At 36.7% G+C, this 288358-nt stretch overlaps 7 protein-coding genes, 7 long non-coding RNA genes and 1 other non-coding gene across 15 annotated transcripts; 12 read left to right on the top strand and 3 right to left on the bottom strand.

The window, feature by feature from the left end:
- Positions 1 to 24071: 24071 nt before the first annotated feature.
- LOC100367713 (coiled-coil domain-containing protein 157-like) lies at positions 24072 to 51964 on the top strand. The gene is made up of 14 exons (XM_002732521.3): positions 24072 to 24189; positions 28549 to 28688; positions 32559 to 32671; positions 42050 to 42218; positions 42634 to 43423; positions 45001 to 45191; positions 45286 to 45450; positions 46301 to 46478; positions 48003 to 48148; positions 49150 to 49292; positions 49385 to 49551; positions 50024 to 50136; positions 50329 to 50449; positions 51651 to 51964. Exons 2-14 carry the CDS (start codon positions 28554 to 28556, stop codon positions 51866 to 51868), a joined length of 2649 nt encoding a protein of 882 aa, XP_002732567.2. The 5' UTR covers positions 24072 to 24189; positions 28549 to 28553; the 3' UTR covers positions 51869 to 51964.
- Positions 51965 to 54348: 2384 nt separating this feature from the next.
- LOC100367866 (2-oxoglutarate and iron-dependent oxygenase domain-containing protein 2-like) lies at positions 54349 to 61780 on the bottom strand. Its single transcript, XM_006813750.3, has 7 exons — positions 61619 to 61780; positions 60741 to 60788; positions 60136 to 60246; positions 59457 to 59556; positions 58825 to 58949; positions 57986 to 58243; positions 54349 to 55923 (listed from the first exon to the last, which is right to left on the bottom strand). The coding sequence occupies exons 1-7, from the start codon at positions 61748 to 61750 to the stop codon at positions 55666 to 55668; spliced, it is 1032 nt and encodes a 343-aa protein (XP_006813813.3). The 5' UTR covers positions 61751 to 61780; the 3' UTR covers positions 54349 to 55665.
- A 36-nt stretch (positions 61781 to 61816) lies between these two features.
- LOC102805220 (transcriptional adapter 2-alpha-like) lies at positions 61817 to 93955 on the top strand. Its single transcript, XM_085491669.1, has 15 exons — positions 61817 to 62032; positions 67189 to 67248; positions 68333 to 68424; positions 68849 to 68946; positions 69396 to 69446; positions 69571 to 69659; positions 69989 to 70061; positions 70649 to 70712; positions 73209 to 73252; positions 78311 to 78421; positions 78881 to 78952; positions 91875 to 92007; positions 92364 to 92401; positions 92653 to 92726; positions 93664 to 93955. Exons 1-15 carry the CDS (start codon positions 61922 to 61924, stop codon positions 93847 to 93849), a joined length of 1296 nt encoding a protein of 431 aa, XP_085347795.1. The 5' UTR covers positions 61817 to 61921; the 3' UTR covers positions 93850 to 93955.
- A 2212-nt stretch (positions 93956 to 96167) lies between these two features.
- On the bottom strand, positions 96168 to 133211 carry LOC100368021 (protein HIRA). The gene is made up of 27 exons (XM_085491670.1): positions 132805 to 133211; positions 132527 to 132589; positions 130972 to 131082; positions 126858 to 126951; positions 125957 to 126048; positions 124620 to 124715; positions 124372 to 124454; positions 124089 to 124166; positions 122251 to 122418; positions 120328 to 120438; positions 120146 to 120216; positions 119383 to 119488; positions 118869 to 119072; positions 117449 to 117537; positions 117098 to 117233; positions 112171 to 112292; positions 111828 to 111993; positions 110788 to 110883; positions 109367 to 109433; positions 108713 to 108806; positions 108322 to 108542; positions 107133 to 107238; positions 103768 to 103890; positions 101668 to 101828; positions 101022 to 101116; positions 100467 to 100610; positions 96168 to 99959 (listed from the first exon to the last, which is right to left on the bottom strand). Exons 1-26 carry the CDS (start codon positions 132839 to 132841, stop codon positions 100497 to 100499), a joined length of 2904 nt encoding a protein of 967 aa, XP_085347796.1. The 5' UTR covers positions 132842 to 133211; the 3' UTR covers positions 96168 to 99959; positions 100467 to 100496.
- A 6984-nt stretch (positions 133212 to 140195) lies between these two features.
- Positions 140196 to 157146, top strand: LOC144347586 (uncharacterized). Its single transcript, XM_085491448.1, has 11 exons — positions 140196 to 140334; positions 149385 to 149516; positions 150185 to 150298; positions 150575 to 150706; positions 151457 to 151579; positions 152651 to 152770; positions 152877 to 152990; positions 153659 to 153870; positions 154163 to 154273; positions 154447 to 154602; positions 156552 to 157146. Exons 1-11 carry the CDS (start codon positions 140262 to 140264, stop codon positions 156744 to 156746), a joined length of 1482 nt encoding a protein of 493 aa, XP_085347574.1. The 5' UTR covers positions 140196 to 140261; the 3' UTR covers positions 156747 to 157146.
- A 3883-nt stretch (positions 157147 to 161029) lies between these two features.
- Positions 161030 to 178221, top strand: LOC146733618 (von Willebrand factor-like). The gene is made up of 9 exons (XM_085491483.1): positions 161030 to 161065; positions 161610 to 161717; positions 162122 to 162277; positions 162433 to 162598; positions 163259 to 163441; positions 170701 to 171342; positions 172147 to 172267; positions 172718 to 172795; positions 176533 to 178221. The coding sequence occupies exons 1-6, from the start codon at positions 161030 to 161032 to the stop codon at positions 170721 to 170723; spliced, it is 672 nt and encodes a 223-aa protein (XP_085347609.1). The 3' UTR covers positions 170724 to 171342; positions 172147 to 172267; positions 172718 to 172795; positions 176533 to 178221.
- Positions 178222 to 182961: 4740 nt separating this feature from the next.
- On the bottom strand, positions 182962 to 195463 carry LOC146733619 (pre-mRNA-processing factor 19-like). Its single transcript, XM_085491485.1, has 7 exons — positions 195385 to 195463; positions 195112 to 195237; positions 185937 to 186046; positions 185381 to 185606; positions 184697 to 184953; positions 184146 to 184251; positions 182962 to 183586 (listed from the first exon to the last, which is right to left on the bottom strand). The coding sequence occupies exons 1-7, from the start codon at positions 195461 to 195463 to the stop codon at positions 183489 to 183491; spliced, it is 1002 nt and encodes a 333-aa protein (XP_085347611.1). The 3' UTR covers positions 182962 to 183488.
- Positions 195464 to 213822: 18359 nt separating this feature from the next.
- LOC146733620 (uncharacterized) lies at positions 213823 to 215118 on the top strand. The gene is made up of 2 exons (XR_014926644.1): positions 213823 to 213930; positions 215002 to 215118. It is a non-coding gene; the product is annotated as an uncharacterized LOC146733620 (long non-coding RNA).
- A 1865-nt stretch (positions 215119 to 216983) lies between these two features.
- Positions 216984 to 217083, top strand: Mir2006 (microRNA mir-2006). Its single transcript, NR_038796.1, has one exon. It is a non-coding gene; the product is annotated as a microRNA mir-2006 (primary transcript).
- An 8869-nt stretch (positions 217084 to 225952) lies between these two features.
- LOC144347589 (uncharacterized) lies at positions 225953 to 226852 on the top strand. Its single transcript, XR_013419700.2, has 3 exons — positions 225953 to 226027; positions 226405 to 226626; positions 226789 to 226852. It is a non-coding gene; the product is annotated as an uncharacterized LOC144347589 (long non-coding RNA).
- Positions 226853 to 227482: 630 nt separating this feature from the next.
- On the top strand, positions 227483 to 228706 carry LOC144347590 (uncharacterized). The gene is made up of 3 exons (XR_013419701.2): positions 227483 to 227567; positions 227668 to 227781; positions 228620 to 228706. It is a non-coding gene; the product is annotated as an uncharacterized LOC144347590 (long non-coding RNA).
- A 27748-nt stretch (positions 228707 to 256454) lies between these two features.
- On the top strand, positions 256455 to 256937 carry LOC146733621 (uncharacterized). The gene is made up of 2 exons (XR_014926739.1): positions 256455 to 256666; positions 256864 to 256937. It is a non-coding gene; the product is annotated as an uncharacterized LOC146733621 (long non-coding RNA).
- Positions 256938 to 271622: 14685 nt separating this feature from the next.
- Positions 271623 to 272188, top strand: LOC102808745 (uncharacterized). The gene is made up of 3 exons (XR_014926737.1): positions 271623 to 271697; positions 271895 to 271999; positions 272114 to 272188. It is a non-coding gene; the product is annotated as an uncharacterized LOC102808745 (long non-coding RNA).
- Positions 272189 to 279143: 6955 nt separating this feature from the next.
- On the top strand, positions 279144 to 279709 carry LOC146733622 (uncharacterized). Its single transcript, XR_014926738.1, has 3 exons — positions 279144 to 279218; positions 279416 to 279520; positions 279635 to 279709. It is a non-coding gene; the product is annotated as an uncharacterized LOC146733622 (long non-coding RNA).
- Positions 279710 to 281850: 2141 nt separating this feature from the next.
- Positions 281851 to 282521, top strand: LOC144347588 (uncharacterized). Its single transcript, XR_014926740.1, has 3 exons — positions 281851 to 281904; positions 282210 to 282311; positions 282485 to 282521. It is a non-coding gene; the product is annotated as an uncharacterized LOC144347588 (long non-coding RNA).
- Positions 282522 to 288358: the final 5837 nt, after the last annotated feature.

Consider the following 288358-nt stretch of genomic DNA (forward strand, 5'->3'; position numbering starts at 1 on the left):
TTCTCTCCCCTGACCTATGTTATAACAATGTCACCATGTGGTGTTTCGACCAATGAAAGACAAGCACCTTTTTACTGTACCGGTTCAACCTAAATTAACGACGAGGTGAGAATTGAAGAAATTATCATTATAGCGACTCATCCCAGATGATTGTAGTGTTTATTTTAATTTATCCGTCCAAACGATTTGATTATTCGACACGATAGACCCAATACCATGGTATCATTGAGTTCCCGATGACTCATGTTGTGATATGCATCCTTTTTCAGAAATATTTGGCTCATCGTTTTTTATTTAATATTAACTGACTAATAGTAAGTTTAATGTCTACCGAAGCTCATAATAGTTTATTATAATAAGTATTTATTAATTCATAGATACACACCTATTTAAAATGACCAAATAGACATCAAAATATACGATTGAGTGTATTTTTGCATTGTTTGTTATTGTAACTAGCTCGGTCAGTCAGCTAAAAAACGTTATGTTGTGTATGTGAATATACGCGATGCGGTGCTTCCACTCAATTCAGTGTTGATTGTGGTGTCTTTTTGTTAGTGGTAAATTTGATTAACAATGGGCTTGGGGTAGTATTGGTATTGAGAGCACGTTATATTGAAATCGAACCCAGAATCCAATTATCGCTAATGCTATAGCATAAAAAACAAACTGGTCATTTTCCTTTGTTGGCAATATGTTAGGTTTTACATTTTCATACACATATGTTCAGTTGTTATGTGAATGATTATATTATTGATCCCATATGTTTCTTGTGAAAATTCCAAAAATGGTAAGAATTCAACGAATTCCCAAATCTATTTAATTTATTCAGTTAAATATGATTTTTTGTTCCATATTAAAAGTCAAGTGAGTGAAATAGCACAAACAGGATTAACTAACAAAGCATCAAAGGTACGTCGAGAAGTAATGAATTGTTGTACTGAAAATACACGGAACATGACTAGCTATTGGACCATAGTATTGGAGTATAAATAAATGGTAGCCATTAAAATGAATCGTGTATGTTTGAGAGGTTATTCTGATGAAGGTGTATTACACGACATAATTATAACTTATTTATTATTTGACGACATAAAAAATAATTATATTAGTTTTTCCAATAAATTGTAATTATATTCTCTGTCAATAAAATCAGCGTAACTATGGTTACTTAAATAAATAATAGTTTGAATTTGTCAATGACATAACAACCATGAAAACGAGATTTGATGATGGTAAGTATAATCTCAAAGACACGATTACAGCTCAAGTAGACTGCACGATTAACAGACATGCTATATTTTGTAAACCTATGGCATCTAAACCGCAATATCGATGGTTGAATTTCAGCCCTGATCAGAATACCCCCATGACAACAAAGCTTCTGAATGAGACAAGTATCTGGGGATGGATGAATGAACATTGCCTGAAAGGTGACACTGATATATCGGGAGATCTTCAAACTCAGATATAAACACGAGTGCAATTATCAGTGATGCGCAGAAGAGCAATTCACCATACACTACAACATATTCAATTGTTTTTCAGCTCAGTGAGCTATTGGATATAGGTATCACTGTAAAACATCATTGTTGAGAACAAACGGGTAAACGGGTATTGTTTGGAACTGAGAAAGTGCGCTTTCCTATCGAAAGGTTAGCGAACTGTTAGCCAACAATTAGCATTGCATTTTTGTATACGTTACAATTAAAATACACACACATAATGCTCACACCTCAGAAAATAACCTTTTAATAATGTGTTGCATAAGATCTGAATTGATAGTAGCCAATGTGAAATATGCCCATTTAATCAAAATGAAATTATAGAAAAATACATTAAAATGTGAAACACGTCGCGCTAAACTTGTGATTGGGAAATGCATGGCGTCGGATGACACCGCATCTTGTACTCCGGTAGTTTTAGTTCTGGGCTATGTACTGACACGAGAACGATTTAGCCGCATATCCACACTGGTACAAGTTCAGTTTTTATAAATTTGAGTTTCTGCCGTTGCTTAACTTACGATAACTTAGTCTTTTTTATGTGCGTTATGTATGTCACGCCCTCTCACCCACCCTGGTAAGAATAAATCAAAGACACCGCGGGCCTTGGAAATCAGACATGGAGTATACGAAATGTAACACAGTATGTTTCTCACCAAGAAATTAGTCATCGAAGTGAGGTAGTGATTAAAATGTAATTATATAACTGAACTACTCACTATATATTAATGACTAATTATATGGGGTTTTGTGAGGATGCTTTTCGTTTGCATGTGTACAGGCCGACACATATGCTGAAAAGATTAACCAGACTGTGCCCTTAAGGAAGGACACTCTGTTTCCATATTACTGGCGGACAAGCCAGAGTGCAGAACGAAAGAGGCGTAGCTATATAGCATTTATTCAAATTGTGGGTGGAAATGTATGGATGGCGTCCAACTACCTCGTATCTCGTAAGATCCGGTACGATTTTGCCGGGTATTCACATTGATATAATAAGTTTAATTTTCAGGAATATGTGTCTCTGTCGTCACGTAAGTTACGATAGTTTAGTCTGGCTTTTCAAATAGTCTGTTATGGTTATCTCACCCACTATCCCGCCAGTTCAGTTATATTATATGAAAGACCAGCACATATGTTGACATGATTAACCAGCTGGTGTCTCATATCAGCAATATTGTCGTTTTCATTGACGCAGTTACGAATTAAGGTTATTCCAGACGGTCATGTACTTACCACAGTGTCGAAATAATCCGTGCATTTATACTGTTAATCGTATAGAGTCTGTATTTACTGTCGTTCGTTACCGACAGCAAGAAATGAAATATACATGTGTGCGTGAAAACGAAAAGAAAAGTTTTATTAGGCAAAGAATAAACTTCTATAATCAAGCGTATTACCGCGTGTCAGTGGTTTAACGTTTCCCGTGATGTTCACACATTGTAAACTGAGAATTTTAACACGAACACCTGGACCATGTGCATTAATATTGCACTGAGGGTAAAACAGATTTAAACATATTTTCTTGTTATAACCATAAATATTGTAGTTTTTTAGCAGTATTCTTCCTATGAATAAATAAACGACAGAAACGTGAGTTGAATTAAAGGAAGCAGTCGCCATGCATGGTGTTCAAATTCCTTTTAAACAAACAATTTATAAAGTGCTGTCTACATCACATGGGACCCAACGCGACGATTACCATCGTAATAATGCGTACAAATAATTCAAGGCGCATGCGTAGTTACGCAGTTCACTGTTATATCAGTCGAATGCTTTTTGTTCTCATGCAAGACAACACATGTAGTTAACGATAAACCACAAACCACGAGTCATATTAAGATTTAATATCAAACATAAATATTCATTATGCAGATTGAATTACGTCACATTTTAATATGACGAATAGTCACACCTAAATCACAGATAATACAAAACAAATCAAGGTAATTGTTTATTGTGTTTCATGCGATCGTTAACTGGCAACTTGTTCATATTCCAATTAAGGTTCAAAATGGGACAGAGGGCGCTCTCTCTAAAATATTAAAACAAAATATGGCACGGTTTGAAGCCAACGTAGGAGGTAGTGGTTTGCAAGTACACATACTCCAAGAACATGTTCAGTGTCAAAAGACAGTGGCGGCACCGCGTGGGAGAGAGGGAGCAGCCCCCTGTAAAATGTTGGGGCGCCCCCAATCAAGCTGAAACCCTTTGTGTTATGTTACGTTATGTATGTCAGCAAAATTTGCCCTTCAAAATGCAGGAAATAGAGTTTCTGGGGGGGTCTACATTTCAACATTTTCCCGGCGGGAACATGTTCCAGGCCCCCTAGATCTCGCCCATGCAAAATTTAGCGCCGCCGCTTCTGAAAGAGCACATGGTCAGATATGAGAGAACATGTTTGAGCCAATAATTTGCGTTTTCTCTAGTTTGTTGTGATATCTGCAGTGCAAGCCACCTCGTGCCGTTTACGAGTTGAATACTAAAGCGAATTCAACATTCCCGCTCATGGCAGTCGCTATTATGTGATGGCGCTGTTTATCTACTCCAGCGGTACCATCAACAGGGTGTCAACGATAATCTCTGCAGTCTGAACAACGAATCGTTCATTTGCATATTTGTTTCATTCATGCCTTGAAATGGTGGCGCCCTCTTGGCAACCGTTAATTATGTCGGGAGAAATTGTAATTTTTATATTTCGTCGTATAATCACATTTTTTATAAATTTTATCAGTCGTTCTATAATTCAACAACACGAACACGCGACAATAGCGGGGCTTTGCAAGTAGATTAAGTGTAGGAAACATGGGACAAAGAGATGTTGTGAGGGTGTAGCCTCTCAGTAATGCAAAAATCACCAACTGCAACGCGGTCGCTGATTGGCTACTCGCACTGTTCGCAATAACTTGGTCGGTGTAGAAATATGCTAAGGGAAGTAGCCTTGAGACCTGTATGGGCCTGACCATCTAAAAAAAATATGTATACAACGTTCCAGGGACTCGGAAAAGATCTGCCTAAATGTAAACCATAATGAGTGGACTATGGTATTGAATCAAACCCACAGACAATAATGACATCTGTTAAAAAAAGGACATAGAAATAGGATATAAAGGTAATACATGAGAAATCAATGCAATTTTGTGAAATTCTCTTTTTTGAATATTATCTAATCGTATTTTATATTTTTTATTTAGAGAAACGCCATGCACCCACCTTCCCCAAAAAGATCATCTACATAGCGATTTATTTTCCAAAGCGAGTTTCATTTCAGCTCTGGCAACTGATAATAAACTGCACATGTTGTAAGTAGTCTGTGGCAATTAACCTCTGTCTGACACGAGCATTGTACCGTGGCAATAACCGTCTGTACGTATTCACTGTGCATATTTTATTGTGCGAAACACATTGGTAAAATATGTGTCACCCGTGGCTGTTGTCGTTTCAATAAGATGTTACGTAGACTATAAACATTTCAAAAAATATAATAATCACAATGCGTTACGCGTTTTGTAGGCGAAGGTAGGGAAACTAAATTAAACGTGGGCTTATGCTTGTGATTTTTCGGTAGAAATTCATCTGTGAATTTTACGATGTACTAGTATTAGGTAGATTTAAAACAAATCCTGTGTTATACTTTTGTGAATAATATTCCACTTTTGAAATTTACGATAGTAGCGTTTAGTACATTATCGTTGCAGGTACTTGGGCGCATATGCTACTCATTAATTGCTTTATTACAACGCCCATGTATATAACAATTACTGAGACTTCATTGTATACGTCATTCGCGTCGTCGCTTACCGATAGCTCAGCCATGGTCCGAAAAGCGCTCACTATAAAGAGGGGAACCAGGCGAAATCGTCAAGTCACGGAAATTATTTTATCTGTCTTAGCCGTGTATTTGTGCTACATTTGGTTAAAAGATTTCATAGATAACAGAAAACCAGCAGTCATTTCTGTGACGAACGGAGGTCGGGAATTTAAGGTTGTTGATTTGGAGGGAATAACATCTCAGCAAGGTAAAGCAGACGCCGGCACGACCAATGGTACAGTGACCGATAAGACGAAGGTTGCACTCGTTTGGTGTACATTTATTGACTTACGAGATGAAGACGCATTTAATCGAACGGATTCTGATCTTTTAAAGCTCCTGAATTATATTGAAATCAACAGGTATTCGTACAGCCTTTATTTGGGAGATAACTCTATGTCGATAAACGGCGTTCAGCATAATTTGCGCAGCCTGAAGTATTTAGTCAAATCAGGTGTAACGATAGAAACTTTGCCAACCACGTATACAATGAACCAATCGTGTATTCCCTACTTTATGGATCTGGCTCAACAACATAGAATGGAATACTTCGTCAATCTACCCAAAGTTATTCCGCATCTATCAGCTAACTGGACAACCATTGCAATTAATGCTTTGAAACGCATGCCGGTGATTCCTAATATGGGGGCTGTCACACCCGGTTGTCACAACAACAACACCACCACCATCACCACCACCACCACCACCACCACCAACAACAACAACAACAATACTGTCATTGATTTCTTCATGATCCATTGGACCCACTTTGAAATTTTCGGCAAATTTTCTATAGATGCGCTACCGGAAATGATAATTGGTTATTGGATAAAATATATCTACCAACCAGACTATTACACGACGCTTTATAGTTTGACCGTAGTTTGCCGAGAGGGAGGATCCGAAAAAGAAGATCCTACTGCCCCCAATATTACTGCCTGGCAAGACAGAATACAGGAAGATAAGAACCTTGTTATGCAACATTTATTAGACATTGTCTCCTAATGTCAGTGAAATTGTCTAATAAATTAATGCAAGTAGTAAAAAACAATAGGAACAAAACCAAGACGACCCATATTATCGTTATTCCCGGAGCTGGACTCCACTAAGCATGAGATGACGCACCTTAAGTGGCAGCACGTGTTCGAATTTCAAAAAAACAAACAATGTATTTTACACGCGTTTTATACGTCGCAATGAGTCCCGTGAGGAACACTACCTTTTAAATCTTTTCAGTTTTAACCATTAGTGTTCATGCATAGTCATATAGTGATGTGTATAATTGGGGAGCACACAAACCAATAAATAGCAATACGAAACACGTATTTTATCGTGTGCATAATTCTAACTAGCCGATCACATAATAACATGTATATACAAAATTGTATGTGCAAAATTGATATTGTGTTGGTTCCCAACATGTATTTTGTGTCTACAAAGTGTCCAAATATGATTTTTTTTCTCTCACATTTTTTAATTTTCAGGTTGTGATAATATTAGCTCGCCGGCAACACCTAGTCACATATATATACTATACTATATAGTAAATACTGTATTTATTACTTTGTTTATTATGTACATTGAAGTACTGAATATACTATACTATATAGTAAATACTGTATTTATTACTTTGTTTATTATGTACATTGAAGTACTGAATTCCTAATCATTGTAATTCTTTGTAACGTTTTTGAAAAAAAATCATACTTATGAGGGGAAATGTAGTGTGTGATTATTATCCAACAAATATGCGGGCATTGTGAAACAGAGTGTGCTGGTATTATCATACATAATGTAGAAATATTATCGGACACAGTGTGTGGTAATATCGGATATAGTGGTGGGTATTATTAGACTTATACACCTGCAAAATCATTGACAGTGTAAGTAGCCAATCAGTGATAGCGTCATGGCTGGTGATTTTCTGTCGAAATAAGAGACAAGTCACGGTGTTGTTGGCCATAATTCAAGCTCAAGTGGGAGTTTCATTGTTGTCGCTGCGAAGATAAAGTAATTTTTAAGCAGTGAAGTCGAAAATCCGGTATGTTCATGGCTGATGAGTGATCAGTCTCAACAGATGGTGAAAAGTATTTGTTGATGGGAAATTAAGTTGACCTAGCCTAATACTTTAATTTACTACAGGTAATACCTGAGCCAAGCGAGACGACTACTGAGCATATTCACCAACTGGTTACAATGAATGTTGTTTCTCCCCATAAGCACTGCGTGATGTTTACATTAGTGCAATTATTACCGTATTCACGTCTGTTTTTGTGTCAGAGACAACACTGGCGACCATTGTGTATTGGCGTTCTAACTGAGTTCCAGTGTCACGGTCGACTGTATTTAAATTTATCTTATTTTAAATTGATACTCCCATTGTGTAAATTTTAAAATATCGAATTTCTGATGTAAACACAATATAACAAGATATATATAATTGCCGGTGCAACTTAAGCTGACGTATTTCTTTTTAAATGGAAACACGATAAATATTTGCATATTCTTTCGTTATATGCCAGCCAGGCACGGTCCGAGTTTCGGTATACACCTTTGTACAGATTTGATTTCGGAAAAAAACCAGTATGAGTTAACATTTGAGTGGGCGTGATCAAGAAGTCGCAGCGAGTTCGTTTTCAATGAGCATATTTAGCCTTTTACTGCTTCACAGGTACGATTTACGACCAATCCCAAATAATAGAGCGGCAGCCCAGAGCATTTTGATCAAACGAACGAGGTACCAATATCTGAATACATGAGCATTCGTGGTGTAACCTTACATATGCAAATATGGATGTCTGCCGGGGACTACCTGCTGCGTGTGGCCCCTGGGGGGCCTCTAAGAGGGGCCAAAAATGCACTCGATTAAACATTGGAGGTACCACCCTAAACCAATTTGAAATCAACAGGTACATCACACAGAGTATAAAATGGCTCCCGCCAGACAAATTTTCTGCTGCATTAGGCCCGACAGACGCCCAAAAAAGAACCCTCCAAGATTTGGGCTAGATCAAACATTGGAGGTACCACATGAAACCAATTTCAAAAGATTGAGTACATCCCACAGAGCTCAGAATATTCAATGCAAGACAAATTATCCGCTGCATAGGGTCTGCCAGACAGTCTCCAAATGTGACCCCTACGCCTACTATCTTAGATTTGACCAAGCGTAATTATTAAAAGTACCACTTGAAAATATTTTTTTAATATTATGACACATCCCATAGAGTACCCAATAGGGTATCAAAATCACATAAATGATTGTGAATGACATCGTAATGTGAACCGTGGTTACTGAACGTGTCAGCCAATCAGAAAAGTTACTGTGAGCATGCGCACTGAAGTCATCAATGAGCACTGAGGTCATCAGACAGCAGCACGTTTAAATAGACACGATCTGAAAGGTAAGTATGCTGGCTCAACACAGGCTTTCTGTGATTTTTCAGAGATCCACAAGATTTTCACAGCATTTCTAACAACGTGAATTCGTAGTGTAAGATTTGAAAAGTCCCTTTCAGCATTTACAGCAGCTGAGCTGAGAGCAAGCGTGCACAACAGGCTAGTACGCTATCAATGTTTGGTGCATCCAGAAGTGAGTTATACAAAAATGTATTGGACCTAGACCTCCCATAGTGTAAATTTTGTCTCTATTTAATGTCACAAAACAGTATAAATAGAAGAAAACACTCGAACACTGGTGTAGGCATGCATGTAACCGTTATGTAGCCGTTACATACTGGGTAAACCAATAAATATTAAATACATTTTAGAAAATAGATATACCCGAAATGGATGTTGACATTCTTATTGACATTCAATACATTTTGTATATCATTTTGCAGTACATTTTGGTTTATTCACTTCAACCACAAAAACTACTAGATATATGTAACTTGTTATTCGCAAGGTTACCAATATGCATGCAATTTGACCACATGCAGGGTATAATAAACATGGAGCTTTTGATAAAGTATTCACAATTGTTACCAGTTAAAATTCACCAAAAAAAATAATTTTCAGATAACATACACCTCCACAATGGATGGTGACAATCCAAGCGACAACATTTATATTTCTGAAGCTAATCAGGTATGCACTTATATTTTTTTCAAATGTTTATTCAGTTCAATCACATATGCATATACATATAATAATATCATAGATTGCTAAACCTAGGACCGAGTGATATGCGTGCAATTGATGCCGTGACTATGTGACTATGATAAGTACTCAAAAGCCTTTAATCAGGTATCCACCAACCTCTTTTTAAACTTATCTGAATGTGTTGCTATCCCCAGGAGCAACTAATACCAATGGAATTGATCTTGCCAGCCTTACCAACCATGATGATCATAAAGTAACTATTGTTGGTGTATCCGTCATGATTAATCAGTTATCCACCTGGGACCTAACTGTATCATTCCAATTGAAATTCAGCAACCAAAGCTGATGCATCTATGTTACACATAGCTTTGTTCTATTTCAGGCAGCAAACACCTATGAAGCAGCTGATCCAGTGTGCATTATTTGCAAGTCTATGGGAAGTGACCCACTGAAAGTATTTGTGGACAAAACATGGGGTACATTCAAGACAACAGCAGAATTTAGACTTTTATTAAAGTCAGATCGCTACAGAGATATAACTACAGAAGTCAATTTGAAGCAAGAAATTGACAATGCAAGGTACCATTCGAAATGCTACAGACATTTTACTGCTGTGAAAAGGCCATCAACAGCTTCACAAAGTGACCATCCTTCACCGAAAAAAGTGACTCGATGCAGAAGTTCAATGCCACCATCAGATGCAAAGGGTTTATTGAGGGGCTCTTGTATATTTTGTCCTGTACAGCGGAAGACCGTCAATAGGAAGGTTGAACCATTGTCAGATTGTCTTACCAAAGATGGGTGTGATGCTATAATTGCAGCTGCTCCAAGAAGCAGAAATAAACGAGTAAAAGCTTTAGTTATGAGTGGAGTTGACCTTATAGCAAAAGAGGCCCAATACCACAAATCTTGCCGTCGTGAATTCTTCAAAGAAGTCGAGGCTGTACCAAAGACTGTAAACCCATCAAATAGACGTCTACATGCAACTACCTTTGGAGCAATATCAGATCTAACCGAGATGGAGGTAATTGACAATGGTAGAGCAGTGCTTTCCACCTCAATTCTCGAATTTTACAGGACCGAATTTCTGAGTGTGGGAGGAACAAAAGAAAATATTGAAAGTTATACAGTGCAGGCTTTGATGAAAAAGATAGAGGACAAATTTGGAGAGAAAATCTCTATATCTATCTATGACTATCGGAAGGGTAATTTTGTGTATAGTTCCCGTATGTCTGAAAGTGATGCTAGAGCAAGCCTCCATAATGATGTTGAAAAGCACCTCCATGTGATACGAACTGCAGCACTTTATCTTCGAGCTGTGATACAGGTGATGCCCAAATGGAAAACACCGACTCCAACATCTGTAGCAGCACTTAAGGCATGCTCACCTGAACTACCTGAAGAAATGTTGCTATTTTACAAATCTCTCCTTTGTGGCCTCCATGAACCTTTTGGCAATGATAACAGAGATGCAGTGGATAGAAAAGTTAAAGCCATGACATCAGATGCTGTGTACAACACATCAAGAGGTACTGTGCGACCATGGAAACACACCATACTTGGACTGGGACTTGGGACTTTGACTGGTTCCAAATTGATCTTACGTATCCTGAATCGTCTTGGAAACTCTCTGAGTTATGATGAGGTCAAGGTGTTAGAGACTGAATTTGCATATTCGGTTGAAGAAAATAATCAAGATACTCCCGATGGTATGGAATTGAATCCTAACCAAGGCACAGGACTTGCATGGGATAACTATGACGTTAATATGGATACCATTGATGGAAAGGGCACATTGCATGCTACAGTGGGGATCTGCTACCAAAACATGCAAGATGCTACAAGCACAAACAAGCTGGTTAATGATGAGCCGATTGTTACTGGCATCTGCGATGGGAGAAGCAGACGACAGTTCAATGGGAAAGAACGTGAAATTGTACCTTACTACAAACAGCTTAAGAAAGCTAGATTTAATTTGTCACTACTAAATGAAAATCAGGATCCAGATCCAGTACCAACTCTATGTGTCATTGATTTTTACTGGTTGCTCCAGTCTGAAGTTGCAATGCCTTTACCACTATTTCCTGGCTTCTATTCAAAATACGCAACAGATAAATTGCCACAACAAAGAATCTGGTATATGGATCCAATATCTGCCTCACCAACCAGAAATGAGGTTGTCCGTGAAACCATGAGAAGGACAATGAATGTGGCTATGGAGACCAAAACTATGGCATTGTCACATATGACCTGGCTGTAGCTCTGAAAGCATACTCTATCCAATCACTGGATGCACCTCTATTTGACAAACTCCTAATTACGCTTGGAAATTTCCACTTGGAGTTAGCCTTCTATGGCGCCATTGGTACATTCATCAATGAGAGTGGTGCACAACACCTGCTGACAGAATCTGGGATATTGGCTGAAGGGTTACTGATGGGTTTCATTCATGGTAAATACTACAATAGGTGTGTCCGGATCCATGATATCCTGGCTCTTGCCATGGAACACAAGATTTATGACAGCTTCAAGTCAACTCTTACAAAGGAAAGACAGGATGCTGTCAAGGATCTGCTTGCAAATGTTCCCCAAGATGTCAATGCCCAGGAACAGTTCTTCCATGCACATCCACTTTTCCAAGACCATGTGGAGCAGTATGACCTGTTCTTCAAGGACATGATGAATGGAAAACTTGGCCCAACTGCCCAATACTGGAGCATGTATGTCTTCATGATTAATCGAGTTCACAGAGACCTCATGCGTGCACTCTGCATGAACAATGTTGATGACTACATCACCACACTGCCAGCTATAATTGACATCTTCTTTGGTTTAAACTATGCTCGTTGGGGTGTGCTCTTTCTCAATCAGCTCATGAATGCAGCACCACAGAGTAGAATGGTTCTACAATCAGGGGCTTTCTCTATTAGACGAACTGGAAAACATTTTGCAAGATCAGCAATTGATTTGACGCTGGAACAGACCATAAATAGAGATGCGGCATCACCCATGAGAGGAATTGTAGGGTTCCATTATTTACACAATGCAATAAGAAGATGGTGTATTACATCAACCCATCGGGGCATGTCTGTGACAGAGCTGCGAAGTATGGCAGGATTAGAGGCAGTGGAGCAGCCTGCAACTCAGTTACGAACCAGCAGAATTGAGGACAGTCGCCATCGGGATGCTTTGATCAATGCAATCACAGAATCGTGTGACCCTTTCTCTTCACCAGCATCAACGTCAGCTTTCCTCCTGAACATAGCTACAGGCAAAGCAGCATCTAAGGAAACGCAAGTTTATTTGATTGGAAGCCTGGTTGCTGGCCATAAACTTCGTGTGAAGTTTCAAGAGGAATGTGCAGCAGATGAGCAAAGATTCCTGCAGCCCATCAAAAGACAAAAGGTGTCAAATTTTGCACAGGAAAACGTGAAGAAGAGATGTCCTATTGCCAGAGGAAAATCTCCAGCTGAGAGTCTGAGAGATGTCTTCATTCACATACTTGTCATCATTTCAGAGACGATGAACTTCAACCTCAGACACGTCATGACATTTCCAATTACAGAGTACCCACTGTCTATCACACACTCGGATGGGTCAGGCCTTAAGACAGACAAGAGCAAGTTGCGCAGGAAACTAGAGGAGCTACAGGGCGGTTTCACAGAAACACCACTACCACCCATCGATGTGACATTAATGGATGGTGGACTATTGATCCACTCCTTCTTATTTGCCATTGGGAACATCACATCATATGGACACCTTGCCAGGACTATTCTAGCATATGTTGTTCCAGCCACGGAAATGAGATTCATGTATTGTTTGATACTTATCGGCCCATGTCCCTGAAGGAGAGTGAGAGGAAACTACGTGGAGCAGATGATCGGAACTTCGTCATTACTGGTCCAGAGCAAGCACCCAGACAGAGCTGTCAGAAGTTATTACAAAATGGGATTTTCAAAGATCAGTTGGCTATGTTTCTTCTCAAAGAATGGCAAAAGGTCCAGTATGAACCAATCCTAGCCAGGAAAACTCTAATAGTCTCACATGGTGGCAACTGTGTCAGTTTTGCTTTCAATGAGCTTGATTTCAAGATGACAGTTGGGCATCCAGTCCATCTCCAAGGGAGTCATGAGAAAGCTGACACTCTCCTCGCCTTCCATGCAGTGAATGCTACTGGAAATGTAGTGGTCAGAGCCTCCGATACTGATGTCATTGTTATTCTCCTTGGAATGCTAGGAAGGCACCTGGAAAGTCACAGGGAAACATCATACAATCGTATTATTATGGAATGTGGATCAGGAAATAACCGTCGACATATTGATGTCAGCAGTATTGCCACTGCCCTGGAGTCAATGCAGAATGGACTAGCTGCAGCAATGCCAGGTCTTCATGCATTTACAGGCTGTGACTTCACTGCATCATTCTACAGAAAGGGTAAAGTGAAGCCACTAGAAGTTCTTCAGAAAAACACTACGCGAACGCTCACCCAATTTTTCAGCAAGCTGTCTTCTGAAGATGCACCAGACCAGCGTAAAGCAGAAGAGTTCATTTGTTCTTTGTATGGAATGAAGGGTGATGTCAAGGATACGCAAAACTGCTTCAGATGACCGGAAACAAGAATCAGGTAACTGGTATCTTTGGGATGTGGGCTATTTTATATTGTTGGCTGGGTGGGGTCAATCAACATAACCACATACACTTATGCAGATGTGCTAATCAAAACATGTTTTGAAAATGTAACCTCTTCCAGCACCAATTTAATAGATGGGGACATTATACATGAACAAGTAAGAGTGATGATGAATACTCATAAACTATCAAGATCTAATAGCCAATCAGGACATAAAAATGTGTACTAAAATGTCTAATTGCACTCACCGTGGTGCACACAATGTCTTGCCATGCATGCTTGTAGCTTTGGGTTGATTCATATTTCGTTCACGGGAAAGTACTGTTATAACTGCCTAGTAGCGATATTTTAGACCATGGAGCCTCAACATCTAAATTAAGTTACTAATTGCATACCATTAGTTTCCTTGTGTTTAATTAAACTTTGTCAACGACAACTCATCTGCAGTTATTAACCAATAATTAAATCCCTCATCTGTAAATTGATTTTAATCGATACATGTACCTACATCTTATTTCAGGAAGCCTCAATGACCAATGTGAAGAAGGTTGACTGCGCTCTCCTGCCACCCTGTGCAAAGACTGTGCACAACAAATTACAACGGGCCCACTTCATTAGCATTCTGTGGGGAAATGCTGACTCACCATATCCAGGACATGGTTTGGACCCTCTTAGGTATGGGTGGAAGGACAAGAATGGATATTATGCCCCTGACTGGTTCTCAGGACCTGCCATCCTACATGATCTTTTCAAGGCAGTTGAACAAATGGATGACAATGTGGAAGATCGTGACCAGCAAGATGTAGCGACAGAGTATGATGATGCTGATGATTCAAGTTCTGAAATACTTTGAAGTGATAACTCAGAAAGTGAAACAGAAATCTGAGCATCCAACAAACTTTAAGGATTATATTCATAGACAAGAGTTGTGTGTGTACTAACAGATGTGTGATGACCAGCTTTTCTTTAGCTAAGCCATTTATTTATTTATTTATTTATTCTCACAGTTCAAATTATTTTATTTTATCTTGTTAATAGGTGTGTATTTATATGTAAGGCAATAAATTGTTAATATCATTATTAAAAAGCTGTACATTACGTGTTTAAACGCAAGTCAATTTTGGGATACCCAATGGGGGGGTTACATGTATGCAGTGGCCAATTTGTGCTGCAGTAACATTTCAGACACAGATACAATAGTTGGTTTTACATGGTACATCTAATGTGTGATGTGGACCAAATTTTGAGATCCCTTTGGGGGATATAGTGGTAGTTTCCATATTTACTCAATCAGTAGTAAGATAATAGGCATAGGGGCCACATTTGGAGACTGTCTGGCAGGCTCTATGCAGCAATTAATTTGTCTTGCAGGGACCATTCTGAGCTCTGCGAGATGTACTCATTCTTTTGAAATTGATATCATGTGGTACCTCCAATGTTTGATTTAGCCCAAATCTTGGAGGGGTCCTTTTTGGGTGTCTGTCGGGCCTAATGCAGCAGAAAATTTGTCTGGCAGGAGCCATTCTATAATCTGTATGATGTACTTGTTCATTTCAATTTGGTTTGGGGTGGTACCTCCAATGTTTGATCGAGTGCATGTTTGGCCCCTCTTAGAGGCCCCCCAGGAGCCACACGCAGCAGGTAGTCCCCGGCAGACATCCATATTTGCATATGTTAGGTTACACCATGAATGCTCATGTGTTCAGATATTGGTACCTCGTTCGTTTGATCAAAATGCTCTGGGCTGCCGGTCTATAAGCTTACACTGTGCCAAGAAAACTTAACTTTAACCCCACGGCACTTCTGGGTTTCGCGGAGAATGGAATATACTTTTCAAAGTTCGTATGTTGCGAAAACCAACAAAGGGTATTTATCAAAAGACTGATCTTGATTGGACAGCAAGAAAATGTTTTTGCAGAAGAAGACCTTCTTGTTTTGGAAGTTCAAGTGAACGTTCGTTCTTCATGTTCCACAAAGTAAGGGTGATTTTGATTATTTCAAGAGTCTGCATTTTATCAAAAAGAATCAATCAATAAAACGAGATTTGTCAGAACGACAGCGTTAGGTAACTGTTATAATCTATGTTAAACCTAAAGTGGATGAAGGGACTTCGACCAACACATGCTTTTAGATATATTGGACGGTGGTCTCGAACCATCAATGGAGTTATTAATTCGCCTTGCCCGGAAATCAGGTACACTATCCACTCGATATCCTGACATCCCTCTAAAAAGTGTCAGTTTGATTTGTCCTATAATTACTAGCCTGTAATGGTGGATGACGACGAGACCGAATTCATTCCAACTACTAAAAAGTAATGTACACAGACATTATACTCCATATTACAGGATTCATATTGGTGCAAATGCCTACTGGAAGTAATAATTAGTGGGTTTGTTAGAAAACTAGTGATAGTCAAATGTGATAATCTGTGTAACATTCAAAAAGAATGCAACTGATTTCCATTTTGTATTTTAGTTTGTATATACTAGGTTGTCTCTCGAAAATCCTCCGAGAATTCAAGTACTTGACCAGACAATGTGTTGGAATTATCAGGCATGGTGTGTGGGTATTGTCGGGTATAATGTGTGGTTATTATCAGACAAAGCCTGTGGGTATCAGACATATCATGTGTTTTTATCAGACATAGTATTTGTGCATTGTCAGAAATGGCGTGTGGGTATTACTAACAGTGTATGAGTGGTATCAGCCATAGAATATGTAAATTATTAGACATAGTGTGCTAGTATTATAAGACATAATATGTGGATTTTTGTAGATATGATGTGTGGATATCAAATATGTGGGTGAATAGTATCAGGCATAGGATTGGAGTATTATCCGATACATTGTATGAAAAGTAGCAAGCCTCATCCCTTTGCTTATGATCCTTCTTATCTCCCCCATTGTCTAAAACTCCACTCGATTTCTTCCTCTCGCCATTTCCAGTATTCCCTCTCACTTGCAATTCCTCCCTGTATTTCTTTTACGCTTACCACACTTCTAGAGCTGGCCTTTTTGTTCATGGAATTTCTAGACCTCTCATTCGAACTTCCAATTCCAGTCTCTCCATTTCACTTGTGGCAACTACTATTTTCCAATCTTGTTTACAAGCTCTTCTGATTTCCCTCTTGCTTCTGCCACTTCTCGGTCACCATCTTTCTTACAGCCCCTCTTGGCCTTTTCCTGTCGCTTATGGCTTTTCCATGTCCTCTCAGTCATTCTGTTTCACTCACAGTCATTCCTGGCCTTTCATCTTGCTTACAACATTTCTTGGCCTCTCTCTTTCACATACAACCTGTCACAACCATCGCTCTTGCTTATGACTTCTCCACCCATCCTTATTGTTATGAATCTGGCCACTTCTTCTCACCTATGACTTTTTCCTGACCACTTGCATAAAGTCCCTGCCAGCATCTTTCTTTCTTTTACGGCCCCTTCTGAACTTTCTGTCTTGTTTACTGGTCTCCTTCTGTCACGACCTTCTCCTAGTCTCTCCCTCTTATTTATGACAACTCCTGTCTGCTCCCTTCTTCACTTAAATTTCTTTCCAGGATCAAATTGTGTACAACACTTTCTGATCTCCCACTCTATATTAGAGTACTTTCTGTCCTCTAGCATATGACCCCTCTCGGCCTCTCATTCTTCTTTATAACCCTTCCCATCTTTCTTAACGGCTCTTCAGACCTTCACTATTGCTTATCGCCCTTCCTAACTCCTCCTCTCATTTGTGGCTTCTTCTCAACTGTCACCCTGTTCTGGGTTCTCCTATTCTTTCCATTCTTTCTCAACTACCCCATCTCGTTTACCATCTCTCCTGGTTCTTTCTGTCACGTATGACCTCTTCCCAGTCTCTTCATCTCATCAATGGCTTCTCCTAACCTCGCCAGCTTGCTTACAGTTCCTCTTGGCCTTCCTTCTCGCTTACATACCATCTCGCACTCATCCCGCTTACAGTCTCCCCCAGCCTCTTCTTTTCACTTACACTACCATATTGCTCACTGCCCTTTTACTGCCACTTACACCTTTTCCCGGCCTCTCCTCTGCTGTATGTGTCCTACCCTGCCTTTTCTTTTTCTCTTACAAACTCAGTCTCTTCCTCTAGCTTAACAACCCCCCTTGTTGCATATGGCCCATCCCGGCCTCTTCTATTTTACAGCTCCTCTCGATCTCCCTTCATGCTTACCTCCTTGTGTCACTTATAATTTTTTTTCGAATCTACTCCAACGACTATTCCTGGTCTCTTCTTCTCACTTTTAGCACCTCCTGACCTCCCCCACTATCTTACACCACCACCTGTTTGCCTAATATGCTTAAAGCCCTTCTCTGCCTTTTCCGGCTACTACTTTTCTTGGCCTATCCTCTGGCGGATGGTTCCTCCCAGTCTTTCCCTCTTATTTATGACCTTCACTACCTCTTGAATACAGCCCCGCCTAACATGTTCCTCTCGTTTACAGCCTCTCTTGCTTCTTCCCTTCTGAGGTTACTTCTCTTCACTACAGCCCCTCCTGGCTTCTATCTTTCTGGTACAGTTCTCCTCTCACCAACCATCCTTCCAGACCGTTTCCCTTCCTTTCTTCCAGTATTTTACTCTCACAGATGGCTTCTTTCGGCCGTCTTTTATTGCATACACCACCTCCAAGTCTCCCCGTCTTCTTTACACCTTTTACACCTCCTTTCACTGTTACAAACTAATTTTCGAAGCCACTCCTCTAGCTCATGACCCCTTTCTTTTACAGCTTTCTGACACCTTCTGACATCTTTCACTTGCCTACTACCCTTCCCAGCCTCTTCCTCTTTTGTTTACACCACCCCACCTTTACTCTCATTTATGACCCCTTAAGCTTCCTCTCACCTACACCCCTCCTGGTTTTTACGGCTCCTCTTGACCTCCCTCCTCACGCAAGTTTAAACGCAAATTCATAGCCATTCCAAATAATATTACCAACTTCGCACATAACTATGCAGGCATTACAACAAATATTACAAACTTTGCTTGCAACATTACTGATTTCAACATGACTTTATCAACTTTGAGGCTACATTGCATTCTGTCTACATATCATTACAAACGTTACAGGCAAATTTACAGGCAACCTACCTAACAGTTATCCAACTTTGCAGGCTGTTCACCTAGCTTTACAAACTTTACAAGCAAGTTTCCAGACCTTGCCCATAGCTTTATTAGCCTTGCACGTATTTTTGCAGATTTGTCATGTAACCTTTTCATGCAACTTTATAGGATTTCGACTTGAATTTACACGGAATTTTGCATTGTCATGTAACTTTATTCACTTTGCATGCAACTTTGGAGACTTTTGTCATGTTACATTACCCACGGACATACAATTCCAGTAAATTTACAGTTTTTGTTTTACATAACTTAACCAACATAACACGCGACATTGTAGTCTTTCCACGTAACATTACCAACATTACACACAACCTTGCATGCTTTCCATATGACTTAATCAATTTTACATGCAATTTTGTAGGCTTTCCATGTAACATTGCCAATTTTGCACAGAACTATGTAGGTTTTCCACTGAACTTTACCAACTTTCCAAGTAACATTACCAACCTTACACACAACTTTTCAGGCTTTATATGTAAATACTTAGGCATTCCACCTAACATTACTATTAGCATGCAACACTGCAGGCTTTCCACATAGCTTTAGCAACTTCTCATGCAAGTTTGCAGATTTTCCGCATAACGCATTTTTGCAGAATTAGCAGATGGTAATACAGACTTTCTATGTAACTTCGCGGATTTTCCGCATGATTTTATTAAATTTGAGGCATATTTGCAGAATTTCCATGTCACATTACCAAATTTTTATTCAACTTTGCAGGTTTTCTACAAAACGTTACCAACATTGTATGCAATTTTGCAGACTTTGTTACGTAACTTTACAAACTTAGCACTCAAACTTCTAGATTATCCAGTAACTTTACTTACTGTTCACGCATATTGGCAGACTTGATGCATAACTTTAACAATTAACAACTTTGCATGTAAATTTATAGGCTGTAAACTTAACTTTACCAACTTTTTTTCAAACCTACCAGGTAGCAATGCAGATGTTCCACGTATCTTTCAAACTTTGCACTCAACTTTGCAGATTTGTCACAAAAATTGAACAACTTAGCACTCAATTTTCCAAATATACCACGTAACTTTACCACTTTACAACTTTCAGGGTTTCGACAAAATATTAAATTTTCACGCAACTTTGCAGACTTTCAAGTAACTTCCCCAATCTTTGAACACAACTGCTTAGGCACTCCACATAACATTATCATCTTTACAAACAAGTTTACAGACTTTCCACATATCTTTACCAACGTTGCACGTATTTTTGCAGTCTTGCCATGTATCAATACACTTTCCCACGTAGGTTTCCAACATTGCAGGCCTATCACATAACTTCACCAAATGAGCACATACATTTTCAGAATTTTCACATAAATTGTTCAGCTTTGCACGCATCTTTACAGATTTTCCACTTCGTCGACTTCGAGGCTATTTTGCAGGTTGTCCACGTAAGATTTTAAACACTGCAGGCAAATCTGCAGGCTTTCTACATAACTTCACCAACATTGTGGGCAAATCTGCAGGTTTTCTATCACCAACATTGTGGGCATAGTTGCAAACTTTCCATGTAACTTCATCAACCTTGCACACAACTGCAATCTTCCACCTAACGTTAGCAATTTTGCATGCAACTTTTCACATAACTTACTTTCCTGTCATTTCACATACTTTGCACGCAACCATGGAGGATCTCTACAATAATTTACTAATTTTCCGGGCATCTTTTCAATTTTACCAACTTTGCACACGTTTAGTGAACTATTCAAGTAGGAATACTAACTTTTCACGTAACTTTAACAACTTTCCACACAACTTTGCTGGCTTCTTCATCAAACTTTATCAACTATGCACGCAACTTTGAAGACTGTCAACGTAATTTTATCACATAACTTTACCAACTATGCTAGCCACTATGCACGGAGCAACGCATATTTTCAAGTTTAGAATTTTGTACGCAGCGGACTTGCCATGTTGCAGTAAAGACTTTCCGCGAACACTTAAAAACATTGCATATCAACGTGAATTTTTCACCTTTTCACCCAACTTTGCTGACTTGCCACATAAATTTCGACGTTATCATCCTAACTTTGCTGGCAATTTTACAGACATGCCCATTAATTTCACATTGACATTGAAAATAAACAGGCTTTGTCGTGGCCAGAGCTCAATTCACAAAGAAAAGTGAGGTTGGGAAGCAGACCAGTATCTGCTGGTTTGGTCAATCATATTCGGGTTATTGAAGATGAGAAATCAAGATACAAAATGGAAGAGGTTTACAAAACCTGGAATATGGGTGAGTCTTATGTCTCAAATGGGCTGTGTCGCCTAGCTGTTGATGCTGCTCTCAAAACAGCAGGCTGGTTCAATAAAAGTACAGGGGGAAGTTGTGTTTGGTATGATGTTTATGGATGTATTTACACCCAGGGTTTAGTCTGCACGTGTCGCTTGGAGCCACATATAATCTCATCGCAATGACGAAATCTACTTTCGAGCTAACATACTATAGATTGGTATCATTTAATGGTTGTTGAGCAATCTATGGAGCGTCTATGGCATCTTCCACTTGACAAAGCACTGTGGAGGGTGCGTGTACTCGCATGCGCCTTCACTCTATATATGGCCCAGACATATACCAGAATACTGTCATTCAGGCGTTTAACTCCTTGATGTGTGAATCCTTCTGAGTGGGCAAGGACAACTTCCACGCGGGATTACTATCCTGACTAAGGAAATACACCTACAGCGAGATGATTAATGTTTTCTTCGTTAACATCATTACTGGACACCGTTTATCATTCAATGCTATATGGGTGTACAGGCCATATGGGTGTAGTAAATGTATGGTTCGCCAACCATTGATTAATGATTAGCTTGGAATACGCTCTCTAACACTCCATGCAATGGCCAACAACTGGATGTGGAGCCTCGTTAGCTGCTCACCATTACTGATAGGCCGCCCCAGTTTGTCTGACATGTTCAACACCAGTGAACTACTGTACAATAATCGCTAGACCAAACCATGTTATATCGGATCTTGCCACTACAACAATGTATTAATCTAACGCAGACCTCCAGCTATAATCATAATTGACAAAACAATATTTTAATAATAATCTCCAATCGCTTGATTTAAATGACGCAACCACACTTATTTGTTGATATTTATAATGCGTATATTTCAATGATATTCCAGCGACTAAAAGCGTACTTTCCGGTCACAAAATTAGCCAAGTAGTATGTTTATGTGGAGAGGTCTTTGTTATAGCGGTGAAAAATGAAACAAGATTACTGGTCTGTAAATTCTTTTCTCGTTGTATTGATAATTTTTCGCTGTTTCATTCATATTCCGGAATTTACACGCAACCACGGTTTATGAGAACACATGCAACGTTGTTATTTTATTTAAAGTGTCATGGGCAATATTCGTCTGATCTACCATGGTTGGACACAGTGTGGAAGTTATGTTCATGTCGTGGTGGTATAATCCTAGGTATAATCATAACCATAGTCACGGTCAGCCAGCAATAAATGTATCCACAATCTGTGAATAGTTCTGTTACCCGGTAAATATTTCCATGTCCTTACGAAGCTATGACATGGCACACTTTACAAAAACTGTAGAAAAACTGCCGGAATTATTAAGTGATTAATTCGGGATAAATTGGGTTGAATTATTTATAAGGATTACCTTGGTTTCCTGTCGACTTCCATCAATTGTTCACCCTCACTCATTTGAGTTGTAACAATTTCAGACCACTAACAGAACAGATTGGAAACGGCAATTGTTCTAATTGGATGCGTGCAGAACTTGCCAGTAGTTTATTGGCACAAGCCTTCCCCAAGATTTCCGAACGTGTGTTCTTTTAGCGGTCAGAGTAACAATCAACCTTCCCGAAAACAGTTTCCTAAAGTGTCTCTATAACGTTCACACAACGCCGATGTTTGCTACCAAATCAACTGACAACCTAAAACAAAATGTCGCCTTTTCTGATTGCAATTGTAAAATTTGGCCAGTGCGGATGATGTGCTTCTATTTCTTTCCTGTCTTGTTTATTTTATGGTTTGTGATATAACCTGTTTCAATTTTATGTATATGGTTTAATCTTATCAGTGATTTTTGCTCGGTTATATTAGCACCTTAGCACCCACTTCTATGTTTCCGCGGTTACGTAAAATAATTAATCGGTTGATTTTTAATCATTTACTTTTAATGTATTTAGATGCTATTAAATATTATTCTTACTTTAATTGTACATATGATGTCACTAAATGATAATTACATTAAATGTATGAATGCTGCAGTGAAACCATTTAGAAATTAATGTTGGTTTGTGTCTAATCATTGCTGTGGTCGCTGCTATCTACATGTTTGAACTATACACGAAGAAAATCGTTAATTTTAGGTATACATGTACCTCCCGTGATGACAGAATAGACAAAAAAAAAACAATCTGCACACGCAAATCGTACGAACAAATGATGTCTTACACTGTGAAAAAAAAAGTACAGCAAATTCGTCATAGGGGAAAATAGTACAATCAGGGGCGGACACAGGATGTTTTATGGGGGGGGGAGGGTCCAAACTTTAAAATCGCCAGACTAAGTTAATGATTTTTTTTATATTATGCAAAAACAAATTGAATAAATTGTTCAACGGGGGGTCCGGACCCCAAAGAACCCCCCCCCCCCTACATCCGCCACTGACAATACACAGTCCTTTTGCACAGTTCTGCTACCATGATCGTCTGAGTTTCTAATGGCCCGTCCCTGATATTGAATTGAGATAAAAAAATAACGAAAATTAAGTAATTAAGAAAAAAAATTGCTGAGACAGAGAATGGACACAACTGTGAAACAAAATAGCAATGACGTCTCTTTTCATAACGTCATACCTTTGGAGAAACTAGTTTCCAACAAACACACACATTCTTGTTTTTAAAATGGCGACCTCCTGTGATTGAAGTATCTTTGGTCCCAGTCATAGTTAATTTCTGCACAGCGGAAACATTACTTGTGAAATACGGATACGTTGAACTAAGGTAATTATTTTCTGTTGTCGGGAATTCCGATAAGTGTTATCGCCATTTTTAATAGTGTGTCATGTACCTAAGATACAGGGTGTGTTTACATTCACAACCGCGTTGCAACGGGTCCTACTAATTACTGCCCGGGCGAAAATAATCACTTATATACTGTTATAAAGATATATTATAATAGCAAGGACCGTGAATGTCACTAACAACAAAAATAATAGGAGATAAGACTTTGTACAATGGTACTTTAGCTTCGATCGCATATAGTCATAATAAATAAACTGTCAATCACCGCAACATTGATTGGCCCACAGCTTCACTTATACGTATCGGCGATGTACCTGTGTACGGAGAATATTTTTGGAGTGAATTAAGAAGGAACATTCATTTGCCAGACATTATATTGTGTAACATTGCGTCAAAAAGTTAGCAGTGTAAAAAAAAAATGTGTAATTTGGCCAAAACATCGTGTAACTTCAGCTTTCCGTGATTGACACTAGAACATACGTCCATTAATAACGGTATACTTTAGTTTTCTGTGATTGACACAAGAACATACGTCCATTAATAGCGGTATACTTTAGTTTTCTGTGATTGACACTAGAACAGACATCCATTAATAGCGATATACTTTAGTTTTACATCGCCACATATACAAACAAAATGACACAATATGTGACCATATGGATATCATGTATTTATAGAAATATTTTCGTTTTTGTACTTAGTACAATAAAACGTGACAATAGCAGCATTTTATGTTACTGTGTACGATAGGCCTACTGCGTCCACGATAAGTTTTTACCCCAGATGTTTTACAAATTGATAAATTGTATCTCATGTTTGGTTTCACTTTACACATGTATCACCTGTTCTTAATGTGACAGCCACAGAATTATCATGGCGTAGCGTTGACCTGCCGCAGAAGGGATAGGTCTATACTCTTGTGTATTATGTTAAATCTGTGTCTTCAAAGTTTATTTTATATACAGTCATAATCTGTGTCTTTATTTTATATACAGTTACGTGACATTTTACGATAGGTACATTGTACTATGTTAAAATGATTTCAACCAGTTAAGTTTGCAAAATAATAATTTAAAAAAATATTGGATTCAATCAGTTTTTAATTCTCAAAACTAATGTGAGAAACTTTGATATTTATGTCATCTGCCATAATCTGTAACAAAATATAAGAAACAAATACATTATACATGTATGTTATGATACGATAAACACGATGAATAAATACATTAACTGTAGGTCCATGCTTCACACCCCACCAGAATAATGGTACGGTCAAAATGGACTTTGTGAATGTGTGAGTATGAATTCTACATGGCCATAAAAAACACAGAAAAAGACGCAAACATTGAGGAAATTAGTATAGTAGCTGCTAAAACTGCAGCAAAATACGTGTAGATCACTGCACAGTCAGTCAATAAATAGTGGCTGTATAAAGGCTCGGTGACTGTTGATCGTGAATGGCATTCAAAACAAGATGACAAGGGTAGTCTGCCTGTAACACTATCACTTACTTTAGGTTAGACCTGTGTACATGTCTGCTGTTGTGGCTGCTGGGGTGACGTAGTGGCTGGAACAACCGATATGTACACCGAGCTAGCTTTAGGTGTATCATGTAGCGGGCAATGCGAGTGAGCACAGTTGAATAGTTTGATTTATACTGGCGTAACAGAGCGCGTGGTCTGTGTACAGTTATTAGTTCATGTGTGAGTTGAAGAGTTGAGCGGATTTCACGATGGTTCCATGTATCCTGGCAGCCAGTTCCTATAGGACTATTCTATAGGAATCCTGAACGATAACTACCGGTAGTTCCTAATTATAAGCCATGTCCTACTGTCTTGTATGACTGGGATCATTTGAGTATACCGGTAGATACAGTAGGACATACAAGTTGTATAAAATTTATTTTATTTTATTTGTTATATGCAATGAAATGAGTTGTTTATTTACTAAAAATATAACCATGAAGTTTCCGTAAACTGTAGTGTGGGTGTTGAGTTATCAATTCATGCAGCAGTTGAACACGATTTATGATGGTGCCACACATTCTTGTGTGTTCACTGTTCAAAATAGCTCAAAAAAAACAAAAACATTCAAAGTTGAATTATTTTCAGTCCATTTCCAGACGATTGCCTTATCATGATGCAAATCTTTTTCACTCACTTAATAAAAGCTCATTTTGCACATTTGCAGCTCAACCTAACATCACTAAGGTACACACATGGTGTAATGCTAATAAATTAACAATCAATTCTAACAAGACTAATTACATGCTATTTTCCTCAGCTCAAAATAAATCAATCTAGAACTGCAAATGAATGATACATTGTAGTATTGTACAGGAGTCAAAACTACCAAATATTTAGGGTTAATAATTGATACCTGGTAATCACATTACCTGCAAATCTCACATTACACATGTACTGAATAAAATTTCCCCTTAATTGGTTTGATTGCGAAACTTCAGCCTTCACTTCCCAAATATATCCCAATATATCTTATGGCTTAGAAGTACACTTATCATTCCTCTCTTAATCCTATCTTCATCCTCCAAAATAAATTGTTCACCTCATCTCATTCAAAGATAAATTCACTCACTGTCATCCTCTTTTTCATTCTCTTGGTATTTTAGATTTTACACCCAATTTAAATATCAAATCTGTACTTTTATTCATGATCTTTATTGTCACAGACTACCACGTAGTTTAGATAATTATTTTACTATTCCTGAACATTCATATTGCACCAGGTCAACCACAAATTTACATTTTTGAAAAGAACAACACTTGGACAATTTTCATTAGATTACCCAGGAACCAAGTTGTGGAATAACTTACCCCACTCCTTGAAATCTGTAACAAATAAGACAAAGTTCAGGAAAGAATTAAAAATGTTTTTGTCACAGTTGTCCCCCAAGATTGATTATACTGATTGGTGGTTTGACTAGTTAATTCATTAGTTAATCTAATTGCTTGATTGATTGGTTGGTTAATTGATTGATTGGTTAGTTTATTTATTTATTTAAAATCCTAACAAATGCCTTGACTAGCTCTTCTATAGCTAACTGCTGTTTCCCAGCCATGTATATATGTATGTTGAAATACTGCTATGTAGTCACTCATTTAGCTGTTTGTTTATTTATGTATTTATTTATTTGTATTTAGCAATCAGTTTTATTTGCCCAATTTATTTATATACTTCTGTTAATTTTCTCTGTTACTGCATTTATATGGCAATAAATTATTATTAAATTAAAAAAAACAGCTTTCTTACTTCACATAATTTGTTCAACAAAATGGCATCGCCATAGACTATTTTCCATCTCTCAGGGTACTGTAAATGCATTAATTATTTGCTAGTTTTTAATTCCATTACTTTGGCTGATAAGTAAAATCTGCTTAATTAAATTCATGTGAACACATAGAATAACAATAGAAGTCGTTGTTTCTCTGGTATGTCTGTGAACTTAAAACCCAGTGAAATTTATTAAAGCAACGAAATAGTGGAATTAAATGCCAGTGAAAATAAATGGTTTTACCATATAGATTTCTTCCATACTTTCCCCTATACATATTATCTTCAAAACTTGCTTTACAATCAGTCTTTGGCCATTCTCACTGAAAACATTAACAATTCCAAAATATACCAAAAAGAATCCAATATTTTTATAGGAATACTAAAAAAACTAGAAGAATCCATCAGTGTTCTTATAGGAGTAATAAAGACTCCTATCTTATCCTTATAGGAATACGAAATGAATTTAATTGTATTTTATAGGAATAATTGAAGAATGAAGTTAGTATATTTAATCTTATAGAAGCACTGAAAGAGTCTGCTGTAATACCAAAAAAAGTTGAAAATCACAGAGCACTGTGAATCACTTGCATACATGTATAACTATAAACAAAATATACGTATATATACATATACATATACATATATATATATATATATATATATATATATATATATATATATATATATATACATGTATATATATATATATATATATATACACACTGTATATATATATATATATATAACAATTTAATTAATATGTTAATTTGCGTTAATTAAGTTTATAATGTATGCTCGTTGGTGCAGTGAATTATTAAACATAAAGCTCTTGATGAGTGAGGTATTTGAACTTACGAAACAGTGCTGTCGAGTTTTAATATTCATGTAGTTGTGTCTTAATTCCTCTATTACCGTACATATACTTTGTATTGAGCACTTTTGTTTTGGAATAATCGACTCTCGTATCTACACTACATGTATCAAGCAACTGTCCAAACAAACAACTCTACAACTCTACAACTTGATATTATTTGTTCATTGCAGGTAGTATGGCCTCTCTACTAGGGAGTAAACTTTGTATTGAGAGTCTTAGTTCGGATGTAGCTGACTTGCAAGAAACTATCAATGAAGTCTTCTCAAGAGTTGGTCCCGTCAGATTTCCATCATGGAAGTTTCCTGATAAGGTAGACTTTAGGCATGATCATTGAATTAGGACATTGAAAACCTTTTTTCAATTGTTTGTGTTATCAAACCATCATGTAATTACCTTTTGAAATTTGGTAAAAACTGCTAAGACCGATAAAAATAATTATGATAATTTTCAGATTTAGAACTATGGACCCTAATAGATTGAATAAACTGTTTACATTATTTCCGATGATAACCATTTGACACACTTGTCACTATCTCTTATTTTAGTTATGTTTTATTTTTCTGTGATCTCTCACTCTATTCATATCTATCATTTGGAAAGAATACTTTGTCTGAAATGTCAGGTTATATTGAATAAATACCAAAACTATGATTACCTACTACAATTTTATATATATTACCGTATTCATCCGGGTAAGAGCTCAGGGTTCTGAATATAGAAAAAAAAATAGGGGTGGGCCTATGCCTAGACATCTCCTGCCCAAAAACAAAAATTCACGAAAAATTAACAACATGCACATTGAACTACGGCAGGAAATAGGCAAATGAAACATGCAACAGACATAAATGAACAATATGCAACATTAGAAGTAAAACACAAATGATTTATTGCTTTTATAATGTGACAAATAAAAATCGACAGTCAGAATCATTTGAATTAGAATTTCCCTACCAACAAAAATATATATACAAAAAATGAACCAAAATGTCAGTGGTTAAACTGCATAAAATTGTTTCCGGTTTCGACAAATTATGGATCGACTGTCATACAAGATCAATAATAATTTACACAGTAAAATTTACAAAAGTACATAGTTGTTTGCAAAAACTTCTCAGATCTTTATTTGTACGTTTATTGCCATCTTCATCAAAATCAAAACCCTCAAAGACCAAGTCGGCGTCACTGTCCAACAAAATCCCTACAGCTTCTTCATGAAGTTCATTGATGTCGTCATACACAATTTGGACTTAGCACTTTTAATCCACGGATTTAGCTGTCTGTCAGCTTGGCACTTTTAATTTATGTCTAATCACAATAAAGAGACAATAAATATACTGTAAGATTATCTTGAATCGTTTCTAAGAAAGCACAAACCAAAAGGGCCACCACATATTATAGGGGGAACTACTGTTTCTGCTTTAATATACATTTTTATAGACTTGCTGACTGTCATGATTCTGATAAAAAATCTTGAAAAATAAATTACGTGAACAGCGGTGATCACGCTGCCCTGAAGGCAGATCATGAAATTACCTTTGATATTTGATGTTAGTTTGAGTAGTGTTTCCTGTATGGTGTCCAGTTTTGTTACGCAGGGTGAGGCAAGCTTTGTTCCTCCTTGCAGAGATTAAGATCTCCCTGGCAAAGCTTTACAGTTTTCCTTGTTGCACCACAGTCGTCACACTTCATAGTCAGCGGAAATTGATTTTAGCTTGACAGTTCAACAGCGTACAACTTATTGTTAGTCCCCGTTCGAACGCAGTCTGAAAACAGGGAATTAAGTTTTGACCTCCGTGTGTGCGTCCGTGCGTGTGTGCGTCCGATCCTGTGTCTTAGAAATGCTTGGACCAATCACAATCAAACTTCACACATACATCATACATGATATTATACATAGGCACGTCAATTAGTTTAACGATCTGATTTAAGATGGCTGAATGGTGGCCATTTTTGTGCTAAAAATCATCAAAATCAAACATTTTTCGGCTGTTTACAGATGGATTTTGTTCAAAATTGGTATATACATTAGACATTATAGAACCTTGATGCACATCATTTTGTTTTCAGATAAAATTCAAAATGGCCGACTGTCGGCCATTTTGTTTTAATGAATGTGGTTCTTTTGCCATATCTCTGACTTGCTTTCACTGATTATGTTCAAATTTTAAATATTCATTATACATCATGTCATAGACAGACAGATATATTGGTTTGACGATCCTATTCGAAATAGCCAAATGGTGGCCATTTTTGTGCTAAAAAAATCATCAAATCTCAAGCATTTCTGGCATTTATGGATGGAATTCGTTCAAACTTGGTACATATATTAGACATTACAGGTTTCTGATGCACATTATTTATTTTTCAGATCGGGTTCAAAATGGCTGTCTGGCGGCCATTTTTTTAATGAATGGGCTTCTAGACCCATATCTCCAACTTTTTTTGACTGATTATGTTCAAATTTTAAATATTCATTATACATCATGTCATAGATAAACAGATATATTGGTTTGACGATCCTATTCAAAATAGCCGAATGGTGGTCATTTTTGTGCTAAAAAATCATCAAATATCAAGCATTTCTGGCATTTATGGATGGATTTCGTTCAAACTTGGTACATACATTAGACATTACGGGTTCCTGATGCACATCATTTTATTTTTCAGATTGGATTTAAAATGGCTGACTGGCGGCCATTTTGTTTTAATGATTGGGCTTCTAGAGCCGTATCTCTCAAATGCTTTGACTGATTATATTCAAATTTTATATATTCATTATACATCATGTTATATATATATCATGCATTTCTTGCATTTATGGATGGATTTTGTTCAAACTTATAACATACATTAGACATTACAGGTTCCTGATGCATGTCATTTTATTTTTCAGATTGGATTAAAAATTGCTGACTAACGGCCATTTTGTTTTAGTGATTGGGCTTCTGGAGCCATATCTCTTAAATGCTTTGACTGATTATATTCAAATTTTATATATTCGCTATACATCATGTTATATATATATATATATAGTCTAGATGTGGGAGTCGATTATTCCAAAACAAAAGTGCTCAATACAATGTATATGTAGAGCGAATAAATGCGGTAATAGAGGAATTAATACACAACTACATGAATATTGAAACTCGACAGCACTGTGTGAATTAAACATAAAGCTCCTGATGAGTGAGGTACTTGTACCTTACGAAACAGTGCTGTCGAGTTTCAATATTCATGTAGTTGTGTATTAATTCCTCTATTACCGCGCATATATATATATATGTATTTAAAATGGCTGTTTTTGAATGCTGTTCCAGAGCAATATCTCTCAATATGGACAGGTACTTGTTTGACGGCCAGATACAAATGTCAATCATTTTAATCATATTCCACCTATATTACTATAAACAAAACTATATATCTTAAATTTGATAACTAACAGGGACTGTGCCATACATGGCTTGTTTTGTTTTATTTTGGTGCATTTTAAAATACGAACAGTGTCACTATTCAAAGTCCATTTTTTTGGAAGAATTGGAAGTACACGCAGACTTGACTTGCGTGGTATCTGCATGCCCTCAGAACATACACACAGATAACTATGCACACATTAGTGTTGTGGCTTCTGGATGCCCACACAACTCACCCTCAGATACACTTTTGAGGCACCTGTAAATAAATGTAATTTTTGAGAAAAGGGTGGTTGTATTTTAGAAGATAGTTACCATTTTAACAGTATTGTAACACCATAGGTTCCTATGACAGAGATATTATGCCATATCTCAAATTGTAGGTTAATGACATATATTGTGAATAATGAGGTATTTTTATTTCAAAAGTCTTGGTTTTAAAAAGTGCCAAAAATGCAATTTTTCTTTAGCATTGTGTTATATGGAATTGTTCTAAAAATAGCAATTTTTTTTAAATATTAGGACAAGTTTCTCAAAAAATATCACTGTAGCACATAAAATAATGCTATTTCATTGTGTTAAGGGACAATAGCTTCATGATTGTACATAATAAACCAGTAAACATTGTCATGTGATTTATGACCAACTTTCTCAAAAATTATGATTAGGCTTCTACCTTAAGAAGATGGTTGTGGCAATGGCCCAGCAACTTAACTTGAAGCCTCTCATGAACATTATTGTCTTTCCTATCTCTGATTGGTCTTACATAGGTTTCCAGTGATGTCAATATTGCAGAACTACTCGAAGAATATGTTTATGATGATGCAGATGATGAAGATAGTCAAGTTTCTCATATTATGATGTATGAGTTGACCATTGACAGGTACATGTATTGTAGAACATTTTACCCATATTATCCATAATTACAAAAAGTCTATCATTTTTGATGCTAGATGTATAAATAATGAATTATATTTTTATAACATGATGTCATCATCTGATATCATTTGTTCATAGAGCTAGTTGATACAAGTGACATCATGGGTAGTACATGTATTATCCATAAAACAAAGATTATACAGCCTATGGCACATCAAAAATCAACCAGCTCTACGAATATGTGATATTAGGCAGATAACCTTTTTATCACATGACCAAATCAAAATGAGAAATTTTATGGAACTGCTTTTTACCTTGCCCGTACCATCAAAGATGGAAGGGAAAGGTATATTAAGGGAAAACATTTGTCCGCCATTGTCGTCGTTGTCGTTGTCGTTAAAATTGTTATTGTGTGCACAATAACTTTACTTATTACATATGTACTGCAGTTTATTTTGATTCGTCCCTGAAATCAAAATCGGTATTTCCACAACCCGTATGCAAATGAGGTCTGAGAGCAAACAAAGTAGTCCCTTCAGAAGTACCGTTTTTCAAAATAAACAATATTTAGAAGTACGATATTTTTCCCTTGGGGTACATGAATATACTTTCCGAGTGAAATGAAATTTGAACAACAGTAATGGTACTTTTAGGCAGTCACTTATTTTGAGTCAAACTAATTTGCATATCACCCATGCAATAATGTTTTCGGTATTTTCATGGTCCATATGCAAATGAACATGGTATTTCCATTGGCTACCGAACTATTTTTATTTTATAAACACATTTTTGTCTGCTATTTTTGTCCGGTTCAAATCGTTCAGTAACATTTTTGGCATGTCAGGTGTACATCACATAAAATACTACAATTGGGAGAACTTAATGTATGTTGATCACCTGGAAATTGAGTTATATAAATCTTGAAGGGCTCTCGGAAGATCCACTCGCAGTAAAATCATCGATTACTATAGAGCCGCAACCGTTGAACATCGAGATACCAGATTTCTGCTGGCGACGTTGCAGCGTTACTGAGTTCTAAATAAAGATTATTAACGCCAAATGAGCAACATTTTAACCGGTAACCAAGACTCATTCAATCCATGACCAGCAAGCAATATCACAAAAAAAGTTGTAGCTTGCAGCTCAGCGACGACCAATGTTGACGAAAGTCATCCCGTCTGTGGAGTACCGCAGTTGCACGGCTTGTTTGTCAATGCATAATTCTGTGGAGAAACTTTTAACTTCAACATAAACTGTGTATCATAATCTTTCAGTTCAAGTTCTCGCTCTGTCGTGGCCCCAACTAAACGTCCACGAGTAATTTATTCTGACAGTGATTCAAATTAGACGTATGATTAATTTATTTTCACACAGACAGTGACGCGCGTTCTACACTGTCACGCGCTGCTAGGGCGTAACACTGTCTTGGAACATATCAATGGGCAATGGGGTTCCCCGATCTAAATTCCATTCAATTTGTTGCACGTTCTTTCTTTAATATTAAATAATCAAATATGGAACATATGTAATAATCTATCTATCTCTATCTATCTAAAAAAACTTATATAGCGCCGGTATCCAAAACTAAGTTTTGTTCAAAGGCGCTGAAAGCGAACACTACAAATCTGTAGAGTTATTCCACACTGTAGGCTTTGCTGAACAAGTAGTTCTTAAGTCTCGTTTTAAAAATATTGACATCAGTAACTTCACGAAGATCAAGTGGAAGGTCATTCCAGAGTTTTGGAGCTGCATATGAGAAGGCACGTCCACCATATGTTTTCTGTCTGTAGTTAGTGTTATGGAGAAGCTTCTTATTGGAAGAACGAAGACAGCGACTGGGTGTGTACACATGAAGTAGATCAAGAATGTAGTTTGGAGCAAGTCCATTCAGAGCTTTGAATGTCAACAGCATAAGTTTGTAGTCAATCCTATAACAAACAGGTAGCCAATGTAACTTCTGTAGAACTGGAGATATGTGATCATATTTTCTAGTGCGGGTGATGATTCTTGCAGTAGTGTTTTGAGCATGTTGAAGAAAATTGATGCTATTGGTCCGGCAGTCCAAATAATAATGAATTCCCATAATCAAGCCTAGCAGATAAAACAGCATGAATTAATGTTTGGCAGGTGTCATTACTGAGATATTTCTTAATGCGACCGATGCGACGAAGATGATTGTAGATGGATCTGCAAGTAATCTTGATGTGAGTATTGTCAAAAGTAACTCCCATGTTACGAGCAGATGTGACTGGTGCGAGTGAACTGGTACAAATGGTGATTTTGTCAATTGGATCAGGCAACTTGGTAAACTTAGAGCGAATGAGCTGTACTTCAGTCTTAGAGTCGTTGAGTTGGAGCTTGTTTTGCGTCATCCAGTGTTTAATATCAAGCGCACAAGCCTCAATTGAGGCTACAGCCGAGATGGAGTCCTTGCGAGTGAAAGCGAGATAGAGCTGGTTGTCATCAGAATACTGGTGAAAGTCTAAGTTGTGTTGACGAATGAGTTTACCCAAGGGGGAAATATAGATGGTGAACATAATAGGGCCAAGTAAAGAGCCTTGTGGTACCCCAAAGTGAAGCTGAGATGGCTCACTAGTGACACTTGAAACTGAAACTGATTGACATCGATGTTGAAGATATGATTCAAACCACTGGAGAGCCATATCAGTAACACCAAGATTGGACAATCTGTTGAGCAGAATATTATGATCGATGGTGTCAAATGCAGCGGATAGATCCAGGAGACAGAGTAATACGTAGTTACCAGAGTCGATGAAAGAACAAATGTCATTATGGATTTTCAGAAGAGCTGTTTCAGTGCTGTGGTACTTTCTATATGCAGATTGCAGTGGTTCCAGAAGTGAATTTGCAGTAAGATAGTCCGTCAGTTGAGAAGCAACAATCCTCTCCAAGACTTTGAAGAGAAACAGCAAGTTTGAGACAGGACGATAGTTCTTGAGTGTATTGTTATCAAGTGATGTCTTTTTAAGTAGAAGAGTGATGATTGCAGACTTGAATAGTGCTGGCACTTCACCGGATTGAAGAGAAAGATTAATAGTCATTGATATAAATGGAAGCAGTGAATCGGGACAAAGCTTGAATAGTGATGTAGGAAGAGGATCCAGCAGGCATGACTTGTTAGGTGACTTCATGATGAGCTTATGAATATCAAATAGATTGGCAGAGGTGAATGAAGGCAGGGTTGATGCAGTATGAATTGGTGAACTGAGTACTAATATCAGTAGTGTCCAGGTTGGTGCGAATATCCTTGATCTTTGTAGTGAAATATTGACTGAAACGTTTGGTTAGTTCATGGGTGGAAGTGTGGGTTGGTAGAGCAATAGATTTGCTGAACAGTGTAGAAATGGTGCGAAATAGCTTGCTCTGGTCATTGGCACATTCTTTAATGAGGTTGGTGTAGTAACTGCACTTGGTCTCGCGAATTAGCTTGTTGACATGGCGACATGTATCTTTGTAGATTTGATGATGGATTTCAAGCCTAGTTTCTCACCATTTTCGCTCTGTGGCCCTACGATGATTCTTTGCCTGGTTTAATTCAGCAGTATACCACTTGGTGTTTGGACGAACAGTGATGATGCGCTTCTTGATTGGTGCATGCTTATTGAGAAGACAAGAGATAGCAGAATTGTAAGTAGTAACAGCGGAATTCAAATCAGAAGGTTGTTGATGTAGATCCTGGATGGTAGCAATGTCCTTAGAGAAATCAGCAGAAGGAATTTATGATATGCAGCGATAAGAGATTTGGCGTCTAATAAGTGGTGGCTTCTGGAGTAACAGTTGTGCATGAACTGGTCTGTGGTCGGAAAGACTCTGACTGTCGATGGAAATTGAGTCAATGACATCTGAGTTTGTGATAACTAAGTCCAGTATATGTCCGCGAATATGAGTAGGGTCATGGACCCACTGCTTCAAGTTGCATGAGTCAATAATGTTGGTGAATTTCTGGGTAGTGGAATTAAGTTGATCGTCGATATGCAAATTAAAGTCACCAACAATGATCAGATTACCATTGTATGAACCATGTTTCTCAAGCATGGCCCCCAAATTCGAGGAGGAACTGTGACACAGTGAGTTTGTCCTTAGCACTAGGTGGTGGACGATATAAGATGACTAATTTGAGGGCGATTCCTTGGTGTATCAGCGTAGCCTCTGTAGCTTCAAATGATTTGATGTTGGTGATAGGTTTCCAGGTAGATAACTTCAGTGAAGATTTGTAGATGAGTGCAATACCACCGCCAGATGACGTGTTGCGTGGAGTATGCGGCACGGATCTAGAAGCCGTACCTACACACGAATTGGTGACGTCACAAAATACATGACCTTCAATCGACGGTGTTTCCTCGGTATATACAAATTGGTATATACAAATTACAATAAAGATACTTAAGACATTACACATAAGGCAAAACAAATCATGTGACAATATAATGATAATAATGGTGATAAATCCTAGCTTAACAGTTGAACAGAACGCTCATATAGTCAGTCTGGTCACGCCGAGGATCACGCAAAATGGCCGTGTCATTGAAACTGGGTCATGGCGTGACGGGTGAGGAAGACATCATTAAACACTCTCAAAATCACAATAAAACGGGGAAGTGGTTGCATATTACGGCGTAGCCAACATGGGAAATAAAAAAACGCCCAATACAAACGACATGGGTTTGAATCACACTAGATACACACTCACCAGAACTGAAGCAATCAGAAACCAGCAATCGTTTTGGCTTTTCCGTTCAACTCATCGGAACACTGGAGTAGCTAGAAAAATGAATACCACTTAACGACCAACGTCGTGGTACACAAGCGTGCCATCAAAATAAAACAAAATTAGCTTGAAAAGACAGTGGGTTCGAGTCCCACTCAGAGCTACCGTAAAAACGTAAATCAAATGAACTGAAATCTCTCAAACCGTAAACAAGTAAACAAAGAACGTTGCAAAAAAATAATAAACCTTACAAAACTCCACCATACAAAACTGAAAGAATAAATAATAAAATAAATTACGTCTTAAACTGGACGACGCGCAATTTGTTCAACAGTTTCCTGATTGTGACAAGAGATAAACAAGACCCAAGTCAAGGTAAGTTTTTTTTTTTTTAAAGTGTTGATGGCCGCGTTCCCTATATTTCGAAAACAACTCAGGCAACAGACAAATATCTTCTGTGGTGTTGTGGAATTTATACTGTGTCTGCGGAATTGTTGGTTAAGGGTTCGAAGCCAGCAGTTAACATTTTGTTAGAAAGTTTCACAATTAAATCAAATATCCAATGATACCAGTATATTTATTTCATTATTTTAACAACTTTCAATAGTAGAAGTTGGTCAAACACGAGTTCTTACACCTAAATAAGTATCAAATATTTGTCGACACATTTATTCTCTCAATTTAACAACCTTGTAGAGGTGGAAATTAATGAAACAGGTATTTACTCATAAATATAATAATGGTCAATATTTGTCCAATTTAAGAACTTGTAATTGTTGGAATTAATCAAATGAGAGTTGTCTACACCAAAATAAGTTTCAAATACTTGTCCACACATTATTTCTCCCACTTTAACAATTTGTAATTTGTGGAAGTAAATTAAATGCAACTTTTCTAAACCAAAATAAGTCTAAAATATTTGTCCACACATTTATTCTCTCAATTTAACAACTTGTAATTGTGGGAATTAATCAAACGCGAGTTGTTTACACCAAAATAAGTCTCAAATATTAGTCCATACATTTATTCTCTCAATTTAACTTGTAATGGTGTAAAATAATTAAACGAGAACTGTCTACACCAAAATAAGTCTAAAATATTTGTCCACACATTTAGTCTCTCAATTTAACAACTTGTAATTGTGGGAATTAATTAAATGCGACTTTTCTACACCAAAATAAGTCTAAAATATTTGTCCACACATTTAGTCTCTCAATTTAACAACTTGTAATTGTGGGAATTAATCAAACGCGAGTTGTTTACACCAAAATAAGTCTCAAATATTAGTCTATACATTTATTCTCTCAAATTAACAACTTGTAATGGTGTAAAATAATTAAACGAGAACTGTCTACACCAAAATAAGTCTAAAATTTTTGTCCACACATTTAGTCTCTCAATTTAACAACTTGTAATGGTGTAAAATAATTAAACGAGAGCTGTCTACACCAAAATAAGTCTAAAATATTTGTCCGCACATTTATTCTCTCAATTTAACAACTTGTAATTGTGGGAATTAATTACACGAGAGTTGTCTACACCACAATTAATCTCAAATATTTGTCCACACATTTATTGTCACAATTTAACCACTTGTTAATAGTGGAAATTACTTAAACGCGACTTGTTTAATCAGTTGACATTAATGCAACTTACCCGCAGACAGTGCACAACAGAGTATCATTATTGAGCAATTATAAACAGGAACGTGTCTTGACATTAGGGTTAGGGTCGGGTCAGGTATGGGCAACGGAATTATTAACAGTAACGTGTCTTGGCATTAGGGTTAGGGTCGGGTCAGGTATGGTCAACGCAAATGGCAAACACCCAATTGGCAAGATGTACACTAACGGGTTATGGCATGCATATAGTTTACACAAGTAAAAACACAAAATTGGCAATTTTTTGGACAATTGTAACTCAATAATAGAAATATGTTGTATTTCTATATATATACACACTATATAGTCTTATCAAATGCAAACACATCCAGTCAATCAATTGTGGTCTTGTGGTTCAGTTGTCTACACAGTGATCAGGAGGACCCGGGTTCAATTCCCATGCCTGCCCATCTTTTTCTTGCAAACACTATTTGGCAATAAAGCTAAATATGACAACAAATTATTCAATTTGCATGACTACCCACATAGCTCAGTTGATTTGTACTATGTCAGCAATGTGAGCGATCGCTGGTTCGAATCCAGTATGTTTAGTTAGATTTTTGAATGCTAGTGAAGACAGTGCTCCTATGAATAGGACTTAAATCCTATCTCTTGTGTGAAGACACTCGTGGTACAGTGGACAAGACAGTGCGCTGGGAACTCAAAGATCGCAAGTTCGAATCACGGATTGGACACTCCTACAAAAGACATGAAAGACGTTAAAAACATAAACAGCGGATTCAAAAACTCAAGTCAGAAAAACAGAACACAAGAATACTACCCCACATGGAAACCAGTCGAAGTCGTCGAAGAACGAACACAGTTGACAGCTGTAGGTCACGTGCAACAACAGACACGAGGAGCATGGCTGCACTCCAAATGGGTCCCTTCTTTTGTATTGACCCCCTAAGGATTACTAATCCCCCCTTTCTAACTCTTCCCCCAAAAATAATATATCGCCCCTTTTAAAATGTATTAACCCACAAATTAATGAATATTCATGAGCACATAAACTGCTACGTCATGAATAAATTAGCATAATTTAAAAAAAATGCATAAAGTGTAGGTACTCCTTCTGGAACCCTGCCGAGTATGCTTGAAGGAGTATCCATTAGGGGTGCATTCAATAATGACATGTTCATCAGTATTTTCTTTCATCCAGGTTTCAGTCAGTGCGATAATGTCAGTGTCCTTGTCAGTGATATAGTCTCCTACTTCAGGTGCTTTATTACAGAGAGATCGGATATTCCAGATTAAAAGCAAAAGTTTACACTTCCTAGTGACAGGTATGCATTGGTCAGCAACAGGTGTGGTTATTCTTGGTGTAATAGTGGAATGGAGATTTGGCGCACATGAGGTGATTTTCTTCTTCTTGATACCAGCTTTTGTGCCTCTGTGTGTTGGTAGTCTGGCTAGAATCCTGTACGAACTGATGGTATTCCAGACTGGCAATGGCAGCATTCCATGGTGGAAGGAAAGGAGGTTCTTGAAGTTATGTAAGAGTGCTCTGCTGTATGGCATGTTACAAAAATTAACATAGCAATGCAATCCTTGCAGAGAACAAAAGGCTATCAGCAGATGTGGTGAAGAACAATAGACAGTGTACAGTGCAGAAAGTCAAAGTCAAAGTGAGAAAAACCAGAGGTTTTTTCAAGTCCATAAAACACAGCAGAAATGCGATAATCCAAAAACTGATGAGAGTGAGTGAAGTCACTAGATATTCACGGAGCAATAATGATAATAAATGAGACTGTAGGATGGCTGAGCACTGAGAAAAACTTCAGAATTCAGGAGCACAATGTGTAGGCAGCCAGCTAAGGCGCACTTCAAAGCCTATCAGAATAACAGAACCCCACACCCTCCCCGTGGCTTTCGTTGCATATGGAAGTTATTTTCACTCGAGATGCGGTGAAAATAACTTCTATACGCAATGAAAGCCACGGGGAGGGTGTGGGGTTCTGTCATATAATTCTATTCCAAACTTCATCAAACTTGGTCACCTTATTCATCAGTATAAAGTCTTCCCTGAGTTTGAGAAAATCGGATAAAATCGCACTTGAAGATGTAGATTCTTAGGAGGCAACAGTACCATTGACTTCTCTCTCCATTGGACACTAACTAACTATTTAAGTTGATTTACATACAAAGCAGAGCTTGCAACATGATAGCTATTCATAGAGGGTGTTTTTTTTTACTTTTCATATAATACAGTAGTCACACAATGAGGCAGTTCATATTTGTCTCAGTGAATCATTAATTTTTGACAGACACCTGTACAAAATACTTGGACAAAAGCTAGCTCAGATTTTCTGTTATCTTGCATATTTCATGAATCTATTCACGTCAAATGCAGCACTTTTTTTCTGCGTTGCGGCATTTGTTTTTATACTAAAATATCTGAATTACTTTGAATAAAGCTGGAAATTATGTCCCTTAAAATAATTAAACAAATTAGGCACCAATGTTTTTGTAAGGTATTTACATCTATCAAGGATATTTGGTAGACTGATTCCCCACTGTTGGTTCAACCCCAAAACTTGTTTGTATTCAAAATTAATTATGACAATGCATATTTATATTGAAACAAACTATGATAAAGGGAATAATGTTATATAACAAAGGGCAAGGTCACCTCAGTTCAACTATGTTATGAATCTTTAGCTGAATATGCTAATTATGCTTGAGATACTTTAGTTGGTGGACATGTACCTGCAGTTACGGCTCCCGATTTTTTTCTAAATCGGCAGAAATGTTACGCTTCATAAAGATATTTTTTTCAAAATGAACTTACTATGGTTATTAGTATGAGGTACATATATTGTCATTGCGTCAATGTCATTGTTGTTAACGAGTCTGTAATTCTTATATTGCCATGATGAAAATGTCAGTGACGTTTCACACTAAACGTCACTATTGTGAATGATATGCATCACGGTCATGTGTGAATACATGTAGTGTACATTCTTGACCACCTTGATGTATGTTATTGCAGGTTGATGCTACTTATGCAGAGTTTTACCCGCTTCATTGAGCAACTACTGGGTGTTAGCTCCCCAGGCAATAACCATGTTGGTTCCCAAATGTCAGTCGGACTTGCTACCAAGAAATTCTGGCACAAAATGATTCAAGTGTACACAATGCTACAGCAACAGCAAAGTGAAGTAAGTTGAATTAAGCAGTGTAAGGTGATTTATACACGAATTCTTTCACTACAAATATTATTTCTGTCTTATTATATTTTAATTCTGACATAAATCAATAGTCTGTATACACACCTTTTATTTTCAGTATCTGGAGGCTGTATCAGGCAAAACAAATTGTGTGGTTCCCAACATGCACTTCAAAAACAACAAGTTTTTCTTAATTTAGCCAAATTTATTGAAATCTTGTGTGATTTTGCAACTTTTTTTATATCTGGCCCTTCAAAATATGGATAGGCAATATAATCTAGGTTGGGTTGGGTTTATTATCATAACCATATTTGTATTTGACATTATGATTACATCATGCTTTTACATTTCCAGTTACTTTCTGATGTTCTGAAACAATCATATTTTTCAATAAATTCTTTTGCAGAACAAAAGCAAAAGTCGGACAATAGTTAAATTAGAAAATGCCATTGGAGAACTCCATGAGGAGAATGAGCGACTGAAACCACAGGATGTAAGAGCCTCTGGTATGTTTCATATGATGACACAAAGCTCCTCATTCCATCCATCAAACCTGCCAAAGTCACTAGGTGACATCATCCCGCCAAATATCACCGAGGACCCATTTCGTCCTAGAACCGCGCAAAGATACGAGATTGCTAAGGAAGTGAGGACAGTGCCATGTCAGACTCACGAGACTGCCTTTGTTCCATGTCAAGCATGTGCCTGTGTGCAGTTAAGTTTGAAGGAAGTCAGTGGAATGATTATTGATGTGTGTAAAACACAGGGACTACCTAGTGCTGTAGCTAAACACAAAGCGCATGAACACAGTAATGTTCTATCAGCAAGTGATGTTTCACGTTGGACTGCCGAACAAAACAAAGACCTTGCAAGAATTAATAAACATTTAGAGAATCTAATGAGTACTATTGAGCCAATGAAAGTAGATTTGGCTGCTTCACAAGCAATGTGTGAGCAACTCAGTCAACAGGTTTCTAACGCTGAGAAAAGTATTAAGAAGGAGAAAGACAAACAGAGTAGTTTAATAAAATGCCATGAATCAAAAGTGAAGGAAATTGAGAGAACACATGCAGATTCAGTGTCCATTATAAAGCGAACCAATCTGGATTTGAAAAGTGGTAAACAGAAATTGGAAGATCAGATGTCAAATCTGAAAAGGGAATTGGTGAGGCAACAGGATGCACTGCAAGATCTTGGTAATATTTTATGTCACTATACTTGGTAATACACCGAATGGTATATTTTAGACTGGCCCACCAGTGGCAATTTTATAATTTTCTTTCTTGATGTGAAAATACCACGACTGGTGGATTCTGCAGCACATCCATTACTATTACTTATTCCTGATATGCAGTGACGTTATGGAACCTGGGAGGGGAAAACTTTCAAAAGATGAAAGTATGTGTGTGCTTACGCAAAAAGATTCTATGCATCAGGCCACACATGAGCGATAGTTGCATGGAACAGATCAGACAAAAAGCAAATTTATCGCCTCAAAAATGTGGTGACAACTATAGAGGGTGTGGCAGAATTGACTAGTTGTGGTAGATTCTACAAACTCTTTCTAAGGGATTTAGCATATGAAACAATGAAATTGCCATGACTGGGTCAGTCTAGATCACAGTTAGCTGGCGCACACATGATAATAAAATAAATACGATATTTACTATATGGGGCCCGCCATCTTGAATGCAGCGTAAAACTAAATAAGAGACAAGTTGTGAAATGCGTTTTTCAGATTCCTACAAATCAGGACAAAAATACCAATCTTTCACAAAAATGCGATCCGTTGCGATAATTTTAAGCCAGCCGATAACAAAATTTGGTCGAATTTGTCTTTATTGTGAGGAAAAATCCCTTAAATACGAACACCTAATTACACAAAGAACATAGAACACTTTCCTGGGGTATTTGAAACCGAAATTGTCATCTGACTGTAAGGCCGTCGCTGATTGGCTGCTGAGCTTAAATGACAATTTTTGGTTTTACGCTGCATTTTACGCCGCATTCAAGATGGCGGCCCCCATATAGTAAATATCGTATTTATTTTATGACCACGTGTGCGCCAGCTGACTGTGGTCTAGATATGTTTATCACATGTATCATACAGTAGTAGTGATATAAAGCCATGTAATATTTTTCCATATTACATCTCCTGGGAGGCAAATCTCAGAGGCCCCTGCACACAAGCATAAATAGCTTGTTTAATGGCTAGACAAAATATTTTCTTTTTTAAATTCTCCCAACCTTGTCACAATGCAATAGATTTGTTATTGCTGTAAATTGTGTGAAGACTGCTGAGAGAAGTAGCCCACAATTTAGTTACAATGTGTATAAATGTAAATACATCAATGGTTTCAAAAATGAATTATTTGTTTGAGCACAGTCAATAAACTGTCTGCACTGCAAGTTCAAGGTCGTTGTTGTATGCAAATGAATAGATGCTTAGAATATGCACACAAAATATATTGTTTCTAATATTAGTTTATGCTGTTAAAACAGCTGGAAATGCATACATGTGATAAATAGGATATCAACATTTGTGTAATGTCGTATTGATTAAACAAGTGTAGTAATTTTACGAGCTTTTTGGTGAGGAACATATGAAAATTACTACACGAGTAGTATTAGAGTAGTATTGGATATCCTTTATTCCTGGTAATAATAATATATGTACTTCATACACCTAAATTCTTATTTTTACTGATTAAAACTGAAACAATAAAATCACTGATTTAATTCAGATTGACGTTTCAACATGTTTTGTCATTAGAAACAACCAACAAATCACTTGTCAAAGACCTGGATGAGAAATCCCTTGTTGCATCGAGGGTTGGCAAGCTGGAAAAATCAGTCCAAGAAATGAAGTCAGAACTGCAAACAACGCAGATGAAACTAGAGTCAACAACCAAAGAGCTGAGTAAAGAACAGGCTAAAAGTAGAAGCATTTCAAAACATGATCAGGTATGAATTTACCTTCTGTATGACACTAAAGGTCACACATCTCGGCATCTGGGCATATACGTCAATTTAATTGATTTGTTGTCATTTGATGCAGGCGGTGCAGAGTAAACACGAGTCATTGCTGCAGAGAGTAGATGAACTGGACCAGGAATGTGAAGAGTTGAAAGGCAGAGTCATTGAAATGGAAGATGAGAAAGAGGAGTTGGAAAGTACTAGAAAGGAAGTAAAGAGGTTACAAAGAGAGCTACAGGAAGAAAAGGTTGGTTTTATTTCCAGTGTTTATTGCTTCAGGCAGCTCATTGTTAGGTACAGATTCCAGTACATTGATTGAGACTTGCCCTGAATGTGTGACATTCTTTTCAGTATATAATATTCGCTACACAGTAAATTAATTAAAATGCATGAAAATGTAAAAGAACAATGAGCTAATAGTCACTGGTAGCATAGTGGTTGTCGCATCAGACTCATGATCGATAGGTCCAAGTTCAAATCCTACCTTAGGCTGAACATCAAAGGCTCAACCCCTACCCTGGGTGAGTGTGCCACAGACTCAATTGGAAGGCCAATTCCACTGGCCGAGATTCATTCACTAACGAATGTGACTTTCGGGGGAACCTTGGTTAAGATCTGCAGGTGCTTGTGTTCGACTGAGCCTGGTTGACGCCAGGATAGCGCATTAAAATTGCCATTTGATGGAGATGGGGGATGGTCACACAGCCCTATCATGTAGTCCCAAACAGGAAATGACTTCTGTGGCAAAATGCAAAAATGCACTATGTGTCAGCACTAGCACTTTCAATTTGCACTTACAAAAAAAAAAAAGTCAGCAGAGACAACAGTGATTGGAACTGTCACCAGAACTGTCGCCTGGCACACAACAAAATAAATAAAAGTTATCATATTTGCTCTATTAGTAGTGTAATCACTTACGTAAATTACAGAGATTTGTCTTTGGCCAAAATTAGTAATATTTTAATGATTTAGTATACAGCCAATGCAATTTTCGATTTATGTGTGTTTCTATTGGAGATGCACTTCTTATAGAACAAATACTATATTGAGATCATAACCATAAATGTTTTTATACTGTATTTAAATTGATTTTATAGGAGTTGATGGCACAGATTGCAGAGGATAAGAAATCTATAGAAACATCGATACAAGACTTACAAAGCATGATATTGAAGATGGAGGATGAATTACAAGAAAGCAAAGAACGTGAAATCCAACTTGTCCAGTATCCGGATCTCAACGTGTCATCATTGCCACCAGAAGCCATGCCAGAAAGTGAGCTTTTTAATGTCATGCTTTCACTGATTTTTCAAACTTTGGTACATGGCAAGACATAATGGTTTGCATCATTCTGTAAATCTTAAAAAACTCGAAATAACCAAATTTCAACATGTCATCAACTGTTTTCAAACATACCTGGACTGTTTCATTCAACTTAACCCTTTCACCACCAGACATTCTCGCCTAAATTTTTCTGCATTTTTTTCTTATATTCTTCAATATTTCTGAAAATGAATCCTAATTTTAGAGCCAACAAACAAAATTTGAGTCAATTTTCAGTTTTTACTCAAAAAAATTGGCTATTTTTGTTCCAATCTTCTGAAGGAAAGTGCAGATTATAAACAGGAATATGGTGTGATTAAAAGCGGGAACTGGTGATGAAAAGGTTAATATGACATTGCACATAGTGGGTTATTGTGACGTAATTCATAATTAGCAACTGGTGTTATTTTTATAACATCCTTAAAGACCCAGGTATACTACATGTATAAATACGTTCCTAAACAATAGGGACTATTTCCTCGCTTGTCACGCTGTAGTAAGCAGCTCCAGCTCCGGTAAAAACATGTTTTCTCGAACTTGCAGGTCGATTATGTCATACCAAAGTGGATGCATGTGACTGAATATCACAGCAGTGACTGTGTGTAGTATTTATGGCAATAAATAGTGTACAAGCTGAGATTTTGGGGAATAAAAGTCAAAAACACGAACCGGGGAAAGGGACTCTCTACTAATCTTGAATAATTAACTACTGTCAATCAAAGTCACATGATATTGTACTGCTGAAACAGGATGCGTCATAGGCTATGCAAGTGATTAACAACACTCATTAGCATAGCCACACCTCCAATTCACACTTGCCCCAGGCAAGTGAATTGGGCCTTTAACATTTCTCAGATAAAGCTTTACACTACCCTGGCATCAATCAGACCTACCAACTAGAAAAAGGCAGAAAGTAAAACAAAATATATTAACTAAAATAAAAAATTCATAATCAATGTTTAGTTTAGTGTGTTCATTACTTAATTTAAAAAAATGTTAAAAATGGTCAACATTAATATTGTCTTTGATATATATGGATATAATGATATGCGATGAATATTTTATGATCTTGCTTGTGTAATACAATGTATCTTAGTAGATAAGATTAACATTTCCTGTAACATTTGTAAACATAGTAAACAATGGGCAGGTCATTCAAATTACATATCCCATGATGCACTGGTACTTTAACATAGGCAACTCAAATAGAAGGACCTATGTTTCAATTCTTGGTTCGGGAGTTTTTTTTTTCTTGATATGCTTCTCCTAGAAATGTCTCTTCAGCAACTCCAATGCAATATGTTTGGTTAAGTTTGAAGCCAAGGCAGTCAGTCTGTTAGATAAACTGCTAACAAGAACCTGTCAACAAAGGAAGACCCTTTGACAATTTCGAAATATGCTTTTCATACTCTATCTGCTGAATATTGAATACCATGGCAACCATATTCTGACATATTCTCCTACCTCCACCTCCAGCTACTGGTGACATTGCTACTGATATGGCACGACAGATACAGGCCAATAACATCCGAATACAGATTATGCAAGAACACAACGAGTCACTGCGACAGACTGCTGATAAGCTTCGACTAGATAAGCCAGCAAAACATCAAACATTTCAGGTATATTTTTTTAATTTACCACTGACAGTATTTATCTGCAAATATTTCATTATTTTGATGATATTCCTGCCTTAAAGTACCTATGAAACACTTGGAATATGAATATTATTATAATATTATAGTTTTTATTTCTGAGCACTATATACATATTTTTGTGCAACAATTGAGTTTTAAAGTTAATGTCTAATTATTTATTTAATGCATTTCACAACGAGACTGTTCATTTGCATACATTTGCATATATTTGCATACCTTTATATTTTGATGATATCACCATGGGATATAATTTGCTGTACAGTACAGACATGATAGAGAGACTGTGAGCCTCTGAAATGTATTGTATATTTTTAGTTTTCTATTTATTTATGGTGAGAGAAATAAGCAGCAAATTTTCTGAGTCCATGTTGTATGCAGTTAGATTGCAATGACAGACTCTGTGATTGCCGTACATACCACAAGTACACATTAGTAGTAATAGTAATTATTTAAAAATCAATTTACCCATGACATAAACAAAACTACAGACTGAGGTGTGTCAGTAATTGGATATGTTTTTGGACAATATATAGATTGTAATCTTCCTTGTGAAGGATACTGTATGGGTTCCTATCTTTTTCTGGTATATTCTGATGCAGTATCACTACATCAGGAAAAGTCAACTACATCAAGAAGGCTACAACTCAGGAATCTTTTCAATCTTACTCAAATATGATTTATATTTATATTGTTTATTATATATTTTTTTTTTTTTTTTTTTACAAATATCAGTTTTGGGCAACAGGGACCCACATTGTCCATCTCACAGGCACTTTTCTGGAAAATACTAAAATTATCGAATTATGACCACTTGTGACACTGGTTAAAGATTTATATGCATACACATGTATTGCGACTATTGAAAATTTGCATGGATTGAGGGAGACAGATTAAATACTGATAAATCAATGTAAAACATTAGATCCACATTCATACTGACAGACACATGTCATTGTTTTATTTAGAGCTCAGGACCAGTACCATTATGGAAGACGGGCGATACACAACAAGAAAATAATGGCTATCAAGAAAGAAATCAACAGAAATCACAAAAACATTGGTCGGCACATTCACAGTCTGAACAGCAAAAAGATCTCTACACATTTCAGTAAGTAAAATATTAGAAAATATTGTTTTAAATTCTGATACCTCAAGTTTGCTGGATCTGTGTACCAATCTGTTTTCACTCTCTGTCTGTAGACACGCCCCCAATGATGGCTTTTCAATTGGTGCCTCTCACTCCAACCCTGAGTTGAAAAGTGACACTGGATACACTAGACCACCAAAGAATAGCCCAACTGATGATGATCGATTTGCTGATAAACCTCTCGTACACAGAAATATCAGCTCAGCAAAAACAAGAAAAGGTAAGTGCGGTCAATTGTATATGAGATACGTAGTCACTGACGAGGCAAGATGTTCTGATAATGGTGTATGTATACATCATACATGTATCTGCATATTTCATTCTGTACATTTCATTCCACATGTGTAGTATGAAACTGATAAAAATAATACATATTGTACAAGCTTTTTGTATTGTCTGAACTATTGATGGAGTTGATGTATGCGAGTGAGTAACCAATAGGAGATCTTGTTTGCAGGATCATTTCGAGTAAATTAATCAACCAACCAGAGAATACTTTACTTCCAGACCATATATGATAAAACACACATTCTGATTGGATATTGGTTTGTTGGTCAGATCTATGCACGGCTAGCATAATTCATGACAAATACATAATTTAGGAATTGGAAATATTAAAAATCAAAACAATATTTTTTATTTTAATCAGATTAGATATGAATATTCAATCATGCTAAAATCTTAATTGACAGGAGAGAGGAATATGCCACCAACCAGTGTGAATGTAGCAAAACTTGCAGCTCAGGGTAATACAAGTCTCAGTGCCTACTTAAAACTAAAGAGTGCTGGTTCTATTCCAACTAAGGTAAGTTAAAATAATACCCATGCTTATATATCTAATGTATTTTGTTGCAGAAATCTTTTTATATCTGGAATACATGTTCATGATACAACAAATATGTTAATTCTAGCAACTATTTTCTTTGAATGTTGAAACATGCATTTTTGTGTGTGTACATATACTACACGTGTTGATTCTTTTGTTAAAATATTGCAGGGTGGTGATAGCAAGACTCGTGCCACAAGGCCTAGAAGTGGTAAAACTAACCATGAAGACATACAGAATGTACCTGACAGTCGGTCTCAATCCAATCTTTCACTCAGAATAGACATTCCAGGTAAATACTCTGTGAATGTGGTGTGATATACTGTGCTAATGTTTTTTTACAGTAGGCACAAAATAGTTGCATACACCCATCCCCAGCATCTGGTGGGCAGTTACTTAGTGGCTTTGCAACATCCCCAGACATTTTCCTGAGAACTTGATTAAACTGATTATCAATAAACCCAGATGTAGTATGCTTTTGATGTAGTCACATGGGACCCATTGCTTTTGTAGGTACATAGAACATTGCTGTAACACTTTGAAAAACAAATGTAATATGAACATAAAATGATATTAAATTGTAAATTCCATGGATTGCTAGTGTTGTTGAGCTTATATTACCGGTACTAATACATGTAATAGCACAGGGAATGTCATATTCTCATTTTCCTATATAATGGGAGGTCCCATTGCCCCAGTCAATCTTTCCCTGGAATATTTCACTTTTAGTTTCACCACTATACTGCCATCAGGTACCAGTTTCAATTGTCCTTCAGATCTTGTGTTTTACAGCAATGTTCTGAATGCATGACAACATACAGTGAATTTGAACGTTTATTTAAAGGTAATGTTGACGTTGGCCTCTATTCTTGCTGGAATGTAACCAACCATTGCAACGTAAATGTCACAGAATCTCTGAGCCGAGCCCTTGCACCGTTGCCCTTGCTAGCCAAAGTTCCTTGGTGATTGCAAAATGTTTCCTACCAAGAAGAGGCGAATAATCTCCTTTCGAGTGTCTTCGTCCATATGATGTATAGATTTTAATAGTCAACAATGTAAATTTTGACCAACAATCAAAAACCTGGGTCTGTTGTTTTGATTAACTGTCACGTAGGCGGGTTATGCGTGTATGTAATCATTATTGCGTCTACAACAGTCACTAAAGTGTCTAGAAAAGTGACTGGGGATGTCACTCGGTAATTGCCTATCAGGTGCGAGAGTCGAGTGTATGTAATTCTAAAGTTTTGACTTCTTTGTCGTTTGTCATGTGAATAATATTCAGTGTAAGTATAGCGCCATCTAGCAATGGAGCATCTCTGTAGTTCAAAAAATGGTGGAAGCAATGTCATTTAGAGTGACAGTCATGTTTAGTTGTTTAAAAATGAAAACTCTGTTATTGACGACTCTTTTCAGATCAAAACCTTATTGTTGTTCTGAGCTCTGTATACTGAGCTCTCTCTAGTACATAACATAACCTTGGTATTTTGTTTCAGGTTCCAGAGAAGGGAGTGCAAAGGGTGGCAGAGATTTGCATTCTACAAGTAAACCGAAATCACGACAGGGCGGATGGATGTCTGCTTTGGCTGGGAAGAAACCGACGGAACAGACAGAACGTTACACTCCAGTTGACATGTTTGTCTGCTCCGCATGTGATAAAATGTATACAACACAGAAGGACTTAGATGTACATAAATCGTATTGCTATGGATAAGATTATGTACATAAATCGTATTGCTATGGATAAGATTATGTACATAAATCGTATTGCTATGGATAAGATTATGTACATAAATCGTATTGCTATGGATAAGATTATGTACATAAATCGTATTGCTATGGATAAGATTATGTACATAAATCGTATTGCTATGGATAAGATTATGTACATAAATCGTATTGCTATGGATAAGATTATGTACATAAATCGTATTGCTATGGATAAGATTATGTACATAAATCGTATTGCTATGGATAAGATTATGTACATAAATCGTATTGCTATGGATAAGATTATGTACATAAATCGTATTGCTTTGGATAAGATTATGTACATAAATCGTATTGCTATGGATAAGATTATGTACATAAATCGTATTGCTATGGATAAGATTATGTACATAAATCGTATTGCTATGGATAAGATTATGTACATAAATCGTATTGCTATGGATAAGATTATGTACATAAATCGTATTGCTTTGGATATGATTATGTACATAAATCATATTGTTAAGCCAAGTACACGTATGCATACACATAATTTACATGATACATTTGTACAACTTACCAGTAGTTCGCTTGCTACAATGTTGAAAAATTGATATCAGGACAATATTTATTACCGATAATTTACTAGAAATGTTAGAAACCAATTACAGAAGTGTATGAACATTTGGAAAATTTTAATGCATCCAGATATTTCATTCGTTGCTTAGTTTTCCATGCTGATTTAGAAAGATTAAAAATAACATTTTTATTTCAGCGACTCCAAGAGTACAAGTAGTGCACAATGTTGCAAAACTGATATCATTTGCAAAAATGTTTATAAATTCACTAGTGAAGTTAGAAACAAATTACAGATTAAGTATACCAACATCAGACATTTTCAGTCAAAAGTGCATGCGCTATTACCATAGTAATTGTAACATTTTACACAATTATTAACTGATATTTATTGCCTTGGTAAAATAGTGCAAAATATGGTCATCCGCTAAATTCCATCATTAGTTCTTATCATTACATCTCAGTTTTAATTAGTCCCCGTTCGGATGAAGTCCGAAAACGGGGACTTATAATTCGGTCTCCGTCCGTCCGTCCGTCCGGAGTCATATCTCAGAGTCCCTTGGGTCGATTCCGTTCATTCTTTGCATGTGCCTAGTACCGTAAAATCTGTATTAGAAGCCGCATCCCTAATAGAAGTCGCACCCATTCTTTTTAAACAATTGGGAACCAAAAAATCATCATTTCTCATATGTGTAGATGCTCTAATAGAAGCCGCACCCCCTCTATTGGATTGTACCATTTTAATAGAAGCCGCGGTTTCTAATACAGATTTTACAGTACTTTATGTGGGACATATGCACATGCAGTGGTTTAGCGATTCGATTCAAAATGGCCGACTGGCAGCCATCTTGTTTTTTGAAAATGTTGTATTTTGGACATGCTTTGTCAGTTTTCATTCAAACTTGGTACATAGATTATACATGTTAGGATACATGTCCATGATGATTTATTTCACAATTGGATCAAAGATGGCCGACTGGCAGCCATCTTGTTTTTTGAAAATGTCGTATTTTGGACATGCTTTGTCAGTTTTCATTCAAATTTAGTACATAGATCATACATGTTAGGATACATGTCCCCGACCGTCCACGAGTTCCTGAGTCTGTCTGTCCGACCGTCCGTGTGTCCGTCTGTCCGTGCGTCAGTCTATCCAACGTCATATTTCAGAATCCTGTGGACCGATTCCGTTCATTCTTTGCATGTACCTAGTACCTTATGTGGGACATATGCACATGCAGTGGTTTAGCGATTCGATTCAAAATGGCCGACTGGCAGCCATCTTGTTTTTTGAAAATGTTGTATTTTGGACATGCTTTGTCAGTTGTCATTCAAACTTGGTACATAGATTATACATGTTAGGATGCATGTCCATGACAATTTGTTTCAAAATCTGGTCAAGGATGGCCGATTGACAGCCATCTGACTTTTTGGCCTTACTACTATATTTCCACAATTTATGTACCATTTTCATTCGTATTTGGCACATACATCATACATATCAGTGTGTTTCATAATCAGATCAAAGATGGCTGAATAACGGCTGTTTTTATTTTGGCCATATTACTATGACACGAAACACGTGTTTTGATGTAAATAAACAATCTGTTGTATACGCCACTTGGAACTCAAGTTTCAAGGACACGCTCGCGACAACCCCTTCGCTTTAATATGACGAGCACAAAGAGAACTTAACGGGGACTGTGTCATTTTCAATGACTTGTTATTCATAGAAATTGACAATGTTGAAATATTTTGATATCTACTTATAATCACTGTATTGCACACGACTTGATCATATTGGGGTAGAGGCTGGGTAATGAATACTGTTTAAGGCCTGTATGCATGTATTCTGTTGATGTCATGTACATTTCTACAATACAGTATTGGGTCAGTCACACCTATAAAATGATTGGTAAACTCAAAGCGTTTTAATTCAGAATTTGTAAATATAAAACTATAATTTATTATTTCTGTACATTATATGTAAAAATGCTTACACATATTTGAAATCATTTCTTGCAATAAAATATGGCACATTGGAATTTTTGTCTTGAATTTTATTAAGGTAGAAGCCTACTCATTAATACAAATACCCAGAATTTATTCATTTTCAAATAAATTATACTCCTGGGAACCAGCTCAATTTTCAAGAAAATGATGGTTGTATTTTAGTGGATAGTGGCCATTTTGGCAGTATTATATTGCTTCTACAATAGGTTTATGACTTTTTTTTTTCAAAAACTGTAACTAGGGTACCACCTTAAGTGTACGTCACGGTAAAAAGACAAAGATGAGGATACTACCAGAAGTTCTTGATGTCAACATTCAATATTATGAAACAGTCAAAATATTCTTTAATGCTTCATTAAAGATAGTTTTTTCAGGAGTAAACAGACACGATACAATCATGTGGTTTCCATATTTAGTTTCAGCTAGACTTGGTTTTGCTCACTTTCTTCCTTTGGGCCACACCAAAAAAAAGTTAAATGTTTCTGTTTAATTTTTTTCAGAAATATTAATTACCTAATTTGCAAATTTGTTACTGTTCCTTCAAGAACCACTCAACACATTTCAACAAAACATTACACATACTGTATGTGCCCTGGGATTATCTATGGATTTAATTAATTTTTGGTTGAAATCTGTGAATAATAAATGTATAGTTTGCATGATAACCTGCCATTTAATCCTCAACCTTCATAGTTTGGGTTGAAAATGCTTGCATATTAATTAAGTAATTGGTATAATAATTCAATATTTTCTTCAATCAATGCCACCATCACACAGGAGTACTTTCTAAATATTCTTTGATTTTTATTTTGGAGTTGTTCTAAAATTCTGATAAAATATTGATAGACAACTTCTTGGCTAAAACTTTTATGGGCAGTGATTGCAATGTACTGTTTGAGTACTTCAATCATACAGTTTCAACACAAGGAGCTCTCTCTGGTCGTGTTCTACACAAATTTCAAGATTCTATGTACACAGGTATGCTGGAACTTAGTACAGTTGCTTGCTTCTACACATATTGATTTGAAAGAGAAATGCACTCAATTGTCGTGTTCATCATAAAAAAAGCATGGTTCTATGTAAAGTTACAGCATGGTGGCTTTACACCTTCCTCCCAACATGAACACTACAGCCTGGCAGCTGACTACGCACATCTCTTCACTGTCCACACACAATTGAACCTGCTATCCCACTGTGCACCACGTACTTTACAATTCAAAGTGGTGAACACAGACTGACATCTGACTGTTTAGTAAAACCATCACCATAGCCTACAGTCTTCACAAGTGTTGGTTTCATATCGCACATTGGGCACATTTTATTTCGTGTCTCAGATGATCTCATCCATATTATTAAGTTGTATCTTTCACCATGTGTTATCGGCAAAGCACCGTGCATGTGTTGACCTCTGTGTAATATTGCACAGGTTGGTTTATGTTGATACTCTGTACATGTTGTTTCGTCAATGGGAACCTAAACAGAAGTGATCAGATACCCAGATGTGGTAAGTGACATAGTAGATAAAAAACTTTTGTTAAGTCAGTATAATTTAATAGCTGAGCTAATTGCAATGGTAAACATTTGTTTAATTCACACAACAAACAGACTGCATAGAATCAAACCAATACACATGCAGTCTCTTTTGAATAATATTTCATTTTATTATATTCATATATACCGTACTCGACCGCGTTAGCGCCCAGGGGCCTCAACTCAGAAAATCACGATTTTGTAGGGGTGGGCGCTTACCCAGCACCCCCCTCGAAAAAGAGTGCAAATGAAAATTTTGATTCATCAAGTGACAGATTACGTCTTTGAGAGAAAATCAAATTACTAACTTAGTTGCGTCATTGATTTTCACAATGAAGAAACAGAAATGATCACAAAAAATACGCACATTTTATTACAATATTAATTACGTACCACCATAATTTACGGAATTAAAAACATTTGAGTCTGTTGGAACACAGTCGAAGTCAAAATTGTCATATTATTTCCACTGACAAAGTTGTTGGATCGTACGCAAACTCTCGATGAAAATCACTTTCCGCCATGATGCAATTGCAGATTTGACCTACAGCAGCGTCCTTTGACCTAATGGGTCAAGTTGGTTATTAACTAATCAGAATGATTCCCGAAGACTTTCCGGTAACGCAATGCGGAAGTGAATTATCGATGTCGAAGTACAATCTGTTGGAATTGATTTCAGCGAATAAACGACATGGTTTTTCCAAAAAATTAGTAACTAGCCATTTTGAGAGGTAAACTGAATATGGTATGAAATATTTATTGCATTTTACTTGTATTCACTGGTCATTGTCGAAGCGTAGTTTACGCACGGTTACCGTGTTTTACGCATTCACAACATGTTCACAGCGATCGATATCCACGCTGTATCATATAAAAACGATTACCAAGATTCGTTACGCAAGACTAAGTTTTAAATTAGTTGCATTTTGAAGGGGTGGGCGCTTTGCCGAATGTGACCCCAAATATAAAAATTGCGCAAAAGTGGGGGGTGGGCGCTTGCCCGGGCATGGGCGCTAACGCGGTCGAGTACAGTAATTCAATATGTTTAGTGTTTTCATTTGAAAATCATTTACCATACATGTATAAGGTGGGGCATTTAAATTAATACAGTACTGGACCGTGTTAGCGCCCATCCACCATTTTCACACAATTTTTATATACGGGGTCACATTCGGCAAAGCACCCACCCCCTTCAAAATGCTACTAATTTAAAACTTAGTCTTTGATCATTGCTTAACGAATACTGGTAATTGGTTTTATATGATACAGCGTGGATATCAACCGCCGAGAATACGTTGTGAATGCATAGACCACAATAACCATGCATAAACTTCACTTCGACAATGACCTGTCAATAAAGTAAAATGCAATAAAATACCAATCAAAAATTGCTGGTTACTAGTTTTTTTCAAAAACCAGGTCGATTACTCGCCAAAATTAATTCCAAAAGATCGTATTTCTACTGGAAAGACTTCATGAATTTTTCGAAAAATTGCGTCTGTACAACACAGCATTCAGATTGGTTAATAACAGAATTGACCCATTAGGTCAACGGTCGTTACTGCAGGTCAAATCATGTAAATACATCATGGCAGAAAGTGTTTTTTCATCAAGAGTTTGCGTACGATCCAACACATTCGGAGATAATGATGAAGATTTTGACTTTGACTGTGTTCCAACAGACTCTAATATTTTTAATCTCGTAAATTTGGGTGGTACGTAAATGAAATTGTAATAAAATGTGCATATTTTTTGCGATCATTTCTGTTTCTTCATTGTAAAAGTTAATTTCCTTCCAAGATGCAATATCCTCCTCAATCTGTCACATGACGAATTAAAATTATCATTTGCACTCTTTTCCATGGGGATGCTTGGGTAATCGCCCACTCCTAAAAAATCATGATTTTCTGCATTGATTACCCTGGGCGCTAACGTGGTTCAGTACGATAATGTTTCAGTTTTGTTCAGTGTGTATGCTGCCATAGAGGGCGCTGTCAAATCTTACCCATCTCATATCTCCAAAGAACAGTGACCCTTCTGTGAACTCTTTTCCAAGTGATACGTTAATGGTAACCTCTGCGTTGTCATAGTGATAGTTCAATGCCAAATCCTCTCCAATTTTATATTTGACAATAAATGCTTTGTGTGAGTCTAAGTTGTCCCCGCCCCAGTCTGGGAACAAGAGTCGAGTGATTGGTCTGAGGTAATTGATGCGCAGTGGTGTCATGAATTTTTCATCAAAGCCAAGTTCATTTAGCAGCACCTTAAATGTATAAGAAAAATGCGGCTTATAAGCTTATCTGTTTCGATTTACTGTTCATATTTCATTCGTAGCTTGTACAGGGTAGTGTTAAAAAATATATTGACACTATTAAAATGGAAACATGTGTTAACAGGATTTAATTATAAAGCATTTATGTTGAATGGATATTCATTACATTTAAAATTCACCGGTTTTTGAAGGAAATAATACATTCTTTTGTTAAATCAAAATATCTACCAGTATTACTAGTATGTTATATTTGAGTGGATCTGATGTTACATGGATATTCATTGTTTTAAATTCAACTATAATCCAATTTAGTGGGATTACATTAATCATATTCAGCTGTTGGTTATAATATTGAAGAAAGAGATATGAAGAAACAATCTCACCATAGAAATCAGTGTAGAAATGCCAAATTTGACTATTATCCATGACATTACGCTATCTCAAATTTGTTATTTCATTTCGGGTATCCTGATAACATGAACCCATAATAACATATACATATAATCTTCAAATAGGTTTAACTTATTAATAACTTTTTATTTTCTCTGATCTATTATCAGCCATATTCTTACCCCATAATTATTCATGGTGTTGGGTCTGCCCTTGGGTAGATTTGTACTTTCAAAACAAGTAATCTCCTCCATAAACTCTTTGCAAAATGTTTTGGTGAATATTTGAAAGGAAAAGACTCTCTCAGCTGCAAGGAAAAAACAAAAATATTTATATTGCCTTGTTGTATATTGGTAATTGGATGCTTACTATGGATCCAGAACTTTAACTACCTCCCAATGTATATTTGACAGCCAACATGTTGTGTGTTTGTTCACCTAAATCACACAGTAAAGTATTGGCTGTTGCACTTGTTTAAGAATTGCATGCATGAGAGTGCATAGTTTCTTGTTTACAGGAACCAGTTGTTCACACTCAATAAAATGAAATAACAGCATTGTTCATTGTTATTGAATATACATGGATAAGTCCCTGTTATTATCGTGAACTATCGGTATTACTGATAAGTGAGCGACAATTGTTGTCACACTAGTTGGCAACAACGAAAACATATGACATCACAGTTCAATGGTTATTATGAGATGGCATAAATTTTGTATCTGAAATGCCCTTTGAATGACCAATATACCCTTTGTACAGATTGGCTGAATTGTGACTGAATTAAGAAACAGCAGAAATTGACAAAATGTTTTACCATTTTCAATCGACATCATTTTTACCAATTCCTCTGATGAAGCAGTCTTTGATTTTGCATAATTCACAATATCCAAGAACTCCTTCACAAAATAAGAATCCTGGAAAACAATGTGAAAGTGTCCTCAACTAACCCTTTGTACTTGCATTGATTCTCACGTGTGTCATTCAGAAACAAACAACAATTTTTAAGAGAAGCTGAATTGTTACGAACATAGAGTTACAAAAATGACAGTGTCCATATTTTAGAAATACTCCCTTTTTCAAACCATGCCCAAATTTGATTTTCAATTCATAGTTAAAGGCAAGAGAGATTGTTGTAGTTGTTCAATATCCATATTTACAAAATTAATGTAGTAACTCAAACTTAACGTTAAAGGATGAATTTCATGTAAACAATCCAATATTGAACACAATGACCAGATGCATGTTTGCTTAAGTCACTGAGCACATTTGTGGAGTTTAAACAAAAAACACATGTCTAGGTGTGTGGTCATGTTGGGTTTTATTTTCATGTGTTTAACCAAGTCTCTGTTATGCTTTGACCATAACAGTGGGTTACTACTTATTGTGACATTTTCATTGTAATCTATCCATACTTTTTTGTTCATTCTTGACACTGTCACTAAAAACCTGACAGGGACTATGTCATTGACTTGTTTTATAATGCATTACTGTACCTGGAGTTGGTAAATATGTGGATGCAATGGATTATAGTTTGTTGATATTTCACGTCTTCTGTCAACATACTGCTGTCCTAGCATTTTTCTTCTATTGACTTCCATTTTAATCTAAAGGAGAGAATACACAAAGAGAGGTTTATGAGATCTCACTGTGGTGGAAAAATATTAAGATCACATCAATGTCATAGTTCAAGAAACTTTGGTCATTTGAATGTCTGGGGTTGACTGAGAATTGTTTAATTTGACATGAATCCTTCAATTTAACATGGATATGAGGCAGTTCTAAACTTCTGGTTAATTAATAGTAGTATTAGACTTTAGCAAAATTTTTTTTTTAAGTATGGGTAAAAATGAGTAATAGTTTAATTGTGACTAGGGTTTCCTCGCTCGTTATCAAGCATGGCAATGTTTTACAAAAGCTAAAATATAGAAGAAGAGAATCATGTCTTTTTCATGTTAATATTTGCTCAGGGGATTAAGTTATGGACATTCCTGTGAACCTCCTAAAAATAGACTTTTTACACAGGATTAGCTGTTCCTCGTTGTTTGTTCTTTCTATGAATTTGATTATTTTGTTTGATATACAAAGGAATCTTGCTCACCTTTTCCAATACTTTTTGCAGGTCAGTGCAATCTTTATTGGCTAATATCTGAAAAAAGAAAGATTTACATTTTGTTTAGGAAATCAGATTTTGCTACACCTCTTCCTAAATACACAAGGTTCGATTGAATACTATAATATTAATTTTTAATTATGGAAAGAGTTCCTTTTGTACCGGTGGCATCAGTCTTATCCACCTTTCTTGCCTCCCCGGTCCCACCATCCTCCCCTGCCTTCCCTGTTCTATGCCACCTACGAGCCTTTCTGCAGTTACGTTCTCACAACGCCTGACCTCTTTATTAAATCCACTGGTTCCCAATGCGGGCCTGTACTCAGTTTCCAACGTGGTGGGGCTTCATGGGCATTGCATTCTGGCATTCCAGCAGAGATGATAAAGTTGGTAGGGGACTGGCAGAGTGGGGCCTTCCGTAAGTATCTTCACCCATCTCTTAAATTCAATCCAGGGTCCATACTACCTATCAATTTGGCACAGCCCTACCCTATACAAGTACTCCTACCTGAATCCTGTCACACTTTGTGTTCACAAGAGTATTTGGTGTTTTAGTTTGTTTTCATTTGTTGTGTTTTAGTAGTAGTCTTAGTTTGCCAGTATTTGGCCATATTTCAGCAACCTTGAGGTTGCCATGGCAACAGATTTATTCAGCAGTGTCTTTTTGTTGGCCAAACACTGGCCCCCTAGTTTAAACCTACCCTTATTGGATCCCAGACACTTGTGTGTAATTATGTGTCTTTGTTTCTCTCCTTTGTGGTATGCAGCCCTATCACGGCGTGGATTTAAGGAAATTCACTGTTCAGCAACACAAATGTTGCACGCCACGTGCATAGCGCGACGAGTCATTTTCAAATCGGGATCCTTACCTGCTTCCAGTCATTCGTGAACTGTTCGTCATCGAAGTACGTCACATGCAGATCATACTCCGATAGGAAAATATTGTGAGTGAAAAAGCACGAACACACATAAAACTCTGTTGATGGGTCCATTTTGTCCATTCGCACGTCAACAACATTAAAATATACACTTCCGGTATACCTTTCTCTTCCGGGTCGAGGATCAAAGTTCGATTTGTACGCTACATTTGCAAAGCTTACATGATTCTTGTCCAGTCTTATACCTGAAACTAATTACAAAAAGTTTTACTTCGATGGTCGGTGGCACATGAAATGGCGAGCCCAGATGACAGACCACCATGTCCCGGGTGTTCTTCTTATCTGATCGAACCTTTTATAAGATGCGACGTTTGTGGTCCGCCTCTATTTTATCTCTGTCTTCAGGTAAGATCATCAAGTTCAACCTTTTAGTTTCTAGCTCCATGGTTTTTAATAGGTTCACCGCGTTTTGTTCGGATCATGTACCCGGATCATGTTGACCCCGGCCAACTCATGGCGAGAAAACGCCCTGGGCAGTTCTTACCTTACCTCGGATAACTAATATTATATAATATTAGTGGTATGAGCGTTAATTTTGTATTGTATGACACCTGTCCCTCTGGTGGTACATTGTGTATTAATTCACGAACAAAGTAAATGTTTGTTTTTTTTGTCACTGGTTCAAACAAAATATTCATGTTTTACCTGTGCACCGTTTTGAGAAAATGCCAATTTCCTATTTCCCAGGAACTGTTGTCACATGTGACCCTACATCACGTGTCTTTATATAATAATAATAATAACTTTATTGAAATCGTATCCACAATGGGGTATATATATGGAATATTATTATATTTCACCAGTGTGTCATGCCTGTAAATGCACGCTTGTGATTGGATGAGAGGTAGTTTTAATTTATGCAAGTCTAAAATACCTGATATACCAGGGTTTTCTGTGTTTAGAAGTGTTGAAATTGAAGTAACATGATGCAGTAACATGGTTTGGCACAGATCTAGAAGCAGTACCTACACACGAATTGGTGACGTCATAAAATACATGACCTTCAATCGGGGTCGTTTTCTCGGTATATACGAATTGGTATATACAAATTACAATAAAGATACTTAAGACATTACACATAAGGTAAAACAAATCACGTGACAATACAAAGATAATAACGGTAATAAATCCTAGCTTAACAGTTGAACAGAACGCTCATATAGTCAGTCGGGTGACGCCAAGAGTCACGAACTGTGTTGCAAAATGGCCGTGTGGTTGAAACTGGGTCATGGCGTGACGGGTGAGGAAGACATCATTAAACACTCAAAATCACAATAAAACGGGGAAGTGGTTGCATATTACGGCGTAGCTAACATGGGAAATAAAAAAACGCCCAATACAAACGACATGGGTTCGAATCACACTAGATACACACTCACCAGAACCGAAGCAATCAGAAACCAGCAATCGTTTTGGCTTTTCCATTCAACTCATCGGAACACTGGAGTAGTTAGAAAAATGAACACCACTTAACGACCAACGTCGTGGCGTGGTACACAAGCGTGCCATCAAAATAAAACAAAATTAACTTGAAAAGACAGTGGGTTCGAGTCCCGCTCAGAGCTACCGTAAAAACGTAAATCAAATAAACTGAAATCTCTCAAACCGTAAACAAGTAAACAAAGAACGTCGCAAAAAAATAATAAACCTCACAAAACTCCACCATACAAAACTGAATGAATAAATACCGGTAATAAAATAACTAACGTCTTAAACTGAACGACGCGCAATTTGTTCAACAGTTTCCAGATTGTGACAAGAGATAAACAAGACCCAAGTCAAGGTAAGTTTTGTTAAAGTGTCGATGGCGTTCCCTATATTACGAAAACAATTCAGGCAACAGACGAATATCTTCTGTGGTGTTGTTGAATTTATACCGTGTCTGCGGAATTGTTGATTGAGGGTTCGAAGCCAGCAGTTAACATTTTGTTAGAAAGTTTCACAATTAAATCAAATATCCAATGATACCAGTATATTTATTTCATTATTTTAACAACTTGCAATGGTGGAAGTTGGTCAAACACGAGTTCTTACACCTAAATAAGTATCAAATATTTGTCGACACATTTATTCTCTCAACCTTGTAGAGGTGGAAATTAATTAAACAACAGGTATTTACTCACAAATATAATGGTCAATATTTGTCCATACATTCATTCTGTCAATTTAAGAACTTGTAATTGTTGGAATTAATTAAACGAGAGTTGTCTACACCAAAATAAGTCTAAAATATTTGTCCGCACATTTATTCTCTCAATTTAACAACTTGTAATGGTGTAAAATAATTAAACGAGAGCTGTCTACACCAAAATAAGTCTAAAATATTTGTCCGCACATTTATTCTCTCAATTTAACAACTTGTAATGGTGTAAAATAATTAAACGAGAGCTGTCTACACCAAAATAAGTCTAAAATATTTGTCCGCACATTTATTCTCTCAATTTAACAACTTGTAATGGTGTAAAATAATTAAACGAGAGCTGTCTACACCAAAATAAGTCTAAAATATTTGTCCGCACATTTATTCTCTCAATTTAACAACTTGTAATGGTGTAAAATAATTAAACGAGAGCTGTCTACACCAAAATAAGTCTAAAATATTTGTCCATACATTTATTCTCTCAATTTAACAACTTGTAATGGTGTAAAATAATTAAACAAGAGTTGTCTCCACCAAAATAAGTCTAAAATATTTGTCCGCACATTTATTCTCTCAATTTAACAACTTGTAATGATGTAGAATAATTAAACGAGAGCTGTCTACACCAAAATAAGTCTAAAATATTTGTCCACACATTTATTCTCTCAATTTAAGAACTTGTAATTGTTGGAATTAATTAAACGAGAGTTGTCTACACCAAAATAAGTCTAAAATATTTGTCCGCACATTTATTCTCTCAATTTAACAACTTGTAATTGTGGGAATTAATCAAACGAGAGCTGTCTACACCAAAATAAGTCTAAAATATTTGTCCACACATTTATTCTGTCAATTTAAGAACTTGTAATTGTTGGAATTAATTAAACGAGAGTTGTCTACACCAAAATAAGTCTAAAATATTTGTCCACACATTTATTCTCTCAATTTAACAACTTGTAATTGTGGGAATTAATCAAACGTGAGCTGTCTACACCAAAATAAGTCTAAAATATTTGTCCGCACACTTATTCTCTCAATTTAACAACTTGGAATGGTGTAAAATAATTAAACGAGAGCTGTCTACACCAAAATAAGTCTAAAATATTTGTCCGCACATTTATTCTCTCAATTTAACAACATGTAATTGTGGGAATTAATCAAACGAGAGATGTCTACACAAAAATAAGTCTAAAATATTTGTCCGCACATTTATTCTTTCAATTTAACAACCTGTAATTGTGGGAATTAATCAAACGTGAGTTGTTTACATCAAACTAAGTATTTAATATTTGTTGAGACATTTATTCTCTCAATTTAACAACTTGTAATGGTGTAAAATAATTAAACGAGAGTTGTCTACACCAAAATTAATCTCAAATATTTGTCCACACATTTATTGTCACAATTTAACCACTTGTTAATAGTGGAAATTACTTAAACGCGACTTGTTTAATCAGTTGACATCAATGCAACTTACCCGCAGACAGTGCACAACAGAGTATCATTATTGAGCAATTATAAACAGGAACGTGTCCTGGCATTAGGGTTAGGGTCGGGTCAGGTATGGGCAACGGAATTATTAACAGGAACGTGTCTTGACATTAGGGTTAGGGTCGGGTCAGGTATGGGCAACGCAAATGGCAAACACCCAATTGGCAAGATGTACACTAACGGGTTATGGCATGCATATAATTTACACAAGTAAAAACACAAAATTGGCAATTTTTTGGACAATTGTAACTCAATAATATATATACACACTATATAGTCTTATCAAATGCAAACACATCCAGTCAATCCATTGTGGTCTTGTGGGTCAGTTCTCTACATAGTGATCAGGAGGACCTGGGTTCAATTCCCTTGCCTGCCCATCTTTTTCTCGCAAACACCATTTGGCAATAAAGCTAAATATGACAACAAATTACTGTAGAATACTTTATTTTCGCTTGGAATTTATTTTTGCTATTTTCGCTGAAGGGATGATTCCGTGAAAATAAAATCCAGCGAATATACTTTTTTTCCTATATTTCACATTAAAGTCATCAAAAATCAGTGAAAATAAATTCCAAGCAAAACGCCCAAAAAGCCTTTTCAGCGAAAATTAATTCCAGCGAAAATAAAGTATTCCACAGTATTTAATTTGCATGACTACCCACATAGCTCAGTTGATTTGTACTATGTCAGCAATGTGAGCGATCGCTGGTTCGAATCCAGTATGTTTAGTTAGATTTTTGAATGCTAGTGAAGACAGTGCTCCTATGAATAGGACTTAAATCCTAACTCCTGTGTGAAGACACTCGTGGTACAGAGGACAAGACAGTGCGCTGGGAACTCAAAGATCGCAAGTTCGAATCACGGATTGGACACTCCTACAAAAGACATGAAAGACGTTAAAAACATAAACAGCGGATTCAAAAACTCAAGTCAGGAAAACAGAACACAAGAATACTACCCCACATGGAAGCCAGTCGAAGTCGTCGAAGAACGAACACAGTTGACAGCTGTAGGTCACATGCAACAACAGGCACGAGGAGCATGGCTGATCTCCAAATGGGTCCCTTCTTTTGTATTGACCCCCTAAGGATTGCTAATCCCCCTTTCTAACTCTTCCCCCAAAAATAATATATCGCCCCTTTTAAAATGTATTGACCCACAAATTAATGAATATTCATGAGCACAGAAACTGCTATGTCATGAATAAATTAGCATAATTTAAAAAAAATTGCATAAAGTGTAGGTACTCCTTCTGGAGCTCTGCCCATGGTTTAATTTTTTTTGTATTAAGGTTATTTAATACCACAACAACAAGATATAAGTTCATTATAAGTAAAGCATTTATTAAATATGTGGCACACTTTTTGGGTATGCAAAATTGAAAAAAAAAATGCTCAAGTCACACGATGACCAGAAGCAAAACATAATATTTTTGTTTGACCTGAAGAGATAATATACAGTTTTTGGCCTCGTCTGAGGCCGATATCAAGAATTATCGTCTCCAAGTTTCTGTTATTGGCTAAAGCTACTGGCTGAGGCCAGTAACAGCCACTTGTGGAGGAGTTACTGTAGCTATGTAAAGCAGTCACACATGATGAAAGTGTTGTGGTACTTTCTCATTACCATTCTATTTTTTTGGATTATTAAATGGAATAAATGAATGGCCACCTATGGCATGGTTTTTAGTGTATTCAGTGTATTCCTGTATACTGCTCTGGTGCCAACAAACTGTCACTGATAAAAAAGCATCGAGACAAAATGACACTTTTTACATAAACTTAATAATAGATTTGTGCATGGCTCTTGACAACAGATAACACATTGACAACTACAGTGTTTACATTTATCATACAATTTACTATTTCAGTGTTTTTCTCGTGGATGGGAAGGAGATGGACATGAAAATAACCATGCTTATGAAATCATAGTAAGTGTATTGTTTTAAAAACTATATTCTTTCATCGTCTGCACCGATGAATTGATGAATTCTATGCATATACATATATATATAGTTTTCTTCATTTTAATATCATAAGCTATAAGTGCTATATCAAATTCTGGGGGAGATTTTGGTTACAGGTTTATGTAATACTAAGGGAGGGACAACAAGTTTAATTCACAGTCACTGGGGCTGAAAATGAATAAATACTATTATTTTTTTAAAGTCGTCTGCTATACACATATAAATGAACAAGTTATGAAACATAGCACCTAGTGAAATCGACACCATGTCAGTTTTAAATGTTGATTTCTTACCTGACTTTTAAAAAATAATAGTATTTATTCATTTTCAGCCCCCAAGTGACTGGTTTAATTTATTTTACATGTATTTACATGAATACCTTGTGTGGGGGTTCACATGTGTAGCAGAACACAGGGTCCAATCCTGAGTTAAATAACCCGGAAAACATGTGTGCACAGATAAATCCAGGTTTCATCCCAGGTTAGTGGTCAGAGGACTGGTCAGGAACCCAAGTTCCATGTTTTAATTTAACATCGATATGAGACATGTGAAAACAAAATTTTGGGGTTAAAACACTGCCTTCTAAAGGCAGGTACCGGTAATTAAGGCATGAAAGCTGAGTTAAATGTTAACCACTGCAACGTGTGAAAAGAATGTTAAACCCACTGATGAGAAATATTTTCAAAGCAATATAGTCTTCTGTTTGTCAGCTTATATGAACAAAACTTTATTCTTTAACATTTTTCAATTCATTCCAACGAAACCTGATATCAACACATATGGACAAGGTCAAGTTTATAATTTTGAGACTGTGTGTTGGTGAGCGTGTATGCCTATTTACTTTGTAGACACCTGTGTATGCTCATGACTAATCATAAATATACATTTAATTTCACGCATACATTAATTAATTAATTAGATTAGATTTATGCTGTATACATTCAGTAGTTAATGTTGTAGTAGTATAGTGAGTCTGATAATTGTGTATAGTGTAGGTTCAAAGTTCTCATTAATTTCTGTATTTTTAATCTATTTTTCTAAACATTAGACAAACGATTTTAGCGTGTTAGATCATAGATGGACTGCTAAAGAAGAACTTGCATTACTGGAAGCAGTCGGTGACTGTGGACTTGGCAACTGGTAAGTGTTTTGGATTACACTTTTATGACTTTTAGTTTGTTTAAAATCTCTAAAATATCACATGTGACTGTCAGACACAATCACCATGGCAACCTGAACATTGTCTAAATTTCAGCATATTAACATTTTCACCACCAGTTCCCTCTTTTCATCACAAATTCACAAAATAGTCCTGTTTATAGTCTGCACTTTTCTTCAGGAGATTGGGACAAAAATAGCCAAATTTTTTGAGTAAAAATTGAAAATTGGCTAAAATTTCATCTGTTAGCTCCAAAATTAGGGTTCTTTTTTTAGGAATATTGAAGGAATGAAAAAAATGATGCCAACAAATTTGGACAAGAAAGTCTGGTGGTGAAAAGGTTAAACACATTTTGGAGTACATGTATCACGCTACACAAGATGAAATGCTATTTGTTGTTTACAGGATAGATGTTTCTAATCAAGTACAAACTAAATCCAAATGGGAATGTGAGCACCATTATCTGAATACCTATATTATGTATCCTAAGTCACCACTGCCAGGTATGTCTTGTTAAAACTTGTCTACACTAGCATCCATGAAATGTATGATAAACACTGCCCTCAAGTTGATTTTTGCTAAAAACTCTTGTTTGGGTGAGGTTACATTTTTCATTTTTGTGCGCAAAGCATAAAAGACAGTGTTTGAGTTTTCTCTATATGGCTGTCTATGTTTTTAATGCATGTGTTCACCAATATCTCAAAATTTATTCAATTCAACAAATTAATGACAGAAGTTAAAGACAAATAAATAATAATGTGCACTGCTATTTTGATGCAGAAATAGATAGGGTTGAAGGAGGGTTAAAGTAGAATGTCAGATTTGCTGAAATTATATGATGATTGAACAAATAACCATCTCTACTCGCGTTATTATAGCGAGACTACACTGTATCTATTGGTTTTCTTAGTACAAAACATGTGGTAAAATAAATCAATATGTTCATTTTCAGTTCTACCCATACCTGATATACCACAGCCATCCAAGCCTATACTGTGTAAAAGTAAGTTATTACACATTCTAATTACCAATATATAGTTTATAAAAAAAAGCAGTGTTTTTCTTCTTCACGGATTGCCCTCGTCTATTGTGTCTCCTTAGTTCCATTCATTTTGTTTTTTCATTAGTTTCAGAAGACCCACCCAGACCGGCGAAAGATTCCCAGAGAGCAACTGACATGGCAGGTTATATTGCTGCCAGGGGAGATTTCACAGAGGTAAAAAACACCTAGTGTGATCTGTAGTATGGAATTTTTGTTTATGATTTGTCGTAAATAAATCATGTTGCACGCAGCAAGTAGAATTTAACCTCTATTATGCATTAATTTAATTCATTTTTATTATACAACGATCATTTCTGACTTTTCGCATTCCAAGCCTCTTTTTCGCATTGATGGAACATATCAATGGCGAATCATATGTATTGTATCATTGCAGGAGACCCAAAAGTGAGGTTTGGGATGCAAATTAGCCAGCAATGATCGCTGCATAATAAGAGCGAGTTATTACAAATACAGTGTCTATGTATGATGTGTTTATTCAACAGGAGTATGATAACTATGTAGAATGGGATGTTAAAGATGTTTACTTTGCTGATGATGATGAGAGGCTGTTAACCGGTAATGAAAATACACATTAAATTCATCATTGTTTTGATATTGCCATTTATTACGGTTGAAGTTTTTCATGAAAAACAGCAATTCGTTTTTGCTTTTGTGATGATGTCATGTACATTTGTCTCACTTGAAATTAAAGCAGTTTATCAGCAAAGTGTTAGTTTCTCTGTATTTTTGAAGTTTCACTTATGTATGTCATTATCCTTTTGGATACCATAGTTTTTTTTCTGACAAAAAACAGGTGCAACATTATGCTTACTTTTATGTATTCATTTTTTTTTTATTTTGTACAAAAGAAACTTGCTATTTGCTCTTGATTACAGTTTTGAACAAATTTTAAAATCTAAAAAAAAAAATATGTGGATTGTATTTTTTGTAAAAGGTGATAAGATTAGGTTGACTATATCTGATAGAATTAAGACAACAAATTAATTGTTGTGCTAAATTGGAATTGTTTTACCATTAAGTATACGTTATAAACATGTATTATTCAACTGAGCTATAGCTATACAGTGATCTTCTCTGTGTTACAATAATATTGTTTTGATGTCCAAACTTCAATGTCTGTATCTGTTTACAATTGATTCCAGCACTTAAGATGTCAGTAGTACAGATTTTTTACTCTCGCTTAAGAGAGAGACATAAAAGAAAAAGGTGAGATTGCAATTTCAATTCATATAATAACTTAGTTGTACTGCATCTATACTGATTATATTTGTACTCGCGGATACTTCATGCCGCATCTGTACAAGTATGTTGCATTTTTGCACAGCAACCTGTCTCAAAGATTTTTTTTTAAATCACATGGTTAACCACTCTTTCTTGTTTGATTACAAGAATTTTCACTAATCCTATATTCAGCTTCACCCATTTTATAGGTGAGGTACAAACGCCCCTGTGCCCATGTAGTATGTACTGTTTTACCAATTATTATAATTATTTGAAACTTGTATAGTGCCATATTTTCCGAAAGTCTGATCAGAGGCACTTCACAATGATAATATTAAATAAATAAAATAAAATAATTAAAACTTATTGATGATAGTTGTTGTTAGCTTTTTAGTCCCCGTTCGGACGTGCGTCCATGCGTTGTCCGGAGTCATATCTCAGAATCCCTTGGACCGATTCCGTTCATTCTTTGCATGTGCCTAGTACTTTATGTGGGACATATGCACATGCAATGGTTTAGCGATTCGATTTAAAATGGCTGACTGGCAGCCATATTGTTTTTTGAAAATGTTGTATTTTGGACATGCTTTGTCAGTTTTCATTCAAATTTAGTACATAGATCATACATTTTAGGATACATGTCCCGACCGTCCGTGAGTTCCTGAGTCTGTCCGTTAGTCCATCCATGTGTCAGTCTGTACAGTGTCATATTTCAGAATCCTGTGGACCGATTCCGTTCATTCTTTGCATGTACCTAGTACCTTAAGTGGGACATATGCACATGCAGTGGTTTAGTGATTCGATTCAAAATGGCCGACTGACAGCCATCTTGTTTTTTGAAAATGTATCTTGGATGTGCTCTGTCAGTTTTCATTCAAATTTGGCACATACATGTACATGTACTTTATACATGCTAGGATGCATGTCCATGACAATTTGTTTCAAAATCCCGTCAAGGATGGTCGATTGATAGCCATCTGACTTTTTGGCCTTACTACTATATTTCCACAATTTATGTACCATTTTCGTTTGTATTTGGCACATACATCATACATATCAGTGTGTTTCATAATCAGATCAAAGATGGCCGAATAACGGCTGTTTTTATTTTTGGCCATATTACTACTACACGGAACACGTGTTTTGATGTAAATAAACAATCTGTTGTATACGCCACTTGGAACTCAAGTTTCAAGGACACACTCACGACAACCCTTTCGTTTTAATATGACGAGCACAAAGAGAACTTTCAAAAATTTAACGGGGACTGTGTCATTTTCATTGACTTGTTGAAATAGATGAGTCTTCAGTTTCTTCTTAAATACAGATAACGAATCACACTTTCTCATCATGTCAAATTGTTCCAGAGTTTTGATGCAAGATTCTGAAAAGCACGTTTTCTATAAGACGACTTTCTAAATGTGCTTGGCCATGAACTGCCTTATACATGATTAGAAGTAATTTTAAATCAATATGCTTGGGTGTGGGTAGCCAGTGAATGTTGTATAGAATAGATGTGATGTTTTTAATATTCCTAGTATTAGTGATGAGACTGACAGATGTATTCTGAACACACTGGAGTATATTTTATGTTGATCTTGTAAAATAGACTGTTACATTAATAGTGGTCAAGGTTTGATGTTACAAAGACGTGGGCAAGAAGACTGACCATGGCATTTGTGAAGTATCTTTGAATTTTGTAGATGTTTAAATATGAAAAAATGCTGATTTGTAGACAAGGTTGATGACAACTATCATCCGGGTACATCATCTTGTTATCGTAATTATTGACTCTTGTTTGCTCATATTTTATCTGTTGTATTATTTTAAAACTACTGGCCCTAAAGGCCTTGTCACCATTTTCCAGTCATTCACCAACATCTCCTCTAATTTAATTTATTGTGTAATTTGTAAACTCTGTTATTTACTTACATGGCTGAAATAGAACATCGTCTTGGCATCCTACATGTATGTACATTGTAGGAAACTAGCATCTCCTTTCACTGGGTATTTGTGTGCCCCTCATCATGCCAGTATTCCTGACTTTTCTGTCACTGTTGTTGCGTTCATTAATGGTAACACCACTCTACATCACTTTATAGAAAAGTCTATTATTTACTCAACACTTTTGCCAACTAGCATCAACTTTGATTTCAATGCTATTCCTATTCATTGATTGGTTATTCTAATTTTCCCTCAACCTTTTTATTGTCCTTCGATTGGCCATTCACTATTACTGGTCATCTGCATATTTAATGTGCGTTGTTCCCACTTGCTCCCTCATCACATTTGCTTTCTTTTCATTTACTTTGGTACTTGATTTTCTCCCAAACATATTTATTAACCTTATTTCATGTTTGCAATGACAATTTAATGGAAAAGTTTCAAGCTGTAGTCATTTGATTTTCGTACGAGAATATAGATATAGTACCTAATTAGATTGATTACATTGTGAATAATTATGTAATTTTATGTTCTTAGAATTTTAAAAGACTATGGTTTGATTAATTTATGGAAACAACAGAGTAAGTATATCATGTATTGTTAAACTAAATGCAGTTTTGTGATAGAATTACAATACCCAGTGCTAGTAGTATCACCAATTACAATGTACCAGTGCTACTAGTATCATCAATTACAATGTACCAGTGCTACTAGTATCACCAATTACAATGTACCAGTGCTACTAGTATCACGAATTACAATGTACCAGTGCTACTAGTATCACCAATTACAATGTACCAGTGCTACTAGTATCACCTATTACAATGTACCAGTGCTACTAGTATCATCAATTACAATGTACCAGTGCTACTAGTACCATCAATTACAATGTACCAGTGCTACTAGTATCATCAATTACAATGTACCAGTGCTACTAGTTTCACCAATTACAATGTACCAGTGCTACTAGTATCATCAATTACAATGTACCAGTGCTACTAGTATCACCAATTACAGTGTACCAGTGCTACTAGTATCACCAATTACAATGTACCAGTGCTACTAGTATCACCAATTACAATGTACCAGTGCTACTAGTATCAGCAATTACAATGTACCAGTGCTACTAGTATCACCAATTACAGTGTACCAGTGCTACTAGTATCACCAATTACAATGTACCAGTGCTACTAGTAGCATCAATTACAATGTACCAGTGCTACTAGTATCACCAATTACAATGTACCAGTGCTACTAGTATCACCAATTACAATGTACCAGTGCTACTAGTATCACCAATTACAATGTACCAGTGCTACTAGTAGCATCAATTACAATGTACCAGTGCTACTAGTATCACCAATTACAATGTACCAGTGCTACTAGTATCATCACTTACAATGTACCAGTGCTACTAGTATCACCAATTACAATGTACCAGTGCTACTAGTATCACCAATTACAATGTACCAGTGCTACTAGTATCACCAATTACAATGTACCAGTGCTACTAGTATCATCAATTACAATGTACCAGTGCTACTAGTATCACCAATTACAATGTACCAGTGCTACTAGTATCATCAATTACAATGTACCAGTGCTACTAGTATCACCAATTACAATGTACCAGTGCTACTAGTATCACCAATTACAATGTACCAGTGCTACTAGTATCACCAATTACAATGTACCAGTGCTACTAGTATCATCAATTACAATATACCAGTGCTACTAGTATCACCAATTACAATGTACCAGTGCTACTAGTATCACCAATTACAATGTACCAGTGCTACTAGTATCACCAATTACAATGTACCAGTGCTACTAGTATCACCAATTACAATGTACCAGTGCTACTAGTATCATCAATTACAATGTACCAGTGCTACTAGTATCACCAATTACAATGTACCAGTGCTACTAATATCACCAATTACAATGTACCAGTGCTACTAGTATCATCAATTACAATGTGCCAGTGCTACTAGTATCACCAATTACAATGTACCAGTGCTACTAGTATCACCAATTACAATGTACCAGTGCTACTAGTATCACCAATTACAATGTACCAGTGCTACTAGTATCATCAATTACAATGTACCAGTGCTACTAGTATCACCAATTACAATGTACCAGTGCTACTAGTATCACCAATTACAATGTACCAGTGCTACTAGTATCACCAATTACAATGTACCAGTGCTACTAGTATCACCAATTACAATGTACCAGTGCTACTAGTATCACCAATTACAATGTACCAGTGCTACTAGTACCATCAATTACAATGTACCAGTGCTACTAGTATCACCAATTACAATGTACCAGTGCTACTAGTATCACCAATTACAATGTACCAGTGCTACTAGTATCACCAATTACAATGTACCAGTGCTACTAGTATCACCAATTTCAATGTACCAGTGCTACTAGTATCACCAATTACAATGTACCAGTGCTACTAGTATCATCAATTACAATGTACCAGTGCTACGAGTATCATCAATTACAATGTACCAGTGCTACTAGTATCACCAATTACAATGTACCAGTGCTACTAGTATCACCAATTTCAATGTACCAGTGCTACTAGTATCACCAATTACAATGTACCAGTGCTACTAGTATCATCAATTACAATGTACCAGTGCTACTAGTATCATCAATTACAATGTACCAGTGCTACTAGTATCACCAATTACAATGTACCAGTGCTACTAGTATCACCAATTACAATGTACCGTACCAGTGCTACTAGTATTACCAATTTCAATGTACCAGTGCTACTAGTATCACCAATTACAATGTACCAGTGCTACTAGTATCACCAATTAAAATGTACCAGTGCTACTAGTATCACCAATTACAATGTACCAGTGCTACTAGTATCACCAATTACAATGTACCAGTGCTACTAGTATCATCAATTACAATGTACCAGTGCTACTAGTATCACCAATTACAATGTACCGTACCAGTGCTACTAGTATCATCAATTACAATGTACCAGTGCTACTAGTATCACCAATTACAATGTACCAGTGCTACTAGTATCACCAATTACAATGTACCAGTGCTACTAGTATCATCAATTACAATGTACCAGTGCTACTAGTATCACCAATTACAATGTACCAGTGCTACTAGTATCACCAATTACAATGTACCAGTGCTACTAGTATCACCAATTTCAATGTACCAGTGCTACTAGTATCACCAATTACAATGTACCAGTGCTACTAGTATCACCAATTACAATGTACCAGTGCTACTAGTCTAACCAATTACAATGTACCAGTGCTACTAGTATCACTAATTACAATGTACCAGTGCTACTAGTATCACCAATTACAATGTACCAGTGCTACTAGTATCACCAATTACAATGTACCAGTGCTACTAGTATCATCAATTACAATGTACCAGTGCTACTAGTATCACCAATTACAATGTACCAGTGCTACTAGTATCACCAATTACAATGTACCGGTGCTACTAGTATCATCAATTACAATGTACCAGTGCTACTAGTATCACCAATTACAATGTACCAGGGCTACTAATATCACCAATTACAATGTACCAGTGCTACTAGTATCATCAATTACAATGTACCAGTGCTACTAGTATCACCAATTACAATGTACCTGTGCTACTAGTATCACCAATTACAATGTACCAGTGCTACTAGTATCATCAATTACAATGTACCAGTGCTACTAGTATCACCAATTACAATGTACCTGTTCTACTAGTATCACCAATTACAATGTACCAGTGCTACTAGTATCACCAATTACAATGTACCAGTGCTACTAGTATCACCAATTACAATGTACCTGTGCTACTAGTATCATCAATTACAATGTACCAGTGCTACTAGTATCACCAAATCAGTTTTATATACGTTTTTTTGCTCTGCTCTCATCCAAGGTGAGAGGCAGAGTTGTTGGTACAGGTATATTGTTCATCATTGTTGGTGTTCTGCATCCTGTGTCAACTGTTCGTTTCAGCTACTTTCTCAAAACTGCTACTCCAATTACTTGGTATATATGTACCTTGGCTGGACCTCTATTGTGTATTTCATGATGATATCTTCAATTCTGTAATTTTGTCGATTATTTTTGTAATTTTTGGTAAAAATTACAGATCTTGTTGTAATATAAAAAAACTTAATCATAAGGGTGGTTTGAGAGTGGTGTCCACTATAAGGTTACTGTGTATTTTATTACTTTGTCCATCTTGCTACATAAAATAAACATTTATACATTTATATATATATTGAGACCATAATGTTTTTTTCAGATCTGATTAAAAATGGCTGAATGCAAGTGCTGTTCTAGAGCCATGTCTCTGTCATATATTGCCTGATTGCAATCAAACTTTACAACTACGCTATACATCATGTAATTTGTTTCATATTCTGATTCCAAATGGCTGACACATTTCAGTGTTGTTAGTCCCCGTTCGGACACAGTCCGAAAACGGGGACTTATGTTTTGTCCGTGTGTGCGTGCGTGCATGTGTGTGTGTGTGTGTGTGCGTCTGTGCATGCGTCCGGACCTGTATCTTAGAAATCCCTGGACCAATCACAATTAAACTTCACACATACATCATACATGATATTATACATATGCACGTCAATTTGTTTCACAATCTGATTCAAGATGGCCGAATGGCGGCCATTTTTGTGCTCAAAATCATCCAAATCAAGCATTTCTCGGGTGTTTACAGATGGATTTTGTTCAAACTTGGTATATACATTAGACATTATAGGACCTTGATGCACATCATTTTTTTTTTGATGATCTGATTCAAGATAGCCGAATGGCGTCCATTTTTGTGCTAAAAAATCCTAAAAATCAAGCATTTCTCGGCTGTTTACAGATTTTGTTTAAACTTGGTATATACATTAGATATTATGGGACCTTGATGCAAATAATTTTGTTTTTCAGATTAGATTTAAAATGGCCAACTGGCGGCCATTTTGTTTTAATGAATGTGGTTCTCAGGCCATATCTCTGACTTGCTTTCACTTATTATGTTCAAATTTTAAATATTCATTATACATCATGTCATAGATAAACAGATATATTGGTTTGACGATCCTATTCCAAATGGCCAAATGGTGGCCATTTTTGTGCTAAGAAATCATCAAATATCAAGCATTTATGGATGGATTTCGTTCAAACTTGGTACATATTTTAGACATTACAGGTTCCTGATGCACGTCATTTTATTTTTCAGTTTGGATTCAAAATGGCTGACTGGCAGCTATTTTGTTTTAATGATTGGGCTTCTGGAGCCATATCTCTTAAATGCTTTGACTGATTATATTCAAATTTTATATATTCGTTATATATATACATGTATTCAAAATGGCTGATTTTGAATGCTGTTCCAGAGCAATATTCCTTCAATATGGACAAGTACTTGTTTGACGATCAGATACAAATGTCAATCATTTTAATGTTAAAAAATCATATTCCTGACATGGTTTTATTCCATCTATATTACTTATAAACAAAACTATATATCTTAAATTTGATAACTAACGGGGACTGTGCCATGCATTGCTTGTTTATTATTTAATATAACAAAGACTAATATGTCATGTCATATTTCTTCAGTGCTAGAAAGAAAGCATTGTAAAACCATAAGGGATTTATTTGAGAGAATGAGGCCATTCATGAAGTTACAGTCACCAATGAAACATGACAAACTAATGGAAGGTTTCATATGTAAGTACAATTTGATTATTCTTCAACTTTTGAAATATGTTTTTCAAAAAAGTGTTGCACAATAAACATTGAATCTATGGGTACAGTATGATTTACTGCTCATTTGCATCGGTGAATTTTCAGAAATTAGTCTGGACACTGTTTCAAACATTACTGCCATTCTGGAACAGGATCTCAGTTATTAATGAATGGATTTCATTCAAACATATTATACATACATTAGATATGTCACTGTGATTTGCAGATCAAAACAAAAATGGCCGTCTGACTGCCAGTTTGTTGTCTGAATTTAATCTATAGTGTTCACATTTCAGTTTTAGCTTTAGTTTGATGATTGTTTCGTTAATACATCTCTTACTTTTTATATAATTCACTAACGAATTATGGTTGTTTGACAGTGTAGTTTTTAGAAAGATTTAAATTCCTTCATTTGTATGGTTTACATCATTTCTGTTTCAGATGAGTATGACTTGCAAAAAGAAGTAAAGAGGTTAAAGGAATACATGAGTAATGGAATCACTTCATTCAGAGGTACAATGTAACTAATGGGCCATGCTGGCTTCAACACTCACTGTTGTGTATGCAGACTTGTTTTGATGTTGTGTATGCAAACTGTTGTTGATATTGTGTATGCAAACTGTTGTTGATGTTGTGTATGCAAACTGTTGTTTATGTTGTGCATGCAAACTGTTGTTGATGTTGTGTATGCAAACTGTTGTTGATATTGTGTATGCAAACTGTTGTTTATGTTGTGCATGCAAACTGTTGTTGATATTGTGTATGCAAACTGTTGTTGATGTTGTGCATGCAAACTGTTGTTGATGTTGTGTATGCAAACTGTTGTTGATGTTGTGTATGCAAACTGTTGTTGACGTTGTCTATGCAAACTGTTGTTGATATTGTGTATGCAAACTGCTGTTGATGTTGTGTATGCAAACTGTTGTTGATGTTGTGTATGCAAACTGTTGTTGATGTTGTGTATGCAAACTGTTGTTGACGTTGTCTATGCAAACTGTTGTTGATGTGTATGCAAACTGTTGTTGATATTGTGTATGCAAACTGTTGTTGATGTTGTGCATGCAAACTGTTGTTGATGTTGTGTATGCAAACTGTTGTTGATGTTGTGTATGCAAACTGTTGTTGACGTTGTCTATGCAAACTGTTGTTGATGTGTATGCAAACTGTTGTTGATATTGTGTATGCAAACTGTTGTTAATGTTGTGCATGCAAACTGTTGTTGATGTTGTGTATGCAAACTGTTGTTGATGTTGTGCATGCAAACTGTTGATATTGTGCTTGCAAACTGTTGTTGATGTTGTATATGCAAACTGTTGTTGATGTTGTGTATGCAAACTGTTGTTGATGTTGTGTATGCAAACTGTTGTTGATGTTGTGTATGCAAACTGGTTTTGATATTGTGTATGCAAACTGTTGTTTATGTTGTGTATGCAAACTGTTGTTGTTGAGTATGCAAACTGTTGTTGTTGAGTATGCAAACTATTGTTTATGTTGTGTATGCAAACTGTTGTTGATGTTGTGCATGCAAACTGTTGTTGATGTTGTGTGTGCAAACTGTTGTGTATTTAAACTGTTGATGTTGTGTATGCAAACTGTTGTTGTTGTGTATGCAAACTGTTGTTGTGTATGTAAACTGTTGTTGTTGTGTTTGCAAACTGCTGTTGATATTGTGTATGCAAACTGTTGTTGTTGTGTATGCAAACTGTTGTTGTGTATGCAAACTGTTGTTGATATTGTGTATGCAAACTGTTGTTGATGTTGTGTATGCAAACTGTTGTTGATATTGTGTATGCAAACTGTTGTTGATGTTGTGTATGCAAACTGTTGTTGATGTTGTCTATGCAAACTGTTGTTGATGTTGTGCATGCAAACTGTTGTTGATGTTGTGTATGCAAACTGTTGTTGTGTATGCAAACTGTTGTTGTTGTGTATGCAAACTGTTGTTGTTGTTATGTATGCAAACTGTTGTTGTTGTGTATGCAAACTGTTGTTGTTGTGTATGCAAACTGTTGTTGTGTATGCAAACTGTTGTTGTTGTGTATGCAAACTGTTGTTGTGTATGCAAACTGTTGTTGATGTTGTCTATGCAAACTGTTGTTGATGTTGTGTATGCAAACTGTTGTGTATGCAAACTGTTGTTGATGTTGTGTATGCAAACTGTTGTTTATGTTGTGCATGCAAACTGTTGTTGATGTTGTGTATGCAAACTGTTGTTGATATTGTGTATGCAAACTGTTGTTTATGTTGTGCATGCAAACTGTTGTTGATATTGTGTATGCAAACTGTTGTTGATGTTGTGCATGCAAACTGTTGTTGATGTTGTGTATGCAAACTGTTGTTGATGTTGTGTATGCAAACTGTTGTTGACGTTGTCTATGCAAACTGTTGTTGATATTGTGTATGCAAACTGCTGTTGATGTTGTGTATGCAAACTGTTGTTGATGTTGTGTATGCAAACTGTTGTTGATGTTGTGTATGCAAACTGTTGTTGACGTTGTCTATGCAAACTGTTGTTGATGTGTATGCAAACTGTTGTTGATATTGTGTATGCAAACTGTTGTTGATGTTGTGCATGCAAACTGTTGTTGATGTTGTGTATGCAAACTGTTGTTGATGTGTATGCAAACTGTTGTTGACGTTGTCTATGCAAACTGTTGTTGATGTGTATGCAAACTGTTGTTGATATTGTGTATGCAAACTGTTGTTGATGTTGTGCATGCAAACTGTTGTTGATGTTGTGTATGCAAACTGTTGTTGATGTTGTGCATGCAAACTGTTGATATTGTGCTTGCAAACTGTTGTTGATGTTGTGTATGCAAACTGTTGTTGATGTTGTGTATGCAAACTGTTGTTGATGTTGTGTATGCAAACTGTTGTTGATATTGTGTATGCAAACTGTTGTTTATGTTGTGTATGCAAACTGTTGTTGTTGAGTATGCAAACTGTTGTTGTTGAGTATGCAAACTATTGTTTATGTTGTGTATGCAAACTGTTGTTGATGTTGTGCATGCAAACTGTTGTTGATGTTGTGTGTGCAAACTGTTGTGTATTTAAACTGTTGATGTTGTGTATGCAAACTGTTGTTGTTGTGTATGAAAACTGTTGTTGTTGTGTATGCAAACTGTTGTTGTGTATGTAAACTGTTGTTGTTGTGTTTGCAAACTGCTGTTGATATTGTGTATGCAAACTGTTGTTGTTGTGTATGCAAACTGTTGTTGTGTATGCAAACTGTTGTTGATATTGTGTATGCAAACTGTTGTTGATGTTGTGTATGCAAACTGTTGTTGATATTGTGTATGCAAACTGTTGTTGATGTTGTGTATGCAAACTGTTGTTGATGTTGTCTATGCAAACTGTTGTTGATGTGCATGCAAACTGTTGTTGATGTTGTGTATGCAAACTGTTGTTGATGTTGTGTATGCAAACTGTTGTTGACGTTGTCTATGCAAACTGTTGTTGAGGTGTATGCAAACTGTTGTTGATATTGTGTATGCAAACTGTTGTTGATGTTGTGCATGCAAACTGTTGTTGATGTTGTGTATGCAAACTGTTGTTGATGTTGTGCATGCAAACTGTTGATATTGTGCTTGCAAACTGTTGTTGATGTTGTGTATGCAAACTGTTGTTGATGTTGTGTATGCAAACTGTTGTTGATGTTGTGTATGCAAACTGGTTTTGATATTGTGTATGCAAACTGTTGTTTATGTTGTGTATGCAAACTGTTGTTGTTGAGTATGCAAACTGTTGTTGTTGAGTATGCAAACTATTGTTTATGTTGTGTATGCAAACTGTTGTTGATGTTGTGCATGCAAACTGTTGTTGATGTTGTGTGTGCAAACTGTTGTGTATTTAAACTGTTGATGTTGTGTATGCAAACTGTTGTTGTGTATGCAAACTGTTCTTGTGTATGTAAACTGTTGTTGTTGTGTTTGCAAACTGCTGTTGATATTGTGTATGCAAACTGTTGTTGTTGTTGTGTATGCAAACTGTTGTTGTGTATGCAAACTGTTGTGTATTTAAACTGTTGATGTTGTGTATGCAAACTGTTGTTGTGTATGCAAACTGTTCTTGTGTATGTAAACTGTTGTTGTTGTGTTTGCAAACTGCTGTTGATATTGTGTATGCAAACTGTTGTTGTTGTGTATGCAAACTGTTGTTGTGTATGCAAACTGTTGTTGATATTGTGTATGCAAACTGTTGTTGATGTTGTGTATGCAAACTGTTGTTGATATTGTGTATGCAAACTGTTGTTGATGTTGTGTATGCAAACTGTTGTTGATGTTGTCTATGCAAACTGTTGTTGATGTTGTGCATGCAAACTGTTGTTGATGTTGTGTATGCAAACTGTTGTTGTGTATGCAAACTGTTGTTGTTGTGTATGCAAACTGTTGTTGTTGTTGTGTATGCAAACTGTTGTTGTTGTTGTGTATGCAAACTGTTGTTGATGTTGTGTATGCAAACTGTTGTTGTTGTGTATGCAAACTGTTGTTGTGTATGCAAACTGTTGTTGTTGTTGTGTATGCAAACTGTTGTTGATGTTGTCTATGCAAACTGTTGTTGATGTTGTGTATGCAAACTGTTGTGTATGCAAACTGTTGTTGATGTTGTGTATGCAAACTGTTGTTTATGTTGTGCATGCAAACTGTTGTTGATGTTGTGTATGCAAACTGTTGTTGATATTGTGTATGCAAACTGTTGTTTATGTTGTGCATGCAAACTGTTGTTGATATTGTGTATGCAAACTGTTGTTGATGTTGTGCATGCAAACTGTTGTTGATGTTGTGTATGCAAACTGTTGTTGATGTTGTGTATGCAAACTGTTGTTGACGTTGTCTATGCAAACTGTTGTTGATATTGTGTATGCAAACTGCTGTTGATGTTGTGTATGCAAACTGTTGTTGATGTTGTGTATGCAAACTGTTGTTGATGTTGTGTATGCAAACTGTTGTTGACGTTGTCTATGCAAACTGTTGTTGATGTGTATGCAAACTGTTGTTGATATTGTGTATGCAAACTGTTGTTGATGTTGTGCATGCAAACTGTTGTTGATGTTGTGTATGCAAACTGTTGTTGATGTTGTGTATGCAAACTGTTGTTGATGTTGTGCATGCAAACTGTTGTTGATGTTGTGTATGCAAACTGTTGTTGATGTTGTGCATGCAAACTGTTGATATTGTGCTTGCAAACTGTTGTTGATGTTGTGTATGCAAACTGTTGTTGATGTTGTGTATGCAAACTGTTGTTGATGTTGTGTATGCAAACTGTTGTTGATATTCTGTATGCAAACTGTTGTTTATGTTGTGTATGCAAACTGTTGTTGTTGAGTATGCAAACTGTTGTTGTTGAGTATGCAAACTATTGTTTATGTTGTGTATGCAAACTGTTGTTGATGTTGTGCATGCAAACTGTTGTTGATGTTGTGTGTGCAAACTGTTGTGTATTTAAACTGTTGATGTTGTGTATGCAAACTGTTGTTGTGTATGAAAACTGTTGTTGTTGTGTATGCAAACTGTTGTTGTGTATGTAAACTGTTGTTGTTGTGTTTGCAAACTGCTGTTGATATTGTGTATGCAAACTGTTGTTGTGTATGCAAACTGTTGTTGTGTATGCAAACTGTTGTTGATATTGTGTATGCAAACTGTTGTTGATGTTGTGTATGCAAACTGTTGTTGATATTGTGTATGCAAACTGTTGTTGATGTTGTGTATGCAAACTGTTGTTGATGTTGTCTATGCAAACTGTTGTTGATGTTGTGCATGCAAACTGTTGTTGATGTTGTGTATGCAAACTGTTGTTGTGTATGCAAACTGTTGTTGTTGTGTATGCAAACTGTTGTTGTTGTGTATGCAAACTGTTGTTGTTGTGTATGCAAACTGTTGTTGTTGTGTATGCAAACTGTTGTTGTGTATGCAAACTGTTGTTGTTGTTGTTGTTGTTGTGTATGCAAACTGTTGTTGATGTTGTCTATGCAAACTGTTGTTGATGTTGTGTATGCAAACTGTTGTGTATGCAAACTGTTGTTGTTGTGTATGCAAACTGTTGTTGTTGTTGTGTATGCAAACTGTTGTTGTTGTGTATGCAAACTGTTGTTGTTGTGTTTGTAAACTGCTGTTGATGTTGTGTATGCAAACTGTTGTTGATGTGTATGCAAACTGTTGTTGTTGTGTTTGCAAACTGCTGTTGATGTTGTGTATGCAAACCGTTGTTGATATTGTGTATGCACTGTTGTTGATGTTGTGTATGCAAACTGTTGTTGATATTGTATGCAAACTGTTGTTGATGTTGTATATGCAAACTGTTGTTGATGTTGTCTATGCAAACTGTTGTTGATGTTGTGCATGCAAACTGTTGTTGATGTTGTGTATGCAAACTGTTGTTGTGTATGCAAACTGTTGTTGTTGTGTATGCAAACTGTTGTTGTTGTTGTGTATGCAAACTGTTGTTGTGTATGCAAACTGTTGTTGTTGTTGTGTATGCAAACTGTTGTTGTTGTTGTGTATGCAAACTGTTGTCTATGCAAACTGTTGTTGTTGTTGTGTATGCAAACTGTTGTTGTTGTCTTTGCAAACTGCTGTTGATGTTGTGTATGCAAACTGTTGTTGTTGTGTATGTAAACTGTTGTTGTTGTGTTTGCAAACTGCTGTTGATGTTGTGTATGCAAACTGTTGTTGATGTGTATGCAAACTGTTGTTGTTGTGTTTGCAAACTGCTGTTGATGTTGTGTATGCAAACTGTTGTTGTTGTGTATGTAAACTGTTGTGTTTGCAAACTGCTGTTGATGTTGTGTATGCAAACTGTTGTTGTTGTGTATGCAAACTGTTGTTGTGTATGCAAACTGTTGTTGATGTTGTGTATGCAAACTGTTGTTGATGTGTATGTAAACTGTTGTGTATGCAAACTGTTGTTGATATTGTGTATGCAAACTGTTGTTGATGTTGTCTATGCAAACTGTTGTTGATGTTGTGCATGCAAACTGTTGTTGTTGTGTATGTAAACTGCTGTTGATGTTGTGTATGCAAACTGTTGTTGTTGTGTATGTAAACTGTTGTGTATGCAAACTGTTGTTGATGTTGTCTATGCAAACTGTTGTTGATGTTGTGCATGCAAACTGTTGTTGATGTTGTGTATGCAAACTGCTGTTGATGTTGTGTATGCAAACTGTTGTTGTTGTTTATATCAACTGTTGTTGTGTATGCAAACTGTTGTTGTGTATGCAAACTGTTGTTGATGTCGTGTATGGAAACTGTTGTTGATGTTGTGTATGCAAACTGCTGTTGATGTTGTGTATGCAAACTGTTGTTGTTGTTTATGTCAACTGTTGTTGTGTATGCAAACTGTTGTTGTTGTGTATGCAAACTGTTGTTGATGTTGTGTATGCAAACTGATGTTGTGTATGCAAACTGTTGTTGATGTGTATGCAAACTGTTGTTGTTGTGTATGCAAACTGTTGTTGTTGTTGTGTATGCAAACTGTTGTTGTTGTGTATGCAAACTGTTGTTGTTGTGTATGCAAACTGTTGTTGTTGTGTATGCAAACTATTGTTTATGTTGTGTATGCAAACTGTTGTTGTGTATGCAAAGTGCTGTTGATGTTGTCTATGCAAACTGTTGTTGATGTTGTGTATGCAAACTGTTGTTGTTGTGTATGCAAACTGTTGTTGATGTTGTGTATGCAAACTGTTGTTGATGTTGTGTATGCAAACTGTTGTTGATATTGTGTATGCAAACTGTTGTTGATGTTGTGTATGCAAACTGTTGTTGATGTTGTCTATGCAAACTGTTGTTGATGTTGTGCATGCAAACTGTTGTTGATGTTGTGTATGCAAACTGTTGTTGTGTATGCAAACTGTTGTTGTTGTGTATGCAAACTGTTGTTGTTGTGTATGCAAACTGTTGTTGTTGTGTATGCAAACTGTTGTTGTTGTGTATGCAAACTGTTGTTGTGTATGCAAACTGTTGTTGTTGTTGTTGTTGTTGTGTATGCAAACTGTTGTTGATGTTGTCTATGCAAACTGTTGTTGATGTTGTGTATGCAAACTGTTGTGTATGCAAACTGTTGTTGTTGTGTATGCAAACTGTTGTTGTTGTTGTGTATGCAAACTGTTGTTGTTGTGTATGCAAACTGTTGTTGTTGTGTTTGTAAACTGCTGTTGATGTTGTGTATGCAAACTGTTGTTGATGTGTATGCAAACTGTTGTTGTTGTGTTTGCAAACTGCTGTTGATGTTGTGTATGCAAACCGTTGTTGATATTGTGTATGCACTGTTGTTGATGTTGTGTATGCAAACTGTTGTTGATATTGTATGCAAACTGTTGTTGATGTTGTATATGCAAACTGTTGTTGATGTTGTCTATGCAAACTGTTGTTGATGTTGTGCATGCAAACTGTTGTTGATGTTGTGTATGCAAACTGTTGTTGTGTATGCAAACTGTTGTTGTTGTGTATGCAAACTGTTGTTGTTGTGTATGCAAACTGTTGTTGTTGTTGTGTATGCAAACTGTTGTTGTGTATGCAAACTGTTGTTGTTGTTGTGTATGCAAACTGTTGTTGTTGTTGTGTATGCAAACTGTTGTGTATGCAAACTGTTGTCTATGCAAACTGTTGTTGTTGTTGTGTATGCAAACTGTTGTTGTTGTCTTTGCAAACTGCTGTTGATGTTGTGTATGCAAACTGTTGTTGTTGTGTATGTAAACTGTTGTTGTTGTGTTTGCAAACTGCTGTTGATGTTGTGTATGCAAACTGTTGTTGATGTGTATGCAAACTGTTGTTGTTGTGTTTGCAAACTGCTGTTGATGTTGTGTATGCAAACTGTTGTTGTTGTGTATGTAAACTGTTGTGTTTGCAAACTGCTGTTGATGTTGTGTATGCAAACTGTTGTTGTTGTGTATGCAAACTGTTGTTGTGTATGCAAACTGTTGTTGATGTTGTGTATGCAAACTGTTGTTGATGTGTATGTAAACTGTTGTGTATGCAAACTGTTGTTGATATTGTGTATGCAAACTGTTGTTGATGTTGTCTATGCAAACTGTTGTTGATGTTGTGCATGCAAACTGTTGTTGATGTTGTGTATGCAAACTGTTGTTGTTGTGTATGTAAACTGTTGTGTATGCAAACTGTTGTTGATGTTGTCTATGCAAACTGTTGTTGATGTTGTGCATGCAAACTGTTGTTGATGTTGTGTATGTAAACTGTTGTTGTTGTGTATGCAAACTGTTGTTGTTGTTGTGTATGCAAACTGTTGTTGTTGTGTATGCAAACTGTTGTTGTTGTGTATGCAAACTGTTGTTGTTGTGTATGCAAACTATTGTTTATGTTGTGTATGCAAACTGTTGTTGTGTATGCAAAGTGCTGTTGATGTTGTCTATGCAAACTGTTGTTGATGTTGTGTATGCAAACTGTTGTTGTTGTGTATGCAAACTGTTGTTGATGTTGTGTATGCAAACTGTTGTTGATGTTGTGTATGCAAACTGTTGTTGATATTGTATTTGCAAACTGTTGTTGATGTTGTGCATGCAAACTGTTGTTGATGTTGTGTATGCAAACTGTTGTTGTGTATGCAAACTGTTGTTGTTGTGTATGCAAACTGTTGTTGTTGTGTATGCAAACTGTTGTTGATGTTGTGCATGCAAACTGTTGTTGATGTTGTGTATGCAAACTGTTGTTGATGTTGTGTATGCAAACTGATGTTGTGTATGCAAACTGTTGATGTTGTGTATGCAAACTGTTGTTGTTGTGTATGTAAACTGTTGTTGTTGTGTTTGCAAACTGTTGTTGTTGTGCATGCAAACTATTGTTGTTGTGTTTGCAAACTGTTGTTGTGTTTGCAAACTGCTGTTGATATTGTGTTTGCAAACTGTTGTTGTTGTGTTTGCAAACTGTTGTTGTGTATGCAAACTGCTGTTGATGTTGTGTATGCAAACTGTTGTTGTTGTGTATGCAAACTGTTGTTGTTGTGTACGCAAACTGATGTTGTGTATGCAAACTGTTGTTGTTGTTTATGTCAACTGTTGTTGTGTATGCAAACTGTTGTTGTTGTGTATGCAAACTGTTGTTGATGTTGTGTATGCAAACTGTTGTTGATGTTGTGTATGCAAACTGTTGTTGATGTTGTGTATGCAAACTCTTGTTGATGTTGTGTATGCAAACTGTTGTTGATGTTGTGTATGCAAACTGTTGTTGATGTTGTGTATGCAAACTGTTGTTGATGTTGTGTATGCAAACTGTTGTTGATGTGTATGCAAACTGTTGTTGATGTTGTGTATGCAAGCTGTTGTTGTGTATGCAAACTGTTGTTGTTGTTGTGCATGCAAACTGTTGTTGATGTTGTGTATGCAAACTGTTGTTGATGTTGTGTATGCAAACTGCTGTTGATGTTGTGTATACAAACTGTTGTTGTTGTTTATATCAACTGTTGTTGTGTATGCAAACTGTTGTTGTTGTGTATGCAAACTGTTGTTGATGTCGTGTATGGAAACTGTTGTTGATGTTGTGTATGCAAACTGCTGTTGATGTTGTGTATGCAAACTGTTGTTGTTGTTTATGTCAACTGTTGTTGTGTATGCAAACTGTTGTTGTTGTGTATGCAAACTGTTGTTGATGTTGTGTATGCAAACTGATGTTGTGTATGCAAACTGTTGTTGATGTGTATGCAAACTGTTGTTGTTGTGTATGCAAACTGTTGTTGATGTTGTGTATGCAAACTGTTGTTGATGTTGTGCATGCAAACTGTTGTTGATGTTGTGTATGCAAACTGTTGTTGATGTTGTGTATGCAAACTGTTGTTGTGTATGCAAACTGTTGTTGATATTGTGTATGCAAACTGTTGTTGATGTTGTGTATGCAAACTGTTGTTGATGTGTATGCAAACTGCTGTTGATGTTGTGTATGCAAACTGTTGTTGTTGTTTATGTCAACTGTTGTTGTGTATGCAAACTGTTGTTGTTGTGTATGCAAACTGTTGTTGATGTTGTGTATGCAAACTGTTGTTGATGTTGTGCATGCAAACTGTTGTTGATGTTGTGTATGCAAACTGTTGTTGATGTTGTGTATGCAAACTGATGTTGTGTATGCAAACTGTTGTTGTGTATGCAAACTGTTGTTGTTGTTTATGTCAACTGTTGTTGTGTATGCAAACTGTTGTTGTTGTGTATGCAAACTGTTGTTGATGTTGTGTATGCAAACTGTTGTTGATGTTGTGTATGCAAACTGTTGTTGATGTTGTGTATGCAAACTCTTGTTGATGTTGTGTATGCAAACTGTTGTTGATGTTGTGTATGCAAACTGTTGTTGATGTTGTGTATGCAAACTGTTGTTGATGTTGTGTATGCAAACTGTTGTTGATGTTGTGTATGCAAACTGTTGTTGATGTGTATGCAAACTGTTGTTGATGTTGTGTATGCAAGCTGTTGTTGTGTATGCAAACTGTTGTTGTTGTTGTGCATGCAAACTGTTGTTGATGTTGTGTATGCAAACTGTTGTTGATGTTGTGTATGCAAACTGCTGTTGATGTTGTGTATGCAAACTGTTGTTGTTGTTTATATCAACTGTTGTTGTGTATGCAAACTGTTGTTGTGTATGCAAACTGTTGTTGATGTCGTGTATGGAAACTGTTGTTGATGTTGTGTATGCAAACTGCTGTTGATGTTGTGTATGCAAACTGTTGTTGTTGTTTATGTCAACTGTTGTTGTGTATGCAAACTGTTGTTGTTGTGTATGCAAACTGTTGTTGATGTTGTGTATGCAAACTGATGTTGTGTATGCAAACTGTTGTTGATGTGTATGCAAACTGTTGTTGTTGTGTATGCAAACTGTTGTTGATGTTGTGTATGCAAACTGTTGTTGATGTTGTGCATGCAAACTGTTGTTGATGTTGTGTATGCAAACTGTTGTTGATGTTGTGTATGCAAACTGTTGTTGTGTATGCAAACTGTTGTTGATATTGTGTATGCAAACTGTTGTTGATGTTGTGTATGCAAACTGTTGTTGATGTGTATGCAAACTGCTGTTGATGTTGTGTATGCAAACTGTTGTTGTTGTTTATGTCAACTGTTGTTGTGTATGCAAACTGTTGTTGTTGTGTATGCAAACTGTTGTTGATGTTGTGTATGCAAACTGATGTTGTGTATGCAAACTGTTGTTGATGTGTATGCAAACTGTTGTTGTTGTGTATGCAAACTGTTGTTGATGTTGTGTATGCAAACTGTTGTTGATGTTGTGCATGCAAACTGTTGTTGATGTTGTGTATGCAAACTGTTGTTGATGTTGTGTATGCAAACTGATGTTGTGTATGCAAACTGTTGTTGTGTATGCAAACTGTTGTTGATGTTGTGTGTGCAAACTGTTGTTGATGTTGTGTATGCAAACTGCTGTTGATGTTGTGTATGCAAACTGTTGTTGTTGTTTATGTCAACTGTTGTTGTGTATGCAAACTGTTGTTGTTGTGTATGCAAACTGTTGTTGATGTCGTGTATGCAAACTGTTGTTGATGTTGTGTATGCAAACTGTTGTTGATGTTGTGCATGCAAACTGTTGTTGATGTTGTGTATGCAAACTGTTGTTGATGTTGTGTATGCAAACTGATGTGTATGCAAACTGTTGTTGTGTATGCAAACTGTTGTTGATGTTGTGTATGCAAACTGATGTTGTGTATGCAAACTGTTGTTGTGTATGCAAACTGTTGTTGATGTTGTGTATGCAAACTGTTGTTGATGTTGTGTATGCAAACTGTTGTTGATGTTGTGTATGCAAACTGTTGTTGATGTTGTGTATGCAAACTGTTGTTGATGTTGTGTATGCAAACTGTTGTTGATATTGTGTATGCAAACTGTTGTTGATGTTGTGTATGCAAACTGTTGTTGATGTTGTGTATGCAAGCTGTTGTTGTGTATGCAAACTGTTGTTGTTGTGCATGCAAACTGTTGTTGCTGTTGTGCATGCAAACTGTTGTTGATGTTGTGTATGCAAACTGTTGTTGATGTTGTGTATGCAAACTGCTGTTGATGTTGTGTATGCAAACTGTTGTTGTTGTTTATGTCAACTGTTGTTGTGTATGCAAACTGTTGTTGTTGTGTATGCAAACTGTTGTTGATGTTGTGTATGCAAACTGATGTTGTGTATGCAAACTGTTGTTGATGTGTATGCAAACTGTTGTTGTTGTGTATGCAAACTGTTGTTGATGTTGTGTATGCAAACTGTTGTTGATGTTGTGCATGCAAACTGTTGTTGATGTTGTGTATGCAAACTGATGTTGTGTATGCAAACTGTTGTTGTGTATGCCAACTGTTGTTGATGTTGTGTATGCAAGCTGTTGTTGTTGTGTATGCAAACTGTTGTTGTGTATGCAAACTGTTGTTGATGTTGTGTATGCAAACTGTTGTTTATGTTGTGTATACAAAATGTTTGTGTGATCTACTTTAATTTGATTACTTTCCATGCAGGCACTAGGCTATATGAAAAGTTGAAAATTAGAAGGGAAGAACAAAGATACAAATGTAATATGTTGACAGATGTATTGGGTTATGTTGAAGATCAGAATGCTTGTCAGCAATGGTTACAAAAACAGGCACTGCTGTAAGTTATCTACAATATACTGGGTGTGCATAAACCTTTCATCACATTCTCATTCTCAGTGTGTATACTTTATCCTTCACTTACCCAGTCTTGGTGTGCATACCCTCTCTCTCACTTACCCTATCTGGGTGTGTATACCCTGTCCCTCACTTACCCAGTCTGGGTGTGTATTCCCTCTCCCTCACTTACCCTATCTGGATGTGTATACCCTGTCCCTCACTTACCCAGTCTGGGTGTGTATACCCTTTACCTCACTTACCCAATCTGCCCAATCTTGGTGTACATACCCTACTTTTAACTTACCCAATCTGGGTATGCATACCATATATATAACTTATAGTACTTGATATTTACAGGGATAGTGGTCAGATGTTCACTGTGTTTCCTTCTATAAGTGAGTAGTATTATCTCTGAACCATTTATCATGGACATTGTTAGATATTTCTGTAGTTATGACCTAATTAAACTTGTCTGCTGGATCAATGGGGTGGCCAAAGCTTCTGGCAAAAATTCCTTCAGTGCATGTTGGGTGATACCTTAGGTGCACTGGGCCTGGTTCACACTGTGATAGCTTAATGCCTATTATTATTATTTTTTGATCCACCTAGACAGCAGTTCATAGAAGGTAATGTTATTTTTATTTAGGTAGAAAAAGTGCACCTCCACTTGATGTCAAGTCTTTCCCAGGTTATGACAAACTGACTGAAGCTGAGAAAGAGGTAACTACATTTGTATTACCGGGACTGCTGCTGCATGTACCTTTTGAAAACCAGTGCAGCACGTTAGTGAGCAAATTTGACAGTCAGTTAGCTATGTTGCTTTCAGACAATTGTCCAGTACTTTGACTGTGAGGACGATGAGGTTGTGTACGCTTGTTTGAAAGCAATGCTTACTGACTAGCAAATATGCATGCTAAAACACTGCACTGGTGTTTGAATGCTATGTGTGGTGATAATGTTGCATCTCAAGTTGATTTTTTTTATATTCGAGTTGGATTTCCACTTTGTGTGATTTGTAAGAAAGCCTCTTACTGACCTGTGTAAGCATCAAAAAGGCCTTTAGAAATCTTATCCAACAGAATCCTGCAATTGGAAAACTTACATGCCAATTGCCTTGATTATTTTGATTTGGTTATAAGACACCAACACCTGCAGTACCATGCCAACTTGTTGATCGTGATACTGTGGAATACTTTATTTTCGCTGGAATTAATTTTCGCTGAAAAGGCTTTTTGGGTGTTTTGTATGGAATTTATTTTCACTGATTTTTGATCAGCTTAATGTGAAATATAGGAAAAAAAGTATATTCGCTGGATTTTATTTTCACGGAACTATCCCTCCAGCGAAAATAAATTCCAAGCAAAAATAAAGTAGTCTACAGTATTCAATGAGAGATGTTCTGCATATATTGATATAGTACGAAGTAGAAATGCAATATTTTATATTAATATTGTCTCAAGGTCGATAATAATGTGTTACATCATTGTCTTTCCCATACATCATACACAAAGTGAACCAATGACCACATTGACAAATTTTCAACTATTTGAGTTTAAAGTGCTAATTTGTGAGAAATTTAAGCATGTGATACAGTATCATAGCAACGCTGAATAACAGCAAGGTATATGTCACAGTTATGCTATGTTCTCCTTTTTAGATGTGTGCACATGTACGAATCATTCCAGAAGCATACTTTGAATACAAGAAGATACTTGTCAGTGAATGCAATAAACAGGGATTTCTACGACTCAAACAAGCCAGGAATTTGATTAAGATCGATGTGAATAAAACCAGGAAGTTGTTTGATTTCATGGTACAGCAGGGGATGCTCAACATTAAATGAATGACGTCATGACAACAAAAGCCGTGCGACTATCTATAAATCTGTACACTTTTAATTACTTGTACACAGCCTGTGCATATAACACCTTAATGAATTGAAATATCAACATGGACATACACATTTTTAGCTCCGCTGTCGACTTTGTCGAGCGGAGCTTATCATATGAGTGATTGTCCGTCGTCCGTGTCAATGTTTTACTTTTTCGACTTCTTCTTGAAAACTACAAGCCTGAATGCTTTGATACTTGGTGTATATGTACCTTGGGTAGACCTCTCTCAGATTTGTTCATTTCATGATGATATCTTCAATTCTCTAATTTTGGTGAATATTTTTGTCATTTTTAGTAAAAAGTGATATTTTCGACTTCTTGTTGAAAACCGCAAGTGCAATTGCTTTGATATTACATATATAGGTACTACATGTGGACCTCTCTCAGATTTGTTCATTTTGTAATGATATCTTTAATTCTCTAATTTTGGTGAATATTTTTGTCATTTTTGGTAAAAAGTCATATTTTCGACTTCTTGTTGAAAACCGCAAGTCCAATTGCTTTGATATTACATATATAGGTACTACATGTGGACCTCTCTCAGATATGTTCATTTTGTAATGATATTCTCTAATTTTGATGAATATTTTTGTAATTTTTGGTAAAAAGTGATATTTTCGACTTCTTGTTGAAAACCGCAAGTCCAATTGCTTTGATATTACATATATAGGTACTACATGTGGACCTCTCTCAGATTTGTTCATTTTGTAATGATATCTTTAATTCTCTAATTTCGGTGAATATTTTTGTAATTTTTGGTAAAAAGTGATATTTTCGACTTCTTGTTGAAAACCGCAAGTCCAATTGCTTTGATATTACATATATAGGTACTACATGTGGACCTCTCTCAGATTTGTTCATTTCATAATGATATCTTTAATTCTCTAATTTTGATGAATATTTTTGTAATTTTTGGTAAAAAGTGATATTTTCGACTTCTTGTTGAAAACCGCAAGTCCAATTGCTTTGATATATTATACATATAGGTACTACATGTGGACCTCTCTCAGATTTGTTCATTTTCTAATGATATCTTCTGTTCTTTAATTGCCATGTGCATTGCTAACAGCGGAGCTATCTCAGCCGACAGGCTGCTTGTTTTTGTATTTTTACAGTACAATATAATTTCAGTAAACTATTAATGAGAATGCAAGGTCATATATATGCATGGAAATATTTAAGTAGTCATTTTTTTTTAAGCATGTACATAAATGTTACCTTGAGGTTGATTGCAATGTAACTAAACAAAACAATAATAAACTGTAATTGCTCATATGGAAGACATTCTCAAAGGAAAAAAAAAGTCAAAGGACTCTTCTCATAAACATGTGCCCTGAAGTGGGTTCATATGCATTGAATAATAATTTCTGCTTAACAATGGTTTGATTCATCTCTCAATATAGAATATAATTTTGAAAACTGTAATTTCAGGAATGCCAATAAAATTACCTTGCTTGTAATGATGGCTGGCTCTTTTCACATGGATGTGCATTTAAATATGAATTAGCTCATTAATTCTGTGAGTGTCCCAATATTATATAATGATTGTAGTGTGTATGTCATAACATGATAATGAGTTCGTATCAAAGTCACTGGCAGTAATACAGAGTTCACCATTTTCATCCCTACAACTTCTGTGCCATGTGGTTCATACTGGAATGGAAGCACTTTGGAGGCAACATACTGTTTTGAGGTTTAGCCAGAGTAGAAGCTTGTCTGAGGATGATGGAGTTTAACTAGTGCACCACCATGTCACTATTGCTGGTTTATACAGTTGCCGAAGCACGAGTCACTTCAAGCTGCATCTCCCACTGAGTTGTTTTCACTTGGCCTCAAGCACAAGATGTAGGTATTGCAGTGACAACTCCTTTTGGACCAATCACTTGAGCAATAGCCTTTTTTTTTTTTGAGAATTACAACTTGTCTGTCAGATAAATTTTCCACTTGTGTATTAGACCATCCACGAAAACACAGACACTATTAACAGTCTTGCATTCCTAACCCATTTTGTAATTTTCTCGCCAAAAAAACTAAATCTATTGCCAACAAAGCACCGCCCACACCAGTTTTAAATAGCCTGGCAGGAACTTTATTTGGCAGTTGTCACCATGACAACCAATGTATGTTGTCTATATTAAACTAGCAGGACTTCGATGCTTGGCGTGTTGATCCGTTATAACCTCATAGTTCAGCAAAACTGAATATCATTATGGATGTGAAGTAACAGAACAAAGTTTTGTAATGCAGGACAAATAAGAATGCAACACAGTTTAATGTACTTGATTAATTATCAAGTAAAATGTATTTTTTCTAAGACAATTGATACAAAAGATACGGTATTTACAAAAAGAGAATTTAGGTGGTTTTTTTAGTTTCACCACTTTTACATGATTGCAAACCATAGTCTTATGTGTACTTAAAACTCTGTGAATATTATAACTTTTTACTCCATGGAATTGCTCCTACTTATCAAATGATGGTATTGTAGATATTACTGTCCTTACTCACAAATTTCATATCCTCTTGACAAACTTATCTACAATGTAACTTGACTTTATAAGTCTGTCTATTAAGAGGTCCGCTTAAATTCATATTATAAAAATTATTTTAATTTATTTTTACAATCTTGATATTTCACGGCGTATAAATTGGTCAGTAGAGAGCAAAGCACAGATTTGCAAAGTAGGAATGCACCAACTATAAAGTGTACAATGTAGTTCAAACACAGTTTGATTTCCGGTAGTATGACAAAGCAAGTCAATATGCATGAAACCATGTTCATAAAGACATTATTTATGATAATTCATAAATTTCTGATGAGTTGGCACATCAATTTGTACTGTGGTTAAGATTTATTCTCAGTGACCTAAAATACGACATGTTGATTTCATACATTGCTGTAGAAAACCTGATGAGTAAAGTGTACACCAATTGCATAGTGCAGTACTCTCGACACAACAAACCCATTCCCTTCTTTTTTATAAATATTTATGAATTAATAAGTGCAGCACACAATGTCATTTGGTAACGAACCAATGTTATTCAATCAACAAATAGAAAATGCTCATTTTAATGGGTTTATTGTATGGATGCCTGCTCAGTGCTGAAGCAACTATTTACAACATTTTTAAATTGAAAACTTATTTCAGTATTCATTTAATGGAGTTTAAGCAAGGCATTCACACACCACCAATGAAGAAATACAAAAGACAAAATTCATATAAAAAGTTGAATGATATATACAAGTGGAATGTACGGGAATTGACGGCAGCATAAGAGAAGAGCTATGTAATATGAACTCTCGCACAACCACTACGACACTATTAATTATATTTAAATTTCTATTCTTCCTCAATGTTATTATACTATTACTAGCTTCTTTCTACATCAGAAATTAAGTTCCTACATAAACACATTTAGAACCGCACACGTTATTGTTCATTTCATGATCAACATCAGTATGAGATTCCTCAATAGACAATTTGTAACATTGCAAAGTAAATAAGGAAACGTATATGAACACATTTTTAAAATGTGTTGTTGTTGGGATGGATCTGTAATAGGGAGTTCTAATAGTTTGCATCTGTTGTAGATTTCAATGGAAATCTGCATACAAGGCATAATTTGATATGTCGAAAACAAAATGTCTAAAAACAAAACGGGAACTGTGCAACAAAATGATGTCTATTAAACCTTTTACCAGCTCTTTTCATCACAAAATAGTCCTGTTTATAGTCTGCACTTTCCTTTAGAAGATTGGGACAAAAAATAGCCAAAAAATGACTCAAATTTTGTTAACTGTCTCCAAATTTGAGTGAAATAAGTTTGAAACAAAATTGATCTTCTATGAAAACAAATTGGCATTGATAAAATAAATTTATGACTCACTACTCAAGATGAACTTTAAATGCATATAGGTACTTGCTATACAGATCTGTAGAGGTCCAAATGGTGTTATGAATGCAATATTTATCAGATTTATAATTTCACAGTTAAATCCTGTTCTGTAAATACTGACAAATATATCTGTTTCAGAAAGTTTCAATCAAGCGGTTCAAAAAATATACTGAAAATGTATGCGTCATCCATAAATCTTTGTTGCTCAAACTATATCCATGGCAATTATATCCATGGCAACTATATCCATGGCAATTACATATTTTCCTGTTTTTTCCCCACAGTATTTTATGGAGTCTATGGATTTACACTTGTCGGTCAGTAATTTTAAAGATTTGCCAATCACACAGCATGTGCAAATATAGGCATCACTGTTGTGATGTCTGTTTTGATTTCATGGGAAATACAAAATCCAAGTGAATAAATTAAACATGCATACATCAAATGTAATCTCTTTGTTAAACATTTACCTCCTTCCATCTCCCATAAATGAAAGTTTGCTAGTGCAAAATAAATATATAAACAAACTATAAAATCACCTTCCACTTCCATAAAACTAACAGATGTGTTTGCTGTTCTCATTATTTTTAGTCATTATAAAATGTGATATTATCTCACAAAACTACATTGAATCCTGTGTATTTAAATACAAAAAATTAAAGCGAAGGGGTCGTCACCTGCACATGCACAGGAATCGAGTCCCGAGTAATGATTACAATGCATGCTAAAAACACAAAGGCTCATAGGTAGACGTATGTTTGTAAACAACGACATGCTATAGCCATCTGTCGCATATGCGATGACTCCCATGCTTTAAACATACAAATTGTCCAATTTCACTATGAAAAATGGGCTCCTCAATGAGTAAATAAAGCCTGAAGGAAACACAGCCAATAGTGGGAATTTACACAATTTATATTATTCAATGTGGCTGGCAATAACTTCTTTTCAATACAGTGAAACAAAGAATAACATGATAAACAGAAAAGATTATTTCAAAAGACATGTAGGAAAACGCAGAGGTCAACTCAAGCAAGAGTATATACTCACTGTAGGAAATAGATTAACCAGGTCTCAACACACGTTAGTTTAGCTCTGAGTCAAAAGGCTGGTCTCAACCCTGTGTTCCATTAGACACATGTGACAAGACAAGATCTTTGGATTAAAACAATGCCCTTTAACTGAGTCAATGGTAGGTGTATAAAGCATGGAATAGTAAGAAAACAGAGTTTAATATAAACCACTGTGACATATACGGAATGAAGGTTTAGCCCACTGATGAGGAATATTTACAAGGTGATCTAACCCTCCATTTCTATCAATGCGTCGCCTGCTCGAAGCCTCCACAAATGATATATACAGTGATGATGACAGGTCATGTGGTAACACTGAGTGCATGTCCTGATTTCCTACATCCAGTGGATTCATATTTGCATCATTCCTGGTTCACACAAATCTCTATCATATTTGTTATAAGCAAACTTGTTTACTGACTCATAAAAATATTACTTATCTTGACCTAAAACACATCTGTAATTTTCATAATTGTATGCACTACTGATAGGGTAAATACGATAACTGAAGGTAACTCCATAATAAAAACATTACTCGGGTCACAGCCTGACGTCAGCAGGCAATTCGTTAATCAAGCCTTGTAATTATTATTGATCATAAAAACTGATCACTTTGAAGCTGAAATAAATATGTCTGCAAAATATCAAAATTAAACTTTGTCGATATTACATAACATCAGAGGTACATTACTTGGGGTTTGCAACTACGGTGCATTATACCAAGATTCCGTTTTAATTTCGCTCTCGCATAAGCATTCCAACTCAGAAAAATGCGAATGCGCATGCCCTAGGTAACTAGAATACTGGGATGTCCAGGTGGATTAAAATAGCTGCTCACGATATGACAGATTACGATAACTATTTTTTCTGTACATTTTCGATGTATTACATTTATTCACTATGAATGTGGTGATACACGTTTTATTGTTTTATTACAAACCGTCAGAAGGTCGTAGCATCAGTCACGCTATCTACGAGATGAGACTTGAATGGGATCTTGGCATGATGACACCATACAGTACTATGCGCGTTGCAAACCCCATATATTTGATAATTCATTCATTCTGCAGATACATAATTGTTTTGAGATACTGTAACCAGAGAAAAAGAGTAAATGATGTGATACAATGGCGAGTCTTATATAACGTTTAATATGTGCTGCAGACAGAATAAAATGAATACTGGGGTAAAGATTAAATTGTGAATAAAATATTTATAACATATTTACAATTGTTGCATATAATTGATACCATATTCCTTTCAACAGTTCCACGTTTGTGTGTTTGTTTGTACCAAATTGTCTCCACTAACAGCACAATTGCTTATGCGGAGCTTGAACTTTGTTATATGAAGGACATGCAATTTCAAACCAATATCTGTAAAAATGCCTTAAAACTATTGGTATTTGACATTTTTCAGAAAATATTTGACTATTTTGATCAAGGCATTAGAGTTAGACATCGAGACAATTGCCTCCAAGTTCTGTATTGTTTCCAATCGTTCCCAATGTTCCATGAAAGTTACTTTTACTGCTTCCACATTGATGACTTCACTTCATCTCTCACTCCACCTGATCACACAACGTTTGTGTCACTCACAATTATTCGTGATATTCCAGTATAATTCTTTTATTTTCGTGTCATTTCTAACTGTTCTTGATATTCCATATACACACGCTGAAATCGGATATTAGAACCGACTATAGGTAGGATATCCTGCAGAATATCTCGCTTTGACATTCCCTGAAATGTAACAAATGATTTCAATATTATGAAATTATGTAGTCTTATGTCAAATATGAATTATGCACATAGAATCATTATACACAATGTATGTGTTCATATTTTTTACCAAGGACATTTAGATTATTGCACAACAAATCAGGAAATAATGTCAGTGATGATCTTTGAATTCATTTCAGAACATAAATTTGCTAAGCAATCTAAACAAATATGTGATCATATTTTAAAATATTACTGCACAGTAAAGTAAATTAATCACTTCTGTTTCGCCCACAGAGTTCATCTTCAGAGACTTTCACCAGCAAAGTTTGACGTCAGACAATAGAATCAATAAGATTGGCTTTTTCACACATATTTACTATTTGTAACTTTTCTCTTTTTTATGTACAATAAAAAAGCAAAAGCACTTACCAGAACATTGGAATCCCATTTACTGTCTTCAACATCCCCTCTATAAAACGGGCCAAGAAGATCATCACATATTTCACGTAATCTGTTTTCAACACCTGAAAATGACAGACAAATGAATAAAATTGAAAATCTACACAGGTATGAATCTTCACTGCCAAGAAAAATCAATACAAATTGACCAGACAACCATTGTACTATAACAACATGTAGATGATACCAACACTGAATGTACAAAGGCAAAAATTATCAAGTTAGCTTTCATTACTGCCAGCCACGTCTGTGCTTTCATCTCAGTCTTGTTCTACAAACTGGCAAATAAATAAGATTTAGCTGTAACAAGATTCAATCAAACCAGAATGCCAAGTGCAAGTCTGATTTGCGCGTACGCGCAAGTGGCATATAGATAAAAATGCGCCTCATTGTGTTCCATGGAATTTAAAAAAAGTTTCACAAAATACGTCACTGTAACACACAAAATATTCATGTTATTTTGTGGTGCTATGGGACAATAGTTCCATGATTTTACATAATAAACCAATGAAAATTATCATGGCATTTATGACAAACTTTCTCAAAATTTATGAGTAGGCTTTTATCTTAAGTAGTTTAACAAGTCTTCTAATCAATACAGTTTATTGACACTCACCTTCTTGTGCTAAATACCTGGCATATGTTAGCAACCAAAATCTGTATTCTTTACTGGACTTGACTGTGAGGGCAGCAGCAAGTTGATTCTCAAGATGACTCAACGTAGCAGCTTGTTGTAAATGTGGATTCATTTGGTGCATTCGTGATGCTTGTTTAGATCTGTCAATATTAATATACATTAACTATCATCTTTCAAGGATAAATAGGAGACAAAAATCTGGTAAAATGATGTATGCAACTAACAGTGGCAATATGAGGGGAAGTTAAATGTTAACCAATCAACATTAACACCACTCTCTCAGAATGTGAACAAGATTCTAATAGGATTTATCATGAACATGCGTCTACATTGTTTCAATAAGAACATGATGCATGCGGCCATTATGAGGCATGTTCATTTCAAACAACTTCTGATTGCGATATTTTAAAATTTGCAGTTCAAAAATTTATAGAAGGTAGTTGATTTTGTGTAACTGTGACTTGCCTTGAAAGACACATGCACTACCTAACACCTTTGTGTTGGTGCCTGTAAAGATGCCAGTGGATCTGTGTTGTGTAATGTTGAGTGCTTACCTTTGTGTTGGTGCCTGTAAAGACGCCAGTGGATCTGTGTTGTGTAATGTTGAGTGCTTACCTTTGTGTTGGTGCCTGTAAAGACGCCAGTGGATCTGTGTTGTGTAATGTTGAGTGCTTACCTTTGTGTTGGTGCCTGTAAAGACGCCAGTGGATCTGTGTTGTGTAATGTTGAGTGCTTACCTTTGTGTTGGTGCCTGTAAAGACGCCAGTGGATCTGTGTTGTGTAATGTTGAGTGCTTACCTTTGTGTTGGTGCCTGTAAAGACGCCAGTGGATCTGTGTTGTGTAATGTTGAGTGCTTACCTTTGTGTTGGTGCCTGTAAAGACGCCAGTTGATCTGTGTTGTGTAATGTTGAGTGCTTACCTTTGTGTTGGTGCCTGTAAAGACGCCAGTGGATCTGTGTTGTGTAATGTTGAGTGCTTACCTTTGTGTTGGTGCCTGTAAAGACGCCAGTAGATCTGTGTGGTGTAATGTTGAGTGCTTACCTTTGTGTTGGTGCCTGTAAAGACGCCAGTAGATCTGTGTGGTGTAATGTTGAGTGCTTACCTTTGTGTTGGTGCCTGTAAAGACGCCAGTGGATCTGTGTTGTGTAATGTTAAGTGCTTACCTTTGTGTTGGTGCCTGTAAAGACGCCAGTGGATCTGTGTTGTGTAATGTTAAGTGCTTACCTTTGTGTTGGTGCCTGTAAAGACGCCAGTGGACCTGTGTGGTGTAATGTTGAGTGCTTACCTTTGTGTTGGTGCCTGTAAAGACGCCAGTGGATCTGTGTTGTGTAATGTGGAGTGCTTACCTTTGTGTTGGTGCCTGTAAAGACGCCAGTGGATCTGTGTTGTGTAATGTTGAGTGCTTACCTTTGTGTTGGTGCCTGTAAAGACGCCAGTGGATCTGTGTTGTGTAATGTTGAGTGCTTACCTTTGTGTTGGTGCCTGTAAAGACGCCAGTGGATCTGTGTTGTGTAATGTTGAGTGCTTACCTTTGTGTTGGTGCCTGTAAAGACGCCAGTGGATCTGTGTTGTGTAATGTTGAGTGCTTACCTTTGTGTTGGTGCCTGTAAAGACGCCAGTGGATCTGTGTTGTGTAATGTTGAGTGCTTACCTTTGTGTTGGTGCCTGTAAAGACGCCAGTTGATCTGTGTTGTGTAATGTTGAGTGCTTACCTTTGTGTTGGTGCCAGTAAAGACGCCAGTTGATCTGTGTTGTGTAATGTTGAGTGCTTACCTTTGCGTTGGTGCCTGTAAAGACGCCAGTTGATCTGTGTTGTGTAATGTTGAGTGCTTACCTTTGTGTTGGTGCCTGTAAAGACGCCAGTTGATCTGTGTTGTGTAATGTTGAGTGCTTACCTTTGTGTTGGTGCCAGTAAAGACGCCAGTGGATCTGCGTTGTGTAATGTTGAGTGCTTACCTTTGTGTTGGTGCCTGTAAAGATGCCAGTGGATCTGTGTTGTGTAATGTTGAGTGCTTACCTTTGTGTTGGTGCCTGTAAAGACGCCAGTGGATCTGTGTTGTGTAATGTTGAGTGCTTACCTTTGTGTTGGTGCCTGTAAAGACGCCAGTGGACCTGTGTTGTGTATTGTTTGCATAGGTGGAATACAGGAATGGTAATCTGAACACTGTAATAACGGGTCATTTATACAATGAAGTAATGTCCTGTAAAGAACAAAAAAATAATAACTGTTAGTAAATGATAATGGGTGCACTATTATGATCACAAGGACTTTCATTTGCTTGAAACTCCATCCCTTGTGGTGATGGTATTGGACATAATTATACCATGTGCTCTCTGTTGCCACATTCTTAGTGGTTGATCGGTATCAAGTGCAGCCATGTTATCAACTGATAACAGGACATTGCCTGAGATCAATGCATGAACAAGATTGCATGTGTTTGCGACTCATCAACATTCAATGTTTTCCCACATTTGTATGGATATAGTTTAAGCAACAAATCACCCATTATTCCTTTATGTTAAAAAATCCTGGTCATTTTCATTTGGAAATTTATCTATGTGTGCATGTTGTATGTGTAACTGAAATACAAGCTTCCATGGTGCGCTAACCAATAAAGAAGTCTCTTTCTTTTTTCCCAAGCTACCACTGCATGCATATTGAATTAATATGCTAAAGAAATTGACTGAAAAACTCTGCACTGTTCATTATTGCATGATAACAGAGATGAAAGAGATGTTTCCTTGAATATTGAGCTGACTACGCTTGCCCATTATTGCGCACATAATAAAGGCAGTGTGTCGTCCTTTATTCTCTAATTAATAACAAATTCAAACAAGCCATGCATGGCACAGTGCCCGTTAGTTATCAAATTTAACATATTTAGTTTTTTTTTTGTTTATAGTAATATAGCTGGAATATAACCATGTCAGGAATATGATTTTTTTAACATTAAAATGATTGACATTTGTATCTGATCGCCAAACAAGTACATGTACTTGTCCATATTGCTCTGAAACAGCATTCAAAATCAGCCATTTTAAATACATATACATATATATATATATATATATATATGCGGTAATAGAGGAATTAATACACAACTACATGAATATTGAAACTCGACAGCACTGTTTCGTAAGGTACAAGTACCTCACTCATCAGGAGCTTTATGTTTAATTCACACAGTGCTGTCGAGTGATGTACATGATGTATAGCGAATATATAAAATTTGAATATAATCAGTCAAAGCATTTAAGAGATATGGCTCTAGAAGCCCAATCATTAAAACAAAATGGCCGCTAGTCAGCAATTTTTAATCCAATCTGAAAAATAAAATGACATGCATCAGGAACCTGTAATGTCTAATGTATGTTATAAGTTTGAACAAAATCCATCCATAAATGCAAGAAATGCTTGATATTTGATAATTTCTTTAGCACAAAAATAGCCACCATTTGGCCACTTCGAAAAGGATCGTCAAACCAATATATTCGTATATCTATGACATGATGTATAATAAATATTAAAAATTTGAACATAATCAGACAAAAAAAGTCAGACATATGGGTCTGGAAACTCATTCATTAAAACACAAGTCATTGAAAATGACACAGTCCCCGTTAAATTTTGGAAAGTTCTCTTTGTGCTCATCATATTAAAGCAGAGGGGTTGTCGCGAGCCTGTTCTTGAAACTTGAGTTCCAAGTGGCGTATACAACAGATTGTTTATTTACATCAAAACATGTGTTTCGTGTCATAGTAATATGGCCAAAATAAAAACAGCCGTTATTCAGCCATCTTTGATCTGATTATGAAACACACTGATATGTATGATGCACAATGTATGTGCCAAATACGAATGAAAATGGTACATAAATTGTGGAAATATAGTAGTAAGGCCAAAAAGTCAGATGGCTGTCAATCGGCCATCCTTGACCAGATTTTGAAACAAAATTGTCATGGACATGCATCCTAACATATATAAAGTACATGTATGTGCCAAATTTGAATGAAAACTGACAGAGCACGCATAAAGAGATACCGCATAAAAAAAACAAAAAACAAGATGCCTGCCAGTTGACCATTGCGAAATAAATCGTCATGAACATGTAGCCGAACATGTATAATCTATGTACCAAGTTTGAATGACAACTGACAAAGCATGTCCAAAATACAACATTTTCAAAAAACAAGATGGCTGCTAGTCAGCCATTTTGAATCGAATTGCTAAACCACTGCATGTGCATATGTCCCACATAAGGTGTAGGCACATGCAACGAATGAACGAAATCGGACCACAGGATTCTGAAATATGACTCTGGACAGACAGACTGACTGACTGACTGACTGACTGACTGACGGACGGACGGACGGACGGACGGACGGACGTATGGACGGACGGACGTACGGACGGACGTACGGACGGACGGACGGACGTACGGACGGACGGACAGACTCAGGAACTCACGGCCGGCCGGGGACATGTATCCTAACATGTATGATCTATGTACTAAATTTGAATGAAAACTGACAAAGCATGTCCAAAATATGACATTTTCAAAAAACAAGATGGCTGCCAGTCGGCCATCTTTGATCCAATTGTGAAATAAATCGTCATGGACATGTATCCTAACATGTATAATCTATGTACCAAGTTTGAAAGAAAACTGCCAAAGCATGTCCAAAATACATTATTTTCGAAAAACAAGATGGCTGCCAGTCGGCCATTTTGAATCGAATCTCTAAACCACTGCCTGTGCATATGTCCCACATAAAGTACTAGGCACATGCAAAGAATGAACGGAATCGGTCCAAGGGATTCTAAGATATGACTCCGGACGGACGCACGGACGGAGACCAAATTATAAGTCCCTCGTTTTCGGACTTCGTCCGAACGGGGACTAAAAATGGTCGCCAGACAGCCATTTTGAATCCGATCTGAAAAATAAATGATGTGCATCAGAAACCTGTAATGTCTAATATATGTACCAAGTTTGAACAAAATCCATCCATAAACGCCAGAAAGGCTCGATTATTTGATGATTTTTTTTATCACAAAAATGGCCACCATTCGTCCATTTTGAATAGGATCGTCAAATCAATATATCTGTCTACCTATGATATGATGTATAATGAATATTTAAAATTTGAACATAATCAGTGAAAGAAAGTCAGACATATGGCACAAGAACCACATTCATTGAAACAAAATGGCCGCCATTTTGAATCTAATCTGAAAAACAAAATTATTTGCATCAAGGTCCCATAATGTTTAATGTATATACCAAGTTTGAACAAAATCCCTCTGTAAACAGTCAAAAAATGCTTGACTTTGATGATTTTTTGCACAAAAATGGCCACCATTCGGCCATCTTGAATCAGATCGTGAAACAAATTGACGCTGACAAATTGGCTGATTAAGTTTAAAAAACATTAGACCTACCAGCAATGAAGATCAGCATTGAATGTATAAGTTCTACCGGTAGATAATGTAATTATTGGAGATCCCTGATCTGTTAGAAGTGTTCTGGAGATTGTCACATCTTTACCTGACAACACAAAGTATAACATATTTAAATAAAAACTCAAATTGATGTGAACTTTTTTACATGACAAAATTGCAGATGCATGATGGGTATTAACGTGATAACCCATTTGACATTTGTAGGTAAGGATTGATGACTGTCAACTGTAAGCTTCAGGAATGTCTGGCAAATTTCACTATTTTTTTCAGTTTACAGTAATAATAATAATAATTATCCATCTTTGATTTGCATATAATTACTTGAAACTGCCCAGAAATACTAGACACAAAATTGTGTCAGTACAATCTATACATGTATCATATTTGTTTTGAGGACGGGACGATTGCTGACTTCTAAACATCACCCAGGGCAGAGCGATCATTAGATGCATTTTTTTATCACTCTTTCAATCCATTATCGTCATGACAGGGGTCACGGTCCAAGCTTAAACACTTTTTCAAGATAATAATATAGTTTGTATATCCATCACAATGATGCCCATTGACACTATGTTCGTTGCATTGATGGTGGTCACTTTGTCAGTAATATAACACTTTAACCATCAGTTCATGCGGTGGAGATAAAATGCCATATATTAAAATGTAGACTGGGTATATCATGATTGACTGGGTATTTTTTGTTATCCTGAATTATTTCAAAAATCTAAGATTTAAAAATTGATGAATTTTCTTCATCATCGTCTTCTATAGTAGTTTCTCAAAATATGGTATTACAGTACACAAAAGAATGCTGTTTCATGTTACCACGGAACTATAACTCGATGGTTATACATAATAAACAAAATGTATGAACATGTTATGTAATTTGAGACCAACTATCTTCAAAATTATGTGTAGACATCTACCTTAACTTTTCACCAACAATTCCCTCTTTTCATCATACATATTCACAGAATAGTCTTGTAATTTGCACTTTCCTTCAGGAGAATTGAGACAAAAATATCCAAATGTTTGGAGTAAAACCAAAAATTGACTAAAATTTTGTCTGTTAGAGGGTTCCATTCAAGAAATATTGACAAAAATAAAAAAAAAAAAAAGTTCAGAAAAATTTCGTCAAATTTCGGTGTAATAGATAAAATCTCCTTACTTGGCATGACAGATCCCAGATTTTCATTTCGTATCACTGCTTGACATTTCTTAACATTCCATACATGCAAATTTCCTGCTGAACTAATTATCATAACAAAATGTCCGCTACAATGTAGCACACTAACAGTGGAAGATAGAATAATGCCCGGAAGAAGACGCCGTCCATTCGGTGAAATTATATACAAACTTTTATCTTCACAGGCAATGCATACAAAATTGCTGTTGAGTTGAAAAAAAAAATGTTGGGGTTGTAGCTATCTCAATAATATGAACAGTTTTTTGTTTGTAGATTGTTATTACTGTAGAAATTAGTAGAATATTGTATTACATAAAATCTCAGTTACGAGTTCTAAACAAACTAATGCTGCAAAGAAAATAAGATTGGATACCTGTTACCAGCCATTGCTAAGCCTCTACTTGTGAGAACAGCCTCCCACGTCACCTGCTCCCCTTTCACACACTTGACTCTTTGTATAGTCATACCTATTAAAACAAAATAATTTTAATGTAACTTGTCCTCAGTCAGTGGTATACCAGTCTGTAACTATCTTGGATTGATAATGGTATAACCCAGTCTGTAACTACCTATCATTGATAATGGTATAACCCAGTCTGTAACTACCTCTCATTGATAATGGTATAACCCAGTCTGTAACTACCTTGTATTGATAATGGTATAACCCAGTCTGTAACTACCTCTCATTGATAATGGTATAACCCAGTCTGCAACTACCTTGTATTGATGATGGTATAACTCAGTCTGTAACTACCTGGCATTGATAATGGTATAACCCAGTCTGTAACTACCTCATATTGATGATGGTATAACCCAGTCTGTAACTACCTGGCATTGATAATGGTATAACCCAGTCTGTAACTACCTCTCATTGATAATGGTATAACCCAGTCTGTAACTACCTCATATTGATAATGGTATAACCCAGTCTGTAACTACCTCTCATTGATAATGGTAAAACCTAAAAAGATTTAATTTTATTTTAACTGTCATCAACAGTTCAGTTAACATCCGATCTAGAACTTACCTGCAATGTTGATATTATTTTCCAATTCTATATTCATAACAGGATCAGTACTTGCTCTTCCAAGTATCTAAAATAATTGTCCATTAAATAAGATTATTGATAACAGTAATTACACTTAATTACATTTTAATTCGTAGATTTTCTAGTGAAACAATAATTTTGTTGTGTTTGTTGTAATGTTTACTTGGACTCAATTCAGAAGATTTGACTTATCAGTGAAAATAAAGAAATTAAAATCCAGTAAATAATTATATAATATTTCCTGATATTTTTCTTCATTCAGCTTAGGAAAATATGAGTGACATAAGAGCTGTATCACTACAAGGAAAATATGATACGACACTTACACCACAAGTATTTTTCCAGCTGAAACAGAAAAATATTAGGGTATCGTCAATGAACTCTGAATTTTTTTTTCTGACTTTCTTTGGAATTTGTTTTGAAGAATACTAATATACATGTATTCATGCGCTGAACATGCTCTCTGCCCTAAAGGCTGACGATCGGCATCACAATATATGTGATATTCGACCATTCTGTGTAAATAAATGCCATAGAGAGATTTTTTGTGGATGTTAATGGTATTCAGAACATTGTATAGATTTTCGTTTCAAGAATATTTTTGTGGAATCCATCTATTTACAAAATGTACAATGATTTCGTTTGTCTGTTTTGATGGCATGGATGTGGAAAAAATCTATTGTTTACTTAATATGAGGGAGCTCGATGCGATGGTGTACTGTCTGAGTGCATACTTTGAGGTATGCTCATAATAACTTATTATTATACATCTATTCCTAAGGATACATCATGGGAATGCCAAAATCAAGAAAGTTTAGAACAGATTTAGAAAACTTTTTGTGTGGAGTCCGGTCAAAACCTGGGGACTGCCATGTTTGTTTTTATTATAAGAGGATGCTTACGCACGGAATCGCTCCATATTTGGAATTTGCATTTCCTAATATGGTAGAATGAAAACACCCTGTAAAATACTGCAAAATTACGGCACGCTGTAACTTATGGCGTTACGGTGACAGATGTGAACTATGTTTATTCAGGGAACTATGTAAATAGTTCATTTGGAAACAAGTTTTAATGTTTAACAATTGATATCACATCACTACGTAAAGTGATGTCCATATAAAGAATATTTTACCTACTTGGATAAAAATAGAAATGTGTCCAACAGGGCCCCTTAGGTATGTCCAACAGGGCCCCTTAGGTAAGTCAAACAACCCCTCAAGCCACAGCTCCATAAATGAAAGCTAGAGAGCATTCACTAATTGTATCCCCTCAAATTTTGTATTAGTAGATATAACCAAGTATTATATTTTTAACCCAGATATTTTAGCTCTTGTAAGATGACATTATGACGTTGTCGCTTGACAACAGTACTTAATAAAGTTAAACATGATGCTTACCTGAAGTGAAAGTTTCTTCTGTGGTTGTGGTGTTGGCAGTTGTAATGATGATGTGACATAGACAGCATGCCTAGAACTGTCCCTATCTGGTGTTGTCTTAAAAATAAATGATATATCAGTTAAATATACAATATAGTCTGAAAATAGTTGTCAATTTCTATGTGTCATATTTCTTACTATAGGACATAATAGTATGCTGGTTTGTTTTGCTTATCAGATGTACAGAACATGTGCATGACAGATCCGAGTCTATGGTCAAAATATTTTTATGATCCAGCATACAACTAATGCAATTTTTGGCTTATGTGCATTTCAATTGAAGATTCACTTATGATATAGAAAAACCCTTTTATCAAACATACCTTTGTTACATACATCATGTCTTGGCATTTAGTACTCGTTCGCCTTAACGCCCATGCTAGACTAAGCCCCCCACCCCAACCTTTGGGACATGTCTATTTTTGAGGTCAGGTACCATACATTCCAGTCATGAAATCTGGTCTTCATTGATTGCCAATACTAGTAATCAAATTTATACTATATGGGTAATGACTGCTGTGAATATGATGTGTATATGTTGTGAATATGTAAATTATGCGTTCACAGTGACCTGTCAACAACCGTGAAGGACATTGAATACCTCCACTCACATTAAGTTTACATTTCAAAAATTTCTCATTACTAGTTTTATAAAAAATCATGCCATTATCTCGCCAAAATCATTTCTAACTTCAACATCTCTAATTCACTTTCACATTGCCGTACCAAATACTGACCTGACATGTCAGGTCAGAGGACATTGTTGCAGGTCAAGTCGAGCAGTAAAAAACATCATGGCGGAAACTGTTTTGCATCAAGAGTTGGCATACGATCAAACACACTCAACAACAAGACTGTTTTCCCACAGACCCACAAGAATTTTTTCATCATAAATTCTGATGGTACGTAAGGGCTACCATCAGGTAATTTGTAGTTAACAATGTCTGGATGTCATATGGTTACACTTAATTTCACTTTATGTATGGAAGGTAATAACTTACAGGTATTGTTGATGAGCCAGCTACTGCTGCTGCTTTGACCACAGCGTCTTTTCTCGGTCTCTTGATACCCACTGTTGTTGTGTCTGATTTCCGTTTTACAGATATCGACGAAGATAATGTCGTACTAGATGATTTAGGTTCTCTTGATTTGGGCGTTTCTTTCAATCTGGAGAATAAATATATTTACCATAAAATATCACATTGTCTTTAGACGAAGACATGAAAATGTTTAGAGTATTTAGAAAACAATAGCATGAACCACACGTTGCAAGGTAGCCTCAGAATCAAGCCTTCATTTACTATGCATTCACATGCTTTGTAAACTCAAACATGTTTGACTTACTTCTCTTTTTCTTTTTCCTTATCTGGTGTTTTTTCTTTTACTTTATCCTTCTCCTTATCTTTGTGAATAATCTTGTTTGTTTTAGCTTTGCCCGTCAGTCTGCAGTCAAGTGCAGAGATCGGCTGTGTACAAGAATTGAGAAACAGAGATTCAATGTATGACACATACTGATATATTATTGCAACAATCTGCAGTTGTGAATAACTGAACTATGGATAAAAACCATTCAATGCAGTTTTGAATTGCCGTAGTGAGTTTGGAATTAGTAGTTGGGTGCCATGTGAGACAGTGTGAGATTTGTGTGATGAATGAAAAAGATCATGAGTACAGGTTGGACAGTATGTGAATAATAGAGAAGATGAGTAAATGTGAGCAGTATGTGAGTAATAGAGAAGATGAGTAAATGTGAGCAGTATGTGAATAATAGAGAAGATGAGTAAATGTGAGCATGATGTGAGTAATAGAGAAGATGGGTACATGTAAATGTGAGCAGTATGTGAGTAATAGAGAAGATGGGTACATGTAAATGTGAGCAGTATGTGAGTAATAGAGAAGACGAGTAAATGTGAGCAGTATGTGAGTAATAGAGAAGATGAGTAAATGTGAGCATGATGTGAGTAATAGAGAAGATGGGTACATGTAAATGTGAGCAGTATGTGAGTAATAGAGAAGATGAGTAAATGTGAGCATAATGTGAGTAATAGAGAAGATGGGTACATGTAAATGTGAGCAGTATGTGAGTAATAGAGAAGACGAGTAAATGTGAGCAGTATGTGAGTAATAGAGAAGATGAGTAAATGTGAGCAGTATGTGAGTAATAGAAAAGATGAGTAAATGTGAGCATGATGTGAGTAATAGAGAAGATGGGTACATGTAAATGTGAGCAGTATGTGAGTAATAGAGAAGATGAGTATAGGTGAGCATGATGTGAGTAATAGAGAAGATGGGTACATGTAAATGTGAGCAGTATGTGAGTAATAGAGAAGATGAGTAAATGTGAGCAGTATGTGAGTAATAGAGAAGATGAGTAAATGTGAGCAGTATGTGATTAATAGAGAAGATGAGTAAATGTGAGCAGTATGTGAGTAATAGAGAAGATGAGTAAATGTGAGCAGTATGTGAGTAATAGAGAAAATGAGTAAATGTGAGCAGTATGTGATTAATAGAGAAGATGAGTAAATGTGAGCAGTATGTGAGTAATAGAAAAGATGAGTAAATGTGAGCATGATGTGAGTAATAGAGAAGATGGGTACATGTAAATGTGAGCAGTATGTGAGTAATAGAGAAGATGAGTAAATGTGAGCAGTATGTGAGTAATAGAGAAGATGAGTAAATGTGAGCAGTATGTGAGTAATAGAGAAGATGAGTAAATGTGAGCAGTATGTGAGTAATAGAGAAGATGAGTAAATGTGAGCAGTATGTGAGTAATAGAGAAGATGAGTAAATGTGAGCAGTATGTGAGTAATAGAGAAGATGAGTAAATGTGAGCAGTATGTGAGTAATAGAGAAGATGAGTAAATGTGAGCAGTATGTGAGTAATAGAGAAAATGAGTAAATGTGAGCAGTATGTGAATAATAGAGAAGATGAGTAAATGTGAGCAGTATGTGAGTAATAGAGAAGATGAGTAAATGTGAGCAGTATGTGAGTAATAGAGAAGATGAGTAAATGTGAGCATGATGTGAGTAATAGAGAAGATGAGTAAAGAAAGAACTCCCATGTGCTTAGAGTATTGAAGCAGTGTTCTCCCCAGGAATTTAAACCACTGTGGCGGCCTAATTTGCATATCATTTACATAATAATGGAAATTGACCAAAGCACATTTACACCCACACAATAAACAACATATATTTTTAAAAACAAAGTGGCAGATACTTATTTGCTTCACACAGTGTTATAAACACTTTTATTTTGGGCACTTTTGTAATATTAATGAGCTCCGTCACAGGGAAAATATTTTTTTTTTTGGAGTCAAAATATTACGTTTCACAATTTAGAAGAGTTTGAATTTAAAAATGAAACATTCTCGAAATGCAAATGCTGCAGACTAAAAAGAAACAAATAAATTGTAAAAGGTTAAATGAAACTCATTTGAAACGTTTGAGCCAGGATTATGTTCACCACTTTCATGATCTTATTTACTACAAAATTCTCCTTCAAAAAATCGACCATGTAGTTATTTGGCGGATTGTTGGTTATTATTCCGACCATCAGCTTCTAACGTTTACATTTACAGTAAATGAATGAACAAATAACACTTCCAAACGATCAAAGTTACGACGTGACATAACTTACTTCGCGATGTTATACACCGGTTATACCAATAATTCCTCTTACTCGGTCATGATGCCATGCAAAAATTAAAGACTTCTTTTATTATATGAAAAAAACATAAAATTTTAACTAATTTTATCGGGAGAAATTATTTTTGATCACTCGATCACTTCGGTGAAAAACACAGACCCGCCATGATAGTTATGACGCATTAGTTGACCGGCATGTGTCCTTTGACCCGGTGGGTCAAAAACGCCATTTACCAATCAAAATGCCGTATGGTATTGCCGGTAGAACCCGAAGTTTTCCGAATGATCGTGATCATAAAAATTACATTGCGGAAGTAAAGCGATGTCGTAGCACGATGTGTTGGTATGAATTTCAGATGAAAACTGCATGATGGTTTTCGAAAGAGGTGATTAGAAATTTTTAAAAGGTAAAAAAAAGTATTGAAAGAAGAGTTTTTACATAATTCACGATGATAACAGTTCAAATGTATTTTACCCAATAACGCAATAAACACGTTGTTTTTTTCTTGAGTAGCGTAAACTGATCGTGAACTCCGATTTGCCCATGTTATATTGAGTGGAATTGATTTTGAAAGAATTTTAGCTTTCAATCTAAAGACTGCATCTATCGTCAGAAAATATTTACTTACAAACAAAGAGGTGCTAATTTTACAAAATTGACTTGTATTGTTTAAAGCCGCTACCACATCGCACGACTATGTCTATTGTTTACAAATTATTATCCACGACTGGCAGGATGCGTGTCCGTCGGTACGTAAGTATAATAACAATATGACAATAATCGGAAGCGTTTCCGCGGTGGTCGCTAATTTCGAGTGCCGGTCAGGTCGACCAGCGTGACGAGATCCCCCAATGAAAAGAAGCACTGTGGCGGTCTTGCTAATCACCGTGGCGGTGTCAGACCGGTGTGGCGGCAAATCGAAGCACTGTGGCGGGACCGCCACGCTGTTTACATCTTGGGGAGAACACTGATTGAAGACACATCAAAAATTAATTTAAAATTACTTGTACACGAGATATTGATGGAAAAGCTGAAAACTAATTATGTAAATCAGGTAACTAATATAAACAGAACAAAAAAATTATAAATTATTATGCTAATTAGAGAATTAATATGAACAAATTTTAACCCAAAATTAATCAGGCCTGTCTATTGTCCTAGAGCATTTATGTACCAAATTTTATTCAAATGTGATGATCAGTAATTGAGATATCAGTGTTAATTAATTATGTTAATTGGATGATTAATAGCATAAATATTTACCAAAAACTAAATGGGTCTCTGCATAGTTCTCTTTAAATGTTTCATTAAAATTCAATTTATGGTTCTTTATATATCAGTGGAACACTATGCAAATTAGGTAATTAATATCCAATTAAAACTAATCAGGTCTCTGCATAGTCCTAGAAGATCTATGTAGCAGGTCTCATTGAAATATGATTAGTACTTGAGATATCAGACAAAAAGCTGAAAATTAACTAATTATGCTAATAAGGTAATTAATAGGCACAAATATTTACCCAAAAGCTAATCAGGGGTATGCATAGTCCTTAATAAGTAACTATGTACCAAGTTTCATTGAAATGTGATGATTACTACTTGAAATATCAAAAGCTGAAGATTAATTATGCAAATTAGGTAATTAATATGTGCTGATATTACCCTAAAAACTATCAGGTTTGTGCAGTGTCCTATGACATCTATGTACCAAGTTTTATTGAAATGTGATGATTAGTACTTGAGATATCAGTGGAAAAGCCGAAAATTGATTAACCATTATGCAAATTAGGTATTAATTAATATTGCACAGATTTTTACCCAAAACTAATCAAATCTGCGCATTAGTTTGAAGCATCTATGTGCCAGGTTTCAAAATCCAATGACTGGTTCTTTAGATATCAGTGGAACAGTCATGGAACAGCTAAAAATCAGCTAATTATCATGCAAATTAGGTAATTAATATGCATAGATTTTTACCAAAACCTAATCAAATCTGCGCATTGGCCCAGAGCATCTATGCACCAAATTTTCATCAAAAATCAATGTATGGTTCTTGAGATATCATTGGAACAGACACACACACAGACAGACACACTAACTGCAAAGACTCCCTTTTTGTGCTTTGCACACAGGAGTAAAAAATATATGAGTATATGTAAGACAGTTTGAGCTGTACAATGTATGTGAGTAATAGAGAAGATAGGTAAATGTGAGACAGTTTGAACAGTACATTTGTATGTGAGTAATGTACGTGAAAATGAGTACATGTAAGATAGTGTGAGCTGTATGTGTGTAATAGAGATGATGAGTACATGTGAGATAGTGCAAGTTTTTTGTAAGTAATGAAATAGAAGATAAGTACATGTGAAATATTATAAGCTGTATGTGAGTAATAGAGATGATGAATACATAGTGTGAGTGGTATGTGAGTGATGAAATGGAAAGTAAGTCCATGTGAGTTTAATCTGTATGCGTGTAATGAATGAGAAGTACATGTGAAACAGCGCGAGCATTATGCGTCTAATTGATCAGAAGATAAGTAGATTTGAAATATATCTCACACATACATAGTTTCCATAGAAACAATGAAATTCTCATAAACATGTAAGGAATGTGATGACATACCGTGATTGAAGGCAGGAGTGCCGTGACAGATTCTAATGTCTTGCTTGGAGGATTACTAGATGCATCACAAGTTTGTTCAGTTGATTGCTGAGGTGATCCAAAAGGTGATGTAATGCTGAATGGTTCAGGCACAGTACTGTAAAAACAACATACTTTAGTATATATAGTTTTTAGGGCAGAGCGATGTATTAGTTACGACAATATAATAATGGGGATAACTGACACTATAGGACAAACCATCCATTGTTCCTGCAATGTTACTTTAATCTACACATTTTTGTTTCATGTCAATTTTAAACACACCATAATGCATATGAAGATTGTAAACCACACATTGAGATGCTCACTTACCCTAAATCAACCTGTGGTGCAATACAAAGTGGGGTTATCCTCCGCCTGCCATCTGGTGTCCTTGTCTCTATTTGTTTTGCAAGTGGATTCTTTGAAAACAAAATGAAATTTGAATTTAAAAAAAAAATGAATAACTTTGAAAACTAACCATTGCTATAGTCCATAATAAATTCCACAATATCCTACACCCCTTGGTTTCCCCTTACCCACTATGATGAAATACACTCCACGACATAAACTTTCCGACCCGGTATCCACAGAGGTCCGGGGAGCTACCATATTTTCGAAGATTTCACTAATTACCTTTTAATGACGTCACCCAGAAACAGCCTTTTTCTATCCGCAAACGAACATGTTTAACTAGTCAGAGTCAAGTAGAAAAAGTAGCTGCCCAATGTTTGAAAAATTAATAGAATATGGTTCAAAGTTCAAGATTCTTGTCCTGTTAGAGATTTCAAATTTGTATTTAGTGCCAGTGCATCCAAGTCAACGAAAGCTTCTTAATTATATTCATGCAGTTTGATCGTGATAGTTTGTCGTAATGGTATTTTACATCGGAAACTGTGTGCCACCGATCCAGCCTTTTATCACAGTAGTGTACTCATTATATAATCCCATTGTTATACTATAACTATACTTATAGCTGTTAATATTTGCAGAATGCGAACATAATGGTATTTTAGTTTGGAAACTGTATCGTCGATCCATCGTTCAATTAAAGTTGCGTACTCACGATGTTATGAATTATGGCATACAAGTTTTTATTTCAGTGCGCTACACTAAAGTGTTTTTATTGGGAAATAATATTTTGTATTATTCAAATCAGAGCAAGATATTCAAGTCATCCAATGTTTTACGTCAACAATGCAACGTGACTTAGCAAATACTTACGTCCCGTAATTTTGTGAAATGTATGCATGGAAACAGTACTATTACGTGACTTGAAGAAAGTCGCTGACACGTATTTGAACTTCAGACCCAGAATTTGCATGGATGCATAGTTCCGCTTTGTCGGTAAAGCACACGTTTTTATTTCAGTGTGATTCACTACAATTCTTTTTTATTACATTGTATTTGGAAATAATTGTTTATATTAAAATCAGTGCTAGCTATACCTCAAGTCTTATGTTTACACATCAAATATTTATGGCCGGCATTTTGGGAAATTGACTATTTAAACGACGCTAAGAAATAGGTCAGCAGAACCTTGCTACAATGTCCTAAAAATGTTCAAATGTATTTAGATTTAAATTGTCCTATTTTTATACAGTAATTGATGTTCTTTTGAAGTTTAACAATGGGTTGTTCAAGTCTGCTGGTGCCGAACTGAACTTTCAGCTCATGAATATTCTTGCATAAATTTACATATCTTGGGGAGCTCCTCGGAATACACTCTACAACGATCCAATATCCAACTTACCGGTTTCCCTTCACCCACCATAATGGGAATATTCTTTTTTGGTGTGGTTACATTGTTCTGTTGCATTGCCTTCTGTTCAGTCTGCTTATCTAATTTTTGTTGCTGAATTTTCAACATGGCCGGCGTCTCAATAATTGTGTTGCCATAGTGATTTGGGTCATTTATTGATATGCTGCTGCCATATAACTTTTTATGTAACATAGCCTAAAAAAGAGTTTAAAATCAGTTATAAAATGATGGATTGTGAAAAGTTGATTTCACCAAAAGAAAACAAAGTAGGGTAAAGCATGACTGTTGTTCACAGGTATTGGACTTAATAAATGTTCTTTTGTTTTAAATGACTTATACATGTAAGGTATTGGAAGCATGAAGTACAATTAAGGAATACTGAATTGTCCTTTATAATTACAGTAATCACATGTTTTTCTAATAAAGCAAACAAAACTAAACTATCCACATACATATAGGGGGTTACAGTTGCATGTATATTAGTAATAAGCTGACATGGACTGACCTTTTCCTCAGATGCCAGGGGTTTTCCAAGTTCATCCTCTGTGAAGGACAGGAATGCTACAGTACCATCCCAAGAACAAACTAACAAATCAAAACCATTCTTACTCCTATAGAAAGAAATACAAGTACATTCAAATTGAATACATTTTGTTTATACAATGGAGTTAGATTCCAAATTTTGGTATTTCACGAAGTAGCGTCACTAGTGTTTACCCAAAACAGAATTTAGTTTCTGAAGATCAATGTTATTTAGGGTTGCTACATTTCAATCTTTGTGATGTCATATTGTATATTGAGTAATTTGAATATTTTGATTAGTCGCTGCAAAGTGATGAGTCAAAATACTGAGATGGAAAGTAAAATGGTAAAAGTAAGCACCGTAAAATCTGTATTAGAAGTCGCATCCCTAATAGAAGCCGCACCCATTCTTTTTGAACAATTGAGAACCAAAAATTCACCATTTCTCTTTATAGACAGGTTGTCTTTATATAGAGGTTGGATTGTTTTTTATTGATGACCAACTCATACATTTTACATAATATTTGTCCAGAAAAGAATGAGATGGAAATTTTAAAATTTTATCCATTTTGAAAATCTGTGTTTTACCCTCGTCGAATGACCTAGACTGTGCACATGTTGATGGAACGGCACCGTCAAGTCTAGATTAGACCAAAAATCAAAGTGTTTTGCAAATTTACATACCATCTTAACTGACTGTCTGATTGATTCTCAGAAACGCTGTAAAAGTTGACAAATGTACTCACCATGAGATGTCTAGTACTGAGTTATTAAATAAATCATGTGTGATCACTAAAGGTCTCTTCAGGGCAGTCAGCTGATAACATAAAAATAAATCTACATTCAGATAACAGAAAATGTACTGTGTGATGAGATGTAATAGTACATGCCAGAGGTCAAAGTTCATGCTAGTCATGTGATAACTTACCCATATAGACAATGATCTATCCCTACTACCAATAGCACAACAGCAATACTGCTGACTTTTACCGTTTCCTCCTTTTTTAAGTACTTTTGAGAATATGTGCGGATTGAATCTCTAGATACAAACAAAAGATATTTATTATTTGAGACAGAGGAATTTAATCTTGATAATTCATCCATACTTATTCATAGTCATTCCACCCATGACTCCCAACAACCTTATCTAAGGGTGGCTATTGCTGTTGTCACCACAGTCAAGATTGTCCCCACCCATGACTGCCAACAACCTCATCTAAGGGTGGCTATTCCTGTTGTCACCCCATTCAAGCCCGTGCCAACCCATAACTCCCCACAACCTTATCTAAGGGTGGCTATTCCTGTTTTCATCAGTCAAGCCCGTGCCCACCCATAATTTCCCACTACCTCATGTAAGGGTGGCTATTTCTGTTGTCACCACAGTCAAGCCCATGTCCACCCATGACTCCCCACAATCTCATCTGAGGGTGGCTATACCTGTTGTCACCACAGTCAAGCCCGTGCCAACCCATAACTCCCCACAACCTTATCTAAGGGTGGCTATTTCTGTTGTCACCACAGTCAAGCCCGTGCCCACCCATGACTCCCCACAACCTCATCTAAGGATGGCTATTCCTGTTTTCACCACAGTCAAGCCCATGCCAACCCATAACTCCCCACAACCTCATCTAAGGGTGGCTATTCCTGTTTTCACCACAGTCAAGCCCATGCCAACCCATAACTTACCACAACCTCATGTAAGGGTGGCTATTCCTGTTGTCACCACAGTCAAGCACGCGCCCTCCCATGACTCCCAACAACCTCATCTAAGGGTTGCTATTCCTGTTGTCACCACAGTCAAGATTGTCCCCACCCATGACTCCCAACAACCTCATCTAAGGGTGGCTATTCCTGTTGTCACCAGTCAAGCACGCGCCCTCCCATGACTCCCCACAACCTCATCTAAGGATGGCTATTCCTGTTTTCACCACAGTCAAGCCCATGCCAACCCATAATTCCCCACAACCTCATCTAAGGGTGGCTATTCCTGTTTTCACCACAGTCAAGCCCATGCCAACCCATAACTTACCACAACCTCATGTAAGGGTGGCTATTCCTGTTTTCACCACAGTCAAGCCCATGCCAACCCATAACTCCCCACAACCTCATCTACGGGTGGCTATTCCTGTTGTCACCACAGTCAAGCCCATGCCCACCCATGACTCCCAACAATCTCATCTAAGGGTTGCTATTGCTGTTGTCACCACAGTCAAGCCCATGCCCACCCATGACTCCCAACAACCTCATCTAAGGGTTGCTATTCCTGTTGTCACCACAGTCAAGCCCATGCCCACCCATGACTCCCAACAACCTCATCTAAGGGTTGCTATTCCTGTTGTCACCACAGTCAAGCCCATGCCCACCCATGACTCCCCACAACCTCATCTAAGGGTTGCTATTCCTGTTGTCACCACAGTCAAGCCTGTGCCCACCCATAACTCCCAACAACCTCATCTAGTGGTGGCTATTGCTGTTGTCACCACAGTCAAGCCCATGCCCACCCATGACTCCCCACAACCTCATCTAAGGGTTGCTATTCCTGTTGTCACCACAGTCAAGCACGCGCCCTCCCATGACTCCCAACAACCTCATCTAAGGGTTGCTATTCCTGTTGTCACCACAGTCAAGATTGTCCCCACCCATGACTCCCAACAACCTCATCTAAGGGTGGCTATTCCTGTTGTCACCAGTCAAGCACGCGCCCTCCCATGACTCCCAACAACCTCATCTAAGGGTTGCTATTCCTGTTGTCACCACAGACAAGCCCGCGCCCACCCATGACTCCCAACAACCTCATCTAAGGGTGGCTATTCTGCTCAAATCAGTATTCAATGATAAACAAAAAACTCACCACACATGTGATAGCCTTACGATGACCAACAAAGTCCATATTTGCCTTCCATCCATTTCTCTCAATGATCTGTGCAGTTGGTCCTGCATTGTTCATAGCATGAGCTGATACAATGTGATTACCATCTGGAGACCAGCTGAGCCTCAAAACATGGGTAGTACCTCCACACTATGAAAATACAAAGAAACTACTGAGATCATCCTCCCCTGCAAATGATTCATGCTAGATTATCTGGTCAGTAAATCCAAAAACTGTTACCCATAAGAAAAATAAGTCACTCACAAGAATGCTCCTCATTGGCTGTCCAACCTAAGTCAGTGTTCTCCACGGGTTGAAAATTTAACCTGGCGGGCAAAGCTGGTCGAAAAGACTTAGTCTATAGACTTCAGTATTTGAATTTGGGCGAACGCTTTACATTTAAAAAAAAAATAAAACCCTGTATTTTTGATTATATAAAAAATATATAATTATATAAAAAAAATTACGTAGTCACGTTGCAACATAGTTATTTAGAATGATACAGTACGACATACAAAGTATCATTTTTTGCTTACGTCGTTGGCAAAAACATAAAGTCGTAAGAATTGAACTTCGATTTTTGTACAAATTTGATAATCATTAGTTTCTTAGATATACCAATTCAGTTTGACATAACACCTTTGATTTGTGTTAAGTAAAAGAAGCCTTCCGCACAAACCAAACAGACATGCTATGCTGTGTCAGATGGTAAAGTGACGCTGACATGTCTTATTCTGTCATTTTATGCATGTATTTATCACCAATTCCAAGAGTAAAAGTTTTAACTTTCAAAGTATTACAAGTATTATGACTCGTCCATACATTTATATGTTTATTACACTTAAATAAAAATTAAAATAGCCGAGCCTTCCTGATTCAAGTCTCTTGTTGATTTGACGACGGTAGGTATCATTAATGTTTATTCTTTGTCTGTATTGCTTTTCAGACAAAATGTTCAAGATCGGTAAACAAGAAAAGGACGAACTAAAATGTCTTGTGTGTTTCACGTGTGATATGATTATTAAACAAAAAAAACAGAGTTAAGCGATCATGTACGTTCTATAAATCTAACCTTGCACACATAATCTTGCACTGATGTTTTTTTTTTTTTTAAAAAACAACCTTGCCTTTCAGTTAACTCTTCGATGGTATTTGTGGGTTAAAACATATTTGCATTATTAGAAAAGCAGCACACTAAGTAAACGATGTTGAAATAGTCAAAGCCAAAACAGAGTTGCATACAAGTTGTGTTATTACAGTACCGCTGGATATACAGCCGGTAATAACAATTTTACTAGATGGATGAACCATGAAAGAAAAAGATTGCTAAGGTAACGCACCAGTTCAGTGAGTGACTTGGGGTCAAACTTCGGTCAACACACACTTGACACTTGTTTCGCAAAGTACTTGAAGTTCAATTGCGCCCAAAAATGATGTCGACAATTACTCAATTGTTGTAGCGCATGTTGTACCAAGTCCCTGATACACCCCGTTCCAACTCCGGCTTGCTTTTCCTTCTTAGTGCATATTCTTGTTCATGTTAAATGCGGCCTCTCACTAATGTATTAAAACACTTTGAATTTATAATTTATACTGCTAAGTCAATCAGTAAGAATGCCCCTCATTGGCTGTCCAACCTGACTGCTAAGTCAATCAGTAAGAATGCCCCTCATTGGCTGTCCAACCTGACTGCTAAGTCAATCAGTAAGAATTTACCTACTTTGGATACAGAATATGATATGTGAATCTTCTTGCAAGGCACTGAAAAAGGTCTATTGAGACACAGTATTTAGAGGAAACTCCTTCAGTCAGTAATTTACCTCATCAAATGGTTTTGTTATTGATGCTTCTTGCTGCCAATCTATTGTTCTCCAGACACGCAGACTTCTATCATCAGACTGGAAAAAAAAATACATGTGACATTTGTGTGAACAGAGATCATAATAATAAGACAGGCATGATATAGATATAGACATAGTTCATCCCTAAAGTCACCATCTAATCCCATGTGTCAAGGATAAGGATAAGGATAAGGGACCTCTCATGGTTGTAATGGTTGAGGAAGGTGGTTTTTATGTAAAATACAGGAGATGACTATCTTACCTGTGATGCCACATACTTGCCGACTGGATCCCAGGTAATGCCTTTGACTAGACCTGTGTGTCCTCTTAATACTGATAAAACCTCTACGGGGAAACAGACATAAAATATGTATAGAAATATGAATGAACCCAAGTTTGACTGTGAATGGGTGAAGTGACATTACAATGAACACATGCATCTGTCATAGATCTCTGAACAAGGGACAATTTCAGTTTTAATGACAAGACATGCCCTTTAAAATTACTTACCTGGAAATTTGTGTGCATTCCATATAACAACAGTGTTGTCAATGCTACACGATGCTAGCCAAGCGTCATGAGGGGACCAAGCTAAATCTAAAATATCTAGAACACAAAGCAGTAAATAGTTATAATACATTACACCATGTTACAACAAGCCATGCATGGTGCAGTCTCTGTTAGTTATCAAATTTAAGATATACATAGTTTTGTTAATAGTAATATATATTTGTAACATAAACATGTCAGAGATATGGATCCAGAAGCTGAGGCTTGATTATGATGATATTTTAACATTGAAATAATTGTCATCTTGTATCTGATCATCAAATGAGTACTTGTCCATGTTGAGAAATATTGCTCTGGAACAGCAATAATTAAAACAAAATGGCCACCAATTGGCCATTTTGAATACATCTGTATATCTATGATATATAATGAATATATCAAATTTGAACATAATCAGTCAAAGCATGTCAGATATGTGGCTCTAGAATCGCATTCATTAAAACAAAATGGCCGCCAGTCATTTTGAATCCGATCTGAAAAATAAAATGGCATGCATCAAGGGCCAATAATGTCTAATGTATGTACCAAGTTTGAACAAAATCCATTCATAAACGACCAAGATCAAGTTCCAGAAAGCCAGTAATGCTTGATTTTTTAGCACAAAAATGGCCACCATTCGTCCACTTTGAATCAAATAGTCAAACTAATACATCTGTATATCTTTTATATGATGTATAAAGAATATATAAAATTTGAACATAATCAGTCAAAGCATGTCGGAGATATGGCACTGCTACTGCACTCATTAACAAAATGGGAGCCAGTCGGCCATTTAAAATCAGAACTGAAAAAATAAAATGATGTGCATCAAGGTTCTATAATGTCAAATGTATGTATAAAGTTTGAACAAAATTCATCTGTAAACAGTCGAGACATGCTTGATTATGATCGCTATTCGGCCATCTTGAATCAGATCGAGAAACAAATTGATGTGCATATGTATTATAGTATGTATGATGTATGTATGAATTTTGAGTGTAATCAGTCCAGGCATGTCTAAGATATAGGTCAGGATGCACAAACGGACGGACGCACATAGGTCAATCTATCCAAACTGGGACTAATAAAGGAAGCTTTATCAAGCGCATCATTGCGAAAGACATTATTAAAAACATCACGTGGGCCAAACTCCGCTACAACTCAGACAGGTATAGGCAATTATGACGTCTTCACAGTATTGTGTACTTCCATCATTTTACAAGATTCTTGAGTATTGATAGACCAATACATGCTATCAGCTGATAAATGCATACATGTAGCTATAGCAACCAACTTACCTCCTGAATGCGCCCTAAGAGTGCTCACACATCTCCACTGTTCAATATTAACGGTTTTACCACCAAATGAAGTAGAGGAGCTGCCTGGATACCTGCAACAATTTGTGATATATTGTACACGTAAGGCTAGCAAAATTCAGCCACAAAACACATCTTACAAAATGATGATTATGGCAAACACAGTTTTGGTAACATATAATGTATCCCTAACCAAAACAAATTTGAAATGTGCACTGGTTCTAAGACAAGTGAAATTTGTAATCCACTTGTCCATCACATTTGTAATATATATATGTTCTTACTGGGCAGTTTTATTTATTTCATATTACTGTGTAGTAGTTTTTGATATTCACAGTTTTTTCAAGTCTTTAGTGTATTTAACACATTTTTTGCTGAAAGCCTCTATGGAGAAAAAAAAACATCGACAGGCAATGTGGCAACCTCAAACTTCTCCATAAAGTGATCTTTAGAGGCTTTATGCATTTTTTAATTAATATTGACTTTACACTGACATCATAATTTATCGTCCAAATCTTTTAATTTCTTTTGATTTCATCAGCAGCCAATTCACATTGAGTTCCTGCTATATCAGTATTTGTGATTTTTACAATAAATATACAACAACAATGACAGAAGTGATGATTAGCACAACATTTCATCTTTCTAGCAATTCGCAAATGTTTATTGCACCAGGCTTTAAAGCGAGGAGTTGTCACCTGCGCATGCGGCAGATGTCAATAGCGTGTTATTGTTTACAAACAAGCGTCTACCCATGAGCCTTTGCATTTTTAGCATGTGTTGTTATCGTTGCTTGGGACTCAATTCCCGCTGTAATGGATAACAATGTAAGTGCAGTGATGAGTAAGATGAGTCACATGACGTTATTGAGTTAACAACTCACCTGCCAATGAACTGCCATATCATTATAAGTTTATCATCGCCACCAGATGCCAGATATTTTCCGTTCATGGACCACCTCACAGAGTTGACACATGCTGTTAAAAAAACATTCAGATCACTATGAAAGACTTCAATGTGATCACATCAGAATTCAGATCACAGTTACAGACAGTCTCAGCAACCCTCACTCATGTAAATGGTAATCTCAGCCTATACCAGGGTGTCTAGACTGGCAAAGTCGCAACTTGTTTTTTTGTTTTACAAAAAGAAAAAAAAATTATTGTTCTTTTATTCCTTTTAGCGTGATCACGAAAACTAACCTGACCGCTAAAGAAATCCCGACTGGATGCATCTGCGGGCATTTGACTGCTGTTAATTATTCATGATGTCATTGATTATTCATGAGTGGGTGTGTGAAAGTAAACGTGACCTTTTAAAGGTTGATTCGATTCGATCGCAGAGATGGATACTTTTTTAACTGCAACGACGATACTTTCATCCATGTTTACTGAAAACAAGTCGATTTAAATGTATATATTAAGGTAGAGATGCAGTTTACCAGACAGGTATTTTAATTAGTTAATTAGGAAACCAAGATGACTTCCCTTGTCCCCAAAACTATATATTTTCAGAAAGCTTATTGTATGAATTTTAAAATTTTTTTATTTTTTTTATTTCATGGACACTGTAGTTTGAAATATGCACAAAAATTTGCTTTTTTGGTCAAAAGCAATTTAAAAAAAAATAGCTTCTAAACCATGCTTCTATTTCCTGTCAAAATTGGTTTATGGGTACATCTGTTTACTATGAAGAAAGTGTCGTCTTGAAAACTGTCTACCAGTTGTCAATTTTGCAGGGCAGCAGCTCAAATTTCACTACTTCAAGTTTATACATAAATTATAACACCCAGGCTAGTTGTCTGTACGATTGTTGTAACACTGTTCAACCAAAAACAATGCCCCGACGACGTTTTGAAGATAAACACATTGTCAATCATTTGTGAAAATTTCAAAAAAAAAGGTCAAAGCGTCTAGGAGCTATTCTTTTTTAAAGTTCTGGGATGTGGACTAAAAAGAAGCTGAGATAATTGCTAATTTGCATAACAATTCACTCAGTAAGAAGTTTGCTAATGCTCATAATTAAAATGGCTGTAACAGTTCCAAATTTAAATGTATTATCGTTTTGTTAAAAGTTAAATATAGTGCATAATATGGAGATCCCGTCATTTTTTTTTTTCACCATGTTTCTTTTTTATTATTTATGTGCATCCTTGCTAAATCTTGCTAAGCATTCAAAAAAGAGAATGTTTGCACCTGTTATCTATATTTTAAAATTGTCTTTTGAGTACGTTCCACTATTCACAACTCTACAAAATTTTAACAGTCTATAGCCAAGACTGTTTGGATAATAAAAAGCAAAAAAAAAAATTCACTCCCAAGTGCCCACGAACCTGCATCTCCTTAAGTAGTGTTTCAAAATCGCCGGGATATCGTGAAAGGTCACGATAATTACTATGATTAGGGATGACGTATACAGCTGCACTCTGATTCGTTGTCAATGCTAGTCAACATCTTTAATTAGCATAATCACCGGAGTGATTCCGCTCCGGTTTTCACTCCAACGCTGGGGGACGCTTGCAGATGCGTCCAGTCAAGATTTCTTTCGCAGTCACGCTAGTTTTCGTGATCACGTTAAAAAGGTTAAATTGACCATTAATTATATTGTTTTTGTAAAAACAAAAAAGAACTTCCGACTTTGCCAGTCTACAGGGTGTCCACCTACGAAACGGACTGGCAACTTTGATTTTGGACTGGCAACTCTTTCCCCATTTTTCTGTTTTTTCAAAATAATTTTACCAAAATATATCCAAAATCATCCACATTTTCATGAAGTTGAATTGTTTTAAACTGGCAGTTGCAAATTCCTGGCTAATAGCCTGGCCCATACATAAACTGATGCCTTCAGAATCCAAGTTGCCAGTGTACATGTATTATACAGTCGGAATGTTACTTGTCACTCAATATTTCCGACTTGCTATAATATTCATCTGACCAGGTTTAACAAATATGATAGGTTTCAATCATCAAAATCAGTATCAGTATACATACGGTAATGTTAATTCTCATCAGAACAACGTCAACCCATTATAATTAAAATTGATTAGGCAATTACCGGTATACTACATATGTACCAGGGATATTTTAAACAAGGGAACAGGGGTGCAGTGCTCTCATGCCATGGCCATGCACCCCCTTACCCTGGGAAGCAGATCCTCTGGCAACCATAAAATTCTGATTGACCAGGGATCACATGTGGCCACAGTCTTCAACTGTGACCTGTCTGATAGTAATTTTGGCATTAAGGAAGCCATAGAATGCTCCATTTTAACTTAGAATTATCAAAAACTCCACACCCTGGTAGGGAGAACCCTATCTCCCCCACTTGGTGGCGCCGCTAAATTGCAGTGTTCCCTCTGAACTTCTCTGTATGGTCCAAAATGATGATGTAATTTAGTGAAAATTTTCAAAATGTGAAAATATTTGCACTAAATTTTAGACAAAAAAATATCTGGCACTCAAAGGGTTAAAATAATTAATATGTGTGAAAATAATTACCATACTGTATTAATTAATTTGTAGGTAGTTGTACTATTTTTAGGTATTTGATCAACCCATCCATAAGTCTCATGCGCTTTTGATGTAAAATTAAATCAAAGAAAGCTTGGAAAGAACTCCCGTGTGCTGAGAGTATTGAATACACATTAAAAATTAATTCAAAATTATTTGTACTTGAGATATTGATGGAAAAGCTGAAAACTAATTATGTAAATCAGGTAACTAATATGAACAGATTTGAGTGTAAAACTAATCAGGTCTGCGTAATGTAATATCGATGTACCAAGTTTCATTGAAATGTGATTAGAACAAAAAAACTATGAATTATTATTAGAGAATTAATATAAACAAATTTGTTTAACCCAAAATTAATCGGGCATGTCTATTGGTCTACATCATTTATGTACCAAATTTATTCAAATGTGATGACCAGTATCAGTGTTAATTAATGTTGTTAATTAGGTGATTGATAAGCATAAATATTTACCAAAAACTAATTGGGTCTTTGCATAGTCCTAGGTTCATTGAAATGTGATGATGAGTACTCTTTAAAAGTTTCATTAAAATCCAATTAGTGGTTCTTTATACAAAAAAATGTATATCAGTGGAACAATCATGGTAAAAATTACCTAATTATGCAAATTAGGCAATTAATATGCACAATTATTTTCCCTAAAACTAATCAGGTCTCTGCATAGTCCTAGAAGATCTATGTCGTAAGTCTCATTGAAATATGATGATTAGTACTTGAGATATTAGGCGAAAAGCAGAAAATTAACTAATTATGCTAATAAGGTAATTAATATGCACAAATATTTACCCCAAAACTAATCAGGTCTCTGCACAGTCCTTAAGTAACTATGAACAGACTTTCATTGAAATGTGATGATTACTACTTGAAATATCAAAAGCTGAAAATTAATTAATTATGCAAATTAGGTAATTAATATGTACTGATATTACCCTAAAATTTATCAGGTCTGTGTAGTATCCTATGACATCTATGTACCAAGTTTTATTGAAATGTGATGATTAGCACTTGAGATATCAATGGAAAAGCCGAAAATTGATTAATTAATCATTACGCAAATTAGGTAATCAATATATCCGGATTTTTACCTAAAACTAATCAAATCTGCGTATTAGTTCAGAGCATCCATGTGCCAAGTTTCATCAAAATCCAATGAGTGGTTCTTTAGATATCAGTGGAACAGTCATGGAACAGCTAAAAATCAGCCAATTATCATGCAAATTAGGTAATTAATATTCATGGATTTTTAACAAAACCTAATCAAATCTGCGCATTGGCCCAGAGCATCTATGCACCAAGTTTCATCGAAATTTGATTAGTGGATCTTGAGATAACGGTGGAACAAAAAAAGTGGCATACATACATACATTCGGACAGGGTGGCTACAAAGACTCCTATTTGTGCTTCGCACACAGGAGTTAAAAATAACAGATAAAAGTGCATAAACAAAGAGGTAGAGGTATAGTTACCAAGGTGATTGTCCATCGAACAAAGTAATTTAGGCACATTCTCATCCTTTTCTACTTTTTCATTTTTCACTGGTGCAATATTCCAGATGGCTACCTTGCCAGAATCATCACCTACAAACAAGAGAAAAAAAATCATGCTTTTTTATTTTGTGATCTGCAACCTTACCTTGCTGCACAAAAGTTTCTTGATTGCAAAATTATTTACAATGCAAATACCACCGGTAGTAAAGTTTTGCATTTACTAAAAAACAATATATGAGCCAACATTTCAATATTTCCAAGAATTCTTAGTTTTTCTGTCTCGCTTTGAAAATTAAATGGCAACTTACTCATTTTATTAAGTTGTTTATTTCAAATGTAATGCATGCATACAAACACTGATTGCTAAACAGAAATTAAAATAGAAAATGTTCCTAGCATGCACACTGTGCATGTTGGTTTTGAGAATTACCTGCACAAAGCTCTAAATATTGTTTATAAACATTATTGAGGAAATTGTTAATTTATTGTCAGACATACCCATTGTAGTGTGCACCTATGTATTTCAAACCCTGTATCCGCCATGTTTTTTCCATGCATGAATTATTACCCCCTCAGTTAGATTGTGCTAGATGAAAAGATTTGAGAACTTTCAAATAACACAAAAGTGATTTATCAATGATGAATATACAATTTTTTAACATTGATTTTCGTGAAAAAATTACATATAAACTGAGACCATTGAAGAAGTATTTAAAAGTTTTTGTGGTGAAAATAGCACATCATCACTCACTTATTATACAATGTAATAAACTAGATTCTCAATGGGCATGTTTGCAATAGTTGTGCTATGTTTTATTAAGCTTAAACAAGCCATTATAACTGGTTGACTATGCTAATACATGTATCTGTGGGAAAATATTGAATTTGTTGTTTTGCCTTTCAAAATCTATATTTACAACATTTTAGAGTTAAAAATCTACAACACGGTGATTATGTAAAAGCTTCAAAATCTTGCCTTTTATTGTGTTTGTAAAACTAGGATGTTTTTCGTCAGGTGACACTGTGCCCAGAAATGTGTGTGAACATAAATTAAGTTGTCTAGAAAGACCATGTTGTTGTAAATAACGAGTAAATTCAGTAGCCATCCCAACTTTCTGGGCTGAGGTTTTAAAATATGTACACAGATCACACATGAACTGTGTGTGTCAAAGTCAAAATCATAACAAAAATGCTCCAATTTATGATTTATTTTAGAAATTGGAATATTAACAATCAATATGACAGATCACTGGTATGACTTATTTCCAATAAACTATCTGTCTATACAGCCTAAGATCTATAATGGCTACCTCTGCATATGCACAGACAAATTTAACTCCGGATTTATGACAGGCACACCCGATATTGTTTACATTTATTGTAAACATATCAGCCCTGTCGACAGATCGTATCTCTGGATATCCTTACACGAATACCAAGAAATAAGAATTACATGTATAAGTTTAGGTGGTGTTACTTCGTGCAGCATTGTCATATCGATCGTAGTTACATTGTTGTTATATAATACACTTACCTTGCCCCCCAGTCACAAACCTAGATCCATCAGGGTGAATATCGATCGAGAATATCGGTTTACCTGGAACGGAAAAAGAATTCTATTTCATAAACCTATAACGGCTATATTTTGGTATAAATAACGCATATACAACAGACGAACGATTGAGTAATAGTAGTGATTTCAAAAATAACCACATGTCAACGTGAATAAGGCAAACTAAAAAGTCATAGCGAACGATTTTTGCAATACTTTGTTTTCTAGCAATTTTTTTTTCAAACAGAATGCATACATACCATCATGTGACACCCAAGCGGGCTTCAGAAGACGCATGATGCTTATTGCAGCGCGATAGTGTCGGTAGAATTCTCCCTCAAACACCAATCAATCGGTTTAAAATTTACAGTCCGCCATTTTGAATGTAATACCGAGCCTCAAAGGTGAACTCCAGGTGGCGCTATGTGCGAGCGGGAAAATAATTAATCGCCGCAACTGGTAGGACGTGGCGAGAATCAAAAATACATGTTTGTTTCCAAGGTAAAATTGTGTTTGAATAACCGTTTGTGTGTTTCAGAACAGATACTGCCAAAATAAGTTAAGAACATACACTCGTACAGTCTGTTGATTTAAAATAGTAATAGTAAACGTCATCATTTTCTTTGTCAGTGTATATATCCTGGTGTATATGCAAGGTTAGACTGGCGCAGTCGGGGCGATTAATTTGTTTTTTGTAGTTTAAATAAAATTAAAAAAAAATCGCGAAATGGAGGTGTTAGCGCGAAATCACCCCGACTGATTTATTCTGCAGGAAATTCATTGCTATTAAATATTCATGAATGCCCACAGGTGGGCGCGGAAACACGTGCAAAATGAGGTGTACATGGTGAAGGTCACACTGCAGACATAACATGGCGGCACGTTGAACTTCGAGTTTGTCGTAGTCGTCGTTTCCAATTCATCACAATTTGTAAAAAAAAGTAACTCGTACTAGTCGTAGAATTAAAAAAAAATCGGCTGTTACAACCAGCCGACGTCTTCTCGGTCAGAGATCAGTTGAAGAGACGTTGTGATTGGCTTAGATGATTGTCAATTAGAACACCATTAACATAATTACCCGTTGAAAAATCGACGGGTTCCTGCAGTCTCGATAGAGGGCCATACAGAATAAACCAGTCGGGGTGATTTCACAGTTACAGGGGATTTCGCGCTAACACCTCCATTTCGCGATATTTTGTATTTTACAGTATTTGAACTACAAAAACAAATTAATCGCCCCGACTGCGCCAGTCTAGGTCTGTGTGAACAAGGAACAATACGCACCGTTGTCATTGTTTGTGTCAAGCCACATATCTAGCTATCCCCATGGCAACTCCTGAGCTGGGCTTTGTTCTGTGGTTTGGTTACGATATCTAATAAATACTAATATTCGGGAATATTTAGCTTGCTGAATTTGTGAGATATCAAAAATATCAAAAATGCCCACATGAAGTAAAAGACTACAACATGAGGAGAATTCAGAAAAAGTTTAAAATCAGCGACCATAGTTTGGAAATCAAATTAGGTAGAAAAAAAAACACCCAGAGATGAAAAGAATAGACTTTGAAAAAAAAAAAAAAAAGCAATAAAAAAGTATTTGAGAATTTGAGAAATTCACTTTATTCTAGATTGTGAATTGTATGACTGAGGAGGAATATAAAGAAATTTTTATTTAAAGAACGTGATATCAAAACAAACTAGAAAAAAGGAAAGACAAAATAACCTTTGTAGTAACAATTGTAGTATTGCATTGGCCGAATATTTAAAAAAATAAAATATACAAAATTGAATAAAAACAAGTTTTTTTTTCTGTAATAGTTATTTTTTTGTTTTTAATAGTTTGTCGTTATGTATTGTTTGTTTTTGTCTAAGTAATGTATTTTATGTTTTTTCTTCACTATACAGTGCCATCAGATGGTACTTGTTAAAACAAGTTATTATTATATAAACATCTACTTTTAAGTTGTTGCTTACTGCCCTCTTGCACATGTCACGTGACCAGTGCGGGTCCAGTAGCATCACGGTATCAAAGGAAAGGGCAGAACAATATCCTATCTCTGTCATCGTATTCATGGCCCTCGAGCCCGGCCCTCGAGGTAGTACCATGTTATTCACGCCCACTTTGGAAGGACCGTTCGGTCGACGACACGGAGGCACATCATAACGTCAAGTTGTTTGAAGTAGGGGGCTCTTAAACGTCAGGGTATATTAACATGGAGGTAAAACAAGAGTTTAATGACCACACTGTTGTATTTGTATTGTGTCGAGTCGAGAAACTTGCTTGACGTAAAACAATGTTGTCCCGTTCATATGAGAACTTCAAGTTAATTGCAATCGTGTGATAGAACACTACTCAAAAGTAAATAATAATAATATAATTTTCCATATTTTTACATAGTATATGTGACATTTTATTTACAATAACGAAAAAGAAAAAAAATACTGTGTCACTATAATAGTACAAAATGGAGTGAAAATAGCATGTTTTGTCTGTGTTATGTCATTTTACAACTGTTTCATATGGCAAGATAATATCCTTGATATGTTCTAGTAGGATACAGGTGTTATCGGGTTCGAGGTTCGTTGTTCTGTGAAAGTGTCGGATGCAGGTTTGGAGGATAGGTCATCGTCAGGTAAACGAGTAACTCTGTCTGAGTTGAATTTGGGTATGATGCTTGGCTTTGAGAGTACCTTCTGGGAAACCGACGCACAGGTGAGATTCTACCTGCTCAATCAAAAGTCACACAAGTCGCTGTTTGTCGTTTTTCATTTATAATATAACACACACCCAGAGTTATGCGTCCCAGGGTCTAATTGTACGACAGCACAGAGTGATGAGCCGTTGATGACGGCTGTCCGGCCGTCGCCCTACTCGTCATCCGTCTCTTCGTCTACCGAGTACTTCATACTCGTACAGTTGCATTGTGGGATATATTGTGTTGTCTTGAGATCACTGCACTGTCTTGCGTAATCATGCAAAATAATGTGCGCCCGCAGCGACTGAATTAAAAACAATTTGGGCAGCTATCACCCCTGTGATTGCTCATGCAACGAAAGGAAATACCTTCGTATACTTGTTGGTGTATCTCAGACTAGTGACACATGGTAAAACATTCATATACAGTTTCTTTCAAAGGACTTGTTAATGTCTAGAAGTTTTAAATAATATGAGGTTATTACGAGGATACTGCAAAGTATGCACGAAGACAGTACAGCGGAAGTATCGATCGACGCGCAATCTTATACTCTCTTTTCCTACCCAGGAATACATCATGGGAATGCCGAAACCCAAAACGTTTAGAACAGATTTAGCGAACTTCTTTGTTTGGAGTCCTGTCAAACCCTGGTGTCAGCCATGTCTGTTTTTATTATTAGAGGACGCGTTTTTTTAACACGACAGATATCGAGTTCATTTCCTGAGAAACCTATAAACAAAAGAATATGCAATAACTTGTGAAGATGAAGAACATTTTCTATTGAATTGCCAAAAATATAACACACAAACACAGAGAAAACTTCATCCAAAAAATTATAACACTACTTTCATCCAACAATAAAAATATACACAGATCACATATATACTCTCAAGCAAAGATCCTGGCATAATTATAGAACTTGCCAATTATATTTACACAACAAAAAGATTTATTTAACATTTAAATACTAGTTAAGTTCTTTTGTTTTGTTTTTTGTACAATTCTTACATATATCTTGTTATTTTTTTAAAACTCTTTTTGCTGTACCTATCCTATGTAAATCTTTTTACATGGAGGCAATAAAGGTATTATTATTATAATACGGCACGCTGTAACTTATAGCGTTACGGTGACAGATTATTGTCAGTGTTTTCTAATGACAAAATGAATTTTCATGGTGGTATATGCAAACCGCTGCTAAATTGTCATTTTATGCATATTATTCACTCCCTATCTCAATAAACAAAGTCACGTGAGCACACTGTGTACTAATGCTAAAACTATTAATTATAGACAGACATAAATTATATGAATGCGCTACAATACAGTACACGTGTCAAAACGTACCCTACTCGTATTAAATCAACAAAAGCAAAGCGCAATAAATAATTTTTAAAAAAAAGACAAAAGAAAATTACCGGTTACGTGCTCAAGGCGTATTTACCTTTGCTTGTGCAGTGACTTAAACAAACTTATTCAATGACGCAAGTTTTCGTATTTGGGTCAACAAGAAAGGCGTTGTTTGAACCATAGAGGTTTATACCTCCATGTTTAAACACAACAGTGGTATCCACTCTCAACTGCCAGTATACTGACAACGGTTTGAAGTGGAACCCCTGTAGTTCTTACGACTCCACCCTCTGTATAAACAAAAGTGGGCGTAGATCCGGGGCGTAGATACAGTCACGGTTTATAACGTCAATACTTTATTGTTTCTATGATATCTTCTCTCAGTGCACGTTATTTCGTAATGTGTAATTTAATTAAGATAAGATAACGATATGTTCTGTTTGGGGGAACGTAGTCAACTGAAAAGGTTGAGGGCGCTAAACACAATTTTAGTACTAGTAATAATCGGAGTTTGTATGTAATGCATTACGTCATTATACCATATTTTCGACAATCAACAAATGTTTGAGTTTTAACCAACTAGCGAATACATCTGATCAAATCTGCTGCACAGTCGCCCAGGTGCTTTAACTACAGGCCGCTATTTTTTTTTTCTTCGCATAACTTCACCCTTTGTGTCCCAATTGTTGAATCAATTATCGCTCTTTTGAGACGAATAGCAGCGGAAACTTCGATATTTTGCGATAAATTAAGGACAGTTTTACCATCTTAAGTCACATGAGTGAATACATTCACGTATCAACAAGACAAAAAATGACCGACAATATAAGTAGCGCCGCTGTCACGTGGCTCAGGCTGTTTGTTAGAGGTGACTGAAGTGATGCAGCGTTACACAATTACAATTGATCCAATCACAGTCACGGTCCTTCTATCCAACTTATCCATTATTTGCAGCGATACGTCCCACACTGTGGTAGATAGTGGGTTATCACGTTCCATCAATACGGGGTCAGTGCCCGTGGTAGGCTGTTCAATTATCAGTAAAATCGGACTCTGATGTATTATTGGGTTCATGACCCATTTCGTGTCCGGTCTATCTGGATATTTGAGGGGTGGTTTAGATGGAGGGGGCGATTTCAACCGTAGTGGAGATTAGCCGCTAGCAACGCTATTTCTAGTTACACAATAATTGCTTGTAGTTGGATTCCAACGTTGCATCGCAACGCTACACGCTACACTGCCCCCCCCCCCCCCACCCACACACACCATGGACTCTACGTTGCATAATTCCGTAGTCAGAAAACCCACTTTATTGGTATTTGTATGTACTTTCAGTCGGCATACAGTGTATCACATCATACAACGTTTTGTAAAATTTTCTAAAAAAAACGAATGAGTAAATGAATGTGTACTGGAATAACCTATGCCAGTTTGTTGGCGAGTAAAACAATATTCGGTGGCGCCAAAAGCCCACGCCTTTGGCCAGTCTTGCTAACACATCTAAATATCCACGATAACATAGGTAACGGTAGTGTGCATCGCATTTCACACATTTTGACACAATCAAGGATTTGGCAACCCCTTATGGGCATTGAGTTTCACGCAGACAAATAATTTAATATTCCCTACAAGTTTCAACGCACACAGTCATAATAGTCGAATAGTATTACACATATTCTCACAGCTTACTTCTATGCTGTCCAGCGTACACATGCATTATGTTGGCGATTCCCGCCACTCATTGCCACAAGTCTGCAAATAAAATTTTGACCGATTCGGAAAAAAACATGCCATGACCCTCTGGTTATTTTAATATAAAGAGGTAAATATTGACGACATATCCTAATTTCCATCACCATCCGTAAAGGTGTCAATCGGGAGATAGGTACCCCGTACAGTCGCTATTCAACTTTATTACGTGTACAATGTGCGCCATTTCTGCGTCAATCGGAATACCAGATACATCTCAAATTGGTAACGCTCTCGTTGCCCTATAGTGTTCCGCAAACAGTACTGACACACATTGGTTCAGTCTGTCAGAAAGATATATTAATAATGGAATGTTCGATTGAAATGAAATATTGCATATACGGCAATAAATCATTCACCCGCTCAAAGTTAATTTATGCGAAAATGTAAAATTTGGAGAGAAAAATCGCCGAGATAAGTCATTTTAAAAATCGCACTTATCTGCAATACGACTATATGTACTGGTACTATGACACACTTCATCGATGATTGGTCGTCGATTTACAGGCATTTAATTGAAATTGTGGACGATCTTTTATTTAAAATGTCAACATTTTAGCACAATTCCCAGTCGTTTCTAATGTGCCAGACAGAACTGTATAACTCTAATCGAAAACCAAACACCACTACAGTAGCTCAGATTTAGTACCACAATAAACAGTTGACAAAATAAGAACCCCATTGGATGAGACCCTGGGGCATAGTCTGGTATGTTTACGAACGACATTACCGACTGTTTACACATACTAGTATTAGCATGCTCGCGTTTTGACCACCGTCCCATTCACACTGACATATATATAGCATTAATGTTACTCCCACGGTTGTTTCCGGCGAAGGTTATACCCCCACTGTCAGACTCAAATCAACGACTTTATCAAGCTTTGCTTCATACGTGTTGGGAACATAAGTTTTACTCGATACACCTCCGTTTGAATGTTTACTGAATTTACAGAATAAAGAACTCATTACCGGTGATATGTTTATATACAAAGTAATAACAAAAAGGAATACGCGCAAATTTGAGGTTTGAGTAGTTTGAGACAGGCTGGTCAGACCACATGTACGCAGATTCATTTGAAGTACTGGCTAGTTTCGAACTCCGACGCAGTATTTCGACTACAATAGACATTTCATGATGCATGTTACACGGCACATAGAGCACAAACAAACGTGACACCGGGGTTAAGACCGTCTATTCACCGCCCCAAAATTCAATTGCCTGCGAATGACCTACAATCGGGTGTGGTCACCAATGTGGATTGGGAACATTGTGTCTGGGAATAGCACATTGTAATTGAATTGGTGTTACATTGACTTTATCTTACGTTGGCAACCGAAGATTGGGAATGACAAATAGCACAACACAAGGTGAATCTGGCCATCATTTTGATTTGGCAACAGAATATTCTATACAAATAACTTATATCAGCAGATACCTCCGACCATGAATGAATTCAATAGTATTTTTTCAATTGTCAACATATTTCTTTGTGTGTTACAAAATAAGCCGTATTTGCCTTTCAAAGAAACATACCAAATCGGAATTCAACCATTTGTGATTCACAATCGTTCTATTGTAAAAAAATAAAATAAAAGCGAAAGTCGATTTAAATGTATTTCTGATGAAATATGTAACTTTTGTTTCCAAAAAGTTATGAATCTAAAACAATGCTGTAAAAATTTGATTGTACCTCTAAAATTTGGTGACGAGACGTCCAAGTCGTTCTGCCACCCATTGATTCTCACGCTCCCTGGGAAAAAGTGGTTCCGCCCACGTGTTACAAGGTTATCCGTTCACCTTTGTTACAAACACTGTCCCTCCTTGTCCTTTCATGTAAGTTGACTATAACTTCTCTGCATACAAGTCCTGAAGAACTCTCTCTGTAAAGTGACCATTGGTGAAGTACAACACACGGCCAATGATGGCTACGCAGTGGAAACTAGTCTCTCTCCTGCTGCTTCTATTATTTACATTGGTACTGACCATACCAGGTATGTAATTACACATCTGTCTACATCTTAAACTGAAACTTGGAAGACGTTCGTGTATCTGATCCACAACTCACTCATCTCACATCGCAAACGTGTTATAATTTTAAATCGCATCTCGGTAATAATTAAATCATTTTAATAGACCTTATCCGGTTAGTCCTACCACGGCAACTAACACTGATTTGTCGGAATTAGGCATCGATACAAACTATGTTGCCACAATTACACGCCCAAGTCATTGACAATACATCGGATTCGATCTCTGACATTGAATTGGCATTCCAAGGGGAAGTATATAGATCACGACAAGCAAAAAAATAGCAACACCATGCGATGCTTAGTAATTGATAACAAATATCTAGCCAGTGTTTCACTGATTTGAGTTATTACATAAACGTAATCAAAATTAGGATGCGATAATATGTTTATAATTTTCTATAAATACATTTGTTATTCCATAGCAACACTGACAGGGCTTGCCTGATGTACCCAGACTTAGGGGGTTCAGCCAAGCGTATATCACTTTCCCATTAATACAGTTATAACTTTTTGGATAATGCATTTGTTCTACACCGTGTACATGTGTGGTAACAATTATATTATGACCAAATGGATGACACCATTTAAACGTACACTTGTCATTCTTTCACGTAGCCCGTTAAACAATTCAACTGACTCTCAACACATTTTCATACAACACACCCTTTTTTGGTAGGACGATGTCATTGTGTTTTATGTACGAATGAACTTTAACGATCATGAGATGTCCGTTTCTTTAAACGTGGATGTCAAGTGTCACCAAACATCAAATTCACCTACAAAAGGGGGCTTGTAATATCCAAATATCAGAACTGACATGGTAAACCTAGCGTTATTAAAACATACCCACCGCTTGAGTTGGAGACATTGAAACGTTGCATATTAATAAGAAATTGATCGAGATAATGGCACATAAACCCATGCTTTGACGAGAGACAATCAACGCGTTTTCTTATGTATTCAGTCTCTACTTTTAAAAGTCCTAAACTGTTATAAGCCATTTAATTACACCGCCGCCACCTACTTAAATGTTTGATCTTGGCGAAAGGACTGGTGAGCAGAGTTTACTAAGTGAAATATCCTTACTGCAGAAACCGCCGTTGGGTCGCCTCCAACGCAACTACCAGGCCTGATGAATCGGCTAGCTCCCACGCAATTATGACCAAACTACGCCCTCTCACGTCACTAAAATACGCCCACTGTCTTGACATGACCTGTAAACACATCTTGAATTTTCAAGGTGATTGCGAAAGGAGGAATGTCTGAACGGAACAACACCGTGCAGGCGGACGATGTGTAAAACAGCCAATAAAATACTATAGAACATCTCCAAACAATCAGCTCAAATTTCTCTAAAGTAAAACTTTCTGAAAGTACCGAAAATAATAATCATTAAAAATCTAAGACAATAGAAAACACATGCATGGCATTGTTACTAGCCAACTATAGCTACTAGCATATTCTTGTTTGACCCAATCCCGAATTGTCAGTGATTATTCCAATACAATAGAATACATGTCCTTGGCTCTTGCCTAACTATGGAGGTTTAGTTAAAGGGCGGTGGTAGTCGATTCCCGGTGCGAGATATGGGTCTCATATAAACTAAGAACGCGACTCTGACTGTTGCGCAGATCAACAAGTACCAACTGAGACTTTACCAAGCGTTAATTAGGTAATACTTAATAGGAGTGTAAATATACAAGTATAATTTGTCTATGAAAAGTGGTGGGAATATCTCTATAGTTATATCTACAATTGATAATATTTTACAAAATAGTAATCGTTCTGTTTATATGCGCTTATAACTACTGTTTATAATTGTCTTTACAATTTCTACAGTGGTTGAACGATTATGCAAATTAGGCATTCTCGTAATTTAAGTTTTACAGTGGAAAGAAAGTTTAAACCTAAATACCTTCTAGGGTACTACTTTATTTCCTATAAATCGTTCTAATTTAGTTGGTGCCTTGTTTATCTTGCAGCAACGTATCAAACACGGTGTTAGCCACGTAAATAAGCCCACTCACTTGTGACTTAATTGTCTGAGAACAAAACACAATATAAAAACCTGGTCGTTCTTTTCTTGTGAAACACACCGAATAAGAGTGAAACCATCTCAACAACTGAATAACCAACACGTAGATAATGTCTATTTTAAATCATGAATGATGAAATCATTAGTGTGTTTTTAAATCGTCTTTTCAGTATGCTTTAATTGCATTGTTTAAATTGAGAGAGGCGACAATCTATTGCAATGCGCATGCGCCATACATATACGACGGCAATGCAAATACTGTTTTTTTTTTTTTATCAAGAATCCTGAATATTTGTATGAATATCAACCCACGATGCTGGAAATGGCGGAGCTTGGATCAGCAATGAATGTTCGACATTTTGAATGCCATCGCCCACTTTTTTCACCTTTCACGGAGACGAAGTTGCGTCGTTGTCTTCATATATTCACCAAAATCGTTGAGCAAGACTCGAACCAATACAATATTATGTCCATTGGGTCAAAAATTATGAAAAATACCTAAAAATATGCAACATGTCAATTTTGTCTGTTCTAAAAAATCGTCAAATAACTTTCTATTTTGATCACGTACAGAAATACTATGGCTCACACAACGAGCGATGTGATAGGTGCGTTATTTCTTGTCGGTCATTGGCTTTCGCTTTACATATGATGTTACGAACTTGATCTCGATGACCTTTATGTGCCTCTTGAGTATATGAACATGTCCCAATTACAGTATTCAAACACTGCGTAATAAATGGTGTAGAACTTTTATAGAATATTCAGGTTCCATTGAGAAATAGTAACGTGATCTCCCTTTCCCAGATTGAAATTCTAACAGAACTGATAACAGGGCTCATCGAATAATTTCAAAGCATAAAAATTCCATCAAAATGTATATCTATAGATGGCTGAAGCAGTAAATAATTTAGATCGATATTTTTTTTTCTTGGTCCGGATTTTATATTCCAGAAGTGTACGGAAAATTTATTCTTTCGTTGGTAGTTATGGAGTGTGGTGAACTTCTTGACATAGACGACCTATTGGCCTGGGTGTGACCCAGTGACAACATTGGTTTAAATATAAGCTGACGCCGCTTACTGATATAATCTGTCATTCTTTGTTTATATAAATCATTTTTTCTTGCATGTTGTGTTGGAATGTGGGTTGGGTGCTATGATCGACGCGACCGTCTCAACGGCTCACGTTATGTCACGGAGAAGGCGCGGTTTTAGGGCGAAATTAATTGAAATGTACACAGATAAATTATATACTTGACAACAAAGGGTTGTTTTCACCAAATATGAAGGATTATGTACATGTTGCTGTGAGGTTGTCCTAAACCAAAAAATGCGCATTATGAATAATCAGATATTTACCTACTTTCCCAAGTCAATCAACTAGTAAATCATCATACTGATATCAATAGCTTATTGTAGATACATGTACCATGGTCTCTTTTCTACCTCCAGGCATGTACCATGTACTCCAAACTCACCAGCCACACTGCAGTTAAAATACCGTTGACCTGCGAGATAAGTTTGTATGTACAGTTATTATTTGTCGTGCAACAATATGACAGGGTAAAGTAAACATAATTACTTTGCAGTAAAGCAATCAATTCCAAGAACACTAGTAAATTACAGATAAAATAATTTGCTACGAAAATACAGTCAGGTTATTCACCTGGATAAAATGTGGTGCTTAAGACTAGTTAACCAACTATTAAAGGCATGTTGTACTGTCATTGGAGCAAGCCTGACACGATATAAGGACAAGTCATATATGTATCCACAAGCCTGGCAGGTTCTTAGTCCAGTCTTTCATGCGCGTCTGCCATGATTTAGAACGTATAAGTCCGACTACGTTTTGTGACAAGTCTTACAGTGCCTGGGAACAGTCTGGCAAGGTATAGGTACATTATGCTAGGGTTCCATGACCAAATTACCAGGGTAGTGGGACCAGTCTGGCAAGATATTGGGGGTAAGTGTGTTATGGTCTTGTGACAATCTGCTTGAGACTAATCTGGTGAGATGTTGGAAGCAGTATTTCAGGGTCTTTGGACCAGCTTACCATTCACTTTTTACTTGTGTGTCAAGATCGTGTGACCACCGTAGCAGACTAACATTGTATTACAATTAAGCTGTCAGCGTCATAAGCCAGTTTGTCATGATCTTGCGACCAATCTGACAGATTATTAAACCAGTCATTCTCTGGTCTTGGAACCACACTATTGCATTGTGACCAGTCTGCCAGCATTTGTGCACCAGTGTTCCAAGGTTTTGGAACATTCTGTCGGGGCTTTAGGTCTATTTGCCATGGTTTTGGAACAGCCTGTCTGGACCCTGGATCAGCCTATCTGGATTTTGGAACAGTCTGTCAGGGTCTTGGATCAGTCTGCCAGAGCCTTGGATCAGTCTGCCTGGGGTTTGAAACAGTCTGTCAGGGTCTTGGATTAGTCTGCCATGGTTTTGGATCAGTCTGTCGGGGCCTTGGATCAGCCTGCTTGGGGGCTTGTATCAGCAGGGTTTTGGTTCAGTCTGCAAGAGTCTTGGATCAGTCTGCCTGGGTTTTGAAACAGTCTGTCAGGGTCTTGGACCAGTCTGCCAGGGTCTTGGATCAGCCTACAGGGTCTTGGATCAGTCTGCCAGGGTCTTGGAACAGTCTACCTGGGCATTGGACCAGTCTGCTATTGTTTTGGAACCCCTTCTGTCAAATCTTGGAATCACATCACATCACATCACCTTGCGCCACGTCACGTTACGTCACGTTCGACATCCTACATAAGATTACCACGTCATGTTTGTGTATTTAATTTAACTGAACGCTTATCACTTATTTACCTTGATGATGCTTCTACTGCCAAATAATGCATCACATTACGTTTACAGGTGACATAGACACACTAGTAGTTGCGTTCACGCACAACTCCTTAGCACGGGCTAAGAGGTCAAATTCCTTAGCCCGTGCTAAGAAAACGTGCATGAACGCTTAGCTAAGGAATGCTAAGTACGGGCACAGGGAGTTGGACAAACTTATGTATTTTAATAACTTATTAAATAATAAATTGTTATATAACGTTTCTTATACCCCGCCCCTTCCTGGTATCGATTTCAAGTAATCACTGATCCTTGTTTATACCACTCTTTTCTTTATCACTACTTTGTTACGCGCTAATGTTATATGCAAATGTTAACGCGCGATGTAGACACGCAGGGCGTCCAACTCCTTGTGGTGCGAGTAAAATCTCATCCGATATTAAGACGCGTTCCAGACCCTTAGCACGGGCTAACAAATTGTGCGCGAACACTTAGGCCAGGGCTAAGCGCCCTCTGTGGCGACATTTAGGTGTGAATATTATGCACGTGATCAAATATATGCAACTTTCTCATTTCCAAAATGGCAACCGACTCAGTGTGTACGAAACTTCGTTCCCTTGCAAATACTGTAGCGACAAGGAGGCAAAAGCTTTACTGAGTATATGGAAATCTTGAGACACTTGGACTCCTCGCCGGGGAACAGAAAAAATGCATACCAGGGTATGCCAGCTAAATTAGAGAGATTTTCCGGCTTAAGGTAGAAGCCTACTCATAAATTAAAACAAAACAAAGACAGAATTTATTCATTTTGCAATAAATTGCACTCCAAGGCAATATAAGGATACCTAAAAAAAGTTGGGGGTCATCAGCCTTTTTTTCGAGAAATTGATGGTTGTATTTCAGTGGAAAGTCGCCATTTTGACACGGTTATAACACTTTTACCACAGGTTCCTATGGCAGAAATATTATGCAATATCTCAAATTCTAGCCTGGTGACATAGGCTGAAAAAATCATATATTGTTGATGATGGAGTACTTTTTGTTGTTCTGAATTACTTAAAAAAATCTGGGTTTTAAAAAGTGTCAAAAAATGCATTTTTTCTTTAACATTGTGTTCTATGAAATTGTTCTAAAAATAACATTTTTCAAGAAATATTAGGACACGTTTCTCAAAAAGCATAACTGTAACACACAAAATAATGCTATTTCATTGTACCATGGGACATTAGCTTCATGATTGTACATAATAAACATTATGATTGTCATTGGATTTATGACCAATTTTGTCAAAAATTATGACTAGGCCCCTTAGCCCGTGCCAAGGACTGGCCCCCAGTGCGTGGTCGCAATTGGGTCTAGCCGAAATGCAAATATGTGAGATAAGCCTAAATCAGCTTAAATTTTAGCTCGTACTTCGTGTAGCGTGAACACTACTTATGATAAATGCAATTCTAACCCCTCAAGTGTACTGTACACATTGACAGAGGTCCTTGAGTTTGAATAAAGCCAGCACTTCATATATTCATATAGTAGTTTGAAAACGTATTGTGTATTGTAATGTGTATCAGTGAATGCAGCTTCACCGCACACCTGATTTACTGATCGTCTAACTGGTTCATTGGTCTAGTGGTTATACTAAGATCAAAGTTCAAAGTTTGATTACAAACGCTTAATTCATACACCTTGCTTATTTTATAACTACGTAATTACACGTGCGGCTATTGTTACGATAGTATTCGTAGTTCAAGACATGATGTACATCTGCTGGGTGCTCTTCGTGATATTTTAGGTTTTACAAGACTGTGTCGCCCTGTTCTACTTGTGGAGAGTTATGTGTGCACGCTGACCTAGTTTAGGTATGGCGAGGTATGTTGTAAGGTGTGCCGCTATTCAAACAATTAGCTTAAAGCGATTATAAAAGAACACTCTTTTCATTACCACCCACACAGGGACTAATCCTACACAGTCGTGATAATTACACAGTCTCTTATTTACTTAGATAGCACGGTTCATGTACACACATAAGGCAATGTTGACGACAATAACCACTGTGAGTTGGAAATACAGCCAGTAAAAACCCATCTCAAATATACGACTCGAGTCGGGTCACTGCTACGTAGGGCATGGGAATATAATAAGGTGGGGACAAAGCCTTACTCTTGCGAACACACTCAATCTACAGAGCAACAAAACCAACAAAAGCATTGGTCTGTATAAAGAATGTTAAGAATAAGACAATTTCACTGAATGAGGCAAGCCTTTGTACAGTCAAACAAATTAATTTTAACGATTGCAAAGATAATCAATGAATGGTAGGCGTTTTGGAATGTAGTAGAACTTCTGAACGTGTAACGCATGAAAGTTGAAAGCTAAAACACGTAAGTAGCCTTGACACATATTCAGCATTGAAAAAGTTACGACTATAAGATGATTTTAATAATCTCTCATTTTTGTCATACCTTTCCACTCCTAGGCGCACAAACTATTTGACTTCTGTTCCTTCTTGTATATATTTTATAGCCATCCACATAGTCACTCTGTAAACTTGTTGCCTCGAGGGCAGTTTAGACTAATGAGAAATAAGGTTATTCTAACGACCTTGCCCACGCAATCGACGCCAGATCCGCTCAATGAACACCATATTGCATTGGTAACATGTAATGGTTTTGAAATTGAATACATTTTTAACTGTTTATATATATGTCGTGAATGTCCGACACTGTTAATCCCCTCTTGGACCGATTTCGTTCAAAGTTGGCACAAAGATAAGTCACAATAGGAAGCATGTGTACGTTGATTGTTGTTTGTGTTTTGTGAATGCTGTTGTCTTCATAACACTAAAATCAGTATTTGAACATGTCGTCGACCGCCTGTCAGGTACGCCTGGGCCGATTTCATACAAACTTTACATTGACGTCATTCATGGTGACGTACATGTACACACTAATGCTCGTCATTTTGTTTCGTGATCTGGTTCAAAATGGCCGACTGGCGGCCACGAATTTGTACGTGTCTTTAACTTTTTCTCGAACATGCTTTGACCGTTTTTGTTCAAAGTAGACATTAAGATAAAATAACATGATAAACATATTTATGATGATTTTTCTTTGTATTCAAGAAAACAACAGTTAAACATATTATCAACCGGTTTATCATGCAAGCCTTGGCTAATTTCATTCAAGCTTTGTATTCATAGTAGATAAATGATTCACGTTTTGTTTCGTGATACTGAAACAGCTGATTGACATAAACAGTTTACAAATACTACTTGAATGTGTCCAGAACAGTCTCCCAGATAAAAATGAATAATGGGTTGCAGATTTCAAGATTTTTCTCAGTAGAAATTCACAGAGATTAAATTATTGGTGGGACTAATCATTTACAATGCTTTTTTTACATATAAACTTGCACTCTGGGAACAAAACCTAAGGCTGTGTGCCAGTTGTATTGGGGTTGTGGAACTATTAAGAATTTACTATACGTTCAAATTTCGACGATTTTCAGCTCTTTAAAAATTCGTTTCCTAACCTATGTAATTGTTTGTTTGACTTTCACGAGCTAACACTTTGCATTACTGCACGGATGCGTGCTGATTCATAAATAGCTGCAGTGCACGGTAATTCGAACGAATCTTTAATTATTTCCCGTGTTTTGCGTGTACTCATATCATCAAACATGTCACATAGTATTTCAACGGCAACAAATTCCTCTTTTGTAGAGTTTAAAAGAACAAACAGTTCATAAACGCATTTGTTTTGAAAAATAACTCACAGGAAAAGACGAGAAAAATCCGGATTACAGCAGCGGGCATACTGCCATATATTCGTATTAATCGAAAGCACCCCGGGCGTTGAAATGTACTAGAGACTACTTTTTCGCAGATATATATATGATCTATGCCAAGAACTTAGGTCGAGAGTAACACTGGTGGCACGAGTAATGTATAATTCATTGTCACAATTAGACTACAAATTGTATATCAATATCTGAAATCAAAATACTACTTTATAATACAATATATGTGATTGCGCGAAAAATCTATCAGTGAAAACAAAAATGCTTTACATTGAGAGTTTCGTCGTAGAGGTCACACTCTCCGAGAGCATGCGAAAGATACTACATGCGAATATTATGTGAGTATATTCACTATTGGTGTTTACCGTTACGTATTTCAGATGGTTCCGAGAGAGCACAGACCACGTGTAGTGACAACCCATGTGTGTTTGGTACTTGTATACCACAAAGCGGCAATCCTATGTATATTTGTAATTGCGCTGAAGGTGTCACAGGACAACAGTGTAAAACAAGTAAGTGACAACAACCAATCATTACTACTACATCTGTCACCGTAACACCGTAAGTTACAGCGTGCCGTAATTTTGCGGTATTTTACGGGGTATCTTCATTCTACCATATTAGGAAATGCGAATTCCAAATATGGAACGATTACGCGCGTAAGCGCAATAAAAATAAAATAACAATATAATAATAAAAACAAACATGCCGTTTGACCGGACCCCATACAAAGAAGTACACTCAATCTGTTCTAAACTTTTTGTATTTCGGCATTCCCATAATGTATCCTGGGGAATGTATAATAATAAGGTTATTACGAGGATACCGAAAAGTATGCAGTTCTGCGCGTCGGTCGATACTTCCGCTGTACTGTCTTCGTGCATACTTTTCGGTATTCTCGTAATAACCTCATAGTATTTCGAATAAATTCTGTTCCATAAAAACTAGAATTTTCTTTTCAAATCAAATATTTATAAATGGTTTCTGCATATCAAATGGGGCTTGTCAGTCGTTAAAAAATATCCCATAAAAATGAATGACGAATTGATAATGGGCGTTACCAAATAGCTACTCTAGCCAATGAATTTGAACGTAACGTGTATTTTATAACTCTCCGTTGAAACACACCAAATAATAGACTGCTTTTACATAATTAAATATTGTTGTGTTTCTCCCACAGATATTGACGAATGTATTAGCGATCCTTGTCAACATGAAGGAACATGTGTGAATGTTATACCAGGCTATTACTGTTCATGTCAACCAGGGTGGACTGGAGTCAATTGTGAAAACGGTAAGGAATGCTATATTTAGCTATAACTTCGTCTCTAATATAGAACGTTATACTTTATGTGAATAAAACACTATGTAAATACAAAATATGCAAAGCTGCCCTCTACGTGTGAACATGTCACACATTTTTATTAAGTTAATTACACCTCTGTTCGGCGTCCTACCCAATAGGGTTATCAAATACAGTATTGACTATCTTATATACGCCTTACTGTTATTGGTTGCAAAGTACTAACTGGTGCATTAATTAATAACTGTCGTGTAAATATATCCACAGAAACTGGTCCATGTGTTGTTGAGCAGGGCGACGAGCCGCCGTGTCAGCACGGTGGGGCTTGTACAGCAATCAACGATGTCGACTATGTTTGTGAATGCCCAAACAATTATAGCGGCAACATCTGTGAAAACGGTGAGTGAAACGTCGTCACGCGACCTTTTAAATACTAGTAATACGCAGCATAACACATCGAATGTGTTTAAGTGGTGTATAAGTTGTCGTAAGGGGCGCCTTATTTAGTTTGGCTTCCCAACTTGTTCAACAGATTTAAAATTTAAAGGCTTAACTTAATTTATCACAACTTTCCACGTGCAAGTTTCCATCTAATATATTAGACCAGTAATATTTGTTGAATGCGCCCCCCCCCTCACCTCGGGGGATTTTAAACATTTCGCAATTGAGAGTCTGAAAATGTTTTGATCCTTTTGGTAGACCATTAGAAACTCTGGGTCGATGGCAGAAAAACTATGGGAAATATTTCTCCCTCACTTAGATTTGTACTATTTTCTGTGTGTATAATATTTTTTCTTAAGAATTAGGCATGCAGATTTTTTTCTGTTTTTGACCGATGCAGTATTTTCCCCATGATTCTTCACTGTGCATTTTTTCAAAATTCTGCCGTCACCTTATAGTTCATAATGGTTCACCCCGTTATAAAACTAAAAGAATATTTTAGACTTATATTTCTATTTTTTAATTTATTGCATTCATACTTCCACAAAGAAACACCCCAAGTCTAATTGTATTGTTAAGGTTGAATATCTAGGCGTTTGTCCATGATTCGATATCAAGATATCAAGATGGATAAAATTCATAAATTAATTCCGTATACAAACAGTCTTCAAAACTACGGTTCCTTGTAATAATGTTTGTATTTCGTAGATGTGAATGAATGCGTCACGTTAGCTGAGTATCCCTGCATTAATGGCGGTACATGTGTCAACATTGATGGCAGTTATTATTGTGACTGTCCACCTGGTTTTACTGACGAGTCTTGTCAAACACGTAAGTAATCACATACATGTATCTATGTCACGTAATATTCATGAATACTTGGTTCAAATCACGAGGCTGCAATTTTCGGAGATTCTCATATGAATTACAATTCCAATTATTAATAAAATAATATTGTTTGTTATATATGATATTCGATATTTTGAGCTCGATCGTATCCGGGCATCAGACACAACTATTTTCCCCGCGATGATATATATATATATTACTATGTCATACATTTTTTTGACGAATTGGACCATCAGAGATATTATTGTTATGCTTACGAGGTCGTTGAAAGTTTATTCCTTGTAATAAAAATAAATTATCAAGTGTTTCAAAATAAGTTCAAGATTCAATATTAGTGGTTTCTTTGACGGTCCATTTGTGAAATATATTTGCCATAGCTTATTAATTCATGCTATTCATTACTATATTTCTATTCTATACTTTTTAACTATCAAATATTGAAATTAGTTTGATGGTCTCAAGTTGTTCGTGACGAGCCATATTCATCTAAGTAGGATAATGTTTTATATTACGGTTATTTTTCATTGCCTTTTCTCAATATGCTTGACCCTTATCGAGTTTTCATGTTGTTCTGTTTAATATGCGCCCATTTCAGAATTTGATACCTTGCATCAAAATTGCATTTAATATGGCCTATAGAACACTTCTCACTGAACCATGTAAGCATGGCTTTGGGCTTTGCATAGTTCATTAGAATTTAGGAAAATCGTGAAAGTGAATTTATAAGAAAAAATAACCCCGAGCGATTACAATTGAAATTACGTTTGATTTGGTGATCATGACCTTGCTTTTGTCTGATGTGGGCTAAGTTTCGTGCTGCATTGTTTCTTGATTTGTTGTCGAAGCTACTTATCATTTCTCGCATGGTCAATATAATCGACGTTAATGGCGGTTTATACGATCACAGTCATTTTGACCTTCGTCTTCTATCGCATACACCCGTACTCAAGTACCACTACAGTAAATTCCAATCTAAGTGTATACTATTATTCTCTTAACAAACAACCTTGGAACGACATCATTTGCTAATAAAATGATAACGTTTTATTTTAGCTATCGACCTATGTGCCAATTCACCTTGTGAAAATGGCGGTACCTGTGAAACCATAGAGGACGGCAATGACTACCAATGCTTATGCACAGTAAGGTGGCAAGGAGACAACTGTCAAATAGGTGAGCCAATCACAAGTGTTGTGTCAATTATATTATAAACATAAAACCTAAGACGAGAGCGTCCAACCTCGATTGAACTCATTTTACTAATTTTTTTAACCGACAGAGAAAAATGCGTGTGGAATCGATCCTTGTAAAAATGGAGGCACGTGTAATAACCACTACACGTATTACACATGTACATGTCCTGCACATTACTATGGCGATACATGTGGCAGTGGTAAGTTATTTCGCTTTGTACTCCAGCCCGTTGGGGGGTCGATTAGGCATTGTTCCATTTAACTGTGGAACGAATGGGCATGAGCGCCACCACTGGCATATACATAAAGTAGCCTAATAAAAAGAACTAAAACCGAGAGTACAAATCATAATCTAAATACTAGAGTCGTGTGTTTTCGCATTGTTCTACATAGTCGTGGGACAAGGTACGAAAAAAAACACCAACGTTTACTGAAAGAAATATGTACGTCGGCGTATCGCGAGTTGTAGTGTTAGTATTGTGCAGTCTCGTTTTTTATTCGTATACACGGTACCGATGATGATGTCATAGCAATTCAAAAGTTGTACCTGCTGTTTGTGTTTATTATTAGTTAAGACGATAGGTATTGTACGTTACATTACAGAGTACGGTATTCGTAACGATAAGTATTGCACGTTACATTACAGAATACGGTATTTGTTACGATAAGTATTGTACGTTACATTACAGATTTGTTATGATACGCATTGCACGTTATGTTACGTTACAGAATACGGTATTTGTTACGATGAGTATTGTACGTTACGTTACGTCACGTTACAGAGTACGATATTTGTTACGATAAGTAGTGTACGTTACATTACAGAGTACGGTATTGGTTACGATAAGTATTTTACGTTACATTACAGAGTATGGTATTTGTTACGCCACTGGAAATGCACATTACATCACATTCGATGAAAGGTGGTTTGATTTCTATGGAACGTGCAAATATAAATTCGTCGATAGATGTGACGATATTCCTAGTCCTAGAATAAAAGTGTTGACGCAGAATACAAGACCGTCTACTGAATCTGACACTACCTATATATCTGACGTGTTCATAACTGTTGGTGCTTATGTGAGTGTTATTTTTTTTTACATATGACATGTGTATGTTGTTGTCGGGCGTTGTTATTTAAAATAAAACAATAGTACGCACTCTGTGTAGGCATTACAGGAGAAAAATGCATTTAGAAGTGAAATTTCACTTTTTTAACATTTTATATAGCATCCTTATTCTTGAGTGAAAATTTCAAAATTCTTTTGTGAGTAGAACACATTATAAACTAGGTTTATTAAAAACATAACTTCTTAACCTAAAAAAATATGCAATCAACAAGTTGAAGGAATATTTATGTTATATGTTGCAGGAAATTAGTCTGGGTGCTGGAATGGACGTTCTAGTGAACAACATTAAAGTGAATCTACCAATAAATATAGGCGCAGGTGAAATAACTATCGAATATGTTGGCCTCTATGTGGTGAGTGAAACTTACGTCATTCTCTCATTGATTTTTAAAGGTTGCCAAGCAATGGCTGACAGTGTCTGTATATGGTTAGGTAGCGCAAACTTTTAACGATCGGTACTATATTCTGAATAAGATGTCAGTAAATAACCTTTACTAAGTCTGTGTATTTCCATTAACTATTGCAGGAACTCAGCACAGACTTTGACGCTGTTGTGAAATGGGACGGCTACAATACACTAGAGGTTCGCCTTCCTGTTACATTAATTGGAAAGACGTGTGGGTTATGTGGCAATTTTAATGGAGATCCATCCGATGATTTGATGACACCAAACATGGAACAGGTAGGACCATACAACGTAGTTAAATACTCACAACACAGATCACAGGTGTACTTAATCCGATATATAAGAAAAGTAGGAATGGAATTGAATGCATGTTCTTGTGTGTCTGTACAACAAGCACACTACATAGCGGTGCTTCCACGCACGTAAATCTACACCGCTCATACCCGGATGTTAGATCGGCCTTGTGAAGACTGCATTACAACGTTATGAAACTCATACAATATTAGAAGTATTTTCGATCATACCCCGTGTTTACCTTTATTTTTTTAATGTTGGTGCATTTACTTACGAGCAAGAACAATAGTAGACTGGCAAAGTCGGGACTTCTTTTTTGTTTTACAAAAGAAATATATAATTAATTGTCAATTTGGCCTTTTTAGCGTGATCGCGAAAACTAACGTGACCACGAAAGAAATTCCGATTATATTTTTTTTTGTGAAAGAAAAAAGAAGTCTCGACTTTGCCAGTCTAGAACAATAGTTACACAGCGTGACGTCAGAAATAGAACCCGTATTTCACAATAATAAACCGTCCAGGGCCATGTAAATGGTAAACACCATACGAAAAGAAAACATGGAGTTGGAGCCGATATTTAGTTTCTACCATAGCTACGTATTGTACACCAAATGGTTTTGCAAAGCGACATAGGGTCTTAAGTTGGGGACAAAATAGTTTGGCGAAAGCCGACTTGAGTTCACTCACAATGATTTCAATTCTACCAACATTGACACTGGAGTTAAAAAAGATGAAAGAAACGTCGGAAATATGAAATACTAATAAAAAATAATCATAACAAATTGAAACTTTTTCAAATCAATGCGGGTAAAAGTCAATATATAAGAAAATCCCAAATAATAATAATACAAAAACTAACTACAGATACTACGAATTATTCTCGTTAACAAACTACACAACCGTGACTAATTAGTTAACCAAAGTAAGATAGAAATTATATATGGTCGAATGCTGTAGTAATAAATGAAATGAATGCAAACCGTCGTCAGCGAGGCATATTTATGTACTGCTGAAACTGGTATTTTCTTGCAATGCTACATCGACGTGAAAAATAATTGTTTTTCGAATCTTCTTTGCCGTTCATATGCACGATGACACGTAATCAATGTCGTAACAACAAATGGATATAATTTCAAAATAGCAATTATTATTATCACCATATGCATATCGTTGTCCATGTTTGGGCCAAATAACATATTGACGAATGAGGACGTGATTTCGGCACGAGCTGAGTCGGTCCCAAATGGGTTCCAACATAGACCCTCTGTTTCCAACTAACATGAACGCCACTGCTGTAATCCCTCTGCAAACACAAAGGATTAAAATTTTAGTAGCAATACATGAACATGAACGTAGAAATAGACATAAATATCCAGAATAGAAAACTAATTACTGCCTACATTGAAGCGCGTAAATGATTAAACTCACTATAACTGTTTCCGAAGACGTCATGTTTTCTATGGGCGGAGTGTCCCCCCCCCGGTACACACTTTGTCTTGCAATAAATCAATGTTGGGCATACATTGTGACAAAAAAGATGTAAATAACATTATACAACAAATAAACCAGTATTGACAATGCACAATACATTTTGAGATCAATGCATGCGGTCAAGAAGGTGTTTTCCAAAGGAGTGAGCAATCCCGCGTTATGACAGACAGACGGACGGACGGACGGACAGACAGACGGACAGACAGACAGACAGACAGACAGACAGACAGACAGACAGACAGACAGACAGACAGACAGACAGACAGACAGACAGACAGACAGACAGACAGACAGACAGACAGAGTATGTTTAGGGTACTTTTGCGTCTAATAATGTAGGGGTATCTCAACGTTTGATTGGTGAATTCAGTACAAACCAAAATAGTTTTTACACTTACACGACTATTAGCCTCTATTTATATAACATTGTATCATTCATAGGTCAACAGTACTGTAGAATTTGGAAACAGTTGGGCTGTTGAAGAGTTAGGCACAACGTGTATAGACGCAGAGGACATATCAATCAATTGCTCATCAACGTCCCGAACAGAAGCTGAATACCTTTGTGGTATTATCATGATTTATATTTCAGTCAGTTTGACAGTGGTTGTCATGACATATACTGATAAAGGTTAATGACAAGACCAGATGGCGAGCTGGTCGAAATCAACCAAAAACATCTTATGACTCTGCAGTTTTTAAGATACAAGACAGTAGCTGTAATTCTAAACCAATGTTGTTTGCGAGTTTAAAAAAGGTAGTATCTTGGTGGAATGTTAGTGCGAGATTATTACCTCATCAATATTAGTTAGTGTTGACAATGTATAGAAATGTTTTCTCTAGACAGCTTGACGAGTAATTAATTGATTATGATGTGTAAAACTTTCATGTGATTGGTTGTTTGTTGGAAGGAAAGGCCTTGGAGTCTCTTATACTGATTGTAATTGGTTAAGGGGTGACAAGAAATAAAGATGGATTTAATGCTGTCTCGGGTGAAAACCCGGGACTGGGGAGAGAATCGTTTTGGGAACATGAACGAAGCTGGTGTGTGTCTTTTGTTAGCCTAGCGTGGAAACGACCGAACCCCGGTTACCTAAGTGAAAGGTTTTTAACCATCAAAAATACCTATCACAGTATTATCACCGACCCTGCAGGTAATGTGTAGCTTACTAAATGAAACATACATCACTGTAAACGTGTAAGCTTCTTAATATAACGTATAACGTTTTAATCAATTAGGGTTGCACTGGTTCTCACTACAAGAGGTTACGATTCCCCCTGCCAAATGCTAAGGAAAACTGAAACATATATATACATATTTACATGAAATATTGTCCACCTATGTAGATCTGTAGTGTATTGTATTGTATTCAGCCTTCTAAATATAATGTATATATTGCAGAGTAGTGTTCTAAATATAATGTATATATTGCAGAATAGTGTTCTGAATATAATGTATATATTGCAGAGTAGTGTTCTGAATATAATGTATATATTGCAGAGTAGTGTTCTGAATATAATGTATATATTGCAGAGTAGTGTTCTGAATATAATGTATATATTGCAGAGTAGTGTTCTGAATATAATGTATATATTGCAGAGTAATGTTCTGAATATAATGTATATATTGCAGAGTAGTGTTCTAAATATAATGTATATATTGCAGAGTAGTGTTCTGAATATAATGTATATATTGCAGAGTAGTGTTCTGAATATAATGTATATATTGCAGAGTAGTGTTCTGAATATAATGTATATATTGCAGAGTAGTGTTCTGAATATAATGTATATATTGCAGAGTAGTGTTCTGAATTTAATGTATATATTGCAGAGTAGTGTTCTGAATATAATGTATATATTGCAGAGTAGTGTTCTGAATATAATGTATATATTGCAGAGTAATGTTCTGAATATAATGTATATATTGCAGAGTAGTGTTCTGAATATAATGTATATATTGCAGAGTAGTGTTCTGAATATAATGTATATATTGCAGAGTAGTGTTCTAAATATAATGTATATATTGCAGAGTAGTGTTCTGAATATAATGTATATATTGCAGAGTAGTGTTCTAAATATAATGTATATATTGCAGAGTAGTGTTCTAAATATAATGTATATATTGCAGAGTAGTGTTCTGAATATAATGTATATATTGCAGAGTAGTGTTCTGAATATAATGTATATATTGCAGAGTAGTGTTTTGAATATAATGTATATATTGCAGAGTAGTGTTCTAAATATAATGTATATATTGCAGAGTAGTGTTCTAAATATAATGTATATATTGCAGAGTAGTGTTCTGAATATAATGTATATATTGCAGAGTAGTGTTCTAAATATAATGTATATATTGCAGAGTAGTGTTCTGAATATAATGTATATATTGCAGAGTAGTGTTCTGAATATAATATATATATTGCAGAGTAGTGTTCTGAATATAATGTATATATTGCAGAGTAGTGTTCTGAATATAATGTATTGATTACTAATTGCAATATAGCTGAATGTTCTGAATGTATGTACAATCTTGTAGGTCTGCCTCGTCAGAGAAATTGTTAGAATACTGAGGTTAATCACTATAGTCATCATTCTACATGATTGGCATGCAATATTATCTGAGTCAGTCATAGATTCTTGCTACAAATCTTATTTCCTGTTGTTCATAGGTCCATTCAGTTCCTGCAATGCGACATTACAAAACTGGTACGTAAAGAATTTCTACGATGCTTGCATCCACGATGTGTGCACTGATCCCGATATGGCGTCTTCTAAAGCATGTCACGTGATTGAACTGTATGCTCAAGTTTGCTCGGACGAGGAAGTACCCTTGGGAAGCTGGAGAAATCTTACCAATTGTCGTAAGTGCATATTGATGTGGGATTATATTGGCTGTGATGCATGTGTAATTTAAGTTTTACATGCGATAAACAAATGAGTTACGTTCGCGGGCAATAACTAGGGGCGCTATTTTTGTTTCGAAAGTGTCAAAAAATTATTGATTCAACATTGTTTACCAAGCACGAAATATTTGTTAACTACCTTATTATTCTTTAATGCTATACACAATCTAATTCTCATTCTAATCAGCTGCAACATGCCCTGGTAACACTGTGTATGAGTGGTGTGCCAATGCATGCCGACCAGACTGCGCATATGAAAATGAAGAGGCGTGTGAGAAGAATTGCATCGAAGGATGCGTCTGCCCGCCTGACATGGTGTTCGACGGTGGTCTCAGGACATGCGTTAATCGAATGCAGTGTGGTTGCAGCAGCGACGGTAGATACTATGTGGTAAGCATGGGCATTTCGAATGAGACTGAAAAAATATCAAAACTAGTACTTTTTTTAACAATTGATATGTGTAGTTTAGACATTCAAAATGGTGGTATGTGAAAGTCATTTATGACTTTAAAGCGGGGGAGTTGTTACCTGCACATGCGTCAGATGGCCATAGCGTGTCATTGTTTACAAACAAACGTCTACCCATGAGCCTTTGTGTTTTTAGCGTGTGTTGTTGTCATTCCTTGGGACTCAACTCCCACGCGTGCGCAGGTCCCACTCCCGCTTTTTAATAATCATATAACACTTCCTTCTTACAGGCAGACACGTCATTCGTCGACGGAGATGTGTGCCAGACAGCGTGTACATGTGATTCTAATCACACCCTCGAATGCGTTGACAATACCTGTCCTGAAAACTCCCAATGTCTTATTATCAACACAGCGCTTGAATGTGTATGTAACAACGGCTATGTATTTAACGGAACCCACTGCGATGGTAATAATGCATTTTATTTACATTGTTAATCTGCTGATGTATGAGTTTAGTCGCCTACAATAGTATAATTATTATACAGGTCTTTTACAATAGATTTGTCTGTGGCTTTTCAGACATCAACGAGTGCTACGATGGTCGGTGTGACCATGGTGTCTGCCTAGACCAGGAAGGGTTTTACGAATGTGACTGTGAGCCATTTTATAATGGCGTTAATTGTGATAACTACGACGATTGTTACAGTTCACCTTGTCAGAATGGAGCAAGTTGTGTGGATCTTGACTCTGATTACAGCTGTACCTGCTTAGATGGGTATTCAGGACTCAATTGTGAAAACGGTGAGTTGCCATTTTAGATAATCACGTGTCGTTCTGCAATGTAAAGCACGCGATTTACCTCTCATTACTGTGTATATTGTATAACCTATTATTGTGTTATCGTCTTAGATACCGACGAATGCTCGAGTAACCCTTGCCAAAATCTTGGAGTTTGCTATAATGGCTTAGCTTTCTATAACTGTACGTGCTTACCTGGAACAGATGGATATAACTGCCAAATAGGTAAGAATAAGTTATTTATTGGTTTAGAATAATGCCTATATATGGAATAATTTCAATACTGAATTTTATACGGTATATGTTTTATTTGTTTAATATTTTTTGTGTGATTTCCAGTGAATGATGCTTGTTATAGTAATCCGTGTCAAAATAAAGGTGTATGTAATCAAGTGGGGAATTCAACCACCAATTATACATGTACTTGTGCAGCAGGTTACACTGGAGACAATTGTGAAACAGGTAAGTCGGCTAGAAATCTACCTGTAAAAACATAGTTAAAATAGTTGCTAGTTTAGCATTTTGTAAAAGTTTTCTAGTATTTTGTATGTAAAATACAAATGATTGAGTAAAGTACAATTTCCATTTTCACAGCTTTGAACAAATGCGTGGGCATTTTGGTGTGGACCAAACGGCGAGTGTCAAAACAAATACACATACTATAATTGTATATGCAATGAAGGGTTTATGGGAAGACATTGTGATACAGGTAAGTATTGCATGGTGACAACGTAGTCGATGATTTTAATGAACGTAGATAACTCTAAATGCAAAAAATCAAAATAGTAGTTGCCTGGTGTTGATGAACATGCTTCATCCGTTTGACGACGATTTTGTTGATACAGTATTGTTCCGGTTTTACCTTTGATAAGCTTTTAATTACTGTTTCAGTAAATAACCAAACCAACTGTTGAGCTGAATCGATAGCTGTAGTATTCATGTATTATGGCATTTTTGTTTGTATGCGTATGCGTCTATGCGTTACCAGTTTTACCATATAAGACATCACACGTGTTTACGTTTTGCATATGCGAAGACAAGCACATTTCATAGCTCAATAAATTGTTTTACTTTTTTTTAGAATTCGCCATTTGTGTGGCCTCCGGTGACCCTCACTACAGGACATTTGACGGGGTGTATTTTGATTATCAGGGAACATGTCAGTATGTTTTAGCCAAGAACTGTGGAGAAGACCAACCCCCATTTGAAGTAGATGTGTTCAATCAAAGAAAGTACCCGGATGCATTGTTTCTTATACCTATGAAGTACAAATTGAAGTAAACGGATCGGTAAGATACCATGGCCTTATTTCATTTAATTTTACATGTATACACATAAATGATATAAACAATATAAACATTAATATAATGTTCTTTTCCATTTTGCAGTATATTTTCTTTGGCCAAAACAGAGAAGTCAGAGTGGATGGACTAATAATAACACCACCGGCCATTCTAAACAGTGGTGTCACTATCTCGTATGTTGGACTCAATGTGGTAGGTATCGTCCAACTACGGTTGATATATTGTTAAATTTGATCCTAAACAAGCTATAAAAATTACTCAGAATAGATTTTGACGATCTTTTGAAGAAAAACAATGTCCCTGCAAAGATGATCACGAGCGCCATATAGCCTTCCACGTGATTCTGGGTGGTCAGTACCAACGTTCCAATATTAAGTATAATTTTGTGAATTTAATGATTGCTAGTACCACTCATCTAGTCACTGCAGCCTTAATAATACAGGCCCTCCAAGGCATCAGATACCCAATTATAGCCTTTACTTTGAATTCATGTCATGGTTAACGCCACTCGTTGTCATTTATATAACATCTCCTGGTTTTCACTATTTCTACATCTTTACTACAAAATTAAATATTTCTTGTCATGTCTATTTCAGGTGTTAGTTGCTGAACTTGGGCTTACTGTGAGATGGGATGGAGATAATACCGTTGATGTCAGTGTACAGTCTAACTACAAGAATAAGGTTTGCGGTCTCTGTGGGAACTATAATGGTAATACCACTGATGAATTCACAACACAAACTGGCAACATTGTAAGTGCAGTGAACGCTCATATGCATATATATCATACATATGTAAACAGTAACGTAACCACAACTATAAACATTCGTAAGGTAAGATGAAATGGATACAGCTACATTGAAATTAACCAGTGAAATTGGCTGATAAACAATATGTGCCATTTCAGGAGGGATCTGAACTTGCATTTGGTAATAGCTGGGCTAAAGAACCCCAAGATGATCGTTATCCTAGATGTCAACCAATAACAAGTACAGCTCACCCATGTTCAACACTTTATTCAGATATCATTAGTGCTGCACAAGTCAATTGCTCTATCATAACAAACGTTAATGGTAATTGAACCTATCTTTTTCCAAGGACAAAAGTTTTATAGGGGAGGGGTGTTATAAATTAAATGAAGGGAATAATTATTTTGATAATGGTGTTCAATTCGTAGTAAATATGTGTATTTACACAGTGACTCCTTGTGAACACTTTGCTACAGTTGGGTCATTTAATAACAGTCATTTGCATGTTCTCACAATATATTATTAAAACACGAGCCCGCTGTGACACTAGATATAATTTTCATCGATCAACGTCAATACTCACCCGTATAATTTCTGAGTCTAATGACACCTCGTTCATTACCGTTGCTAAGTAGGTGCGGTATTGCTTGTTGTACAGCAATCACCGACCTTGAGGCTCAACACAACACCGATGCACAAGCTGATGCTAACTTAATCGTCAACTCAAGTTGAAGATCACTTGTATTCATTAATTCTATCCAAATATTCTAACATGTACCGGGTTAAACACACAACTCAAGAACATTCGTGGATGCCTTCATGTTTCTTCATGTTATTTTGTAACCAGTAGTACAAACCTAAACTATAAATGTCTATAATTTTGTATATACATATATACACACATATATAAACATATATAAGGTAGGGGAATATGCAGGTGTACACAGTTCAATTGTACTGACATTTTTATCTCTTAAACTTCAGGACCATTTGCGGGTTGCCATTCTCGTATAGCACCTCAGCGATATGCCGATGACTGTGTCTACGATATATGCGCTGACCCAGACCAAGGTTACCGGGTTGTTTGCGATATGGTAGCATCGTATGCGTTAATGTGCCGTAGTAACTACATCAGCATAGGAGACTGGCGCACGATCGCTGAATGCCGTAAGTATATTTGTATCCGTCCTTCAGTCGATTTCCCCACAAGAATAATCCATTCATTAACTATCCCAAATATGAGGTTTATAATCACACAATATGTTCTATAAACGGGCATAAACTAAAAGGTGGAAGATGAGTCGCTGGTCGTGTGTTCCTTATCCCCTCTATTGTTTTAGTAAAAAATAGGAAGTGTGAATTTATTTGTTGATAAACAAGGGTTTTATTTGACTTTTGTTGTTTTTTTGTGTTTGTTTTCTTATTTGTTTTCTCCAATTGTGAATGTCAAAAATTAGAAAATTGTATGGGAGAATCACCATAAAACAACTCATGTGGGAATAAAACTGTCCCAATAATATCTGAACAATAAGCCGAGCAAAGAAATATAATAAGTAGCTAATAATTCAAATAATACAAGAGTTCAGCTAGTCCCATAACCAGGCTATGGTACAGCTAGTCCCATAACCAGGCTATAGTTCAGCTAGTCCCATAACCAGGCTATGGTACAGCTAGTCCCATAACCAGGCTATAGTTCAGCTAGTCCCATAACCAGGCTATGGTACAGCTAGTCCCATAACCAGGCTATAGTTCAGCTAGTCCCATAACCAGGCTATGGTACAGCTAGTCCCATAACCAGGCTATAGTTCAGCTAGTCCCATAACCAGGCTATAGTACAGCTAGTCCCATAACCAGGCTATAGTACAGCTAGTCCCATAACCAGGCTATAGTACAGCTAGTCCCATAACCAGGCTATGGTACAGCTAGTCCCATAACCAGGCTATAGTTCAGCTAGTCCCATAACCAGGCTATAGTACAGCTAGTCCCATAACCAGGCTATGGTACAGCTAGTCCCATAACCAAGCTATAGTTCAGCTAGTCCCATAACCAGGCTATAGTACAGCTAGTCCCATAACCAGGCTATAGTTCAGCTAGTCCCATAACCAGGCTATAGTTCAGCTAGTCCCATAACCAGGCTATGGTACAGCTAGTCCCATAACCAGGCTATAGTTCAGCTAGTCCCATAACCAGGCTATAGTACAGCTAGTCCCATAACCAGGCTATAGTTCAGCTAGTCCCATAACCAGGCTATAGTTCAGCTAGTCCCATAACCAGGCTATAGTTCAGCTAGTCCCATAACCAGGCTATAGTTCAGCTAGTCCCATAACCAGGCTATAGTACAGCTAGTCCCATAACCAGGCTATAGTTCAGCTAGTCCCATAACCAGGCTATAGTTCAGCTAGTCCCATAACCAGGCTATAGTTCAGCTAGTCCCATAACCAGGCTATGGTACAGCTAGTCCCATAACCAGGCTATAGTTCAGCTAGTCCCATAACCAGGCTATGGTACAGCTAGTCCCATAACCAGGCTATAGTTCAGCTAGTCCCATAACCAGGCTATAGTTCAGCTAGTCCCATAACCAGGCTATGGTACAGCTAGTCCCATAACCAGGCTATGGTACAGCTAGTCCCATAACCAGGCTATAGTTCAGCTAGTCCCATAACCAGGCTATAGTACAGCTAGTCCCATAACCAGGCTATAGTTCAGCTAGTCCCATAACCAGGCTATAGTTCAGCTAGTTCCATAACCAGGCTATAGTTCAGCTAGTCCCATAACCAGGCTATAGTTCAGCTAGTCCCATAACCAGGCTATAGTACAGCTAGTCCCATAACCAGGCTATAGTACAGCTAGTCCCATAACCAGGCTATAGTACAGCTAGTCCCATAACCAGGCTATAGTACAGCTAGTCCCATAACCAGGCTATAGTACAGCTATTCCCATAACCAGGCTATAGTACAGCTAGTCCCATAACCAGGCTATAGTTCAGCTAGTCCCATAACCAGGCTATAGTACAGCTAGTCCCATAACCAGGCTATGGTACAGCTAGTCCCATAACCAGGCTATAGTACAGCTAGTCCCATAACCAGGCTATGGTACAGCTAGTCCCATAACCAGGCTATAGTTCAGCTAGTCCCATAACCAGGCTATAGTTCAGCTAGTCCCATAACCAGGCTATGGTACAGCTAGTCCCATAACCAGGCTATAGTTCAGCTAGTCCCATAACCAGGCTATAGTTCAGCTAGTCCCATAACCAGGCTATTGTTCAGCTAGTCCCATAACCAGGCTATAGTACAGCTAGTCCCATAACCAGGCTATGGTACAGCTAGTCCCATAACCAGGCTATAGTTCAGCTAGTCCCATAACCAGGCTATAGTACAGCTAGTCCCATAACCAGGCTATAGTACAGCTAGTCCCATAACCAGGCTATAGTACAGCTAGTCCCATAACCAGGCTATAGTACAGTTAGTCCCATAACCAGGCTATGGTACAGCTAGTCCCATAACCAGGCTATAGTTCAGCTAGTCCCATAACCAGGCTATAGTTCAGCTAGTCCCATAACCAGGCTATAGTACAGCTAGTCCCATAACCAGACTATAGTACAGCTAGTCCCATAACCAGGCTATAGTTCAGCTAGTCCCATAACCAGGCTATAGTTCAGCTAGTCCCATAACCAGGCTATAGTACAGCTAGTCCCATAACCAGGCTATAGTACAGCTAGTCCCATAACCAGGCTATGGTACAGCTAGTCCCATAACCAGGCTATAGTTCAGCTCGTCCCATAACCAGGCTATGGTACAGCTAGTCCCATAACCAGGCTATAGTTCAGCTAGTCCCATAACCAGGCTATAGTACAGCTAGTCCCATAACCAGGCTATAGTACAGCTAGTCCCATAACCAGGCTATAGTTCAGCTAGTCCCATAACCAGGCTATAGTACAGCTAGTCCCATAACCAGGCTATGGTACAGCTAGTCCCATAACCAGGCTATAGTTCAGCTAGTCCCATAACCAGGCTATGGTACAGCTAGTCCCATAACCAGGCTATAGTTCAGCTAGTTCCATAACCAGGCTATAGTTCAGCTAGACCCATAACCAGGCTATGGTACAGCTAGTCCCATAACCAGGCTATAGTTCAGCTAGTCCCATAACCAGGCTATAGTACAGCTAGTCCCATAACCAGGCTATAGTTCAGCTAGTCCCATAACCAGGCTATAGTACAGCTAGTCCCATAACCAGGCTATAGTTCAGCTAGTCCCATAACCAGGCTATAGTACAGCTAGTCCCATAACCAGGCTATAGTTCAGCTAGTCCCATAACCAGGCTATAGTTCAGCTAGTCCCATAACCAGGCTATAGTTCAGCTAGTCCCATAACCAGGCTATGGTACGGCTAGTCCCATAACCAGGCTATAGTACAGCTAGTCCCATAACCAGGCTATAGTACAGCTAGTCCCATAACCAGGCTATAGTTCAGCTAGTCCCATAACCAGGCTATAGTTCAGCTAGTCTCATACCCAGGCTATAGTTCAGCTAGTCCCATAACCAGGCTATAGTTCAGCTAGTCCCATAACCAGGCTATAGTTCAGCTAGTCCCATAACCAGGCTATAGTACAGCTAGTCCCATAACCAGGCTATAGTTCAGCTAGTCCCATAACCAGGCTATAGTTCAGCTAGTCCCATAACCAGTCTATAGTACAGCTAGTCCCATAACCAGGCTATAGTACAGCTAGTCCCATAACCAGGCTATAGTTCAGCTAGTCCCATAACCAGGCTATAGTTCAGCTAGTCCCATAACCAGGCTATAGTTCAGCGAGTCCCATAACCAGGCTATGGTACAGCTAGTCCCATAACCAGGCTATAGTTCAGCTAGTCCCATAACCAGGCTATAGTTCAGCTAGTCCCATAACCAGGCTATAGTTCAGCTAGTCCCATAACCAGGCTATAGTACAGCTAGTCCCATAACCAGGCTATAGTACAGCTAGTCCCATAACCTGGCTATAGTTCAGCTAGTCCCATAACCAGGCTATAGTTCAGCTAGTCCCATAACCAGGCTATAGTTCAGCTAGTCCCATAACCAGGCTATGGTACAGGTAGTCCCATAACCAGGCTATAGTTCAGCTAGTCCCATAACCAGGCTATAGTTCAGCTAGTCCCATAACCAGGCTATAGTACAGCTAGTCCCATAACCAGGCTATAGTTCAGCTAGTCCCATAACCAGGCTATAGTTCAGCTAGTCCCATAACCAGGCTATGGTACAGCTAGTCCCATAACCAGGCTATAGTTCAGCTAGTCCCATAACCAGGCTATAGTACAGCTAGTCCCATAACCATGCTATAGTTCAGCTAGTCCCATAACCAGGCTATGGTACAGCTAGTCCCATAACCAGGCTATAGTTCAGCTAGTCCCATAACCAGGCTATAGTACAGCTAGTCCCATAACCAGGCTATGGTACAGCTAGTCCCATAACCAGGCTATAGTTCAGCTAGTCCCATAACCAGGCTATAGTACAGCTAGTCCCATAACCAGGCTATAGTTCAGCTAGTCCCATAACCAGGCTATAGTTCAGCTAGTCCCATAACCAGGCTATAGTTCAGCTAGTCCCATAACCAGGCTATAGTTCAGCTAGTCCCATAACCAGGCTATAGTACAGCTAGTCCCATAACCAGGCTATAGTTCAGCTAGTCCCATAACCAGGCTATAGTACAGCTAGTCCCATAACCAGGCTATAGTTCAGCTAGTCCCATAACCAGGCTATAGTTCAGCTAGTCCCATAACCAGACTATAGTTCAGCTAGTCCCATAACCAGGCTATAGTTCAGCTAGTCCCATAACCAGGCTATAGTACAGCTAGTCCCATAACCAGGCTATAGTACAGCTAGTCCCATAACCAGGCTATAGTTCAGCTAGTCCCATAACCAGGCTATAGTATAGCTAGTCCCATAACCAGGCTATAGTTCAGCTAGTCCCATAACCAGGCTATAGTTCAGCTAGTCCCATAACCAGGCTATAGTTCAGCTAGTCCCATAACCAGGCTATGGTACAGCTAGTCCCATAACCAGGCTATAGTTCAGCTAGTCCCATAACCAGGCTATAGTTCAGCTAGTCCCATAACCAGGCTATAGTACAGCTAGTCCCATAACCAGGCTATGGTACAGCTAGTCCCATAACCAGGCTATGGTACAGCTAGTCCCATAACCAGGCTTTAGTACAGCTAGTCCCATAACCAGGCTATAGTACAGCTAGTCCCATAACCAGGCTATAGTTCAGCTAGTCCCATAACCAGGCTATAGTTCAGCTAGTCCCATAACCAGGCTATGGTACAGCTAGTCCCATAACCAGGCTATGGTACAGCTAGTCCCATAACCAGGCTATAGTTCAGCTAGTCCCATAACCAGGCTATAGTTCAGCTAGTCCCATAACCAGGCTATAGTACAGCTAGTCCCATAACCAGGCTATAGTTCAGCTAGTCCCATAACCAGGCTATAGTTCAGCTAGTCCCATAACCAGGCTATAGTTCAGCTAGTCCCATAACCAGGCTATAGTTCAGCTAGTCCCATAACCAGGCTATAGTACAGCTAGTCCCATAACCAGGCTATAGTTCAGCTAGTCCCATAACCAGGCTATAGTACAGCTAGTCCCATAACCAGGCTATAGTTCAGCTAGTCCCATAACCAGGCTATGGTACAGCTAGTCCCATAACCAGGCTATGGTACAGCTAACCTTATAGCCGTAATTAATTATTGCTCTGTGAGATGAAACTCGATTTACATAACAATTTGGTATGATGACATGTGATAGGCCTTGTGTTGTATTGTAATCCTGAGTGCAAAAAAGCAAATCCGAAACCTCGTCTGAAGTTATTATTATGTCATCCAGAAAAGTCAGCAATTATATAACTTGTTATGAAACGAATATGTACATTGTAAGTATTACAGCATTATGGAATTAATACGTACCTGTAACGATTACACTATGAAATAAATACGTATCTAGTTAAGATTACACCATTATAATGCACCCGCGGGTTGTAATGATTGCACTATCATGTAATGAATACGTATATTTCATTATGAAATTAATACGTACCTTGTAACGATTACAATATGAAATAAATACGTATCTAATTAGGATTACACCATTATAATGCTATGAACTTAGTAATGATTGCACTATCATGTAATGAATACGTATATTTCATTATGAAATTAATACGTACCTTGTAACGATTGCACTATCATGCAATGAATACGTATATTTCATTATGAAATTAATACGTACCTTGTAACAATTACACTATTATGAAATAAATACGTATCTAGTTAGGATTACACCATTATAATGCATACAAACGTTGTAATAATTGCACTATCATGTAATGAATACGTATATTTCATTATGAAATTAATACGTACCTTGTAACGATTACACTATTATGAAATAAATAGTACTTTGAAACGATTGCACTACGAAATAAATACGTACTAATTATTACATACGGAATGGGTATGCACATTGTATCGATTACATTATTATGAAATGAATGCTATTTTTTACTTACTTCACTACAAAATGAATATATATTTAGTATTGATTACATTATTAAATAAATAAATAATCACTTCAATGAAGGGGGTTCAGTTTATTTTAGCTTTATTTTAGTCTTATTTTTATCTTATTTCTGTTCTTACTTGTATAGTCAGTTAACTAGCTTTTATTATATTTATTTGAGCCCATTACTGTATTGCATTGTTTTATTGTTTTGTATTAGATTTGTCTTTTGTTTACTATACACTTTATTACACTTTAAGCTTTATTCTAGTTTTATCTATCTTATTTGTATTTATTTTATTTTATTATTTTTATTTTAGCTTATTACTGTAATGCATTGTTAATATTATTTATTTTATTATAATCGCAATTTGTAGCTATGTGTACACTCATTCTAATAATGTGGATGGAATAATAGGCAGAAACGCATGTTCACAATGTTTCCGTTTGAGGGCGCACTTCACGTCTTGGCTCGATGTGTTACACTTAACCTCTGGCGTCCTTTTTGCTTCCAAATATTCTTAATTTCACGTTCCGGTTCCGGGTTTTTTGGACAACCCACCCAGTAGCGTATTGGTAGCCATCTTGGGTTTATGTAAAAAACGGTTTACTCTCGTAATACCTATAATAAAACCCTTTGAACTTTGGTCCCAGAAAAAGATCACAAGACCCACGAATAATCATATTAAAATATCTTAAAAATAGCAAAATTCGAAAATTAACAAAAATGTACTTCGAAAGGCGTATTCTCATGCAAATCATTGATACTATTTGTCTCCCGATATGGTCGCGATCAATCATTCCAGCTATTGGATTATATGTGGTTTGAAATACATGACCCGTTTCTAGTGTCAGGTGACACACGTCACTTGTTCCCATCTAGATTGGAGGCATATGACCATTTAAGATCGCATGAGCTTGTAGACCATGCCAGAAATGAACGGCAAGGTTGCCATAATAACTGGAGGTGCTGACGGTATTGGAGAGGCCTTGGCCAACGACTTCTTGAACCGTCAAGCGAAGGTGAGTTCAACTTATATAGAATATTAAACTCCTTAAACTCCTAAGTTGTGGTACTCGCATTCACGTATAGAAATAATTAGACATTTGACCATTATTTTCGCTACTTTGACCTATCATTTTTGACAAAATGTAGAATGTACAATTCTGGCCGCTGTTGTTGTCACTAGTACTCGCCGATGACCTGAAACAAGGTCATCTGTACTATAATTTATGGGGACTACCCTATGTTCCGACACCCCTATGTTCTGAAACACAGTATACTTGTTTCAAACTTAATTTGACTCGCTCTCATGCGGCCACAAGTGATTGTAATGCACATGGTACCCTGCGTTACCTTTGACTGCTATGACCTGTAACCAGGATGTCCTGTTGGTTAATACTGGGAATCCAACTGTAGGTATCACGCCACTAATCAACCAATGCCTTGCAAGAACCAATGAATTTTTTTAATTTTTTCCCCTCAGGTGCTCCCTGTTTGAGGGCGTGATCACCTGGGTCAAAGGTGAGACCAACATGTGGTTTTTGGCGATCCGCTCCGCTAGGATTGCCCTTATAATCACTTTTGTCGTTTTGTGTGTGTGTGTGTGTGTGTCTGTGTGTGTACATTTCCAGTGTTCACTATTATTTCTTCTGTGATTTTTTTGGCTTGGCCGATTTCGTTCAAACTTGGCAGGTAGGTCACACCTTAACCCTAGTTATAAGGAAAAATCTGAAATTTTTTTTTGGCCCACCGTTACCATAGCAACAGCCAAAAAACTGATTTTTGGATAGCTTCGCGCCAAATGTATCTCCTACAAATTTGGGATAAAACACTTCAGACATAGCTCATTCTACTCAGCTTGAGTGTGGGCACAAAGTTACCATTTGAATTTTTGATATCTGTTTTCATTACCGAGAAATTTGACCCTAAAGTTGGGGTAACTTTTCACCAGCAACGGTTTTTAACTCCTCTGTGATTGTTTCGGCTCGGCCGGTTTTGTTCATACTTCACAGGTAGGTCGTGCCGTCACTAATTGGAAAACAATCCTGGCCCACCATTGCCATTGCAACATCCAAAAACTGATTTTTGAATACTTTCGCCCCAAATGTATTACCTCCTACCAGTTTTATCGGTGTCGCTGGGTGTATATGATAAAGGGAAGTTGTGCAACCAAATTTGCAGAGTTCGCAGTTTTTCGCCAATAAAAAAATTTGTTTTAATAAATTATCTTTTATACATGTTTGTCTAGTGTGTAAGTGTCTTCATATAAGGTGAACTAGTATTCTTTTGTTTTTAATACTGCTTTTGTTTTTACTCTTATTACAGCCAGAGGGTGTAGTAAAACTCATTCAGCGTGTACTCTTGGTGATTGGCGTGATCCACTGGATCCTGATGCGGAAACACAGACAATATATTCACAGTTGTTACTAGGAAGGGACATGTTAAGGTGTGTATCACTACCGATTGATTTTGACTCTAGGGGGCGCTTCAAATCTAGAGGGTGTTACAGGAGAAGGGTTAAAGTGCGTTGGTCGTCGCGCAGCACATGTTCGAATTTCATGTAAATAAACAATGTATTTTACATGCGTTGTATACGTCGCTATGAGTCCCATATCGAACAGGACGCGGCACGACGTCTGCCGCCATTTAAAAATTTGTCATTAGTAAGGGATACCAGGAATTAGAGAGGACTATGACATTATATTGGTTGAGGGCGCTTCAAATGCTACAGGATGCTACAGAGGGGAGAGTTAAAAACTTGTCATTGGGGAATACCAGGAATTACACTAAGCAGCCCTGTGGCACTTGTTTTCTTTAAAAAATAATATTTTGCATTTGATTATATATTCAATATTTATTTTTATTTGTTTCATAACTAAATATTTGGAATCATCAGATCTTGGTAATGCAGCCGCAGATGCCATTAGTCAAACAGTGAATGGGGATGACATAGTACCGGAAGATGACAGCTCAAGTAAGAATGAACTTACAGCAGGCATCAAAATAAACTGATCATGAAAACTGTCTCTATAAATTTCCTTTGGAAGATTGCAATATTGCTAAGAACATTTCAATATCCCGTTGAACATTGCAATATTGCTTGGAACATTGTAATATTGCTTAGAACATTGCTACATCCTTAGAACATTGCTACATCCTTAGAACATTGCGATACCCCTTGGAACATTGCGATACCCCTTAGAACATTGCAATATCCTTGGAACATTGCGATACCCCTTAGAACATTGCAATATCCTTGGAACATTGCTATACCCCTTAGAACATTGCAATATCCTTGGAACATTGCGATACCCCTTAGAACATTGCAATATCCTTGGAACATTGCGATACCCCTTAGAACATTGCAACATCCTTAGAACATTGCGATACCCCTTAGAACATTGCAACATCCTTAGAACATTGCGATACCCCTTAGAACATTGCAACATCCTTAGAACATTGCGATACCCCTTAGAACATTGCAATATCCTTGGAACATTGAAATACCCCTTCAAACATTGCGATATCCTTGGAACATTGTGATACCCCTTGGAACATTGCAACATCCTTAGAACATTGCGATACCCCTTAGAACATTGCAATATCCTTAGAACATTGCAATACCCCTTAGAACATTGCAATATCCTTGGAACATTGAAATACCCCTTAGAACATTGCGATATCCTTGGAACATTGTGATACCCCTTGGAACATTGCAACATCCTTAGAACATTGCGATACCCCTTAGAACATTGCAACATCTTTAGAACATTGCGATACCCCTTAGAACATTGCAATATCCTTGGAACATTGAAATACCCCTTAGAACATTGCGATATCCTTGGAACATTGTGATACCCCTTGGAACATTGCAACATCCTTAGAACATTGCGATACCCCTTAGAGCATTGCAATATCCTTGGAACATTGCGATACCCCTTAGAACATTGCAATATCCTTAGAACATTGTGATACCCCTTGGAACATTGCAACATCCTTAGAACATTGCGATACCCCTTGGAACATTGCAATATCCTTGGAACATTGCTATACCCCTTTGAACATTGCAATATTCCTAGAACATTGTGATACCCCTTGGAACATTGCAATATCCTTGGAACATTGCGATATCCCTTAGAACATTGCAATATCCTTAGAACATTGTGATACCCCTTGGAACATTGCAATATCCTTGGAACATTGCGATACCCCTTAGAACATTGCAATATCCCTAGAACATTGTGATACCCCTTGGAACATTGCAATATCCTTGGAACATTGCGATACCCCTTGGAACATTGCAACATCCTTAGAACATTGCAATATCCCTAGAACATTGAAATACCCCTTAGAACATTGCTATATCCTTGGAACATTGCGATACCCCTTGGAACATTGCAACATCCTAAGATTATTGCAATATTGCTTGGAACATTGTAATATTGCTTGGAACATTGCTACATCCTTAGAACATTGCAATATCCTTGGAACATTGCGATACCCCTTGGAACATTGCAACATCCTTGGAACATTGTGATACCGCTTAGAACATTGCAACATCCTTAGAACATTGCGATACCCCTTAGAACATTGCAATATCCTTAGAACATTGCAATATCCTTGGAACATTGCGATACCCCTTAGAACATTGCAATATCCTTGGAACATTGCGATACCCCTTGGAACATTGCTATATCCCTTAGAACATTGCGATACCCCTTGGAACATTGGAATATCCTTAGAACATTGCGATACCCCTTAGAACATTGCGATATCCTTAGAACATTGCAATATCCTTGGAACATTGCATTCAAAAGTACCACATTGACTATATTCATAGGGGAACAGGTTTGAAATTGAAATTAAAGTGTATGTCTGTGCTGTGATTAATTCATTGTGTTCCAATGGAGAATGCTCCTATGATTCAAATTGATATTTCATTCAATTAATTTACTAAAATTTTCACAGAGAAACATCACCCATAAAATCAATTGTTCACAAGTACCATTCCAAGAACAATTGGAGGAGAGATAGTATCGTAAAATTCCTTTTTGAGGCCGCATCTTTAATAGAAGTCGCACCCCTAACTTGAGACATTGTTTCATGTTGAAATTGACATGTTTTGATCCCAGGGAAAAGTCTGCAATATAAGCCGCACCCCAAACTTTCACAAACCAAACAGCCACCACATATTTCAGAAAAAAATATACCATTTAATTTTAAATTAAGGCATAATTTTTCGAACATTTCAATGATTCCTGTCGCTTAAATTAGAGTCTAATTAAGGTTTTCCGTAGTCATTTACGCTTATTCCAGAGTACAGGTTTATTGTGGGTAACGTGACTGGGTAAACTGCGTTTCCACAATGAGCTGTTATTATCTTCAAAAGTGTTAAATTCTTCTTCAATGCTCAGCTTATCTTTCGAAAACAACTAATTTCTTGATTTAAAAAAAAATCATGCCGTTTTCCCATCAAAATCAAAGCCAAATGATCGCAGTACAACAACGGTAAATCTCTTCCATGTTTCGTTTACCATGAGGTCGCTGAACTACATTAACATATTTAAATGAGCTATGGTAATTTAATCACGTTGGCACCATCCAGCGTTTCGATTGATTAATTAGCGACTTGGTCTATCAGGTCATCATAACAGTTTCAAGTCACTAAAGATGTTTGAACTAACATGGCGGATATCGTATCGGTCGAGCATTTATATGTGACCAAAATCATTCGCTTGCGGTGAAACTAAGTTGAATTTTCACAACAATTCAACGAATTTATTTTTGTACATTATTGTAATCACTACTGATTAATAATTAGCAATTGTAACACTTCGAAAACAAGTAAGTTATTCACTTGTGTGAAACGCAGCATGACCGTTACCGTGATCATTTGCTACTAAGAATGCATTCGTTTTTGTTTTGACTTCTTTTAGAATATACTTTTCGTTATCAAAAATAAGAAAATAAATATATATTACATTAAATAATATACTGAGTATTTTTTCGTTATCATTTTTTTTTTTTGATTGACTTTTTTTATTTTAATTTCCCCGATGTCTAGATTAAACATGGAATGTACAGTCACTCTGCCGGAAGTCGAACATGCCGCAATCGACTGTGTCAGACGGCTGTCTGCACGGTTACTAAAAGAGTGACTGGTGCTAACGAATTAGTCTATTCAAGAGATTGTAGTATACAGTACCGTAATCTGCAAATGCATACAAATCTATTTGTAGATATTATTTATTGTGCAGTATGTTATACAGTGTGAAATTTCGTTTGTGTACAAGTTTGTCTGCGCGTAAAAATCCGAAAGTGTCTTAGAATCGCAACAAAGTTGCAATCGAGTGTCGTGCATCTCATTAGCATCTCATTAGCATATCATTATCCCTTCGGGCCTTTGTTTTCTGAAAAAAATTCCAACTGTTACCGAAGTGAATGCTCTAATTAAAGCCGCACCAAGACTTCACGCATCTGAATTCGTCCATTGAAAAAATGAATTTTAATTAAAGCCGCGGCCTCAAAAAGGAATTTTACAGTAGTATTCATTATCACTTTATTCGGTTGCCCATGGTAACATTTGTTTCACTCAACAACAAGTTATCGTGATTTGATGATTCAAAGGCATTCATCTCAGTATTCCATGCTTATCACATATGGCAAGGCTTTTATAGTTTGACTATGTTTATTTCTTCACTCCCTCTACAGGTGGTTTAAAGAAAAGCCAGTCTTTCCATGATTCACGTATGGCAGCTGCAGCAACATTACTTGATGTCATCAGTGATTTAGAAAGAGCACATCAAGCATTTGAAAGAAGAGAAAAAGAAAAGGAAAAAGAATCTTTTGCCGACAGCTGATGAGAACATTTTACAAAGAAATAAGTGCAATCTTACTTTGATAAGTTAAAATTTTCAATTGCTGTAAATAAAAATGATTTTTTCCATTTTGCCAAAATTGGTGAGGAAATCTTAAATGATGTACTATATATCAAGATAAAAAAAAGTCTTATTACTCCCATATATGGGCAATATATCACCTCCACCACCATATATGGGCAGTTCATTTGCTTATTGTGAGAACATGTTTGCATGGAATGCTATATATGGGTCGAACGTTTGCATATTCATCAACTGTCATCTATCATTGACCAATGATGATGGAGACAGTAATTAGATGCAAATATTATACAGCTGCTCATTTTCTTTGCATGATGTATTTTGATTTACAAATTTTTAACATCTGCAAATTTTCATTACATTCTATCTTCCTTTTTACTATAAATTGTGTTTTTTTTATTCGTATGGCGTATTATTCAGTGTTTTGGGTGAAATAGAGAATGGTTTTCATTTAGATACAGAATCTGCAATTGCAATTTTTATATAGAAACTGTAGTTTGGATTATAAAATGAAATTTGTATTTTTAAAATTATGAATCCAAGCAAAAATGATGGTGGTGAGGAAAATATAATATATAATAATTCAGTTTTTTTTTTCTGTTCAAAAATTTTCTTTTCAATATATCTGCATATCACTTTTATGCATAATGTACGCTAGCTACTACCCGTACCCATCCGCCTCAAAAAAATAATCCTTGACACCTTCTATCAAGTGGCATTATCCTGTATGTAAAAAGATACATTTAAAAAAAAAAAAAAATTACTGCCATACAATTTCACTGTAAAGGCAACCAATTCACAAGAGACGGACCATTTGGGGTCAGAGTTCAAGAAAAACCACTTTCTGATTTCACATTTTAAAATGTCATATTGTACCATGCATGTTTACATAAAATTTTAAATGTGTAGTGTCCGATGCTTCAAGGTATGATTAGTGCTGTAATCTTTCTAATAATAGCTTGCCTGTGTTGCTTTACTGACATCTTAGAGTGGAAATAAAAAGAGGCTTTCAGATTTTAAAACCAAGCGAGCATCGACAAAATTGCCTTATCAGTAATTACATGTGCCTTACGAATACACATCCGAGACTTAAATAGCATTTTTTTTTAAGTTATTTTTTAAAATGGACATATATACTTTGATTTGTTGCTTAGTAGTTTCTACTTCAATACAGTGTCGTTTATGTAACATATCTGTAGTATTTTTGTTGTTATTTCCAAAAAGGACAGTTTAAAATAAAAAGATTTGACGAGCTGTACGTTCTACCTCTGTCTGATATCTGCTATTAACATCAAAGGGATTGGTCAGTTTATATAGGATTTTTTTTTTATAATAAGCAATTTAAGTCTGATGAGAAAGGACTACAAAAGCAATGTTCAGTTTTGACATGTGATGGTTTAAACAGGGTCTGATTTAGACACAGTTGACAGTTCTTGAAAACAATGGATACCTTACTCCTTGTGTACATTATCCATTAAAATCATCAATGAACAGTACCGTACTTAAGTGTCTTATTTATTGCGTCAATCCGACCAATAGCGCTATAAATATTGTAAAACATGTTGAAAAAGCAAATTTGACTCCATGCATGAATTTACGGTATCGTAATTTAGCTAAAGTGACAACAATCTCATTGTGACAATAAATATACTTTATTTTAAATGACATCATGAATTACTGTAAAATAATTTAGATTTTTGCAATGATTGAGTGAAAATAAAATCCAGCAAATATTTTTTTTTCTATATTTTACATTCAACTCATTGTGAAAAATTAGTGAAAATAAATTCTATACAAAACATCCAAAAAGCGAAATTAATTCCAGGTAAAATAAAGTATTTTACAGTAGCTGAAAAGTTTTACAGTATGCAGAAAATAAATCAAATGAATATTTGACAGGGTTCTAATCCTTTTGATACCAAAGCCAACTTCAGCCACCATCCACAAAATAGTACCATTTACGTTTGCTCTTTTCCACACGAAATGTTCCAAAAATTTCAACTTTTTTTGATCAAAATCCAGAAGCAATGTCAAATTTTGTCAGTTTGGTCCAAAATTAAGATTGAATTCTGTGAAAATTACAGAAAATGTGAAAGAATTTATTTATATAAATTAACGGTAATTTTAAAAAAATTTGGCGCTGAAATAGTTGAATCAGCACTGGCGTACAACACCAATCACATATACTGTAAACTGCAGTAATTTCACAAGCGACTAAATTTTTGAGAGATAGTGAAAATCGCAACACTTTGTAGCAATGTGAATTTCATTAGGCAACTTAGGTAAGGATTAATTTTTCACACACATGGAAAAAAAAAGAAAACTGCAAATTCATATACTATAGAATACTTTATTTTAGCTGAAAAGACTTTTTGAGTATTTTGTATGGAATTTATTTTCACTGATTTTTGACGAGTTGAATGATAAGAAAAAAGGTATATTCAGTCGATTTTATTTTCACTGAATCATTTTCTCAGTAATTTTTTTAAAAGAAATAAAAATCATTAGTTTTTAACAAAAATATACACTGCGAATCAGAGATACCTGTATTAGCTCAAAATGATATAGATATAGGTCCAGCCAAGGTACATGTAATCAAATATCAAAGTCGTCTTGCTTGCACTTTTTAAGAAGATGCAAATACAAATGGTGGCCGACAGTGATGAAGCACATTTAATATAATTATTAAGCAGCTGAAAAAGTCTAGAACTATTAATGGTATCCAACAAAACCTCCACAGACTGTGACAAACATAAAATAATATCGACAAGGGAAATTTGATTGTTCCTATATAGCTATTCAATGAGTATTTATAAATTACGTTCTATTCAAACTTACTGATTGTAGACAATTTTATTACTTGTTTGACGTAATAGTAGTCGCCCAGAAGCAATTTACTGGATTATGCACGTCAGACACTCAGACTGAATTTATTGACCGGAAACAAACCATAAAGCAATTGCTTATTCAATATGCACACAATTAATACCAAAGTATATGGATGAGTTATTAAGTCACAAATCGTCTGTCGTTACATATTTCCTCTGGCGAGTACGAGTAAAATGCAGTGGGCAGGAAATTCACAATCAGCGCCTACACACATGACTGTATAATATATATAAAAAAAAATGTCAATATAAAAGATGCTCTCTGATTGGTTCTTTGGGTGTTATGGTTGGGTAGCTAATGAGAAGCTATCCTGTGATTGGCCTCGCATTGACTCAAATTCTAATCTGTATTTGTAGTGTAGTCCTCAATCCGAAATTTATGTTTCAAAATATTTAACGCCTCTTCCAATAAAAATTATTAGAACACAAACTTTGTGTTAAAGATATGGATTATGTAATAAGTTTTGTGAAGTCTGGGTGGCTAGAACCAAAACTATTTCAGTTCATTGTGGCTAGTAACGACCATCGCTCTTTAATTTATAAAAAGTTTGGTAAAATAAATGTATTTTTATTTTTATGAATAGGTTGGTTCACTTGCATTTCAAGGCAATATCTGCAGTTTTCAGTGTGGCAAAAATCTCTGATTTTTAAAACATCTACCATATTTTCTCTATTAGTAGCACATGTGCTCACCTCAATTACAGTTGTTTCTCTAATAAACAAATAATATTTTAATGATTCAGTATACAATAAAAGTGATATTGGATTTATATGCACTTCTATTGGAGTTGTGCTTCTAATAGAAAAAATACGGTATTTCAGATTTATTCAAAAAAAAGTTATTCAGTCATTACTTTAAATTGTTATTTATTCATTTGGTGACAATATTAGCTACTTTTGACCTCGGAACTCATCAATGATTGGTTTAATCATCACATACTAATTTGCATACTGATAGTAGCAGTGTCTTATTCACTGGTTTCAGGAGTGCAATGTGAACAAATCTGTGCAATTCGATTATGAGCTACCAATGCAGAATGAAATTAACAAATTAAATTGTTGATACATCAATGTCACACGCAACGTAATATTACCGTAATTGGTATAGTACAGGTGTGATGGTTCAAATACCAAAATGGCAACAGTAACAGAAAGACTTCCCTGGCGGCGATGATAACATACAAACACGAAGCCAACAGATGAGGTTTCAACTGGTACTGGTATTATTATACTCTGCAAACATCAAGTACAATAACGCGGTAAAACTCCAAACCTCCAATAACTAGATACTTAAACTCCAATACAATTCAACGAGATCTCCGATCTGAACTCAGTGCTTAACAACTCCCCTATATATACCCACACTGTCTATAAATAGACCATTACATCAGCATACATAATGAGTCTGGAATTTACTATAAATTTCTAGAATGTTCCATTACCTTCTATTGCCTCCTACAGTGTTCTATTACCTATTCAACCAGTCTCTACAAAAAAATGTAGAATATTCCACCCAGACACAGTACGGTTCTAGAACATTCTCAGTGACACAGAAGTAGTAAATAAGTCATATGCGACAATCAACTAGTTGATCGTGTTTGATAGAGCCATCTCCACCATGGCTGGTCCCAAGTCTGGATTAGAAAGAAGGAGGGCTGGGCGTTAGCAACCCCACCCCGTAAAACCTTCTACGCTACAGGACAACAAGGAATTTAAATCTACCTGGCAGAAGGAGAGAAGCTGTCCAGGTACCTGGACGTATGGCGGCAGGGACCAAAGCCGAATAGACATCTCCAGCTTGACAGCGGACATCCTGACGCTCAAAAGCAACATCTGAGTTGGATGTTTGAATGTAATAGAAAAAGAACTCAGGAGTAAGAGACTGTCCCCAGGATAGCAGCCGACAGAGCCAGATGGAAACTCCTTGTTTCGCCTCAAGCACCAGACGGCCCAGATGAGGACTGAATGAGCGAGTGATAGAGCCCTCTAGAAGCAAGTAATGTTTCTAAATAGTTTAAAAGTGACCATAGAGGGCAGCTAGTGAAAAGTTTTGATAACATAGTAGGTAATGAAGGACATTTTATAGATTATCTGATTATATTCTCTATCCAATTGCTTTGACGGCCTTCATAATGATCAAAATATGTCTATCATAATTTCAATAAAGTCTTGAGTGCCAGATATTTTTCTTGCCTAAAATTAAGTGCAAATATTTCACATTTTGGAGAATTTTCAGTAAATTTCATCATTTTGGAATCATACAGACTGTTTCAGATATTGACTTTAGTTTTTGATCAAAAGGTTTGTCAATTTTTATCAATATTTCATGTAGGGAGGATGACTGTACAAAATTATTTTGTAGATGGTGCCAAAAGTTGACAATGGCACCGAAAGGGTTCAAGGATATCCTCTAACCTTGACGACAAGGAGGTAACATTTTAAGCAATCAACTCTGGTAAAAATAGTTGTACAGGTACACCAAACATTCAATCCATATTTGAAAAAAAAGAAGGCTATTTATTGATGAAAACAAAGCTTTACAAAGTGGAATAAATTGTATTTACTTTAACCAGCCAGTCTTCCATGTTCAAAAACTGACTGTCTTCTACAGATAGGTATATTTGTATTACAGAGTCAGATACCATCACAAATCCAAGTAAAAAAAAAAACACAGTAAATCCACTGACGAATTTTCTTGTAAGTCCCTTTCACATAAGTTTTTATCCTGCTAAAAAAATGCAGCTATATAATAGTTTATCCTCAGAATAAAAATATGCAACTGCCATCAAAAATATACTTCAAAAATTACAATCAAATCTGAAAACAATATACGAGGAAAATTGAGATGTTTGTATGACCCCAAAAGGTCACACATCCTGGCATTTCTGAGCATGATGCAGCTCTAAAACAATATAATTTCCAGAATTATACCTCAATTTTTGCATAATATAAACTGTTTGTGAAATTGAATGACAACCACTCAGTTTTGGAAAATGATGTGCAGTCTTTATGGCAGAAAGTACCAGGATGTGCGACCTTTATGGCAGAAAGTACCGGGATGTGCGACCTTTATGGCAGAAAGTACCAGGATGTGCGACCTTTACGGAAGAAAGTACCAGGATGTGCAACCTTTATGGCAGAAAGTACAAGATCTTTAAAACATCTTTAATATTTTCAAATTCATATTCTCAAGCTGAAGCAATAATTACTTTTGTCACAATAATGGATTAAATAAAATATTAAATGGCAGTAATAATCATAAATTCCAATAAATTTTATGAAAACAAGTGTATACACAACAGTGTTCTTACAGATTACAATAATGTTACACATTTCCCTTTAGCATATTTTTTTTTTCAATTTTTTGGTCAAGATTGTACAAGTAGATCAAATTGAGACTACTCATGTTCACAAGTTTTGATAATTCATGAATGATATTTTTTAAAGGTAATAGATATTACAATATTTCAGTGTTCCATTCCTACTAACACAGTGGATGGAAGAGAGGGAAGTGGGGTTGGAACAATTTCAAATTGGGACTTATTCTACACTGCCCTGTTTTTGAAATTACTTAACAAGAAAATAAACTTATGAATTCATGGTGATAGCAATGGGGAAATGTACTAGTGTGTTATTTGCGTGTTCCAGTGTAGGACAACGTCTGATGATATTTATCTTGCTAACTATAAAAATTCCACACTTTGTTGGTAATCACTAGGTGTGTACCGCACATGGCAAATTTGCAATTCAGGATAAGGTACTGAATTATTCATAACATTCAGAAAAATTACGAGAAAATATGAATACATGTTGCAGTAAAAAACTTTTGTCTGTTTTCAGGTGATTCGTATGTGACTATCTGTACTCCAGTTAAAATTCTCTACAGGCCATAGAATTTGAGACTTCGGTCCATACCTGTAGATGCGATGAATGACGCATGCCGACCAAATCGCACTCCCGTAGCCATATCCGAGTGATCTGAAGAAAGAATCGAACAAACCGTGTATTGTACGTATCTTGTTGAATGTACTGTATCTGTCAAACTGTACCCACTACTCAGCTGAGTAGGTGACAAAATATAAAGCACAGGTGCCCTGCACAACCAGTGGCTGTAATAATGAGTATTATTATACATCTGTCACCGTAATGCCATAAGTTACAGCCTGCCCTAATTTTGCAGTATTTTTATGGGGTATTTTCATTCTTCCATATTAGGAAATGCGAATTCCAAATATGGAATGGGGCATAATAAAAACAAACATGGCTGCCACCAAGGTTGACTGGACTACACAAAGTTTGCTGATTCTGTTGTAAACATTTTAAATTTCGGCATTCCTATGATGTATCCTTGGAAGGAAAAGATGTATAATAATAAGGTTATTATGAGGATACCTCAAAGTATGCACTCACACAGTCACAGTTATATCGACCTCTGCTGCATGGCGGTCGATACTTCTGTTGTACTGTCTTCATGCATACTTTGAGGTATCATCGTAAAAACCTCATATACATGAACGGTATAGTGCACACATCTTACCTTTGAATACTGCCAGGTTATCCCATTGTTTACAGAGATATACACGTACATCGGTACCAGCTACAGCCAAGTATGTACCACTCTGATCAAAACACAGAGATTTCACCTGCAAAACGATAATAAAGATAATCATGCCCTCATCCTCTATGTAGCAAAGCATCCCACCATCTCATTCAGACATAATTAAGTCTTGCAATAAAGGGCATTGGGTAATTAAAGCATGTGTACAACAAAAGTTATCTTTTGCTTCACTCTCCCTGTAAACAAAAGTGCAAAATTGTAACAAACTATGTAAACATTGCTGTTTCTGCACAGATTGAATTAACTTCAACTCCCCAACCCCTAAATGAAGTGATCATTTTTGCTGTATCCATGGCTTTTATCAATAATAAAGTCTACAAATTATAATCATTATGCAGATTATCAAAAAAGTCATAAATCAGAATTTACAATACTGCTATTACGCCAGTACACAAATATTATTTATATTTCACAGAAAATATTTGGAAAATTAATACCATCACCAGTAGTGAAGAGAAAATAAAAAATACCTCATATCGATCATCCAATGAGATTGTCTTGAAATTCTTCAGTTTTCGTAGATCCCACAATTTGACGACAGAGTCGTCTGCCGATGTAGCAAGATAATAACCATTCTCAGAAAAGGAGATAGCAGAGATCAGTCCGGAATGTCCTGGGAAGTTGGCCACATTAGCCCGCTCTTTCAAATCCCATATCTTAATCATGCTGTCACCAGTACCAGTACCAAAGATGAGACCATCGGGATGGAACTGAGCACATGTCAGCGCTGAAAATAAATTTGAGTTATTGCGTAACAACCATAAAACACTTAAGCATGTCATTTTACTATTCATACACAGTATTTGAAAAGGAACTAGAAATGGGACTACTTTATTTGACGAGTCGAAATGCATACTCAGGTAAAGGTGTCATATGCGAGTAGTATGATTGGGATAGAACAAAAATCGTTAGAAAATGCAAATCAATAGTCAAAGCTCTCCAGTACAATTGATCTTCATGTGTTCTATCAAAAAACTGTAACAATAATCAAGAGACCATGAGTTATCAAATATAACAGGATTAATTATTGCGAATTGGGAAGTTTTTTTACAGAATATAACCACACTCACAAACTAATTGAAGACAGATAGCTGAGGAACTAAGAGGGTTAAAATTTAGAAATGCTCCATTTTACTAAATTAACGTGAACTTACGATGACTGACAGATTCATCTGAAATTCTAGTGAGAACACGGCCAGTTCTAATATCAGAGAACGCCCAGTGTCTATCTTCGGAACAGCTGAGTAGATAATCACCCGTTGCATGTAAACTGATACCAGTGACTGGACCTTCGTGAGCACGGATAACTTGTGTACATGACCCATTTGCTACCATCCATACACGAATAGTGGTGTCCGGTGATGATGTGAATACAATGTCCTATTGGAACAATTAAGACAAAAACTTGTAAATGATTGGCTAGTGAAGAGATCCATGCCATCAATATCATTATGACAATTTGTAAATACTCTGCAACCTTACAAAAGCAGAGACAAGTATAACAAAATTGGGGTAGAGGATTAGTAAGAAATATGCAAATAAATAAACATTATTCACCCCCCCCCCCCCAACTAAATTCAAGAAGTTCATGAAATCAAATTATTAAAAGGCTTAAAATTCATAGATGAAATGTTGCGTATGATCCCCACGTGACATGATTCAAAATTGAACGTGTTGAAGTTCAAGTTCAGATTAACATTATCAACTTACTTCCTCTGGATGGTAGATGACATTGGTAACTTTCTTTGTATGTCCTTTCAAAATCGTTACAACATGTTCAGTGTCTTTGTTAAATACAACAGCAGTCTTATCAGCGCCGCCTAGTGGTGAAACAGAGAAATACAGTCATATCAAAGATGTAGTCTATTCAGTTAAGATGAATAAGCGAATCTCAAGTCATCACGGTAGTAATTTGTATTATATTTGATCTCTGCAATTTGAAGGGCATCATGTGAGGGCATCATAGCAATTTGAAACCTGTTACAATCAGTGATTCGGATAACAATTGTATTGTGACGTTAAATGCGGGGGGGGCCTTTATGGGGCTACACCGTATTCAGGATCGGGGAGCTTGTCTTTAATACCGGTCTAATAGTCTTTGTCTTTGGTAGCGTGCTTATCTTATAAGTTTCCTCCCTCTCAGCTCATCCGCTGTCACGGGGTGGGGATCGTTTGGTGAATGTATATCACCACAACTGAGACTGTGCAGAGAAAGAAATATACCAGTAACGATTATAACAAATTAACACAACACAATATATACGGTTTCCTGTACTTTAATGAACAAATAACAGCAGGGGGTGGGGGTACACTGTAAAATAAAATAAAATAAATTAGGGACTTGATCGATGCTGCAGGGAACACTCCACTCTCCATTGAACAGCAATGTACAATGTTGCGTTCCTTCGTATCTGGCACACTGGCGAAGCAGCTGCACTACAATTTAAACTCGTGCTCTGTGTCCAGGGAGTATCGGCAACTGCACTGCTATCTGCTGCTACTGGTAGCACTGGTACAACGGGAGTAGTTCAGGCAGTGAGCTTCAGTGGTTCCTGTTGATCAGCAGGGATTACTGCACAGCACGTCTGCATATGTACCCCTGTATAGGGTACAGCTCACTGGAGTCAGGAATCAGCATCACAAGATGTTACAGGATCAAGTCAGGTCACCTTCCTGACTAAAGATTTTCCCTTATGTCTCAACTTAAATACCCTAGTTAATTTATGGCCATGCAAATAATAAAATGTATATAACGAAATGATTGGTTATCTCGAAATAGCCGACAAATCAGTGTACAGAGGATGCCAATTTTGGTAGTGGAATAAACCACTCTTAATCCAAGCTCTACCAATTTAAAGTAGGAGACTCGGGTCAATGATGTCATATCTATTTTCATTGCCAACAACACTGGGCTCAGCACATTCCAAGGTATTTCACAATCACCATGTCACTGTCTGAGACATACCATTATGCCACAGGGAGAGACAGGATGTATGTATCTCACATTCTGCTGACAACACAATCCACTGACTGTATCAGCAGTCTTAAAAATAAACATGTGCAATGGGTTGTTGCAAATTATACAAACATGTGCGCTTTTCATTCACACAGCCAGGGCTCTGTACTTTTAACTTACAATTTATGTCACATTATTCCCCCCTGAGTTCAACACACCGGGGTTGATTTCATAGCATTTTTTCACAGACATAAATTATCTTGAAAAATTGAAATTGGTTATGGTAATTAATATCTGAAGTCTATCCTCTCAATTGAAATAGTACACAAAATCAAAATCAAGTCACAGCTCAAGTCGACTTTTGACTGCCATTTTGTTTGTCAATTTAACCTCTCTCCCCAAACTCCCAATGCTGGTCTGCAGCCCAGCAGTAGGAATGTGGTTTGAGACCTTTCTGGCCACAAATAAAATAAAAACTAGTTTTCATGAATACGTCAAAAATAATTAAATATGGAGTAGTTTATTCTTCACGCACAAGTGCGGGTTTTCTACTTTTAAATTTCTAGTTACACTAAATCCAAATGGAAATATATATGCCACCCAAATAAAGGTAAATACATTTTTCACGGCAGTGCAAATTTCCCATACAGGGTTATTCACTCACAGTTTATAGTTCAGTTCTATTTCATGTCTTCCTCATCTGATTCCACAAAAATGCACTTTGACTGGTTCATAATTTTCGCTTTCATCCGATCTCTTCTAATGTCTTTATCACAACCGTCGCATACTTTCCACCTTTCTTTATTCCGAGTTGCTTCCAGCTTCCTCAATTAACTCTCACGGCGGGCGCCAACCGTGACATCTCTTCCTATTTTGGTCTGATTCCGCATTCCTTCGCCCTCTTTACTGGACCTATTTCCGCATCAGCCGTCTGGGCTTCCTTTATCTGATCACCGCTCACCTTAGGTTGAATTCTGACAGCCCGTACCTGGGTCTCCATTTCCGCTTCCACCATCCTGGTGTCCACTATTCCTTTTCCCATATTCACCTTTTCTGTGTCCCTCATGCAAGTGGGAGTATCCTGCAATGAACTGCTATACTCTCCGGCCCTGGAAATCACAGCGCTATGTTTCCCCTGCCAACCACATTTCCCGCATGGTCTCCTTATAACCCGTCAGTTTTCCCGTGGATTTTCCCTGGCCTATAACCTTATACTCGGATTCCCCAAGGACTTCGATCCACCTGGCGAGTTTTCCTCCTGGACACTTAAAACTCAACAACCACCTTAGAGCTGCATGATCAGTCCTGATGGTGAATTTCCTACCGTACAAGTACTGCCTGTAGTATCTCACGAAATTCACCAATACCAGTAATTCTTTCCTTGTGACGCAATAATTCCTTTCCGCTTTACTCAGCGACCTGCTGCCATACCTTATCACCCTTTCCTTTTCATCCTGGACCTGTGATAAGACAGCACCAATACCTGTTTCACTTGCGTCTGTATCCAGCACATATTCTCCTGTTTCCTGTGGATACACTAGTACCGGGGCGGACATCAGACACTTCTTTAATACCTGGAAAGCAATCTCACATTCTGTATCCCAGTTAAACACTTCATTTTTCTCCGTTAATCTGTGCAAAGGTACTGCTATTTTGGCAAATCCTTGTACATACCGGCAGTAGTAGGACGCCATCTCCAAGAAACTTCTTACATCCTTCACACTTTTTGGCATTGACCACTCCTTTATGGTTCTCTCTCTTTGTCTGGATCGGTCGCTACACCATCTTTTGACACTATATGACCCGAATACATTACACTGGTTCTGCACAGGTCATATTTCTTTGGCTTGAGTTTTAGTCCGGCTGCCCGCAATCTGCCTAACACTATTTCCAGACGCTCTAACTCCTCATCAATATCTCTGCCGTATACAATAATATCGTCTAAATATAACAGGAGTATTTCCCACTGCAATCCAGCCATTATTCGCTCCATAAGCCGCTCAAACGTAGAGGGCGCATTGCAAAGGCCGAAGGGCATCACTTTCCAACTATACAGACCACTACGGGTCACAAAAGCAGCTTTCTGTTGTGCCTCTTCATCTAACTGGACTTGCCAATAACCGCTAGCCAAATCTAAGGTAGAAAACCAGCAAGCGCCTGACAGACTGTCCAGAGAGTCATCTATTCTGGGAATTGGATACGCATCTTTAATTGTTACATCATTCAGCTTCCTGTAGTCAACACAAAACCTTGTCCCACCATCTTTTTTCTTTACTAACACAATTGGTGAAGCCCAGGGACTACAACTTGGTTCAATAATACCGGCTTTCAGCATCTTTTCCACCTGCTTCCCCGCTTCCTCTCTCTGCCAAATTGGTAGTCTTCTTGAGGGTTGCCTAAAAGGAGCTGCCTCACCTGTATTAATGGAGTGTTTAACCAGATTGGTACACCCCATATCATCATCACCCCTGGAAAATACATCTGCATACTTCATCAGCAATGCCGCTACCTTTTCTGCTTCACCGTCATCCAGCTCTGCTGTACTCCGCCTCCATATATCATGCAAATATTCTGGCAGTTGCTTTTCTTTCAGTGGTACCTCATTTTCTTTTTCCCTCTCTGCTGTAACCACACCTTCCCCCTCTGATAGCGGCTCCACCATCCCCACCGCAGTGCCTTGTTTTACATGTATTGGGTGTGGGGTTACATTCAACAACCGTACTGGTATTACCCCATTACAATCTGATACTAATGCTCTTGCCACCATTATTCCTCTTTCCGCAATCGGGTTTCTATCTGTTGGTATCACCATTCCCTGCGAGAGCCTGGGATCTTTCTGTTAGTATCACATCGTACTAACATTTCACTGCCAGGAGGAATATCAACTGCTTTTCTCAGCACCACTCTGGCACAAAGAGTACGGGCCTTCCAGTCATAACATGGGACTATTTCATCCAGAAATTTCAGCTGTAGAATCTTTATGTCCACTACACAGCCTAAGGTAATCAGCAATTCCTTCCCCAATATTGCATCAGTCTCCATATCCACTACAATCACATCGGCTGTGGTTTTGTATTTACTTATGCATACCTCCATATTAGCTCCACCATGCTGTTTCATCAAGGTACCGTCTACTTGCCGGATCCGAGTCGTCATGGCTTCCAATGCAGGTCTCTGCATCTCAGGTATACGCTCATAATGTTTTCTTGACAACAGGGTTCCTGATGCCCCTGTATCTATTAAAAAATATCCCTGTAATCCACCTATTCTGCCTGCCACAAATATACCGCTTGTTGCCCTTGTATAGTCATGTACGGTAGGCAGGGGTCTACTTTCAGTTGCTGGGGGGGTCGCTGTATCTGATTCCTCTAGTTTTGTCTCCCCTGCCTGCGTACCCTGTCCCCTCCGTCCCTGCACCATTTTTACTGCTTGTTGGGGTTGCCTGGGCCTGTCTGCATTTCCGACCCAGCCCTGGCCCCTGAGGTTGGTCGTGATTCGTTTCCCGCATACCCGTTTGGTGGAGTTGCGCAGTTTCTCTTAATATGCCCCCGCCCTCCGCATCTGTAACACTCAATTCCCATCTGGCCCCACCTTCTTGGTCTTTTATCTTTCCCTCCACCGAATGACTGCTCTCCTATCTGGGTTGGTTGGAATTTTCCGACCCCCATTTCTTTTATTCCTTCATTTAGTTCTACCATCTCCGAGTCACCTTCAGCATTCAGCACCCTGCCAAATTTGGGGCACCGCTCAGCCAGTCTCCTTTTCTCTGACATCACGTGTGATTCAGTCTCCAATGTTTTTGGATTTGCTCTGAATATACCATCTCTTATTTCCTTTTCAGGGATGGCATTCTTAAAATACTGCCTGCCTAGCCTTTCTTGGGAAGCAGGGCTCATACCTGTGTAGGTCATCTCTGTTAAATCACGTATAGCTTCACCCAATTCTTGCAAACTTTCATCTTTCTTGCGCTGCCTAAACCATAGTTCTGCCGCATAGGTATCTGCTTGCCCACTGGGACTAAATCTCTTGTCCAATCTTGCGACTAACTCTTGGTGTGGTATTTCTCCACCATCTGTTTCTCGGGTCAGCACTTTCTGCGCCAAACTGGACAAACTCACTGCTAAATACCTGGACTTGTGTACCATATACCAATTATTTACAATTGCACATTGCTCAAAATAGTCTTTGTAATATCTCCATGGCGTTTCACCTTTAAATTTTTCTGGAATTATGCTAGGCTTTGTCACAGGATACATGCCCCTCTAATGGAAAGCCTCCTCTCCTTTCAGTGCTTTTTCTCTGTACAACTTTGGTCTAACTACCAGCTCTGGATTCTCTTTTACCTCCTCAAATAAATCTGAGGTGGGGTTTGTCAGCCATCTGCCAGTTGATTGTGCCCAGGTGTACCCAAGCCATAAGTCATCTGCTCTGTCAGCTGGTCTCCCTCTCAATGCTGATCGATACCGTGGTGTGGCTGTATCCAGCCTCCATGGTATATCTGTTTTCTCTGCTAATGCTGATTCACTCCGCTTTTCCGCTGTAACTCTACTGCCAGTCAACAGGTCAGCTTTACTCATTTCTTGGGTCCCATAGCCAGAGGTTGGTGTCACCTGTGGGGGCAGCTCCTCTGCTTTACCTTCTGGCTGCACAAACCCCTCTTTTTCAGTCTCCACTGGATCTTTAAGCTCTGTAGTATCACCAGCTGCTGCCTGTGCAAACTGTATTTCTCTTAATGTATCAACAAAAATTTGCTGATCATCTCCCTGCTCTGTATCAGCTACTGGTTCAATCTGGATACTCTCTACTGGAATCGGCTTTGCAATTTCTGCATCAGCTACTGGTTCAATCTGGATACTCTCTACTGGAATCGGCTTTGCCATTTCTGGATCTGCTACTGGAGTCGCCTTGATCTGCTTTCTCTGGTTCACCTCCTCTGCACCAGTTGTATCCCACCGCTGCCACCAATGTGACGTTAAATGCGGGGGGGGCCTTTATGGGGCTACACCGTATTCAGGATCGGGGAGCTTGTCTTTAATACCGGTCTAATAGTCTTTGTCTTTGGTAGCGTGCTTATCTTATAAGTTTCCTCCCTCTCAGCTCATCCGCTGTCACGGGGTGGGGATCGTTTGGTGAATGTATATCACCACAACTGAGACTGTGCAGAGAAAGAAATATACCAGTAACGATTATAACAAATTAACACAACACAATATATACGGTTTCCTGTACTTTAATGAACAAATAACAGCAGGGGGTGGGGGTACACTGTAAAATAAAATAAAATAAATTAGGGACTTGATCGATGCTGCAGGGAACACTCCACTCTCCATTGAACAGCAATGTACAATGTTGCGTTCCTTCGTATCTGGCACACTGGCGAAGCAGCTGCACTACAATTTAAACTCGTGCTCTGTGTCCAGGGAGTATCGGCAACTGCACTGCTATCTGCTGCTACTGGTAGCACTGGTACAACGGGAGTAGTTCAGGCAGTGAGCTTCAGTGGTTCCTGTTGATCAGCAGGGATTACTGCACAGCACGTCTGCATATGTACCCCTGTATAGGGTACAGCTCACTGGAGTCAGGAATCAGCATCACAAGATGTTACAGGATCAAGTCAGGTCACCTTCCTGACTAAAGATTTTCCCTTATGTCTCAACTTAAATACCCTAGTTAATTTATGGCCATGCAAATAATAAAATGTATATAACGAAATGATTGGTTATCTCGAAATAGCCGACAAATCAGTGTACAGAGGATGCCAATTTTGGTAGTGGAATAAACCACTCTTAATCCAAGCTCTACCAATTTAAAGTAGGAGACTCGGGTCAATGATGTCATATCTATTTTCATTGCCAACAACACTGGGCTCAGCACATTCCAAGGTATTTCACAATCACCATGTCACTGTCTGAGACATACCATTATGCCACAGGGAGAGACAGGATGTATGTATCTCACATTCTGCTGACAACACAATCCACTGACTGTATCAGCAGTCTTAAAAATAAACATGTGCAATGGGTTGTTGCAAATTATACAAACATGTGCGCTTTTCATTCACACAGCCAGGGCTCTGTACTTTTAACTTACAATTTATGTCACAGTATCATAGTGAGTAGGATCACCGATTTGGTATGACAATGATTTGAATCAGTAATGGTAGGTCAGTTATACACCATGGAAAACTTGTCATCATGGAAACTCACTAAATATTTTTCAAATGTATTTTTGAAATGTTTTCATAAGATTAGGATTTATGTTACGGTAATACAATATTACACGACTTTTTCCTCCCATGTCACAGAGAAAAATTTGAAGATATAATCTCTATGTAGAAACCCAGTGTAAAAATGTCAGTTTTAACCATTTTGGGCTCTTGAATCATGGAAAAAAACTTTTTTGGGGGATTTTGATGGCATGAACCCATAAAAAGGAAAGTATGTTACACAAGACATATACCGTAAAAATCAGATTTGAGGCCGCAGTTTTAATAGAAGCCGCACCCCTAACTGGAGACATTGTTTCATGTTGAAATTGTCAAGTTTTGATCCCAGGAAAATGTCTGCAATATAAGCCACACCCAAAACTTTCACAAACCCAACAGCCACCACATATTTCAGAAAAAGATATACCATTTAATTTTATATTATATTAAAGGCATAATTTTTCGAACATTTCAATCTTTCCTGACGCCTAGATTAGAGTCTAATTTAGGTTTTTCGTAGTCATTGACGCTTATTTGAGAGTACAGTGTTTATTGTGGGTAGCGTGAATGAGTAAAGTGTGTTTCAACAATGAGCTGTTATTACCGTCAATAGTGTTAAATTCTTCTTCAATGCTCAGCTTATCTTTCGAAAACAACTAATGTCTTGATTTGAAAAAAAAAAAATCATGCCGTTTTCCCATCAAAATCAAACGATCGCACTACAACAACAGTAAATCTCTTCCGTGTCCCGTGTTGCTGAACCACCATTAACATATTTACATGAGCTATAGTAATTTTAACACGTTGGCCCCATCCAGCATTTTGATTGGTTAATTAGAGACTTGACCTATCAGGTCAAAAAACGGTTTCAAGTCACTAAAGTGTTTGAACAAACATGCCGGTTATCCTATTGGATCGAGCGTTCACATGTGACTGAAATCATTCGTTTGCAGTGAAGTTAAGTTGAATTTTCACAACAATTCAACGAATTTATTTTTTGTACGTTATTGTAATCACCACTGAGTAACAATCGTCAACTGTAACATATCGAAAACAAATAAGTTATTTACTTGTGTGAAATGCAGTATGACTGGCTGGATTGCGTTACTGTGATCATTTGCTACTAAGACTGCATTCGTTTTGGTTTTTACTTCTTTTAGAATATACTTTTCGTTATCAAAAGAGATTATATAGTATACGGTACCGTAATCTGCAAATGCATAAAAAGATATTATTTATTGTGCAATATGTTATACAGTGTGAAATTTCGTTTGTGACAAGTTTGTCCGTGTGTAAAAACCCGAAAGTGCGCTTAGAATCGCAACAAAGATGCAATCGAGTGTCGTGCATCTCATTATCCCTTCTGGCCTTTGTTTTCTGAGAAACATTTCCCACTATTACCGAAGTGAATGCTCTAATTAAAGCTGCAGCAAGACTTCACGCATCTGAATTCATCCATTGAAAAAATGAATTTTAATTAAAGCCGCGGCCTCAAATCGGAATTTTACGGTACATGTAATCTTCATTTCAGTTTAACAATCCTTAATATAAATAGATTTAAAGAAAACAAATTTTCAAAGTATTAAATTAAAATTTAACAAGCTACCATCATTAAAAGCTTTGCACAAAGGAGGGGTCAATTACAACAGCATAGGGTGACAAGTACAGTACATGTACTAGTATTTCAGGCCTATCACTTTTGAACTGTAGGGGGCGCTACTCACCTGTGAGTACCTTTGATGTGTCTGAAGCATGCAAGTCCATTGACAAGATGCCGGGTACGCTAGCACTATGCAAACCCTGGATGAGAGGAGACAAAAATAAGTAATTAGTAAGACAATGACTGAATACTAGTAGACAAATCTAGTTTCCTAGATTAAAAGGTAATGCAGTTTTGAAGTTGTCTCATCCTCAACTTCCAGCGCCACTAGCGTAGAATGAATACAAAATTCAAAAATATCATTAGCCATTAAACTCAGCTAGATATTATAGAGTACCGTAAATCTGTATTAGGAGCCGCTTCTCTAATAGAAATTGCACCCATTCTTTTTTAACAATTGAGAAGCAAACATTCATCATTTCTCATATGTGTAGATGCTCTAATAGAAGCCAAATCCCCTCTGTTGCATTGTACCATTTTAATAGAAGCCGCAGTTTCTAATACAGATTTTACAGTAAGTCTTGTTGTTTGAGATGTCACCTCTAATTTGATCGATAGATAATAAACATCATGGCATCATCAGTTATTAAGTTAGAGCAACAATATACTCAGAATAAGTCTCCACGCTATAAACTGTAATGTTTAGCTGTATGTTAAGGACAAAGATTGTCACTTTAGTCACTTTAAGTCTAGTGTATCAAGGGATGATTGGTTGATCTCAGATTTCATTCAAGAATTTGTCTAGCGGATTCATCAACACATAATAGAGTAAAAGCTTTTTCCCCACTGTACATTGAACACAAAGATTGAGCGTTGTTAGAATAGAAGACAGATATACCGTGTTTGCTCCATGAGTAGCTTATGTACTTACGTAAATTACAGAGATGTTTCTAAGATTAAAACAAGTAATGTTTTAACAAGCCATGCATGGCACAGTCCCCTTTAGTTATCAAATTTAAGATATATAGTTTTGTTTATAGTAATATAGCTGGAATATAACCATGTCAGGAATATGATTTTTTAACATTAAAATGATTGACATTTGTATCTGATTGTCAAACAAATACTTGTCCATATTGGGAGATATTGCTCTGGAACAGCATTCAAAATCAGCCATTTTGAATACATGTATATATATATATATATATATATAACATGATGTATAACGAATATATAAAATTTGAATATAGTCAGTCAAAGCATTTAAGAGATATGGCTCTAGAAGCCCAATCATTAAAAAAAATGCCTGGCAGTCAGCTATTTTGAATCCAATCTGAAAAATAAAATGACGTGCATCAGGAACCTGTAATGTCTAATGTATGTACCAAGTTTGAACGAAATCCATCCATAAATGCTTGATATTTGATGATTTTTTAGCACAAAAATGGCCACCATTTGGCCATTTTGAATAGGATCGTCAAACCAATATATCTGTCTATGACATGATGTATAATGAATATTTAAAATTTGAACATAATCAGTGAAAGCAAGTCAGAGATATGGCACGAGAACCACATTTATTAAAACAAAATGGCCACCAGTCGGCCATTTTGAATCTTATCTGAAAAACAAAATTATGTGCATCAAGGTCCCATAATATCTAATGTATATACCAAGTTTTAACAAAATCCATCTGTAAACAGCCGAGAAATGCTTGATTTTTATGAATTTTTAGCACAAAAATGGCCGCCATTCGGCCATCTTGAATCAGATTGTGAAACAAATTGACGTGCATATGTATAATATCATGTATGAAGTATGTGTGAAGTTTGATTGTGATTGGTCCAAGCATTTCTAAGATACAGGTCCGGCCGGACGCACGCACGGATACACGGAGGTCAAAACATGGCCCTCGAGCCCGGCCCTCGAGGTAGTACCATGTTATTCACGCCCACTTTGGAAGGACCGTTCGGTCGACGACACGGAGGCACATCATAACGTCAAGTTGTTTGAAGTAGGGGGCTCTTAAACGTCAGGGTATATTAACATGGAGGTAAAACAAGAGTTTAATGACCACACTGTTGTATTTGTATTGTGTCGAGTCGAGAAACTTGCTTGACGTAAAACAATGTTGTCCCGTTCATATGAGAACTTCAAGTTAATTGCAATCGTGTGATAGAACACTACTCAAAAGTAAATAATAATAATATAATTTTCCATATTTTTACATAGTATATGTGACATTTTATTTACAATAACGAAAAAGAAAAAAAATACTGTGTCACTATAATAGTACAAAATGGAGTGAAAATAGCATGTTTTGTCTGTGTTATGTCATTTTACAACTGTTTCATATGGCAAGATAATATCCTTGATATGTTCTAGTAGGATACAGGTGTTATCGGGTTCGAGGTTCGTTGTTCTGTGAAAGTGTCGGATGCAGGTTTGGAGGATAGATCATCGTCAGGTAAACGAGTAACTCTGTCTGAGTTGAATTTGGGTATGATGCTTGGCTTTGACAGTACCTTCTGGGAAACCGACGCACGCAGGTGAGATTCTACCTGCTCAATCAAAAGTCACACAAGTCGCTGTTTGTCGTTTTTCATTTATAATATAACACACACCCAGAGTTATGCGTCCCAGTGTCTAATTGTACGACAGCACAGAGTGATGAGCCGTTGATGACGGCTGTCCGGCCGTCACCCTACTCGTCATCCGTCTCTTCGTCTACCGAGTACTCCATACTCGTACAGTTGCATTGTGGGATATATTGTGTTGTCTTGAGATCACTGCACTGTCTTGCGTAATCATGCAAAATAATGTGCGCCCGCAGCGACTGAATTAAAAACAATTTGGGCAGCTATCACCCCCGTGATTGCTCATGCAACGAAAGGAAATACCTTCGTATACTTGTTGGTGTATCTCAGACTAGTGACACATGGTAAAACATTCATATACAGTTTCTTTCAAAGGACTTGTTAATGTCTAGAAGTTTTAAATAATATGAGGTTATTACAAGGATACTGCAAAGTATGCACGAAGACAGTACAACGGAAGTATCGATCGACGCGCAATCTTATACATCTTTTCCTACCCAGGAATACATCATGGGAATGCCGAAACCCAAAACGTTTAGAACAGATTTAGCGAACTTCTTTGTTTGGAGTCCTGTCAAACCCTGGTGTCCGCCATGTCTGTTTTTATTATTAGAGGACGCGTTTTTTTAACAGGACAGATATCGAGTTCATTTCCTGAGAAACCTATAAACAAAAGAATATGCAATAACTTGTGAAGATGAAGAACATTTTCTATTGAATTGCCAAAAATATAACACACAAACACAGAGAAAACTTCATCCAAAAAATTATAACACTACTTTCATCCAACAATAAAAATATACACAGATCACATATATACTCTCAAGCAAAGATCCTGGCATAATTATAGAACTTGCCAATTATATTTACACAACAAAAAGATTTATTTAACATTTGAATACTAGTTAAGTTCTTTTGTTTTGTTTTTTGTACAATTCTTACATATATCTTGTTATTTTTTTAAAACTCTTTTTGCTGTACCTATCCTATGTAAATCTTTTTACACGGAGGCAATAAAGGTATTATTATTATAATACGGCACGCTGTAACTTATAGCGTTACGGTGACAGATTATTGTCAGTGTTTTCTAATGACAAAATGAATTTTCATGGTGGTGTATGCAAACCGCTGCTAAATTGTCATTTTATGCATATTATTCACTCCCTATCTCAATAAACAAAGTCACGTGAGCACACTGTAATAATGCTAAAACTATTAATTATAGACAGACATAAATTATATGAATGCGCTAAAATACAGTACACGTGTCAAAACGTACCCTACTCGTATTAAATCAACAAAAGCAAAGCGCAATAAATAATTTTTAAAAAAAGGACAAAAGAAAATTACCGGTTACGTGCTCAAGGCGTATTTACCTTTGCTTGTGCAGTGACTTAAACAAACTTATTCAATGACGCAAGTTTTCGTATTTGGGTCAACAAGAAAGGCGTTGTTTGAACCATAGAGGTTTATACCTCCATGTTTAAACACAACAGTGGTATCCACTCTCAACTGCCAGTATACTGACAACGGTTTGAAGTGGAACCCCTGTAGTTCTTACGACTCCACCCTCTGTATAAACAAAAGTGGGCGTAGATCCGGGGCGTAGATACAGTCACGGTTTATAACGTCAATACTTTATTGTTTCTATGATATCTTCTCTCAGTGCACGTTATTTCGTAATGTGTAATTTAATTAAGATAAGATAACGATATGTTCTGTTTGGGGGAACGTAGTCAACTGAAAAGGTTGAGGGCGCTAAACACAATTTTAGTACTAGTAATAATCGGAGTTTGTATGTAATGCATTACGTCATTATACCATATTTTCGACAATCAACAAATGTTTGAGTTTTAACCAACTAGCGAATACATCTGATCAAATCTGCTGCACAGTCGCCCAGGTGCTTTAACTACAGGCCGCTATTTTTTTTTTCTTCGCATAACTTCACCCTTTGTGTCCCAATTGTTGAATCAATTATCGCTCTTTTGAGACGAATAGCAGCGGAAACTTCGATATTTTGCAATAAATTAAGGACAGTTTTACCATCTTAAGTCACATGAGTGAATACATTCACGTATCAACAAGACAAAAAATGACCGACAATATAAGTAGCGCCGCTGTCACGTGGCTCAGGCTGTTTGTTAGAGGTGACTGAAGTGATGCAGCGTTACACAATTACAATTGATCCAATCACAGTCACGGTCCTTCTATCCAACTTATCCATTATTTGCAGCGATACGTCCCACACTGTGGTAGATAGTGGGTTATCACGTTCCATCAATACGGGGTCAGTGCCCGTGGTAGGCTGTTCAATTATCAGTAAAATCGGACTCTGATGTATTATTGGGTTCATGACCCATTTCGTGTCCGGTCTATCTGGATATTTGAGGGGTGGTTTAGATGGAGGGGGCGATTTCAACCGTAGTGGAGATTAGCCGCTAGCAACGCTATTTCTAGTTACACAATAATTGCTTGTAGTTGGATTCCAACGTTGCATCGCAACGCTACACGCTACACTGCCCCCCCCCCCACCCACACACACCATGGACTCTACGTTGCATAATTCCGTAGTCAGAAAACCCACTTTATTGGTATTTGTATGTACTTTCAGTCGGCATACAGTGTATCACATCATACAACGTTTTGTAAAATTTTCTAAAAAAAACGAATGAGTAAATGAATGTGTACTGGAATAACCTATGCCAGTTTGTTGGCGAGTAAAACAATATTCGGTGGCGCCAAAAGCCCACGCCTTTGGCCAGTCTTGCTAACACATCTAAATATCCACGATAACATAGGTAACGGTAGTTTGCATCGCATTTCACACATTTGACACAATCAAGGATTTGGCAACCCCTTATGGGCATTGAGTTTCACGCAGACAAATAATTTAATATTCCCTACAAGTTTCAACGCACACAGTCATAATAGTCGAATAGTATTACACATATTCTCACAGCTTACTTCTATGCTGTCCAGCGTACACATGCATTATGTTGGCGATTCCCGCCACTCATTGCCACAAGTCTGCAAATACAATTTTGACCGATTCGGAAAAAAACATGCCATGACCCTCTGGTTATTTTAATATAAAGAGGTAAATATTGACGACATATCCTAATTTCCATCACCATCCGTAAAGGTGTCAATCGGGAGATAGGTACCCCGTACAGTCGCTATTCAACTTTATTACGTGTACAATGTGCGCCATTTCTGCGTCAATCGGAATACCAGATACATCTCAAATTGGTAACGCTCTCGTTGCCCTATAGTGTTCCGCAAACAGTACTGACACACATTGGTTCAGTCTGTCAGAAAGATATAGTAATAATGGAATGTTCGATTGAAATGAAATATTGCATATACGGCAATAAATCATTCACCCGCTCAAAGTTAATTTATGCGAAAATGTAAAATTTGGAGAGAAAAATCGCCGAGATAAGTCATTTTAAAAATCGCACTTATCTGCAATACGACTATATGTACTGGTACTATGACACACTTCATCGATGATTGGTCGTCGATTTACAGGCATTTAATTGAAATTGTAGACGATCTTTTATTTAAAATGTCAACATTTTAGCACAATTCCCAGTCGTTTCTAATGTGCCAGACAGAACTGTATAACTCTAATCGAAAACCAAACATCACTACAGTAGCTCAGATTTAGTATCACAATAAACAGTTGACACTAAAATAAGAACCCCCTTGGATGAGACCCTGGGGCATAGTCTGGTATGTTTACGAACGACATTACCGACTGTTTACACATACTAGTATTAGCATGCTCGCGTTTTGACCACCGTCCCATTCACACTGACACATATATAGCATTAATGTTACTCCCACGGTTGTTTCCGGCGAAGGTTATACCCCCACTGTCAGACTCAAATCAACGACTTTATCAAGCTTTGCTTCATACGTGTTGGGAACATAAGTTTTACTCGATACACCTCCGTTTGGATGTTTACTGAATTTACAGAATAAAGAACTCATTACCGGTGATATGTTTATATACAAAGTAATAACAAAAAGGAATACGCGCAAATTTGAGGTTTGAGTAGTTTGAGACAGGCTGGTCAGACCACATGTACGCAGATTCATTTGAAGTACTGGCTAGTTTCGAACTCCGACGCAGTATTTCGACTACAATAGACATTTCATGATGCATGTTACACGGCACATAGAGCACAAACAAACGTGACACCGGGGTTAAGACCGTCTATTCACCGCCCCAAAATTCAATTGCCTGCGAATGACCTACAATCGGGTGTGGTCACCAATGTGGATTGGGAACATTGTGTCTGGGAATAGCACATTGTAATTGAATTGGTGTTACATTGACTTTATCTTACGTTGGCAACCGAAGATTGGGAATGACAAATAGCACAACACAAGGTGAATCTGGCCATCATTTTGATTTGGCAACAGAATATTCTATACAAATAACTTATATCAGCAGATACCTCCGACCATGAATGAATTCAATAGTATTTTTTCAATTGTCAACATATTTCTTTGTGTGTTACAAAATAAGCCGTATTTGCCTTTCAAAGAAACATACCAAATCGGAATTCAACCATTTGTGATTCACAATCGTTCTATTGTAAAAAAAAAAAATAAAAGCGAAAGTCGACTTAAATGTATTTCTGATGAAATATGTAACTTTTGTTTCCAAAAAGTTATGAATCTAAAACAATGCTGTAAAAATTTGATTGTACCTCTAAAATTTGGTGACGAGACGTCCAAGTCGTTCTGCCACCCATTGATTCTCACGCTCCCTGGGAAAAAGTGGTTCCGCCCACGTGTTACAAGGTTATCCGTTCACCTCTGTTACAAACACTGTCCCTCCTTGTCCTTTCATGTAAGTTGACTATAACTTCTCTGCATACAAGTCCTGAAGAACTCTCTCTGTAAAGTGACCATTGGTGAAGTACAACACACGGCCAATGATGGCTACGCAGTGGAAACTAGTCTCTCTCCTGCTGCTTCTATTATTTACATTGGTACTGACCATACCAGGTATGTAATTACACATCTGTCTACATCTTAAACTGAAACTTGGAAGACGTTCGTGTATCTGATCCACAACTCACTCATCTCACATCGCAAACGTGTTATAATTTTAAATCGCATCTCGGTAATAATTAAATCATTTTAATAAACCTTATCCGGTTAGTCCTACCACGGCAACTAACACTGATTTGTCGGAATTAGGCATCGATACAAACTATGTTGCCACAATTACACGCCCAAGTCATTGACAATACATCGGATTCGATCTCTGACATTGAATTGGCATTCCAAGGGGAAGTATATAGATCACGACAAGCAAAAAAATAGCAACACCATGCGATGCTTAGTTATTGATAACAAATATCTAGCCAGTGTTTCACTGATTTGAGTTATTACATAAACGTAATCAAAATTAGGATGCGATAATATGTTTATAATTTTCTATAAATACATTTGTTATTCCATAGCAACACTGACAGGGCTTGCCTGATGTACCCAGACTTAGGGGGTTCAGCCAAGCGTATATCACTTTCCCATTAATACAGTTATAACTTTTTGGATAATGCATTTGTTCTACACCGTGTACATGTGTGGTAACAATTATATTATGACCAAATGGATGACACCATTTAAACGTACACTTGTCATTCTTTCACGTAGCCCGTTAAACAATTCAACTGACTCTCAACACATTTTCATACAACACACCCTTTTTTGGTAGGACGATGTCATTGTGTTTTATGTACGAATGAACTTTAACGATCATGAGATGTCCGTTTCTTTAAACGTGGATGTCAAGTGTCACCAAACATCAAATTCACCTACAAAAGGGGGCTTGTAATATCCAAATATCAGAACTGACATGGTAAACCTAGCGTTATTAAAACATACCCACCGCTTGAGTTGGAGACATTGAAACGTTGCATATTAATAAGAAATTGATCGAGATAATGGCACATAAACCCATGCTTTGACGAGAGACAATCAACGCGTTTTCTTATGTATTCAGTCTCTACTTTTAAAAGTCCTAAACTGTTATAAGCCATTTAATTACACCGCCGCCACCTACTTAAATGTTTGATCTTGGCGAAAGGACTTGTGAGCAGAGTTTACTAAGTGAAATATCCTTACTGCAGAAACCGCCGTTGGGTCGCCTCCAACGCAACTACCAGGCCTGATGAATCGGCTAGCTCCCACGCAATTATGACCAAACTACGCCCTCTCACGTCACTAAAATACGCCCACTGTCTTGACATGACCTGTAAACACATCTTGAATTTTCAAGGTGATTGCGAAAGGAGGAATGTCTGAACGGAACAACACCGTGCAGGCGGACGATGTGTAAAACAGCCAATAAAATACTATAGAACATCTCCAAACAATCAGCTCAAATTTCTCTAAAGTAAAACTTTCTGAAAGTACCGAAAATAATAATCATTAAAAATCTAAGACAATAGAAAACACATGCATGGCATTGTTACTAGCCAACTATAGCTACTAGCATATTCTTGTTTGACCCAATCCCGACTTGTCAGTGATTATTCCAATACAATAGAATACATGTCCTTGGCTCTTGCCTAACTATGGAGGTTTAGTTAAAGGGCGGTGGTAGTCGATTCCCGGTGCGAGATATGGGTCTCATATAAACTAAGAACGCGACTCTGACTGTTGCGCAGATCAACAAGTACCAACTGAGACTTTACCAAGCGTTAATTAGGTAATACTTAATAGGAGTGTAAATATACAAGTATAATTTGTCTATGAAAAGTGGTGGGAATATCTCTATAGTTATATCTACAATTGATAATATTTTACAAAATAGTAATCGTTCTGTTTATATGCGCTTATAACTACTGTTTATAATTGTCTTTACAATTTCTACAGTGGTTGAACGATTATGCAAATTAGGCATTCTCGTAATTTAAGTTTTACAGTGGAAAGAAAGTTTAAACCTAAATACCTTCTAGGGTACTACTTTATTTCCTATAAATCGTTCTAATTTAGTTGGTGCCTTGTTTATCTTGCAGCAACGTATCAAACACGGTGTTAGCCACGTAAATAAGCCCACTCACTTGTGACTTAATTGTCTGAGAACAAAACACAATATAAAAACCTGGTCGTTCTTTTCTTGTGAAACACACCGAATAAGAGTGAAACCATCTCAACAACTGAATAACCAACACGTAGATAATGTCTATTTTAAATCATGAATGATGAAATCATTAGTGTGTTTTTAAATCGTCTTTTCAGTATGCTTTAATTGCATTGTTTAAATTGAGAGAGGCGACAATCTATTGCAATGCGCATGCGCCATACATATACGACGGCAATGCAAATACTGTTTTGTTTTTTTTTATCAAGAATCCTGAATATTTGTATGAATATCAACCCACGATGCTGGAAATGGCGGAGCTTGGATCAGCAATGAATGTTCGACATTTTGAATGCCATCGCCCACTTTTTTCACCTTTCACGGAGACGAAGTTGCGTCGTTGTCTTCATATATTCACCAAAATCGTTGAGCAAGACTCGAACCAATACAATATTATGTCCATTGGGTCAAAAATTATGAAAAATACCTAAAAATATGCAACATGTCAATTTTGTCTGTTCTAAAAAATCGTCAAATAACTTTCTATTTTGATCACGTACAGAAATACTATGGCTCACACAACGAGCGATGTGATAGGTGCGTTATTTCTTGTCGGTCATTGGCTTTCGCTTTACATATGATGTTACGAACTTGATCTCGATGACCTTTATGTACCTCTTGAGTATATGAACATGTCCCAATTACAGTATTCAAACACTGCGTAATAAATGGTGTAGAACTTTTATAGAATATTCAGGTTCCATTGAGAAATAGTAACGTGATCTCCCTTTCCCAGATTGAAATTCTAACAGAACTGATAACAGGGCTCATCGAATAATTTCAAAGCATAAAAATTCCATCAAAATGTATATCTATAGATGGCTGAAGCAGTAAATAATTTAGATCGATATTTTTTTTCTTGGTCCGGATTTTATATTCCAGAAGTGTACGGAAAATTTATTCTTTCGTTGGTAGTTATGGAGTGTGGTGAACTTCTTGACATAGACGACCTATTGGCCAGGGTGTGACCCAGTGACAACATTGGTTTAAATATAAGCTGACGCCGCTTACTGATATAATCTGTCATTCTTTGTTTATATAAATCAATTTTTCTTGCATGTTGTGTTGGAATGTGGGTTGGGTGCTATGATCGACGCGACCGTCTCAACGGCTCACGTTATGTCACGGAGAAGGCGCGGTTTTAGGGCGAAATTAATTGAAATGTACACAGATCAATTATATACTTGACAACAAAGGGTTGTTTTCACCAAATATGAAGGATTATGTACATGTTGCTGTGAGGTTGTCCTAAACCAAAAAATGCGCATTATGAATAATCAGATATTTACCTACTTTCCCAAGTCAATCAACTAGTAAATCATCATACTGATATAAATAGCTTATTGTAGATACATGTACCATGGTCTCTTTTCTACCTCCAGGCATGTACCATGTACTTCAAACTCACCAGCCACACTGCAGTTAAAATACCGTTGACCTGCGAGATAAGTTTGTATGTACAGTTATTATTTGTCGTGCAACAATATGACAGGGTAAAGTAAACATAATTACTTTGCAGTAAAGCAATTAATTCCAAGAACACTAGTAAATTACAGATAAAATAATTTGCTACGAAAATACAGTCAGGTTATTCACCTGGATAAAATGTGGTGCTTAAGACTAGTTAACCAACTATTAAAGGCATGTTGTACTGTCATTGGAGCAAGCCTGACACGATATAAGGACAAGTCATATTTGTATCCACAAGCCTGGCAGGTTCTTAGTCCAGTCTTTCATGCGCGTCTGCCATGATTTAGAACGTATAAGTCCGACTACGTTTTGTGACAAGTCTTACAGTGCCTGGGAACAGTCTGGCAAGGTATAGGTCCATTATGCTAGGGTCCCATGACCAAATTACCAGGGTAGTGGGACCAGTCTGGCAAGATATTGGGGTAAGTGTGTTATGGTCTTGTGACAATCTGCTTGAGACTAATCTGGTGAGATGTTGGAAGCAGTATTTCAGGGTCTTTGGACTTTCACTTTTTACTTGTGTGTCAAGATCGTGTGACCACCGTAGCAGACTAGCATTGTATTACAATTAGGTTGTCAGCGTCATAAGCCAGTTTGTCATGATCTTGCGACCAATCTGACAGATTATTAAACCAGTCATTCTCTGGTCTTGGAACCACACTATTGCATTGTGACCAGTCTGCCAGCATTTGTGCACCAGTGTTCCAAGGTTTTGGAACATTCTGTCGGGGCTTTAGGTCTATTTGCCATGGTTTTGGAACAGCCTGTCTGGACTCTGGATCAGCCTATCTGAATTTTGGAACAGTCTGTCAGGGTCTTGGATCAGTCTGCCAGAGCCTTGGATCAGTCTGCCTGGGGTTTGAAACAGTCTGTCAGGGTCTTGGATTAGTCTGCCATGGTTTTGGATCAGTCTGTCGGGGCCTTGGATCAGCCTGCCTGGGGGCTTGTATCAGCAGGGTTTTGGTTCAGTCTGCAAGAGTCTTGGACCAGTCTGCCTGGGTTTTGAAACAGTCTGTCAGGGTCTTGGACCAGTCTGCCAGGGTCTTGGATCAGTCTGCCAGGGTCTTGGATCAGCCTACAGGGTCTTGGATCAGTCTGCCAGGGTCTTGGAACAGTCTATCTGGGCATTGGACCAGTCTGCTATTGTTTTGGAACCCCTTCTGTCAAATCTTGGAATCACATCACATCACATCACCTTGCGCCACGTCACGTTACGTCACGTTCGACATGCTACATAAGATTACCACGTCATTTTTGTGTATTTAATTTAACTGAACGCTTATCACTTATTTACCTTGATGATGCTTCTACTGCCAAATAATGCATCACATTACGTTTACAGGTGACATAGACACACTAGTAGTTGCGTTCATGCACAACTCCTTAGCACGGGCTAAGAGGTCAAATTCCTTAGCCCGTGCTAAGAAAACGTGCATGAACGCTTAGCTAAGGAATGCTAAGTACGGGCACAGGGAGTTGGACAAACTTATGTATTTTAATAACTTATTAAATAATAAATTGTTATATAACGTTTCTTATACCCCGCCCCTTCCTGGTATCGATTTCAAGTAATCACTGATCCTTGTTTATACCACTCTTTTCTTTATCACTACTTTGTTACGCGCTAATGTTATATGCAAATGTTAACGCGCGATGTAGACACGCAGGGCGTCCAACTCCTTGTGGTGCGAGTAAAATCTCATCCGATATTAAGACGCGTTCCAGACCCTTAGCACGGGCTAACAAATTGTGCGCGAACACTTAGGCCAGGGCTAAGCGCCCTCTGTGGCGACATTTAGGTGTGAATATTATGCACGTGATCAAATATATGCAACTTTCTCATTTCCAAAATGGCAACCGACTCAGTGTGTACGAAACTTCGTTCCCTTGCAAATACTGTAGCGACAAGGAGGCAAAAGCTTTACTGAGTATATGGAAATCTTGAGACACTTGGACTCCTCGCCGGGGAACAGAAAAAATGCATACCAGGGTATGCCAGCTAAATTAGAGAGATTTTCCGGCATAAGGTAGAAGCCTACTCATAAATTAAAACAAAACAAAGACAGAATTTATTCATTTTGCAATAAATTGCACTCCAAGGCAATATAAGGATACCTAAAAAAAGTTGGGGGTCATCAGCCTTTTTTTCGAGAAATTGATGGTTGTATTTCAGTGGAAAGTCGCCATTTTGACACTATTATAACACTTTTACCACAGGTTCCTATGGCAGATATATTATGCAATATCTCAAATTGTAGCCTGGTGTATAGTATATTGTTGATGATGGAGTACTTTTTGTTGTTCTGAATTATTTAAAAAAATCTGGGTTTTAAAAAGTGTCAAAAAATGCATTTTTTCTTTAACATTGTGTTCTATGAAATTGTTCTAAAAATAACATTTTTCAAGAAATATTAGGACACGTTTCTCAAAAAGCATAACTGTAACACACAAAATAATGCTATTTCATTGTACCATGAGACATTAGCTTCATGATTGTACATAATAAACATTATGATTGTCATTGGATTTATGACCAATTTTGTCAAAAATTATGACTAGGCCCCTTAGCCCGTGCCAAGGACTGGCCCCCAGTGCGTGGTCGCAATTGGGTCTAGCCGAAATGCAAATATGTAAGATAAGCCTAAATCAGCTTAAATTTTAGCTCGTACTTCGTGTAGCGTGAACACTACTTATGATAAATGCAATTCTAACCCCTCAAATGTACTGTACACATTGACAGAGGTCCTTGAGTTTGAATAAAGCCAGCACTTCATATATTCATATAGTAGTTTGAAAACGTATTGTGTATTGTAATGTGTATCAGTGAATGCAGCTTCACCGCACACCTGATTTACTGATCGTCTAACTGGTTCATTGGTCTAGTGGTTATACTAAGATCAAAGTTCAAAGTTTGATTACAAACGCTTAATTCATACACCTTGCTTATTTTATAACTACGTAATTACACGTGCGGCTATTGTTACGATAGTATTCGTAGTTCAAGACATGATGTACATCTGCTGGGTGCTCTTCGTGATATTTTAGGTTTTACAAGACTGTGTCGCCCTGTTCTACTTGTGGAGAGTTATGTGTGCACGCTGACCTAGTTTAGGTATGGCGAGGTATGTTGTAAGGTGTGCCGCTATTCAAACAATTAGCTTAAAGCGATTATAAAAGAACACCCTTTTCATTACCACCCACACAGGGACTAATCCTACACAGTCGTGATAATTACACAGTCTCTTATTTACTTAGATAGCACGGTTCATGTACACACATAAAGCAATGTTGACGACAATAACCACTGTGAGTTGGAAATACAGCCAGTAAAAACCCATCTCAAATATACGACTCGAGTCGGGTCACTGCTACGTAGGGCATGGGAATATAATAAGGTGGGGACAAAGCCTTACTCTTGCGAACACACTCAATCTACAGAGCAACAAAACCAACAAAAGCATTGGTCTGTATAAAGAATGTTAAGAATAAGACAATTTCACTGAATGAGGCAAGCCTTTGTACAGTCAAACAAATTAATTTTAACGATTGCAAAGATAATCAATGAATGGTAGGCGTTTTGGAATGTAGTAGAACTTCTGAACGTGTAACCACCGTCCCTCAACGGGACGGTGGTGTAACGCATGAAAGTTGAAAGCTAAAACACGTAAGTAGCCTTGACACATATTCAGCATTGAAAAAGTTACGACTATAAGATGATTTTAATAATCTCTCATTTTTGTCATACCTTTCCACTCCTAGGCGCACAAACTATTTGACTTCTGTTCCTTCTTGTATATATTTTATAGCCATCCACATAGTCACTCTGTAAACTTGTTGCCTCGAGGGCAGTTTAGACTAATGAGAAATAAGGTTATTCTAACGACCTTGCCCACGCAATCGACGCCAGATCCGCTCAATGAACACCATATTGCATTGGTAACATGTAATGGTTTTGAAATTGAATACATTTTTAACTGTTTATATATATGTCGTGAATGTCCGACACTGTTAATCCCCTCTTGGACCGATTTCGTTCAAAGTTGGCACAAAGATAAGTCACAATAGGAGGCATATGTACGTTGATTGTTGTTTGTGTTTTGTGAATGCTGTTGTCTTCATAACACTAAAATCAGTATTTGAACATGTCGTCGACCGCCTGTCAGGTACGCCTGGGCCGATTTCATACAAACTTTACATTGACGTCATTCATGGTGACGTACATGTACACACTAATGCTCGTCATTTTGTTTCGTGATCTGGTTCAAAATGGCCGACTGGCGGCCACGAATTTGTACGTGTCTTTAACTTTTTCTCGAACATGCTTTGACCGTTTTTGTTCAAAGTAGACATTAAGATAAAATAACATGATATACATATTTATGATGATTTTTCTTTGTATTCAAGAAAACAACAGTTAAACATATTATCAACCGGTTTATCATGCAAGCCTTGGCTAATTTCATTCAAGCTTTGTATTCATAGTAGATAAATGATTCACGTTTAGTTTCGTGATTGTTATACTGAAACAACTGATTGACATAAACAGTTTACAAATACTACTTGAATATGTCCAGAACAGTCTTCCAGATAAAAATGAATAATGGGTTGCCGATTTCAAGATTTTTCTCAGTAGCAATTCACAGAGATTGAACGTCAAATACACTAAATTATTGGTGGGACTATTCATTTACAATTACTTTTTTACATATAAACTTGCACTCTGGGAGCAAAACCTAAGGCTGTGTGCCAGTTGTATTGGGGTTGTGGAACTATTAAGAATTTACTATACGTTCAAATTTCGACGATTTTCAGCTCTTTAAAAATTCGTTTCCTAACCTATGTAATTGTTTGTTTGACTTTCACGAGCTAACACTTTGCATTACTGCACGGATGCGTGCTGATTCATAAATAGCTGCGGTGCACGGTAATTCGAACGAATCTTTAATTATTTCCCGTGTTTTGCGTGTACTCATATCATCAAACATGTCACATAGTATTTCAACGGCAACAAATTCCTCTTTTGTAGAGTTTAAAAGAACAAACAGTTCATAAACGCATTTGTTTTGAAAAATAACTCACAGGAAAAGACGAGAAAAATCCGGATTACAGCAGCGGGCATACTGCCATATATTCGTATTAATCGAAAGCACCCCGGGCGTTGAAATGTACAAGAGACTACTTTTTCGCAGATATTTATATGATCCATGCCAAGAACTTAGGTCGAGAGTAACACTGGTGGCACGAGTTATGTATAATTCATTGTCACAATTAGACTACAAATTGTATATCAATATCTGAAATCAAAATACTACTTTATAATACAATATATGTGATTGCGCGAAAAATCTATCAGTGAAAACGAAAATGCTTTACATTGAGAGTTTCGTCGTAGAGGTCACACTCTCCGAGAGCATGCGAAAGATACTACATGCGAATATTATGTGAGTAGTATATTCACTATTGGTGTTTACCGTTACGTATTTCAGATGGTTCCGAGAGAGCACAGACCACGTGTAGTGACAACCCATGTGTGATTGGTACTTGTATACAACAAAGCGGCAATCCTAGGTATATTTGTAATTGCGATGAAGGTGTCACAGGACAACAGTGTGAAACAAGTAAGTGACAACAACCAATCATTACTACTACATCTGTCACCGTAACACCGTAAGTTACAGCGTGCCATAATTTTGCGGTATTTTACGTGGTATCTTCATTCTACCATATTATGAAATGCGAATTCCAAATATGGAACGATTACGCGCGTAAGCGCAATAAAAATAAAATAACAATATAATAATAAAAACAAACATGCCGTTTGACCGGTACACTCAATCTGTTCTAAACTTTTTGTATTTCGGCATTCCCATAATGTATCCTGGGGGAATGTATAATAATAAGGTCATTACGAGGATACCGAAAAGTATGCAGTACTGCGCGTCGGTCGATACTTCCGCTGTACTGTCTTCGTGCATACTTTTCGGTATTCTCGTAATAATCTCATAGTATTTCGAATAAATTCCGTTCCATAAAAACTAGAATTTTCTTTTCAAATCAAATATTTATAAATGGTTTCTGCCTATCAAATGGGGCTTGTCAGTCGTTAAAAAATATCCCATAAAAATGAATGACGAATTGATAATGAGCGTTACCAAATAGCTACTCTAGCCAATGAATTTGAACGTGTAACGTGTATTTTATAACTCTCCGTTAAAACACACCAAATAATAGACTGCTTTTACATAATTAAATATTGTTGTGTTTCTCCCACAGATATTGACGAATGTATTAGCGATCCTTGTCAACATGAAGGAACATGTGTGAATGTTATACCAGGCTATCACTGTTCATGTCAACCAGGGTGGACTGGAGTCAATTGTGAAAACGGTAAGGAATGCTATATTTAGCTATAACTTCGTCTCTAATATAGAACGTAATACTTTATGTGAATAAAATACTATGTAAATACAAAATATGCAAAGCTGCCCTCTACGTGTGAACATGTCACACATTTTTATTAAGTTAATTACACCTCTGTTTGGCGTCCTACCCATTAGGGTTATCGAATACAGTATTGACTATCTTATATACGCCTTACTGTTATTGGTTGCAAAGTACTAACTGGTGCATTAATTAATAACTGTCGTGTAAATATATCCACAGAAACTGGTCCATGCGTTGTTGAGCAGGGCGACGAGCCGCCGTGTCAGCACGGTGGGGCTTGTACAGCAATCAACGATGTCGACTATGTTTGTGAATGCCCAAAAAACTATAGCGGCAACATCTGTGAAAACGGTGAGTGAAACGTAGTCACGTGACCTTTTAAATACTAGTAATACGCAGCATAACACATCGAATGTGTTTAAGTGGTGTATAACTTGTCGTAAGGGGCGCCTTATTTAGTTTGGCTTCCCAACTTGTTCAACAGATTTAAAATTTAAAGGCTTAACTTAATTTATCACAACTTTCCACGTGCAAGTTTCCATCTAATATATTAGACCAGTAATATTTGTTGAATGCGGTAACACCCCCCCCCCCTCGCCTCGGGGGATTTTAAACACTTCGCAATTGAGAGTCTGAAAATGTTTTGATCCTTTTGGTAGACCATTAGAAACTCTGGGTCGATGGCAGAAAAACTATGGGAAATATTTCTCCCTCACTTAGATTTGTACTATTTTTTCGAATAACGAATTTGAACTTTTATTTTCTGTGTGTATAATATTTTTTTCTTAAAAATTAGGCATGCAGATTTTTTTCTGTTTTTGACGATGCAGTATTTTCCCCATGATTCTTCACTGTGCATTTTTTCAAAATTCTGCCGTCACCTTATAGTTCATAATGGTTCACCCCGTTATAAAACTAAAAGAATATTTTAGACTTATATTTTTATTTTTTAATTTATTGCATTCATACTTCCACAAAGAAACACCCCAAGTCTAATTGTATTGTTAAGGTTGAATATCTAGGCGTTTGTCCATGATTCGATATCAAGATATCAAGATGGATAAAATTCATAAATGAATTCCGTATACAAACAGTCTTCAAAACTACGGTTCCTTGTAATAATGTTTGTATTTCGTAGATGTGAATGAATGCGTCACGTTAGCTGAGTATCCCTGCATTAATGGCGGTACATGTGTCAACATTGATGGCAGTTATTATTGTGACTGTCCACCTGGTTTTACTGACGAGTCTTGTCAAACACGTAAGTAATCACATACATGTATCTATGTCACGTAATATTCATGAATACTTGGTTCAAATCACGAGGCTGCAATTTTCGGAGATTCTCATATGAATTACAATTCCAATTATTAATAAAATAATATTGTTTGTTATATATGATATTCGATATTTTGAGCTCGATCGTATCCGGGCATCAGACACAACTATTTTCCCCGCGATGATATATATATATATTACTATGTCATACATTTTTTTGACGAATTGGACCATCAGAGATATTATTGTTATGCTTACGAGGTCGTTGAAAGTTTATTCCTTGTAATAAAAATAAATTATCAAGTGTTTCAAAATAAGTTCAAGATTCAATATTAGTGGTTTCTTTGACGGTCCATTTGTGAAATATATTTGCCAAAGCTTATTAATTCATGCTATTCATTACTGTATTTCTATTCTATACTTTTTAACTATCAAATATTGAAATTAGTTTGATGGTCTCAAGTTGTTCGTGACGAGCCATATTCATCTAAGTAGGATAATGTTTTATATTACGGTTATTTTTCATTGCCTTTTCTCAATATGCTTGACCCTTATCGAGTTTTCATGTTGTTCTGTTTAATATGCGCCCATTTCAGAATTTGATACCTTGCATCAAAATTGCATTTAATATGGCCTATAGAACACTTCTCACTGAACCATGTAAGCATGGCTTTGGGCTTTGCATAGTTCATTAGAATTTAGGAAAATCGTGAAAGTGAATTTATAAGAAAAAATAACCCCGAGCGATTACAATTGAAATTACGTTTGATTTTGTGATCATGCCCTTGCTTTTGTCTGATGTGGACTAAGTTTCGTGCTGCATTGTTTCTTGATTTGTTGTCGAAGCTACTTATCATTTCTCGCATGGTCAATATAATCGACGTTAATGGCGGTTTATACGATCACAGTCATATTGACCTTCGTCTTCTATCGCATACACCCGTACTCAAGTACCACTACAGTAAATTCCAATCTAAGTGTATACTATTATTCTCTTAACAAACAACCTTGGAACGACATCATTTGCTAATAAAATGATAACGTTTTATTTTAGCTATCGACCTATGTGCCAATTCACCTTGTGAAAATGGCGGTACCTGTGAAACCATAGAGGACGGCAATGACTACCAATGCTTATGCACAGTAAGGTGGCAAGGAGACAACTGTCAAATAGGTGAGCCAATCACAAGTGTTGTGTCAATTATATTATAAACATAAAACCTAAGACGAGAGCGTCCAACCTCGATTGAACTCATTTTATTAATTTTTTTAACCGACAGAGAAAAATGCGTGTGGAATCGATCCTTGTAAAAATGGAGGCACGTGTAATAACCACTACACGTATTACACATGTACATGTCCTGCACATTACTATGGCGATACATGTGGCAGTGGTAAGTTATTTCGCTTTGTACTCCAGCCCGTTGGGGGGTCGATTAGGCATTGTTCCATTTAACTGTGGAACGAATGGGCATGAGCGCCACCACTGGCATATACATAAAGTAGCCTAATAAAAAGAACTAAAACCAAGAGTACAAATCATAATCTAAATACTAGAGTCGTGTGTTTTCGCATTGTTCTACATAGTCGTGGGACAAGGTACGAAAAAAACACCAACGTTTACTGAAAGAAATATGTACGTCGGCGTATCGCGAGTTGTAGTGTTAGTATTGTGCAGTCTTGTTTTTTATTCGTATACACGGTACCGATGATGATGTCATAGCAATTCAAAAGTTGTACCTGCTGTTTGTGTTTATTATTAGTTAAGACGATAAGTATTGTACGTTACATTACAGAGTACGGTATTCGTAACGATAAGTATTGTACGTTACGTTACAGAGTACAGTATTTGTTACGATAAGTATTGTACGTTACATTACAGAATACGGTATTTGTTACGATAAGTATTTTACGTTACATTACATTACAGAGTATGGTATTTGTTACGATAAGTAGTGTACGTTACATTACAGAGTACGGTATTGGTTACGATAAGTATTTTACGTTACATTACAGAGTATGGTATTTGTTACGCCACTGGAAATGCACATTACATCACATTCGATGAAAGGTGGTTTGATTTCTATGGAACGTGCAAATATCAATTCGTCGATAGATGTGACGATATTCCTAGTCCTAGAATTAAAGTGTTGACGCAGAATACAAGACCGTCTACTGAATCTGACACTACCTATATATCTGACGTGTTCATAACTGTTGGTGCTTATGTGAGTGTTATTTTTTTTACATATGACATGTTTATGTTGTTGTCGGGCGTTGTTATTTAAAATAAAACAATAGTACGCACTCTGTGTTGGCATTACAGGGGAAAAATGCATTTAGAGGTGAAATTTCACTTTTTTAACATTTTATATAGCATCCTTATTCTTGAGTGAAAATTTCAACATTCTTTTGTGAGTAGAACACATTATAAACTAGGTTTATTAAAAACATAACTTATTAACCTAAAAAATATGCAATCAAGAAGTTGAAGGAATATTTATGTTATATGTTGCAGGAAATTAGTCTGGGTGCTGGAATGGACGTTCTAGTAAACAACATTAAAGTGAATCTACCAATAAATATAGGCGCAGGTGAAATAACTATCGAATATGTTGGCCTCTATGTGGTGAGTGAAACTTACGTCATTCTCTCATTGATTTTTAAAGGTTGCCAAGCAATGGCTGACAGTGTTTGTATATGGTTAGGTAGCGCAAACTTTTAACGACCGGTACTATATTCTGAATAAGATGTCAGTAAATAACCTTTACTAAGTCTGTGTATTTCCATTAACTATTGCAGGAACTCAGCACAGACTTTGACGCTGTTGTGAAATGGGACGGCTACAATACACTAGAGGTTCGCCTTCCTGTTACATTAATTGGAAAGACGTGTGGGTTATGTGGCAATTTTAATGGAGATCCATCCGATGATTTGATGACACCAAACATGGAACAGGTAGGACCATACGACGTAGTTAAATACTCACAACACAGATCACAGGTGTACTTAATCCGATATATAAGAAAAGTAGGAATGGAATTGAATGCATGTGCGGTATCATCGCTATCGTGTGTTCTTGTGTGTCTGTACAACAAGCACACTACATAGCGGTGCTTCCACGCACGTAAATCTACACCGCTCATACCCGGATATTAGATCGGCCTTGTGAAGACTGCATTACAACGTTATGAAACTCATACAATATTAGAAGTATTTTCGATCATACTCCGTGTTTACCTTTATTTTTTTAATGTTGGTGCATTTACTTACGAGCAAGAACAATAGTAGACTGGCAAAGTCGGGACTTCTTTTTTGTTTTACAAAAGAAATATATAATTAATTGTCAATTTGGCCTTTTTAGCGTGATCGCGAAAACTAACGTGACCACGAAAGAAATTCCGATTATATTTTTTTTTGTGAAAGAAAAAAGAAGTCTCGACTTTGCCAGTCTAGAACAATAGTTACACAGCGTGACGTCAGAAATAGAACCCGTATTTCACAATAATAAACCGTCCAGGGCCATGTAAATGGTAAACACCATACGAAAAGAAAACATGGAGTTGGAGCCGATGTTTAGTTTCTACCATAGCTACGTATTGTACACCAAATGGTTTTGCAAAGCGACATAAGGTCTTAAGTTGGGGACAAAATAGTTTGGCGAAAGCCGACTTGAGTTCACTCACAATGATTTCAATTCTACCAACATTGACACTGGAGTTAAAAAAGATGAAAGAAACGTCGGAAATATGAAATACTAATAAAAAATAATCATAACAAATTGAAACTTTTTCAAATCAATGCGGGTAAAAGTCAATATATAAGAAAATCCCAAATAATAATAATACAAAAACTAACTACAGATACTACGAATTATTCTCGTTAACAAACTACACAACCGTGACTAATTAGTTAACCAAAGTAAGATAGAAATTATATATGGTCGAATGCTGTAGTAATAAATGAAATGAATGCAATCCGTCGTCAGCGAGGCATATTTATGTACTGCTGAAACTGGTATTTTCTTGCAATGCTACATCGACGTGAAAAATAATTGTTTTTCGAATCTTCTTTGCCGTTTATATGCACGATGACACGTAATCAATGTCGTAACAACAAATGGATATAATTTCAAAATAGCAATTATTATTATCACCATATGCATATCGTTGTCCATGTTTGGGCCAAATAACATATTGACGAATGAGGGCGTGATTTCGGCACGAGCTGAGTCGGTCCCAAATGGGTTCCAACATAGACCCTCTGTTAGAGGGTCTGTGGTTCCAACTAACATGAACGCCACTGCTGTAATCCCTCTGCAAACACAAAGGATTAAAATTTTAGTAGCAATACATGAACATGAACGTAGAAATAGACATAAATATCCAGAATAGAAAACTAATTACTGCCTACATTGAAGCGCGTAAATGATTAAACTCACTATAACTGTTTCCGAAGACGTCATGTTTTCTATGGGCGGAGTGTCCCCCCCCGGTACACACTTTGTCTTGCAATAAATCAATGTTGGGCATACATTGTGACAAAAAAGATGTAAATAACATTATACAACAAATAAACCAGTATTGACAATGCACAATACATTTTGAGATCAATGCATGCGGTCAAGAAGGTGTTTTCCAAAGGAGTGAGCAATTATACCTTTTCCCGTTCACTTCGAAATCCCGCGTTATGACGGACGGACAGACAGACAGACAGACAGACAGACAGACAGACAGACAGACAGACAGACAAACAGACAGACAGACAGACAGACAGAGTATGTTTAGGGTACTTTTGCGTCTAATAATGTAGGGGTATCTCAACGTTTGATTGGTGAATTCAGTACAAACCAAAATAGTTTTTACACTTACACGACTATTAGCCTCTATTTATATAACATTGTATCATTCATAGATCAACAGTACTGTAGAATTTGGAAACAGTTGGGCTGTTGAAGAGTTAGGCACAACGTGTATAGACGCAGAGGACATATCAATCAATTGCTCATCAACGTCCCGAACAGAAGCTGAATACCTTTGTGGTATTATCACCGACCCTGCAGGTAATGTGTAGCTTACTAAATGAAACATACATCACTGTAAACGTGTAAGCTTCTTAATATAACGTATAACGTTTTAATCAATTAGGGTTGCACTGGTTCTCACTACAAGAGGTTACGATTCCCCCTGCCAAATGCTAAGGAAAACTGAAACATATATATACATATTTACATGAAATATTGTCCACCTATGTAGATCTGTAGTGTATTGTATTGTATTCAGCCTTCTAAATATAATGTATATATTGCAGAGTATTGTTCTGAATATAATGTATATATTGCAGAGTATTGTTCTGAATATAATGTATATATTGCAGAGTAGTGTTCTGAATATAATGTATATATTGCAGAGTAGTGTTCTGAATATAATGTATATATTGCAGAGTAGTGTTCTGAATATAATGTATATATTGCAGAGTAGTGTTCTAAATATAATGTATATATTGCAGAATAGTGTTCTGAATATAATGTATATATTGCAGAATAGTGTTCTAAATATAATGTATATATTGCAGAGTAGTGTTCTGAATATAATGTATATATTGCAGAGTAGTGTTCTGAATATAATGTATATATTGCAGAGTAGTGTTCTGAATTTAATGTATATATTGCAGAGTAGTGTTCTGAATATAATGTATATATTGCAGAGTAGTGTTCTGAATATAATGTATATATTGCAGAGTAGTGTTCTGAATATAATGTATAATTGCAGAGTAGTGTTCTGAATATAATGTATATATTGCAGAGTAGTGTTCTAAATATAATGTATATATTGCAGAGTAGTGCTCTGAATATAATGTAAATATTGCAGAGTGGTGTTCTGAATATAATATATATATTGCAGAGTAGTGTTCTGAATATAATATATATATTGCAGAGTAGTGTTCTGAATATAATGTATATATTGCAGAGTAGTGTTCTGAATATAATGTATATATTGCAGAGTAGTGTTCTAAATATAATGTATATATTGCAGAGTAGTGCTCTGAATATAATGTAAATATTGCAGAGTGGTGTTCTGAATATAATATATATATTGCAGAGTAGTGTTCTGAATATAATATATATATTGCAGAGTAGTGTTCTGAATATAATGTATATATTGCAGAGTAGTGTTCTGAATATAATGTATATATTGCAGAGTAGTGTTCTGAATATAATATATATATTGCAGAGTAGTGTTCTGAATATAATGTATATATTGCAGAGTAGTGTTCTGAATATAATGTATTGATTACTAATTGCAATATAGCTGAATGTTCTGAATGTATCTACAATCTTGTAGGTCTGCCTCGTCAGAGAAATTGTTAGAATACTGAGGTTAATCACTATAGTCATCATTCTACATGATTGGCATGCAATATTATCTGAGTCAGTCATAGATTCTTGCTACAAATCTTATTTCCTGTTGTTCATAGGTCCATTAAGTTCCTGCAATGCGACATTACAAAACTGGTACGTAAAGAATTTCTACGATGCTTGCATCCACGATGTGTGCACTGATCCCGATATGGCGTCTTCTAAAGCATGTCACGTGATTGAACTGTATGCTCAAGTTTGCTCGGACGAGGAAGTACCCTTGGGAAGCTGGAGAAATCTTACCAATTGTCGTAAGTGCATATTGATGTGGGATTATATTGGCTGTGATGCATGTGTAATTTAAGTTTTACATGCGATAAACAAATGAGTTACGTTCGCGGGCAATAACTAGGGGCGCTATTTTTGTTTCGAAAGTGTCAAAAAATTATTGATTCAACATTGTTTACCAAGCACGAAATATTTGTTAACTACCTTATTATTCTTTAATGCTATACTCAATCTAATTCTCATTCTAATCAGCTGCAACATGCCCTGGTAACACTGTGTATGAGTGGTGTGCCAATGCATGCCGACCAGACTGCGCATATGAAAATGAAGAGGCGTGTGAGAAGAATTGCATCGAAGGATGCGTCTGCCCGCCTGACATGGTGTTCGACGGTGGTCTCAGGACATGCGTTAATCGAATGCAGTGTGGTTGCAGCAGCGACGGTAGATACTATGTGGTAAGCATGGGCATTTCGAATGAGACTGAAAAAATATCAAAACTAGTACCTTTTTTAACAATTGATATGTGTAGTTTAGACATTCAAAATGGTGGTATGTGAAAGTCATTTATGACTTTAAAGCGGGGGAGTTGTTACCTGCGCATGCGTCAGATGGCCATAGCGTGTCATTGTTTACAAACAAACGTCTACCCATGAGCCTTTGTGTTTTTAGCGTGTGTTGTTGTCATTCCTTGGGACTCAACTCCCACGCGTGCGCAGGTCCCACTCCCGCTTTTTAATAATCATATAACACTTCCTTCTTACAGGCAGACACGTCATTCGTCGACGGAGATGTGTGCCAGACAGCGTGTACATGTGATTCTAATCACACCCTCGAATGCGTTGACAATACCTGTCCTGAAAACTCCCAATGTCTTATTATCAACACAGCGCTTGAATGTGTATGTAACAACGGCTATGTATTTAACGGAACCCACTGCGATGGTAATAATGCATTTTATTTACATTGTTAATCTGCTGATGTATGAGTTTATTCGCCTACAATAGTATAATTATTATACAGGTCTTTTACAATAGATTTGTCTGTGGCTTTTCAGACATCAACGAGTGCCACGATAGTCCGTGTGACCATGGTGTCTGCCGAGACCAGGAAGGGTTTTACGAATGTGACTGTGAGCCATTTTATAATGGCGTTAATTGTGATAACTACGACGATTGTTACAGTTCACCTTGTCAGAATGGAGCAAGTTGTGTGGATCTTGACTCTGATTACAGCTGTCCCTGCTTAGATGGGTATTCAGGACTCAATTGTGAAAACGGTGAGTTGCCATTTTAGATAATCACGTGTCGTTCTGCAATGTAAAGCACCCGATTTACCTCTCATTACTGTGTATATTGTATAACATATTATTGTGTTATCGTCTTAGATACCGACGAATGCTCGAGTAACCCTTGCCAAAATCTTGGAGTTTGCTATAATGGCTTAGCTTTCTATAACTGTACGTGCTTACCTGGAACAGATGGATATAACTGCCAAATAGGTAAGAATAAGTTATTTATTGGTTTAGAATAATGCCTATATATGGAATAATTTCAATACTGAATTTTATACGGTATATGTTTTATTTGTTTAATATTGTTATTGTGAATTCCAGTGAATGACGCTTGTTATAGTAATCCGTGTCAAAATAAAGGTGCGTGTGATCAAGTGGGGAATTCAACCACCAATTATACATGTACTTGTGCAGCGGGTTTCACTGGAGACAATTGTGAAACAGGTAAGTCGGCTAGAAATCTACCTGTAAACACATAGTTAAAATAGTTGCTAGTTTAGCATTTTGTTAAAGTTTCCTAGTATTCTGTATGTAAAATGCAAATGATTGAATAAAGTACAATTTCCATTTTCACAGCTTTGGACAAATGCGTGGGCGACCCGTGTGGACCAAACGGCGAGTGTCAAAACAAATACACATACTATAATTGTATATGCAATGAAGGGTTTATGGGAAGGCATTGTGATACAGGTAAGTATTGCATGGTGACAACGTAGTCGATGATTTTAATGAACGTAGATAACTCTAAATGCAAAAAATCAAAATAGTAGTTGCCTGGTGTTGATGAACATGCTTCATCCGTTTGACGACGATTTTGTTGATACAGTATTGTTCCGGTTGTACCTTTGATAAGCTTGTAATTACTGTTTCAGTAAATAACCAAACCAACTGTTGAGCTGAATCGATAGCTGTAGTATTCATGTATTATGGCATTTTTGTCTGTACTTATAGTCTATGCGTTACCAGTTTTACCATATAAGACATCACACGTGTTTACGTTTTGCATATGCGAAGACAAGCACATTTCATAGCTCAATAAATTGTTTTACTTTTTTTAGAATTCGCCATTTGTGTGGCCTCCGGTGACCCTCACTACAGGACATTTGACGGGGTGTATTTTGATTATCAGGGAACATGTCAGTATGTTTTAGCCAAGAACTGTGGAGAAGACCAACCCCCATTTGAAGTAGATGTGTTCAATCAAAGAAAGTACCCGGATGCATCTGTTTCTTATACCTATGAAGTACAAATTGAAGTAAACGGATCGGTAAGATACCATGGCCTTATTTCATTTAATTTTACATGTATACACATAAATGATATAAACAATATAAACATTAATATAATGTTCTTTTCCATTTTGCAGTATATTTTCTTTGGCCAAAACAGAGAAGTCAGAGTGGATGGACTAATAATAACACCACCGGCCATTCTAAACAGTGGTGTCACTATCTCGTATGTTGGACTCAATGTGGTAGGTATCGTCCAACTACGATTGATATATTGTTAAATTTGATCCTAAACAAGCTATAAAAATTACTCAGAATAGATTTTGACGATCTTTAGAAGAAAAACAATGTCCCTGCAAAGATGATCACGAGCACCATATAGCCTTCCACGTGATTCTGGGTGGTCAGTACCAACGTTCCAATATTAAGTCTAATTTTGTGAATTTAATGATTGCTAGTACCACTCATCTAGTCACTGCAGCCTTAATAATACAGGCCCTCCAAGGCATCAGATACCCAATTATAGCCTTTACTTTGAATTCATGTCATGGTTAACGCCACTCGTTGTCATTTATATAACATCTCCTGGTTTTCACTATTTCTACATCTTTACTACAAAATTAAATATTTCTTGTCATGTGTATTTCAGGTGTTAGTTGCAGAATTTGGGCTTACTGTGAGATGGGATGGAGATAATACCGTTGATGTCAGTGTACAGTCTAACTACAAGAATAAGGTTTGCGGTCTCTGTGGGAACTATAATGGTAATACCACTGATGATTTCACAACACAAACTGGCAACATTGTAAGTGCAGTGAACGCTCATATGCATATATATCATACATATGTAAACAGTAACGTAACCACAACTATAAACATTCGTAAGGTAAGATGAAATGGATACAGCTACATTGAAATTAACCAGTGAAATTGGCTGATAAACAATATGTGTCATTTCAGGAGGGATCTGAACTTGCATTTGGTAATAGCTGGGCTAAAGAACCCCAAGATGATCGTTATCCTAGATGTCAACCAATAACAAGTACAGCTGACCCATGTTCAACACTTGATTTAGATATCATTAGTGCTGCACAAGTCAATTGCTCTATCATAACAAACGTTAATGGTAATTGAACCTATCTTTTTCCAAGGACAAAAGTTTTATAGGGGAGGGGTGTTATAAATTAAATTAAGGGAATAATTATTTTGATAATGGTGTTCAATTCGTAGTAAATATGTGTATTTACACAGTGACTCCTTGTGAACACTTTGCTACAGTTGGGTCATTTAATAACAGTCATTTGCATGTTCTCACAATATATTATTAAAACACGAGCCCGCTGTGACACTAGATATAATTTTCATCGATCAACGTCAATACTCACCCGTATAATTTCTGAGTCTAATGATTACACCTCGTTCATTACCGTTGCTAAGTAGGTGCGGTTTTGTTTGTCGTACAGCAATCACCGACCTTGAGACTCAACACAGCACTGATGCACAAGCTGATGCTAACTTAATCGTCAACTCAAGTTGAAGATCACTTGTATTCATTAATTCTATCCAAATATTCTAACATGTACCGGGTTAAACACACAACTCAAGAACATTCGTGGATGCCTTCATGTTTCTTCATGTTATTTTGTAACCAGTAGTACAAACTTAAACTATATATATCTATACTTTTGTATATACATATACACACACATATATAAACATATATAAGTTAGGGGAATATGCAGGTGTACACAGTTCAATTGTACTGACATTCTTATCTCCTAAACTTCAGGACCATTTGCGGGTTGCCATTCTCGTATAGCACCTCGGCGATATGCCGATGACTGTATCTACGATATATGCGCTGACCCAGACCAAGGTTACCGGGTTGTTTGCGATATGGTAGCATCGTATGCGTTAATGTGCCGTAGTAACTACATCGGCATAGGAGACTGGCGCACGATCGCTGAATGCCGTAAGTATTCGTCCTTCAGTCGATTTCCCCACAAAATAATCCATTCATTAACTATCCCAAATGTGAGGTTTATATATGTTATCTGATAATCACACACTCTGTTCTATAAACGGGCATATTGTTAACACTAGAAGTTGGAAGATGAGTCGCTGGTCGTGTGTTCTTTTATCTCCTCTATTGTTCTAGTAACAAATAGGAAGTGTAAATTTAATTGTTGATAATCAAGGGTTTTACTTTATTAACTATTTGTGTTTGTTTTCTTATTTGTTTTCTCCAATTATAAATTCAGTTGTAAATGTCAAAATTAGAAAACAATTCATGTGGGAATAAAACTGCCCCAATAATATCTGAACAATAAGCCGAGCAAAGAAATGTAATGTGTAGCTAATAATTCAATTAATAATCGAACACATTATTGTGCATTGTATTGTTACAGCTCTCGCATGTCCCACTGATAGTGTGTACAATCATCGCGTATCAGCGTGTACGCCCACGTGTGGAAATAAGCAAGCCAATCCACTCACTTGTGAGTACCCGGATATTGAATCATGTGAATGCCTAGATGGAAAGCTTCTAGATGGTGACAAATGTGTAAGCCCTAGCGAATGTGGCTGTTTCGAAGATGGGCTGCACGTGTCCGTAAGTATCAGTCATTGTACACTCTGATATCACCATTTGTTGCTTAGTTATATTTTTCCACTTTTTTTCTCTAGAGATACACCTTCAGCTGCTCTACTATAATTTGATGTATATGTTTGGTACTTTAGGTCGGTGGTACAATCCCAACTATGTATTGTAATGAGACATGTACATGTGAAGCAAACAACACTATTACATGCATTCCATCGAAATGTGACGAGAAGTCATTTTGTGGTCTACAATATGGTGTTCAGGGTTGTCACTGTATCAGTGGTTATGAAGGTACTGGTATAACTTGCCAAGGTGAGGCATCAGTTTTATGATCATGTACAATTCGATGGTTCTGTCATATTAACATTTGACTAAAATGACAGCCTGCTTAAATTAATATAATATTTGAGTAATATATCTTGCACAATAACAATATCAGAAGGAAGTTTCAGATGCTTATGACCTCGTTTATATATATTGGCCGACGTGATTAAAATGTTACTTTTAAATAGAACCTGCCAAGTCCAATACAGATACATTTTTGAACTAAAAGTTGCATTGATTACGTTTTCAATAATGTTGTTTGACGGGGAGGGTATGGTCAGAAATACCTGCTTGGTTTGTCAGACGTTGATGTTATTATATTGATTGAATTTTAACAATTACTTTTATTACATGATGTTTTGAAGATATCAACGAATGCGAAAGTAATCCTTGTATCCAAGGCAACTGTATCAATTTGGAAAATGCCTTTGCTTGTAACTGCTCCGCTGGCTTCACCGGAGATTTCTGCCAGGTCTATGACGAGTGTTATGCTGATCCATGTGAAAACGGAGCCACCTGTGTTGACTTGGAAAATGCCTATCAGTGTTTGTGTGTTGATGGATATGAAGGTACCGACTGTGAAAAAGGTAAGTGGTGTTTTCGCATTTTCCATATTCCATATTCCCTGCTCATGACCCTAACCTAGTTATTTATTCGTAGATATATCATTGAATCATTTTTTAGACTCGTACACAAATATTCTATATTTTAACGAAAAGTATAATAAAAGTGTGGTTTTTGATTTTCAGAGATAAATCTATGCGATAGTGACCCTTGCCAAAATGGAGCAAATTGTACAAGTTTTTTCAATGGGTTCAATTGCACATGTACATCGGGTTTCAATGGTTCATTCTGTGAAATTGGTAAGTATGTCACACACTTTGTTCACATTAGAAGACAGATATGTGATTGCATTATGCATTATACAAGTTTAATTGAATTTTTTTCATGCAGATATCGATGAATGTGCAAGTAATCCATGCCAAAATGGAGGAACGTGCTATGACAAGGAAAACGAGTTTATCTGTCAATGTAAACCCCAATACACTGGCGTCACCTGTGCGGATGGTTAGTAAATATCATATTCTTGGACTTAATTACTGTATATCACATGCCCATTACCAAGCAAATGATATAAATGGTTTCAATTAGAGGCATCTTTGTCATATCGCTGTATTGCGATACATTTGCGAACCGCAGCGAACAATTCAATATAACGCCCGGCGACAAATATCTGCTGACGTTTTGGGATTACCGCTTCGAACATATAAGTTAAAATTGACGTATATAAGACACCCTGGGTATGGGAAAGTTATTTCATCAATAATATTCCATTTGCAGTTACCCATACATATAGTATGCTAAGTGTAAATATACACACCAATTATGTGATTATATATTAACTTTGCAGATGTTCAAGGACTTTGTCAAACGCAGCCCTGCTTCAATGGTGCCACATGCATTGATTTTGTCAACTTTAGGTTTTGTCGTTGTGTGGCTGGTTATTCTGGCATTGACTGCAATGTAGGTGAGTGTTACATTTTCTTGCAGTTTCGCAGTTGTTATCAGATAGATGAAGCCTGGTTGTAATTTCGATTTATCTATTACTATTATGTTTTTTTTCTAAGATGTGAACGAGTGTGGGAGTGATCCTTGTCAGAATAACGGCAGCTGCACGGACTTGGTTAATGGATATAACTGTACTTGTCCAGTGGGTTTTACTGGAGTCAATTGCGAACGAGGTCAGTAGGCTAGGTCATTGTAGAATAAACTGTAGTATGTATGATCATTTCAGTTGAAAGATTGAATAAGTTCACTTTATTTGTTATTATGTACATCCAATCACATTTATTAAAGCGGGAGAGTCGTCACCTACGCATGCGTCAGGTGGCCATAGTGTGTCATTGTTTACAAACAAGCGTCTACCCACGAGCCTTTGCATTATTAGCGCGTGTTGTTATCATCGCTCTGGACTCAATTCCCGCGCGTGCGCAGGTGACGACCCTCCCGCTTTAATATAGCTGTTGTATAACACAAAAATGGCATCGCCTGGTGTATTATAAGTTGATTTTAATTTATTTCAATACGCAATGAATTGTTGATATATATGTTTAAGAGGTAGTAGCTTTGCGAAGTGCTAAAGGGCGGTAGTCATCGCGCCACGCATGCGCGAGATATGTGGGTCTCTTATAAACAAAGATGGCGACTTTGACTGTTGGCAGATCAACGAGTACAAACTGAGACGTTACAAAATTTTAATTAATAGGTATGTTTTTAGGTGAAGGTATCGAAGTAGTCACTGGCGGTAATTAGTGCAAGTCGCGCCCAGGTCAAACCTCATACTTTCTATTAGAAGAGCGCACTGGATTGTATGAAAACCAATGTTTAGCAACACAAATGACACACAAGCGCAGCGCGGCGCGGCGACCACCGCTCTTTAAAAATACTAGTACTCTTTTTAATTAAACTAGTATACATGAAACATACTAATACAGAATAATGGCACATTGGTTTAATTGATATTCAAAAGATTGTAATTAGGACTGAATTTGTAATTCATATGGCAATGTTAATTTACAGATATTGGTGACATTGTGGTGGTCAACGTCACTGTTGTTCAGAAATGCAGCCTGTCAGCCAGTATTACATGGGTACTCACAGATGTCGTCACATGGGTACAGGTAAAATACAGAGAAGAAGGAAGTACCGATTGGATCACTGCTGGTACAATTGCTGGAAATCAACGGTTATTCGTTCTGCTTGGATTAAATCCAGTCACGACAAACGAAATTGACATTATCGCAATGAGAAATAGCGGGAGTTATGGGTTTGCGGAAATAACAACAGTTGACACATGTATAAGTGGATATTATGGCTTAGATTGTAACAGTGGTGAGTTCAAATTATGGCGTTTTTCTTATGGATGGTATGCTACCGCAACTGGCTACCCTGTACATTTTGTATATATTTATTTATTTGATATTCATATATGTTGTATTTTTTTTAAGATAATTCGCAAGGGCCTTTCGATGTGCAAGTAACATATTCAACAACGACTACGTTAACCATATCTTGGTCGATTTTAATATCACTGGAGAATACTGTACAAGAATATGTGATTCAGTACAGACAATTGGGTTCCATTGAATGGTGGAATGGGACAGTAGTAGACTCCACTCTTCGTAATGGCCTGTTCACCGGTTTGGAACCTGACTCGTACTACCAGGTTCGGGTTATAGCAAACTTCAACGATGGTACCCACGTGCCGTCATCTGGTTGTATTGATACCCTTCATACATGTGATGGTAGAAGAGAAGGACCCAACTGTGAACACGGTAAGTACTTATACTGAGTATTTAATTCCTTTCAACGACCGGTATATAATTGTTCAACTAGACTGATTAAAATAACTGTCATTTCACTACACGGTGATCAATTCATCTGAACATTTAAGAGAAATATTTTGTGTGGAGCGCATACCAAATCGACACAAACTGATAATATATAGGCCACTGTGACATTTGCTGTATCACGATTTGAATTAATTTAATCTTCTTAATCTCATAAATATGAAACACTCGTCGTAAATAAACAGGTTTAAAAATACACTAATGACATGATTATCTTGCATTGTCCAGTACACTGTGTTAATATATAAGATCTGATGCTATAACCATTACGATATTGTATACTGCAGTATTGGTCGCATTGACGTATGTTGTGGATGTATGTTATACGTTATTAAATGTGACACTGTATTTTACCTGTAGAATATTCCATATGTTCTGGTTGGGGTGATCCACATTATACGACATTTGATGGCATGAAGTATGATTTCCAGGGAGATTGTACATACACTCTGGTAACAAACTGTGTGGAAGAAGATGACATTGCAACATTTGAAGTTACGGCTGACAACAGAAAGAACCACCCAGACGACAACGTTTCATTCACGCGAGAAGTCACTGTGACTATCGGGACTATGGTAAGTGCAATAGGTCAAACGGCGCTGTCTCACTTTTTTGTATATCACATTAACACATATAAACCCGAGCGAACATCACATGTTTGCAATGCCTCCTTACTCATATTGTTCTGCAAAAAATGTATCCTTTTATCAATCAACGTATTCCTGTATGTTGGAACAAATACAGCTTCGAAGAATTAAATACTTCAATATATAATATTTCTGAAGCCATGATAAATACGTATATCCCAGTACTACAATGATTGCAATATATTCCACTTGTATATTTAGACTGTTGCCATGCAATCTGACGGAGTAGTGCACGTGAACGGTGTAGAGGTAAACCTGCCCTGCCAGCCTTCTGATGGCATCGTAATTATGAGAAGTGGTTTACTTGTGGTGAGTATAACAACAAAACATGAAGACATTCTTCAGTCTTCGTGACCATTTGAGATAATATCGATATCACTCTGCAAAGATCGTAACACTAATTGCATTGGCTCATAATCTTATAAGAATACATTGCATATATCTATGCTGAAATTGGAGTAGCTTACATATTTGTTGGTATTGTATTTATTAACAATAGACCATTTTCCGTTCACTGCGAGAATCACGCGTTATGCGTGAAATCGAACGTAAAAACAGGACAAACAAAGGTCATAGCGTCGTAGTCGCGTCAAACATCGCGTGGGATTCGACAAACGCGAAAGTATTTCGGGGACATTTCCATGCTTAATAATGTGCTGTCCACATTTGATGATAGGCAATTTCGATTAAGTAAGGGTATTCGGAAGCAATATTCCTCTGTCGAAGATCGGCCGGTCGATGTGAGTTACGAAATAAAGAAATTCTAGTTCAAAATCAAATCGTTCGATTTTTGCGGTAGACGTTCGACGCGCGTTTTTCATACATCTCGCGAGATCTCGCAATTGTACGGAAAATCCCCTATTGAACGATTTTTTTGCAGAACCTGGTTACAGATATCGGGCTATCAGTCAAGTATGATGGAAATGAACGATTTGAAGTGAAGCTACCAACTTCATTCATGAATAAAACATGTGGACTTTGTGGAAACTTTGATGGACTTCCTGACATAGAGTTTACACCAAACGGCACATTGGTAAGTTAATAATTGCACTGGGAAGGGTCATTCCGGATGAGCATTTATAGGTTAGCACTTTAAAGAATAATGTTATGCATCTGATTCCAGACTGCTGTTGGCGCAATGTTTGGGAACAGCTGGGTTAGTGACAACTCATCTGACTGCGATTCCAATGTAGGGGATATTACACCTTGTGCGAATACAGAAGCAAACATGGCTGCCGTCAAATCTATGTGTAGTATACTGAATGAAACGACAGGTATTTTACGTTAATATAATATCACGTCGTTAATATAATATCACTATGAATAATATAATAGAGTAATATAAGTATTTCACGTGTCATGTCTTATAAAAGTTTATAAATGAGTCATTTTCCGATTAGGGCCATTCGCTGACTGTCATTCTAAGCTTCCGCCGGAATCATACTATGAGACATGTGAATACGACCTATGTGCTATGTGGCCGGATGTCTCGATGAAGTGTGACGTCATTGAACTATACGCTGCTGACTGTGCTGCTTTAGGTGTTATAGCTGACAGCTGGAGAACGTCTGAATTTTGTCGTAAGTATACACAGTTAACTACATTGCTGAAAAGACAAGTGAATTAATGCATAACATGTCTGACGTCATACATATATGTGTATATTTTTTTTAGCATTGAGCTGTCCTCTGCACTCAACGTACAGTGCGTGTGTGACATGCCCACAGTCCTGTGCTGATTCATACGCTCTCCAGTCGTGCGCACATGTCTGTTCAGAAGGATGCCTGTGCGATGAAGGATACCTATTGGAGGGAGATACATGCGTGGTGCCCGACACGTGCGGATGTGTCGATGAAGGCTATTATTATAAGGTATATTATTCTGTAATCATGTGTGTGCGTGTAAATGATGGTCAATCCAATCATTACGCAGCAGTAGATAGCTTGTTGCATGAAACTTTTGATTTGACCTTCTTGATCACGATGGGTAAATTAGAGTTAAAATAAAAAACAAGGAGATTTGTGTATAAGTTTATATCAATCACAAATTATTTATTGACACAATCAAAAGAAATGAATTTGTTCGGCACCACAATGTTTTATCTATCATCATTTAACATTGCACTGCGTCAGACGTGCATGTGGTAAGCTAAATACGATCACATTGATTTACTCAAATTAGATCTGATATTGCCATAGAACATGTTTAGCGTGATGGGTGATGAGTGATTTGTTATGAGTCACAATGGAATGTACGCTTGACCGAGTAATTTGCATTTATTTAATATTTATAAGCTATTAAAATGTTGACAAGCGACGATGTTGACAATTACAAAACGGTATTGTATGAAGATGCACATTATTACAATGTATTCCTTGAGTGTTTCTATGGTAACTTATATAAATTATTACCTTATTTACATAGGTTGGAGAAGAGTATGTAGATGCGAGTTGCAGCAGACGATGTTCCTGCAATTCCGGTGGTACAATAAAGTGTGAAGACATAAAATGCCACACAAACGCCATCTGCCAGATTCGTGATGCAAGCAGAAACTGTTTCTGTAAAGATGGTTATATTGGAAACGGTATAGAGTGTGTGAATGGTAGGTATTGTTCAAATTAAAATAACTACAGTGAATGAAAATCATCCCAAAATAATATTCATCCTTCATTGTACTTAGTTAACGTTTGTTTATCAACATTTCAGATATCCCATACGACGTACAAGAGGTACAAGTAAGCAGTATTGGCATCACTGTTACCTGGAAACTCGATTTCATAGCATCTAGAACAATTGTCCGATATCGAAAAGAAGCAAATGATGAATGGACAGAGATGGACCCCATAATGTCCGATCAGTTAATTATATTTCTTCAAATGCTGGATAGTGAGACTACCTACGCAATTCAAATCCTTGTGCGCCGATTGGATGGGTCAATTGGCGGAAGTGATGTTATATCAGTCACAACATGTGCCTATGGATTCGAAGGCATAGGTTGTTCAAGAAGTAAGCGATCATGGCAGGCAGAATTTTGAACAAAGTAAATTAATACTATAAAATAAAAACAGGTTGTCAGTTTCATTTTGTACATAACTTATTAACTTGTTTTCTCTATGCAGATATGCGAACAGAAGGCGCCTTCAATTTATTGATTGAAACATCTACTTCCACCGCGATATCATTCTCGTGGACAATCGAAAACCTAGTTTTACAAAGCTTGGTTATCCAGTACAGAACAAGAGGGGTTATTGAGTGGTCAGATGCTACATCTATCACTGACATTTCCATCACAAGCTACGTCTTACACTCACTTCAAGTTAACACGTACTACGAAGTTCAACTTGTGGCAGTATTTAATTCTGTAACGGTGATAGCTGGCGTAACGTACGTAGTAAGAACATGTGCTGCCCGCCACAGTGGTCCAAATTGTCAAAGTTGTAAGTAATCTGCTAATGCAACACGTTAGTATGCCATTCCCATACTGCCAGCATCTCACGATTGCCAGCTCATTTCCAAGACTATATGTTATAACATAGTTCATCTACGTACATTCAAGTTCAGAATCAAAGATAAATTGTGGGTGACAGCGCACTTTGATTAAATTCGCCTTGATTACCGTGCTATTATTTCTGAGCAATTAGTGCTTGTAGGAAAAGTGAAAAGTTTATTGTTCATCAACTTTGACTTTAAATAATATTGTCTCTATTCTTTTAAAACTTTCTAAATCTTCAATGTTGCGAAACGAAGTTCATTGAAGAAGGTATGACACAACACAATATAATGTAAAACAGTGAAATAAAATAAAATATACACTACACTACACTACGTTACATTACACTACACTACACTACACTACATTATTATAATATTATTATTGTAATAATTAACCATATATTAACAGCGTATGCCGTGTGTGCAGCATATGGAGATCCACATTATATTACTTTTGATGGCTTAGCTTATGATTTCCAAGGAGAATGCGATTACATACTGGCCAAGGACTGTCAGCAAGATCCAATGGTCCCCATGCTGCCTTTATTTGATATTGTCGCCCAGAACAGAAAACTGGACACGAATGCTAGAGTGACTTATACAAGAGAAGTTACCATGAATCTCTTTGGCGTGGTAGGTATAAATTATTAAATATTGCTATTGGTATGGTGCATACGACATCTTGGTACAAAGGCAGTGGCACGAAATTTTGCATGGGGGGGGGGTTGCTAACCAACCGTGCGTCGAAGGCGCGACCTTCCTAGGGATTCGGGAGCATGCTCCCCCTTAAATATTTTGAAATCTAGACTCTTTGAAACGCTATTTCCTGCATTTTGAGGGACAAATTTTGCTGACACAAAAGGTTTCAGCCGTGTGTTAATTATAGCCAACTCAATTTGCATTACATTATATTCTACGTGTAGTGTTTATTACTACTACTTAACTACAATATATTTTACGTATAGGATTTGGCACTAATGATAGGCGGCGAGGTTCGTATATCAGGAGTCCGCGTCAATCTCCCTGTGTTAGTCAGTATCAATGTTACTGGGTATGCTGGACTTGACAGGGTTTATGATGTATACCTCTACCATATGGGTATATATATTGTAAGTATGGGTCACATTAAGTTCCTGCTACATATAATACGATTATATATTGTGATTAACTTCTGATTTCACTCACAAGCAAATTGTTTACTATGTGTTCACAATAGGTGCACGGATACTATGTCGTCACATTAAATATAGTCGAAATATCATTTGGATGAATGTGCATTTGTTCAATTGCAATGGTCTGTGTCGTATCTTCCCAGATTGTATTTGTGTAACACGTCATTATTGCATAATATTCTTTAGGTTTTAGAGACAGACTTCGGTGTTGCTGTTGCATGGGATACTGAAAGTGTCGCCTTAATAAAAATGCCGTCTAGTTTTTGGAATGCAACCTGTGGATTGTGTGGCAACTACGATTCCGAACCGATGAACGATCCAGCAACGCCAAATGGAGATATAGTATGTATTTTTTATCTTTCTCAATGGTCAATATTTAATTATTGTGTAAATAATACAGACAATATTTAAATGACATGCCGTACATTTTCTTGTACATCTCGTGCTACAGATTTCCATATCGGATGTATTAGACTTGGTTATAGATAAATAGATAAATTTTAACATTGAATTTTGGTTAACAGGTTTCTTCTGCAGCCGAGTTTGGAGACAGTTGGGTTTACAACAGACTGCAGTGCTCGGCCGAAACTGACGACGTGGAAGCCTGTGATGGCGTTGACGAAGCCACCAAGAATGAAGCTATGGACATTTGTTCAATATTGACAAATGTTACTGGTAGGTTATCTAATTAACATAATATATGCCAAACCTAATCACGTATAAGTGTTTATTATGAGTGACCCAGGTCAGAAAAAGATGTAGTGCAACGTAGACTAGATGCCGTCTATGATCGTAAGATTTTGAAATCCGAATAACGAGCTCATGAGTCGGCCTGGAGTCTGTATGCACATTCGTATTGCGTTGGTAATGTGCTGACGTCACAGAGACAGCCAATCAGTGATGGCACAGAATTATGTACCGATACGTACATAGCGATTCACCTGGCCATTCTTGAGTGTCCTCGGAATGGCTGTATTCCCGACCCGGATAGTAATGCAAAGTAATGCTATGGCAGATCAGCAACTGTGTTAATTCACGTGTTATCTTTTGTTTGACACAGGGCCATTTGAACCTTGTCATCATCTTGTCGATACGGACATCTACGTGTCTGCGTGTATATATGATTTATGTGAAACACTGCCTGAGCTGTCGGATGTGTGTGACAGCCTACAAGTGTATGCGCAAACCTGTATTGAGAGAGGCGGCAGTCCACGTGAATGGAGGTCCAGTATATGCCGTAAGTTGACTGCAGATTCACATAACTGTTTTGATAATCAACAACAAATAGTAAATCAATTGCAATTTTACATTATTAACTGCTAGTTGAGTGTTTTCATACTGAAGCAGCAGATCTGTTTTTATGCCAACAGCCATTGATTGCCCAGCCGATTTGGTGTACAGTTCATGTGCTACTGCTTGTCCTGCGACCTGTTCAAACCCAGACGCCCCTTCACGATGCATGTCACCATGCATTGAAGGTTGTCAATGTCCTGCCGGAAAACTGTTGGATAAAGGCGTTTGTATTGATGCCGTAGATTGTGGTTGTAGTGATAATGGGAAATATTATTCTGTGAGTATCCAAAAAAGTAATTATGAAATATTTATTCGGGTTATCATTATCTTTCAGATATATTGTCAGATATTTTGTTTCTTGTGCTTGCAAACTAGTTAAATATATAGTTGATCGTACCAACATAGATATATATTGTTGACTGTGCCTATCAACTAGTTAGATATATTGTTGATTGTGGCTATCAACTAGTTAGATAAATTGTTGACTGTGCCTATCAACTAGTTAGATATATTGTTGACTGTGCCTACCAACTAGTTAGATATATTGTTGACTGTGCCTATCAACTAGTTAGATATATTGTTGACTGTGCCTATCAACTAGTTAGATATATTGTTGACTGTGCCTATTAACTAGATAGATATATTGTTGACTGTGCCTACCAACTAGTTAGATATATTGTTGACTGTGCCTATCAACTAGTTAGATATATTGTTGACTGCGCTTATCAACAAGTTAGATATATTGTTGACTGTGCCTACCAACTAGTTAGATATATTGTTGACTGCGCCTATCAACTAGTTAGATATATTGTTAACTGTCCCTATCAACTAGTTAGATATATTGTTGACTGCGCCTATCAACAAGTTCGATATATTGTTGACTGTGCCTACAAACTAGTTAGATATATTGTTGACTGCGCCTATCAACAAGTTGGATATATTGTTGACTGTGCCTATCAACTAGTTAGATATATTGTCGACTGTGTCTATCAACTAGTTAGATATATTTTTGACTGTGCCTATCAACTAGTTAGCTATATTGTTGACTGTGCCTATCAACTAGTTAGATATATTGTTGACTGTGTCTATCAACTAGTTAGATGTATTGTTGACTGTGCCTATCAACTAGTTAGATATATTGTTGACTGCGCTTATCAGCAAGTTAGATATATTGTTGACTGTGCCTACCAACTAGTTAGATATATTGTTGACTGCGCCTATCAACTAGTTAGATATATTGTTAACTGTCCCTATCAACTAGTTAGATATATTGTTGACTGCGCCTATCAACAAGTTCGATATATTGTTGACTATGCCTACCAACTAGTTAGATATATTGTTGACTGCGCCTATCAACTAGTTAGATATATTGTTAACTGTCCCTATCAACTAGTTAGATATATTGTTGACTGCGCCTATCAACAAGTTCGATATATTGTTGACTGTGCCTACAAACTAGATAGATATATTGTTGACTGTGTCTATCAACTAGTTAGATATATTGTTGACTATGCCTATCTACTAGTTAGATGTATTGTTGACTGTGCATATCAACTAGTTAGATATATTGTTGACTGTGCCTACCGACCAGTTAGATATATTGTTGACTGTGCATATCAACTAGTTAGATATATTGTTGACTGTGCCTACCGACCAGTTAGAAATATTGTTGACTGTGCCTATCAACTAGTTAGATATATTGTTGACTGTGCCCATTAATTAGCTATATATATTGTTGACTGTGCCTATCAACAAGTTAGATATATTGTTGACTGTGCCTACCAACTAGTTAGATATATTGTTGACTATGCCTACCGACCAGTTAGATATATTGTTGACTGTGGCTATCAACTAGTTAGATATAGTGTTAAATGTGCCTATCAACTAGTTATATATATTGTTGACTGTGCATACCAACTAGTTAGATATATTTTGACTGTGCCAATCAACCGGTTAGATATATTGTTTACTGTGCCTAACAACTAGTTAGATATATTGTTGACTATGCCTATCTACTAGTTAGATGTATTGTTGACTGTGCATATCAACTAGTTAGATATATTGTTGACTGTGCCTACCGACCAGTTAGATATATTGTTGACTGTGCATATCAACTAGTTAGATATATTGTTGACTGTGCCTACCGACCAGTTAGAAATATTGTTGACTGTGCCTATCAACTAGTTAGATATATTGTTGACTGTGCCCATTAATTAGCTAGATATATTGTTGACTGTGCCTATCAACAAGTTAGATATATTGTTGACTGTGCCTACCAACTAGTTAGATATATTGTTGACTATGCCTACCGACCAGTTAGATATATTGTTGACTGTGGCTATCAACTAGTTAGATATAGTGTTAAATGTGCCTATCAACTAGTTATATATATTGTTGACTGTGCATACCAACTAGTTAGATATATTTTGACTGTGCCAATCAACCGGTTAGATATATTGTTTACTGTGCCTAACAACTAGTTAGATATATTGTTAACTGTGCCTATCAACAAGTTAGATATATTGTTGACTGTGCCTACCAACTAGTTAGATATATTGTTGACTATGCCTACCGACCAGTTAGATATATTGTTGACTGTGCCTAACAACCAGTTAGATATATTGTTGACTGTGGCTATCAACTAGTTAGATATAGTGTTAAATGTGCCTATCAACTAGTTATATATATTGTTGACTGTGCATACCAACTAGTTAGATATATTTTGACTGTGCCAATCAACCGGTTAGATATATTGTTTACTGTGCCTAACAACTAGTTAGATATATTGTTGACTGTGCCTAACAACTAGTTAGATATATTGTTGACTGTGCCTATCAACTAGTTAGATATATTGTTGACTGTGCCTACCAACTAGTTAGATATATTGTTGACTGTGCCTAACAACTAGTTAGATATGTTGTTGACTGTGCCTAACAACTAGTTAGATATGTTGTTGACTGTGCCTATCAACTAGTTAGATATATTGTTGACTGTGCCTATCAACTAGTTAGATATATTGTTGACTGTGCCTAACAACTAGTTAGATATATTGTTGACTGTGCCTATCAACTAGTTAGATATATTGTTGACTGTGCCTACCAACTAGTTAGATATATTTTGACTGTGCCAATCAACCGGTTAGATATATTGTTTACTGTGCCTAACAACTAGTTAGATATATTGTTGACTGTGCCTAACAACTAGTTAGATATATTGTTGACTGTGCCTAACAACTAGTTAGATATATTGTTGACTGTGCCTATCAACTAGTTAGATATATTGTTGACTGTGCCTACCAACTAGTTAGATATATTGTTGACTGTGCCTAACAACTAGTTAGATATGTTGTTGACTGTGCCTAACAACTAGTTAGATATGTTGTTGACTGTGCCTATCAACTAGTTAGATATATTGTTGACTGTGCCTAACAACTAGTTAGATATATTGTTGACTGTGCCTAACAACTAGTTAGATATATTGTTGACTGTGCCTAACAACTAGTTAGATATATTGTTGACTGTGCCTAACAACTAGTTAGATATATTGTTGACTGTGCCTAACAACTAGTTAGATATATTGTTGACTGTGCCTAACAACTAGTTAGATATATTGTTGACTGTGCCTAACAACTAGTTAGATATGTTGTTGACTGTGCCTACCAACTAGTTAGATATATTGTTGACTGTGCCTAACAACTAGTTAGATATATTGTTGACTGTGCCTAACAACTAGTTAGATATGTTGTTGACTGTGCCTACCAACTAGTTAGATATATTGTTGACTGTGCCTAACAACTAGTTAGATATATTGTTGACTGTGCCTAACAACTAGTTAGATATGTTGTTGACTGTGCCTAACAACTAGTTAGATATGTTGTTGACTGTGCCTAACAACTAGTTAGATATATTGTTGACTGTGCCTAACAACTAGTTAGATATATTGTTGACTGTGCCTAACAACTAGTTAGATATGTTGTTGACTGTGCCTAACAACTAGTTAGATATATTGTTGACTGTGCCTAACAACTAGTTAGATATGTTGTTGACTGTGCCTACCAACTAGTTAGATATATTGTTGACTGTGCCTAACAACTAGTTAGATATATTGTTGACTGTGCCTAACAACTAGTTAGATATGTTGTTGACTGTGCCTAACAACTAGTTAGATATGTTGTTGACTGTGCCTAACAACTAGTTAGATATATTGTTGACTGTGCCTAACAACTAGTTAGATATGTTGTTGACTGTGCCTAACAACCAGTTAGATATATTGTTGACTGTGCCTAACAACTAGTTAGATATGTTGTTGACTGTGCCTAACAACTAGTTAGATATATTGTTGACTGTGCCTAACAACTAGTTAGATACGTTGTTGACTGTGCCTAACAACTAGTTAGATATATTGTTGACTGTGCCTACCAACTAGTTAGATATGTTGTTGACTGTGCCTAACAACTAGTTAGATATATTGTTGACTGTGCCTACCAACTAGTTAGATATGTTGTTGACTGTGCCTAACAACTAGTTAGATATATTGTTGACTGTGCCTAACAACTAGTTAGATATGTTGTTGACTGTGCCTAACAACTAGTTAGATATATTGTTGACTGTGCCTACCAACTAGTTAGATATATTGTTGACTATGCCTACCGACCAGTTAGATATATTGTTGACTGTGGCTATCAACTAGTTAGATATAGTGTTAAATGTGCCTATCAACTAGTTATATATATTGTTGACTGTGCATACCAACTAGTTAGATATATTTTGACTGTGCCAATCAACCGGTTAGATATATTGTTTACTGTGCCTAACAACTAGTTAGATATATTGTTGACTGTGCCTAACAACTAGTTAGATATATTGTTGACTGTGCCTAACAATTAGTTAGATATGTTGTTGACTGTGCCTAACAATTAGTTAGATATATTGTTGACTGTCCCTATCAACTAGTTAGATATATTGTTGACTGTCCCTATCAACTAGTTAGATATGTTGTTGACTGTGCCTAACAACTAGTTAGATATGTTGTTGACTGTGCCTAACAACTAGTTAGATATATTGTTGACTGTGCCTAACAACTAGTTAGATATGTTGTTGACTGTGCCTAACAATTAGTTAGATATATTGTTGACTGTCCCTATCAACTAGTTATATATATTGTTGACTGTGCATACCAACTAGTTAGATATATTTTGACTGTGCCAATCAACCGGTTAGATATATTGTTTACTGTGCCTAACAACTAGTTAGATATATTGTTGACTGTGCCTATCAACAAGTTAGATATATTGTTGACTGTGCCTACCAACTAGTTAGATATATTGTTGACTATGCCTACCGACCAGTTAGATATATTGTTGACTGTGCCTAACAACCAGTTAGATATATTGTTGACTGTGGCTATCAACTAGTTAGATATAGTGTTAAATGTGCCTATCAACTAGTTATATATATTGTTGACTGTGCATACCAACTAGTTAGATATATTTTGACTGTGCCAATCAACCGGTTAGATATATTGTTTACTGTGCCTAACAACTAGTTAGATATATTGTTGACTGTGCCTAACAACTAGTTAGATATGTTGTTGACTGTGCCTAACAACTAGTTAGATATGTTGTTGACTATGCCTACCGACCAGTTAGATATATTGTTGACTGTGCCTAACAACCAGTTAGATATATTGTTGACTGTGGCTATCAACTAGTTAGATATAGTGTTAAATGTGCCTATCAACTAGTTATATATATTGTTGACTGTGCATACCAACTAGTTAGATATATTTTGACTGTGCCAATCAACCGGTTAGATATATTGTTTACTGTGCCTAACAACTAGTTAGATATATTGTTGACTGTGCCTAACAACTAGTTAGATATGTTGTTGACTGTGCCTAACAACTAGTTAGATATATTGTTGACTGTGCCTAACAACTAGTTAGATATGTTGTTGACTGTGCCTAACAACTAGTTAGATATATTGTTGACTGTGCCTAACAACTAGTTAGATATGTTGTTGACTGTGCCTAACAACTAGTTAGATATATTGTTGACTGTGCCTAACAACTAGTTAGATATGTTGTTGACTGTGCCTAACAACTAGTTAGATATATTGTTGACTGTGCCTACCGACCAGTTAGATATATTGTTGACTGTGCCTATCTACTAGTTAGATATATTGTTGACTGTGCCTATCTACTAGTTAGATATGTTGTTGACTATGCCTATCTACTAGTTAGATATGTTGTTGACTATGCCTATCTACTAGTTAGATATGTTGTTGACTGTGCCTATCAACTAGTTAGATATATTGTTGACTGTGCCTAACAACTAGTTAGATATGTTGTTGACTGTGCCTAACAACTAGTTAGATATATTGTTGACTGTGCCTACCGACCAGTTAGATATATTGTTGACTGTGCCTATCTACTAGTTAGATATATTGTTGACTGTGCCTATCTACTAGTTAGATATGTTGTTGACTATGCCTATCTACTAGTTAGATATGTTGTTGACTGTGCCTATCAACTAGTTAGATATATTGTTGACTGTGCCTATCTACTAGTTAGATATATTGTTGACTATGCCTATCTACTAGTTAGATATGTTGTTGACTATGCCTATCTACTAGTTAGATATGTTGTTGACTGTGCCTATCAACTAGTTAGATATGTTGTTGACTGTGCCTAACAACTAGTTAGATATATTGTTGACCCCTATTTTCATGTTATTGTAATGAGTACTGTGTGAATTTTAAATATAAAAAAACGGACATGAATTGTGTCTAGTACTACTATTGTTTTCTGGGCACAAAATAAGAAAGTTTAAAACCATGTCGAAAGATTCAGCTGTTAAATAATATGTTATTGGTATGTTGTTGTTCAGATTGGTGAAACATACACTGAAGAAGGATGCTATTCTACATGTACGTGTGGAACAGATGGTATTATTTCATGCACTGATACTTCATGCTCCGGTACAAACACATATTGTGGTATCAAAGATGGGGTGTATGGATGTCATTGTTTTAACGGGTATCAATTAAAAGAAGGAACGTGCGAGATCGGTAAGACATCAACTAACACAGACACACTACACTACACTACACTACACTACACTACACTACACTACACTACACTACACTACACTACACTACACTACACTACACTGCACTGCACTGCAACCGCAAATAACCCAACCAACCCTATTTTTTGTTATTATTTTCATACACAACAATTTCCCTCGGACGATAGGTTTGCATAAAATGTATTTCATCTAATTAATTCGGAGGAAGTTATAGTCTGATCAGTAATTAATTTTATCATTTATCATTTTACACAGAACACGCTACTTGCATTGCTTATGGCGACCCTCATTACATCACCTTTGATGGGAAACATTATGATTTCCAAGGAGATTGCGAGTACGTGCTTGCCACGTCAAACTGTAGTCACAGTGTTACAGATATGCCGTACTTTAAAGTGGTTGGAAAAAATCAGAAGGACAGACCAAGTGATAGAGTCAGTTTTACAAGGGAAGTTTATATAACTATTGGAGAAATGGTAAGTCCGATGGAATATGTATTGTAATGTAAATACCTTCCTGTATGTACTATATTGTGGTACAATTGAATTGTATACATACAAGCAACACGAAGCAGCAGGTTAGATTATATACGTTACATAAACAACAACAATCATTGCCACATGCATACTATTATTATACATCTGTCACCGTAAAGTTACAGCGTGCCGTAATTTTGCGGTATTTTACGGGGTATTTTCATCCTACCATATTAGGAAATGCGAATTCCAAATATGGAATGATACTCCCACTGTACTGTCTTCGAGCATACTTTGTAGTCCAGTCAATTTATAGTTTGACCCATCACAAATTGCAACAGAAATAATTTCTTTACAATACATTCCAGGGAGGTGCCTAGATTGACATACTAAAAGTCTAGGAAAATCTAGGCTTCTGAAATATACCTTATTTGCATATATTCAAAATGGCCGTTTGGTGCATTTTTACAACATGGAAAATAGAACTATTAGGACATTTCTTTAATTCTAGATGAATTTTTTTAGATATTCAAGTTGCTGCGATATGGTTTAGTGTGTGAATGTATGTGATTGTGAAACATTTGATTGAATAACAATTCATTTGCATAAATCCAATATGGCCGTTAAAATAGTATCATTTCAATGTGCAACCGCGGACGGCCCCTCGGAGTATGTTTCTCGTAATGACTCGATGTTCAACCCCTACCCACCCCACCCAGAGACAGCAGAGTCTGGAGTCAAATCTCGCGCCCAATCGGATCCTTTGGTTCTTCCCTCGAACCGGTACCACAAATTTTGTTGGTTCGGTGGAAGGGGGGGCATGTTCATGGAATATTTCGACCGGTTAGTCGGAAACTATCCACGCACTGAGAGCAGAGAGGCGATCCTCAACCTTCGAGTTGTGGCCAGCCCACTGGCACAAATTGTTTTGTGCCGCCAGCATTCTGAAGTCTCAATGGCGGAACGCACCAGCCTCCTAGACCAGCAGACACAGCCATTGGTGCGACATGGCTAAGCGGGATAGCCTGCACTGTCATCTGGCTCTCGTGGCAGGGGCTGCCTCTATACAGCGGAATGCAGTTTTGTCTGTTTTCACTGGGCGCACCACCGCCTCAGTTATGCAGGCTGGACCTCCCCTACCCTCTTCACTTTTGAGGATGGAAGGAGCAATCTCGGTGCTTTGGGATCCCACTGACCAGTTGGTACAGGTGGGACCCGCGAACCAGTTTGGCTTCTACCAAAGGCAAGCAGTAAGGACACCAAGCTGAGAAAACCTAACGATCAAAGTCGGCATCCACTGGCCTGAAGTAGCCAGGAGGCAAGCGTCCTGCCTCTTCCGGGGGAGCGAAGAGTGGCGACCCGCCCCCAGGAAGAAGGGGGATGGGAATATGTTCGGCAAAGCGTAACAGATCCCTATTCGAGGCACTACCAGGGGACCCGACAGGAGGTGGATAGTTTGCCTTCAAAGGGTGCTATACACAGGATAGAGGACCTGGCGTTAAGTCCGGGCTTCTACTCGCAAGTATTGGTGGTTCCAAAGACTACAACTGTGACTACAGGTGGCTATGCCCCGTTCTGGACTTAAGCAGGCTAAATCAGTATGAGCTTCCTGGAAAAGCTGAGCACCATATTATTCTCCATGCATGGCTCCATACATATTCACCAGAGTGTGAAAACAGGTGGTGCTACTGTTGCGCCAGTACACATCACATCAGTACACATCATTATGTACCTGGCTGGTAGATGGTAGATGACTGGCTGCTACACAACCCAACAAGGGGTGGTTAGTCAAACAGTAAGGCTAATATCAGATTCTCTAGACCAGTTGTGCTTCCTTGTAAATCGAGCAAGTCCCACCCTCAGCCAACACAACAGTTGGTGTTCCTGGCCAGGGAGTTTGACATGGAGGTGGGCTTGGTAAGGTCGCTGCAGGCCCGTTGCCTAAACGACCTAACCGAATGCCTAGTCATCATTCCCTCTGTGTCCCTCCGAGAACTAATGCGGATCACCGGAATGATGTTAGTGAGTAGTTCCCCATGCCATGTTACGCAGCTGCCTGTAACAGCGCACTTTTGTTGCAACACCGGGCTCTCCTACGGGAACTGGAGAGGTGAGTAACACTCTCGAACCAAGTGCTGGTGGTTGGCAATTGCCAACCTTAGGCAGGGGGTTCTCTTGAACCCACTCGCCATGGTTATTACTCTGGAAACGGATGCTTCCTACACATGTTGGGGAGCACACCTATTGGACAAACAAGCCAAATGGAAAATATGGCCCCTGCGTTAGATTAACGACTGCCATATCAACTGGCTCGAACTGAAAGAAGTGCACCTAGCACTAATTCACTTTCTACCCATAGCTGCTTCGCACAGACAACATTCCGGTGGTCTCCTATAGCTACCCTAGGGGGCACCAGGGGTGAGAAACAGTCAAGCGGACACCCTCTCATGGTGGCGCCATCTCCAGAATGCGGAGTGGTGGATACCCCAATGGGTAAATAACCTCCAAACTGTTTCAGTTGTGGGACGGTCCAAGGTTAGACCTATTCACCACACCCCGGAACGACAAGCTACCGATGTACACAACACTCCTGCTGACTCCAGGAGCCTGGGCCAGGGACACTTTGTTGACCCTTTCCTCCCTTCTCGCTATTCACCGGGTACTGGAGAAACTTTGACATGAGCACATCTGCACTTTGACACGGGTGGCGCCCAGCGGGCCAAGCAAGGTCTGGTTTTCACTACTGTTGGAAATGTTAGTCGAAACACCAGGGGTACTACCAGATCTGCTGTCCCAACCGGACGGCGCACTGCCCTTGATGCCTATGGTGTACCACTTACACGCATCAAGGCTCTCAGTTGACTCACTCAGTGGGCTGCTAACGTCCAGGGCGAACATGGATCCCACCAACACAGCCCACGCCTCGAAATTACGTGCGTACACTGATTGGGGCAGTGGAAGGGAGATCCATGTCATCCTTTGTTGGCCAAACAGCTGACTTTTTGTCCATCGTTTGAACAAAATGAACTTGTACTTTCAGCGATTGTTGGCTATAGGTCAGCCTTGTCACCCACCATTGGGATTCTCTTGGGACAAGACTAGCCAGTTTTCCTATTATTAGGAGACCTAATAATTATTAGGAGGCCTAGACCCCAAACGAGGGAACCAACCAATTGGAACTTATCCGTTGTGTTGGCCGCTCTAAGCAGTCTGAGCCTTTGAGCCTCTCCGATCAGTACCACTTTTGACGTGGAAAACAGTCTTCCTAGTCACCCTCGACTCAAGTAGGCGCCGGGCTGAACTAGGGGCCCTGTCCTTCTCGGACGGGTGTGTCACCCTTATGAACAATCAAGTCGCGATAAAGAGACGAATCGGGTTTCTCGCCAGGAAGCAAATCCCAGCACGCGATCCACAACCGATCGTAATTCCTGTAATGACTGACAAGGAGGCAGCATCTGAATTTCTCTTAAGGATACTGAGATGCAACTGCTCCACAGACTTTCGCAGTCTCAGATGTACCTGCAGAAAGCAATTACATTAATCAAACAATAAACTTTTGAACAGAAATATTTAATACAGTTTGTTAAATCAAAAATATAGTTTATAGAGTTGAAAATTTACGTTTAAATGGTCTATTTTGTATATAGTATAGCAGATTTGTAGATCCAACCAAGGTGTTTCATTCCTCTAGTTTTTCTTTTAGATGTGACGGCCATGTTGGATTTATGCAGATGAAGCATCCGTCTACCCAGGAAACCATTACATCTTTTCTGTACGGCACGATTCTGTTAAAATTTTTATTTTATTGTAAACTTATTAGTTATGCCACATAGAAGAGAAGCCGGAAGAGAAGTTAATTAAATAATTATATTATCGCGGCCATAGTGGATTTTTGCAAATTTTCATCTACCCAACCAACACATTTGGCACTCTTGTACCTTTTCCGGCTCAAAACAGTACCATGGCATCACGAATTTTTATAATACCTCATCTAGAATTAAAAATATGTCCAAATAGTTGTTGTAAAAATGTGCAAAACAGCCATTTTGAATATATGCAAATTAGGTATATTTCGGAAGCCTAGATTTTCCTAGACTTTTAGTATATCAATCTAGATACTTTTCCAAAAAGTACTGTGCAAAAATTATTTCTGTTGCAAGTTGTGACGGGTTGGCCCCCTTTTTTGCTAGAATGACTGGACTATTTGAGGTATCCTCGTAATAACCTAATAGTATTTGAAATATTAAAAACAAGAACATGAATTGTAAACATTTTCATTTTATTTTTGTAGACAATTTCCCTCCTTCAGGGACTGCGTGTCGACGTCAATGGATCGCCAGTGACATTACCGTATTCATACGCAAACAGCGATCTCAGTGTAATTGTTAAAACAGCGGGAAGATACGTGGTAGGTATCATAAAATAATGTTGTGATTTTACTTTGCTACTACTTCTTTACATCTTGGAAGTATTTAAGTGAGAACTTGCTTTGCTGTTGTTGTATTATTTGTGGAGTGTAATACGTAATGCTACTTGCAATAAAAACCCGTTCTAAAATGGGGCTGTCTTGTTCATAATTAAATATAATACACTTCTTAAGCACTGATTACACGTTGTTCTTTTTCAGAAATTGATCACTAGTTTTCAACTAGTGATATTATGGGACACCGTAGCGAATCTAGTTGTATACGTACCATATTCATATTCCAACAGCACATGCGGATTGTGTGGAACACTGAATTTCGACCCCAGGGATGATTTTATAATACCCGGAGGAAACCTTGTAAGTATTGTATTACGTGCGGTAATTTCTGAGCTGCCCCTTCAATACAGGATGCGCGATGTCCATCCTGTGCTTGGACCATTTTATTTAGAGTTATATAGTTCCATAATTTATTCGATCAAAATTAAACAATTTCTACCTAAAATTTGTCTAAGAATATGATAAATATATAACCTTTCTTCCTCGCCTGCGGCTCGGAGGAGTACGATCGCCAGACGGAGAGTCACTCGTTCGGCATTACTCTCTCGTGTGACGTCACCTTTGACTTGTGTTTCCTCGTATAACTATCCTTTCTCACCTGCGGCTCGGAGTAATACAGCCACAGGACGGAGAGTCACTCGTCCGCGTTGACGGCACACTCGGGGATTACAATGAATTATATTAATTGACCTTATTTTCACTATGCGGATTATGGCGTAATCTCGGGTTGTGTGTTCTCCACATCCACTGAGTCATATTGATTATTTTCTCTGCAGGTTGTCAATGTGACAACTTTCGGTGAAAACTGGATTGCCAATCAGAATGAGTGTACAGTTCCGACACCACCTGAAGAAAATCCATGTGATGTAGTTGAAGAAATGATAGTAGCAGAAGCTAATGAAAGCTGTCACGTCATACTGAACACCACAGGTAGAATTGTACTCCATTTTATTCAATAACGTATAACGTGGCAATTTAGTACACGAATTTACAAGTTGTTTTTTGTTCGTAGGACCGTTTGGTGGTTGTCATGAATTTGTTGATCCGTGGCCATATTATGAAAGCTGTTTGTACGACATGTGTGCCATCCTTAAAGAAGAGTCGTTATGTGATGTCCTAGGGGCATATACTACCGAGTGTATGATAGCTGGTGCGCTGGTGCAACGTTGGCGAACAGACCAATTTTGTCGTAAGTTCATAGGTTTATTAATTACATTGAATAGTCGTGGCAATGTTATAGAATAGAACAAAAAATGAGATGGTTGAATACACAACGATGGACAACGATGAATATTTCATCTAGCTCTCTCATTGTACATTATGTAAAGGTCTTGACTGCCCAGAGAGAGCTATTTATACAATGTCAGCGAGCGCCTGTCCAAATACCTGCATTGACACCAGCGCCAATCGAGCGTGTCAAGAAATGTCTCTAGAAGGCTGTGAATGCCCAGACGGAATGTTACTGGATGGAAGTAGATGTGTGACACCTTCTGAATGCGGCTGTAGGTATGAAGGACATATCTACCCAGTAAGTTTATATTTTTTATATTTTGTCATTCTGTATTTCATTAATTAAATATTTAAATTTGTAGTGAGACCACGTGGTAGTGATGATTAAAGCTTTTTTAAATCTATATATTATTGATCTATTATGATTACGACACAGAAATATATTTACATATGATTACCATGACTTTTGTAGAGACGATGTACTGGTTTTATTTGTTAACACACGTATATTTTATTGAATCCAACGCAGATTAATACTGTATTTGTACGTGAAGATTGCACTCACACCTGCACATGTACGTCAGACAGACGAGTTGTGTGCGAACCACTTGAATGTCACGCCGATGCAGTATGCCAGAGGGATGCGACTCAACAATATAGATGCTCTTGTCTCGATGGATTTGAAGGAGACGGGGTTCAAACATGTGAATTCAGTAAGTCATATTGACAACCATTATCAGGAAACAAAGTACTAGTAATCAAACTACCAATCACACTGCAAATGCTATGGTAACAATCCACTTACATTTCGTTTAATAATAGATGAAGGCATATGCATTGCACATGGCGATCCGCATTACGTCACCTTCGATAATGTAGCGTACGATTTCCAAGGCGTTTGCTCTTACGTACTAATGAAGAACTGCCGTGATGTGTCGTATCACCCATCCATTGAAGTGATCGTCGAGAATTACAAACTGGATCCAAGCCATGGCGTATCTTGGACATATTCAGTTACAATTAATTTGTACAGTACGGTAAATATTTTTTTTTCATTGTTTGAGGATATTTCTGTAGGTAAATGAATATGTGGAATAATGCTTGGTGCCTACAATATCTATTTCACGACTGAAATGCACACGCTATTATGCGAATTGTTATTGACTATATGTTTTGTGTTTTCCAATTGTTGTCACAGGTGATCGAATTATTGCAAGACGGCGAGGTGTTTATTAACGGTACAAGAGTGATATTGCCATTTGAGACAGAGGACGGTGTCGAGGTATTCTTCACAGGGCGATATGTGGTAAGTGGTTAAATTCCCACGCATAAGTGGCATATAGATAAAGGCAAGAGCCAGGATTATAATATTCCAGTTGACATATGATTTATGCGAATAGCCTAAATATGCACTGCAACATGGATGATGAAGTAGATTTTTTATGATTTATTCATTTTCAGCGATTGTTGTCAGGATTTGGTCCGAAAATAACTTGGGACACTCAGAACATGGTAGCTGTAAACGTACCGCAGGAGTATAGAAACGCAACATGCGGTTTGTGTGGCAATTTTGACGGTGATGATAACAATGACTTTATAGGACCCGAGTTCACATTGGTAGGTACAATGGATTGTGCTGAAGCAGATGCACATGATTAGGTGCAATGAAATGTGTACCGGTTTGGTTCACACACTAGGTATACCCAGTCACTAGCGAGGTTTTTTTTATGTTGATTAACTAATACATTTAGTTTCAGCTTTAAGATATTTGTCGATCTACTGTAATGGCAGGATTTAGGTTTCAGAATGTCATTGTCTCCTGCAAAACAGACACAAATTCAATAATAAGGTAAGTGTGCTATTGTTAACACTTCAAGTGGATTTGTGTCTGGACCAAAGGCACATCAGTGGTCAGCGATGCTTACAGATGCTTGAAGAGCTGTACTGGAAATCGTAAGAATACCATGATGGAATGCAGATATACAGATGATTATTAGCGGTAAGTTTGATGTACGTACTTAATATCAGTTAACGGCAGTGCCTGAAAAGAAAAACTAGAGTCATATTTGGGAAATATATTGAGTTAATCTTCTATCAGTTGCACTTTTCTTTTTAAAATTGCGTCATGTTATTTTTTACAGGGAACCTGACAGTGGCGTAGGACTGATATTATCTATGGAATGAGGTAATTGAAATTAACACGAATTTTTAAATTCTGTAATTGTGTATATTGTCGCATGTGTTACCTATACATGTGAAAACAATACAAGCATATGAGCCTTCGTTTCTTTTAATAGATTTAAAGCAAGATTATTTGAAAATATAAAATGGTTTGTAGATCATCACCAGGTAAGTACCACTTCTGTAGCATTTGTTGGCCAATCTTTACTTCATATTAAGATACTGACCAGGGGAAATCTACGTAATTAATTAATATAACTTCAGGAATATTCAACAATAGCATTGCATGGTCACCATGTATATCATACATATTCTGAAAGATTGCTTAAGGGAAAACAATGATGCTTATATTTCAAGGAATCGTCTGAACAACTTAGACACAACAACTTTCACAAACAATTTCGTAATTGTTTGCGACTTGTTTATGGTGAGTCTCGGAATCATTATATCTGCATTTTCTTGCGTAAAAACAGAATGACATTTGAAATTGTCACTTTTTTTAGATTACCCATGGCATTGGCCGCTCAGCAATGTTAATAACAAAAAATGTGATGTAATAGGTATGTGTTATTATGAAGAGTTCCCTGGTCAATACTTATTGATTATTAACAATCAAATTTAACACCACACATTTTAGGTTGCATAGTGCACAGTAAGATTCCTTACGTAGTTCTAAACAAAGCACTTAGTCAACAAGTTATGTTAATGCATGCTTCCCAAGAGTCACAATATCAATCCATGGTTACACAGTGTCTATATTAGCTTGAAGTGTTTACAATGACAAATATAAAAATATATGGTATGTACTAAGTATGCTATATTGTTTGTATAATCTACTAACTAATTAAAACCAATCAAAAATAAAATGTTTGTCTAAAGTTTGAATAACAATAAATGTTATATACTAAGTATATAAGTTTGTGTTTGTTAGATATATACTAACTAAGAAAATACAATAACTAATAAAAAATAACACATTTGACAAAAGTTTTCGAATATTAATAAATGTTATATTGTAAGTACACCATGTGTTTGTTTGATATACACTAACTAATTAAATATAATAAAATAAAATAACCAATAAAAATGGCAAAAGAATAATACAACAATAAACGGTACTTCATAGAAATACAATATGGTTTGTCTTACATATTAACTAATTAATACAAAATAATACTCAATCAATAAATAAATCTCTCATTGACTAAAGTTTGAATAATACAACGATAAATGATATATACATTCAAACCTGTGTACAGCGACCACTCGAGCTACTTTGTTAAAATGTTAAAATTTATATAGAGGTTGGATTATTTTTTATGAATGACGAACTCATATATTTGACGTAGTATTTGTTCAGAAAAATAATGAGATGGTACTTTTACATTAATTTGAGTAGATCAAAACAAAATCAAATAAAAATTGTTTAATAAACTCTAAAGAAAGTCGAGTCGACAGAAATATTGATGGATGGTCACATAAGACTGGTGGTCTTTATACGCACGTTTGACTGCACTATGTATACAATGTTTTGAAATACTAACTGAATAATATAATAACCAAACTGAAAATAACACAATTGACTAATAATTGATTAATCCAACAATAAATGGTACGTACTAAGAATACACTATTGATTGTTTGAAATACTAACTGAATAATATAACCAGTCTAAAAATAACTCAATTGCCTAATAATTGATTAATATGTTTGACCAATGTTCGAATAATAATCAATAAATGGTACGTATTAAGAATACCATATATTTGGTTCGATATACCAACTAATAAATACAATAATATAATATTTTATCTTTAATTGATGATATTATTGCATTTTACAGGGACACTTCCTTTGCTTGCACCTCCCGATGCAATATAAGTAAGATATACACGTAGAAACCTCGCTGGTGCTGGGTAGATCACTAGCTATTGATTCCGTTGCAGTACAATATCATACTTTAGATAAATATTATTTACTTTCTATCGAAGATACACGAGCTAAATTAGACCTTATATATTCAAAATGGGTATTTAAGCAATAGTTTGTGATATTGTTATTGGCATAATGTAACTCTCTGTTTCAAACATGTATTATGGATGCAACTACTACCTATTATTATACATCTGTCACTGTAACGCCATATGTAACAACGTGCCGTAATTTTACGGTATGCTACGGGGTATTTTCATCCTACCATATTAGGAAATTTGAATTCCAAATATGAAATGATTACGCGCGTAAGCGTCCTCTAATAATAAAAACAAACATGGCTGCAGCCATCAGAGGTTGACTGGATTCAACACAAAGGAGTTTGCTGATTCGGTTCTAAACATTTTGGATTTCGGTATTCCCATGGTGTATCCTTGTAAGGAAAAGATGTATAATAATAAGGTTATTAAGATAATACCTCAAAGTATGCACTCAGACAGTACGCCGCGCATCGGTCGATACTCCAGCTGTGTTGTCTTCGTGCATACTTTGAGGTATTCTCGTAATAACCTCATATATTATGTTTACAAGTTTAGCAGTATTTACTGCAACGATGATAGAATATCGTGTGCCGTTTTCTGTGCTAACTGCGCGAATACTTTATTGCATTATTTGTTGTGTATGCGTCAACTATGCGCCTTGCATAGAACTTCATACGAATCACGTGACATAGCGGTAAATAATAACTCACAAAGACGGTCTTGATAATGTGTTTCTCGCAAGTTTGACCGTGTGCATGCAACGCGATATTTTCCTCTTCCTTGTACCATCACATGTCACGTAGTATAGTAGATAATAACTAATTGATATACAACAATTGCCACAGATTGAAGATGTAACGGAATTCGGGGACAGTTGGTTGTACAATAGTGAGATATGTGATGTACAAACAGATCCAGTTGAACCGTGTGATGATAGACAACAGGAAGAACTTACTTCTATTGTTAGTACGTGTAGTATTATTTCGGATTCAACAGGTAAGTTCGAATATGACATCGATAGTTTGATATCTTATGCCACTGAGCAAAAAAGTCAATCAGGAGATTTAATTTGAGATATGTTCACTAAAATCAACATGTTTTATAACTTTTATTATATACGTCGTGTTCGATGTGGATTTCACGTGGTGCATACAACGCATACATTATACATATGCAGTGTTATGCTCATAAACAATTTCTAATACCTATCACTCAAATACAAACTTTCATACTTACAGGACCTTTTCGTCAATGCCATTCACACATTGATTACGCACGCCAGAACGATAGCTGTGTGTATGACTACTGTGCAACATATCCGGTTAATTACACAGTGTGTGAAAATTTGGAGGTTCTTGCATATTCATGTATGCAGCTAAACATCGAGGTATATCCATGGAGGACAAAAACATTCTGCCGTAAGTGCTTGCAATCTGGATGGTAGTGTATACAGTTTTATAAGACATACATTTGGTATTTCTGGTATGCTTTATATTCTATTTGTCTTGATATATTGGAAATATAATATATATCATATTGTTTTCTTGTAGCTTATACATGTCCGGCCAATTCTGAGTATAGTATGTGCGTTAACTTGTGTGAACCAACCTGTGATGATCCAACTAGACGTATGTGTGGAGGACTATGTGTAGAAGGCTGTCAGTGTTCGAAAGGATTTGTTCGTCAGGGAAGAGAATGTATTGCAGTAGATCAGTGCGGTTGTTTGGACGGCGGCGTATTTCATAGGGTAAACGTCAACACATGATTCTCCGTTATCATTGTATATATATATATATATATATATATATATATATATATATATATATATATATATATATATATATATATATATATATATATATATATATATATATATATATATATATATATATATAAGATGTATTAGTCGAGTGTAGTGATTTTATTTGTTTGTTTTTACGGTTTGGATCACCATCAATACACAGGTTTAAATTTAGTAAATGATCAAGGATGCATTCAGAATTGATTATATTAATTCAGCCAACTCAATCCAGACCTTCACAAAATTCGTGAACAATTTCAAATTTACGCTACTCGAACAGGTTTAAGTTGAGGGAATTAAAATTCAGTTTTAATTTGAATATTATGTGCATATATTTATATTGACAATTATGAATAGACATAACATTGCCGCTAAGACATTCGCTAAAAAAGCTTTTTAGACTATAAAATTCAAAAAAATTAAGGAAAAGGCAAAAAGATTGCTTTAGTATAACACCCTTCTACAAAATTATTTCATTAGGCAATATCCAACCAGTAAGTTACAATTGAAACAGTAATATTTAAGTACCAAGAGAATCATTGTTTGGAAGTATTATTATTATTATTGTTGTTGATAACTATATGTTTCGTTATTTTTTTCAAATCTAATATTTTCAGCCGGACACGACATTCATACGTGAAGGATGTTTGGAAAAATGTTCATGTTCTACTCATAGAATAATAACATGTGACACGCTGCATTGTAACAAAAATGCTTACTGTGGATTTCAAAATGGACTCAATTATGGTTGCCATTGCAAAGACGGTTATAACGGAGATGGTACAGTGAGCTGTTCGAAATGTAATTCTTATTTTCGTTATTACGATGAATAAAGTTACATCCAAATGGTCCCGATTTATTATGGTTCTAAGACACATTTACGAGTCTCAGACCACGTAACTGTATAGCAATTCGTTTTATAGCTGCATAGACATAAAAATATATCAATGTGCAAACAAGTTAGATGAAAATATATTTTAAATTATTTACCCACTTGTAGTCATTATATTATTTTGATTTTAAATTTCTAGATTTCACAATGAAAATAGACTGTGTATGTGCGTATCATTATTTTTAGAAGAGAAACCCTTACAAGCATCGTTTTTCTTGTTGTTCCATTAACGTCGTCACATCTCATCAATTGTTATCCTTAACTATTTTTAGCATATTCAGAGTGCGTAATATATGGTGATCCACATTATAGCACATTTGATGGTAGGACATATGACTTCCAAGGAGAATGTGAATATACGTTGTCCACTTCTGCATGCGGAGATATTCAATTTCTACCTGTTTACAGTGTTGTTGCAAACAACCAGAAAATCAAGCCAAGTGACAGCGTCAGTTATACCAGAGAAGTTTATGTCATAGTTGAAGATGTGGTGAGTTGCTATTTACTTCTAGCACATATAATTCGACAATGCCCTTTTTTATCTCTACTTTTCATAGCATTTATTGCGTAATCCAGTCCATACTCTAATGTTATTCTCTTGCTTGGCGTAGATTTATTTACTCCCCCATCTACTCTAACGTCATTATTGATAAAATGAAACACATGTATCGTCTTTTATATTGTTAGGAATATGAATTACTCCAGGGTAATAATGTTCGCGTAAACGGGTCTAGTGTAAATCTACCATACAACGATTTCAAGGTGGAAGTGAAAAATTCGGGCAGATATGTAGTAAGTATGCAATGATTTCATCAGCAAGTGATCGTATTACTATATTAATGCTCTCTGAATTCATTATATTTGTTTCTGGATCACTATTTCATTTTGCAACATTGCTATTTGCAGAAACTTCTTACTGACTTTGGTTTAGTAGTTTTGTGGGATACAAGTGAAAGTGTGGTAGTTTATGTACCTCATACATACTGGAATAGAACATGTGGATTATGTGGCACACTGGATGGCAATATGACGAATGACTTCATAACTGATCAAGGGCTCGTGGCAAGTATTAAATATTTGATCCTATTTACTTTAACTCAACGTTTTCATATTCAGTAACTTAATTGTCTAATAATTCCCTTTGAATGACGAGGCAATTATCTCGTGTAATGTAGACCAATGTCATGTTGTGCCTATTGGACTATACTAAAAATCTTCGCTAACATGTCAGTAGTTGTGTAGCAAACGAACACAGAAAATAAATCACACCAAAACAAGCAACAACCATGGACTGCATCTGATGGTAAAGGTCTGACTGCAGTTATTGAAATCGATGTTGTTCTTTTCTTTGCAGGTCGATGACATTAGTGTGTTTGCTGATCATTGGAAGACTAATGGCGATGAATGTACTGATTTGCCTACAACTACCCATCCGTGTGATGGTTTGGACTCTACAGTAGTTGAAAGATATGAAGCACAATGCGAAATATTATTAAATGAAACAGGTTAGTTGTACAGTAAATTGTGTTGTCTGGCATTTTGTATGCAGGTTTTTTTCCCAAAATTATTGGGATGTAGTCGATATGTTAAAGTACTTGTTTAGATACAAGACGAAAATTAACGTTTGTCGTTTTTGCAGGGCCATTTTTGGGGTGTCATAACAGCAGTGATCCAATGAGTTACAACGATAACTGTGTTTATGATATGTGTGCTTTCCCCGGAGACGAGAGTTTATGTGATGCACTTGAATCTTATGCTAGAACCTGTGTCGAGAATGGAGGTGAATTATTGCCCTGGAGAAAACCAGACTTCTGTCGTAAGTATTATATAACTATTCGTTTTGCAGTGCTGCATGGAAACCATTATGTATACTCTGTTCAATTTAATTTACTTCAATTATTCAACTCGCAGCCCTTAGTTGTCCGGAAGGAGCAGTTTATAAAATGCTAACAAGTGCCTGCCCAAATACGTGTGTGAACCCGATGGCTAGCAGTCAGTGTATGGAGAATGAGGTAGAAGGGTGTGAATGTGAAGATGGCAAGTTATTTGATGGTGAGAAGTGTGTGTCACCACGGGACTGTGGATGCAGATATGCTGGCCTTGTATTTCAGGTAAAAATTTACTTTGATCAATTCTCTCAAGTTTCACACTGCATTTCAATGATATTACGTACATAGTCTGCATAGGCTACTCCCGTTTGCTGAAGTTGTATTTCAATATTAATTGGAACCACCTGTACATGGTTATGTGATTTTCATACTAATCTCTTTTTGAATGCATTGTTTCTACATAGCGTGATACTACCTTCATGACACATGACTGTAAACGTATGTGTAGGTGTACTGTAGATGGAACTATTGAATGTGAACGAATACAATGTCACGGGAATGCTTACTGTGGGTTGGACAGTGATTTCAATTATGGTTGTCATTGTACTGATGGCTACGACGGTGATGGTATTGAAAGCTGTTTGAAATGTAAGTTTCGATGGTTTTTGTGTAGTTACATATGATAATAACAAGTGAGCAACACTCATAATCAGTACCTTGGACTTAATATATGTAGAACAGAAATGGAAATGTAAGTGGGACTGTAGTCGTATAACTAAGCTGTTATAAATGAGTGGTGTTATTTTGAAGCATTTTAATATCTGAACGGGATTGTTTGACTTTCTTTAAGTAATTAATAATGTCATTATAGCATTTGATGGCGCAGTTTTTCTCTTTTATTATTAACGTCGTCATATCTCATCAATTGTTATCCTCAACTATTTTTAGCATATTCAGAGTGCGTAATATATGGTGATCCACATTATAGCACATTTGATGGTAGGACATATGACTTCCAAGGAGAATGTGAATATACGTTGTCCACTTCTGCATGCGGAGATATTCAATTTCTACCTGTTTACAGTGTTGTTGCAAACAACCAGAAAATCAAGCCAAGTGACAGCGTCAGTTATACCAGAGAAGTTTATGTCATAGTTGAAGATGTGGTGAGTTGCTATTTACTTCTAGCACATATAATTCGACAATGCCCTTTTTTATCTCTACTTTTCATAGCATTTATTGCGTAATCCAGTCCATACTCTAATGTTATTCTCTTGCTTGGCGTAGATTTATTTACTCCCCCATCTACTCTAACGTCATTATTGATAAAATGAAACACATGTATCGTCTTTTATATTGTTAGGAATATGAATTACTCCAGGGTAATAATGTTCGCGTAAACGGGTCTAGTGTAAATCTACCATACAACGATTTCAAGGTGGAAGTGAAAAATTCGGGCAGATATGTAGTAAGTATGCAATGATTTCATCAGCAAGTGATCGTATTACTATATTAATGCTCTCTGAATTCATTATATTTGTTTCTGGATCACTATTTCATTTTGCAACATTGCTATTTGCAGAAACTTCTTACTGACTTTGGTTTAGTAGTTTTGTGGGATACAAGTGAAAGTGTGGTAGTTTATGTACCTCATACATACTGGAATAGAACATGTGGATTATGTGGCACACTGGATGGCAATATGACGAATGACTTCATAACTGATCAAGGGCTCGTGGCAAGTATTAAATATTTGATCCTATTTACTTTAACTCAACGTTTTCATATTCAGTAACTTAATTGTCTAATAATTCCCTTTGAATGACGAGGCAATTATCTCGTGTAATGTAGACCAATGTCATGTTGTGCCTATTGGACTATACTAAAAATCTTCGCTAACATGTCAGTAGTTGTGTAGCAAACGAACACAGAAAATAAATCACACCAAAACAAGCAACAACCATGGACTGCATCTGATGGTAAAGGTCTGACTGCAGTTATTGAAATCGATGTTGTTCTTTTCTTTGCAGGTCGATGACATTAGTGTGTTTGCTGATCATTGGAAGACTAATGGCGATGAATGTACTGATTTGCCTACAACTACCCATCCGTGTGATGGTTTGGACTCTACAGTAGTTGAAAGATATGAAGCACAATGCGAAATATTATTAAATGAAACAGGTTAGTTGTACAGTAAATTGTGTTGTCTGGCATTTTGTATGCAGGTTTTTTTCCCAAAATTATTGGGATGTAGTCGATATGTTAAAGTACTTGTTTAGATACAAGACGAAAATTAACGTTTGTCGTTTTTGCAGGGCCATTTTTGGGGTGTCATAACAGCAGTGATCCAATGAGTTACAACGATAACTGTGTTTATGATATGTGTGCTTTCCCCGGAGACGAGAGTTTATGTGATGCACTTGAATCTTATGCTAGAACCTGTGTCGAGAATGGAGGTGAATTATTGCCCTGGAGAAAACCAGACTTCTGTCGTAAGTATTATATAACTATTCGTTTTGCAGTGCTGCATGGAAACCATTATGTATACTCTGTTCAATTTAATTTACTTCAATTATTCAACTCGCAGCCCTTAGTTGTCCGGAAGGAGCAGTTTATAAAATGCTAACAAGTGCCTGCCCAAATACGTGTGTGAACCCGATGGCTAGCAGTCAGTGTATGGAGAATGAGGTAGAAGGGTGTGAATGTGAAGATGGCAAGTTATTTGATGGTGAGAAGTGTGTGTCACCACGGGACTGTGGATGCAGATATGCTGGCCTTGTATTTCAGGTAAAAATTTACTTTGATCAATTCTCTCAAGTTTCACACTGCATTTCAATGATATTACGTACATAGTCTGCATAGGCTACTCCCGTTTGCTGAAGTTGTATTTCAATATTAATTGGAACCACCTGTACATGGTTATGTGATTTTCATACTAATCTCTTTTTGAATGCATTGTTTCTACATAGCGTGATACTACCTTCATGACACATGACTGTAAACGTATGTGTAGGTGTACTGTAGATGGAACTATTGAATGTGAACGAATACAATGTCACGGGAATGCTTACTGTGGGTTGGACAGTGATTTCAATTATGGTTGTCATTGTACTGATGGCTACGACGGTGATGGTATTGAAAGCTGTTTGAAATGTAAGTTTCGATGGTTTTTGTGTAGTTACATATGATAATAACAAGTGAGCAACACTCATAATCAGTACCTTGGACTTAATATATGTAGAACAGAAATGGAAATGTAAGTGGGACTGTAGTCGTATAACTAAGCTGTTATAAATGAGTGGTGTTATTTTGAAGCATTTTAATATCTGAACGGGATTGTTTGACTTTCTTTAAGTAATTAATAATGTCATTATAGCATTTGATGGCGCAGTTTTTCTCTTTTATTATTAACGTCGTCATATCTCATCAATTGTTATCCTCAACTATTTTTAGCATATTCAGAGTGCGTAATATATGGTGATCCACATTATAGCACATTTGATGGTAGGACATATGACTTCCAAGGAGAATGTGAATATACGTTGTCCACTTCTGCATGCGGAGATATTCAATTTCTACCTGTTTACAGTGTTGTTGCAAACAACCAGAAAATCAAGCCAAGTGACAGCGTCAGTTATACCAGAGAAGTTTATGTCATAGTTGAAGATGTGGTGAGTTGCTATTTACTTCTAGCACATATAATTCGACAATGCCCTTTTTTATCTCTACTTTTCATAGCATTTATTGCGTAATCCAGTCCATACTCTAATGTTATTCTCTTGCTTGGCGTAGATTTATTTACTCCCCCATCTACTCTAACGTCATTATTGATAAAATGAAACACATGTATCGTCTTTTATATTGTTAGGAATATGAATTACTCCAGGGTAATAATGTTCGCGTAAACGGGTCTAGTGTAAATCTACCATACAACGATTTCAAGGTGGAAGTGAAAAATTCGGGCAGATATGTAGTAAGTATGCAATGATTTCATGAGCAAGTGATCGTATTACTATATTAATGCTCTCTGAATTCATTATATTTGTTTCTGGATCACTATTTCATTTTGCAACATTGCTATTTGCAGAAACTTCTGACTGACTTTGGTTTAGTAGTTTTGTGGGATACAAGTGAAAGTGTGGTAGTTTATGTACCTCATACATACTGGAATAGAACATGTGGATTATGTGGCACACTGGATGGCAATATGACGAATGACTTCACAACTGATCAAGGGCTCGTGGCAAGTATTAAATATTTGATCCTATTTACTTTAACTCAACGTTTTCATATTCAGTAACTTAATTGTCTAATAATTCCCTTTGAATGACGAGGCAATTATCTCGTGTAATGTAGACCAATGTCATGTTGTGCCTATTGGACTATACTAAAAATCTTCGCTAACATGTCAGTAGTTGTGTAGCAAACGAACACAGAAAATAAATCACACCAAAACAAGCAACAACCATGGACTGCATCTGATGGTAAAGGTCTGACTGCAGTTATTGAAATCGATGTTGTTCTTTTCTTTGCAGGTCGATGACATTAGTGTGTTTGCTGATCATTGGAAGACTAATGGCGATGAATGTACTGATTTGCCTACAACTACCCATCCGTGTGATGGTTTGGACTCTACAGTAATTGAAAGATATGAAGCACAATGCGAAATATTATTAAATGAAACAGGTTAGTTGTACAGTAAATTGTGTTGTCTGGCATTTTGTATGCAGGTTTTTTTTCCAAAATTATTGGGATGTAGTCGATATGTTAAAGTACTTGTTTAGATACAAGACGAAAATTAACGTTTGTCGTTTTTGCAGGGCCATTTTTGGGGTGTCATAACAGCAGTGATCCAATGAGTTACAACGATAACTGTGTTTATGATATGTGTGCTTTCCCCGGAGACGAGAGTTTATGTGATGCACTTGAATCTTATGCTAGAACCTGTGTCGAGAATGGAGGTGAATTATTGCCCTGGAGAAAACCAGACTTCTGTCGTAAGTATTATATAACTATTCGTTTTGCAGTGCTGCATGGAAACCATTATGTATACTCTGTTCAATTTAATTTACTTCAATTATTCAACTCGCAGCCCTTAGTTGTCCGGAAGGAGCAGTTTATAAAATGCTAACAAGTGCCTGCCCAAATACGTGTGTGAACCCGACGGCTAGCAGTCAGTGTATGGAGAATGAGGTAGAAGGGTGTGAATGTGAAGATGGCAAGTTATTTGATGGTGAGAAGTGTGTGTCACCACGGGACTGTGGATGCAGATATGCTGGCCTTGTATTTCAGGTAAAAATTTACTTTGATCAATTCTCTCAAGTTTCACACTGCATTTCAATGATATTACGTACATAGTCTGCATAGGCTACTCCCGTTTGCTGAAGTTGTATTTCAATATTAATTGGAACCACCTGTACATGGTTATGTGATTTTCATACTAATCTCTTTTTGAATGCATTGTTTCTACATAGCGTGATACTACCTTCATGACACATGACTGTAAACGTATGTGTAGGTGTACTGTAGATGGAACTATTGAATGTGAACGAATACAATGTCACGGGAATGCTTACTGTGGGTTGGACAGTGATTTCAATTATGGTTGTCATTGTACTGATGGCTACGACGGTGATGGTATTGAAAGCTGTTTGAAATGTAAGTTTCGATGGTTTTTGTGTAGTTACATATGATAATAACAAGTGAGCAACACTCATAATCAGTACCTTGGACTTAATATATGTAGAACAGAAATGGAAATGTAAGTGGGACTGTAGTCGTATAACTAAGCTGTTATAAATGAGTGGTGTTATTTTGAAGCATTTTAATATCTGAACGGGATTGTTTGACTTTCTTTAAGTAATTAATAATGTCATTATAGCATTTGATGGCGCAGTTTTTCTCTTTTATTATTAACGTCGTCATATCTCATCAATTGTTATCCTCAACTATTTTTAGCATATTCAGAGTGCGTAATATATGGTGATCCACATTATAGCACATTTGATGGTAGGACATATGACTTCCAAGGAGAATGTGAATATACGTTGTCCACTTCTGCATGCGGAGATATTCAATTTCTACCTGTTTACAGTGTTGTTGCAAACAACCAGAAAATCAAGCCAAGTGACAGCGTCAGTTATACCAGAGAAGTTTATGTCATAGTTGAAGATGTGGTGAGTTGCTATTTACTTCTAGCACATATAATTCGACAATGCCCTTTTTTATCTCTACTTTTCATAGCATTTATTGCGTAATCCAGTCCATACTCTAATGTTATTCTCTTGCTTGGCGTAGATTTATTTACTCCCCCATCTACTCTAACGTCATTATTGATAAAATGAAACACATGTATCGTCTTTTATATTGTTAGGAATATGAATTACTCCAGGGTAATAATGTTCGCGTAAACGGGTCTAGTGTAAATCTACCATACAACGATTTCAAGGTGGAAGTGAAAAATTCGGGCAGATATGTAGTAAGTATGCAATGATTTCATGAGCAAGTGATCGTATTACTATATTAATGCTCTCTGAATTCATTATATTTGTTTCTGGATCACTATTTCATTTTGCAACATTGCTATTTGCAGAAACTTCTGACTGACTTTGGTTTAGTAGTTTTGTGGGATACAAGTGAAAGTGTGGTAGTTTATGTACCTCATACATACTGGAATAGAACATGTGGATTATGTGGCACACTGGATGGCAATATGACGAATGACTTCACAACTGATCAAGGGCTCGTGGCAAGTATTAAATATTTGATCCTATTTTCTTTAACTCAACGTTTTCATATTCAGTAACTTAATTGTCTAATAATTCCCTTTGAATGACGAGGCAATTATCTCGTGTAATGTAGACCAATGTCATGTTGTGCCTATTGGACTATACTAAAAATCTTCGCTAACATGTCAGTAGTTGTGTAGCAAACGAACACAGAAAATAAATCACACCAAAACAAGCAACAACCATGGACTGCATCTGATGGTAAAGGTCTGACTGCAGTTATTGAAATCGATGTTGTTCTTTTCTTTGCAGGTCGATGACATTAGTGTGTTTGCTGATCATTGGAAGACTAATGGCGATGAATGTACTGATTTGCCTACAACTACCCATCCGTGTGATGGTTAGGACTCTACAGTAATTGAAAGATATGAAGCACAATGCGAAATATTATTAAATGAAACAGGTTAGTTGTACAGTAAATTGTGTTGTCTGGCATTTTGTATGCAGGTTTTTTTTCCAAAATTATTGGGATGTAGTCGATATGTTAAAGTACTTGTTTAGATACAAGACGAAAATTAACGTTTGTCGTTTTTGCAGGGCCATTTTTGGGGTGTCATAACAGCAGTGATCCAATGAGTTACAACGATAACTGTGTTTATGATATGTGTGCTTTCCCCGGAGACGAGAGTTTATGTGATGCACTTGAATCTTATGCTAGAACCTGTGTCGAGAATGGAGGTGAATTATTGCCCTGGAGAAAACCAGACTTCTGTCGTAAGTATTATATAACTATTCGTTTTGCAGTGCTGCATGGAAACCATTATGTATACTCTGTTCAATTTAATTTACTTCAATTATTCAACTCGCAGCCCTTAGTTGTCCGGAAGGAGCAGTTTATAAAATGCTAACAATTGCCTGCCCAAATACGTGTGTGAACCCGACGGCTAGCAGTCAGTGTATGGAGAATGAGGTAGAAGGGTGTGAATGTGAAGATGGCAAGTTATTTGATGGTGAGAAGTGTGTGTCACCACGGGACTGTGGATGCAGATATGCTGGCCTTGTATTTCAGGTAAAAATTTACTTTGATCAATTCTCTCAAGTTTCACACTGCATTTCAATGATATTACGTACATAGTCTGCATAGGCTACTCCCGTTTGCTGAAGTTGTATTTCAATATTAATTGGAACCACCTGTACATGGTTATGTGATTTTCATACTAATCTCTTTTTGAATGCATTGTTTCTACATAGCGTGATACTACCTTCATGACACATGACTGTAAACGTATGTGTAGGTGTACTGTAGATGGAACTATTGAATGTGAACGAATACAATGTCACGGGAATGCTTACTGTGGGTTGGACAGTGATTTCAATTATGGTTGTCATTGTACTGATGGCTACGACGGTGATGGTATTGAAAGCTGTTTGAAATGTAAGTTTCGATGGTTTTTGTGTAGTTACATATGATAATAACAAGTGAGCAACACTCATAATCAGTACCTTGGACTTAATATATGTAGAACAGAAATGGAAATGTAAGTGGGACTGTAGTCGTATAACTAAGCTGTTATAAATGAGTGGTGTTATTTTGAAGCATTTTAATATTTGAACGGGATTGTTTGACTTTCTTTAAGTAATTAATAATGTCATTATAGCATTTGATGGCGCAGTTTTTCTCTTTTATTATTAACGTCGTCATATCTCATCAATTGTTATCCTCAACTATTTTTTAGCATATTCAGAGTGCGTAATATATGGCGATCCACATTATAGCACATTTGATGGTAGGACATATGACTTCCAAGGAGAATGTGAATATACGTTGTCCACTTCTGCATGCGGAGATATTCAATTTCTACCTGTTTACAGTGTTGTTGCAAACAACCAGAAAATCAAGCCAAGTGACAGCGTCAGTTATACCAGAGAAGTTTATGTCATAGTTGAAGATGTGGTGAGTTGCTATTTACTTCTAGCACATATAATTCGACAATGCCCTTTTTTATCTCTACTTTTCATAGCATTTATTGCGTAATCCAGTCCATACTCTAATGTTATTCTCTTGCTTGGCGTAGATTTATTTACTCCCCCATTTACTCTAACGTCATTATTGATAAAATGAAACACATGTATCGTCTTTTATATTGTTAGGAATATGAATTACTCCAGGGTAATAATGTTCGCGTAAACGGGTCTAGTGTAAATCTACCATACAACGATTTCAAGGTGGAAGTGAAACATTCGGGCAGATATGTAGTAAGTATGCAATGATTTCATGAGCAAGTGATCGTATTACTATATTAATGCTCTCTGAATTCATTATATTTGTTTCTGGATCACTATTTCATTTTGCAACATTGCTATTTGCAGAAACTTCTGACTGACTTTGGTTTAGTAGTTTTGTGGGATACAAGTGAAAGTGTGGTAGTTTATGTACCTCATACATACTGGAATAGAACATGTGGATTATGTGGCACACTGGATGGCAATATGACGAATGACTTCACAACTGATCAAGGGCTCGTGGCAAGTATTAAATATTTGATCCTATTTACTTTAACTCAACGTTTTCATATTCAGTAACTTAATTGTCTAATAATTCCCTTTGAATGACGAGGCAATTATCTCATGTAATGTAGACCAATGTCATGTTGTGCCTATTGGACTATACTAAAAATCTTCGCTAACATGTCAGTAGTTGTGTAGCAAACGAACACAGAAAATAAATCACACCAAAACAAGCAACAACCATGGACTGCATCTGATGGTAAAGGTCTGACTGCAGTTATTGAAATCGATGTTGTTCTTTTCTTTGCAGGTCGATGACATTAGTGTGTTTGCTGATCATTGGAAGACTAATGGCGATGAATGTACTGATTTGCCTACAACTACCCATCCGTGTGATGGTTTGGACTCTACAGTAATTGAAAGATATGAAGCACAATGCAAAATATTATTAAATGAAACAGGTTAGTTGTACAGTAAATTGTGTTGTCTGGCATTTTGTATGCAGGTTTTTTTTTCCAAAATTATTGGGATGTAGTCGATATGTTAAAGTACTTGTTTAGATACAAGACGAAAATTAACGTTTGTCGTTTTTGCAGGGCCATTTTTGGGGTGTCATAACAGCAGTGATCCAATGAGTTACAACGATAACTGTGTTTATGATATGTGTGCTTTCCCCGGAGACGAGAGTTTATGTGATGCACTTGAATCTTATGCTAGAACCTGTGTCGAGAATGGAGGTGAATTATTGCCCTGGAGAAGACCAGACTTCTGTCGTAAGTATTATATAACTATTCGTCTTACAGTGCTGCATGGAAACCATTATGTATAATCTGTTCAATTTAATTTACTTCAATTATTCAACTCGCAGCCCTTAGTTGTCCGGAAGGAGCAGTTTATAAAATGCTAACAAGTGCCTGCCCAAATACGTGTGTGAACCCGACGGCTAGCAGTCAGTGTATGGAGAATGAGGTAGAAGGGTGTGAATGTGAAGATGGCAAGTTATTTGATGGTGAGAAGTGTGTGTCACCACGGGACTGTGGATGCAGATATGCTGGCCTTGTATTTCAGGTAAAAATTTACTTTGATCAATTCTCTCAAGTTTCACACTGCATTTCAATGATATTACTTACATAGTCTGCATAGGCTACTCCCGTTTGCTGAAGTTGTATTTCAATATTAATTGGAACCACCTGTACATGGTTATGTGATTTTCATACTAATCTCTTTTTGAATGCATTGTTTCTACATAGCGTGATACTACCTTCATGACACATGACTGTAAACGTATGTGTAGGTGTACTGTAGATGGAACTATTGAATGTGAACGAATACAATGTCACGGGAATGCTTACTGTGGGTTGGACAGTGATTTCAATTATGGTTGTCATTGTACTGATGGCTACGACGGTGATGGTATTGAAAGCTGTTTGAAATGTAAGTTTCGATGGTTTTTGTGTAGTTACATATGATAATAACAAGTGAGCAACACTCATAATCAGTACCTTGGACTAAATATATGTAGAACAGAAATGGAAATGTAAGTGGGACTGTAGTCGTATAACTAAGCTGTTATAAATGAATGGTGTTATTTTGAAGCATTTTAATATCTGAACGGGATTGTTTGACTTTCTTTAAGTAATTAATAATGTCATTATAGCATTTAATGGCGCAGTTTTTCTCTTTTATTATTAACGTCGTCATATCTCATCAATTGTTATCCTTAACTATTTTTAGCATATTCAGAGTGCGTAATATATGGTGATCCACATTATAGCACATTTGATGGTAGGACATATGACTTCCAAGGAGAATGTGAATATACGTTGTCCACTTCTGCATGCGGAGATATTCAATTTCTACCTGTTTACAGTGTTGTTGCAAACAACCAGAAAATCAAGCCAAGTGACAGCGTCAGTTATACCAGAGAAGTTTATGTCATAGTTGAAGATGTGGTGAGTTGCTATTTACTTCTAGCACATATACTTCGACAATGCCCTTTTTATCACTACTTTTCATAGCATTTATTGCGTAATCCAGTCCATACTCTAATGTTATTCTCTTGCTTGGCGTAGATTTATTGACTCCCCCATCTACTCTAACGTCATTATTGATAAAATGAAACACATGTATCGTCTTTTATATTGTTAGAAATATGAATTACTCCAGGGTAATAATGTTCGCGTAAACGGGTCTAGTGTAAATCTACCATACAACGATTTCAAGGTGGAAGTGAAAAATTCGGGCAGATATGTAGTAAGTATGCAATGATTTCATGAACAAGTGATCGTATTACTATATTAATGCTCTCTGAATTCATTATATTTGTTTCTGGGTCACTATTTCATTTTGCAACATTGCTATTTGCAGAAACTTCTGACTGACTTTGGTTTAGTAGTTTTGTGGGATACAAGTGAAAGTGTGGTGGTTTATGTACCTCATACATACTGGAATAGAACATGTGGATTATGTGGCACACTGGATGGCAATATGACGAATGACTTCACAACTGATCAAGGGCTCGTGGCAAGTATCAAATATTTGATCCTATTTACTTTAAATCAACGTTTTCATATTCAGTAACTTAATTGTCTAACAATCCCCTTTGAATGACGAGGCAATTATCTCGTGTAATGTAGACCAATGTCATGTTGTGCCTATTGGACTATACTAAAAATCTTCGCTAACATGTCAGTAGTTGCGTAGCAAACGAACACAGAAAATAAATCACACCAAAACAAGCAACAACCATGGACTGCATCTGATGGTAAAGGTCTGACTGCAGTTATTGAAATCGATGTTGTTCTTTTCTTTGCAGGTCGATGACATTAGTGTGTTTGCTGATCATTGGAAGACTAATGGCGATGAATGTACTGATTTGCCTACAACTACCTATCCGTGTGATGGTTTGGACTCTACAGTAATTGAAAGATATGAAGCACAATGCGAAATATTATTAAATGAAACAGGTTAGTTGTACAGTAAATTGTGTTGTCTGGCATTTTGTATGCAGGTTTTTTTTCCAAAATTATTGGAATGTAGTCGATATGTTAAAGTACTTGTTTAGATTCAAAACGAAAATTAACGTTTGTCGTTTTTGCAGGGCCATTTGTGGGGTGTCATAACAGCAGTGATCCAATGAGTTACAACGATAACTGTGTTTATGATATGTGTGCTTTCCCCGGAGACGAGAGTTTATGTGATGCACTTGAATCTTATGCTAGAACCTGTGTCGAGAATGGAGGTGAATTATTGCCCTGGAGAAGACCAGACTTCTGTCGTAAGTATTATATAACTATTCGTCTTACAGTGCTGCATGGAAACCATTATGTATAATCTGTTCAATTTAATTTACTTCAATTATTCAACTCGCAGCCCTTAGTTGTCCGGAAGGAGCAGTTTATAAAATGCTAACAAGTGCCTGCCCAAATACGTGTGTGAACCCGACGGCTAGCAGTCAGTGTATGGAGAATGAGGTAGAAGGGTGTGAATGTGAAGATGGCAAGTTATTTGATGGTGAGAAGTGTGTGTCACCACGGGACTGTGGATGCAGATATGCTGGCCTTGTATTTCAGGTAAAAATTTACTTTGATCAATTCTCTCAAGTTTCACACTGCATTTCAATGATATTACGTACATAGTCTGCATAGGCTACTCCCGTTTGCTGAAGTTGTATTTCAATATTAATTGGAACCACCTGTACATGGTTATGTGATTTTCATACTAATCTCTTTTTGAATGCATTGTTTCTACATAGCGTGATACTACCTTCATGACACATGACTGTAAACGTATGTGTAGGTGTACTGTAGATGGAACTATTGAATGTGAACGAATACAATGTCACGGGAATGCTTACTGTGGGTTGGACAGTGATTTCAATTATGGTTGTCATTGTACTGATGGCTACGACGGTGATGGTATTGAAAAATGTTTGAAATGTAAGTTTCGATGGGTTTTTTGTAGTTACATATGATAATAACAAGTGAGCAACACTCATAATCAGTACCTTGGACTTAATATATGTAGAACAGAAATGGAAATGTAAGTGGGACTGTAATCGTATAACTAAGCTGTTATAAATGAGTGGTGTTATTTTGAAGCATTTTAATATCTGAACGGGATTGTTTGACTTTCTTTAAGTAATTAATAATGTCATTATAGCATTTAATGGCGCAGTTTTTCTCTTTTATTATTAACGTCGTCATATCTCATCAATTGTTATCCTTAACTATTTTTAGCATATTCAGAGTGCGTAATATATGGTGATCCACATTATAGCACATTTGATGGTAGGACATATGACTTCCAAGGAGAATGTGAATATACGTTGTCTACTTCTGCATGCGGAGATATTCAATTTCTACCTGTTTACAGTGTTGTTGCAAACAACCAGAAAATCAAGCCAAGTGACAGCGTCAGTTATACCAGAGAAGTTTATGTCATAGTTGAAGATGTGGTGAGTTGCTATTTACTTCTAGCACACATACTTCGACAATGCCCTTTTTTATCACTACTTTTCATAGCATTTATTGTGTAATCCAGTCCATACTCTAATGTTATTCTCTTGCTTGGCGTAGATTTATTTACTCCCCCATCTACTCTAACGTCATTATTGATAAAATGAAACACATGTATCGTCTTTTTTATTGTTAGGAATATGAATTACTCCAGGGTAATAATGTTCGCGTAAACGGGTCTAGTGTAAATCTACCATACAACGATTTCAAGGTGGAAGTGAAAAATTCGGGCAGATATGTAGTAAGTATGCAATGATTTCATGAGCAAGTGATCGTATTACTATATTAATGCTCTCTGAGTTCATTATATTTGTTTCTGGGTCACTATTTCATTTTGCAACATTGCTATTTGCAGAAACTTCTGACTGACTTTGGTTTAGTAGTTTTGTGGGATACAAGTGAAAGTGTGGTAGTTTATGTACCTCATACATACTGGAATAGAACATGTGGATTATGTGGCACACTGGATGGCAATATGACGAATGACTTCACAACTGATCAAGGGCTCGTGGCAAGTATTAAATATTTGATCCTATTTACTTTAACTCAACGTTTTCATATTCAGTAACTTAATTGTCTAATAATTCCCTTTGAATGACGAGGCAATTATCTCATGTAATGTAGACCAATGTCATGTTGTGCCTATTGGACTATACTAAAAATCTTCGCTAACATGTCAGTAGTTGTGTAGCAAACGAACACAGAAAATAAATCACACCAAAACAAGCAACAACCATGGACTGCATCTGATGGTAAAGGTCTGACTGCAGTTATTGAAATCGATGTTGTTCTTTTCTTTGCAGGTCGATGACATTAGTGTGTTTGCTGATCATTGGAAGACTAATGGCGATGAATGTACTGATTTGCCTACAACTACCCATCCGTGTGATGGTTTGGACTCTACAGTAATTGAAAGATATGAAGCACAATGCAAAATATTATTAAATGAAACAGGTTAGTTGTACAGTAAATTGTGTTGTCTGGCATTTTGTATGCAGGTTTTTTTTCCAAAATTATTGGGATGTAGTCGATATGTTAAAGTACTTGTTTAGATACAAGACGAAAATTAACGTTTGTCGTTTTTGCAGGGCCATTTTTGGGGTGTCATAACAGCAGTGATCCAATGAGTTACAACGATAACTGTGTTTATGATATGTGTGCTTTCCCCGGAGACGAGAGTTTATGTGATGCACTTGAATCTTATGCTAGAACCTGTGTCGAGAATGGAGGTGAATTATTGCCCTGGAGAAGACCAGACTTCTGTCGTAAGTATTATATAACTATTCGTCTTACAGTGCTGCATGGAAACCATTATGTATAATCTGTTCAATTTAATTTACTTCAATTATTCAACTCGCAGCCCTTAGTTGTCCGGAAGGAGCAGTTTATAAAATGCTAACAAGTGCCTGCCCAAATACGTGTGTGAACCCGACGGCTAGCAGTCAGTGTATGGAGAATGAGGTAGAAGGGTGTGAATGTGAAGATGGCAAGTTATTTGATGGTGAGAAGTGTGTGTCACCACGGGACTGTGGATGCAGATATGCTGGCCTTGTATTTCAGGTAAAAATTTACTTTGATCAATTCTCTCAAGTTTCACACTGCATTTCAATGATATTACGTACATAGTCTGCATAGGCTACTCCCGTTTGCTGAAGTTGTATTTCAATATTAATTGGAACCACCTGTACATAGTTATGTGATTTTCATACTAATCTCTTTTTGAATGCATTGTTTCTACATAGCGTGATACTACCTTCATGACACATGACTGTAAACGTATGTGTAGGTGTACTGTAGATGGAACTATTGAATGTGAACGAATACAATGTCACGGGAATGCTTACTGTGGGTTGGACAGTGATTTCAATTATGGTTGTCATTGTACTGATGGCTACGACGGTGATGGTATTGAAAGCTGTTTGAAATGTAAGTTTCGATGGTTTTTGTGTAGTTACATATGATAATAACAAGTGAGCAACACTCATAATCAGTACCTTGGACTAAATATATGTAGAACAGAAATGGAAATGTAAGTGGGACTGTAGTCATATAACTAAGCTGTTATAAATGAGTGGTGTTATTTTGAAGCATTTTAATATCTGAACGGGATTGTTTGACTTTCTTTAAGTAATTAATAATGTCATTATAGCATTTAATGGCGCAGTTTTTCTCTTTTATTATTAACGTCGTCATATCTCATCAATTGTTATCCTTAACTATTTTTAGCATATTCAGAGTGCGTAATATATGGTGATCCACATTATAGCACATTTGATGGTAGGACATATGACTTCCAAGGAGAATGTGAATATACGTTGTCCACTTCTGCATGCGGAGATATTCAATTTCTACCTGTTTACAGTGTTGTTGCAAACAACCAGAAAATCAAGCCAAGTGACAGCGTCAGTTATACCAGAGAAGTTTATGTCATAGTTGAAGATGTGGTGAGTTGCTATTTACTTCTAGCACATATACTTCGACAATGTCCTTTTTTATCACTACTTTTCATAGCATTTATTGCGTAATCCAGTCCATACTCTAATGTTATTCTCTTGCTTGGCGTAGATTTATTGACTCCCCCATCTACTCTAACGTCATTATTGATAAAATGAAACACATGTATCGTCTTTTATATTGTTAGGAATATGAATTACTCCAGGGTAATAATGTTCGCGTAAACGGGTCTAGTGTAAATCTACCATACAAAGATTTCAAGGTGGAAGTGAAAAATTCGGGCAGATATGTAGTAAGTATGCAATGATTTCATGAGCAAGTGATCGTATTACTATATTAATGCTCTCTGAATTCATTATATTTGTTTCTGGGTCACTATTTCATTTTGCAACATTGCTATTTGCAGAAACTTCTGACTGACTTTGGTTTAGTAGTTTTGTGGGATACAAGTGAAAGTGTGGTGGTTTATGTACCTCATACATACTGGAATAGAACATGTGGATTATGTGGCACACTGGATGGCAATATGACGAATGACTTCACAACTGATCAAGGGCTCGTGGCAAGTATCAAATATTTGATCCTATTTACTTTAAATCAACGTTTTCATATTCAGTAACTTAATTGTCTAACAATCCCCTTTGAATGACGAGGCAATTATCTCGTGTAATGTAGACCAATGTCATGTTGTGCCTATTGGACTATACTAACAATCTTCGCTAACATGTCAGTAGTTGTGTAGCAAACGAACACAGAAAATAAATCACACCAAAACAAGCAACAACCATGGACTGCATCTGATGGTAAAGGTCTGACTGCAGTTATTGAAATCGATGTTGTTCTTTTCTTTGCAGGTCGATGACATTAGTGTGTTTGCTGATCATTGGAAGACTAATGGCGATGAATGTACTGATTTGCCTACAACTACCTATCCGTGTGATGGTTTGGACTCTACAGTAATTGAAAGATATGAAGCACAATGCGAAATATTATTAAATGAAACAGGTTAGTTGTACAGTAAATTGTGTTGTCTGGCATTTTGTATGCAGGTTTTTTTTCCAAAATTATTGGAATGTAGTCGATATGTTAAAGTAGTTGTTTAGATTCAAAACGAAAATTAACGTTTGTCGTTTTTGCAGGGCCATTTGTGGGGTGTCATAACAGCAGTGATCCAATGAGTTACAACGATAACTGTGTTTATGATATGTGTGCTTTCCCCGGAGACGAGAGTTTATGTGATGCACTTGAATCTTATGCTAGAACCTGTGTCGAGAATGGAGGTGAATTATTGCCCTGGAGAAGACCAGACTTCTGTCGTAAGTATTATATAACTATTCGTCTTACAGTGCTGCATGGAAACCATTATGTATAATCTGTTCAATTTAATTTACTTCAATTATTCAACTCGCAGCCCTTAGTTGTCCGGAAGGAGCAGTTTATAAAATGCTAACAAGTGCCTGCCCAAATACGTGTGTGATCCCGACGGCTAGCAGTCAGTGTATGGAGAATGAGGTAGAAGGGTGTGAATGTGAAGATGGCAAGTTATTTGATGGTGAGAAGTGTGTGTCACCACGGGACTGTGGATGCAGATATGCTGGCCTTGTATTTCAGGTAAAAATTTACTTTGATCAATTCTCTCAAGTTTCACACTGCATTTCAATGATATTACGTACATAGTCTGCATAGGCTACTCCCGTTTGCTGAAGTTGTATTTCAATATTAATTGGAACCACCTGTACATAGTTATGTGATTTTCATACTAATCTCTTTTTGAATGCATTGTTTCTACATAGCGTGATACTACCTTCATGACACATGACTGTAAACGTATGTGTAGGTGTACTGTAGATGGAACTATTGAATGTGAACGAATACAATGTCACGGGAATGCTTACTGTGGGTTGGACAGTGATTTCAATTATGGTTGTCATTGTACTGATGGCTACGACGGTGATGGTATTGAAAGCTGTTTGAAATGTAAGTTTCGATGGTTTTTGTGTAGTTACATATGATAATAACAAGTGAGCAACACTCATAATCAGTACCTTGGACTAAATATATGTAGAACAGAAATGGAAATGTAAGTGGGACTGTAGTCGTATAACTAAGCTGTTATAAATGAGTGGTGTTATTTTGAAGCATTTTAATATCTGAACGGGATTGTTTGACTTTCTTTAAGTAATTAATAATGTCATTATAGCATTTAATGGCGCAGTTTTTCTCTTTTATTATTAACGTCGTCATATCTCATCAATTGTTATCCTTAACTATTTTTAGCATATTCAGAGTGCGTAATATATGGTGATCCACATTATAGCACATTTGATGGTAGGACATATGACTTCCAAGGAGAATGTGAATATACGTTGTCCACTTCTGCATGCGGAGATATTCAATTTCTACCTGTTTACAGTCACTGTGTTGTTGCAAACAACCAGAAAATCAAGCCAAGTGACAGCGTCAGTTATACCAGAGAAGTGTATGTCATAGTTGAAGATGTGGTGAGTTGCTATTTACTTCTAGCACATATACTTCGACAATGCCCTTTTTTATCACTACTTTTCATAGCATTTATTGCGTAATCCAGTCCATACTCTAATGTTATTCTCTTGCTTGGCGTAGATTTATTGACTCCCCCATCTACGCTAACGTCATTATTGATAAAATGAAACACATGTATCGTCTTTTATATTGTTAGGAATATGAATTACTCCAGGGTAATAATGTTCGCGTAAACGGGTCTAGTGTAAATCTACCATACAAAGATTTCAAGGTGGAAGTGAAAAATTCGGGCAGATATGTAGTAAGTATGCAATGATTTCATGAGCAAGTGATCGTATTACTATATTAATGCTCTCTGAATTCATTATATTTGTTTCTGGGTCACTATTTCATTTTGCAACATTGCTATTTGCAGAAACTTCTGACTGACTTTGGTTTAGTAGTTTTGTGGGATACAAGTGAAAGTGTGGTGGTTTATGTACCTCATACTTACTGGAATAGAACATGTGGATTATGTGGCACACTGGATGGCAATATGACGAATGACTTCACAACTGATCAAGGGCTCGTGGCAAGTATCAAATATTTGATCCTATTTACTTTAAATCAACGTTTTCATATTCAGTAACTTAATTGTCTAACAATCCCCTTTGAATGACGAGGCAATTATCTCGTGTAATGTAGACCAATGTCATGTTGTGCCTATTGGACTATACTAAAAATCTTCGCTAACATGTCAGTAGTTGTGTAGCAAACGAACACAGAAAATAAATCACACCAAAACAAGCAACAACCATGGACTGCATCTGATGGTAAAGGTCTGACTGCAGTTATTGAAATCGATGTTGTTCTTTTCTTTGCAGGTCGATGACATTAGTGTGTTTGCTGATCATTGGAAGACTAATGGCGATGAATGTACTGATTTGCCTACAACTACCTATCCGTGTGATGGTTTGGACTCTACAGTAATTGAAAGATATGAAGCACAATGCGAAATATTATTAAATGAAACAGGTTAGTTGTACAGTAAATTGTGTTGTCTGGCATTTTGTATGCAGGTTTTTTTTCCAAAATTATTAGAATGTAGTCGATATGTTAAAGTAGTTGTTTAGATTCAAAACGAAAATTAACGTTTGTCGTTTTTGCAGGGCCATTTGTGGGGTGTCATAACAGCAGTGATCCAATGAGTTACAACGATAACTGTGTTTATGATATGTGTGCTTTCCCCGGAGACGAGAGTTTATGTGATGCACTTGAATCTTATGCTAGAACCTGTGTCGAGAATGGAGGTGAATTATTGCCCTGGAGAAGACCAGACTTCTGTCGTAAGTATTATATAACTATTCGTCTTACAGTGCTGCATGGAAACCATTATGTATAATCTGTTCAATTTAATTTACTTCAATTATTCAACTCGCAGCCCTTAGTTGTCCGGAAGGAGCAGTTTATAAAATGCTAACAAGTGCCTGCCCAAATACGTGTGTGAACCCGACGGCTAGCAGTCAGTGTATGGAGAATGAGGTAGAAGGGTGTGAATGTGAAGATGGCAAGTTATTTGATGGTGAGAAGTGTGTGTCACCACGGGACTGTGGATGCAGATATGCTGGCCTTGTATTTCAGGTAAAAATTTACTTTGATCAATTCTCTCAAGTTTCACACTGCATTTCAATGATATTACGTACATAGTCTGCATAGGCTACTCCCGTTTGCTGAAGTTGTATTTCAATATTAATTGGAACCACCTGTACATGGTTATGTGATTTTCATACTAATCTCTTTTTGAATGCATTGTTTCTACATAGCGTGATACTACCTTCATGACACATGACTGTAAACGTATGTGTAGGTGTACTGTAGATGGAACTATTGAATGTGAACAAATACAATGTCACGGGAATGCTTACTGTGGGTTGGACAGTGATTTCAATTATGGTTGTCATTGTACTGATGGCTACGACGGTGATGGTATTGAAAGCTGTTTGAAATGTAAGTTTCGATGGGTTTTTTGTAGTTACATATGATAATAACAAGTGAGCAACACTCATAATCAGTACGTTGGACTTAATATATGTAGAACAGAAATGGAAATGTAAGTGGGACTGTAGTCGTATAACTAAGCTGTTATAAATGAGTGGTGTTATTTTGAAGCATTTTAATATCTGAACGGGATTGTTTGACTTTCTTTAAATAATTAATAATGTCATTATAGCATTTAATGGCGCAGTTTTTCTCTTTTATTATTAACGTCGTCATATCTCATCAATTGTTATCCTTAACTATTTTTAGCATATTCAGAGTGCGTAATATATGGTGATCCACATTATAGCACATTTGATGGTAGGACATATGACTTCCAAGGAGAATGTGAATATACGTTGTCTACTTCTGCATGCGGAGATATTCAATTTCTACCTGTTTACAGTGTTGTTGCAAACAACCAGAAAATCAAGCCAAGTGACAGCGTCAGTTATACCAGAGAAGTTTATGTCATAGTTGAAGATGTGGTGAGTTGCTATTTACTTCTAGCACATATACTTCGACAATGCCCTTTTTTATCACTACTTTTCATAGCATTTATTGTGTAATCCAGTCCATACTCTAATGTTATTCTCTTGCTTGGCGTAGATTTATTGACTCCCCCATCTACTCTAACGTCATTATTGATAAAATGAAACACATGTATCGTCTTTTATATTGTTAGGAATATGAATTACTCCAGGGTAATAATGTTCGCGTAAACGGGTCTAGTGTAAATCTACCATACAACGATTTCAAGGTGGAAGTGAAAAATTCGGGCAGATATGTAGTAAGTATGCAATGATTTCATGAGCAAGTGATCGTATTACTATATTAATGCTCTCTGAATTCATTATATGTGTTTCTGGATCACTATTTCATTTTGCAACATTGCTATTTGCAGAAACTTCTGACTGACTTTGGTTTAGTAGTTTTGTGGGATACAAGTGAAAGTGTGGTAGTTTATGTACCTCATACATACTGGAATAGAACATGTGGATTATGTGGCACACTGGATGGCAATATGACGAATGACTTCACAACTGATCAAGGGCTCGTGGCAAGTATCAAATATTTGATCCTATTTACTTTAACTCAACGTTTTCATATTCAGTAACTTAATTGTCTAATAATTCCCTTTGAATGACGAGGCAATTATCTCGTGTAATGTAGACCAATGTCATGTTGTGCCTATTGGACTATACTAAAAATCTTCGCTAACATGTCAGTAGTTGTGTAGCAAACGAACACAGAAAATAAATCACACCAAAACAAGCAACAACCATGGACTGCATCTGATGGTAAAGGTCTGACTGCAGTTATTGAAATCGATGTTGTTCTTTTCTTTGCAGGTCGATGACATTAGTGTGTTTGCTGATCATTGGAAGACTAATGGCGATGAATGTACTGATTTGCCTACAACTACCCATCCGTGTGATGGTTTGGACTCTACAGTAATTGAAAGATATGAAGCACAGTGCGAAATATTATTAAATGAAACAGGTTAGTTGTACAGTAAATTGTGTTGTCTGGCATTTTGTATGCAGGTTTTTTTCCAAAATTATTGGGATGTAGTCGATATGTTAAAGTACTTGTTTAGATACAAGACGAAAATTAACGTTTGTCGTTTTTGCAGGGCCATTTTTGGGGTGTCATAACAGCAGTGATCCAATGAGTTACAACGATAACTGTGTTTATGATATGTGTGCTTTCCCCGGAGACGAGAGTTTATGTGATGCACTTGAATCTTATGCTAGAACCTGTGTCGAGAATGGAGGTGAATTATTGCCCTGGAGAAGACCAGACTTCTGTCGTAAGTATTATATAACTATTCGTCTTACAGTGCTGCATGGAAACCATTATGTATAATCTGTTCAATTTAATTTACTTCAATTATTCAACTCGCAGCCCTTAGTTGTCCGGAAGGAGCAGTTTATAAAATGCTAACAAGTGCCTGCCCAAATACGTGTGTGAACCCGACGGCTAGCAGTCAGTGTATGGAGAATGAGGTAGAAGGGTGTGAATGTGAAGATGGCAAGTTATTTGATGGTGAGAAGTGTGTGTTACCACGGGACTGTGGATGCAGATATGCTGGGAAAATATATAAAGTAAGATATACTTGTTTATAAGAAACAATATATTCAATTCCATTAAAATTCGGTGTTGTGTCGCAACTCTATTGCTGTCATTTAAGGATGGGTGATTGATGGATTATATCAGTATTTATAAAGTAATATATTTTTGTACCTGCAGCGAGAAAGTACATTTGTACGCAGAGGATGCAGTCATATTTGTGAATGTACAATTGATGGAGAAACCAAGTGTACTACATTAGAATGTGACGTCAATGCATACTGTGATATAGATCTCAATAGTGATTATGGATGTCGCTGTTATCAGGGATTTGAAGGGGATGGAGTACATGATTGCCAACAAAGTAGGTTAAAGTAAATATTTAGTATACCAAGCAAGTGCCCTCCGGCAAATAAGTGTTTCTGTGACGTAACTGATGTATAAATACACCGTTCCAAGCGTCGATATTAATATGTGGTTGTCAAAAAACATTATGATTATTTTTGATTTGATAGATAAATATACGCACATACACTGAGTTGTTTGTGGTTATTTCTTTCACCTATATAGATCATGTTGACGTCATAGGACGCTACGTCACTAGACAGCGCGAATTGTCGGAATGGTGTGTCATGAGTGATTGCTTGCTTATACGTAGTTTACGTGTTATATCTAATATTTCATTTGTCGTTCTTGTTCTACGTATGTTAGAATCAAATTATGTTACCTCATGTAATTTATTCGAAAGTAGGAATTTTATCCATAATCAGGGAGTTTTGATGTTTGACAACATAACGCCCAAGTTCATATTGCCGCGTCTGCACGCGCAGCATACCCCTGTTTATTTATTAACGAGATTTTTGATATGTATGTCTGTTTGTCGTAGCTGATGGAGTTTGTAAATTGTACGGTGATCCACATTATATTACCTTTGATGGACAAGCTTACGATTTCCAAGGTATTTGCAAGTATACTTTGATGAAAACCTGCTATGATATGCTGAATAACCCCCAAATTGAGATCATTGTTGACAATTACAAGATAGATCAACAAGATAGTGTGTCGTGGACAAGAGGGGTCATCATCTATGTGTATAATACGGTATGTGTCAAATAAGGTTTTATTTTAATTTTACTAAATTAACCCTGGCACACCGCACCATCACTACATCAAACACACACGTATTCATTGTCTGTAATGTTTAATTTATTTTAACATAAATTATTATTTGAACCATTTAGTGTCAATATTTAATATTCTGGGTCTATATTGAAACCACGGCCTTACAATATGCTTTATTTAACCATGGTTCACGTATATTATCTTTACATGTATATCTCGACCAGTCAAAGGAATTTTACCACTGATACATTACTTTAATACTCATTGTTTAAATTACATTTAAGGTTTTTGAATTGATGCAAGGCGATGTGTCAGTCAACGGTTCCAATGTGTGGCTACCTTATGAAAGTGACTTAGTGAATATTGTATACATTGGCCGATACGTGGTGAGTGGATTTATTTAGTGTGAGCGTTTGCCGTGTAAGTCCTGCGTTTATGACGAGACAAAGTCGGGCTACATGGAACATATGATTAATAGTATTTATTTCAACATATTCTACTTTACGGTAAAATGCAATGAAATAGCTGTCACATTATTAACAGAATTTTCTTATTCCAGCAATTGTCAACAGACTTCGGCGTGAGGGTCACATGGGACACTGTGCAAGCAGCATATGTAAATGTACCTGCTTCATATCATAATTTAACTTGTGGTCTTTGTGGAAATTTTGATGGTGACCATAGCAACGATTTCACGGATCCAGATAGTAAACTTGTACGTATATTTGACTTATTCTTGCATGCATTGTGCTTTGTGTAAATATATTTATTTATAAAAAACAAACACAAATGTTCCAAACACAGCTATCCCAAATAATTAAACCATGATACATATCACCTATTAATATATATCACCTATTAAATATCAAAACAATGCTTTTAAGCTTGTCTGTTCTCAGAGGATTAAACATACAATGCTTTCCTTCGTCGAAAATCGTGAATGGTTAATACAACTAATTCTTATTATTAATATTTCTAGGAGAACGTAAACCAGACGTGTGCGACGCACTAACAAATAGTATTTGTGATTAATGACACCACAGCTAGTGTGAACAGAATGCCAACCCAAAATATAATAACCATAGACTTGTACCCGTGGTGCATGGTCGGTTGTAATGATTCAATCCCCGTATATTATAAAGACCGAGGCATTTAGGAAATTATTAAGGGGTCGAACGCGATCATGTAGGATATTACACTTGCAATCTATGCAAGTTAGCAATGCACGTTGGTGGTATTTGTTTCGTTGAGGGTGTTCATTTGATGCCGTGTATTGTTGCATATCTCTTGTTGCATGAATGTTGTTGTTCTCTATCTTTCATGTAATAACATATCTTTACTCATGTTTGTGACATACTATAACATATATGTATTGAAATACAACATAACATATTCTAATGCAACATAACTGTATATACTCGTTTTTCCATGTTTAATGTTGGTGTGAGCATTAAATCACTCATAGTATTTTAACTACTGTCATACGTTTCTAGTCGATTATATATTTTCACTGTTTCTTTGTTATATTGTGTGTGATTTTCAGATGGTCAGCATGTTTCGTGGATTATTTTAACGATTTTGTAATATTGTTGTGATATTATTACATGTTTTGTAGGCCGATGAAATGTTACTGGGTATACCATGCACTGAACACTTGTATGTAATATATGTTGATCGTCAATTGCATGTTTGTGTCGAAAACATTATTTGCCACTCTTCATTATACATCAATACTCACTGGATAATATAAACACACTTATGTGTGTTTTTGCATCTCCTAATAATGTGCCTGTAAGGTAATTGTGTGCTCCAGAGGTGGAATAAACGCTTACTCTGGCTACCTTATGTATAATTGTGGGTCCTAAAATAACAAAAATACCTATTGATAGAGTAAGTTAAATAAATACGAAGAAGTAAGTTAACTGATGAGAGCACTGTTTTTCGCCATATAACTCTAGCTAACGGATGGGACAGATTTCGGCAATAGTTGGCTGTACGACAGTGATACATGTAACATACCTGCTGAAGTTGTTGATCCATGTATGAACAGAACTGAAGAGGAGACTGCATTGATTTTTGATGCTTGCGCTATCATAACAGACTCTCAAGGTATTGAAAACATCTTCACTACATGGTTAATAGGTCGGTAAATATGCATAAGAGATGTTGTAATGTTCCTACCGTGTGTTCAAATTAAGCGGATAAAATTGGCTTCAAACCATACGATCAAACTTAAATATCTTTAATTCATGCTTCTGAATAAAATCGTATTCTCCATAACTGTGTATACATCTGTAATGTTCTCAAAACATATCTAGCATATTAATGTAAAAAAATATTTAAACAGTTTTAGAAAATAACAAGTTACATTGGATCTCGTTGGGTTATTAAAGGGGAACCGCTCAATCCCATGGATTGCACCAAAGAATCATGGGACACTATTGCTTATGTTGTTTACAATGTTAATCTATCTTTTGTTATCCATTGTTATTTTAATCCAGAAAGTAAATTTGTTGTGAGATTAGGCTTAACTGGAAGGTGCCCCTTTATGTTTTTCTGGTTTTATTGTAGTGTAATCAATTTAAAAATCAAATATTGTAAATTTAGGTTCTCCATAGCAAGAAAAACGAACGCGGAAGATTAATTTCGCGAAATAAGGCAGTGTGGTGGACAAATATTTAAATGTTAAATATCATAAATCCGTCTATAATTAATTCAATGATATTTTGTCCAACAAATTTAGAGAAACGAAAATTCAACTACAATGCTTGTAATTGTTGACACTCACAGTTCGCGAAGAACCAAAAAACATCTATAAACAATAGTAACCTTTAGTAATTACAATTCAAAAACTATGAAATCGTTATATTTTACAACATTTTATTCGTGGTGTATACATAGGTCCGTTCAGGAATTGCTCGGACACAGACTTCACCTTCTTGCAAGACACATGTGAATATGATTATTGTGCAACGTTTCCGGATAACCGTACTGTCTGCGAGAACATTGAGGTTCTTGTTTACACGTGTATGCAAAGCAACATTGAAGTGTTACCATGGAGATCTGAGACATTCTGTCGTGAGTTACACATTTATGTATCGGTTTTCCTTTTCTTCAATCCTGGTACCCACGAAACTGAGACCATATCACTGATATTGCTTTAACATTAAATTGATCATATTGCAATGTTTTATTTATAATATCTAGTATAATTCACAGAAGCGTCAGTAATGTCCAATCACGTAATATCTAGCTCATAAATCAGACATCAATATATATTAATATTGAGATACGTATTGTTTTTTTTAATAATAACTGAAAATACATGCATGAACTGTCTCTGAATACCAACAGCGTTTGAATGTGCTGAAAACAGTGAGTACAGCCTGTGTGCTAATGAGTGTGAGCCAACCTGTGATAACCCGTTAGTACCTCAGTCATGTCCTGTTATATGTGTGGAAGGCTGTAAATGTTCTGATGGTTATGTTCGCCAAGGCAGGGAATGCATACCAGCTGGTGACTGTGGGTGTTTTCACGAAGTGATGTACTACATGGTGGGTTTATTTTTAAGTTTTAACACTCAATATACACAAACATCAACCTATATTTAAGTACATTGCGAGAGAAATTATGTAATAATGTCAGGTCATTTCATTCAGATAAAGTGAAAGAACTTTAATGTTGAATTGTTGTGTGCACAGTGTTTAAGACATACAGAAATATTAATTAATAATAGGTTGATATTGTCATGCTAATATTATAACAAACATCATGTGTGTATTTGTAGATTGGAACAATGTTGATAAACAACGATTGTACTGAAGCATGTGTATGTACCCGAGATCTTGAGTTTGTGTGTGATACAATGACATGCCATGAACGTGCATTCTGTGCTATGAACGAGCAAGACAATTATGGATGCCAGTGCCACGAAGGCTTTGAAGGTGATGGGATTGACGAGTGCGAAACGAGTAAGTAGTATTTAATCGCATGGAAGTCTTTAATAATCATAATAAGAGTGATACTGATTTAGCTGTGCTTGTTGACTATTTACAAAAAAATGGGTAATATCTAATTAGTATCTTGCCGGGAACATTGATTGACCGTAGTTGTAGAGCACGTTTGATAAAATGAATTGTAAATTTTGACTGTGGTATACAAAACGGAGAGTCTGCTGCCGATAATTTGCAAAAATGTATACTGTAATGTCAAATATATAAATTGAAGACAATACATATGCACAATTTAGCGGGTGAAATCAAACCATGGACCGTAGTGAAAATTGGGAAGAACCCTTGCTCGACGGTTCGATTGACAGTAACATTTATGTGCTGTATAACCAAACATGCTCTATTTTGTAAGTGCAAAACAACCTTTATTTCTGTTAAACTCAGATTAATCAAATAATGACGAAATATTATTTGCTCATAAACAAATGTTTTAGTAAAACCAAGGTCTAAGACCAGGGTCTCAAAATTAAAGGAAGGGTTTGGCTTAGACACAATATGATATTTAACTTTATGTAAATTTTTCTTCTAGGTGATGCAACCTGTAAAGCATATGGTGATCCTCATTACGTCACTTTTGATGGACTGACATACAGTTTCCAAGGTGACTGTCGGTACACAATGATGAAAACGTGTCGCGACGTACTAAACAATCCAGAAATTGAAATAGTTGTTGAAAATTATCGCATGTACGAAGGATTGAAACTTACATGGACTAAGGAAGTTGCTGTCTATGTGTATGGCACCGTGAGTATATTGTTCCAGCGTTGATATTATACTTAATATCAGAGTTTACTTTTTTTATTTCCTACCCATTCGTGTTATAAATCACTGAATGTTGTTTATTCACTCTGAACATTACTGATTAATACATACTATGGATATAATCTGAAACATCAATGGTTTCCAATTGATTCATATTCAGGAGTTCCTATTGAAACAAGGCGGGGGCGTGGTGATGAATGGCACGAATATGACATTACCACTCACAACAGAACACAACGTAAAAGTCAAAGACACTGGCAGATATGTGGTAAGCTGTGCAGTACATTATGTGCATGTTTTTACTCCGATTTAAAGTGAGAGGGTCGTCACCTGCGCACGCGAGCGAATTGCGTCACAAGCGATGATAACAATTGTAAACAATGACACGTTTTGGCCATCTGACACATGCACAGTTGACGACTCCCCCACTTAACCTGCGTGGTCAGACAAGGTGACGTAGTATTTCAATGTGTCAAATACATGACATAACACTTGACTACTTTGCTGTAAGGTTTTTTCTCACGTTGTTTTATATTGTAGCGACTGATAACAGATTTTGGTGTGCGCGTAACCTGGGACACTGAAAAAACCGTTTTTGTGAGAGTGTCGAAAGATTATTTCAATTCGACGTGTGGTTTGTGCAGCAACTTTGATGGTGATGATACAAATGAGTTTATCGGTACAAATGGCACAGAGGTAGGTAATTTGTCTGTAATACAATTGCCTCATAATATCACAGTAACATTGGAGGTTATATCATTTAAATACTCGACATTCTAAACTTGATTTGCGATTTATAAAAGCTATATCGCTATCGCTATTTCTTTGCTTTACACAGCTTAGCACGGAATCCTTTGGAGATAGTTGGTTGTATGGAGAGAAGCCATGTAATGCAACGGAGTATATAGAACCATGTAAGGATATTCCTTTTACTGACTTGATGACGATAATTGATGTCTGCGGTGTGTTATATGACCCATTAGGTAAGTTAAATACTTTTATTTTGCATCTTGCAATATTGTATAATTAGCAAGTCAACATTGGTACAAACATATTACAAATTATAGCAATACTAACACGTATGATACATGAAACATACAATTGATTTAATTTTGTGTCTTAAACAGGACCGTTCAGGAATTGTCTGGATGCAATTGATTATGCAAGTTTGAACGTAACATGTGAATATGACTACTGTGCAACATATCCAGATAATTACACAGTGTGTGGAAATATTGAGGTCCTTGTGTATTCGTGTATGCAGTTAAACATCGAGGTGTATCCATGGAGAACTGAGACATTCTGTCGTAAGTAGTTACGAATACTTCTGTACCTGCAAGTAAGCCAGTCTTACAGTAATGTACCAGTCTTACTGCTTACCATTTTTATAGCCTTTGAATATGGTGAAATCTCATGGTCTGTTTATGAATGAATATTATTTGCATATTTATATTACTTGTCTATACATTACCCAGTATTGTTGTAAATTAATTGATACTCATCATTCATTCACTTTGCAGCCTTCGATTGTACCGACAACGCAGAATATAAACTGTGCGTCGATGAGTGTGAGCCAACATGCAGCGATCCAACACCAACAGAACAATGTAACAACCTATGTGTAGAAGGATGTCAATGCGTTGACGGTTTTGTTCGACGGG

Source organism: Saccoglossus kowalevskii, chromosome 16 (genome assembly GCF_978046115.1).
Source record: "Saccoglossus kowalevskii chromosome 16, keSacKowa6.1, whole genome shotgun sequence".
Classification (NCBI taxonomy): domain Eukaryota; kingdom Metazoa; phylum Hemichordata; class Enteropneusta; family Harrimaniidae; genus Saccoglossus; species Saccoglossus kowalevskii.

Excerpts from the sequence above, each read along its gene's own strand:
- LOC100367713 (XM_002732521.3), top strand. The coding sequence starts at position 28,554 with ATGGCCTCTCTACTAGGGAGTAAACTTTGTATTGAGAGTCTTAGTTCG. Across the intron at positions 49,293-49,384 it reads AAAGATCTCTACACATTTCA|ACACGCCCCCAATGATGGCT; the intron begins GTAAGTAAAATA and ends CTCTGTCTGTAG. Across the intron at positions 50,450-51,650 it reads ACTCAGAATAGACATTCCAG|GTTCCAGAGAAGGGAGTGCA; the intron begins GTAAATACTCTG and ends ATTTTGTTTCAG.
- LOC100367866 (XM_006813750.3), bottom strand. The coding sequence starts at position 61,750 with ATGGACAAAATGGACCCATCAACAGAGTTTTATGTGTGTTCGTGCTTT. Across the intron at positions 58,950-59,456 it reads AATGATGTCGATTGAAAATG|CTGAGAGAGTCTTTTCCTTT; the intron begins GTAAAACATTTT and ends TTTTCCTTGCAG. Across the intron at positions 55,924-57,985 it reads TCTTTGGAGATATGAGATGG|GTTCCCATTGACGAAACAAC; the intron begins GTAAGATTTGAC and ends ACTTCTGTTTAG.
- LOC102805220 (XM_085491669.1), top strand. The coding sequence starts at position 61,922 with ATGGCGAGCCCAGATGACAGACCACCATGTCCCGGGTGTTCTTCTTAT. Across the intron at positions 70,713-73,208 it reads GAGAGACATAAAAGAAAAAG|AATTTTAAAAGACTATGGTT; the intron begins GTGAGATTGCAA and ends TTATGTTCTTAG. Across the intron at positions 78,953-91,874 it reads TGGAATCACTTCATTCAGAG|GCACTAGGCTATATGAAAAG; the intron begins GTACAATGTAAC and ends CTTTCCATGCAG.
- LOC100368021 (XM_085491670.1), bottom strand. The coding sequence starts at position 132,841 with ATGCGTCTTCTGAAGCCCGCTTGGGTGTCACATGATG. Across the intron at positions 117,538-118,868 it reads TGGTGGGTGAAGGGAAACCG|AATCCACTTGCAAAACAAAT; the intron begins GTAAGTTGGATA and ends TTGTTTTCAAAG. Across the intron at positions 109,434-110,787 it reads AGAAGAAACTTTCACTTCAG|ATACTTGGAAGAGCAAGTAC; the intron begins GTAAGCATCATG and ends CAATTATTTTAG.
- LOC144347586 (XM_085491448.1), top strand. The coding sequence starts at position 140,262 with ATGATGGCTACGCAGTGGAAACTAGTCTCTCTCCTGCTGCTTCTATTA. Across the intron at positions 140,335-149,384 it reads ATTGGTACTGACCATACCAG|ATGGTTCCGAGAGAGCACAG; the intron begins GTATGTAATTAC and ends TACGTATTTCAG. Across the intron at positions 149,517-150,184 it reads AGGACAACAGTGTAAAACAA|ATATTGACGAATGTATTAGC; the intron begins GTAAGTGACAAC and ends TTTCTCCCACAG.
- LOC146733618 (XM_085491483.1), top strand. The coding sequence starts at position 161,030 with ATGCTTCATCCGTTTGACGACGATTTTGTTGATACA. Across the intron at positions 162,599-163,258 it reads TATCATAACAAACGTTAATG|GACCATTTGCGGGTTGCCAT; the intron begins GTAATTGAACCT and ends CTTAAACTTCAG. Across the intron at positions 163,442-170,700 it reads GCGCACGATCGCTGAATGCC|ATTGGAGGCATATGACCATT; the intron begins GTAAGTATATTT and ends GTTCCCATCTAG.
- LOC146733619 (XM_085491485.1), bottom strand. The coding sequence starts at position 195,463 with ATGAATGTTTGCTTCTCAATTGTTAAAAAAGAATGGGTGCAATTTCTA. Across the intron at positions 186,047-195,111 it reads CACATCAAAGGTACTCACAG|GCGGCGCTGATAAGACTGCT; the intron begins GTGAGTAGCGCC and ends TTTCACCACTAG. Across the intron at positions 184,252-184,696 it reads CATTGGATGATCGATATGAG|GTGAAATCTCTGTGTTTTGA; the intron begins GTATTTTTTATT and ends ATCGTTTTGCAG.